At 45.5% G+C, this 288,358-nt stretch overlaps 4 protein-coding genes and 1 long non-coding RNA gene across 7 annotated transcripts in view; 2 read left to right on the forward strand and 3 right to left on the reverse strand.

The window, feature by feature from the left end:
- Window positions 1-4,213: 4,213 nt before the first annotated feature.
- On the forward strand, window positions 4,214-9,340 carry LOC140189358 (uncharacterized). The gene is made up of 2 exons (XM_072246102.1): window positions 4,214-4,245; window positions 5,133-9,340. Exon 2 carries the CDS (start codon window positions 5,895-5,897, stop codon window positions 7,134-7,136), a length of 1,242 nt encoding a protein of 413 aa, XP_072102203.1. The 5' UTR covers window positions 4,214-4,245; window positions 5,133-5,894; the 3' UTR covers window positions 7,137-9,340.
- Window positions 7,671-45,746, reverse strand: LOC140189359 (uncharacterized). The gene is made up of 3 exons (XR_011883505.1): window positions 45,450-45,746; window positions 30,301-30,944; window positions 7,671-8,898 (listed from the first exon to the last, which is right to left on the reverse strand). It is a non-coding gene; the product is annotated as an uncharacterized lncRNA (long non-coding RNA).
- Window positions 30,438-41,047, forward strand: LOC140189357 (uncharacterized). Its single transcript, XM_072246101.1, has 2 exons — window positions 30,438-30,477; window positions 34,140-41,047. The coding sequence occupies exon 2, from the start codon at window positions 34,810-34,812 to the stop codon at window positions 36,520-36,522; it is 1,713 nt and encodes a 570-aa protein (XP_072102202.1). The 5' UTR covers window positions 30,438-30,477; window positions 34,140-34,809; the 3' UTR covers window positions 36,523-41,047.
- Window positions 45,747-48,209: 2,463 nt separating the features above from the next.
- Window positions 48,210-188,026, reverse strand: LOC140189163 (RAS guanyl-releasing protein 2). The gene is made up of 17 exons (XM_072245860.1): window positions 187,833-188,026; window positions 99,930-100,125; window positions 93,296-93,395; window positions 85,035-85,100; window positions 83,122-83,253; window positions 82,242-82,392; window positions 72,237-72,410; window positions 70,116-70,232; window positions 69,749-70,024; window positions 68,535-68,615; window positions 64,064-64,174; window positions 62,381-62,496; window positions 58,906-59,047; window positions 58,480-58,516; window positions 52,595-52,744; window positions 49,652-49,724; window positions 48,210-48,642 (listed from the first exon to the last, which is right to left on the reverse strand). The coding sequence occupies exons 2-16, from the start codon at window positions 100,021-100,023 to the stop codon at window positions 49,669-49,671; spliced, it is 1,803 nt and encodes a 600-aa protein (XP_072101961.1). The 5' UTR covers window positions 100,024-100,125; window positions 187,833-188,026; the 3' UTR covers window positions 48,210-48,642; window positions 49,652-49,668.
- A 64,580-nt stretch (window positions 188,027-252,606) lies between these two features.
- LOC140188829 (neurexin-1-beta-like) overlaps window positions 252,607-288,358 on the reverse strand; it is a 531,757-nt gene continuing 496,005 nt past the window's right edge. Inside the window, exon 7 of one of the 3 annotated variants that reach the window (XM_072245481.1) lies at window positions 252,607-254,943. In XM_072245481.1, the coding sequence (XP_072101582.1) occupies window positions 254,057-254,943 (887 nt within the window). In that variant the 3' untranslated portion in view covers window positions 252,607-254,056. The remainder of the gene's footprint in view (window positions 254,944-288,358) is intronic. The other 2 variants (XM_072245482.1, XM_072245483.1) reach the window with 2 other exon arrangements.

Consider the following 288,358-nt stretch of genomic DNA (forward strand, 5'->3'; position numbering starts at 1 on the left):
TATCTTAGCCCTTCAGATTCTTTTGGACTGAGGTGGGATGCAAAATATGAAGAGGCCTTTCAACTGCTGACCCAAGCACCTGTGCTGGCTTTTGCGGACCCCTGATTGGCATATGTACTGCATATGAATGCCAGCTGAGAGAGCTTAGGGGGTATTCTGTATCAGGAAAAAGGCATTGGGTTGAGACCTGTTGCATTTGACAGCTGGAGTCTGTTGCTCTCTAAGAAAAACTACCCCACGCACAAAGGATCAGAGGGTGTCCACGGTGGCCAAAGTGTTACGGGAGAAGTATTTCATTTATTATGGGCTCCCCAGGTGGATACCTAGTGATCAGGGACAGGATTTCGAGAAGAGGCTCATCCATGAGTTTCTGAGCATGCTCGGAGTTGGGAAGTCGAGGACTACTCCTTATCACCTGCAGAGTGATCCCCAGTCCGAGAGGTTTAATTGGACCTTGCTGGACACACTCAGAACCTTGGAGATCAGCAAGAGGAGAGGTGGAGTCAACACATTGGACATCTGGTCCACTGCTACAACTGTAACCGAAATGAAGCTGCCAGGTACTTGCCATATTATCTGTGAGGTGAAGTTGCCCATCGACCTTTGTTTTGGAACTGACAAGGATGACCTACCACTGAAGACTTATCTGAAGTATGTGTCTGATATGAGAAGGGAGCTGAAAAAGGCTTATGAGTTAGCTGAGGTTGTGGCTGGCAAGCAAAATCAAGGAAACATAGGATCAGAAGAGGTAGAATCCTTATGGGTAGAATTAAGAAATGTCAAGGGTAAAAAGACACTAATAGCAGTTACATACAGGCTTCAAAACAGCAGCCGGGATGTGGACTTAAAGTTGCAGCTGGAAATAGAAAAAGCGTGTCAGAAGGAAAATGTCAAGATAATTATGGGGGATTTTAATATGAAAGTGGATTGGGAAAGTCAGGAAGGTAATGGATCACAGGAGAGGGAGTTTGTAGAATGCCTACAGGATGGCTTTTTGGAGCAGCTTGTCCAGAAGCCCACCAGGGGACCGGCTGTTTTGAATTGGGTGCTGTGTAACGGACCTGAGACAATTAGGGAGCTGGAGGTAAAGGAACCCCTTGGAAGTAGTGATCATAATATGACTGAGTTCAGTTTCAAATTTGAAAAGGAGAAGCTGGTATCAGGTGTATCCATATTTCAGTGGAACAGGGGAAATTACAGTGGTATGAGAGAGGAACTGGCCCAAGTCGATTGGAAAAGTAAGCTAAATGGAGGGACAGCAGAGCAGAATGGGATGAAATTCCTACAAGAAATAAGGAAAATGCAGGAAAAATATATTCCAAGAAAAAAGAAAATCATGAATGGAAAAATGGCACAAATGTGGCTAACGAGAGAGGTTAAGGCAAAAATAAAAACAAAAGAAACCGCGTACAAGGAAGCAAAAATTAGTGGGAAAAATGAGGACTGGAAGACTTACAAAAACTTACAGAAGGAAACTAAGAAAGTCATTAGGAAAGAAAAGATGAATTATGAAAGGAAGTTGGCGATTAACATAAAAAAGGATACTAAGAGTTTTTTTAAATATATGAAGAGTAAAAGAGTGACAAGGGTAGATACGGGACCAATTGAAAATGATGCTGGAGAAATTATAATGGATAACAAAGAGATGGCAGAGGAACTGAATGAGTATTTTGCATCAGTCTTCACAGTGGAAGACATGAGCAATATACCTGATAGCCAGAGGTATCAGGGAAGAGAATTAGATACAGTCAAGATTACTAGAGAGAAAGTGCTTGGGAAGCTATAGATAAGTCTCACGGTCCAGATGAGGTGCACCCAAGGGTTCTGAAGGAGGTGGCTTTGGAGATTGTGCAAGCATTGGAAATGATCTTCCAGGAATCAACAGACTCTGGCATGGTTCCGGAGGACTGGAAGGTTACAAGTGTAGTTCCGCCATTTAAGAAAGGAAGGAGGCAGCAAAAAGAAAATTACAGACCTATGGGTCTGACATCGGTAGTTGGAAAGATATTGGAGTCAATCCTCAAGGACGAGGTTATGAAATACCTCAATAGGTTGCCTCACCAACCTATTGGAATTTTTTGAGGTAATCTCGAATAAGATTGACAAGGGAGAGCCTTTGGATGTTGTATATTTGGATTTTCAAAAGGCCTTCGATAAGGTGCCGCATATGAGGCTGCTTAATAAGATGAGAGCCCATAGAATTATAGGAAAGATATTGAAACGGGTGGAGCATTGGCTGATAGGCAGAAAGCAAAGGGTGGGAATAAAGGGATCCTATTCTGATTGGTTGCCGGTTACTAGTGGTGCTCCGCAGGGTTCAGTGTTGGGGCCACTTCTTTTTACGATGTATATCGATGATTTGGACTATGGATTAAACGGTTTTCTGGCTAAGTTTGCGGATGACACAAAGATAGGTGGAGGAGCAGGAAATGTTGAAGAAACGGAAAAGTTGCAAAGAGACTTGGTTAGTTTAGGAGAGTGGGCAAAGAAATGGCAGATGAGATACAACGTTGACAAATGTACAGTTGTACATTTCGGAAGAAGGAATAATTGGGCAGATTATTATTTAGATGGGGAGAAAATTCAAAAATCGGAAATGCAAAGGGACTTGGGGGTCCTCGTGCAGGATACCCTAAAGGTTAACCACCAAGTTGGATCGGCAGTAAGGAAAGCGAATGCTATGTTGGCATTCATTTCAAGAGGAATAGTGTATAAGAGTCAGGAGGTGTTGATGAGGCTCTATGGGGCATTAGTGAGACCTCATTTGGAATACTGTGTGCAGTTTTGGGCCCCCTATCTTAGAAAGGATGTACTGATGTTGGAGAGAGTTCAGAGAAGATTTACAGGGATGATTCCTGGAATGCAGGAGCTAACATATGGGGAGCATTTGTCGGCTCTTGGATTGTATTCATTAGAGTATAGAAGAGTGAGAGGGGATCTCATAGAAACATTTCGAATGTTGAAAGAGTTGGACAGAGTAGATGTGGAAAGGTTGTTTCCCTTGGTGGGTGAGTCCAGGACAAGAGGCCATAGTCTTAGAATTAGAGGGTACCCAGTTAAAACAGAGATGAGGAGAAATTTTTTTAGCCAGAGGGTCGTGGATTTGTGGAATTCATTGCCACATACAGCTGTGGAGGCCCGATCATTGAGGATGTTTAAGGAGGAGATTGACAGGTATCTAATTAGTCAGGGTATCAAGGGATATTGGGGAAAAAGCCGGAAATTGGAACTAGATAGGTGAATAGTTTAGCTCATGGGGGAGCTGCGGAGCAGACTCGATGGGCCGAATGGCCTACTTCTGCTCCTTTGTCTTGTGATCTTGTGAAACAAGAGGAAGTATGATCAAAAGGTTAGGTTCTCCCAACTCATGCCAGGAGACCAAATCCTCATAAGGAATTTGGGGCTACCCAGGGAAGCTGGCTGACCACTGGGCGGCTATGCCCTATGTAGTGGAGAGTCAGATGTCAACTGTACCAGTTTTGTGGGTGAAACCAGAGAATGGGAAAGGCCTGTCAAGATTCTCCATTGGAACCACCTTCTGCCTCTGGGACAAGAGATGCAGGTTGGCCCAGAATCCGACCTGCAGCCTACACCTAGTAAGAGGGCTCCCAGGTCCCTTTGTACCTCAAATTTTTGAATTTTCTCTCCATTTAGAAAATTGTTTACCCTTTTATTGTTTCTACTAAAGTGTAAGACTATGCAGTTCCTGACACGGAATTCCATCTCCTAATCTGTCCAAGTCCTTCTGTAGCCTCTCTGCTTCCTCAAAACTATCTCCCCCCCATCTTCGTTTCGTCCACAAGCTTGGCGAGAAAGCCACCAATTCCATCATCCAAATCATTGACATGTAACACAAAAAGAAGTGGTCCAAACGCAGGCTCCTGTAAAACACCACTAGTCACCGACAGGCAAGCAGAAAGGGCTTCCTGTATTCCTAGACTTTGCCTTGTGCCAATCAGCCAATGCTCTATCCATGCTAGTTATCTTTCCTGTAACACCGTGGGCTCTTAACTGGTTAAGCAGCCTCATGTGCGACTATTTGTCAAAGGCCTTCTAAAAATCCAAATACACAACATCCATGGATTCTCCTTTATTTATCCTGCTTACTGTGTCTTCAAAGAATTTCAACAACTCCGTCCGACAAGAAATCTCCTTAAGGAGAATGAGCATGCGTAAGGATCACATGCAGTTCAGGATGTCACGCATGCGTTCATCGGACCAGAGGCTTCTAAGGAGCGGCTGCAGGTAGGAGGGAAATGCGGTCGGCAGTTTCCTCGGGCACTGTGGCGAACCGTGACTGAGACAATTACTGTGAGATCCGGACACATTGTGGTCCTGCATCCCGAGACAGTGTCGGTTCTTTCCTTCACACTCAGCCCCATGATCCGTACCCGGACCCCGAGGCAGCTTTTGGCTGATTAGTGACGGTGGTGGCGCCATTTCTGCAGCTGCTGGGTCCTTGGATGACGGATAGATGGGGTTCTCGTTCGTGAGGGCTGCTGGGTAAAGAGACAGCCATGGGGGACACTACCAACGCTTCACCCTGTCTGCCCTTAGGGTGTTTCCAGTCACTGAAAGTTTCAATTAATGCTGCAAGGAAAAAGCGGACAAAATCATTTCGTCAGCTTTAGTTCTTGAGAAAAATCACCTTTGATCTACCTCCTCTGGTTCTGTTTTTCTACCCGTGAGAACTTGTTTTGTCCCATTCTCTCTGAGTACATAATGCCATCAAACACCTTTATCCTGAATAACAAGTGACCTGTAGTTCACTGTCAATCACTTGGGGGGGGGGGGGGCAGAGTAATTAGAAAATCTCCAGGATCAGACATGTAATAAAAGTGCTTTTTGTAGCGCTGTGGGCCTTGACCAGAACTTGAAATAGTACTAGTAGGGAGTGACAAGCTGAGCCACGTCACAGATTGGTGACAGGCAGAAATGGCCCATTCTGATACAGACAGGGATACAATCAGAGAATGTGAAGGTCAGTCAGGATGACTGATTTGTGAGTTGAGGATTTCCACCATCTTGATTTGAATTTCATAACAATGTGATGTCAGAGCTCATCATAGACTTAAATTTCACCAGAAATATCATCCCTCACCTACTGATGTCTTTTGTAAATATTTTTACAGGTTAGGAATGGCAGAATATTGGTGTATGGGAATCTCCTTTGCAACATCAATATTTATTTATTGTCGATCCTTGGAGATGAAGAATTTTCTCATCCCAGCTGGAAACATGCTTTGTGTCTGAAATGAAGTTTTCTATTGTAACTCAGTATAATCCACTGGAATCAGGGTGCTGAGATCATACCAGCATTTAATCACTAGAGATCAGTTCTTCAACTGCATGATTGTGCAAGGGAGATTCAAAATGTCTAACATTTGACTTTCTGAATTGCCAGAGAATTGATCGCAGTGAGATATCATTCCCCTTCTCTCAGTATGTGAATGGATTTACTTACATCCTACCCATAGACACACCAGTCAGTTCACAGTGGGGAGAGGCCATTTACCTGTTGTGTGTGTGGGAAAGGATCTACGCAATTGTCCAGCCTGAAGATACATTGGCAGGGTCAAAGCACAGTGAGATTCTCCACTTGCTCTGATTGTTGGAAACAATTCATTCTGTCATTGATGCTAAAGGTATATCAGAAAATTCGTAAGTGAGACGACAAGGACATGCTCAGACTGTGAGAAGTCATTCACACAGTTCTCCTCACTTTCGAGACACCAGCCAATGCACACTGGGGAGAGGCCATTACCTGCTGTGAATGATGGTAGGGATTCACTCAGTCACTTCAACTGGAGGAACATAAGTCAGTACACACTGGAGAGAGACCATTCACCCTGAGATCCCAACTGAAGGAACATCAGCGAGTTCACACCGAGAAGATGCCGTTCACCTGCTCAGACTGTGGGAAGCGATTTACTCGGTCATCTCAACTGAACGAACATCAGCGAGTTCACACTGGGGAGAGGCCTTTCACCTGCTCAGATTGTGGGAAGGGATTCACACACTCTTCCACACTGCAGAGACATAAGCGAGTTCACACTGGAGAGAAACCATTCACCTGCTCAGATTGTAGGAAGAAATTTGCTCGGTCATCTGACTTGAAAGTACATCAGCGAGTTCACACTGGGGAGAAACCATTCACCTGCTCGTACTGTGGGAAGGAATGCACTCGGTCATCTGACTTAAAAATACATCAGCGAGTTCACACTGGGGAGAAACCGTTCACCTGCTCTGAATGTGGGAAAGGATTCACTCAGTCATCCACGCTTGTGAAGCACTACCGAGTTCACTCTGGGGAGAAACCATTCACCTGCTCTAAATGTGGGAAGGAATTTACTCAGTCATCTACACTTGTGATGCACTACCGAGTTCACACTGGAGAGAGGCCGTTCACCTGCTCTGAATGTGGGAAGGGATTCACTCAGTCTTTTCAACTGAACGAACATCAGCGAGTTCACACAGGGGAGAAACCATTCACGTGCTCAGACTGTGGGAAGGAATTCACTCGGTCATATGATTTGAAAGTACATCAGCGAGTTCACACTGGGGAGAGGCCATTCACCTGCTCTGACTGTGGGAAGGGGTTCACTCGATCATCTCAATTACAGGTACACCAGGTAGTTCACACTGGGAAGAGGCCGTTCACTTGCTCAGACTGTGGGAAGAGATTCACTCATTCATCCACACTACAGGGACACCAGCGAGTTCACACTGGGGAGAGGCCGTTCACCTGCTCGGAATGTGGGAAGGGATTCAATCGGTCCTCTCAACTGAACGAACATCAGCGAGTTCACACTGGGGAGAAACCGTTCATCTGCTCAGACTGTGGGAAGGGATTCACTTGGTTATCTGACTTGAAAGTACATCAGCGAGTTCACACCGGGGAGAGGCCGTTCACCTGCTCAGACTGTGGGAAGGGATTCACAAACTCATCCACATTACAGAGACACCAGCGAATTCACACTGGAGAGAAGCCGTTCACCTGCTCTGAATGTGGAAAGGGATTCACTCAATCATCTACCCTTGTGAAGCACTACCAAATTCACACTCGGGAGAGGTCATTCACCTGCTCTGAAAGTAAGAAGAGATTTACTCGGTCATCCCAACAGAAGGAACATTAGTGAGTGCACACTGGGGAGAAACTGTTCACCTGCTCAGACTGGGAAGGCATGCACAAAGTCATCTCACCTACTGACACAGCAGACTGTTTACACTGGAGAGAGGCCATTCACCTGCTCATACTCTGGGAAGGCATTCACACACTTATCCACACTACCAGCGGGTTCGCACTGGGGAGAAGCCATTCATCTGCTCTGAATGTGGGAAGGGATTCACAGTCATCCAACCTTGTGTCGCACTACCAAGGTTTGACCAGAGGCCAAAAGAACGATCAGTAGCTTGAGTAGATGTAATTCACTCAGGTTCACTGACCAAGTGTTAAGGGCAAGATTTTTTTTTTGGAGCTTTGAGCAGCAGCCAGTCAGTGTTTGGGACTGATTAGCAAAAACAAATTAAAGTAAGGTAGGGTTAAGCAGGGTGGCAGACATCGGAGTGGACAGAGTCAAGAGTGGAGATTTTGAGGCTTCAGTAAGAAGAGCTTTCAGTTAGAGAAGGCAAATAAAAACTGTAGGTAAACTTTGTTTTTTTTACCCTCTTCATTACATTTGCTCAGTTACAACAGTAGCGATCCCAGGCAGAATACTGAAACGCTCCTCTTGCGAGATATGGGAAGGCAGGGAGCCCTGCAGTATCCCTGATGACTATAACTGTGAAAAGTGCATCCAGCTGCAGGTTCTAACAATCCGTGTTTCAGAGTTGGAGTTGGAACTGGATGAACTCCGGATCATTTGGGAGACTGAAAGGATGATCGATAGGACATACAGGCTGTTCACTCTTCCACTTAAGAATGCTGAGGACTCAATCCAAGATATCACAGACCCTAGCAGCATCCCATCTGGGAATCTTGTTCCCGTCCACAGAACCTTCTTTCAGTTCTCCTAACTAACAAATCCCCTATCGCCACAGCTCGCCTCTTCTCCGCCACTTTCTTTCCGAGTCACAGATCCACAGACCCTACTGTTGTGACTAGGTTGCTGGAGAGTTAGGACTGGTAGCTTAATATTGCAGGGTTCTGTTGTTTTAGACGTGACAGCATTAGGGATTAAAGGAGGAGGGTTGGCCTTACTAGCCAGGGAAAATGTCATGGCAGTGTTTCATTAGGACAAACTGAGGAACTCCTCTAGTGAGGCGTTATGGGTGGAACTGAGAAAAAAGGTATGATGATGTTATTGGGGTTATATTACAGAGCACCCAATAGTCAGAGGGATTTAGAGGAAGAAATTTGTAGGCAGATTGCAGACTGTTGTAAGAAACAAGGTTATTAAAGTAACCTTTTAGAACAGAAGTAAGGAGGAATTTTTTTTTCGCCAGAGAGTAGTGAATCTGTGGAATGCTCTGCCACAGACTGTGGTGGAAGCCAAGTCCGTGGGTATATTTAAGGTGGAAGTTGATTGTTTCCTGATCGGTCAGGGCATCAAATGATATGGTGAGAAGGCAGGTGTATGGGGATCCGGGATCAGCCATGATGGAATGTCAGACTTGATGGGCTGAATGGCCTAATTCTGCTCCCATGTCTTATGGTCTACTGCTGCTACAGCCCGTCCACTTTAAGGTTTGATGTGTTGTGAATTCAGAGATGCTGCTCTGAAGACCACTTTAGTTACTTGGGTTGCAGTTACTTGCCTAATTCTGTTCCTATGTCTTATAATCTAGTTGTCTGCTGCTGGAGTAGGATCGTCTTCTCGTTGCAAGGAACTCGACATTTCACTGTAACTGATGACATTCATAGGGAAGTGTACCGAGATAGAGTAGTTAGGATCCAAACTGTAAAGAACAAAGCAACAAGAATATTTGTAATTTCCAGAATACTATCAAACCTACAAGTAAATTCATTGGGTAAAATAAGATCAGAGAAGTGAATACATGACTGAAGGCACGGTGCACCATACACCACAGCAGTACAAGTGAAAAGAGAGGAACAACGTCAACAGAGAAAGCAGAGAAGTCAAATGGAATTTTGGATTTCAGAAAGAGAGGGGGATTGGTAAGCATTAGTGCAGTGTTATTTATGGGCCAAACAGTGGTGGTAATGTATTACAGAACTCCAAAAGTTCTAGGCATGTATTTATAGCTAGGATGCCAGAGATATTTGTGTAGTATTTAATTTGTTAACATGGAATAGAGAGTGAGGTTGTAAATCTGGTGAGGGTAAAGGATGTTGGGAGCGCTGCAGGTGGGGTATGGGACAGGTGGCAGAGAAGGCGTGTTGAGGGTGGGGCGGGGGGGGAGGTTCCAGCCCCGAGACACCAGGCAAGGTCATTTGATGCCAAACAATTGGTTTTTGATCATTATAGAATGTCTCTCTGCTGCTTCCTGCTCCCTCCATTCTCCCTTCCCTTTTTCCCAACCATGATTCCCCTCTCCCTGCCCATTTCCCACTCTCAGTCCACAATAGAAACCCATGTCAGAATCAGGGTTATCAGCACTCATGTATGTCACAAAAGTTGTTTGCTTTTTGTGGCAATAGTATAGGGCAATACATATAAGTTATTATAGTGTTGTGCAAAACTCTTAGACACTCTAACTATATATATATATATATATATATATATATATATATGTATGTATATATGTATATACACACACACACACACACACACACACACACACACACGTCCGTCCACAATCCCTTATCCAAAATACAGAAAGCTCCGAAAACCGGAGTTGTTTTCACCAACAGCTGACATCACTCAGGTGTGACGTGGCAGCACTAGCAGAGGCCGCCAGACGTCAGTTGTAGCTCTGCGCTCGTCCTGGTTACACATGCATTTGTTGTTCGCTGATATTTTGTGTTCACTGTTGACTTTGTGATTTTAATTTCACTGAGAAAATGTCAAAAAGAGCTGCAGAAACCCCTATGGGTAACAATGAGAAAAAGAGAAGGAAGCATTTTCCATTATCAATAACGCAGAAAGTGGAGTTATTGCAGAATCCTGATCGTGGTGTGTCTCTGCGGCGTCTTACTGAAGAATATGGTGTCAGAGCTACCACTGTATATGACTTAAAGAAACAAAGACAAATTACTGAAGTTTTATAGTGACTGACATTCTACATTTATTCCAATAAGTCATTTACCATGTGTTTGATTCGGTTCATTTGAAGCTGTATATTTTTATGTTTTATTGAATGTTTTTTCTTGTCATTATTCCCTAAACAATACTATGACAATTATTTACATAGCATTTACATTGTATTAGATATTATAAGTAATCTAGAGATGATTGAAAGTATGCAGGAGGATGTGCATAGGTCCGGAGTTCCGCTGGGTCCTAAAGACCACCACACTGAGACAGGTTAAATAAGGGACTTGACGTGTTTTTTGGTATCTGCGGGGGGTCCCGGGACCAATAAGGAGGGATTCTGAAATCCGAAAAATTCTGAGTTCCGAAATGCAACTGGCCCCAAGGATTTCGGATAAGGGATTGTGGACCTGTATATAGGTGCCGAAGACTTTTGCACAGTACTGTACGTGTTGGTCTGTGTCATAGAGTCATGTAGTGTTACAGCAGGAAACTGGTCCATTAGTCCAATTATTCATGCCTGTGCCGACCTGGATTACTGATATTTAACTCCATGGCTGACATCCTAGCCAACCATTCCTATCCAGATACTTCTCTTTTAAATTTTATAATTGCACTCGCCTCAGTCACTTCCTCTCGAGGCTCATCCATAAACCCACCACCCTCCATGTGAATAAAAACTTGCTCTTCAGATCCCATTCAAAAATTTACCCGCTCATCTTAATGCTAAAATATCTAGTTTCAAGATATTACTGTTACTATTGTATAAAAACTGAGCATGCACACGTCTATTCCTGTCATCAATAAGCTCTGCCTCCTTTGCTCCATAGAAAAGTCATAGTTTATCCAATCTTTCATTAAACTCAAACCCTCTAGTCCAGACAATGTTCACTTGAATCCTTTCTGCACCATCTAGCTAAACCTTTCTATATTCTAACATAGAACTGCACACAACTGCCTTCTCCTTAGTGTCCATGCGTTACGTGTGATTCAACCATCAAAAGAAACGTTAATCTTACAAAGGAAAATAGCAGTTGGAGAAAGGACATTGGAAAGTGTTCTTCCATCTGCATGTGAAAGAGTAGTGAGAGAACAGATTTTGTAATGAGTATTGTGTAAAGATGGTAATTGGTGGTCCCACTAATTGAGTGATCTTGAATTACACGTGAGAACTATATGAGATATTAATATGTTGAAATAATAAAAAGTAATTTATTTTAATCCAGCATCTTAGAAATGTATAAAGTCAATCCCAAGAAAAGTTAACTATGATATGATGGATTATGCTTAAATGATTATCTATACATGTTATTTTAAAGCACATGAAGACTGTAATTGTCAACAAGGCTGTTTCAATCTCCAATCTTACATTGTGGTCAATCATGCACCTTTTATTCCAAACTATTACTGAACAGTATGATAATCACAGAAGTGTATACAGGGATGAGTAGATATCCACTTTAGTTTCCCACCTGATTATTTTGAAAGGACTGCTTACATTATTGGCAGAATGCACTACACCCCTGAATATTGTAGTTTACTAATTCAACAAAGGACCTCTGTGTTGTTGGTGACAGGAAAAGTAAATTGAGTGAGTAACCGCGAGAAAAATATAACGGCTGATGCCAAAATCTTCAATGATTAGGAAAAACATAAAGGACTGACTAAAATTACCAGTGCTCCTTTTGCTCTTGGATAGAAATTTAAAATTGGCTTGCAAAAGAAATATCACTGTCGGTATACACTCTGTCAGGATCCCTCAGTTATGGCACAATCTTTAAAAATTCAAATGATAGTCACATACTGCCCACTCATTTCCATCTCGCCGCCTCATTTTCTGGTGACAGACGAAGTAGTTTCAAAAGGTGGAGATAGAAGCTCTACTTTCAGGAATGCTGAAAACTAATTGTCAATTTAATAGAACGAATACACAATAATGTCTTACTGCATTTTTCCACACTCAGAGTAAAAAATACCAGTACAGTCATACTGAAGATTAAAGTCAGAAAATCAGAGGTAACTTATTTTTGTAATAAATGTCAACACATATTTGGCCCAGAGCAAATTGAATAAAATAACATCAAATTATAGATGTTGGGATTTAGAAAATGCTAGAAATTTTCATTGGGCCAGGAAGAATTTTTGGAAGGAGAAATGTTTCAATTTACAGATGTTTTGGTATGTCATGAGCATTGGTTCATTGAATCAGCTCAGCAAATTTACCCAAATTAATTGCAATTAATTGAAAAACAATCCCAAGGCGTGGCCAAGCCAGCTACTTTCAACCCTGAAATGGCGTAGCAACTCGCAATGTTCTGTTGACCCATTGTGTGTAAGAGAATGAGTGTTCTTTATCCTGTCAGGTTAAGCAAGTTCATGAGGCACTCTGTGTGCTGTACTTCCTTGATCGAGTAAAGCATAAGTAACCACTTCCTTGTTACTTTCTTAGACTTTACCTCAACTGGAGTGATAGGAAGTTTACAGTCATGATCACCATCCCCATAAGGCCATTAGATATTAGGGCGCTACTCTGTGTTTGATTCATTCGTGGCCTGGTTCTAATTTGCACCCTTTTCTACAGAGTGAATATGAAGTATGCTAGGATGCTTGCCACTACATACTTTGCATGAAAGATGCTTCTTGCAATCCTTGCTGACACCATTTGCTTTTAGGAAGGCAATCTTCTCATTATGATCCTTTTTCTCCAAATTAGAGCCTGAATCCAAACTATGTTCATCCTTTCAGAACAGGTAAACCTTATCATTTGCTCCTGCCTCAGTTTTAGCTTTACTTTCCATCATAGCCACAGTAGTAGCAAAGCTGCTTCCTTTAGCTTTAGAATGAAGTCATGACCCAGTTTTATTCACACCTTTGTTTGCTGCTGGTGGTGTAACATCGTATACGTTCTCAGACACTGGGGCAAACTTTACTTGGCTTTCAATAAAAACAAAAATGTCTGAAAGTAACCTCATGGTTGTGCCTTTCTTGCAGTTTCTAGACCACCGATCTCCATTTATGGGGCAATTTATTCAATACAAGGAAGCCAAAACTAGTGGGAAGGTAGAGGATTGGGAAGCTTTTAAAACCTTGCAGAGGGAAACTAAGAAGGTCATTAGGAAGGAAAAGATGAATTATGAAAGGAAGCTGGTGACTAAAATCAAAGAAAATACTAAAAGCTTTTTTAAGTATATAAAGGGTAAAAGAGAGTTGAGGGTAGATATAGGACCAATAGAAAATGATGCTGGAAATGTTGTGATGACGGACGCAGAGATAGCAGAGGAACTGAATGTGTATTTTACATCAGCCTTCACAGTGGAAGACATACATCTGCAGTATACCACACATTCAAGAGTGTCAGGGAAGTGAAGTATGTGCAGGAAAATTACAACTGAGAAGGTGCTCAGGAAGCTTAATGGTCTGTGGGTGGATAAACCTTCTGGACCTGATGGAATGCATCCTTGGGTTCTAGGAAGTAACTGGAGAGATTGCAGAGGCATTAACAATGATTTTTCAAATATCGATAAAATATTCACAATCAGAATCAGGTTTATTACCACTGGCATATGACATGAAATTTGTTAACTTAGCAATGGCAGTTCAATGCAATACATAATCTATCAGACGAAAAAATAATAAATAAACAAGATATAATAATAAATAAATTCTGGCATTGTACTGGATGACTGGAAAATTGCAAATGTTACTCCGCTATTTAAGAAGGGTGGGAGGCAGCAGAAAGGAAACTACAGACTTGCTGGCCTGGCATCAGTGGCTGGGAAGTTGTTGGATTGTTAGGGATGAGATTACGGAGTACCTGGAGGTACATGACAAGATAGGTCAAAGGCAGCATGGTTTCCTGAAAGGAAAATTCTGCCTGACAAACGTACTGCAAGGAAATTATAAGCAAAGTAGACAAAGAGATGCAGTAGATGTGGTGTACTTGGATTTTCAGAAGACCTCTGGCAAGGTGCCGCACACGAGTCTGTTTAGCAAAATAAGACCGTAAAACATACGAGCAGAATTAGGATATCTGGACCATGGAGTCTGCTCCGCCGTTCAATCATGGCTGATCCTTTTTTTTAAATCTCGTCCTCAACCCAAGTTCCTGGCCTTCTCCCCATAACCTTTGATGCCATGTCCAATCAAGAACCTATCAATCTCTGCCTTAAATACCTGGCCTTCACAGCTGCATGTGGCAACAAATTCCACAAATTCACCACTCTTTTGCTAAAGAAATTTCTCCGCATCTCTGTTTTGAAAGGGTGCCCCTCTATCCTGAGGCTGTGCCCCCTTGTCCTAGACTCTCTCACCATGGGAAACATCCTTTCCACATCTACTCTGTCTGGACCTTTCAACATTCAAAAGGTTTCAATGAGATCTCCCCTCATCCTTCTGAATTCCAGCAAGTACAGACCCGGGGCCATCAAACGTTCTTCGTATGATAACCCTTTCATTCTTAGAATCATCCTTGTGAACCTCCTCTGGACCCTCTCCAATGCCAGCACATCTTTTCTAAGATGAGGGGCCCATAACTGTTCACAATACTCAAGGTAAGGTCTCACCAGTGCCTTATAAGGCCTCAGAATCACATCCCTGCTCTTGTATTCTCTTGAAATGAATGCTAACGTTGCATTTGCCTTCCTCACCACCAACTCAACCTGCAAGTTAACCTTCAGGGTGTTCTGCACAAGGGCTCCCAAGTTCCTCTGCATCTCAGATTTCTGGATTTTCTCCCCTTTTAGAAAATAGTCTGCACATTTATTTCTACTACCAAAGTGCATGACCATGCAATTTCCAACATTGCATTTCATTTGCCATTTCCTTGCCCATTCTCCTAATCTGTCTTAAGTCCTTCTGCATTCTACCTGTTTCCTCAACACTACCTTCCCCTCCACCAATCTTCGTATTATCTGCAAACTTGGCAACAAAGCCATCTATTCCATCATCAAAATTATTTAAATACAGCATAAAATGAAGTGGTCCCAACACAACCCCTGCAGAACACCACTAGTCACTGGCAACCAACCAGAAAAGGATCCTTTTATTCCCACTCGCTGCCTCCTACCAATCAGCCAATGCTCTAACCATGTTAGTGACTTTCCTGTAATACCACGGGCCCTTATCTTGGTAAGCAGCGTCATTGTGGAACCTTGTCAAAGGCCTTCTGAAGTCCAAATATACAACATCCACAGCATCCCCTTCATTTATCCTACTGTAATCTCCTCAAAGAATTCCTACAGCTTCATCAGGCAGGATTTTCTCTGAAGGAAACAATGCTGAGTTTGTCCTATCTTGTCCTTTGTCACCAAGTACTCCATCACCTTAACAATTGACTCTAACATCTTCCCAGCCACTGAGGTCAGGCTAACTGGTCTATAATTTCTTTTCTGCTGCCTTCCTCATTTCTTAAAGAGTGGAGTAACATTTGCAATTTTCCAGTCCTCTGGCACCATGCCAGAGTCCAATGATTTTTGAAAGATCATTTCTAATGCCACCACAATCTCTAATGCTACCTCTTTCAGAACCCTAGGGTGCAGTTCCTCTGGTCTGGGTGTCTTGTGTACCTTTTGGTCTTTCAGCTTTTTGAGCACCTTCTCTCTTGTAACAGTAACTGCACCCACTTCTCTTCCTTCACACACTACAACATCAGGCACACTGCTAGTGTCTTCCACAGTGAAGACTGACACAAAATACTCATTTAGTTCATCAGTCATCTCCTTGTCCCTTTTCCTGCTCCCTTTGCAATCTTAACCCCACATCTTGGCTATTATTTGAAGCCTTATATATGATTTCCATCATTTTTTTTTACCTTTACAATTTCGTAACTCTACCCACAAAGATTCAACATTCTCTGACCCATGTCACCTCTTTCTAATAGTGTAATTCCATCTCTTACCAACAGAGCCACATACCTCCTATGCCTTCCTGCCTGTCCTTTCAATACAACGTTAAGCTCCCAACTATGGCCTTCTTTCAGCCACGACTTAGTGATACCCACAATGTCATACCGAGAAATCTGTAATTATGCTATGAGTTTGTCCAACTTATTCTGAATGCTGTGCACATTTAAATTCAGTACCTTCAGTCCTACATTCTTTGCCCTTCTGAATTTTGCCTCTGGTATAATTTAACTCTTTACTCTGACTTTTGGGTATTTGTACCCAATCATTGGCTTGTCCTTCCTTACAATCACCCCGTCCCTTTTGTATAGGTCCCACCTGCCCCAGGAGAGTTCCCAATTATCCAGGAATCTGAGTCTGTGCCTCCTGCTCTAATTCTTCAGCCATGCATTTATCTGCCACCTCATTCTGTTCCTATCCTCACTGTCGCACGGCACAGGCAGCAATCCTGAGATGACTACCCTTGGGGTCCTGCTTCTCAGCTTCCTTCCTAACTCACTATATTCTTTTTTCAGGACCTCCTCCCTTTTTCTTCCTATACTGTTGGTACCAATATGTACCACAGCTTCTGACCGCTCACCCTCCCTTTTAAGGATGTTGTGGATGCGTCCAGAAACATCTCGGACTCTGACAGCTGGGAGGCAAAATACCATGTGTGTTTCCTTATTGTGTCCACAGAATCATTTATCTGTCCCCCTGACTATAGAGTACCCCTGCCATCCTTTTCAGTTCCCTACTCACAGGGCCAGACTCAGTGCCAGAGGTATGGCTGCTGTTGCTTCCCCCAGGCAGGTACCTTCCCCCCACCCCCACAGTACTCAAAATGGAGTACTGTTAGTCAGCCCGAGGCTGCAGGAGTTAGGTAAGTGGGTGACTGTCAGGGAAGGGAAGGGAATAGTACTCAGCAGAGAGTACTGAGGGCCAGCACCCTCAGTAATCGTCATCTCATTTTGGTTGCTGTTGAAGGAGGGGCGGGGGGGAGGGTGACCTGACAGAGGATGACCACGGCGATTGAGACTCTGGCCCTGAGTGTGGTTCCGTGGTGCAGAAGGGAAAGAGGAAGATGAGGAATGCAGTAGTCATAGGGGATTCCATAGTGAGGGGAACAGACAGGAGGATCTGTCAGCCTGATAGAGATACCCGCATGGTGTGTTACCTCCAGGTGCCAGGGTACGGGATGTCTTGGATAGGGTGCAGAGTATTCTAAAGGGTGAACAGCCAGAAGTCTTGGTTCACGTTGGTACCAATGACAAAGGTAGGAAAAGAGGAGGTCCTGAAGAGGGAATTCAGGGAGTTAGGTAGGAAGCTGAAAAGCAGGACCACCAGGGTAGTAATCTCAGGATTGCTGCCTGTGCCAAGTGCTAACAAGCACAAGAATAGCATGATCAGGCATATTAATGCATGGCTGAGAGACTGGTATTGGGAGCAGGGCTACAGATTCATGGATTACTGGAGTCTCTTCTGCGGGAGGTTGACCTGTACAAAAAGGACGGGTTACACCTGAACCCAAAGGGGTCCAATATCCTAGCAGGCATGCTTAATAGAGCTGTTAGGGAGGGTTTAAACTAATTTGGCAGGAGGATGGGCACCGGAGTGATAAGACTGAGGAAGGGGAGAACAGAAATAAAGCAAAGATAGCATGCAACAGAAATGAGAGGACAGGCAGGAGGTGAGGCTCAATCACAGCCAGTGGCATGAGTTACAGGGCAATAGAGGCACAGTGCAGTTAAAACAGAACAACAAATACTGGACTGGAAGTGTTGTATTTGAATGCGCACAGCATAAGAAATAAAATGAACGATCCTGAAATTCAGCTACAGACTGGCAAGGATGGGTTAAGAAATGGCAAGGGTAAAAGGACCCTAATGGCAGTTGTATACAGGCCTCCAAACAGCAGCCGGGATGTGGATTACAAATTAACAGCAGGAGATAGAAAAAGTGTGTCAGAAGGGCAATAATAATTATTGAGGATTTTAACGTGAATGTGGATTGGGAAAATCCAGCCAGTACTGGACCTCGAGTGAGAATTTGTAGAATGTCTAAGGGATGGCTTTTTAGAACAGCTTGTTGTTGAACCCACTAGGGGATCGGCTGTGCTGGATTGGGTGTTGTGCAATGATCTGGAGGTGATAAAAGATCTTAAGGTTAAGAAACCCTTAGGGAACAGTCATCACAATATGTTCCAGTTCACTTTGAAATTTGAGAAGAAGAAACTAAAATTCAACGTGTTGGTTTTTCAGAAGAATAAAGGAAATGACAATGGCATGAGAGGGGAACTGGCCAAGGTTGACTGGAAAGGGACACTAGCAGGAAAGGCAGCAGAGCAGCAATGGCTGGAGTTTCTGTGAAAAATGAGAGAAGTGCAAGACATATATATTCCAAATAAGAAGAAATTTTTGAATGGAAGAAGGCACTACCGTGGCTGACAACTTAACTCAGAGCCAAAGTAAGAGCAAGAGAGAGGCCATACAAGGAAGCCAAAGCTAGTGGGAAGATAGATGACTGGGAAGCTTTTAAAAACTTGCAGAAGGAAACTAAGAAGGTTATTAGGAAGGAAAAGATGAATTATGAAATGAAGCTGGTGACTAATATCAAAGAAGATACTAAAAACTTTTTAAAGTATATAAAGGGTAAAAGAGTGTTGAGGGTGGATATTGGACCAATAGAAAATGACACTAGATATTGTAATGAGAGACACAGAGATGGTAGAGGAACTGAATGCGTATTTTGTATCAATCTTCACAGTGGAAGATGTCTGCAGTATACCAGAGATTCAGGAGTGTCAGGGAAGTGCAGCATGTGCAGTGAAAATTACGACTGAGAAGGTGCTCAGGAAGCTTAATTGTCTGAGGGTGGATAAATCTCCTGGACCTGATGGAATGCACCCCTAGGTTCTGGAGGAAGTACGTGGAGATACTGCAAAGGCATTAACAATGATATTTCAAAAGTCAATAGATTCTGGCATTGTACCGGATGACTGGAAAATTCCAAATGTTAATCTGCTATATAAGAAGGATGGGAGGCAGAAGAAAGGAATCTATAGACCTGTTAGCCTGACATCAATGGTTGGGAAGTTGTTGGAATCAATTGTTAGGGTTGATATTACAGAATACCTGGAGGCATATGGCAAGATAGGCCAGAGCCAGCACGGTTTCCTGAAAGGAAAATCCTGCCTGACTAACCTACTGCAATCTTTTGAGGAAATTATAAGTATGGTAGTCAAAGGAGATGCATTGGATGTGGTGCACTGGATTTTCAGAAGGCCTTTGACAAGGTGCAGCACATGAGGCCACTTTGCAAGATAAGAACCCATGGAATTACAGGGAATTCACTAGCATGGATGGAGCATTGGCTGATCGGCAGAAAACAGAGAGTGGGATTAAAGGGATCCTATTCTGGCTGGCTGCCGGTTACCAGTGGAGTTCCACAGGGGTCAGTGTTGAGACTGCCGCTTTTTACGATATATGTCAATGATTTGGACGATGGGATTAATGGATTTGTGACTAAGTTTGCCGATGATACAAAGATATGTGGAGGAGCGGGTAGTGTTGCGGAAACAGAGAGCCTGCAGAGAGACTTAGATAGTTTAGGGGAATGGCCAAAAAATTGGCAAATGAAATACAATATTGGAGAGTGTATGGTCATGCACTTTGGTGGAAGAAATAAATGGGCAGACTATTATTTAGATGGGGAGAGAATTAAAAGTGCAGAGATGCAAAGGGACTTTGTGCAGGATATCCTAAAGGTTAACCTCCAGGTTGAGTCGGTGGTGAAGAAGGCAAATGCAATGTTGGCATTTTCTATATGGTGGGAGGAGAAGATGGCAGTGCGCCACGCGTGTGCAACTCTCTGGCGAAAATGATATCATATCCGTTAAATAGGGGCCATGTACAATTCTGATTTGATGGAAGATGGACGTGAAAGCACAGAGGAACATCTGGAGAAATTTCTGAAACACCCGTTCGCTGCTGTCATTACTGTGTGGTCGTGAATCTTTCAGAGGGTAGGCCTCAAAACCTCCGGCCTTGCCTGCTTTTGGTGACGGAGAAGGAGGTCAAATCATTCGGACAGAGATGGCGCTCAGTATTCAGTGTCGGAGAGCTGATCAGAGGTCGAAGTTTTCGGATGGCTCAGAGTCGGATTGTGGTCAGCATGGCACGGACTTTTTCTTCCTTCTCCCGTCTGCGTGAGATGTGGAACATTTAAGAAACTTTGAACTTTACTGTGCTCATGGACTTCTTCATCAAGTTATGGTATTGTTACACTGTTTGTAACTATATGTTATAATTATGTGGTTTTGTCAGTTTTTTCAGTCTTGGTTTGTCCTGTGTTTTGTGATATCACACCGGAGGAAATAATGTATCATTTCTTAATGCGTGCATTACTAAATGACAATAAAAGAGGACTACCTGTCTTCATAATCATATAGGTATAGAATATAAGAGCAGGGATGTGATGTTGAGGCTCTATAAGGTACTCGTGAGACCACATTTGGAGTATTGTGTGCAGTTTTGGCCTCCTTATTTTAGAAAGGATATACTGACATTGGAGAGGGTTCAGTGAAGATCCACGAGAATGATTCCAGGAATGAAAGGGTTACTGTATGAGGAATGTCTGGCAGCTCTTGGGCTGTATTCCCTGGAGTTCAGGAGAATGAGGGGGGATCTCATAGAAACATTCCACATGTTAAAAGGCCTGAACAGATTAGATATGGCAAAGTTATTTCCCATGGTAGGGGAGTCTAGGTCAAGAGGGCACGACTTCAGGGTTGAAGGACGTCCATTTAGAGCAGAGATGTGGAGAAATTACTTTAGTCAGAGGGTGGTGAATCTGTGGAATTTGTTGCCACGAGCGGCTGTGGAAGCCAAATCATTGGGTGTATTTAAGGGAGAAATAGATAGATTCTTGATTAGCCAAAGCATCAAAGGGTATGGGGAGAAGGCAGGAGAGTGCGGATGACTGGAAGAATTGGATCAGCGTATGATTGAATGGCGGAGCAGACCCGATGGGTGAATGACCCACTTCTGCTCCTATGTCTTATGGTCTTATTGTTAAGGGGTGCTCTCCACTATCCGACACTACCCTTTCCCTCTCTTGACAGTCACCCATTTACCTGTCTCCTGGAGTGACTACCTCCCTGTAGCTCCTGTCTATCACTGCTTCACTTTCCCTAAGAAGCCAAAGATCATCGAGCTGCAGCTCCAGTTCCCTAACACGGTCTCTAAGGAGCTGCACATTGATGTACCTGGCACAGATGTGGCCATCAGGGAGGCTGGGAGTCTCCTGGAAATCCCACACCTGACACTCAGAACAGAATAGTGGGTCTGTAGATATACTCCCTATTCTCTCTAGGGTTTAATAAGAAATAAGGAATGAATGTGAAGAACAGGATGACAGGAGTGAACTTAAGACCAATTAGAGATAAAGGTGGGAAGATGTGCCTGGAGGCTGTGCAAGTGAGCGAGGTCCTCAATGAATACTTCTCTTCGGTATTCACCAATGAGAGGGAACTTGATGATGGTGAGGACAATATGAGTGAGGTTGATGTTCTGGAGCATGTTGATATTAGGGGAGAGGAGGTGTTGGAGTTGTTAAACTACATTAGGACAGTAAGTCCCCGGGGCCTGACGGAATATTCCCCAGGCTGCTCCACGAGGCAAAGGAAGAGATTGCTGAGCCTCTGGCTAGGATCTTTATGTCCTCGTTGTCCATGGGAATGGTACCGGAGGATTCCTAGGGAGGCAAATGCTGACCCCTTGTTCAAAAAAGGTAGTAAAAATAGTCTGAGTAATTATAGACCAGTGAGCCTTACGTCTGTGGTGGTAAAGCTGTTGGAAAAGATTCTTAGAGATAGGATCTATGGGCATTTAAAGAATCATGGTCTGATCAGGGACAGTCGGCACAGCTTTGTGAAGGGCAGATCGTGTCTAACAAGCCTGATAGAGTTCTTTGAGGAGGTGACCAGGCATGTAGATGAGGGTAGTGCAGTGGATGTGATCTATATGGATTTTAGTAAGGCATTTGACAAGGTTCCACACGGTAGGCTTATTCAGAAAGTTAGAAGGCATGGGATCCAGGGAAGTTTGGCCAGATGGATTCAGAATTGCCTTGCCTGCAGAAGGCAGAGGGTGGTGGTGGAGGAAGTACATTCAGATTGGAGGATTGTGACTAGTGGTGTCCCACAAGGATCGGTTCTGGGACCTCTACTTTTCATGATTTTTATTAACGGCCTGGATGTGGGGGTAGAAGGGTGGGTTGGCAAGTTTGCAGATGACACAAAGGTTGGTGGTGTTGTAGATAGTGTAGAGGATTGTCAAAGACTGCAGGGAGACATTGATAGGATGCGGAAGTGGGCTGAGAAGTGGCAGATGGAGTTCAACAGAGAGAAGTACAAGGTGGTACACTGGAAAGACAAACTCCAAAGCAGAGTACAAAGTAAATGGCAGGATACTTGGTAGTGTGGAGGAGCAGAGGGATTTGGGGGTACATGTCCACAGATCCCTGAAAGTGGCCTCACAAGTGGATAGGGTAGTTAAGAAAGCTTATGGGGTGTTAGCTTTCATAAATCGAGGGATAGAGTTTAAGAGTCACAAGGTAACGATGCAGCTCTGTAGAACTGGTTAGGTCACACTTGGAGTACTGTGTCCAGTTCTGGTCGCCTCACTATAGGAAGGATGTGGAAGCATTGGAAAGTGTACAGGGGAGATTTACCAGGATGCTGCCTGGTTTAGAGGGTATGCATTATGATCAGAAATTAAGGGAGCTAGGGCTTTACTCTTTGGAGAGAAGGAGGATGAGTGTAGACATGAAAGAGGTATACAAGATATTAAGAGGAATAGATACAGAGTGGACAGCCAGCGCCTCTTCCCCAGGGCACCACTGCTCAATACAAGAGGACATGGCTTTAAGGTAAGGGGTGGGAAGTTCAAGGGGGATATTAGAGGAAGGTTTTTTACTCAGAGAGTGGTTGGTACGTGGAATGCACTGCCTGATACACTAGTGAAGTTTAAGAGACTACTCGACAGGTATATGGAGGAATTTAAGGTGGGAGGTTATATGGGAGGCAGGGTTTAAGGGTTGTGGGCTGAAGGGCCTGTACTGTACTGTACTATTCTAAAAAATTAAAAAGAAAGCCTTTGCGTACCCCATGGACACTGGGGTTAACTCGTCCTCTCCCTGATAAAATAGATATGCATACTCTAAGGGAGGAAGTGGGAAAACATTTGTGCAAGCTAACCAAAATTTTCCAAAATTTGCATTCACAGGTTGGCCAGGCCCACCAAGAGGCCGAGGATCAAGCTAACGGGGACTATCCCACTGTTAATCCTGGAGACTTTGTCTTGATAAAGAATTGGGACAGAAAGAAATTGGACATCGGTGGAAAGAACCCTATCAGGTGCTGCTGACCACACCCACAGCCGTGAAGGTGGAAAGGCAACCAAGGTGGATTCATCGAACCGACTGTAAACCCGTCGTTAAGGAAGTAGAAGAAACGAAGAAGGAATAATATCACGATATCTGCATTAATGTTACTTTTTGTACTATGTACCCCAAGTCTCCAAACAAATACTTTCCTTTCTCTATGCCACACATGTGCAGAACAAATAAAGCAGTCGGCTTGTTGGGTATGTGCCAGGTTACCCCAGCATGCGGAGTCAGGAATGCCCTTGGAAGGAGTACCTTTGAATAGTAGTGAGATGTTATCTGTGAGATTTATAAATTCTTTGAGTAAATCCTCAGACCCATTGTTGGATCAATGGTGGATATCAGGATGTAAAACCACCCAGAATTGTGGGTGTCTCTGTTTTAAGGGATGGCATTTGCGTATACCTACTGAAGTGGTTGAGAGACCATCTGTAGAACTTGCCCATGCCCTGAGGAAGGTAAATGGGACCTGTTATTGCTGTACTGGAGGAATAGGGGAAACGTTTTTGGGAAGTAGCTCTTGTACAGAAATTAGGACTGATCCTCCTCCGTACGCTGTTAATGGAACTTACTGGGTATGTGGTAAGAAGGCATATCCATGGCTCTCAGGGCCTTATGATGACAAGGGAACTATCACGCAAGAAATTGGACAGTATATTGCTATTTAGCTTATGCAGAACCCTCTATATATTCACTAGCCGACATTGGCTGACAAGGGAAATTAGGGATAGTATCAATTCCAAAGAAGAAACATACAAATTAGCCAGAAAAAGCGGCACACCTGAGGACTGGGAGAAATTCAGAGGCAGCAAAGGAGGGCAAAGGGCTTAATTAGAAAAGGGAAAAAGATTATGAGAGAAAGCTGGCAGGGAACATAAAAACTGACTGTAAAAGCTTTTATAGATATGTGAAAAGAAAAAGATTGGCTACAACAAATGTAGGCCCCTTACAGTCAGAAACAGGTGAATTGATCATGGGGAACAAGGACATGGCAGACCAATTGAATAACTACTTTGGTTCTGTCTTCACTAAAGAGGACATAAATAATCTTCCGGATATAGTAGGGGACCAAGGGTCTAATGAGATGGAGGAACTGAGGGAAATACATGTTAGTAGGAAGTGGTGTTAGGTAAATTGAAGGGATGAAAGGCCGTCTGCATCCCAGAGTGCTTAAGGAAGTAGCCCAGGAAATAGTGGATAATTTTTCAAAACTCTTTAGATTCTGGACTAGTTCCTGAGGATTGGAGAGTGGCTAATGTAACCCCGCTTTTTAAAAAAGGAGTGAGAGAGAAACCAGGGAATTACAGACCGATTAGCCTCACATCGGTGGTGGGGAAAATGATAGAGTCAGTTATCAAAGATGTGATAACAGCACATTTGGAAAGTGGTGAAATCATTGGACAAAGTCAGCATGGATTTGTGAAAGGAAAATCATGTCTGACAAATCTCAGAGAATTTTTTGAGGATGTAACTAATAGAGTGGATAGGGGAGAACCAGTGAATGTGGTATACTTTTGACAAGGTCCCACACAAGAGATTAGTGTGCCATCTTAAAGCACACGGTATTGGGGGTATGATATTAATGTGGATGGAGAATTGGTTGGCAGACAGGAAGCAAAGAGTGGGAATAAACAGGACCTTTTCAGAATGGCAGGCAGTGACTAGTGGGGTACTGCAAGGCTCAGTGCTGGGACCCCAGTTGTTTACAATATATATTAATGACTTAGATGAGGGAATTAAATGCAGCATCTCCAAGTTTGCAGATTACACGAAGCTGGGCAGCAGTATTAGCTGTGAGGAGGATGCTAAGAGGATGCAGGGTGACTTGGATAGGTTAGGTGAGTAGGCAAATTCATGGCAGATGCAATTTAATGTGGATAAATGTGAGGTTATCCACTTTGGTGGCAAGAACAGGAAAACAGATTATTATCTGAATGGTGGCCGATTAGGAAAAGGGGAGGTGCAATGAGACCTGGGTGTCATTGTACACCAGTCATTGAAAGTGGGCATGCAGGTACAGCAGGCGGTGAAAAAGGCGAATGGTATGCTGGCATTCATAGCAAGAGGATTCGAGTACAGGAGCAAAGAGGTTCTACTGCAGTTGTACAAGGCCTTGGTGAAACCACACCTGGAGTATTGTGTGCAGTTTTGGTCCCCTAATCTGAGGAAAGACATTCTTGCCATAGAGGGAGTACAAAGAAGGTTCACCAGATTGATTCCTGGGATGGCAGGACTTTCATATGATGAAAGACTGGATCAACCAGGCTTATACTCGCTGGGATTTAGAAGATCGAGGGGGGAATCTTATTGAAACGTATAAAATTCTAAAGGGATTGGACAGGCTAGATGCAGGAAGATTGTTCCTGATGCTGGGGAAGTCCAGAATGAGGGGTCACAGTTTGAGAATAAAGGGGAAGCCTTTTAGGACCAAGATGAGGAAAAACTTCTTCACACAGAGAGTGGTGAATCTGTGGAATTCTCTGCCACAGGAAACAGTTGAGGCCAGTTCATTGGCATATTTAAGAGGGAGTTAGATATGCCCCTTGTGGGTAAAGGGATCAGGAGGTATGGAGAGAAGACAGGTACAGGGTTCTGAGTTGGATGATCAGCCATGATCATACTGAATGGCGGTGCAGGCTCGAAGGGCCAAATAGACTACTCCTGCACCTATTTTCTATGTTTCTATATTTCTCATCATTCTCAGCTAGAATGAAATAGGAGCGGAATTACAGAAAGCGAGAGATTTTGGATGATAATCAAGTTGGTAACTGCACTAGAGGAGTTGGCGAATAGTACTGCTAAGGTTTTAACTGATGTCCAGACCCAGATTAAGGATTTAACTACTGAAGTAGTAGCTCTGAGGATGGTAGTTTTACAGAATAGGATGGCATTGGATTTATAGCTCGCAGAGAAAGGAGTGACATGTGCTGTTATAGGAAAGGAATGTTGTACTTATATTCCAGATGAGGCTTCTAATATTACAGATCTATCTCAGCATATCACTCAGGAATCCAGAAAATTAAGGGAATTGGAGAAAAGATGCATGGGTTTACCGATGGTAAGGGAACCTGGCCATGGCCTTTTAACATTTTTGGAGAATTCTGAGGAATGCTTCTGTATGTGGCTATGATAATAGTTTTAATTATAATAGTTTTAATAGTTATAATAGTTTTTCTGTATGTGGCTATGATAATAGTTTTAATTATAACCATTCTAATTCTTATGATATGTTAGTCCCCTTCTTATAGCTTGTTGTAAACGTTATGGATTACTTTAAATTTTATCATCAAATGATAAAAAGGAGGGAATGATAAAATTATTAAGTTCTCCACAAAAGACGTCTCCTGACTTTTCACACAAAGTTGTTAAGTTTTCCACAAAAGACATCTCCTGACTTTTCACACCTTTTGGTTTCGACAAAAGGTGGTTCCTGATGGAGCTGAAGACCAGACATTCCTTTATCAATTAAAATTTAAATTTCAGTGGAGTCTTTTATCTAAGTTATTAAGTTTTGCTCCATTTGAGTAGCTGGGATGTCTATCGAACTGATTGTTCTTTTGTATCGAACTGATTGTTCTTTTGTATCGAACTGATTGTTCTTTTGTATCAACCTGAGTGTTCTTTTGTATCGGTGGCCTTATAACTTGTAACAATTCTGACATCAGGCAGTGAACTTGTTGAACCACCGGAGGGATGAGAACGCTTCTCCCCTGATGTTGGGACCAAGTTCACTTGCCGGCTGAGACAGAAGAAATAAACTGGTGAAAAGATAAGTAATGATCTTTTTGTGCTGTGGTTATTTGATCCGGCAAATTTACGTTTACATACCCATCGCCTCCCTCTGGTGCTCCTACCCCCTTTTTCTTTCTCCCATGGCCTTCTGACCTCTCCTATTAGATTCCCCCTTCTCCAGTCCTGTATCTCTTTCACCAATCAACTTCGGAGCTCTTTACTTCAGCCCTCCCCCATTCTTGGTGTCACCTATCAGCTTATGTTTCTCGAGACCTCTCCTTCCCCCCCACCCCCACCCATTTTACTCTGACTCATCTTTTCTCTCCAGTCCTGCTGAAGGGTCTTGGCTTGAAACTTCAACTGTACTCTTTTGCATAGATGCTGTCCGGCCTGCTGAGTTCCTCCAGCATGTGTGTGCAACTTTCTCTATCTGTGCATAGTTGGCTTCCACACTTGTTAAAGCCCTTGATACACGGACCACAGGTTGCCATGTGTCACCATGCAGCTGCACTAGTACTGCTCCGAGGTCATACTGGGACATCTCAGCTGAGATCCCAGTGAAGCTTTTTGGATCATGAAACCTCGGTTAGGACTCTTTTATCTACTCATTTCACTGCTCAAGGAGTGGCCTAGGTGGCGCTGACACAATAAGCAGTTGAGGGATGAACTTAGCCAGGTAAGTCACCATCCCCAAGGAATGTCTCACCTCCTCCTTGTTTTGGGGCGTCTGCATACTTTCAATGGCTGATGTCTTTCTTGGGCCTGGCTTCACTCTCTCTTCCATTTCCTATGACAGTCAGTCTCCTACCAAATTCATATTTCCCTTTACTTAATTTCAAATTGACATTCCGAGTCACATGAAACACCTGTCTCAGTCGTGCATCATGTTCATCCTTTGTGGACCCCAGATGATGCCATCCATCATGGTTCTGATACCAGCTTTGTCCTCGAAGACCATAAGACAAGGCAACAAGCAGAATTAGGCCATTCAGCCCATCGTGTCTGCTCTGTCATTCCATCATGGCTGATCTCTGATCCCACTCAACCCCATACACCTGCTTTCTCTCCATAACCTTTGATGCCCGGACCAATCAGAAAACTATCAATTTTCACTTTAAATATACCCACAGTCTTGGCCTCCACAGCTGTCTGTGGCAAAGCATTCCACAGATTAACTACTCTGGCTGAAAAAAAATTTTGACACCCCCACATAGGAAACATCCTCTCCACATTCACCTTATTTAGGCCTTTCAACATTTGGTAGGTTTCAATAAGATTCCCCCCCCCCCCGTTCTTCTAAATTCCACTGAGTACAGGCCCATCATCTGGATAGTTTTATGGTAGACTTCTGGTGCAGACAGAAGCCCATATGTTGCTGTGCTGAAGAAACACACACAAAATGCTAGACAGACTCAGCAAGCCAGGCAGCATCTGTGGAAAGAGAGTCCAACTGAAGTTCTATCCTCCAGTCATGCTGAAGGATCTCAGACCAAAACATCAACTGTATTTTTTTCCATAGATGCTGCCTGGCCCTCAGTGTTCCTCCAGCATTTTGTGTGTTGTTTGGATTTCCAGCATCTGCAGATTTTCTCTTGTTTATAGTAGCCAAAGAAAGTGATATCTTCCCTGTGGTGTGTTAGAAGTACACAGTCTTGAACTTGCCTCATCAATATTCATCTGCCAAAACCCAAATAACATGTCGAGTATGCTAAACCACTTGGCACCCGCAAACTGGGACATGGTCTCCTCCTGTGTTGGCAATTTAAAATGTTCTCACTTGATGGCTCCCCTCCCCCCAATTTCTCACTCTGTCTCATCTTTTTTCCCCAATGAAGGGTCTTGGCCCGAAATGTCAACTGTATTCTTTTCCATAGATGCTGCCTGGCCTGCTGAGTTCCTCCAGCATCCTGTATGTGTTGCTTGTGCTCTACACCTCTGTTTTCACAGCACGCACTCTTACATTGGCCTGAGCAGCTCCTTAGCTTGTGCTTGTGTGGTCTCTGCTGTCCTACACATATCCACAGCCTTTGCCAATTTCAAATCTTTTTCAGAGAGCAATCTTTCTCTGAACCCATTATCTGGGCCTCCGCAAACTATTTTGTCTCTAACTAGTGAGTCTCTGAAATCTCCACACTCACTGTGCGAAGCTCAGTTGAGTATTGGGCACAGATGAAAAAATTCATATCCCTCAAATGAAATGTTTTCACTCCTCAAATTTTCTCATTAGAATGTTCATTGTAAAGGTTGTCTCATCAATTTGAAAGCTGTTATAGACGTCCAAAGCATATTTTGCCAATTACATATAGAAAAATAGATGCTTTCAAAAGTGGGATATTCCACTTTTTGTGGCTGACAGAGTGTAGGTGCTTGGCGAAACAGTTTCTCAATCTTTTAGTGATATACAGAAGGCCACACCAGGAGCACCAACAGACTGTTAAATGAAGTGTGGCCTCATCTGGAAGAACTGTTTGGGCCCCTGAATGGTAGTGAGGGAGGAGGTGTAGGGGCAGGTGTGGAACTTGTTCCTTTTGCAAGGATAAGTTCCAGCAGGGAGATTAGTGGGGAGGGATGAGTTGACTACATCACCAAGCACCTTCACTCCATCTGCCAAACCAACAGTGATCCCCTCGTGGCCCCGCATTTCAATTCTATTTCCCATTCCCAATGCAACATGTCAGTTCACGCTCAGGTTGGAAGAGGAACACTTTATATTTCATTTGGGTAGCCTCCACCCTTATGGCATGAGCATTGATTTCTTGAACTTATGGTAATACCCCTCCTTCACTATTCTCCATTTCCCTCTATCTCCTTACCTGCCCAACATCTCCCTCTGGTACTCCTCCTCTTTCCCGTTCTTCTATGGTTTTCTGTCCTCTCCCCTCAGAATCCCCCTTTTCCAGCCCTTTAACTCTTTCACCAATCAACCTCCCAGCTTTTTATTTCACCCCCCTCCTCTCCCAGCTTCACCTATCACCTACCACCGTAAGCTTCTTCCTCCACTCCTTCCATCTTCTTACCCTAACTTCCTCCCTATCTTTCCAGTCCCGATGAAGGATCTCGCCCCGAAACGTCGATTGTTTCCCCTTTACCATAAATGCTGTCTGGTCTGCGGAGTTCTTCTGGCATTTTGTGTATTTTACTCTGGATTTCCGGCATCTAAAGATTTTCTCCAGTTTGATCAAATGCGCATGTGTAAGGGTCGCAGCTGGTTCCCGGATATCGCGCATGCGCCCGTTGGACGAGAGACTCCGAACGATCGGCCACAGGTAGGAGTGGGGCTCTGGGCAGGGATCCAAGGCACCGGCGTCGGAACCGCGACCGGACAAAAATTACTGTGAGCTCTAGGTACATTGTGGTCCTGCACCCCGGGACAATGCCGGTTCTTCAGCACGATCCGTACCTGGGTCCCGGGGAGCTTTCGGCTGATGAGCGAAGGTGCCGTCGCCATTTCCGCGGCGCATGCGCATCGCGGGGACGATGATGAATAGATGGGTTTCTAAATCCTGGGGGCTTCTAGGTAAAGAGCCAGCCATGGGTGACACTACCAGAGCTTTCCCCGCCAGTTCTTGGGGCGTTTGGAAACACAGGCGGAGGAAATGGGAGCAGATGGATCGCCCAAATACTGCAGAGCTCCAGCTATCTAAATCCAAATATTAAGAAGTCGGAAAAAATAGTTCCCAATTAATCTTGGATGAAGAGTCTACCTTCCAGTCGATGAAAATGACAATTAGTGCTGCATGAAAAACAAGAACAAAATCCTTCTGTTAGCTTTAGTTACCATAGAAACTACAGCACAGAAACAGGCCTTTTGGCCCTTCTTGGCTGTGCAGAACCATTTTCTGCCTAGTCCCACTGACCTGCATATGGACCATATCCCTCCATACACCTCCCATCCATGTATCTGTCCAATTTATTCTTAAATGTTAAAAAAGAACCTGGATTTACCACCTCGTCTGGCAGCTCATTCCATACTCCCACCACTCTCTGTGTGAAGAAGCCCCCACTAATGTTCCCTTTAAACTTTTCCCCCCTCACCCTTAACCCATGTCCTCTGTTTTTTTCTCCCCTTGCCTGCTTGTATTCACTCTATCTATACCCATCATAATTTTATATACCTGTATCAAATCTCCCCTCATTCTTCTACGCTCCAGGGAATAAAGTCCTAACCTATTCAACCTTTCTCTGTAACTGAGTTTCTCAAGTCCTGGCAACATCCTTGTAAACCTTCTCTGCACTCTTTCAACCTTATTTATATCCTTCCTGTAATTTGGTGACCAAAACTAACACAATACTCCAGATTCGGCCTCACCAATGCCTTATAGAACCTCATCATAACATTCCAGCTCTTATACTCAATACTTTGATTAATAAAGGCCAATGTACCAAAAGCTCTCTTTACGACCCTATCTACCTGTGACGCCACTTTTAGGGAATTCTGTACCTGTATTCCCAGATCCCTCTGTTCCACTGCACTCCTCAGTGTCTTACCATTAATCCTGTACTACCTTGGTTTGTCCTTCCAACGTGCAATACCTCACACTTGTCTGTATTAAACTCCATCTGCCATTTTTCAGCCCATTTTTCCAGTTGGTCCAAGTCCCTCTGCAGGCTCTGAAAACCTTCCTCACTGTCTGCTACACCTCCAGTCTTTGTATCATCAGCAAATTTGCTGATCCACTTTACCACATTATCATCCAGATCATTGATATAGATGACAAATGACAATGGACCCAGCACTGATCCCTGTGGCACACCTCTAGTCACAAGCCTCCACTCGGAGAAGCAATTCTCTACTACCACTCTTTGGCTTCTTCCATTGAGCCAACGTCTAATCCAATTTACCACCTCTCCATGTATACCTAGCGACTGAATTTTTCTAACTAACCTCCCATGCGGGACCTTGTGAAAGGCCTTACTGAAGTCCATAAAATCTCCACTGCCTTCCCGTCATCCACTTTCCTGGTAACCTCCTCGAAAAACTCCAATAGATTGGTCAAACATGACCTAGCACGCACAAAGCCATGTTGACTCTCCCTAATAAGTCCCTGTCTATCCAAATGCTTGTAGATTCTGTCTCTTAGTACTCCCTCCAATTACTTACCTACTACCGACATTAAACTTACCGGCCTATAATTTCCCGGATTACTTTTCGATCCTTTTCTAAACAACGGAACAACATGAGCCACTCTCCAATCCTCCGGCACCTCACCTGTAGACAGCGACATTTTAAATATTTCTGCCAGGGCCCCTGAAATTTCAACACAAATCTCCTTCAAGGTCCGAGGGAACACCCTGTCAGGTCCCGGGGATTTATCCACTTTAATTTTCCTCGAGACAGCAAGCACCTCCTCCTTTTCAATCTGTACAGTTTCCATGATCTCACTACTTGTTTCCCTTAATTCCATAGACTTCATGTCAGTTTCCTTAGTAAATACAGACGCAAAAAACCTATTTAAGATCTCCCCCATTTCCTTTGGTTCCGCACATAGCCGACCACTCTGATCTTCAAGAGGACCAATTTTATCCCTTACAATCCTTTTACTCTTAATATACCTGTAAAAGCTCTTTGGATTATCCTTCACTTTGACTGCCAAGGCAACCTCATGTCTTTTAGCCCTCCTGATTTCTTTCTTAAGTATTTTCTTGCACTTCTTATACTCCTCAAGCACCTTATTTACTCCCTGTTTCCTATACATTTCTTACAACACCCTCTTCTTCTTTATCAGAGTTGCAATATCCCTTGAGAACCAAGGTTCCTTATTCCTATTCACTTTGCCTTTAATCCTGACAGGAACATACAAAGTCTGCACTCTCAAAATTTCTCCTTTGAAGGCTTCCCACCTACCGATCACATCTTTGCCAGAGAACAACCTGTCCCAATCCACGCTTTTTAGATCTTTTCTAATTTCTTCAAATTTGGCTTTCTTCCAGTTCAGAACCTCAACCCTAGGACCAGATCTATCCTTGTCCATGATCAAGCTGAAACTAATGGTGTTATGATCACTGGAACCAAAGTGCTCCCCTACACAGACTTCTGTCACTTGTCCTAACTCATTTCCTAACAGGAGATCCAATATTGCATCCCCTCTAGTTGGTCCCACTATATATTGATTTAGAAAACTTTCCTGAACACATTTTACAAACTCTAAACCATCTAGGCCCCTAACAGTATGGGAGTCCCAATCAATATATGGAAAATTAAAATCCCCTACCACCACAACTTTATGTTTCCTGCAGTTGCCTGCTATCTCTCTGCAGATTTGCTCTTCCAGTTCTCGTTGACTATTGGGTGGTCTGTAATACAATCCCACTAATGTGGCCATACCTTTCCTGTTTCTCAGCTCCACCCATAAGGACTCAGTAGACAAGCCCTGAGAAAATAACCTTTGTTCTACCTCCTCTTGTTCTGGACCTTTCTACCCATGAGAATTTGTTTTGTACCATTGTTTCTGATATCAAACACCTTTGTTCTCTGTAGCTTGTGACCTGTAGCTTTCACATCACCAAAGTGCCACACTACAATGAGAAAGCCTACTGCCCACCCCCTCATATTCACTTGCATTGCCATTGGTGAGTTCACCACTGCCAATCACCTGGAGGGCAGGGGGGGTGGGTCAGAGTAATTGGAATATCTCCAGGATCAGACATGTAATAACAAATGGTCTTTGTAGCACTGTGGGCCGTGACCAGAACTTGAAATAATATTAATGGAGAGAGACAAGCTGAGCCAAGTCACAGACTAATGGACAGAAATGGCCCATTCTGATACAGTCAGAGAATTTGATGGTCAGTCAGGATGCCTGATCCATGCTCAGTTAGAAGATGAGGAGTTCCAACTTGAATTGAACTTTGTAACAATGTGATGTCAGAGCTCTCCACAGATCTAAAATCTCACCTGAAATATTGTCTTTTGTAAATATCTTTACAGGTTAGAAATGGCAGAAAATTGGTGTACGGGAACCTCAGACACAATAACACGTCAGTTTTGCTGTCTTTGTCTGGATGTTTAAGGAGTCACCTCATACTTCCTTTGTAATATCACTATATCTGTTGTCAATCCTTGGAGATGAAGAAGTATCTAACCCCAGCTGGAAATGTACTTTGTGTCTGAAATGAAGTTTTCTGTTGCAACTCAGTAAAATCCACTGGAACCAGGGTGCTGAGAACACACCAGCATTTAATCACTAGAGATCAATTCTTCAACTGCATTGATTGTGCTAGGGATTCAAATTTTCTGACATCTGAGTTTCTGAATTGCCAGAGAATTGATCACAGTGAGATATCATTCTCCTTCTCTCAGTGTGCGAAGGGATTTACTCACCCGCAGTCACACCAGTGAGTTTGCCGTGGGGAAGGGCCATTCACCTGCTCTGTGTATGGGACGGGACCTACTCAGACATCCAGCCTGAGGATACATCAAGTTCACACCCTTTCCTGTCTGCATTTAGACTGTGTGACGGCATTCACACACTCCTCAACGCTGCAGAGACACCACCTCAGCTCACATTAAGGAGAGGACGTTGACCTGCTCAGACTGTGGGAAGGGATTCATTTGATCATTTCAACTGAAGGAACATCAGGCTGTTCGCACTGAGAAGATGCCATACACCTGTTCAGACTGTGGGAAGGGATACACTTGGTCATCTCAATTATTGGTACACCAGTTAGTTCACACTGGGGAGAGGCCGTACATCTGTTCAGACTGTGGGAAGGCATTCACTCGGTCATCCACGCTACAGAGACACCAACGAGTTCACACTGGGGAGAAACCATTCACCTGCTCAGAATGTGGAAAGGAATTCACTCAGTCATCTAACCTGAAAGTACATCAGCGAGTTCACACTGGGGAGAAACCATTCACCTGCTCAGAATGTGGAAAGGAATTCACTCGGTCATCTGAATTGAAAGTACATCAGCGAGTTCACACTGGGGAGAAACCATTCACCTGTTCAGACTGTGGAAAGGGATTCACTCAGTCATCTCAACTGAATGCACATCAACGAGTTCACACTGGGGAGAGGCCATTCACCTGCTGTGAATGTGGGAAGGGATTCACACACTCTTCCACACTGCAGAGACACCAGCGAGTTCACACTGGAGAAAGGCCATTCACCTGCTCTGAATGTGGGAAGGAATTCACTCAGTCATCCACCCTTGTGAAGCACTACCGAATTCACACTGGGGAGAGGCCATTCACCTGCTTTGAATGTGGGAAGGGATTCACTCAGTCTTTTCAACTGAAGGAACATCAGCGAGTTCACACTGGGGAGAAACCGTTCACCTGTACAGACTGTGGGAAAGAATTCAATCGGTCATCTCAACTGAATGAACATCAGCGAGTTCACACTGGAGAGAGGCCATTCACGTGCTCTGAATGTGGGAAGGGATTCACTCAATCATCTCAATTACTGAAACATCAGCGAGTTCACACTGGGGAGAGGCCATTCACCTGTTCAGACTGTGGGAAAGCATTTACCCACTCATCCACACGACAGAGACACCAGCGAGTTCACACTGGAGAGAGGCCGTTCATCTGCTCAGACTGTGGGAAGGGTTTCACTCGGTCATCTCAACTGAAGGAACATCAGCAAGTTCACACTGGGAAGAAACCGTTCACCTGCTCAGACTGTGGGAAGGAATTCACTCGGTCAGCTCAACTGAATGAACATCAGCGAGTTCACACTGGGGAGAGGCCATTCATCTGCTCAGACTGTGGGAAGGGTTTCACTTGGTCATCTCAACTGAAGGAACATCAGCGAATTCACACTGGAGAGAAACCGTTCACCTGCACAGACTGTGGGAAAGAGTTCACTCGGTCATCTCAACTAAATGAACATCAGCGAGTTCACACTGGAGAGAGGCCATTCACCTGCTCAGACTGTGAGAAGGGATTCACTCGGTCATCTGACTTGAAAGTACATCAGCGAGTCCACACTGGGGAGAGACCGTTCACGTGCTCCGACTGCGGGAAGGCATTCACACACTCATCCACGTTACAGAGACACCGGAGGATTCACACAGGGGAGAGGCCGTTCACCTGCTCTGAATGCGGGAAGGGATTTGCTCAGTCATCCACACTTGTGTCACACTATCGAGTTCATACTGGGGAGAGGCTATTCACCTGCTCTGAATGTGGGAACAGATTCACTCAGTCATCCACCCTCCTATCACTCTACCAAGTTCACACTGGGATGAGATCATTTACCTGCTATGAATGTGAGAAGGGATTCATTCAATCATCCAACCTTGTGTCGCATTACCAGGCTTTGACCAGAGGTGATCAGAGCGATCAGAAGCTTGAGAGGACATAATTCACTCAGGTTCACTGATCCAGTATTAAAAGCAGTGACTCACGGCATTTTTTTTTTTGAAGCTTTGAGCAGCGGCCAATCTGCATTCTGGATTGATTAGCAAGAGCAAGGCAGGGGCAAGCGGGGCGGCCAGAGTCATCATGAACTGAGTTGGTGGGGATTTTGAGGTTTTTAGCTCTTAGAGAAGGCAAAGAAAATTGTAGAATTTTTTGCCCCCTTCTATTGCTTCTTTACAGCAGTAGAGATGTCAGGCAGGGTAGTGGAATGCTCCTCTTGCGGGATTTGGGAAGACAGGAAGTTCTCCAGTGTCCCTGATGACTACAGTTGCGAAGAGTGCATCCAGCTGCAGCTTCTAACAATTTGCATTATGGGGCTGGAGCTGGAACTGGGTGAACTCTGGATCAATCGGGAGGCCGAGGGCATGATAGGTAGGACATATAGAGAGGTAGTTACACCCAAAATACAGGACACAGAAAACTGGGGACAGACGGAAGTGGGAAGGAGATTAAAATACTCGTGCAGAGTACCCCTGTCGCCACCCGCTCAACAAGATGATATTGTTGGGAATGAGGGATGATCTAGCAGAGGGAAGTCACGGCAGTCAGGCCTCTGGCTCTGAGACTCATAAAGGGACGAGTAGATGCCAGGGTCAGGAACTTCTCAGACCGCATCCACAGTATCCTGGAGGGGGAGGGAAAGAAACTAAATTTTTGGATTGCTACTTGTGCCACACGCCAGTGAGGGTAGAAACAGTATGATTTGGCAGGTAACTGTGTGGCTGAGAAGATGATACAGGTTGTTGGATCATTGGGTTCTCTTCTGGGGGAAGTATGACTTGTACAAAACTGATGGGATGCACCTGAACCCAAGGGGGACCAATATTCTCGTGGGCAGGTTTGTTCGTGCTGCTGGGGAGGGTTCAAACTAATTTGGCAGGGGGGTGGGGACCGGAGTGCAGAGACTCAGGATACGATGGAGGGTTAAAAAAAAAACAAAGATAGCATGCAGTCAAAAAGTCAGGAAGGGTATGCAGATGATAGAACAAAACTGCAGCCAGCAGGGTGAGTATCAGTGCACTAGGGATGCAGAATCAAAAAGGGTAGCAAATACAGTACTCAATGTTATATCTCAATGCAGGGAGTATATGAAATAGGGTGGATGATCTTGTTGCACTGTTACTGATTGTCAGGTATGATGTGGCTATCATTGAATCGTGGCTGAAGAATGGTTGTAGTTAGGAGCTGAATGTCTAAGGTTACACGTTGTATCGGAGGGGTAGGAAGGTAGGCAGGGGGGTGGCATGGCTCTGCTGGCAAAGAATGGCAACAAATTAGTAGAAGGATGTGACATTAAATCCTGGTGGATGAGTTAAGAAACTGCAAGGGTAAAAGGACCTGGATGGCAGTTATATGCAGGTCTCCCAACAGTAGCTGGGATGTGGATCCCAAGAGAGTGAATTTGTTGAATGTCAGCGAAATGGCTTTTTCGAGCGGTTTGTCATTGAGCCCACTAGGAGATCAGCTATACTGGATTGGGTGCTGTGTAATAAACTGGAGGTTATCAGGGAGCTTAAGGTAAAAGGACCCTTAGGAGACATTGATCACAATATAATTGAGTTCAATTTGAAATTTGTTGGGGAGAAAGTGAAGTCTGATGTAGCAGTGTTTCTGTGGACTGAAGGAAATTATAGTGGTATGAGAGAGGAGTTGGCCAAAGTAGATTGGAAGGAGATGCTGGCAGGGATGACAGCAGAGCAGCAATGGCATGAGTTTCTGGGAAAAATGAGGAAGGTGAAAATTAGATGTATTCCAAAAAACAAAGAAATACTCAAATGGCAAAATAGTACAACCATGGCTGACAAGGGAAGTCAAAGCTAACGTAAAAGCAGAAGTGAGGGCATACAACAAAGCAAAAATCAGTGGGAAGATAGAGGATTGGGAAGCTTTTGAAAACTTACAGAAAGGGAAAAGATGAAATATGAAAGCAAGCTTGCAAACAATATCAAAGAGGATAGTTAAAGCTTTTTCAAATATGTAAAAAATAAAAAAGAGATGCGAGTGGATATAGAAAATGATGCCAGAGAAATAATAATGGGACAAGGAGATGGCAGATGAACTAAATGAGTATTTTGCATCAGTCTTCACTGTGGAAGACACCAGCAGAGTGCCAGATGTTAAAGGGTGTGAGGGAAGAGAAGTATTACTATTAAATTACTAATACAATTACTATTAAATGGGAGAAGGTGCTCAAAAAGCTGAAAGCTAAAAGGGTACATAATTCACCTGGAGCAGATGAACTGCACCCTAGGGTTCTGAAAGACGTAGTAGTAGAGATTGTGGAAGCATTATTAATGATCTTTCAAAAACTATTGGACTCTTGCATGGTGCCAAAGGACAGGAAAATTGCAAATGTCACTCCAGTTTTTTTAAGAAAAGAGGAAGGCAGCAGAAAGGAAATAATAGACCAGTTAGCCTGACCTCAGGAGTTGGGAAGATGTTGGAGTCATTTGTTAAAGGTGAGGGTATGGAGTATGTGGTCAGTATGGCTTCCTTCAGGGAAAATCTTGCCTGAACAGCCTGTTGGAATTCTTTGAGGAGATTACAAGTAGGATAGATAAAGCAGTCCTTTTCTTGTTCGCTGCCAGTGACTAGTGGTGGTTCACAGGGGTCGATGTTGAGACTGCTGCGTTTTATGCTGTATGTCGGTGAGTGAGATGATGAAATAGATGGCTTTGTTGCCAAGTTTGCGGATGATACAAAGATTGGTGGAGAGGCAGCTACTGTTGAGGAAACAGGTGGGCTGCAGAAGGAATTAGACAAATTTGGAGAATTGGCAAGGAAGTGGCAAATGAAATACGATGTTGGAAAGTGCACGGTCATGCAATTTGGTAGTAGAAATAAAAGTACAGACTATTTTCTAAAGGGAGGAGAAAATCTAAAATTCTGAGATGCAAGGGGCCTTGGACTAACCCTAACCCTCATGTGTCCTTGTGCAGAACACCCTAAAGGTTAACTTGCAGGTGGAGTTGGTGGTGAGGAAGGCAAATGCAATCTTATCATTCATTTCCAGAATACAAGAGCAGGGATGTGGTGCTGAGGCTTTATAAGGCCCTGGTGAGGCCTCACCTTGAGTATTGTGAACAGTTTTGGGCTCCTCATTTCAGAAAAGATGCACTGGCAGTGGAGGGGGTTAAGAGGAGAATCACAAGGATGATTCCAGGAATGAAAGGGTTTTCATACAAGGAATGTTTGATGGCTCTGTGTTTGTACTCACTGGAATTTAGAAGGATGAGGGGTGGATCTCATTGTAACCTTTTGAATGAAAGGCCTAGCCAGAGTAGATGTGGAAAGGATGTTTCCCTTGGTGGATGAATCTAGGTCAAGATGGCACAGCCTCAGGATAGAGGGGCGTCCATTCAAAACAGAGATACGGAGAAATTTCTTTAGCCTGAGAGTTATGAATTTGTAGATTTTGTTACCACAGACAGCTGTGAAGGCCAGGTTGTTGGGTGTATTTAAGAGGAGTTCGATAGGTTCATTTTTGGACAAAGCAACAAAGGGAGAAGGCTGGGGGGTGGGGCTGAGAAGGGGAATAAGCGGTCAGCCATAATTGAATTGGCACAGCAGTCTTGACGGGCCAGCTGTCCTAATTTTGCTCTAATATCTTATGGTCTTGTGGTCTTACGCGAGCTGAGGTGACAGGGGAACAGAAAGGATGTTCTGTGAGCGAGAACAAGATTCCTGAATGATATGTTGCCTTCTAGATGCCAGGGTCTGGGACACCTCAGATTGAGTCCTCAGCATTCTTAACAGGGAGGCTGAACGTCCAGGGGTTATGATCCATGCAGGTACCAATGACGTAGGTAGGAAGAGTGCTGAGGTTCTACAAAGGGAGTTCAGGGAGTTAGATGTTAAGTTGAAGGGCAGGACCTCTAGGGTTGTGATCTCAGGATCGCTACCTGTGTCGCGTGCTAGTGAGGTTAGGACTAGGAAAATTATCCGGTTTTAATATGTGGCTAAGGATTTGGTGTTGGAGCAAGGGCAGAAGATTTTTGGATCAACTGAGCCTGCGAAGATTGCTGTGTGCGCAGGAGTGCGAGTGCTTTGGGGAGGGGGCATTGGTGATGGAGGGTGGAGGGGACATGCATGTACCTCTCTCACTCACTCTTACACACGCACACAAAAACACATGCAGCTGTGGGGATGGAGGATGGAAGTGGGAGAGGGAGAGGGAGATTGAGTTGGGGAGTGGGAAATGATAGAACTGGAAGGTGGGCAAGAGGGAAGAGGATGGAGATAGGGCTTCCCCCTCCTTCCCATCCACCCACCTTCCAGTTCCCCCTTCATTTCCCACTCCCCCCCCATCAAGGTCTCAGACTCTTCTTCCACCCCCACCCCCTCTGGAATTGACCCCATTCCTTACCCCAGGCTGGGAGGGAGCATTGAGTTGCTGTGCATGCAAACAATAAATTGTTAGATAGTATATGGTTAACATACTTCGATAATAAATTGACTTTGAACTTGAACTTTGTAATGTATTGTTTATAAAACATGTACTGATGACAAATGGTGTCAATGAAGTTCCAGGAGTGGAAAACAAAACTGGTGTTCAGCCTCACTACTCCGTGCCAGCCAGTTGCCCTCTCCTGATTTTGTCCTGTCTGACGTGGGCATCAGTCAGGTTGAAAGAAGGTCAGAGTTAGGAGTTTAATTTCAATAGATATAGTTTGTATCAAAAGGACATGCAGGAAGGCATAGGTGGTGTGACTTTATTGGTAAGAGATGGAATTACAGTTTTAGAAAGAGCTGACATAGGGTCAGAGAATGTTGAATTTTGGGGGTGGAGTTAAGAAACTGCAAGGTAAAAGAAGATTATGGCAATCATCTATAGGACTCCAAATAATAGCACAGATGGGGTTGAGATTGCAAAGGGAAACATAGAAAACCTACAGCACAATACAGGCCCTTCGGCCCACAAAGCTGTGCTGAACACATCCTTACCTTTAGAAATTACCTAGGGTTACCCATAGCCCTCTTATTTTTCTAAGCTCCATGTACCTTGTCCAGGAGTCTCTTAAAAAACCCTTCTGTCACTGGCAGCCCATTCCACGCACTCACCACACTCTGCGTAAAAAAACAAAAACTTACCCCTGACATTTCCTCTGTACCTACTTCCAAGCACCTTAAAACTGTGTCCTCTCGTGCTAGCCATTCCAGCCCTGGGAAAAAGCCTCTGACTCTCCACATGATCAATGCCTCTCATCATCTTATACACCTCTATCAGGTCACCTCTCATCCCCTGTCGCTCCAAGGAAAAAAGGCCAAATTCACTCAACCTATTCTCATAAGGCATACTCCCCAGTCCAGGCAACATCCTTGTACGTCTCCTTTGCACCCTTTCTATGGTTTCCACATCCTTCCTGTAGTGAGGCGACCAGAACTGAGCGCAGTACTCCCAAGTGGGGTCTGACCAGGGTCCTATGTAACTGTAACATTACCTCTTGGCTGCTAAGCTTAATCCCACAATTGATGAAGGCCAATGCACCGTATGCCTTCTTAACTACAGAGTCAACCCTACGCAGTAGCTTTGAGTGTCCTATGGACTCGGACCGCAAGATCCCTCTGATTCTCCACGCTGCCAAGAGTCTTATCATTACATCTGTATTCTGCCATCACATTTGACCTACCAAAATGAACCACCTCACACTTATCTAGGTTGAACTCATTCTGCCACTTCTCAGCCCAGTTTTGCATCCTGTCAATGTCCCGCTGTAATCTCTGACAGTCCTCCACACTATCCACAACACCCCCAAGTTTGTGTCATCAGCAAATTTACTAACCCATCTCTCCACTTTCTCATCCAGGTTACTTATAAAAATCACGAATAATAGGGGTCCCACAACAGATCCCTGAGACACACCAATGGTCACTGACCTCTATGCAGAATATGACCCGTCTACAACCACTTGTTGGTTTCTGGGGCAAGCCAGTTCTGGATCCACAAAGCAATGCCCCCTTGGATCCCATGCCTCCTTACTTTCTCAATAAGCCTTGCATGGGGTACCTTATGAAATGCCTTGCTAAAATCCATATACACTACATCTACTGCTCTACCTTTATCAATGTCACATCCTCAAAAAATTCAATCAAGCTCGTAAGGCACAACCTGCCTTTGACAAAGCCATGCTGACTATTCCTAATCATATTATGCCTCTCCATATGTTCATAAATCCTGCCTCAGGATCTTCTCCATCAACTTACCAACCACTGAAGTAAGACTCACTGGTCTATAATTTCCTGGGCTATCTTTACTCCCTTTCTTGAATAAGGGAACAACATCTACAACCCTTCAATCCTCCGGAACCTCTCCTGTCCCCGTTGATGCAAAGATTATCGCCAGAGGCTCAGCAATCTCCTCCCTCGCCTCCCACAGTAGCCTGGGGTACATCTCGCCGGATTCCGGTGACGTCTCCAACTTAATGCTTTCTAAAAGCTCCAGCACATCCTCTATCTACCTACTCAAACTTTTCAGTCCACTGTAAGCCATCCCTACAATTGCCAAGATCCTTTTCTGTAGTGAATACTGAAGCAAAGTATTCATTAAGTACCTCTGTTGACTCCTCCAGTTCCATACACACTTTTCCACTGTCACACTTGATTGGTCTTATTCTCTCACGTCTTATCATCTTGCTCTTCACATGCTTATGGAATGCCTTGGGGTTTTCCTTAATCCTGTCCACCAAGGACTTCTCATGGCCCCTTCTGACTCTCCGAATTTCATTCTTAAGCTCCTTCCTTCTACCTTATAATCTAGATCTCTATCATTACCTAGTTTTTTGAACCTTTCATAAGCCCTTTTCCTCTTGACTAGACTTACAACAGCCTTTGTACACCACAGTTCCTGTACCCTCCCATCCTTTCCCTGTGCCATTGGAACATACCTATGCAGAACTCCATCAAAAAACCCCTGAACATTTGCCACATTTCTAACTTACGTTTCCCTAAGAACAGCAGTCTCCAATTTATGCTTCCAAGTTCCTGCCTGATAGCCTCATATTTCCCCTTACTCCAATTAAACGTTTCTCTAACTTGTCTGTCCCTATCCCTCTCCAATGCTATGGTAAAGGAGATAGAATTGTGATTACTATCTCCAAAATGTTCTCCCACTGAGAGATCTGACACCTGACCAGATTCATTTCCCAATACCAGATCAAGTCCAGCTTCTTCTCTTGTGGGCTTACCTGCATATTGTGTCAAGAAACCTTCCTGAACACACCTAACAAACTCCACCCCATCTAAACCCCTCGCTGTAGGGACATGCCAATCGATATTTGTGAAATTAAAATTTCCCACCACAACAACCCTGTTATTATTACTCCTTTCCAGAATCTGTCGCCCTATCTGCTCCTTGATGTCCCTGTTACTATTGGGTGGTCTATAAAAAACACCCAGTAGAGTTATTGACCCCTTCCTATGCAAAGGGTCATGGAAGTCCAAGTATGGGATTCCCTAATGGCTGTGTGGAATATTGAATCAGAGGGAAGGAAGGGAAATGCCTACAAATTCATACCTGCCAATATGCAACTATGCCGTGTTAATTATTCTGCATAAGGTGTGCATTAAAATACAACACCTTCAATCCTGTATTCACCCTTTTCGATTTTGTCTGCCTTTTACGTTGCAACTCATCCTGTTGACTGCAATTTTATCAAATCAACCCCAAGGGCTGATTTGCAGATCGATTAGGTGGTGAGGAAGGCAAATGATATGTTAGCAGTCATTTCGAGAGGGTTAGAATATAAAAGCAAGAATGTAATGTTAAGCCTTGAAAAGGCACTGGTGAGACCTCACTTGGAGGATTGTGAGCAGTTTTCAGCCCCTTATCTACGAAAGGATGTGCCGACATTGGAGAGGGTTCAAAGAAGGTTCACGAAAATGATTCTGGGACTGAAATGCTTATCATATGAGGTTCATTTGATGGCTCTGGGTATGTACTCACTGGAAATCAGAAGAATGAGGGGGGAATTTCATTGAAACCTATCGAGACTCGTTCGCTCCAAGGATTCTACACACAAACATAAACAGAGCAATATTGTGTAAGCTATCCAATGCAACGAGAACTCCACAGATCTGTCTATCGGCGAGACAAAACAACCACTTAACAAAAGGATGACCCAACATAGGAGGGCTAACACCTCAGCTGAACACTTCACTGTATATCTGCACCTAAAGGACAGGGGACCCTCCTTTGATGATAACAATGTGCACATTTTGGACAGATGGTTTGAAAGAGTGGTTGAAGAAGCCATCTCTGTCAAACTGGACAGACGGGTAGGGTACAAAGCCACCAGTTAGCTTCTTATTATGCAGTCCTAACCTCTCTATCCCGGCACACCAGTTAACACCTCCATTCATGCAAAGATAAGACTCTCATTACCTCTACGACTCTTAATGACACTCTTAAAGTGCTATACCTTTTAATAATGCAGAGTTTATAAACTGAATAACTACCCTCCATGGATCAGGAAGCCTCTTGGATGAGTGGCAAATGTCTTCTAGACAACACAAGAAGTCCAATTGCCTTTGTTTACTACTGCTTGATATCTAAAGGCAGATCCAGGGGAAGGGTTTTGATCCAAAATATAAGAAGCATGCAAGAAGAATATACAGGTATTAACTCCTTTCTAGGCAGGGGCCCCTCAAATCTTTTCCCTTATTGGGAATCAATGCTCAAGTAGAGATGCTGAGGAAGGGACCAACAGGACAAGTCTCAAAATGGCAGTAGGATATCAGAATCAGGTTTATTAGCACCAGCATGTGATGTAAAATTTGTTAACTTGATGTCATATTTGACAAAGATGCCTAAGGGTGGAGGTGGAATGAGTGTTGCCTACATTTTGCATTTGCTTCCTGGAGTGATAACCTTACCCGAGACTTTCGATGATGCCCAGTCCATTATCGGGAGCTCTTGCACCTTCTTCAATGTGAAGCTGCCTCCAACAACAGCTCAGGACAGTCGCACTCTTTATCAAGACACTGAGTACAGTTTCATCCAGCCGCTGCTCCATTTACTGAGTAGACTCACTTGGCATTCTCCAGTCTGGTGGCAGCAATATAAACCGTGGCTGACAACAATTGAAGCCTCTGCTACATCTCCTCTGTGCAGAGTCGGGTTGGTCGACAACTCGATTCCCACATGTGCAGTGTGGAGCACATTTCATGATCCATTTCTATGATGCAGGAAGATAATATTCTGATGCCCCGTAGAAATTTCAGGTGTTCATTATCACCGCAAATTAAAAGTTATTCACTGTTTATTAGCATAGTTATTTGGACTTATCATGGACAGTGTGAATTCTAAATGTGCTCATTCGCCACTAACATCAAGGTATCATCATCTATTTAATACCTAAAGACACATCCAGGTTTTGATCCGAAATGCACGCTATTTTTTTCAAAAGTTGCTGCCCAGCCAGAGATGATTATCACCAGCCTTCTTCACCATCTATATGACCGAGTTACACAACTTAAAACCATACACATTGGTCCAACTGATTCCCATCTCAGTCAGTCCCATCTGACCCTCTAAATCAGGGGTTCCCAACATGGGGTCCACTGGTATTGGTTCATGGCATAATAAAGGTTGGGAGCCCCTGCTCTAAACCTTTCCTATCCATATCCCTCTGAACCTTTCCTATCCATGTACCTGTCCATATCCCTCTAAACCTTTCCTATGTATCTGTCCATATCCCTCTGAATTTTTCCTGTCCATATTCCTCTGATCCTTTCCTATCCATGTACCTGTCCATATCCCTCTAAACCTTTCCTATGTATCTGTCCATATCCCTCTGAATTTTTCCTGTCCATATTCCTCTGATCCTTTCCTATCCATGTACCTGTCCATATCCCTCTAAACCTTTCCTATCCATGTACCTGTCCATATCCCTCTAAACCTTTCCTATCCATGTACCTGTCCATATCCCTATGAATCTTTCCTATCCATATTCCTCTGATCCTTTCCTATCCATCTACCTGTCTATATCCCTCTGAACCTTTCCTATCTGTGTACCTGTCCATATCCCTCTAAACCTTTCCTATCCTTGTACCTGTCCATATCCCTCTGGACCATTCTGATCTAGGTACCTGTCTATATCCCGCTGAACCTTTCTTATTCATGTACCTGTCCATATCCCTCTAAACTTTCCCCACCCATGTACCTTTCCATACTCTCTAAACCTTTCCTATCTGTGTACCTGTCCATATTCCTCTAAATCTTTCCTATCCATGTACCTGTCCAAGGTTCTTTTAAATGTTGTTAATGTACTTGGCTTAATCACTTCCCCTGGCAGCTCGTTCCATGTATGGACCACCCTCAGGGTGAAAAAGTTGTCCCTCTGTATTAACTCTTTCCCCTCTCATCCTTAGCCCAAGGGTGGTGAATTTGTGGGATTTGTTGCCACATGTAGCAGTGGAGGCCAGGTTAGTGGGTGTATTTAAGACAGAGATAGATAGGTTCTTGATTGGACATGGCATCAAAGGTTACGGGGAGAAGGCCAGGAACAGGGCTAGAGGAGGAGATAGAAAAAATTGATGATTGAATGGTGGAGAAGACTCGATGGGTCAGATGGCCTACTTCTGCTCCTATGACTTATGATCTTATGGTCTAGATCCATGCCTTTTGAAAAACATTAGGATAGATGAGTCCCCAGGGCCAGATGGGATATAGCCCAGCTTGGTATGGGAAACGAGAAGAGATTGCCGCACCTTTGGCAATGATCTTTGCATCCTTATTGGCCATGGGAGTAGTATCAGATGATCGGAGGGTGGCAAATGTGATTCCTTTGTTCAAGAAAGGCAGAAGGGCTAACCCTGGGAATTATAGTGGGGGGAAATTATTAGAGAGGGTTCTTAGTGACAGAATTTACAAATATTCAGAGAAGCATAGTCCGATTAGGGATAGTCAGCATGGTTTTGTGAGCATACTCATGCCTCATGAGCCTGACTGAATTTTTTTGAGGATGGGACAAATCACATCACAGAGGATTTTAGTAAGATGTTTGATAAGGTTCCCCATGGTAGTCTCATTTAGAAGGTCAAGAGAGATGGGATCCTGGGAAATTTGGCTATGTGGATTCAGAAATGGTTTGTTCATAGAAGGTAGAGGTAAGTACAGAATATTCTGCCTGGAGTTGTTGACTAGTGGATATGGAGGGCTATGGTCCAGGTGCAAATCAATGAGACTAGGTGGAATAAGTTTGGCATGGACTAGATGGGCTGAAGGGCCTGTTTCTTTGCTGTAATATCCTATAACTATGACTTTTTCCCAGGGCCAAAATAGCTAATTCTAGGGGGCATAATTTTAAGGTGATGAGAGGAAAGTACAGGGAAGATGACATAGTTAAATTCTTTAAACAGAGCAGTAGGTGCGTGGAGTGGCTTGCCAAGGATGGTGGTAGAGGCAGATACATTAGGGACTTTTAAGAAACCCTTTGATAGGCACATACTGTAGATGATAGAAAACTGAAGGATTAGATTGATATTGGTTAAAAGGTCAGCACAACATCGTGGGCTGAAGGGCTTGTACTGTGCTGTTACGCTGTGCTTATGGTCACTGGGCACAAAATGCTCTCCACAGACACTTTGTGAATAGACAGAAATACAGCAGGCACACAAAGCAAAACTTATCACTATGGTAACGGCTGCCATTTTATTTGGACTGTTATACAAATGTGAAGACAAACTACCAAAACAGATGAGCAATTTGTGGGAGTTACATAGAATAAATAGCAATGGTGAATGGGGACTTTGTTGAGAGTCCATTTAACCCCATACCCCACTCTAAAGCAGTTTCCATCATGTGCGGTTCCAATGGTAATCGATCAGGCAACTGCTGACCACTGCCACTGAGGCCGGTCAATAACAACAGCATTTGATGCTTGGTGATTGATCAAGTAAGTAAAAGCCAATGGAGACACACTGAAGGGAAATGCACAAAACGTGCTTGCAGGTTATGAAGACAGAAGCAGGCCATGTGATCATTCACATCTGAATCAAATATGTGGAACAGTCATTGGTCCCATTCAACAGTGTCACACCTTGCAACTGGGATGATGGTTTGAGCCTAGAAAAAGAAGCAAAAGATATGAGGTGAGATCTGAGAAAAAATATCTGGGGAAATATGAAGAGGCACTGTCTCTTCAAACTGTTTGTAGTGTCCATGAAACATTTCCAGTGAACAATCAGCATGGGAACTGCCTCTGCACTATCCTGTCACATATTCCATGGAACACACACAAAATGCTGGTGGAACGCAGCAGGCCAGGCAGCATCTATAGGAAGAGGTACAGTCGACGTTTCGGGCCAAGACCCTTCATCAGGACTAACTGAAAGAAGAGATAATAAGAGATTTGAAAGTGGGAGTGGGAGTGGGAGGGGGAGGGAGAGGGGGAGATCCGAAATGATAAGAAAAGACAGGAGGGGGAGGGATGAAGCTAAGAGCTGGAAAGTTGATTGACAAAAGGGATACCAGGCTGGAGAAGGGAGAGAATCATGGGAAGGGAGGCTTAGGGAGAAAGTAACTTTCAGAAAGACACTCTCCTATCACGTACTCCATGGCAAAGATTAAACAGAGGAAATTCCCTCTACACTATCCTGTCCCACCATTTTTATACTCTGGATCAATACCATTAAGCAAAGGCTCCGTGGACTCCAGGTTGAGAACCCCTTGTCTACATTATCTCGTCACGTACTTTGTGGGGGCAGAGGGAATAATGTTGTAGAATCTCTTTGCATCCTAGATACCAAGCACACTATAAATAAAATGCAGAGGACAGTTCTATCTGTATTGTCCTTTCTCACTCTCCAAGTGCTCAGACCAATGCAACAGACCCAAAATTGGTTGGCAGCCCCTCTGTTAAAGCAATTGGCTGCATTTTGAGATATCCGAAATTAGTGAAAAGATACTTGGGGATGTAGACACAAGAAACTGCAGATGCCGGAATTTCTGGAGCTGCTAGACTCACTGTGTTCATCTAACAGATGGTCTGTTACATGAAGATGCTCATCTTTCCTTGCTACTGTTCGTGGGCACGGGTGTAGTTTGTTGATGCATGATGTAACAGTGCACCTACCAGACATTGGGTGTTGTTCACAGATGGATGTCCTGTACATCGTCTTCCAGAGTCTCAACCTCTTCCTGAAGAACTGTGAAAAACATTAGACACCGCCAGTTATCATTCTTTAATCCAGCTTGTTTTACAGTGCTACAGTGTTGCTATTAACACAAGAGATTCCGCCAATACTGGAAATTCAGAACAAGACGTGCAAAGCACTGGAGGAACTCAGCAGATCAGGCAACATGTATGGAGAAGAATAACGAGTCGACGTTTTGGACTTTGACCTTTCATCAGGACTCCCAGGAAGGAAGCCCACGCAGTCAAGGGGAGAATGTACAAAATCCTTACAGTTGGCAGCAGGAATTGAACCCCAATCTTACAGATGGCAATGTAAATTCTTACCTAACCGATACATTGCTGTGCTGCCCCATGAGAAATTCTACCAATATTCTTTGAAGTGAAAAGAATGGGAGGTGTCCTTCTCGGAGCATATACTGAGGGTCATGGACAGGATACAGGGTGAGATGTTTCCAGTTGTGGGAAAGCTTAGACAAGTGGCAAAATGACAAGATTAGGAGATGGACATTTCAAACTGAGATGCTTAGGAATTTTGTTATGTGGCGGGTGGTTAATCTCTGGAATTCCTTACCTCAAGGGATGTACAAGCTCAGTCATAAGATGTTTAATGAAGAGTTCGATGCATTTTTCAAATATGAGACCATAAGGCATAGGAGCAGAATTAGGGCATCTGACCCATTGAGTCTGCTCTGCCATTCCATCATGGTTGAACCTTTTTTTTTCTCCTCAACCCTATTTCCTGGCCTTCTCCCCATAACCTTCGATGCCATGTCCAATCAAGAACCTATCAATCTCTGCCTTAAATACACCCAACAACCTGGCCTTCACAGCTGCATGTGGCAAAAAAATTCCACAAATTCACCACCCTTTGGCTAAAGAAATTTCTCCGCATCTCTGTTTTGAAAGGGCGCCCCTCTATCCTGAGGCTGTGCCCTCTTGTCCTAGACTCTCTCACCATGGAAAACACCATGAGGGACTTCTGAGAGTTGGAGAACTGGAACAGAGAAGGGAATGATGCATAAGGCAGAGCAGCCATGATCACATAGGATGGTGGGACAGGTTAGTGGGGCCGAGTGGCCTACTTTTCTCCTGTTTTCTTGTGTTGTGTATATTTTGTTGACTGCAGAGTGCTTTTGGATCACTTGAGGAAAAGAAAACTGTTACTTAAATGTAAATCTGTTCTTCCCTTACATGTCATCACTCCTCCACTATCTGGGCAAGTGAAGAGCAGTAGGTCAAATAGTGTGGGGCATCTGGACTCGTACTGTTCTGTGTTCTGACTCCATTCCAGGGTCCATTGTTGGGGGTTGGGATGGTGAAGTAAGATGGGGAGGGACACTCTTCAGTCAGCAACTCCATTGACCCAAGTTGATGACTAGCCCCTTAACGCAATCTTAACAAACTCACACATCAGAGTACTGAGTTGGAATGTTATATTGAATCTGTAGAAGACTTTGGTGAGGCCTAATTTGGAGTACTGTATGCAGTTCTGGTCACCTACCTACAGGAAAGATAGCAATAATATTAAAAAAGAGCAGGGAAAGTTCACAAGGATGTTGCTGACACGTGAGAACCTCAGTTACAGGGAAAAATTGAATAGTCTAAAACTTTATTTATTGGAGCATGGAAGAATGAGGGGAGATTTGATAAAAGTATACAAAATTATGAGGAGTAAATGCAAGCAGACTTTTCCCACTGAGGTTAGGTGAAACTAGAACTGGAGGTTATAGTTAAGGGGGAAAGGTGAAAATGTTTAAGGGGAACATGAGGGAAAACTTAGGTGAAAGGGAAGGAGGAGGGGTACTGGGGGCAGGTGGTAGGTAGGTAAGAGGTAAGAGGCCAGATTTGAGAGTAGAAGAAGAGAGGGGGGAAAGGATTTTTTTTATCAGGAGGAGAAAATGAGTCATGCCATCAGGGGTTAGAGGTGACCCAGATGAAATATAAGGTGTTGCTCTACCACCCTGAGGGTGGCCTCGTCTCAGCACAAGAGGAGGCCATTGACCGACATGTCATTACGGGAAGTACTCTGTCCAGTTCTAGTCGCCTCACTATAGGAAGGATGTGGAAGCATTGGAAAGGGTACAGAGCAGATTTACCAGGATGCTGCCTGGTTTAGAGAGTATGCATTATGATCAGAGATTAAGGGAGCTAGGGCTTTACTCTTTGGAGAGAAGGAGGATGAGAGGAGACATGATAGAGGTGTACAAGATAATAAGAGGAATAGATAGAGTGGATAGCCAGCGCCTCTTCCCCAGGACATCACTGCTCAATACAAGAGGTTATGGTTTTAAGGTAAGGGGTGGGAAGTTCAAGGGGGATATTAGAGGAAGGTTTTTTACTCAGAGAGTGGTTGGTGCGTGGAATGCACTGCCTGAGTCAGTGGTGGAGGCAGGTACACTAGTGAAGTTTAAGAGACTACTAGACAGGTATATAGAGGAATTTAAGGTGGGGGCTTATATAGGAGACAGGGTTTGAGGGTCGGCACAACATTGTGGGCTGAAGGGCCTGTACTGTGCTGTACTATTCTATGTTCTATAAATGAGAATCAGAATTAAAATGTCTGGCCACCGGAAAGTTCAACTTTTGACAGATGGAGCAGAGGTGCAAGACAAAGTGTTCCCCCAATTCACGATGGGTCCATTAATGCAGTGGAGGCACCAAACACAACAGATGACCCCAGCAGATTCGCAGGTGAAGCGTTGCCTCACCTGGAAGAATTGTATACAGTTTCCCTTTTCACAGATTGTGCCAGACTGTTAAAAGTTTCCAACATTTTATGCTTTTTCAGATGTCCAGTGTCTGCATTTTTTAAAAACTTTTCATTTACTGTTTGAGCTCCCAAGGTCCCATGGATGCATGGCCAACCAGAGGCTGCCTCACCTTCAGAATTAGGAGCTGAGTGTGTGGCAGGAACGCTGAAAGATCTCCTGAGTGTGGGACCCGGACTGTCCAGGCTAATACTCTTGGTGCGTTTACGACACTCCTTCACCAGGAGGCTCTTACACTGTTTGTGACAGCTGATTCCACAGGCTGTGAATGAAAATGGTGAAGACAAAATATTAATGAGAATAAACTCTCCTCACCACATCAAACTATGTCCAAGTAAACTAAGAACAGCTCTGGCCCCACATCATAGGCAGGAGAGATTGCTCTCGAAGGTACAGGCTTGGGTTCACTTACAAATAGAGATACCATTCACTGGAATTTCAAAGGTTAGGGGGGATTAAATGGGAGTTTCTGGAATATTAAAGGAAGCTGACAGGGTGGATGGAGAAAAATTTGGTCAGGAAGGCTGGGAACAGGAGAGAGTGTCTGGGAATTAGAGATGGGTTTCCATGGGTGAAGCTGGGAGCTACTGCTCAACACCAAGCCCGGGTGAGAGCTGGGAATCACTCCTGCCATCAAACCTTCTCAGTAATTATTGAGAAAGTAAGGAAGCATGGGATCCAAGGGGACATCGCTTTGTGGATCCAGAACTGGCTTGCCCACAGAAGGCAAAGAGTGGTTGTAGACGGGTCATATTCTGCATGGAGGCCGGTGACCAGTGGTGTACGCCAGGGATCTGTTCTGGGACCCCTACTCTTTGTGATTTTTATAAATGTCCTGAATGAGGAAGTGGAAGGATAGGTTAGTAAGTTTGCTGATGACACATAGGTTGGGGGTGTTGTGGAGAGTGTGGAGGGCTGTCAGAGATTACAGCGGGATATTGATAGAATGTAAAACTGGGCTGAGAAGTGGTAGATGGAGTTCAACCCAGGTAAGTGTGAGGTGGTTCATTTTGGTAGGTCAAATATGATGGCAGAATATAGTATTAATGGTAAGACTCTTGGCAGCGTGGAGGATCAGAGGGACCCTCTCCCGCAGAGTCACATCTGCCAGAAGTGCATACGGCTGGGCGATCTGGAAGACCGTGTAAGGAATCTGGAGCAGCAGCTGGATGACCTTCGACTCATAAGGGAGAATGAGGCAGTCATAGATGAGAGCTACAGGGAGGTAGTCACACCTAGGCTGTCGGAAGCAGGTCGTTGGGTGACAGTCAGAGGGGGGAAAGCGAAGGTGAGCAGACAGGTAGTGCAGAGCACCCCTGTAGCCATTTCCCTGAATAATAAGTTTACCGTCCTGGATACTGTTGGCGGGGACGACCGACCAGGTGTGAGCCACGGTGGCAGGGCCTCCGGCACTGAGTCTGAGCCGGTGGTGCAGAAGGGTGGGACGGAGGAGAGGAGAGCTGTCATCATTGGAGACTCTATAGTCAGGGGAGCAGACAGGAGATTTTGTGGACGTGAGAAGGACACCCGCATGGTTTGTTGCCTCCCGGGTGCCAGGGTCCGGGATGTCTCTGACCGGGTGCACGACATCCTGGTACGAGAGGGAAAGCAGCCAGAAGTCGTGATACATGTTGGGACCAACGACATAAGCAGGAAGAGGGATGAGGTCCTGAAGTGTGTGTTTCGGGAACTAGGCAGAAGGCTGAAGAACAGGACCTCAAGGGTGGCGTTCTCAGGATTGCTGCCAGTGCTACGTGACAGAGATGGTAAGAATTGGAGGAGATGGCAGTTGAATGTGTGGCTGAGGAGTTGGTGCAGGGAGCAGGGTTTTAGATTTTTAGATCATTGGGATCTCTTCTGGGGAAGGTGGGACCTGTACAGATTGGATGGGTTGCACCTGAACTCGAGGGGGAGCAATATTCTTGCAGGTAGGTTTGCTAACATGGTTCGGGACGGTTTAAACTAATTTGCGAGGGGGATGGGACCCCGAGCGATAGAGCAGTGAAAGAAGTGCATGGAGTAAAGCCAGATCTGACATACAGAGAGGCTTTGAGGAAAGAGAAGCAGAATAAACGGTGTAAGGACAGTAAGGTAGAAGGGCTGAAATGTGTGTACCTCAATGCAAGAAGCATCAGGAACAAAGGTGATGAACTGAGAGCTTGGATACATACATGGAATTATGATGTAGTGGCTATTACAGAGACTTGGATGGCACCAGGGCAGGAATGGATTCTCAATATTCCTGGATTTCAGTGCTTTAAAAGGGATAGAGAGGGCGGAAAAAGGGGAGGAGGGGTGGCATTACTGGTCAGGGATACTATTACAGCTACAGAAAGGGTGGGTAATGTAGCAGGATCCTCTTTTGAGTCAGTATGGGTGGAAGTCAGGAACAGGAAGGGAGCAGTTACTCTACTGGGGGTATTCTATAGGCCCCCTGGTAGCAGCAGAGATACAGAGGAGCAGATTGGGAGGCAGATTTTTGAAAGGTGCAAAAATAACAGGGTTGTTATCATGGGTGACTTTTACTTCCCTAATATTGATTGGCACCTCATTAGTTCCAAGGGTTTAGATGGGGCAGAGTTTGTTAAGTGTGTCCAGGGTGGATTCTTGTCACAGTATGTGGACAGACCAACCGGGGGAATGCCATACTAGATCTAGTACTAGGTAATGAACCGGGTCAGGTCACAGATCTCTCAGTGGGTGAGCATCTGGGGGACAGTGACCACCGCTCCCTGGCCTTTATAATTATCATGGAAAAGGATAGAATCAAAGAGGACAGGAAAATTTTTAATTGGGGAAAGGCAAATTATGAGGCTATAAGACTAGAACTTGCGGGTGTGGATTGGGATGATGTTTTTGCAGGGAAACGTACTATGGGCATGTGGTCGATGTTTAGAGATCTCTTGCGGGATGTAAGGGATAAATTTGTCCCGGTGAGGAAGATGAAGAATGGTAGGGTAAGGGAACAATGGGTGACAAGTGAGGTGGAAAATCTAGTCAGGTGGAAGAAGGCAGCATACATGAGGTTTAGGAAGCAGGATCAGATGGGTCTATTGAGGAATATAGGGAAGTAAGAAAGGAGCTTAAGAAGGGGCTGAGAAGAGCAAGAAGGGGGCATGACAAGGCCTTGGCGAGTAGGGTAAAGGAAAACCCCAAGGCATTCTTCAATTATGTGAAGAAAAAAAGGATGACAGGAGTGAAGGTAGGACCGATTAGAGATAAAGGTGGGAAGATGTGCCTGGAAGCTGTGGAAGTGAGTGAGGTCCTCAATGAATACTTCTCTTCAGTATTCACCAATGAGAGGGAACTTGATGATGGTGAGGACAATATGAGTGAGGTTGATGTTCTGGAACATGCTGATATTAAGAGAGAGGAGGTGTTGGAGTTGTTAAAATACATTAGGACAGATAAGTCCCCAGGGCCTGACGGAATATTCCCCAGGCTGCTCCACGAGGCGAGAGAAGAGATTGCTGAGCCTCTGGCCAGGATCTTTATGTCCTCGTTGTCCGCGGGAATGGTACCGGAGGATTGGAGGGAGGCGAATGTTGTTCCCTTGTTCAAAAAAGGTAGTAGGGATAGTCCGGGTAATTATAGACCAGTGAGCCTTACGTCTGTGGTGGGAAAGCTGTTGGAAAAGATTCTTAGAGATAGGATCTATAGGCATTTAGAGAATCATGGTCTGATCAGGGACAGTCAGCATGGCTTTGTGAAGGGCAGATCGTGTCTAACAAGCCTGATTGAGTTCTTTGAGGAGGTGACCAGGCATATAGATGAGGGTAGTGCAGTGGATGTGATCTACATGGATTTTAGTAAGGCATTTGACAAGGTTCCACACGGTAGGCTTATTCAGAAAGTTAGAAGGCATGGGATCCAGGGAAGTTTGGCCAGGTGGATTCAGAATTGTCTTGCCTGCAGAAGGCAGAGGGTGGTGGTGGAGGGAGTACATTCAGATTGGAGGATTGTGACTAGTGGTGTCCCACAAGGATCGGTTCTGGGACCTCTACTTTTCGTGATTTTTATTGACGACCTGGATGTGGGGGTAGAAGGGTGGGTTGGCAAGTTTGCAGACGACACAAAGGTTGGTGGTGTTGTAGATAGTGTAGAGGATTGTCAAAGATTGCAGAGAGGCATTGATAGGATGCAGAAGTGGGCTGAGAAGTGGCAGATGGAGTTCAACCCAGAGAAGTGTGAGGTGGTACACTTTGGAAGGACAAACTCCAAGGCAGAGTACAAAGTAAATGGCAGGATACTTGGTAGTGTGGAGGAGCAGAGGGATCTCGGGGTACATGTCCACAGATCCCTGAAAGTTGCCGCACAGGTGGATAGGGTAGTTAAGAAAGCATATGGGGTGTTAGCTTTCAAAAGTCGAGGGATAGAGTTTAAGAGTCGCGACGTAATGATGCAGCTCTATAAAACTCTGGTTAGGCCACACATGGAGTATTGTGTCCAGTTCTGGTCACCTCACTATAGGAAGGATGTGGAAGCATTAGAAAGGGTACAGAGGAGATTTACCAGGATGCTGCCTGGTTTAGAAAGTATGCATTATGATCAGAGATTAAGGGAGCTAGGGCTTTACTCTTTGGAGAGAAGGAGGATGAGAGGAGACATGATAGAGGTGTACAAGATAATAAGAGGAATAGATAGAGTGGATAGCCAGCGCCTCTTCCCAGGGCACCACTGCTCAATACAAGAGGACATGGCTTTAAGGTAAGGGGTGGGAAGTTCAAGGGGGATATTAGAGGAAGGTTTTTTACTCAGAGAGTGGTTGGTGTGTGGAATGCACTGCCTGAGTCAGTGGTGGAGGCAGATACACTAGTGAAGTTTAAGAGACTACTAGACAGGTATATGGAGGAATCTAAGGTGGGGGCTTATATGGGAGGCAGGGTTTGAGGGTCGGCACAACATTGTGGGCTGAAGGGCCTGTACTGTGCTGTACTATTCTATGTTCTATGTTCTATCTTGGGGTCTGAGTCCAAAGGACACCCAAAGCTGCGCAGGTTGACTCCCTGGTTAAGAGGGCATACAGTGCATTGGCCTTCATCAGTCGTGGGATTGAGTTTAAGAGCCGAGAGGTAATGTTGCAGCTATATAGGACCCTGGTCAGACCACACTTGGAGTACTGTGCTCAGTTCTGGTCGCCTCACTACAGGAAGGATGTGGAAACCATAGAAAGGGTGCAGGGGAGATTTACAAGGATGTTGCCTGGATTGGGGAGCATGCCTCATGAGAATAGGATGAGTGAACTCGGTCTTTCCTCCTTGGAGTGACAGAGGATGAAAGGTGACATGATAGAGGTGTACAAGATAATGGGAGGCATTGATCGTGTGGATAGTCAGAGGCTTTTTCCCAGGGCTGAAATGGCTAGCACGAGAGGGCATAGTTTTAAGGTGCTTGGAACTAGGTACAGAGGAGACGGCAGGGGTAAGTTTTTTTACACAGAGAGTGGTGAGTGCGTGGAATGGGCTGCTGGTGACAGTGGTGGAGGCAGATACAATTGGGTCTTTTAAAAGACTCCTGGTGGATACATGGAGCTTAGAAAAATAGAGGGCTATGAGTAAGCCTAGGTAGTTCTAAGGTAAGGACATGTTCAGCACAGCTTTGTGGGCCAAAGGGCCTGTACTATGCTGTAGGTTTTCTATGTTTCTGTTATTCTTTCATTATTAATTTATTTATTAACATACAGCACAGAACAGAGCCTTCCAGCCCTTCGAGCTGTACAGTCCAGGTTCCCTTGATTGAACACTGGCCAAATCGCGGGATAACTTAAAATGACCAATTAACCTACCAGCCGGTATACCTTTGGATCAAGGAAGGAAACTGATGTGGTCAAGGTGAGAACGTACAAACCCTTATCGACAGCGAAGAGGAAACTTTAAACCTGAGACCAGGAGACTGATGAATTGGGGTAACTGATGACAGAAGAGGTGAGGGCCCAGATCATTGTATCAGATAATATCTTCGGCATGGCTCGATTAATCCGTCCTGGGACCTACTCACCTTTACACTTGTAGCCTTGTTTGTATAAACCCCAGATCTGTGGGAGGAGATGAGAGTGTATCAGTGTGACTCAAGGCACTCTGTGTAATGTACACCCGGGTCTGTACAGCGTGGGTTACCCGTAGCTTCAATTCAGCATAACTGAAGGCGCCAATGTGTCTATACAGTGTGTGTTACCCATAGCACAGTCTCAGCTTAATGACATCAAGAAAAAATAACCACTGGTTAAGAATGATGGACAGTCGCTGAGGATCACTCCTCAGGATTAGCTGGAGTTAACCATCTCTCACTCTGGAACTTCACCCTTAGTACAAAGAGCTAGGCAAGGTGGGTTTCCCCAACCCTGACAAACTCATGCTCTCCTCCCTCAGCTCCCTTAACACATTGCAAAATGGCCTAAAACACATACAACGCAGCTACACATACAAAGCTCTTGCAGTGATCACAGAAGGTGGGTTTCAAGTACGTGGTCTCCATGAAGTTATGAATGAATCCCATCTTGCAGTTGAGAAGTGAGTTAGCTTGCTTGAAGTACGTAATCATTTCATCTCTGCTGATCTGACCATCTCTGGAAGACAAAAAGAGAAATCTGAGAATCATTAGAGAAGAGTTGCAATAGACCCAAGATTATTAACGAGGCTGTCACTTTCTCATGAACTACCTCCCATCACTAGGACAGCAGGACACCCTCTGTTCGTTCTGCCCTTCAAGCTGCTTTGTCTATTGCATGAGATCCTGGCTGGTCTTAGTTCCAACCTCTCACCTATGTGTCATAGAGTAATACAACACAGAAACACGTCCTTCAGTCCAGCCAGTCTCATTTGCCTGTGGTTGCCCCATAACCCTCTAAACCTTTCCTGTCCATGTCCCTCTAAACCTTTCCTGTCCATGTCCCTCTAAACCTTTCCTGTCCATGTCCCTCTAAACCTTTCCTGTCCATGTCCCTCTAAACCTTTCCTGTCCATGTCCCTCTAAACCTTTCCTGTCCATGTCCCTCTAAACCTTTCCTGTCCATGTCCCTCTAAACCTTTCCTGTCCATGTCCCTCTAAACCTTTCCTGTCCATATCCCTCTAAACCTTTCCTGTCCATGTCCCTCTAAACCTTTCCTGTCCATGTCCCTCTAAACCTTTCCTGTCCATGTCCCTCTAAACCTTTCCTGTCCATATCCCTCTAAACCTTTCCTGTCCATATCCCTCTAAACCTTTCCTGTCCATGTCCCTCTAAACCTTTCCTGTCCATATCCCTCTAAACCTTTCCTGTCCATATCCCTCTAAACCTTTCCTGTCCATGTCCCTCTAAACCTTTCCTGTCCATGTCCCTCTAAACCTTTCCTGTCCATATCCCTCTAAACCTTTCCTGTCCATATCCCTCTAAACCTTTCCTGTCCATGTCCCTCTAAACCTTTCCTGTCCATGTCCCTCTAAACCTTTCCTGTCCATATCCCTCTAAACCTTTCCTGTCCATATCCCTCTAAACCTTTCCTGTCCATATCCCTCTAAACCTTTCCTGTCCATATCCCTCTAAACCTTTCCTTTCCAGGTACCAAGTGCCATTAAAATGTTAATGTACCTGCCTCAATGACAATAAAGGAGGCCTGAGTGTTCTCATAATCTAAAAAAAACTAGTTCCTCTGGCAGCTCGCTGCCCCTCAAGATCCTATTAAATCTCTCCCTCGCACTCTAGGTCTCTGTCCTCCAGTTCTTCATCTCCCATACCTGGTAAAAACAAGGGAGGTTGTTTGTATTTTGTTTCTGTTTTGTTTTTAACTGAGAGGAAAGCAGTGGTCTATAAGGAACTGGACTGACAAAATTGCTCTACCAAGATGCAACATAGATTCAAAAAGTTGAATGGAGCCATAACTATAATTCCTCCTCTATCCAATTAACCCCTCCTGAGTTTCAAGGCCTGGAAGAAATGGATCTAGGAAATACCTGGAACAAATGAAGCTGGCTAATTCTGATGCTCCCTTGTCGCTCCTTGTCCACTTAACTTCCTGACTTCAGTTTTCAGCTGTTTGTAATTTGTCTCTGGTCTCAGTAATGAGATTCAGAACGCCACACTGATGATTAGAGTCGTGATGAAGGGTTTTGGCCCAAAATGTTGCTTGTTTATTCTCCTCCATAGACACTGCCTAACTTGCTGCGTTTCTAAAACATTTTCTGTATGTTGCTCTGGATTTCTAATCTCTCGTGTTTATGATAATTAGGAGAACTTGTCGCAAAATGACACTTGTGTTTTACAAAAATGTCTTTGAGGTGTATATTATATCAGCAAGATGAAATCTATCCCAGTTCCACTCTTTGAACTACAGCGTTAACAGCAGAGGGTCACTATAACTGCACAGTGAAGTAAGCCCAAGCTCAATAGGCCGAGTGGCCTCCAACCAAGCTGAATCATTGATGTACCAGTCCACAAAACTCTGCCCAAGACTGCTAGAAACTGCGGAGAGCTGAGTCCATCACACTCCAGTTCCTGCTGCCTCGTGAAAGGAGCAAGCATAATCGAAGACTTTTTCCACCTTAGTCATTCCCTCTCCTTCCCACCTCCCAACAGGCAGAAGATTCAAAAATTTCAGAACATGTACCAATAGGTTCAAGGACAGCTTCTATCCTGCTCTTAACAGGCTCCTGAATGGACCTCCTGGGTAATAAAGGAGAATTTTTGATCTCTCAATCCACTTTATAACGGCCCTTGATTTTCTGCCTGCAGTTTACTTTCTCTGTAACTGACTTTTATACAACCTCAATGGTGTTATGTCTGTTTGTGTTCTTTCTTGTATAATTATGTTTCATGTGGCTCCATCTCCTTCTCTTGTGCATTTTATTCCCTGTTACCTCTTTGGGGGAATGAGGGAAACTCCTTCTTTTCTTTACCCATCCCTGATACACTAAGTTAACATTTAACTTCCTGCCTTAGACTTAGTGTGACCTGCCGTGACAAGTAAGGGGCAATAAGCAACAGTGTGGATGCTTCACACATTTAATGAAATTGGAGTTGCAGCCTTTGTAGATTTGGGAGAAGACTTCCCCCTCAGTGAGATCAGTTATGGAGTGAACCAGGCTTTCCGTCAACTGTTTCCTGTTCTCTCGGCACTGTTTTCAGATCAGCAGAAAGTAGGGATCCCACTCGACAAGTGACTTTCCCCTTACGTCCTTTGGAGCCTTTGAGACCCTCCTCCACTTCACTGTATTCCCTCATGCTGATGGGAGGATGGCCTGCAGCAAAGTTTTTGGCCTAAGTATGTTCTCTAGAACTAAATCAAGTCATTTTACACAAACCTCCACCCACAGAAGATAAAGGTGAACCCTGTGTTATGGCCATTCAGGTAATGGAAATTCACGTTTACACCATTCATAATTTACTACCCAAAAGTTTGAGAAAAATAGCATTCATGGGATTGCTGAGAAAAATAGCTAATAAATAAACACATTTTCCACCTTAGATTTCTTGACAATGCACAGATGACATAGCTTCATGTTACACAGAGTTTTCTAGGAACACAACTCTTCCATTATGTGGGAGTCACCCGAATTTCCCTCTCTCTTCCTCTCCCTCTGCTGTATTCAGCTTTTAAATTGAACCTACCTTGTCTCTGGGGGCGAGTTCCTTATTTTTCCCTCCCTACTTCACTCTTTAGGGAAAAGGGCTTTTCTTGAATTCCCAGTCAGATTTATCAGTGATGACATGACAGTGATAGAGTTTTTCAGTGTGGAAACAGGCCCTAAGCCTAACTCACTCATGTCGACCTAGTTGACTACCAGGACTTTGCTTGCATTTGGCTCCATATACTTCAGAAAAATTTTAACAATGTATTTGTTCAAATGTTTTTGCTTAACAGAACTGCAAAATGCAGGGGGACTTATCTTATCAAATCTCTGACAGAGATTAACCAGGACTCACTTGTTCTCATCCAGAACACTGAACCTGTCCAGATAGGGGAAGTTAGAAGATATAATGTTAAACTCTTTCTGTGAGATGTAGCCATCTTGGTCAACGTCAAAGTTCCTGAAGACAGACTGGAGCCAGTAAATAGAAATGGGGAGATAAAAAGAGAGACAATATCAGTCAATACCAAATGGAAATGTACTTTGAAATGTAACCAACCCTCAGATACAACCCTTTGTCACCAACCCTCAGATACAACCCTTTGTAATCACCCCTCAAATACATCCCTTTGTAATCACCCCTCAGATACATCCCTTTGAAACCAGCCTTCAACCTGCAAACCAGAAGCATTCCAACACTCTCTCTGTACCTGTAATTCTTTCAGCACATATATCCCTCACCATCCCTGTAATCACCTCCATCCCCAATACCCATTGCTATTTCTGTGATCACCTCTCACCCCATCACCTACAAACCATCTTATATCTATAAACTGCTCTGTCCTCACACCACTCCCCATCGCTGTAACCCTCTCCAGCCCTACATCTCTCCCTGTCCCTGTAACCCCTCCAACCCCTACATCCCTCCCTGTCCCTGTAACCCCTCCAACCCCTACATCCCTCCCTGTCTCTGTGATCCCCTCAAGACCCTATATTCCTTCCTGTCTCTGAAACCCCCCTCCAGCCACTACACCCCTCCCTGTCTCTGTAAACCCCTCTGGCCCCAAGACCCATTCCTGTGTCTGTAACCCCTTCTGGCCCATACAGCCCTCCCTGTCTACGTAATCCCCTCTGGCCCCTACACCTCTGTCTGTCTCTGTAAACCTCATTGGCCCCTACACCCCTCCCCGTCTCTGTAACCCCCTCTGGCCCCTACACCCTTCCCTGTCTCTGTAACCCCCTCCGGCCCCTACACCCCTCCCTGTCTCTGTAACCCCCTCCATCACCTACACCCCTCCCTGTCTCTGTAACCCTCTCCAGCCCCTACACCCCTCCCTGTCTCTGTAACCCCCTCCAGCCCCTACACCCCTTCCTGTCTCTGTAACCCCCTCCGGCCCTTACACCCCTCCCTGGTCTCTGTAACCCCCTCCAGCCCCTACACCCCTCCCTGTCTCTGTAACCCCCTCCAGCCCCTACACTCCTCCCTGTCTCTGTAACCCCCTCCAGTCCCTTCACCCCTCCCTGTCTCTGTAACCCCCTCCAGCCCCTACACCCCTCCCTGTCTCTGTAACCCCCTCCAGCCCCTACACCCCTCCCTGTCTCTGTAACCCCCTCCAGCCCCTACACCCCTCCCTGTCTCTGTAACCCCCTCCAGCCCCTTCACCCCTCCCTGTCTCTGTAACCCCCTCCAGCCCCTACACCCCTCCCTGTCTCTGTAACACCCACTGGCCCCTACACCCCTCTCTGTCTCTGGCCTCTGCACACTCCTTCAACATTTCTGAACTCTTCCAGTTTGGGCTCTCGATCACCACTCTTTTTCCTTTGCTTCTGAACTTCCTCCACGTAACAGAAGTCTATCATCCATTTTCACAAATCATTTCTCACCCTCTTCAAAATTGTTACCTCTGAATCCCAATACTCACCTCCCTTGGAAGCAAATGAACTTCATCACCCAGAGTCTTGTGCCTTAAACGTTTGAACCCCTGCTCCCATATTCAGACAATGTTATTGTGCAGACCTGGTACGAAGGTGTTCTTACCTCAACCATCTTGTAGATGTGCTTATTAATTAATTCAGGGTCAGTTTTTGGTTTGACAGATGATGCCCACTCATCGATCACTGAGGGTTTGGGTGGAGTCGGACTGGATGGCTGGGACAGAGAATTGCAGGGTTAGCTCAGGTACCTATGATTCTGTTAAACCCCTGAATCAAAGTCTGGCCGAATTCTTATTCCTTCAGTCATATTGGATTCTCTCTCTCTCTCTTTCGATGTGGCTCATTGTTGGTTCTTGCTGTTGACATTACTGTGCGTTAAAAATGTTCCCTGCAGGCCAGCAGGTGGCGAGTGTAACCCTGCCTTTTAAAGGCATTGATTGAAAAGTGTTCTATCAAAAAAAGTAGTGGTGGTGATAGAATGATTAAACTAATCTATGCTGATTTGCCACCCATCCAGGAGTTCATGGTGACCAAATCATTCTGGAGTTCATGAACTATCCTGGGCTCTACGCTGATATGCCAACTTCATCACAGCTTCCTGCCTCCAACTGTGCCACATCAATCCCGCCACTAAAGCCATGTCACGGAGCTTATAGAAACCCACTGAAGATTCTGAACTGCGAGTGATGTGTCTTTAATTCCGCCCTCTAATATTTTAGAAGTTAGAAACAAAGGCATATGAAGGGAAATAAGCAACATACATAAAAGTTGCTGGTGAATGCAGCAGGCCAGGCAGCATCTCTAGGAAGAGGTACAGTCGACATTTTAGGCCGAGGCCCTAGAGATGCTGCCTGGCCTGCTGCGTTCACCAGCAACTTTTATGTGTGTTGCTTGAAATTCCAGCATCTGCAGATTTCCTCGTGAAGGGAAATAGGCACAAGTTTCTGGAAAATGAATCTGTCTGTTTTCCCCAGAGATGAACATTCTATCTCTGCAGTGAAATCCTGGTGCTCTGCTCACCCCGGAGGGTGGCGTGGCTACTCTAGTTTCTCATTCACTGATATAGGTATGGCTGGAAGTTTGTTTGTTTGTTTGTTTTTTTTTAATTTCAAAATATACTTTATTCAAAAATAAATATATACAATAAACCATTCAATAACTTTTCATCCTTTACATACGTTTCCATTATAGGCAGTACATATCCGTATTTATAGCCACCCACGTGGCACTCCAGTAGTTCAGCTCAGCATATCATTGTTGAGGGGTATACTCCCTGCCCCCGACCCCTGCCACTCCCGCGGGTGGAGAAACCTATACCATGGTCCTTCCCCACCGGGCCCTTGCGGTGGCTGCACCGAGTTTCAGTGCGTCCCTCAGCACGTACTCCTGCAGCCGAGAATGTGCCAGTCGGCAGCATTCTCCCACGGACATCTCCATGTGCTGGTAGATCATCAAGTTTCGGGCCGACCAAAGAGTGACTTTCACCAAGTTGATGATCTGCCAGCAGCACTGGATGTTGGTCTCCGTGTGCGTCCCCGGGAACAGCCCGTAGATCAGAGAGTCCTCTGTTACGCAGCTGCTGGGGATGAAATGTGACACTAGCCTGTCCATTCTCCTCCACACCCTCTTTGCGAACTGGCAGTGTGAAAAGAGGTGGGTCACAGACTCCTCCTCACTGCAGTCCTCCCGTGGGCAGTGGGGTGCGGAGACGACGTTCCGGGTGTACAGGAGGGCTCTGACTGGGAGGCTCCCTCTCACCGCCAGCCAGGCGAGGTCCTGGTGCCTGTTGGTGAGATCTGGCGATGAGGCATTTTGCCAGATGAACTGGACAGTCTGCTCAGGGAACCACCCCACTGTCATATGGCTGGAAGTTATTGCCCCTCATCTAATCAGCCCTTAATAGGGCTGAGCTACCTGCTTGAACCATAGTGGTCTGTGTGGTGAAGGTACTCTCACAGTAATATTGTGGAGTTTTGGCCATCTTGTTAAAGGAAGCATGCCATTAAGCTGGAAAAAATGCAAGGAAACTTTTTGAAAATGTTGCCAGGACCAAGGTAGAACATACAGGGTTAATGGTAAGGCACTGAGGAGTGCAGTGGAACAGAGGGATCTGGGAATACAGATACAAAATTCTCTAAAAGTGTCGTCACAGGTAGATAGGGTCGTAAAGAGAGCTTTTGGTACATTGGTCTTTATTAATCGAAGTATTGAGTATAAGAGCTGGAATGTTATGATGAGGTTGTATAAGGCATTGGTGAGGCCGAATCTGGAGTATTGTGTTCAGTTTTGGTCACCAAATTACAGGAAGGATATAAATAAGGTTGAAAGAGTGCAGAGAAGGTTACAAGGATGTTGCCGGGACTTGAGAAACTCAGTTACAGAGAAAGGTTGAATAGGTTAGGACTTTATTCCCTGGAGCGTAGAAGAATGAGGGGAGATTTGATAGAGGTATATAAAATTATGATGGGTATAGATAGAGTGAATGCAAGCAGGCTTTTTCCACGGAGGCCAGTGGAGAAAAAAACCAGAGGACATGGGTTAAGGGTGAGGGGGGAAAAGTTTAAAGGGAACATTAGGGGGGGCTTCTTCACACAGAGAGTGGTGGGAGTATGGAATGAGCTGCCAGACGAGGTGGTAAATGCGGGTTCTTTTTTAACATTTAAGAATAAATTGGACAGATACATGGATGGGAGGTGTCTGGAGGGATATGGTCCATGTGCAGGTCAGTGGGACTAGGCAGAAAATGGTTCGGCACAGCCAAAAAGGGCCAAAAGGCCTGTTTCTGTGCTGTAGTTTCTATGGTTCTATGGTTCTATGGTTCTATGGATGCATGGGCCTGAGTTATAGGGAGCGGTTGGGCAGGCTAGGACCTTAGAGTGTAGAGGCTGCATTGCAAAGGTGTATAAAATCATGAGAGGTGCTGACAGGCACAATGCACACAGTCTTTTCTCAGGGAAAGGGATCTAAAATCTAGAGGGCATGGGTTAAGATGAGGGGAAAATATGTTAAAGTAACCTGAAGTGCAACTACATCATGCAGAGGATGGTGCATATATGGAACAAGCAGCCAGATGAAGTGGTGAAGCAGGTACGTCCCGGGGTCCAACTAATGGTAGGGGTCCTAAATTTGGGAAAATGTAAAGAGATAGTATGCTGTTAAAGGCAAGACCCTTAACAGTGTTGATGAGCAGAGGGATCTTGGGGTCGAAGTTCATAGCTCCCTGCGAGTGGCTACAGAGGCTGATGGAGTGGTTAAGAGGGCAGATGAAGGCCTTTATTTGGTGAGGCATTGAGTTCAAAAGTCAGGAAGTTATGTTGCAGCTTTATAAAACTCTAGTTTGGCCACATCAGGAGTTTTGCATTCAGTTCTGGTCTCCCCACTATTGGAAGGATGGAAGGATGTTGAGGCTTTGGAGAGGGTGCAGAAGAGGTTTACCAGGATATTGCCTGGATTAGAGGGCATGTGCTACATGAGATGTGCTAACAGGTTGTTTCCTCTGGAGCAGCAGAGGCTGATGGGGGGGGAGGGAGGGATTTGATAAGATTATGAGGGGCACTGATAAAGAAGACTCATTCCAAGGGTTGAAATGTCTAATAACAGAGGCATGTATTTAAGGTGAGAGGAGGTAATTTGAAAGGAGATGTGAGGGGAAATGTTTTTTTACACAGCGAATGGTAGGTGCCTGGAATGTGCTGCTTAGGGTGGTGGCAGAGGTGCTGTAGATACATTAGGGACATGTAAGTGATATTTGGCTGGCTGGCGGCGCAGTGGCATCAGCACTGGACTTCAGAGCAAAGGCTCCCGAGTTCGAATCCAGCCGGTTCCCTTACACGCTTTCTATCCGTGCTGGGTTGAGCGTTGAGCTAGCAACTCAGCCTTGTAAAAATGAGAAACCCTGATAAAAAATGCCGTCATGACGGCATCCTGATGACTCCACTCGGAGTTAAGGCTTTCTTCTTCAAGTGATGTCTAGATAGGCACATGAATATGAGGAAAATGGAAGGATAAGGACAAAGTGCAGGAAGAAGGGATTAGTTTACATGGCCATTTGATGACTAATTTATTTGGGTTGCCATAAAAATTGTGGGCTGACGGGCCAGTTCCTGTTCTGTTCCATGCTCCAGCTTAGGTCAGACTTGGTCGGCATGGATGAGTTGGGCGAAAGGGCATGTTTTGGTTCAGCGTTACTTAGTGACTCTAATCATGACTGTGCAGACTTCCGGCGATGGGCACTTGGTATTGGTCTAGCTGATGGGATGACAAGGGGAAGTAGTTAGGCTCTCTCATATTGTACATTTCCTGCCCAAATATTGGTATATCAGGGTGGAACATTGCCCAGGTGTTGCTGTATCCACACAGCATCTACCTAGTTGTTGAAAAGAAGAGGACTATTGAAATCACCAGAAACCACTTTCTTCCAAAGGTTGTTGTGATGATTTGTATCAGAATCAGAATGAGAATCAGGTTTGTTATCAGCGGCATGTGACATGAAATTTATGAACCATTGTTACTGACTTTGCAGGGCATGTTGGTTGAGGGGACAGATTCCAATGTGCATTTTAGTCAATACTCACCGTGGACTTTGAAGTGCGAGGTTCCCTTAGCAGGGAAAGTTTGTAGATCTCGTCATCTGTGTGGTATTGATCAAGGGAGACCTGTAAAGACAACGAAGCGCACTGTTTTTCATGGGCATTAATATCCTCTGGTTGTGTGAAGGTTCAGCTGTGATTTAACATAGTAGTGAGGAGTGTAGATAAAGAATACATCACTGCTCTCAGAGCTATCACCTTCACTCACCTCTACACATTGAACCAACTGAGAGAGCATGCAAAGTTACTGAAGTGGACAGGAGTGCAAAGTGAAGGAAATCGTTGTGAACCCGTTTAATGTCATTGATATCTCTGTGATCCCCAGACTCTGGGATCTTGACTTCAGGAAGGTGAAAACACCATGCATTCTCACTTCCATCCAGGTAACAGATGTGGAAGTCGTCTGGGACCACAAATACCTGGGAACTCACCTGGACAATAAACTGGACTGGACTAATATATAGAGGCTCTGCATAAGAAGGGACAGAGCCAACCTAACTTCCTGAGGAGGCTCTGGTCATTCAACATCCGCAGTACTCTGCTGCAAACGTTCTATGACTCGGTGGTGGCCAACATTCCATTCTGCGCTGTAGTCTGCTGGGGCAGCAGGGTGAGAGCAGTTGATGCCAAGAAGATCGATAAGCTTGTCAGAAAGTCTGGTTCTGTTCTGGGGGTGGAACCGGATTCCCTGGTGGTTGTGTCTGAGAGGAGGATGCTGCAGAGGTTACAGAGAATTATGGACAATCCCCCTCAACCCCTCCATAACATACTGGACAAACAGAGAGCACCTTTAGTCACAGGTTGATTCTACCGAGGTGCACCGCTGAACAGCCAGGGAGATCCTTTCTCCCTGTGGCTATAAGACTCTACAGCTCGTCCTCCATTAGTATATAAGTAAATGGTTTCATCGCACGCCTATATTTTGCACTATTATTTTTTAATGCACATTCTGTATTTTTTTGTACCTCAATGCTTACATTTTGTATTTTAAAGTATTTACTTCTGACTGAGCAACCTTGCAACTATAATTTCCTGAGGGAAAAATAAAGTTTTATCGTATCTTATCTGGCATACCCTGTTGCTGTTTCTCTCTCCTCTGATGCCTGCACACTGAGCACAGGAAAACTCACTTTCCTTTCCTCTCGTGTAAACATCACTGCCGTTGGATCCATGTTGACTACAGCTCCGGGCTCACTCACCGTCAGAAGGTTGACAAGGTCCTTGTTCGGCTCGATGGGTGGGGCCGTGGCCTGCACCTGGACCAACTCATTCAGAATCGCGTAGAGCTGCTGCATCTTGACCACGTTGACCCTGCCCTCCTCGGACCAGTCAGACAGCGCCAGGTGAACGGCCAGCAGGTCCTTCAGGTGCACGCCGAGGATGGGAAATTTGAAACCAGACCCGTCTGCAAAATGCTTCCGGTAATTCCCATAATTGCCACAGGTGGTGACCAGCTCAGTCAGTTCATCTGAAATCTGGAACCACAAACAAAGAGGTGAGCAACACCGAGACTAAAGTTAGAGAGAGGTCACTGCTGTTCACGTAGGTGGCGGTTCTGCCTTTCACCTTTATAACGTCAGCACTGATATAGTGGTACGTCTCTTTCAGACGGGAGATCGCACTGTGACTCAAACCGCCGACAACCGCCATCAACGTGTTGTAATTCTGCAGCTGGAGGAGTCTCTGCAGGGAAGGAGGAGCAAAAAACTCGTCAACGCCCCCATGTCACAATGGCGGAACAGGCCACCCATTTCAACTCTATTTCCCATTTTCATTCCAACATGTCAGTCCATGGCTGCCTCTACTGCCATAATGAGGCTAATCTCAGCTCACCTCATATTCTGTCTGGGTAGCCTCCAACCTGATGGCATGAACATTAATCTCTCTCTAACTATCAGTAATTTCTCACCCTTCCCCTGTTTTTCATTAGGCATTCCCCATTCTTGTTACCCTCTCATCCTTTCTCTTCTCCTCACCTGCCTATCACTGCCCTCTGTTTCCCGTTGTCCTTCTTTTTTCCCCATGATCCAGTGTCTCCTCCTATCAAATTCCTTCTTCTTCAGCACTCTACCTCTTCCACCTATCACCTTCCAGCTTCTTACTCATCTCCCTGCACTCCCTCACCCGACTTCCTCTTCACCTAGTCTCACCTATCACCTGCCAGCTTGTACTCCTTCCCCCTTCTCCCACCTTCTTATTCTGGCTCCTTTCCCCTTCCGTCCCAGTCCTGATCAGAGTCTCGGCCCAAAATGCTGACTGTTTATTCCTCTCTGCCGATGCTGCCTGACTTGCTGAGTTCCTCCAGCATTTTGTGTGTGTTGCTCTGATTTCCAGCATCTGCAGAATCTCTCGTATGTGTATTTTTTTTTAAATTTTCATAGCAAATAGAACACAGAACACCACAGCCCACTACAGTCCCTTCAGGCCACAATGCTGTGCTAACTTTTTAACCACTCTAAGATCAATCTAACCCTTCCCTCCCACATATCTCTCCATTTTTCTGTTATCCATGAGCCTATCTAATAGTCTTAAATGTCCCTAATGTATCTGACTCTACCAACACGCCGAGCAGGGTGTTCTATGCACCCACCACACTCTGGTAAAAAACTTATCCCTGAAATCCCACCCTGGGGTTGAGGAGGAGATGATAAAAGGATCAGCCATAGTTGAATGGTGGAACAGACTCGATGAGCCAGATGGCCTAATTCTACTCCTACATCTTATGGTCTCATGGTCCCTAATCTATCTGCCTCTACCACCACCCCTGGCAGGGGGCAGATTTGATAGCAATGTTTAAGAGGTATTTAGATGGACAGGCATGGAATAGAGGGATATTCACCAGGTGCAGGCAGGTGTGCAGTTTAAATTAGCATTATGGTCAGCACAGATATCATGAGCCAAAAAGTCTGTTTCTGTCTATGTTCTACAGTATGTCTGTCTCCAGCCAGAGTTCTCATCTCCAGGAACATCAATGTATGAATTTCACAGCTTGCCAAACACTCGAAGGGGGGCTGAAATTTCTGCGTTGTTTTCAGCGCATAGAACACAGATTCGTTCAGGCCATAAAAATGGGAGACGTCTCTGGAGATCATGGACCATTTATAAGCCTGTTGCTCACACTGTTCTGCGTAGCACCCTCCACCCCGGTCGCAGTGGAAAGGGTGTCCTACACAGAGAGATCGCGAAGTGGGTGCTCACTCGCTTCTCCACCAGATGGCAGGCACGGCTAAGGTCCCAATGCAAAGGGAAAGCTCTCCTGCACACAGAAACCTGCATCTGGCCAGTTAAGCCTGCTCCACCGTTCAATAAGAACGTAAGGACTGTGAGCAGGAGTCGGCATATTTCACTGTATATTTCAATGTTTCGATGTAATGTGAAAAATAAAGCTAATCTTTATCTATTATCTTTTGGATTACATAATAGCTATGGAAATGAATGGCTTACACAGAGTGGTACTCCACAGAAACTGGCCACCACACTCACACGTCTTATTTCTCAGTATTTCTTTAGAACCCATTTCCCAGTACAAATGGATCTTATCTTCGTGAATTCAAAGTTAAAAATCACACAAGCTCTCATATCACGAGTGTTCCCTCCAGTAGATTCACGCAAATCCACTCTGAACCTCTGCAGCTTCAGTCTGGGCATTGTGGTGAGGCTGGTCCACCCCATCCCAACGTCACCTACCTGGGCCATGTGGACAAACTTGGTGATGACCTCAGCTCTCTGCTGTGGAGTGTGCATGCTCAGAACCATCATTTGCACCCACTGGGAGACACTGTTAAAGAGGCTGATGAACCGCTCAAGGACGGGATTGTCCTTGGTACAGCCGTGCTTTGCAAAACTGTGATAATCCTGGAACTGTACAGGGGAATGGAGAGAGAGTAGAGAGTCAGTCAGGAATGAGAGCAATACATTATGCCGATACAGATACAGGGACGGAGAGAGAGTAGAGAGTCAGGAAAGGGGAATACATTATACAGATTAAAATCTTACTGTTCCTCATGAATTTACTGGAAATAATGTGTCTAAATTAACTTATGGTGTTGTGGAATATCAGTTAGTGAGTTGCTGTTATTAAGATGACAAGTACTGGTTAAAATATACACATCAAGGTGTTAATCTGATATCTTCAATGTAATTGAATGCCTCATGCTCCTTTACAACACTGTTATCAATGCAATATTCAATTTAGGGTGGTTTTAGTGCAGAGGTGCATTCACCAAAATGCTCCCAGATATTTATCTTTTGACTGATTCACCAAAAGAACACCAGATATTTATCTTGTGATAACTTCACTGAAAGGGTCCCAGGTATTCATCTTATGACAGATTCACCAAAGGGGTCTCAGATACTTACCTTTTGACAGATTCACCAAAAGGGTGTCAGTTACTTATTTTTCAAGATTTTGGACATTTTGTTTCTGCAATATGAAAGTTTCTCTGTTCACAGAGGTTGCTTAATCTGTTCATCCTGGCATTTTCCATTTCTATTTTAGATTTCCAACACCTAGAGTGTTTTTTTGATTTCCTATTCCTCCTACAAAGTGGATTCATCATATGATAATCTGTCTGTCCTTTGTAAGTTCTGTGACTTAACCTATTTTCATTTCTTTCATGCCCTCCTGAAAACAAATCTTTGTTGTATCAGCGACCTTGGAATTTCTTGAGTTTTCTGAGCAGCTTCACATTGCTTGATACTTCCGTATCACAGAGTGCAGTAAGTGGAGAGCTGATGCTCCCTGTCCGTTTTGGAGTCCAGAAAACTGAAGATTGTGCTGATGCAACTTCCTTGTCCCAAACTAAAGATAGGACTTTGGACCACATGCTGAATATATTCCCTGTCTCTTGTCAGAACTACCTTTGCTCCCGTCGATTTGCCAGCAACTGCTCCTCCAGCACCCAATGTCTATTTTAAGGTATGACTGCAGTCTCGGCAGTCCAGGGTCAGAATACAGCGAATTCAAAGTTCAGAGTCCAAAGTTCAAAGTTCAAGTTCAAAATAAAATGATCAAAGTACGTATATGGTACCACAGAGCACCTTGTGATTACATTTCTTTTAGGCATTCACCATTGCAGAGTAGGAAAAGCTCCAAAATCTATCTGTAAAGCAAAAAACTTTTACTATTGAGTTAATATTTTGGAAGAAGTCAAAGTTCACTCATAGTTTGGCCCTTGAAGTTCAGTGACAGGTCCAAGCTGTCCTTTTTAACTGGCAAAACGAAAATACTTCTTATGGAACAGCAGAAAATATTGTCCTACTGTTTTCTCATCATGCCTTCTAAAATGGGAAACAGGATTTTTTTTGGTACAGAGATAGCAAGGGAGCAGCACAAATTGATGATGCTCATTGGTATTGAAACGGCTTTCGGTTTATTTTACCTCTTCCAGCCTCATTTTCAGGTGTGAGTTGACAACTTTCACATTGCAAGTGGTGTTTGACTGCAGAAAACCAGGTAACTAGCTAACAACTCACTTGCTTGTCCAGGTGCGCCAACTTACAAACACTTCACAACAAAGGAAGTACATCTGTGAAATGTGTTCTCTGTACACTGCAGGAAGTCTGACAAAAGAAATCGGCCACAGTAACTTACCACAGATAGCAGTGTGCTCTTGACCAGATACCGTTATCTGCTTTTGTCAGGAGAACAGAAGGTGCCAGGAAACTCAGCAGGTCAGGCAGTATTTGTGAGAAAGTACAGTCAACTTTTCAAATCAAAGGCCCATCAGAATCGGGGAGAGAAGGCAAGGTAGCAGACATGGCATGGGAGAGCAGTGGGTGGAACGCAGAGAATGTCTGCCGCAGGGTAAAATAACAAGACCATTAAATAGACAGAGTATGATATTGTGTAGTCTGGGTAATGATGGTTCATCTAACCCAGAGAGCAATACCAGTGGATAAGAATATGCAATTTAAATAGCAAAACCGAATGGTCAATGCTGATAAAAACAGAGAGAGAGAGAGAGAGAGACAGACAGAGAGAGAGAGAGTGACCTCAAGTTGGAGAATTTAGCATGGAATCCTGCAGACTGCAACATGCTCCAGCAAATGTGGACCACACTGTAAGAGGTGGCTTTAGAAATTGTGGACGCATTGGTAATCATTTTCCAATGTTCTATAGATTCAGGATCAGTTCCTCTGGATTGGAAGGTGGCTAATGTAATCCCACTTTTCAAGAAAGGAGGGAGAGAGAAAACAGGGACTTATAGACCGGTTAGCCTGACGTCGGTGGTGGGAAAGATGCTGGAGTCAATTATAAAAGATGAAATTACGACACATTTGGATGGCAGTAACAGGATAGGTCTGAGTCAACATGGATTTACGAAGGGGAAATCGTGCTTGACTAATCTTCTGGAATTTTTTGAGAATGTAACTATGAAAATGGACAAGGGAGAGCCAGTGGATGTAGTGTACCTGGACTTCCAGAAAGCCTTTGATAAGGTCCCACATAGGAGATTAGTGGGCAAAATTAGAGCACATGGTATTGGGGGCAGAGTACTGACATGGATTGAAAGTTGGCTGGCTGACAGGAAACAAAGAGTAGCGATTAATGGGTCCCTTTCGGAATGGCAGGCAGTGACCAGTGGGGTACCACAGGTTCAGTGCTGGGACCACAGCTGTTTACAATATACATTAATGATTTAGATGAAGGGATTAAAAGTAACATTAGCAAATTTGCAGATGGCACAGAGCTGGGTGGTAGTGTGAAATATGAGGAGGATGTTATGAGAATGCAGGGTGACTTGGACAGGCTGGGTGAGTGGGCAGATGCATGGCAGATGCAGCTTAATGTGGATAAATGTGTGAGGTTATTCACTTTGGTAGTAAGAACAGGAAGCCAGATTATTATCTAAATGGAGTCAAGTTAGGAAAAGGGGAGGTACAACGAGATCTAGGTGTTCTTGTACGTCAGTCACTGAAAGCAAGCATGCAGGTACAGCAGGCGGTGAAGAAAGCTAATGGCATGCTGGCCTTCATAACAAGGAGAATTGAGTATAGGAGCAAAGAGGTCCTTCTGCAGCTGTACAGGGCCCTGGTGAGACCACACCTGGAGTACTGTGTGCAGTTTTGGTCTCCAAATTTGAGGAAGGACATTCTTGCTATTGAGGGAGTGCAGCGTAGGTTCACAAGGTTAATTCCTGGGATGCTGGGACTGTCATATGTTGAAAGATTGGAGCGACTGGGCTTGTATAGACTGGAATTTAGAAGGATGAGAGGGGATCTGATTGAAACTTATAAGATTATTAAGGGATTGGACACGCTAGAGGCAGGAAGCATGTTCCCGCTGATGGGTGAGTCCAGAACCAGAGGCCACAGTTTAAGAATAAGGGGTAGGCCATTTCGAACGGAGTTGAGGAAAAACTTTTTCACCCAGAGAGTGGTGGATATGTGGAATGCTCTGCCCCAGAAGGCAGTGGAGGCCAAATCTCTGGATGCTTTCAAGAAAGAGATAGTATAGAGCTCTTAAAGATAGCGGAATCAAAGGTTATGGGGATAAGGCATGAACTGGATACTGATAGTGGATGATCAGCCATGATCACAGTGAATTGTGGTGCTGGCTCGAAGGGCCAAATGGCCTATTCCTGCACCTATTGTCTATTGTCTACTGTCTGTAAGAGTTCAGGAGGCCACAGACCCATTTGGTCAGATTGGGAATGGGGTGAGGAATTACAGTGGGCAGCCAACCAAAAGCTCTGGGTCACTCTTGAAGACTTAACAACAGTACCCCTCAAAATAAAATGTGGGTTTGGGAGTAAAATATTGGCCCCTGTCAGAATTCACCAATATATTTAAGGAATAATTTACACCCTCCAGCAGAGGATGCTTGGTGGGAATTGAAGTCTCGATGGTTGCAGCGTGGCGTTTACAATCAAAATCAAGGTGACAGTTCTAAGAGCGAGGAATGAACCGATGTTTGTCTGCTGCAGCGGACTTGGGGGCAATTTGAAGCAACAGAACTGAGCCGAGGCAGAGTCGAGTGGCCGAGGGCCCAGGCCCGAAAGCAAGAAACAAGCCGAGGTTTGGCACTGGTAGAACTGGAAAGGTCGGATACGGGCCAGACTGAGCCAGCACAGCCCAGTGCTGAGAGCTTCTCAAACGGCTGGACCCGGGTCCAAGAACCTGCTGTCTGGCCAATTTAAGCGTCAGGCCAGATTGAAAAGGACTAGGTGCCAGGGCTGCAGCAGAGGGACAGGCCAGTGTTCACCTCACTGCTTGTGAGGTTCACTTCTCTCTGCACTGAACCGAGGCTGTCGCCTGCGGCTAATGGACTCCTGGATCAGCTTCGTGGTTGTGGACTCACTTTCAGGAACTTCTGTTCTGAATGTTATTGTTTACTTTCATTATTTGCAAGATTTGATTTTTTTCTGTAAATTGAGTGTTTGATGGTCTTTTTTTTAATGAATTCTATTGTTTTGTGGCTGCCTGTAAGGAGACGAATCTCAAAGTTGTATATAGTAGACATACTGACTGTCTGGTATGGAGGGGCTACTGCACAGGACTGAAAGAAGCTGCAGAAGGTTGTAAATCTAGTCAGCTCTAACTTGGGCACTAGCCTACAAAGTACCCAGGACATCTTCAGGGAACGGTGTCTCAGAAAGGCAGCGTCCATTATTAAGAACCTCCAGCACTCAGGGCATGCCCTTTTCTCACTGTTACCATCAGGTAGGGGGTACAGAAGCCTAAAGGCACACACTCAGTGATTCAGGAACAGCTTCTTCCCCTCTGCCATCTGATTCCCAAATGCCATCAGTCTGCATCTTATTCCCAAATGGGCATTGAACCCTTGGACACTACCTCACTTTTTTTTAATATACAGTATTTCTGTTTTTTGCACTTTAAAAAAAAAATCTATTCAATAAACATATACTGTAATTCATTTACTTATTTATATATTATTATTATTTCATTTATTATCTATTATTTTTTTTTTTAAATTCTATATTATTGCATTGAACTGCTGCTGCTAAGTTAACAGATTTCACAACACATGCCGGTGATAATAAACCTGATTCTGACTCTGATATAGCATCGATTCTCCTTTACCATAGCATTGGAGAGGTATAGGAACAGACAAGATAGGAAAGCGTTTAATTGGAGTAAGGGGAAATATGAAGCTATCAGGCGGGGACTTGGAAGCATAAATTGGGAATAGATGTTTTCAGGGAAATGTGGCAAATGTTCAGGAGATACTTGCATGGAGCTCTTCATAGGCACGTTCCAACGAGACAGGGAAAGGATAGTAGTGTACAGGAACCGTGGTGTACAAAGGCTGTTGAAAATCTAGTTAAGAAAAGAAAACCTTATGAAAGGTTCAAAAAAAGTAGGTAATGCTAGAGATCTAGAAGATTATAAGGCTAGCTGGAAGGAGCTTAAGAATGAAATTAGGAGAGCCAGAAGGAGCCATGAGAAAGCCTTGGCGAACAGGATTAAGGAAAACCCCAAGGCGTTCCACGTGTATGTGAAGAGCAAGAGGATAAGACGTAAGAGAATAGGACCAATCAAATGTGATAGTGTATGAAACCAGAGGAGATAGCAGAGGTACTTAATAATACTTCACTTCAGTATTCACTACGGAAAAGGATCTTGGCAACTGTAGGGATGGATTACAGTGGATTGAAAAGCTTGAGCATATAGACATTAAGAAAGAGGATGAACTGAACCCTAGGCTACTGTGGGAGGCGAGGGAGGAGATGGCTGAGCCTCTGGCGATGATCTTTGCATCATCACTGGGGATGGAAGAGGTTCCGGAGGATTGGAGGTTTGCAGATATTGTTCCCTTATTCAAGAAAGGGAATAGATAGCCCAGGAAATTATAGACCAGTGGTTGATAAGTTGATGGAAAAGATCCTGAGAGGCAAGATTTATGAACATTTGGAGAGGCATAATATGATTAGGAATAGTCAGCATGACTTTGTCAAAGGTAGGTTGCGCCTAGAAGTCTGGTTGAATTTTTTGAGGATGTGACTAAACACGTTGATGAAGGTAGAGCTGTAGATGTAGTGTACGTGGATTTCAGCAAGACATTTGATAAGGTACTCCATGCAAGGCTGATTGAGAAAGTAAGGAGGCATGAGATCCAAGGGGACCTTGCTTTGTGGATCAGTAATTGGCTTTCCCACAGGAGGCAAAGAGTAGTTGCAGACAGGTCATATTCTGTAGTAGCGTGCCTCAGGGATCTGTTCTGGGACCCCTTCTCTTTGTGATTTTTATAAATGACCTGGATGAGGAACTGGTGGGATGGGTTAGTAAATTTGCTGATGACACATAGGTTGGGGGTTTTGTGGATAGTGTGGAGGGCGGTCAGAGGTTACAGCGGGACATTGATAGGATGCAAAACTGGGCTGAGAAGTGACAGATGGAGTTCAACCCAGATAAGTGTGAAGTGACACACATCAAATTTGCTAGTGAATGCAGCAGGCCAGGCAGCATCTCTAGGAAGAGGTACAGTTGACGTTTCGGGCCGAGGCCCTTCATAAGGTTCATTTTGGTAGGTCAAATATGATGCCAGATTTGGGTCTTACCTTGTTTTTACAGAAACATAGAAAACCTACAGCACAATACAGGCCCTTCAGCCCATAAAGTTGTGCCGAATATGTCCCTACATTAGAAATTACTAGGCTTACCTATAGCCCTCTATTTTTCTAGGCTCTATGTACCTATCCAAAAGTCTCTTAAAAGACCCTATCGTATCCGCCTCCACCACCGTTGCCAGCAGCCCATCCACGCACTCACCACTCTCTGCGTAAAAAACTTACCCCTGACATCTCCTCTGTACCTACTCCCCAGCACCTTAAACCTGTGTCTTCTTGTGGCAACCATTTCAGCCCTTGGAAAAAGCCTCTGACTATCCACATGACCAATGCCTCTCATCATCTTATACACCTCTGTCAGTTCACCTCTCATCCTCCGTCGCTCCAAGGAGAAAAGGCTGAGTTCACTCAACCTATTCTCATAAAACATGCTCCCCAATCCAGGACATCCTTGTGAATCTCCTCTGCACCCTTTCTATGGCTTCCACATCCTTCCTGTAGTGAGGCAACCAGAACTGAGCACAGTACTCCAAGTGGGGTCTGACTAGGGTCCTATATAGCTGCAACATTACCTCTTGGTTACTAAATTCAATTCCATGATAGATGAAGGCCAATACACCGTACGCCTTCTTAACCACAGAGTCAACCTGCGCAGCTGCTTTGAGTGTCCTATGGACTCGGACCCCAAGATCCCTCTGATCCTCCACACTGCCAAGAGTCTTACCATTAATATGATATTCTGTCATCATATTTGACCTACCAAAATGAACCACCTCACACTTATCTGGGTTGAACTCCATCTGCCACTTCTCAGCCCAGTTTTGCATCCTATCAATGTCCCGCTGTAACCTCTGACAGCCCTCTACACTATCCACAACACCCCCAACCTTTGTGTCATCAGTAAGCTCACTAACCCATCCCTCCACTTCTTCATAGTTGGACCAAAGGAATCTGAAGAGAGAGCAGATCTGCTACTGTTAACTGAAGGAGATATCATAGAGAAGTACAGCACAGAAACAGGCCCTTCAACCCATCTAGTCCATGCCAAACCATTTAAACTGCCTACTCCCATCAACCTGCTCCGTGACCATGGCCTTCCACGTCCCTGCCATTTGTGTACCTTCTCTTAAACGTGGAATTTGAGCTTGTATGCACCACTTGCACTGGCAACATTTTCCACACTCTCACAACCCTCTGAAGAACTTTCACCTCATGTTCCCCTTAAACCTTTATCCTTTCACCCTTAACACATAACTTCTCGTTGTAGTCCCACACAACATCAGTAGAAAAAGCTTGCCTGTATTTACCCTATCTATACCCCTCATAATTTTGTAAACCTCTAACAAATCTCCTCTCAATCTTCTACACTTCAAGGAATAAAGTCCTGACCTATTCAATCTTTCCTCATAACTCAGGTCCTCCAGTCCCGGCAACATCCTTGTAAATTTTCTCTGTACTCTTTCAATCTTATTTACATCTTTTCTGTAGCTAGGTGACCAAAACTACACACAATACTCCAAGTTAGGTCTCACTAATGCCTTATCCAACTTCACCATAACATCCCATCTCCTGTGCTCAGTACTTTGATTTATGAAGGCCAATGTGCCAAAAGCTTTCTTTACAACCCTATCCATGCAACACAGCAACGATACTTCATTAGCAGTTTGAAGAGATTTGGTATGTCAACAAATACACTTAAAAACTTCTATAGTTGTACCGTGGAGAGCATTCTGACAGGCTACATCACTGTCTGGTATGGAGGGGCTACTGCAAAGAAGCTGCAGAAGGTTATAAATCTAGTCAGCTCCAACTTAGGCACTAGCCTACAAAGTACCCAGGACATCTTCAGGGAGCAGTGTCTCAGAAAGGCAGCGTCCATTATTAAGGAACTCCAGTACCCAGGGCATGCCCTTTTCTCACTGTTACCATCAGGTAGGAGGTACAGAAGCCTGAAGGCTCACACTCAGTGATTCAGGAACATCTTCTTCTCCTCTGCCATACGATTCCTAAATGGATATTGAACCCTTGAACATTACCTCACTTTTTTAATATATATTATTTCTGTTTTTTGCACAATTTTTAATCTATTCAATATACGTATACAGTAATTGATTTGCTTCTTTATTTATTATTATTTTTTTCTATATTATGTATTGCATTGAACTGCTGCTGCTAAGTTAATAAATCTCACAAAACATGCTGGTGATAATAAACCTGATTCTGATTCTGATCACCTGTGACACTACATTCAATGAATTATGGACCTGTATTCCCAGAATCTCAGATGAATTATAGACTTGTATTCCCAGGTGCCTTTGTAGATGCTGCGAAATTATAACAAAGCAATTAGGCAGAAGGAGGTTCTTTCTCAAGTTGAGCTGAGGCTCAGTGTCAGGATACATTGAAATCCAATTCCAGTACATTGGTTAAAATCCCATTCCGGAGACTTGTATGTGAAAGTAGAGGTCAGCCACATTTTATAGATTCACTTAGAGATTCAGTGCGGAATAGATCCTTTCAGCCCTTCAATCCACACTGCCTAGCAACTCCCAACAATCCCAATTTAACCCCTAAACTAATCACAGGACAATTAATCTACTTGACGTGTTTTTGGACTGTGGGAGAAAACTGAGTCACCCAGAGAAAACCCACGCATTGCACAGGGACTCCGTGCAGAGGATACCGGAATTGAACTCTGAATTCTGACACCCTGATCTGTAATAGCATCGTACTAACTGCTATGCTACAGTGGTGCCCATGGTTATCCTAACCTGGGTTAATTCCCGCTGCTGTTTGTAAGGAGGTTATACGTTCTCCTTGTGACTCATGGGTAGCCTCCGGTTGCTCCAGTTTCCTCCCACATTCCAAGACATCCTGGTTAGTAGATTAATTGCCCCAGGGGTGTAACTGGGTGGTGCAGACACACTGGGCTGGAAGAGCCTGTTACCATGCTGGGATATTTTTAAAACTTCTCGTACAAATACTCCTGCACTGACTGAGATATTGTGTTTCAGATGTTAAACTGATGTGGCATGAAACCACCCAATGACATTTGTCTGGGTAACCTGTAATGTGATGGCACTGCCTCCATATCCACTCGGGATGTGCTGCTCCAGGTAAAAAAAAAATTCCCAAACCTGGAAAAGAGTTGGATTCTCACCAGGATCCGACAGAATGATCTGTATTCCAGATAGGTCAAGTGTTCGGCCAACTCCAAAGGTCCCAGATGGTCAAAAAATAGGGACATTTTCCTCTTCTTCTGTGTCACATGGTTGCGTTGTGTGATCTGCCTCTTCCACTCATATGAAGGTCTGTAACAGGACAACCAAAGAGATTGAATGTGGTGAAATCAGCCATATAGACTGCAGAACAAGAGACAACCATATCGGTAGCTCGCCCTACAGATAGCCACTAAGATCCAGATTTATCAGACTCCACACACTGGAAACATTCTCCCTATTTCCTCAGCATTTGCTTCTCAACAAATGCACTTCCCCCAATTTCTTTAGTACCCAACCCCCAAAAGTATTCTCCCTAGATTCTGGCTGGAAACTTTCTCCCTAATTTCATTCTCTCATGCATCCCAGAAACTTTTTTACCCCAGTTTTTTGGGCGCCATGGTAGTGCGATGCTATTACAGTTTGGGCCGCTGGAGTTTGGCGTTCTCTCCCGATGTCCTCTATAAGGACTTCCCCATGTTTTCCCAGTGAAATACGTGGGTTTTCTCCAGGTAATCTGGTTTCCTCCCACAGTCCAAAGTCATACTGGGCAGGTTAATTGGTCATTGTAAATTGTCCCGTGATTAGCTGAATGTTAAATTGGGGTTGTTGGGGGTTGCTAGGCGGAGTGGCTCCAAGGGCTAGAAGGGCCAAGTCAGCGCTGTATCTCTAAATAAGAATCAATTTCTGCTCTGGTCCCTCGAAGCAAACTTCCATTACTCCAGTCAAACATCTGAACATATTTTCATCTACTTACAAAGATTTCCCAACCACCCACCTGCAGTGACCTCCCAGAACACAACCTGCCCCATTTTTGCTTACACCTGGGAGATGTCCACCAACTGGCTGTGTCTCCGGTGTCCCTCCCGGCTTGCTGTTTCCTGGAGCTCTTTCACCTGCTCTGCCAGGCCACTGTCCAGGTTAAACTCTGCTGGGAACTCAGAAATCCAGAAACTACCAGGGCGGGAAAGAGTGAAGGGAAAGAGAGGGAAAAGGGACGGGGCGGGAAGGAGAGAAGAGAAAAAGGCAACAGTGAGAAAATACATGTCTTGAGATGCAGACAGATCCCTTTATCCCAGCCCAGACCAGCAGAGTATGGTGATAATTCAAAACGAGTGTCAGTGTGTGTTGTGTCATAGGGGCCGTGGACACTGTCCTGTCACAGTTTAGGAGGGTCACAGATATGGTCCCAACAAAATCTGTACAGTACTGTGCAAACATCTTAGGCACCCTAGATCTTTTATATGGTTTCAGATGGTATGCCCCCACAAAGGCTGTCTGGGATTGCCTGGAGAGACAGAAGCAAGTAAGACAGCCAAAGTCTGCAGAAGATCTGTGGCAAATTCTCCAAAATGCTTTGAACAACCACCCAGCCTATTTTATGAGACTATAAGACCATCTTATGGTCTTATGGTCTTATAAGATTTAGGAGCAGAAGTAGGCCATTCGGCCCATCGAGTCTGCTCTGCCATTCAATCATGGGCTGATCCACTTCATCCAGTCATTCCCACTCCCCTGCCTTTTCCCCATTCCCTTTAATGCCCTGGATAATCAAGAACGTATTTATCTCTGCCTTAAATACACCCAATGACTTGGCTTCCACAGCCGCTATTGGCAACAAATTCCACAGATTTATCACCCTCTGACTAACATAATTTCTCCGCACCTCAGTTCTAAAAGGACGTCTTTCAATCCTGAAGTCGTGCCCTCTTGTCCTAGACTCCCCTACCATGGGAAATAACTTTGCCATATCTAATCTGTTAAGGCCTTTTAACATCTGGAATGTTTCTATGAGTTTCTTTTAAAACTGCATAACAGTGTACCTCAGAGAATTGGTGCAGTTTTAAGCGCAAAGAGTGGTCACATCAAATATTGATTTGATTTAGTTTTTAGCATTTCCTGCTCTTTATAGTAAATTATTTTGATATTTAGAAACTTATAATTTCATTATTTTTGAAAGCATCAAAGTTCAATGTAAAATTTATTATCAGAATACATACATGTCACCACATACAACTCTAAGATTCTTTTTCTGTGGACATACTCAGCAAATCTATAGAACAGTAACTGTAAACAGGATCGATGAACAACAAACTGTGCAATTGCAAATATAAATAAATAACAATAAATTATAAAATAACAAGGCAAGAGAGTCCTTAAATGAGTGTAGTTATCCCCTTTTGTACAAAGCCTGGTGATTCAGGGGTCGCAACTGTTCTTCAATCTGGTGGTGTGAGTCCTGAGGCTTTTGTAACTTCTACCTGGTGACAGCAGCGAGAACAGAGCATGGCCTGGCTGGTGAGAGTCTTTGATGATGGATGCTGCTTTTCTACGGTAATGTTTCATGTAGGTGTGCTCAGTGGTTGGGAGAGTTTTACCCATGATGTACTGTGCTGAATCCACTACTTCTGTAGGATTTTCCACTCAAAAGCAGTGATGTTCCCATACCAGACCATAATGCAGCCAGTCAGCACACTTTCCACCACACATCTATAGAAGTTTGCCAAGGATTTTGATGACATGTTTCACCTTACAGAATGTTTTTTATATATGCCTAAGACTTTTGCACAGTTCTGTTTGTGTGCGTGTACGTCTGTGTGTTAGGGAAATGTGGTATGTTGGTGTATGTTGGAGTGCTGTTGCTCCTCCCTCACTCCCATTATTGTGTTGTCCTTCCAGAGAATCCGACGTACGCTCATGCTCACCGTTCTGCCGTAACTTAGTGTCAATCTTACCTGACCAGCTGACATATTTTAAGCCGAAGGATCTTTGATTGGGAACTGCCGGCATCACGATACGTGCTACAGTTAAGGAACAGTAGAATTAGAGTAAATCTGGTTCTGTCGTTATCTTGCCACATGGTTCTTGGACAGGGACAGAGCCTATTCAAGAGTCCTGTGGACCTACCCCACAAGGTTCCTCTCAGTCCGTGCTGGCTTGCTTCATTGCAGAGAATATCATAATGTTGATACAAATGCATTCAGTTGGAGGCTGCAGAAACAGCCTGAGCTTTCTGCTGTCTGCTGTTTTAAATCCTCATCTCTGTCCTGCTGTAACCTACCTGTCTGTAGTCTCATGTAATGTTATACTGAGTCTCAATACAAGACCAAGCTCTCTCATTATCCTTCTCAACTTAATGTTTAGCTCAACAGTTTCAGGCTTTTCCTTTTTGTTTACGTCAAATTGACCATAAGGCATAAGAGCAGAATTAGGGCACTCTCAACCCATCAAGTCTGCTCCACAATCCCTCATGGGAGATTTAATATCCCTCTCAACCCCATTCCCCTGCTTTCTCCCTGTAACTTTTGCCATCCTTACTATCAACTTCTGCTTTAAGTATACCAAAACTCTTGATATGGTATAGTATGATGTGGCATGGAGGGGCCAATTGGAAAAGGCAGCAGAGAGTTATAAACTTAGCCAGCTCCATCGTGGACAATACACTCCCCAATATGGAGGACACCTTTAAAAGGTGATGCCTCAAAAACAAGTGGCGCCCATTATTGAGGAACCCACCATCCTGACATGCCCTCTTCTCCCACCCATCAGACGTCTGAAGACAGACATACAACATTTTAGGAACAGCTTCTTCCCCTCTGCTATCAGATTCCTGAATGGACATTGAACCCATGAACATTACCTCATTTTTTTTCTCTTTTTCCCAGGGCATAAATGGCTAACAGAAGATGGCATAATTTTAAAGTTATTGGAGGAAAGTATAGGGGGGAAATATCAGAGGTAGGTTATTTTTACGCAGAGAGTGGTGGGTATATGGAGTGTCCTGCTAGGGGTGCTTCCAGTGATGCTATCTGACCAGCTCAAGATTTCCAGTAGTTTTTGTTGGTAAGTTCTCACCTGGAAACCATCCCAAGGCCCATTACATGCACATACAGAAAAACATTAAGTTGAGATTCTGCAGATGCCATCGACTGTTTGTTCCCCTCTATAGATGCTGCTTGACTTGATAAATTCCTTCTGCATTTTGTATGTGTTACTTGTAAAAATGTGAAGTTGTGACTCCTGCTTCCTATGGTCTGGTGCCAATGCTAAGGTGGGGGGATTGGTCGAAGAGCTTCTTTCTCCCTCAAATCACTCTGCATCAGGGCCTGCTCTAGGTGGCTGTTGTATACTTAATCTTTAAGTATTATTTCAATATTCTTGTGTGTGTGTATATATATATATATATATGTGTGTGTGTGTGTGTGTGTGTGTGTATGTATATATATATGTGTGTGTGTGTGTATGTGTATATATATATATATATGTGTGTATGTGTGTGTGTGCATGTGTGTGTGTGTGCAGTTTCATTAAGCATTCATTCATTTAAATAATCCATTATGGTTTATATGTGTAAATATGTGAATTTATATATCATCACACTACCATGTGATGCACGCGTGCCTCACTTAAAGTAAACCGCATTCCCGGACTCTTGTGTCTTCCTTTCAATCAGTTTAGAAACATAGAAAACATACAGCACAATACAGGCCCTTCGGCTCACAAAGCTGTGCCGAACATGTCCCTACCTTAGAACTACCTAGGCTTCACCCATAGCCCTCTATTTTTCTGAGCTCTGTGTAGCCCTCCAGGAGTCTGTTAAAAGACCCTGTCGTTTCCGCCTCCACCACCACTGCCGGCAGCCCATTCCACACACTGGCCACTCTCTTACGCACTTACTCCTGACATCTCCTCCATACCAACTTCCAAGTACCTTAAAACTATGCTCTCTCATGCTAGCAATTTCAGACCTGGGGAAAAGCCTCTGACTATCCACACAATCAATGCTTCCCATTATCTTCTACATCTTTATCAGGTCAGCTCTTACCCTCTGTCACTCCAAGGAGAAAAGGCCAAGTTCACTCAACCTATTCTCATTGGGCATTCTCCCCAATCCAGGCAACATCCTTGTAAATCTCCTCTGCACCCTTTCTATGGTTTCCACGTCCTTCCTATAGTGAGGCGACCAGAATTGAGCACAGTACTCCAAGTGGGGTCTCACCAGGGTCCTATATAGCTGCAACATTACCTCTCAGCTCTTAAACTCAATCCCATGACTGATGAAGGCCAATGCACTGTTTGCCTTCTTAACCACAGAGTCAACCTGCGTAGCAGCTTTGAGTGTCCTATGGACTCGGACCTCAAGATCCCCCTGATCCTCCACACTGCCAAGAGTCTTACCATTAATACTATATTTTGCCATCATACTTGACCTACGAAAATGAACCACCTCACACTTATCTGGGTTGATCTCCATCTGCCACTTCTTAGCCCAGTTTTGCATCCTATCAATGTCCCATTGTAACCTCTGACAGCCCTCCACACTATCCACAACACCCCCAACTTTTGTGTCATCAGCAAATTTACTAACCCATCCCTCCACTTCCTCATCCAGGTCATTTATAAAAATCAAAGAGTAGGGGTCCCAGAACAGATCCCTGAGGCACACCACTGGTCACCGACCTCCATGCAGAATATGACCCGTCTACAACCACTCTTTTCCTTCTGTGGAGGGTGTATGGGGTGTCAGGGTGGGGGAACATGTTGCGTCTTTTTCAGGGCGGTTTGTACACCTTTGGTCCTCACCTGGAACTCAGCTCTCACCTGTGGCTCCCCGTAGCTGTTAGCCAGCTGGTGGCGTAGTGACATCAATGCCAGACTCCGGAGCGAGGGTTCCTGAGTTCGAATCCAGTCAGGCCGCTCCCAGCACGCTTTCCATCCATGCCGGCTTGAGTGTCAAGCTAGCAACTCGACCTCGTAAAAAGTACTAATGATGTCGAGGTCTTTATCGATGACAATGGATGAACCTTACCTTCTGTGGGCAAGCCAGTTCTGGATTCACAAAGCAATGTCCCCTTGGATCCCATGCCTCCTTACTTTCTCAATAAGCCTTGCATGGGGTACCTTATCAAATGTCTTGCTAAAATCCATATACACTACATCTACGTGGGGTGATTGATAAGTTCGTGGCCTAAGGTAGAAGGAGTAAATCTTAGAAAACCTAGCACATTTATTTTTCAGCATAGTCCCCTCCTACATGTACACACTTAGTCCAGCGGTCGCGGAGTGTACGGATCCCATCTTTGTAGAAGTGGTCCACAGCAGGGAAGGAGATGAGTTATGCAGCTCTCGTTACATGCACGTGCAGTTCAACTCTTTGAGTGAAAATGCAGAAAGTTTGAAGTTAATAACTCATCTCCTTCTACCTTAGGCCACAACTGTATCATTCACCCCTGCTGTGGGCCGCTTCTAGAGGTGCCAGACGCCGGCTTCTGCAAAGAAGGGACCTATGTGCTCCACGACCGCTGGACTGTGTGCAGATGTAGGAAGATAAATGTGTTAGGTGACCCCTTCTATCTTAGGCCACAAACTTATCAATCACCCCTCGTAGGGCTCTACCTTCATCAATGTGTTTAGTCACATCCTCAAATGTTTCAGTCAGGCTCGTAAGGCATGACCTGTCTTTGACAAAGCCATGCTGACTATTCCTAATCATATTATTCCTCTCCAAATGTTCATAAATCCTGCCTCTCAGGATCTTCTCCATCAGCTTACCAACCACTAAAGTAAGACTCACTGGCCTATAATTTCCTGGGCTATCCCTACTCCCTTTCTTGAATAAGGGAACAACATCCGCAACCCTCCAATCCTCTGGAATCTCTCCCATCTTCACTGATGATGCAAAGATAATTGGCAGAGGCTCAGCAATCTCCTCCCTCACTTCCCACAGTATCCTGGGGTACATCCCGTCTGGATTATCCAACTTGATGCTTTCCAAAAGTTCCAGCACATCCCCTTTCTTAATATCTACATTCTCAAGCTTTTCAGTCCACTGCAAGTCATTCCTACTAACACCAAGATCGCTTAATGTTTTTGAAGTTACAAAATTGCCAGTTACAGATCCTAGAAACATACTCTTTAAGGGTTCACCTACCCACATCACTTTCCCCTATTTCTGTGCTGAGAATGACAGTTTGGTTCTATTAGTTTTTAATAAATTTAAAAACACAAGTAATATAACAAAACTGTCAGTAAATGCAAGCCTAGAGTTGTGAAATAAGAGATAGATAGGGTAAGGCTTCTCTCAGACAGTTTGCATATTCATGCATGATGCCTTCTACACCAGTGGAGGGTTTCTCCCCTGCTCCTGATCATGGTGAGCACAGCTGACATTTTTGTTCATCTCTTGCTCAAGGATCTTAGCCCTGATGGGACACCTGGAGATTCTAGCATGCCGGCAATGGTCCTCACTCTTTCTCCAGAGTAGAGAGTCAAACCCAAATCCAGCCCAGTTTTCTTGCTAATACAAGTTTCACAGTGAGACACAATAGCCCAGGCTGGGAAGGAGAACATTGGTCAAGTCAGATCTGTCTGCTGTGTGTAGCTGTGGTTTCAGATTCTTGATTTAGTACCTTGCTGCTGGTGTTATTTTCGCACTTAAAATAAAATGCATCTATTTTTTATCTGTCACAGACGTGGACAAAGGCAGAAAAATTAAGGGTGTGCAATACTAGAGCGTGAGATAAAGAGGGTGGGATTTGAGAGAGGGACAAATTGTGAGCAGGAAACAGGAAAGAGAGAGAGTGACTGAATAGGCTAGAGGAGTCAAGTTCAGAAAGTCAAAGTCAATGCCGCGTTCATTGTCATTTGTACAAGTGCACGTGTGCACGGGTGCAATGAAAAACTCGCAGCAGCTTCACAGGCACAGAGCATCAGATAAGCAGCAGCCGAAGGGAAAGCGGGGTACTGAGGGTGAACTGTCAGCTGAAGCGAGGGTGTGCGTATTCCTGTCCCCATGTGCACATATGAGCAAGGAATGTCAACCTTAGGGTTCGTCAGCTGGCCTGATCTGGGAGCGTATGGACAGATGAAAGTGAATGCAGAAAAATGCGAGGTAATTAATTTACACAATGGTGCAACAAGTAGAAGAGGCAAAGCTGAGTTGCCGGTGACTGAAAACCAGTCGCTTCGGGCAGATGGGCTCATCAGCCGTGGCTGGCAGCTCATCCAGTAGAAGGAAACCTCTGATCTTAAACTCTGACCAATGGAGTCCTCAAAGGCAGGGTACAAAGTAAATGGCAGGATACTTGGTAGTGTGGAGGAGCAGAGGGATCTAGGGGTACATGTCCACAGATCCCTGAAAGTTGCCTCCATAAAACTCTGGTTAGGCCATACTTGGAGTATTGTGTCCGGTTCTGGTCACCTCACTATAGGAAGGATGTGGAAGCATTGGAAAGGGTACAGAGGAGATTTACCAGGATGCCGCCTGGTTTAGAAAGTATGCGTTATGATCAGAGATTAAGGGAGCTAAGGCTTTACTCTTTGGAGAGAAGAAAGATGAGAGGAGACATGATAGAGGTGTACAAGGTAATAAGAGGAATAGATAGGGTGGATAGCCAGCGCCTCTTCCCCAGGGCACCACTGCTCAATACAAGAGGACATGGCTTTAAGGTAAGAGGTGGGAAGTTCAAGGGGGATATTAGAGGAAGGTTTTTTACTCAGAGAGTGGTTGGTGCGTGGAATGCACTGCCTGAGTCAGTGGTGGAGGCAGATATACTAGTGAAGTTTAAGAGACTACTAGACAGGTATATGGAGGAATCTAAGGTGGGGGCTTATATGGGAGGCAGGGTTTGAGGGTCGGCACAACATTGTGGGCCGAAGGGCCTGTACTGTGCTGTACTATTCTATGTTCTATGTTCTATGTTCAAACAGCTGTGGTCACCATGTTACAACAGACAATAGACAATAAGTGTAGGAATAGGCCATTTGGCCCTTCGAGCCAGCACCACAATTCACTGTGATCATGGCTGATCTTCCACAATCAGTATCCATTTCCTGCCTTATACCCATTACCTTTAATTCCACTATCTTTAAGAGCTCTATCCATCTCTTTCTTGAAAGCATCCAGAGACTTGGCCTCCACTGCCTTCTGGGGCAAAGCATTCCATATATCCACCACACTCTGGGTGAAAAAGTTTTTCCTCAACTCCGTTCTAAATGGCCTACCCTTTATTCTTAAACTGTGGCCTCTGGTTCTGGACTCACCCATCGGCAGGAACATGCTTCCTGCCTCCAGCGTGTCCAATCCCTTAATAATCTTATATGTTTCAATAAGATCCCCTCTCAGCCTTCTAAATTCCAGAGTATACAAGCCCAGTCGCTCCAATCTTTCGACATATGACAGTCCCACCATCCCGGGAATTAACCTCGTGAACCTATGCTTCACTCCCTCAATAGCAAGAATGTCCTTCCTCAAATTTGGAGACCAAAACTGCACACAGTACTCCAGGTGTGGTCTCACCAGGGCCTTGTACAGCTGCAGAAGGACCTCTTTGCTCTTATACTCAATTCCCCTTGTTATGAAGGCCAGCATGCCATTAGCTTTCTTCACTGCCTGCTGTACTTGCATGCTTGCTTTCAGTGACTGATGTACAAGAACACCTAGATCTCGTTGTACTTCCCCTTTTCCGAACTTGACTCCATTTAGATGATAATCTGTCTTCTTGTTCTTACCACCAAAGTGAATAACCTCACATTTATCCACATTAAACTGCATCTGCCATGCACCTGCCCACTCACCCAGCCTGTCCAAGTCACCCTGCATTCTCATAACACCCTCCTCATATTTCACACTGCCACCCAGCTTTGTGTCATCGGCAAATTTGGTAATGTTACTTTTAATTCCCTCATCTAAATCATTAAAATATAGTGTAAACAGCTGAAGTCCCAGCACTGAACTCGCGGTACCCCACTGGTCACCGCCTGCCATTCCGAAAGGGACCTGTTAATCGCTGCTCTTTGCTTTCTGTCAGCCAGCCAATTTTCAATCCATGTCAGTACTCTGCCTCCAATACCATGTGCCCTAATTTTGCCCACTAATCTCCTATGTGGGACTTTATCAAAGGCTTTCTGAAAGTCCAGGTACACTATGTCCACTGGCTCTCCCTTGTCCATTTTCATAGTTACATCCTCAAAAAATTCCAGAAGGCTAGTCAAGCACGATTTCCCCTTCGTAAATCCATGCTGACTCGGACCGATCCTGTTACTGCTATCCAGATGTGTCGTAATTTCATCTTTTATAATTAACTCCAGCACCTTTCCCACCACCGACGTCAGGCCAACTGGTCTATAATTCCCTGTTTTCTCTCTTCCTCCCTTCTTGAAGAGAGGGACAACATTAGCCACCCTCCAATCCACAGGAACTGATCCTGAATCTATAGAACATTGGAAAATGATTACCAATGCATCCACGATTTCTAAAGCCACCTCCTTAAGTACCTTGGGATGCAGACCATCAGGTCCTGGGGGCATATCTGCCTTCAGACCCAACAGTCTATCCAACACCATTTCCTGCCTAATATAAATTTCCTTCAGTTCATCCATTACCCTAGGTCCTTTGGCCTCTTTACCAGAGAAACATGGAGAAAACTCACTAATGTTGGTGAATGATAGTTACAGTTAAGAAGTGGGGAAGGTCTAAGGTAGGTTTGTTTTCTTTGGACTAAGGAGGGATAAGGTTTATAAAACTGTGAAGCCTGACCATATCAAATAAGGACTTATTTTCCTAGGTGGATGGATTGACAAATGCTAGTTGTTGGTACATTGATATTGTCACAATATCATAAATGAGGAATCAGGTACAAAGGACCATGTTACCTACTCACCTAGTCACTGAAAGCTTGTTACCAGCATAGTGTGGCTACAAATTGTACCACCTATAGAATGTTCTATTGTGTCCCTCCTAGGTCAGACATGGAACTACTGAAAAGTCACCTGTTACATAAAAATGTTCAGGGAAAGAAATTGACATTATTTTTGGCTTCACCCACCAATGTGGTTGACACCCTAATTCCTTTTCCGCTCAGAACCAATTGGGAGTGGAAAAAAAATGCCAACAAATCCACAACTTCCATATCTTGTGAATGAATATATTAAGAAGAAAGCAGGGCTGGGATTGGGAGTCAGCTGGAGTCCATTTACCCTCAGAAAAGGATATAACTTGAGGAGTTTTCCCACCAGTTCAGCAGATGGCAGATACCACTGGTGCATCAACAAGAACATGTGTGGTAAGGCCACGTTCTTCAGTTTCCCATGGTCATCTTGAGGGAAAGAGAAAGAGGAAGAATTAAGCATGCGAGCCTACCTCTTGAACCATCGGGGGAATGTTATCTTGTCTCCAGACTTCTTCTACTTCACAACATTGTACCCTTGATAACTTGACAAAGGTGGTGGTCATTCAAACATTACCTAATCTCAGACATAGGCACAAATGAACCATTGGTTTATTTGGCATAGTCTGACCTGGTTAAAGAGGGACTGTTGACTGCAGTCAAGATGGACAACGTCCCTACTCAGCTTCCAAACCATTCTCTGATCCAGCAACACCTGATATTCCATATAGGGTTAATGTGTTCATCTCACTGCCATGGGTTGGTTTCCATTACGGAAATGCAACTCTCTCGCTCACTCAGATATTGTGTCAGTACCTCCAGTTGAACTCTTTTTGTGTGTTCTCTGCCTGTTTCCCAATTCTGGTTTTTGGATTTCAATGGATGTTTTGATCTCTGCCTGAACTTTGATGCTGACTTTGCTTGCACATTGGGATTTGTTACTCAATTCATATCACTGTGTGCTCAGTACTGGGTCTGTGATTGCATCCCTGCTCCAGCACCCTGACAAATTGTTTATCATCTGAGACCTAATGCGAACCAGATGCTCTATTCAAATTCTCACTCAGTAAACTGTGGGATTAGGCTCCACTCCTGATTGGCACTGTGGTGCAGGACAAGGCAAGTCACATCTCTTCATATAACACAGAAGGAGATCATTTCAGTTTATCAAGTCTACACAGGCTAATAAAATCTTCTCAGGCTTCCAGCTGGGTAAAGGTATCGACTGTAGCTGACAGTTCAATGACAAACTAGGACATTTTATCAGGAATCCCTCATCACTACATTACATCATTCCATTCACCACACCACCTGTACTAAATCACCCCAAAACCACAATATATCACCCATTCATCACATTACATGGACTAAGTTGTCCGATCACTACACTACATCACCACATCACTACATTATATCAACCATCACTACAGTACATCACCCATCACTACACTACATCACCACATCACTACACTACATCACCACATCACTACACTACACCAATATCAATACACTACGTCACCCATCACTACACTACACCAATATCAATACACTACATCACCCATCACTACACTACACCAATATCAATACACTACGTCACCCATCACTACAGTACATCACCCATCACTACACTACATCACCACATCACTACACTACACCAATATCAATACACTACGTCACCCATCACTACACTACACCAATATCAATACACTACGTCACCCATCACTACACTACACCAATATCAATACACTACGTCACCCATCACTACACTACACCAATATCAATACACTACATCACCCATCACTACACTACACCAATATCAATACACTACGTCACCCATCACTACAGTACATCACCCATCACTACACTACACCAATATCAATACACTACGTCACCCATCACTACACTACACCAATATCAATACACTACATCACCACATCACTACACTACACCAATATCAATACACTACGTCACCCATCACTACACTACACCAATATCAATACACTACGTCACCCATCACTACACTACACCAATATCAATACACTACGTCACCCATCACTACACTACACCAATATCAATACACTACGTCACCCATCACTACACTACACCAATATCAATACACTACGTCATCCATCACTACAGTACATCACCCATCACTACACTACACCAATATCAATACACTATGTTACCCATCACTACAGTACACCAATATCAATACACTACGTCACCCATCACTACAGTACACCAATATCAATACACTACATCACCCATCACTACAGTACATCACCCATCACTACAGTACATCACCCATCACTACACTACATCACCATATCATTACACTACACCAATATCAATACACTACGTCACCCATCACTACACTACACCAATATCAATACACTACGTCACCCATCACTACACTACACCAATATCAATACACTACATCACCCATCACTACACTACACCAATATCAATACACTACGTCACCCATCACTACAGTACATCACCCATCACTACACTACATCACCACATCACTACACTACACCAATATCAATACACTACGTCACCCATCACTACACTACACCAATATCAATACACTACGTCACCCATCACTACACTACACCAATATCAATACACTACGTCACCCATCACTACACTACACCAATATCAATACACTACATCACCCATCACTACAGTACACCAATATCAATACACTACGTCACCCATCACTACAGTACATCACCCATCACTACACTACACCAATATCAATACACTACGTCACCCATCACTACACTACACCAATATCAATACACTACGTCACCCATCACTACACTACACCAATATCAATACACTACGTCACCCATCACTACACTACACCAATATCAATACACTACGTCACCCATCACTACAGTACATCACCCATCACTACACTACATCACCACATCACTACACTACACCAATATCAATACACTACGTCACCCATCACTACACTACACCAATATCAATACACTACGTCACCCATCACTACACTACACCAATATCAATACACTACGTCACCCATCACTACAGTACATCACCCATCACTACACTACACCAATATCAATACACTACGTTACCCATCACTACAGTACATCACCCATCACTACACTACATCACCACATCACTACACTACACCAATATCAATACACTACATCACCCATCACTACAGTACATCACCCATCACTACACTACATCACCACATCACTACACTACACCAATATCAATACACTACGTCACCCATCACTACACTACACCAATATCAATACACTACGTCACCCATCACTACACTACACCAATATCAATACACTACGTCACCCATCACTACAGTACATCACCCATCACTACACTACACCAATATCAATACACTACGTTACCCATCACTACAGTACACCAATATCAATACACTACGTCACCCATCACTACAGTACACCAATATCAATACACTACGTTACCCATCACTACACTACACCAATATCAATACACTACGTCACCCATCACTACAGTACATCACCCATCACTACACTACATCACCATATCATTACACTACACCAATATCAATACACTACGTCACCCATCACTACACTACACCAATATCAATACACTACGTCACCCATCACTACAGTACATCACCCATCACTACACTACACCAATATCAATACACTACGTTACCCATCACTACAGTACATCACCCATCACTACACTACATCACCACATCACTACACTACACCAATATCAATACACTACGTCACCCATCACTACAGTACATCACCCATCACTACACTACATCACCACATCACTACACCAATATCAATACACTACGTCACCCATCACTACACTACACCAATATCAATACACTACGTCACCCATCACTACACTACACCAATATCAATACACTACGTCACCCATCACTACAGTACATCACCCATCACTACACTACACCAATATCAATACACTACGTTACCCATCACTACAGTACACCAATATCAATACACTACGTCACCCATCACTACAGTACACCAATATCAATACACTACGTTACCCATCACTACACTACACCAATATCAATACACTACGTCACCCATCACTACAGTACATCACCCATCACTACACTACATCACCATATCATTACACTACACCAATATCAATACACTACGTCACCCATCACTACACTACACCAATATCAATACACTACGTCACCCATCACTACAGTACATCACCCATCACTACACTACACCAATATCAATACACTACGTTACCCATCACTACAGTACATCACCCATCACTACACTACATCACCACATCACTACACTACACCAATATCAATACACTACGTCACCCATCACTACAGTACATCACCCATCACTACACTACATCACCACATCACTACACTACACCAATATCAATACACTACGTCACCCATCACTACAGTACATCACCCATCACTACACTACACCAATATCAATACACTACGTTACCCATCACTACAGTACACCAATATCAATACACTACGTCACCCATCACTACAGTACACCAATATCAATACACTACGTCACCCATCACTACAGTACATCACCCATCACTACAGTACATCACCCATCACTACACTACATCACCATATCATTACACTACACCAATATCAATACACTACGTCACCCATCACTACAGTACACCAATATCAATACACTACATCACCCATCACTACACTACACCAATATCACTACACTACATCACCCATCACTACAGTACATCACCCATCACTACACTACATCACCATATCATTACACTACACCAATATCAATACACTACGTCACCCATCACTACACTACACCAATATCAATACACTACGTCACCCATCACTACACTACACCAATATCAATACACTACGTCACCCATCACTACACTACACCAATATCAATACACTACGTCACCCATCACTACACTACACCAATATCAATACACTACGTCACCCATCACTACACTACACCAATATCAATACACTACGTCACCCATCACTACAGTACATCACCCATCACTATACTACATCACCATATCATTACACTACACCAATATCAATACACTACGTCACCCATCACTACACTACACCAATATCAATACACTACGTCACCCATCACTACAGTACATCACCCATCACTACACTACATCACCACATCACTACACTACATCACCACATCACTACACTACACCAATATCAATACACTACGTCACCCATCACTACACTACACCAATATCAATACACTACATCACCCATCACTACACTACACCAATATCAATACACTACGTCACCCATCACTACAGTACATCACCCATCACTACACTACATCACCACATCACTACACTACACCAATATCAATACACTACGTCACCCATCACTACACTACACCAATATCAATACACTACGTCACCCATCACTACAGTACATCACCCATCACTACACTACATCAACATATCATTACACTACACCAATATCAATACACTACGTCACCCATCATTACACTACACCAATATCAATACACTACGTCACCCATCACTACACTACACCAATATCAATACACTACGTCACCCATCACTACACTACACCAATATCAAATCACTACGTCACCCATCACTACAGTACATCACCCATCACTACACTACATCACCATATCATTACACTACACCAATATCAATACACTACGTCACCCATCATTACACTACACCAATATCAATACACTACGTCACCCATCACTACACTACACCAATATCAATACACTACATCACCCATCACTACACTACACCAATATCAATACACTACGTCACCCATCACTACAGTACATCACCCATCACTATACTACATCACCATATCATTACACTACACCAATATCAATACACTACGTCACCCATCACTACACTACACCAATATCAATACACTACATCACCCATCACTACACTACACCAATATCAATACACTACGTCACCCATCACTACACTACACCAATATCAATACACTACGTTACCCATCACTACAGTACATCACCCATCACTACAGTACATCACCCATCACTATACTACATCACCATATCATTACACTACACCAATATCAATACACTACGTCACCCATCACTACAGTACACCAATATCAATACACTACGTCACCCATCACTACACTACACCAATATCAATACACTACGTCACCCATCACTACACTACACCAATATCAATACACTACGTTACCCATCACTACAGTACATCACCCATCACTACACTACACCCATCACTACACTACATCATATCACTACACTACATCACCATATCATTACACTACGTCACCCATCACCCATCACTACACTACATCACCATATCATTACACTACATCACCCATCACGACACTACATCATCCATAACTGAGTACTGGAGGTGGAACACACTAGGGAACTGGAGGGGTAACACACAAGTGGAGTAACAATCTAGGGAACAGGAGGAGTAACAGTAGTGGAAAGGAGGGGTAACACACAATGGAACTGGAGGAATAACGCAACAGGGAACTGGAGGGGTGACACACTAGTGGACAGGAGGGTAACACACTAGGGAACCGGAGGGGTAACACACAAGAGAACTGGAGCAGTAGCACACTAGTGGACAGGAGGGGTAACATTCTAGAGTACTGGAGGTATAACACAGTAGTGGACAGGAGGGGTAACACACAATGGAACTGGAGGAGTAACACAACAGGGAACTGGAGGAGTAACACACTGGTGGACAGCAGGGTAACATACTGGGGATCTGGAGGAGTAACACACTGGTGGACAGGAGAGGTAACATTCGAGAGAACTGGAGGAGTAACACACTAGGGAACTGGAGGGGCATAGAGAGGAAGTGCTCAGAAGTCATGATGTCAAAGAGGTGGATGTCTTAATCGATCCTGCAGCTTACCAAACTCTTTGATGCACTCCTCAATCAACTCATCAATAGTGGCTGACTTCACCGTCTTCAGGAACTCTGGCAGCTTCTCCTCTTTCCCAGACATCTCAGCTGTTTATCCCAAAAGTGTCAGAAGCCAGACGTCTGGAATCCAGACAGTTGGAAGGCAGGACCAGGTTCAATGTTCCTTCACTTCAGCTTCAGAGTCCTGCAAAAAAAGTTTTTTAACCAAATTTAAACAAAGGAATGCAAAAAAAAAAAATGCAAACTAGAAGGGAATCCCCTCTGATAGCTTAACTGACATTTACCTCTCCATTCCTCACCTTAAACTGGAAATGAGATTTCAGAGCTTGATGGCATTTCCATGTTGTAACTAATCCATTCTTAAACCAAGAAGTGAGTTGGGATGGAGTGGACATGACTACAGAATCCTGGAGAGGGAGATGTTCTGGAATATCTAGAAGAACTTAAGGGGTCAAGGAGCATGTATGGGGGCAAAGGAGTGGCCAAAGTGTGGGGCCAAGACCATGCATCAGGACTGAGAGCGTAGCAGGGGTGTCCATGGGCTGGATGATCTCATTCTGCTCCTTTGTTTTTTGGAAATCAAAGTGAAAACGAAGGATGAGACAGAGGCTGGTAGCTGTATTTGGAATGAGCTACCAGAAATGGTAGTTGAGGTGGGCACATTATTAAGATTTAAAAGTCATCGGATAAGTCCATGGATAGGAGAAGTTTTGAGGACTGTAGGCCAAACGTGAGCAGGTGAGACCAGGTTGCTGAGCAACGTCATCAGCATGGACAGATTGGGCCAAAAAGTCCTGTTTCAATAATGTATGACTTTATAGTTATGAGGAACAAACACTATGGCCCACCATGCCAACAGTGCCCATGATGTCAATTTAAGTAATGGCATCAATATACAGAGGGAAAATATTATGAAGATGGAGCCAAATGAGGAAGCATAGAGACAGAGACTGGCGGTTGATAGGTACTGCACTGCCTGAGTCGGTGGCGGAGGCAGATACACTAGTGAAGTTTAAGAGACTACTAGACAGGTATATGAAGGAATTTAAGGTGGGGGCTTATATGGGAGGCAGGGTTTGAGGGTCTGCACAACATTGTGGGCCGAAGGGCCTGTACTGTGCTGTACTATTCTATGTTCTATGTTCTATATAGAACCAGGTAAGCAGGGGTTAATGGACAATGAGTGTAGGTTGGGAGAGCAGATAGGAAAGTTGAACTAAGGAAGAAGTCCAGGTGGAGAGATAGGCTGTTGAAATCAAGGTAATAAGCAAGGGAGAGATGGAAAGGTGAACAAAGTGAGAATGCAACACACATAAGATGCTGGAGGAGCTCTGCAGGTCAGGCAGCATCTACCAAAGTGAATAAACAGTCGAAGTCTCAGGCCAAGACCCTTCTTCAGGACTCCTTTGGGAGAGAACCTGATGGACTGGTGGGAGTAGAAAATGAACCTACAGGTGTGAGGACCTGAACCTGGAAAACAGTGGTCATACCATTGGACCGTAGACTAATCCCAGCAGAATTTGATTTGTTGTTCTTCTCATTGCTATTGGCCTCACAGCACTATCATTGTGTTTTCAGTTGGTAGGGATTGCTTGGTAACCAGATGTGTGCAGGATCAGTGCTAAAAACATTTTACCAATATCTGCTCAACTAAAAGCACTTTCACAACTCTTTCCAACTCAAACTGCTTGATCAAATTCCTCTATCATCAGGCAAAGTCCTTGTACATCCTGTATTTTATCCATACCTCATACACTAACAGCATTTCCCACTTTGTGTCAAGCATCTGAATCCAATTCTTGCTGAATAGACCTGTCGGGAACTGCGTACTACGAATGACCCCAGTACTGGCAACAACTCTCTCGTACTTGGTGTATACACCGCCACCATATGAGCAACCATTAATTACCCACTGATAGAAACCAGAGTCAGTAAAACAGACTGCAGATGCGGAGATTCACCTTTCACAATGAATCCTGCTTTATTTAAAGTAATCCAACTGGGATTTTGCTCTATACTTTACAAATTCCCCTCCAGTCATGTTAACACTTTAAAAATCTCATTGCTGCACACAGTTTGGGGTTACTGAGCTCTCACATTCTCCAATGCTTTGACACTGTCACCATCTGCAAAGTACCTTCGTATGGAGAACCATTTTCCTCCAACAGCTTCTGCTGTCTCCCCATCAGTGTGCCACAGAGCGAACTCTTTGATAGCACGCTAAGGTCTCAGAAGTGGAGACGTGAGAGACCGCAGATGCTTGAATCTGGAGCAACAGGCAATCTTCTGGAGGATCTCAACAGATCATGCAGCATCCCTGGGGGAAGAAAGGAATTGTCAACCCTTCGGTCCAGAAGCCAGGATTAGAACAACCAGGCCAGTGAATTTTGGGTCAAAACATTTTGTTTTGACCCAAAATGTCGTTAAGTCCTTTCACTCTCCACCATCGTGCTGACAGGTGCTGCCTGACTTGCTGAGTTTTTCAGGTTGTTTGCTGCTTCAGGTACCAGCAGGAAGTTTGTTTGCTGATGTCTCAGAAGTGCATGTTCAATCACACTGATCTATTCTGAATTGCTCATGTGGAGACAAAAGCGGAATAACAGCTCTTATTTTTTGTCAGGATAACGCTGATCTGTGGTCTTCATTGAGACAGTGGCTCAGACATAGAGATGGGTTTTGGGGACAGAGAGGGGAGTCAGAGGTCAAGATAGTGATTAGGGATAGTGATGTGGGATGTCAGAGGTCAGATTAGGGGTTAAGGACAGGTGTAGAGGAGTTAGACATCAGACCTCGGCTCCATGCTCCGAGTTTGAAGTCCAGTGATGTGGTAGGGTGGTGAAGGAGATCCACAGTCAAAGACCAGAGACTAGGAATCCGTGTGAGCAGGAGGGGCGTGAGGAGGCACAAAAAGAATGTCTCAATGATTATCATCCAGTTGTACTTATACCCACTGGGATAAAGTGGTTTGAGAGGTTGGTGACAAAGCATATCAACTCCTGCAACACACATCAAAGTTGCTGGTGAACGCAGCAGGCCAGGCAGCATCTGTAGGAAGAGGTGCAGTCGACGTTTCAGGCCGAGACCCTTCGTCAGGACATATCAACTCCTGCCTGAGGAGTGAGTTGGATCCAATCCAATTTGCTTGCTATCATCAAAGGTCAACGGTAGATACCATTTCACTGAGTGTTCACAGCTCTGGGACATCTAGAATATGGTTTCACAACATGGGGTCTATGGCATAAAAAAAGTTAGGGACCCCGTTCTAAACATTGAAGATGCACATATTAGGATGCTCTTCATTGACTACAGCTCAGTTTTCAAAACTATTATACCCTCTAAACTGAGCCCTCAATACCTCCTTGTACGACTAGATCCTCGATTTCCTTACTTGCAGACCTCAGTACAGATTGGCAACAACATCTTCTCCATGATCACCATCGGCACACAAGCACCACAAGGATGGGCGCTTATCCCTGTTCTGCTCACTTTATGCCTATAGGTCTGTATGGCTAAGTACAGCTCCAATGTCATATTTTAGTTTGCTGATGACTTCGCTGCTGTTGGCGGAATCAAAGGTGGTGACAAATAGGCACAGAGGAGAGAGATTGGAAATCTGCTTGAGTAGTGCCACAACAACAACCTTTCAATAAACATCCGTAGAACCAAAAAGCTGATTACTGACTTCAGGAGCAGGAAATTAGAGCAGAGGCAGAGAGGCTCAGTAACTCCAAATTCTTCGGTGCTATCATCTCAGAGGATCTTTCTGGGAATCAGCATGTAAGTGCCATCACAAAGAAGACACAACAGCGCCTCTGCTTTCTTAGATTTCTTAGAGTTTGTGTAGATTCAGCATGTCATCTAAAACTTGGACAAACTTCTATAGATGCAGAATGGAGAGGATCCTGACGAGTTGCATCATGACCTGGTATGCAAACACCAATGTCCAAGAACAGAGAAGTCAAGAGAAAATGGTGGGTTCGCCCCCGTCCATTACTGGTAAATCCCTCCCAATCACTGAGCACATCTACTAGGAGCACTGCTGCAAGAAAGCAGCATGCATCATCAAGGACCTCCACCATCCAGGCCATGATCTCTTTTTGCTCCTTATAACAAGAAGGAGGTACAGGAGACTTAGGTCTCATACCACCAGGTTCAGGAACAGTTATTACCCCTCACCCATCAGTCTCCTGACCAGTGTGGATAACTTCAAACACCTTAATTCTGAACCGATTCCACAACCTATGGACTCACATTTAAGGCATCTACAACTCATTTTCTCAGTATTATTAAGTTGTTTATTTGCACCGTGTGTCTTCTTTTACACATTGGTTGTGTCAGTCTATATTTCTGTGTATTTTTAATTGATTCTGCTGTATTCTTTGTAGTTACTGTGAATGCCAGCATAAAAATGAATCTCGGGGTAGTGTATGGTGATATAAATGCATCAGAAAACCAAATTCCCCACAATTCTCAGTGAGGACCCTCCTGAACCTTTGAGTCAAACTGCCATGAGTTTAAGTCAAATTGTGGCCATACACTCCCAGAGCAGGAATAGAAGTCTTTCCATTGAACATAAATATCTCACTAGCCTTATTCAAAGAAGTGTCTTGCCTTACCTTAATAGATTTCCACAAACAACATCACTTTTGCTATCCATTGTGACATTAGTGTCTGTGTGAAATCACAGTTACAGAGATATTCAGAGATACAGTTATAGTCGTATACTACATCCAAGTGCCTGAACCATTTTAAATGCCTCCCGTGCCTCTCTTGGTAGCACACTCTGAGCACCCATCACTCTTAATGTAATAAACTTGCCCTTTGCCTAACCATCTCCTTTGAATTTTCTCCTTCACATAAGTGCATGCCCCCTTTAGACATTCCAACCCTGGAAATACGATATTGTCCGTCTTTCTGTGCTTCTCATAAACTTACAAATCTCTATCCAATCTCCCTTCAGCCTCTGGCTTCCAGTGAAAATAACCCAAATTTCGTCACTGTCTCCTCCGAGCTCACGTCCTGTAACCCAGATAAACCTCTTCTGTACCTTCTCCAAAGCCCTAACATGGTTCCGATAATGGGGCTGAATTAGATGCAATATTCCAAATGGGGGTGAACTGTTGTTTTATAAAGCTGTAACATAACTTCCCAACTCTAGAAATGAATGCTCCGTTAGAGTTATTGAGTTATAGAGCACCAGAAAAGGCCCTTCAGCACATCTCAACCATGCCATCCACAAAGCCAATCAATGCTAATCCTATTGGACCTGTATTGCTCCATTGCTTGTCCATCCAATTACCTGTCCAAAATTTTTACACAGTGTCATTGCATCTTTGTCCACCATTACCTCAGGTAACTCGTTCATTACAACCACTATCCTCTGTGTGACAAACATCCCCTCAGCTCCCCCACCCCTCAAAATCTTAAAACTACAGCCTGCAGTTTCAGGTACCCAACTCTTTGAAAAAGATTCTGATTATATCCCCTATCTAATAATTTTATAAACCTCAATGACATCAGTCCTCAGCTACAGATGGAACAGGATCAGCGTGCTCAATCTCTCATTATAACTACAGCCCTCCATTCCAGATAATGATCTGGTGAATCTCCTCTGGTTCTACTCTCTTTTTCCTGCAACATGACAGCCAAAACCACACATAATGCTCTAAGTGCAGCCCGATCAATGATTTCTACAGCTGCTCCACAGCATCTAACCATTTACATTCAATGTATTGGCCTAGAAGGAGAAACATGCCAATAGCCTCACTCACTAGACTAATCACTTGTGACACCAATTTTAACACCTCATTCACCAGACTAATCACTTGTGTCACAATTTTCAACAGCCTTGTTCACTAGACTAGTCATTTGTGTCACAATTTTCAACAGCTCCTTCACTAGACTAATCACTTGTGTCACAATTTTCAACAGCCTTGTTCACTAGACTAGTCATTTGTGTCACAATTTTCAACAGCTTTGTTCACTAGACTAATCACTTGTTACACAATTTTCAACACCTCGTTCACCAGACTAATCACTTGTGATACCATTTTCAACAGCCTCATTCACTAGATTAATTAATTGTGACACAATTTTCAATAGCCTTATTCACTAGACTCACTTCTGTCACCATTTTCAACAGTCTTATTCACTAGACTAATCACTTGTGACACCACTTTCAGCAGTCTCATTCACTCTCTAATCATTTGTGAGACCATTTTCAATAACCTCATTCACCAAACTAATCACTTGTGTCACAATTTTCAACAGCCTTGTTCACCAGACTATTCACTTGTGACACAATGTTCGACACCTTGTTCACTAGATTAGTCAATTGTGATACAATTTTCAATAGCCTCATTCACTAAACTAATCACTTGTAACACCATTTTCAACAGCTCCTTCACTACATTAATAATTTACAGCACATTACAGGCCCTTTGACCCACGATGCTGTACCGAGCACGTAACCTACTCCAGAAACTGCCTAGAATTTCCCTACCGGATAGCCCTCTATTTTACAAAGCTCTATGGACCTATCTAAAAGTCTCTTAAGAGACTATTGTATCCGTCTCTATTACCGTCACTGGTAGTGCATTCCATGCACTCACCACTCTCTGTGTGGAAACTTACCTCTGACATCCCTCTTGTGTCTACTTCTAAGCACCTTAAAATGATGTCCCATCGTGTTAGCCATTTCAGCCCTAGGAAATAGCCTCTGGCTATCCACACAACTAATCACCTCTCACCCTCCATCACTCCAAGGAGAAAATGCCAAATTCACTCAACCTATTCTCATAAGGCACACCCTCCAATCCAGGCAACATCCTTGCAAATCTCCTCTGCACTCTCTCTATAGTATCCACATACTTCCTGTAGTGAGGTGACCAGAACTGAATGCAGTACTCCAAGAGGGGTCTAGCTAAGGTCTTATATAGCTGTAACATTACCTCTCGGCTGTTGAACTCAGTCCCATGGTTGATGAAGGTCATTACACCACATGCCTTCTTAACAACACTGTCAAACCACGCAGCAGCTTTGAGTGTCCCATGGACACAGACTCCAAGATCTCACTGATCCTCCATGTTGCTAAGAGTCTTACCATTAATATTATATTCTGTGTTCAAATTTGACCTACTGAAATAAACCTCTCCACACTTATCTGCGTTGAACTCCATCTGCCAGTTCTTAGTCTAGTTCTGTAACCTCTGACAACCCTCCAGACTATCCACAACACCCCCAACTTTTATGTCATTAGCCACCCTTCCACTTCTTCTTCCAGATCATTTATAAAAATCATCAAGATGAGTGTTCCTAGAACAGATCCCTGCAAATACCACTGATCACTGTCCTCTGTGCAGAATACGAACCATCTACAACCACCTTTTGCCAGTTCTGGATCCACAAAGCAGGGTCCCCTTTGATCCCATGCCTCCTTACTCTCTGAATGAGCCTTGCATGGGAAGCCCTATGCAATGCCTTACTGAAATCCATTTACACTACATCCACTACTCGACCTTCAATGTTTTTTACTACATCCTCAAAGAATTCAATCCGGCTCGTAAGGCATGACCTGCCCTTGACAAAGCCACGCTGACTATCCTTAATCAGATTATGTCTCTCCAAATGCTCATAAATCCTGCCTGTCAGGATCCTCTCCAACAACTTGCCCACCACTGAAGTCAGACTCATGGGCCTATAATTTCCTGGGTTATCTCTACTCCCTTTCTTGAACAGGGAACAACATTTGCAACCTTCCAATTCTCTGGTACTTCTCCTGTCCCTATTGATGATGGAAAAATCATCGCCAGAGGCTCAGCAGTCTCCTCCCTCACTTCCCACAGTAGCCCGGAATATATCTCGTCTGGTCCCAGCGACTTATCTAATTGCTTGTTACTCAATTTTCAAGAGGCTATGAACTTGTACTCGAATATTCCTCTCAAAGTGAACAGTCCTGAGATCCCTGCTATGACTGTACTGGTCCAGTTAGTCTTTGATGTTCCAAAATGCATCACCTCACTCTGTATAGTTCCAATTCCAGCTGCCACCTCTCTGTCCAACTTCCCAGCAGTTTTCTGTCTCTCTGAATCCTTCCACAACCGTGTTTCTGAATCGAGTCAGAGAGACCACAGCACAAGAACAGGCCCCTTAGCCCATCTAGTCTGTGCTGAATCGTTACTCTGTCTTGTCCCACCAAAAACAGCTCGACCATCACCCTCCATAACCCCCTCATCCACGTACTTATCTAAACTTCTACTACTCCACCAGTTCTTGCGCCATTTGCAAACATACTCCTCAGTGCATTTAATTTCTCATCCAATCATTCATATACATGACAAGCAACAAATGTCCTAGCACCAATCATTGTGGAGTACCACTGGTTATAGACTTCTAGTCGAAAAGCACCTCTCAACTAGTGGCCTCTCCCTCCCATGAACCAGCCTATTTGCCTTCAATGTTGGATCCCAGGTGTTGTAACCTTCTCGACAAGCTTACTATATGGGACATATTGAATTTGTTGCCACGGGCAGCAGTGGAGGCCAAGTCATTGGGTGTATTTAAGGCAGAGATTGATAGGTATCTGAGTAGCCAGGGCATCAAAGGTTATGGTGAGAAGGCAGGGGAGTGGGACTAAATGGGAGAATGGATCAGCTCATGATAAAATGGCAGAGCAGACTCGATGGGCCGAATGACCTACTTCTGCTCCTTTGTCTTATGGTCTTATGGACATTATTAAAAGCCTTGCTAAGCTTTAAACTTTGTCTACTCTCCTGCCTTCATCATTTTACTTAGTTACCTTGAGAAAACTGAATCGGACTTGTGGTACACAATTTCCTTTGCACAAAACCATGTTGTCTCCTTTGAGTCATTTCCATCTTTCTATATACACTTAAGTCCTTTCACAATGAACAGAATATTTTCCCACTGATGCCAACTCATTGGCCCTATGTATTTAACCTCCTTAATGCCTTTCACATTTCCTCCTTTCTGACATGGACATGATTCAGTATATATGCACGTTTCTCCCCCATCTCTCCATCAACCACATCCTTCTCCTTGGTGAGCAGCCATCAGATTTAGTCTCCTCGCATTCTCCTTCTATCGCTCGGCTCCATACAGATTCACATTCACTCCTTGAATACACTTACTCTTCTCCTGGTTATCCTCCTGCTTCTAAAAGTGCAACACGTTCTTCATCCCACAAAATCTGTGCTGAACATCTACGGCCTATTTACAATATTCAAATATTTTCAATTCTTCTCACACTCTCAGTTACTCTGGCTAGGTTTGACACCTCACTGCATATTCGGGGCAGCCAATTAACCCACTGACCTGCACGTTGTTGGGATTGGAGAGGAAACGGAGAAATGTGTGCAGTCACTGATAGGACCGGAGGTCAGCATTCAACGCATGTCAATGGCACTGTGAAGCAAACAGCCTACCAGCTGTGCCATCTGCCACCTCTGATGCACACAGATTGGCTGCTCTATTTCCACAACCATGAAACCTCAACATAGCATCACATTGGCAAAAACAGTTTCAGATAACCCCATGCTGTGAAAGGTTCTGCAAAAATACAACCTCTAGAAAGCAAAAAAGCAAACGGAGGTAACAAAAGACACATTGGTATCATGACCCAGGGGCTGAGTGCAGGAGTGAGACCCAGGGGCTGAGACCAGGACTGAAACCCAGGGGCTGAGACCAAGAGTGAGACCCAGAGGCTGAGTGCAGGACTGAGACCCAGGGGCTGAGTGCAGGACCGAGACCCAGGGGCTGAGACCAGGACCGAGGCCCAGGGGCTGAGACCAGTAGTGAGACCCCGGGGCTGAGACCAGGACTGAGGCCCAGGGGCTGAGACCAGTAGTGAGACCCCGGGGCTGAGACCAGGACCGAGGCCCAGGTGCTGAGACCAGTAGTGAGACCCCGGGGCTGAGACCAGGACCGAGGCCCAGGGGCTGAGACCAGTAGTGAGACCCCGGGGCTGAGACCAGGACCGAGGCCCAGGTGCTGAGACCAGTAGTGAGACCCCGGGGCTGAGACCAGGACCGAGGCCCAGGGGCTGAGACCAGTAGTGAGACCCCGGGGCTGAGACCAGGACCGAGGCCCAGGGGCTGAGACCAGTAGTGAGACCCCGGGGCTGAGACCAGGACCGAGGCCCAGGGGCTGAGACCAGTAGTGAGACCCCGGGGCTGAGACCAGGACCGAGGCCCAGGGGCTGAGACCAGTAGTGAGACCCCGGGGCTGAGACCAGGACCGAGGCCCAGGGGCTGAGACCAGTAGTGAGACCCCGGGGCTGAGACCAGGACCGAGGCCCAGGGGCTGAGACCAGTAGTGAGACCCCGGGGCTGAGACCAGGACCGAGGCCCAGGGGCTGAGACCAGTAGTGAGACCCCGGGGCTGAGACCAGGACTGAGGCCCAGGTGCTGAGACCAGTAGTGAGACCCCGGGGCTGAGACCAGGACTGAGGCCCAGGGGCTGAGACCAGTAGTGAGACCCTGGGGCTGAGACCAGGACCGAGGCCCAGGTGCTGAGACCAGTAGTGAGACCCCGGGGCTGAGACCAGGACTGAGGCCCAGGTGCTGAGACCAGTAGTGAGACCCCGGGGCTGAGACCAGTAGTGAGACCCCGGGGCTGAGACCAGTAGTGAGACCCCGGGGCTGAGACCAGTAGTGAGAGGCTTTCTCAGATGCTGCCAACTGCAGGTGTGCAGCCACTTCAGGGATTTCAAGGCCCCACAGCGAGATCCAAAGCGAGAAAGCGTTACAGATATCGGTTGTTTCTGAAAATGAATATCTGTGAACACCAGGCACATTGACATACTTCTGATGGATGCAGTCAAATAATTGCAAACCCTTTGATTGCTGGGGCAAGGCCCATGCTGCCATTCATGAAAACCCAGGGGCAGTACACACTCTGATTCTGGATTGCACTCACTCACACACACATTCACATTCACATACACATACACTGTCAGACACACACACTCACAGAAACTCTCACACTGACACACATTCACATACACTGACACACACACTCACATTCAGATACACTGTCAGACACACACACACTCACTCACAGAAACTCTCACACTCTCACACATTCACATACACTGACACACACACACACTCACAGAAACTCTCACACTCACACACATTCACATACACTGTCAGACACTCACACACATTCACATACACTGACACACACACACACTCACAGAAACTCTCACACTCACACACATTCACATACACTGACACACACACACTCACAGAAACTCTCACACTCTCACACATTCACATACACTGTCAGACACTCACGCACTCACTGAAACTATCATACTCACACACATTCACATACACTGTCAGACACACACACTGACACACATTCACATACAATATCAGACACACACACTCACATTCAGACACACTGTCAGACACACACACACTCACAGAAACTCTCACACTCTCACACATTCACATACACTGACACACACACTCACATTCAGATACACTGTCAGACACACACACACACTCACAGAAACTCTCACACTCTCACACATTCACATACACTGACACACACACTCACATTCAGATACACTGTCAGACACACACACACACTCACAGAAACTCTCACACTCTCACACATTCACATACACTGACACACACACACACACTCACATTCAGATACACTGTTAGACACACACACACTCACTCACAGAAACTCTCACACTCTCACACATTCACATACACTGTCAGACACTCACACACTCACTGAAACTATCATACTCACACACATTCACATACACTGTCAGACACACACACAGACTCACAGAAACTCTCACACTGACACACATTCACATACAATGTCAGACACACACACTCACATTCAGATACACTGTCAGACACACACACACACACACTCACAGAAACTCTCACACTCTCACACATTCACATACACTGACACACACACTCACATTCAGATACACTGTCAGACACACACACACTCACTCACAGAAATTCTCATACTGACACACATTCACATACACTGTCAGAGACACACACATTCTCACAGAAACTCTTACAGTCACACACACACTCACAGAAACTCTCAAACATTCTCTCACACTCACACACATACACGTAAGCACACATCCAGTCACACACACACAAACACACATCCGCTCACACACGCTCTCTCACACTCATACACATCCACTCACACACACTCTCTCGCATTAATACACACACAAACACATCCACTCACACACTCTCTCATACTCACACATATACACACACAAACACACATCCACTCACACACACTCTCTCACACTCACACACACATACACAAACACAACCACTCACACAAACTCTCTTACACCCACTCACACACAGAAACACACATCCACTCACATACATACGCACACAACCACACATCTGCTCACACACATGCTCACACTCACACACACAAACACAAACTCTCTTACATTCACTCACACACACAAACACACATCCACTCACACACACCCTCTCACACTCCCACACACAAACTCATCCACTCACACACACTCTTTTACACTCAGTCTCACACACTCACACACACATGTCCACTCACACACACTCACACTCACACACATACACACACAAACAGACATCCTCTCACACACTCTCTCACACACTCTCTTACACTCACACACCTACACACACAGACATACAATCTTTCCATACCACACAAAAACACACGGAAAGGTTACATCAGGATGTAGGAATTTCACAGTGTTTACCGCTGCAAGTCTCAGTAAAAGGTGAAGACCTTGAAAATAGCTGAATGTCTGACTCCTGATGTGCAGTTTCCTTCTGATCAAGCAAGCTTAGTTCATCGTAATCCTCGCACACACACCCAGACCACCTGGGAACCGTGTCCCACTTAAATGCAAACAGAAACTGTCAGCAAGGTTTCTGAACCAGACCTGGGCCCTAGAATCCTGGTTCCTTCACTTCTCTCCTGTGTTCACTCCCTTGCCCCCGGAGGCCCTCCAGTTTCAGACTGGGAAGAAGTATATGACCATCCACTATATCCTAACTTTTATAAATAAATTCACCTCATGGAAAACAGTCCCAGCCTATCCAGTCTCTCCTTATGCATCATGCTGTCCACGCCTGGCAACATCCTTGCGAATCTTTTCTTCCCCCTCTGTAGTTTAGTCACATCCTTCCTACAATATGGTCTCAGATCTGCACATAATGCTCATGGTCTCAGCAATGTCTAGAACAACAATAACACGATGTGCCAGCTCTTGTACTCGATGTCCTCTCCAATGAAGGCAATTTGCTATAGTTCCTTCCTCGTCACTTTGTTGCCACTTTCAGAATCATTTTGAATATCACTGTCTCACATGATATGAAACTTATTGTTTTATAACAGCAGTATATATCAAAGTTATAAAATTACTATAAGTTACAAAATAAATAATGGCAACAAAAGGAATCACAAGATAGCACTTATGGGTTCATGAATCATTCAGAAATTTGATGGCAGAGGTGAAGAAGCTGTTTCTGAATTGAGTGTGGGTCTTCAGGCTCCTGTATTTCCTCCCTGATGGTAGCAATGAGAAGAGGGCATATTCTGGATGATGAGGGTCATTACTGATAGATGCCACCTTCTTGAGGCTTTTGGAGATGTTCTTGATGGTGGGGAGGGTTATGCCTGTGATAGACCTTCTTGACTCTTTGATGACATACTGAATCTCCTCAAACTTCCAATGAAGTGTTCCGCTGACATACTTTCTTTGCAATTGCATCAACGTATTGGACCCAGGATAGAACCTCTGAGATGATAACACCCAGGAACTTGAAGCTAGTCACCCGTTCCACCGCTAACTCCTCCAGGATAACTGTGTGTTCTTCCGACTTTGCCTTCCTGAAAGTCCATAATCAATCCCTTGGTCTGGCTGACACAGAGTGTGAGCTCCTCCTGGTCTCTGTTGTACACTATGTATAAGCCGGAGCAGGATAGTGTTCCAAAGTGCATTGTTTTACACTTGTTAGAGTTGAGGTCCACCTGCCTTTCATTGGCCTACTTTTCCATGTGATCTAAATGTGGTTGTAACCATGGACAACCCACTTCACTGTCCATTAAATCACCAATGTTGGCACCTTCAGCAAATTTACTTCTCATCCAGGTCATTAATCTACATGATGGAACTATACTAATGCCACTTACCATTTGTCTACCTGTAGCCTTCTTACCGCGCTCAATCAAGGGTTTGTCTAGATACTTCTACAGTGTTGTGACTGTCTCTGCCTCTACCACCCAATCAGGCAGTGCGACCCAAATTCCAACTACTCTCTGAAGAAAAAATCTCCCTCGGATGCCGTCTGAATAACTTATTCTTCATCCAGACCAACAACACACGCAGCTTATGGCAAGCTCTGCACACCTTCGCAGACTTCAAAGCTAAATGCAGTGGTGTATCCAACATCACCGCCTCTCTCCCAGATGAGCTAAATCTTGTGGAAGAGGTACAGTCGACGTTTCAGGCCGAGACCCTTCGTCAGGATTAACGGAAGGAAGAGTTAGTAAGAGATTTGAAAGTGGGAGGGGGAGATCCAAAATGATAGGAGAAGACAGGAGGGGGAGGGATGGAGTCAAGAGCTGGACAGGTGATTGGCAAAGGGGATATGAGAGGATCATGGGACAGGAGGCCAAGGGAGAAAGATGGGGTGGGGGGGGAACCAGAGGATGGGCAAGGGGTATAGTCAGAGGGACAGAGGGAGAAAAAGGAGAGAGAGAGAAAGAATGTGTGTTTAAAAATAAATAACGGATGGGGTACGAGGGGGAGGTGGGGTATTAGCGAAAGTTAGAGAGGTCGATGTTCATGCATCAGGTTGGAGGCTATCCAGACGGAATATAAGGTGTTGTTCCTCCAACCTGAGTGTGGCTTCATCTTTACAGTAGAGGAGGCCGTGGATAGACATGTCAGAATGGGAATGGGATGTGGAATTAAAATGCGTGGCCACTGGGAGATCCTGCTTTCTCTGGCGGACAGAGCGTAGGTGTTCAGGAAAGTCCTGATGAAGGGTCTCGACCTGAAACGTCGACTGTACCTCTTCCTAGAGATGCTGCCTGGCCTGCTGTGTTCACCAGCAACTTTGATGTGTGTTGCTTGAATTTCCAGCATCTGCAGAATTCCTGTTGTTTGAGCTAAATCTTTTTTACTCTTGGTTCGATATCGCCGACACTGAGCCCCTGAGGAGAGCCACCGATGCAGCCTGCACCATGGTCATCTCTGAGGCTGAAATACACAGGCGTTTCCAATGAGTGGACAGTCGCAAGGCTGCAGAACCAGACAGCATCCCACGGTGAGTACTCAGGATGTGCACAGCACAACTGACAGGTGTGTTTACAGACATTTTTAATCTCTCCCTCTCCCAGTGTAGAGTACCCTCCTGCTTCAAACCATCCACCATTGTCCCTGTGCCTAAAAAGACCAAGGTAACGTGTCTGAATGACTGGCGTCCTGTCACACTCACCTCAATAATAAGCAGATGCTTTGAGAGGCTGGTCAAGGATTACATCTGCAGCTTGCTACCACCCACACTGGACCCCCTACAATTCGCCTACAGACACAACAGATCGACAGATAATGCAATAGCCACAGCTCTACACACCACCCTTACACATCTGGAGAAGAAGATGCTTATGTGAGAATACTATTCTTGGACTACAGTTCAGCATTCAACACCATAATTCCCTCCAGGCTCGACAAGAAGCTCAGCGACCTCGACCTTCACCCTGCCTTGTGTAGTTGGATCTTGGACTTCCTGTCAGATTGCCGGCAGGGGTAGGAGTGGGCTCCACCTCTGCCCATCTGATCCTCAACACAGGAGCCTCTCAGGGCTGTGTACTGAGTCCCCTCCTCTACTCTCTATATACCCATGACTGTGTCACCACCCACAACTCCAATCTGCTAATTAAATTTGCTGATTACACTACACTAATTGGCCTAATCTCAAATAATAATGAGGCAGCCCACAGAGAGGAAGTCATCACCCTGACACAGTGGTGTCAAGAAAACAACCTCTCCCTCAATGTTGCAAAAACAAAGGAGCTGGTTGTGGACGACAGGAGGAATGGAGATGGGCTAACCCCTATTGACATCAATAAATCTGGGGCTGAGAAGGTGAATGGCTTTAAGTTTCTTGGCATAAACATCACCGAGGACCTCACGTGATCTGTACATTCCGATTGTGTGGTGAAAAAGGCACAACTGTGCCTCTTTCTCCTCAGACGGTTGAAGAAGTTTGGTGTGGGCCCCCAGATCCTAAGAACTTTCTATAGGGGCACGATTGAGAGCATCCTGACTGGCTGCATCACTGTCTGGTATGGGAACTGTACTTCCCTCAATCGCAGGACTCCGCAGAGAGTGTTACAGACAGCCCAGCGCACCTGTAGATGTGAACTTCCCACTATTCAGGACATTTACAATGACGAGTGTGTAAAAAGGGCCCGAGTCAACCCAATCACAAACTGTTCCAGCTGCTACCATCAGGGAACGGTACCACAGTATAAAAGCCAGGAGCAGCTTCTTCCACAGGCTACCTGACTGATTAATTAACACTGATACAATTGTATTTTTGTGTTATATTGACTGTCTTGTTGTACATACTATTTATTACAAATCACTATAAATTACACATTTAAACAGACGTAATGTAAAGATTTTTACTCCTCACGTATATGAAGGATGTAAATAATGAAGTCAATTCAATTCAATTTAAACTTGGCCTTAAACACTTCTGCCATGGGGAAAAGATTCTTACTTCTACCTAGCTAGGCCTCTGATATCTATCCATCTCTGTTTGGTTCCCCCTTGGCCTCCTCCAGTCTAGGGAAAATGAAACCAAATCCAGTGCTGGGTGTCTTAACATGCATCCAATATCTTTACCAGAATTTCATTCTTCTCAGCACTTGCTCTTCAGCACAAAATCTCTACAAAAGAGACTGACAAAATTCTAATTTACCAAACTTCCTACAGCAAAATTGTCAACCTTATTGAGTTTTCTAGAACTATCTTTGGAGTCATAGAGCACTGAAACAGGCCCTTTGTCCCAACTCCACCCAGCTTTGCTTGTTCCATCTGCCCAGTTTGACCCGTATCTATCTGAGCCTTCCTAGCCACGTACTGCTCCAAATGCCTTTTCTCTGCAGCACTGGAGGCTGAGGGGAGATCTGATGGAGGTTTATAAGATTATGAGAGGCATAGGCAGAGTAGACAGGGAGTATCTGTTTCCCAGGGTTGAAATGTCTAATTCCAGAGGGCATGCATTGAAGGTGAGAGGGGGTAGATTCAGTGGGGATGTGAGGGGTAAGTTTTTTACTCAGAGAGTCGTGGATGCCTGGAATGTGTTGCCTGCTATGGTGGTAGAGACAAATACATTAGAAGTATTAAAGAGAAATTTGGATAGGCACAGGGATGTAAGGAAGATTGAGAGAGATGGATATGGAGTTGGTAGAAAGGATTACTGTTTGGGTGTTTTTGATTTGTTATTTTGCTGGTTCAGCACAACATGAATGGCCTGTTCCTGTGGTGTGCTGTTCTGTGTTCTACAATTGATATTGTACCTGCCTCAACACATTGTCTAGCTGCTCACCCAATGAACCAAAGCCTTCTGAATGATGAAGTTGCCCCTCAGGTTTCCTTTAAACTATTGCCTTCTAGTTTTTGACTCCACAACCCTGGGGAAAACACTATGTTCATTCACCCTGTCTGTGGTGAAACAAAGACGGAAGCAATACTGTATCTGGTTCTGGGGAATAAGGTGGGTGCACAAGGTTTCATAACATGATTAGACTTTGGTTAGTTACTGAAAAAGAGAATATGCAATCCCCAGAGTAAGGTATTTAATATGATGAAGGCAGATATCAATGGGAAATGAGAACCAGGGATTAAAGGAAGAGATAGCTCAAGTTCAGCTGAGACACATTTGCAAAAGAACAACAAGTACATCCTCAGCCGCCGAGATGATGAAAGAAATACAGAAGAAGATGAAGCAATGAAAGACTGCTCATGCAGTGAGCTGGGTTGAAGATACCACTGGGAATGAGGCTGATTACATTGGGTTGGGGATACTAACGAGAACCAGGCTAATTACACTGGGTTGGAGATACTAACGAGAACCAAGCTCATTACACTGGGTTAGAGATACTAACGAGAACCAGGCTCATTACACTGGGTTAGAGATACTAGCGAGAAACAGATTGATTACATTCGGTTGGAGATACTAATAAGAACCAGGCTGATTCAGTCAGAGAGAAGATAAAAATAAGAGAGGAAAAGAGAACAGAGCAAAGGGATTTTGCTGCTGACTTAAATAAACCATTTACTGTGAAAATAGACTATAAGACCATAAGATCTAGGAGATTTCATCATGGCTGATCCAATTGTCCTTTCAGCCCCAATCTTCTGCCTTTTCCCTGTATCCCCTTATGCCCTGGCCAATCAAGAATCTATCAAAGTCTGCTTTAAATATACATAAAGACTTGGCTTCCATACCTGATTGTGGCAAAGTATTCCACAGATTCACCAATTTCTGGCTAAAGTTACTCCTCCTCGTCTCTGTTCTACAGGACAACCTCTATTCTGAGGCTGTCAGCTCTGGTCTTAGACTCACCCACCATAGGAAACATACTCTCCACATCCACTCCATCAAGGCCTTTCACTGCTTAATAGGTTTCAATGAGGTCACCCCTCATTCTTCTGAATTCTAGCGAATACAGGCCCAGGGCCACCAAATGCTCTTCATATGACAAGCAATTTAATCCTGGGATCATTTTTGTGAACCTCATTTGAACCCTCTCCAGTTTCAGCACATCCTTTCTAAGATAAGAGGCCCAAAACTGCTCACAATACTCAAAAGAGGCCTCACCAGTCCTTTATAAAGTCTCAACATTACATCCTTGCTTTTATATTCTAGTCCTCTTGAAATGAATGCTAACATCACATTTACCTTCCTCACCACAGACTCAACCTGCAAACTAACCTTTAGGAATCCTGCGCAAGGGCTCCCAAGTCCCTTTGCATTTCAGTTCTTTTAGCAGTTTCTCGCTATTTAGAAAATAGTCAACCATTTCATTTCTTCTACCAAAGTGCATGACCATACACTTCCTGATGCTGTATTCTATCTGCCCTTTCTTTGCAATTCTCCTAACCTTTCTAAGTCCTTCTGTAGCCTCTCTACTTCCCCAAAACTACTTGCCCCTCCACCTATCTTCATATCGTATGTAAACTTACCATCAAGCCATCAATTCCATCATCCAGAACATTAACATATAGTGTAAAAAGAATCGGTCCCAACACAAACCCCTGTGGAACACCAGCGGTCACTGGCAGCCAGCCAGAAAAGAACATAACATAACATCAGAACGTAAGAAATAGAAGCAGGAGTAAACCATCTGGCCCGTTGAACCTGCTCCACCATTCAATAAGATCATGGCTGATCTGACCATGAACTCATCTCCACCTACCTGCCTTTTTCCCATAACCCTTAATTTCCCTGCTATGCAAAAATCTAACCCTTTACTTATTTAAAAAGCGCCCTTTTTTCCCACTCTCTGCCTCCTGCGAATCAGCCAATGCTCTATCCATGCTAAAATCTTCCATGAGCTTGTTAAGCAGCCTCATCTATGGCACCTTGTCAAAAGCCTTTGAAAATCCAAGGACACAAAATCAACTGATTCTCCTTTGTCTATCCTGCTTGTTATTTCTTCAAAGGATTCCCAACAGATTTCCTTGAGGAAACCATGCTGACTATGGCCTATTTTATCATATACCGACAAGTACTCTGACACCTCATCCTTAATAATCAATTCCAACATCTTCCCAACCACTGAGGTCACACTAACTGGCCTATAGTTTCCTTTCTTCTGCCTCTCTCCCTTCTTGAAGAGTGGAGTGACATTTTCAATTTTCCAGTCTTTTGGAACCATTCCAGAATCTAGCGATTCTTTAAAGGTCATTATTAATGCTTCCATATCTCTTCAGCTACCTCTTTCAGAATTCTGGGGTGTACACCATCTATTCCAGGTGACTTACCTATCTCAGACCTTTCAGTTTCTCAAAAAACCTTCTCTCTAGTTTTAGTAACTTCACACACTTCACCACCACAACACCTGGAACTTCCACAATACTGAACCAAAATGAATCTCAGTGTACTTTGATAATAAATTTACATTGAACTGTAATAGGCACAAGTGTGGTAAAATGGTAATGCATGGATGAGTAAGGTCTTCCAACTGTAAAACCAGATTCTGTACTTGGCTGCTGAGAGCACTGTTAAGCTACAAAATGAATACTGAACAGCTGTCTTCACCAGGGAATTGACTGCTGGAAAAGTAATCATGTTAGAAGATACAGTTGAGAGGCTAGACGTGCTAAAAGTTAATAACATGAAAATATGGGGAAAGTTGGTTCAAGGCAAATCTGATCAATCACGAAGTCTGGATAGGATGCATCCTTGGATTTTGAGAGAAATATGGGTCAAAATTGTGGAGGCACTGAGCATATTTTTCAGAATGTTTATATAGTAACAAATTTTACTTCAGACTTAAAAACTGGGGAAAAAGGATAAATACAGCGACCACACATCAGTCAGCTTAACAAGCGATGGGAAAGTTTTAGAAACCTCAAACAGAGTAACGTAGAGGAAAATAGATCACTTAGAGCATTGCAGCCTTGAGTTGCTAAAGGGCAAAACAAGGTTACCCAACACGATAGATTAATTCTTTGATGGAGCAGTGGACAGAGTTGATGAAGGCAAAAAAATTGCAAAAAGTTTTTGACAAATTAACACCCAGTTATCTACCAATTTGAAGCTCATGTCAATACACACAAAATGCTGGAAAAACTCTGATTTCCTCTAGCACTCTATGAGTGTTGCTCTGAATTTCAGCATCTGCAGGTTTTCTCTTGTTTGTATTTGAATAAAAGCACTCTGAAAAGGTAATTCTTGGACTGGAGGAAGGTGAAAAGTGGCCTTTCCTAGCGATCAGTGCGTGGCTCATTGCTTCTTTGATCTACGTTAATGACTTGGGAGTTTGTGAGCCGCAATTTCTAATTTTGAAGATGACAGGGATGCGAAAGTGCTAATAAATTGTAGTAGATATAAATAGGCTGGTGGAGATGGGTAGATCCCTGTTTCATATGGTCTAATGTTCAACTATGTGGAATGCTGGTTTGGCAGGAAGAATAAGGAGAAGCAACACAGTACAAGCGAGGTAGAAGGAGGGGAATGTTGTATTATGAGTTCTGTAGGAGCAGGGGAATGTCACAGTCTGAGTGGAGGAGGAGGGGAATGTCACAGTCTGAGTGGAGGAGGAGGGGAATGTCACAGTCTGGGTGGTGGAGGAGGGGAATGTCACAGTCTGAGTGGTGGAAGAGGGGAATGTCACAGTCTGAGTGGTGGAAGAGGGGAATGTCACAGTCTGAGTGGAGGAAGAGGGGAATGTCACAGTCTGAGTGGAGGAGGAGGGGAATGTCACAGTCTGAGTGGAGGAGGAGGGGAATGTCACAGTCTGGGTGGTGGAGGGGGCAATGTCACAGTCTGAGTGGTGGAGGAGGGGAATGTCACAGTCTGAGTGGTGGAGGAGGGGAATGTCACAGTCTGAGTGGAGGAGGAGGGGAATGTCACAGTCTGAGTGGTGGATGAGGGGAATGTCACAGTCTGAGTGGAGAAGGAGGGGAATGTCAGTCTGAGTGGAGGAGGAGGGGAATGTCACAGTCTGGGTGGTGGAGGGGGCAATGTCACAGTCTGAGTGGTGGAGGAGGGGAATGTCACAGTCTGAGTGGTGGAGGAGGGGAATGTCACAGTCTGAGTGGAGGAGGAGGGGAATGTCACAGTCTGAGTGGTGGATGAGGGGAATGTCACAGTCTGAGTGGAGAAGGAGGGGAATGTCAGTCTGAGTGGTGGAGGAGGGGAATGTCACAGTCTGGGTGGTGGAGGGGGCAATGTCACAGTCTGAGTGGTGGAGGAGGGGAATGTCACAGTCTGAGTGGAGGAGGAGGGCAATGTCACAGTCTGAGTGGTGGAGGAGGGGAATGTCACAGTCTGAGTGGTGGAGGAGGCAATGTCACAGTCTGGGTGGTGGAGGAGGGGAATGTCACAGTCTGGGTGATGGAAGAGGGGAAAGTCACAGTCTGAGTGGTGGAAAGGGGAATGTCACAGTCTGAGTGGAGGAGGAGGGGAATGTCACAGTCTGAGTGGAGGAGGAGGGGAATGTCACAGTATGGGTGGAGGAGGAGGGGAATGTCACAGTATCGGTGGTGGAAGAGGGGAATGTCACAGTCTGAGTGGTGGATGAGGGGAATGTCACAGTCTGAGTGGAGGAGGAGGGGAATATCACAGTCTGAGTGGAGGAGGAGGGGAATGTCACAGTCTGAGTGGTGGAGGGGGAAATGTCACAGACTGAGTGGTGGATGAGGGGAATGTCATAGTCTGAGTGGTGGAGAAGGGGAATGTCAAAGTCTGAGTGGAGGAGGAGGGGAATGTCACAGTCTGAGTGGAGAAGGAGGGGAATGTCAGTCTGAGTGGCGGAGGAGGGGAATGTCACAGTCTGAGTGGTGGAGGAGGCAATGTCACAGTCTGGGTGGTGGAGGAGGGGAATGTCACAGTCTGGGTGATGGAAGAGGGGAAAGTCACAGTCTGAGTGGTGGAAAGGGGAATGTCACAGTCTGAGTGGAGGAGGAGGGGAATGTCACAGTATGGGTGGAGGAGGAGGGGAATGTCACAGTATCGGTGGTGGAAGAGGGGAATGTCACAGTCTGAGTGGTGGATGAGGGGAATGTCACAGTCTGAGTGGAGGAGGAGGGGAATGTCACAGTCTGAGTGGAGGAGGAGGGGAATGTCACAGTATGAGTGGTGGAGGAGGGGAATGTCACAGCATGAGTGGAGGAGGAGGGGAATGTCACAGTCTGGGTGGTGGAGGAGGGGAATGTCACAGTCTGAGTGGTGGAGGAGGGGAATGTCACAGTATGAGTGGAGGAGGAGGGGAATGTCATGGTCTGGGTGATGGAAGAGGGGAAAGTCACAGTCTGAGTGGTGGAGGGGGGAATGTCACAGTCTGAGTGGAGGAGGAGGGGAATGTCACAGTATGGGTGGAGGAGGAGGGGAATGTCACAGTATGGGTGGTGGAAGAGGGGAATGTCACAGTCTGAGTGGAGGAGGAGGGGAATGTCACAGTGAGTGGTGGAGGGGGGAATGTCACAGTCTGAGTGGAGGAGGAGGGGAATGTTACAGTCTGAGTGCTGGAGGAGGGGAATATCACAGTCTGTGTGGAGGAGGAGGGGAATGTCACAGTGAGTGGAGGAGGAGGGGAATGTCACAGTATGAGTGGTGGAGGAGGGGAATGTCACAGTCTGAGTGGTGGAGGAGGAGAATGTCACAGTATGGGTGGAGGAGGAGGGGAATGTCACAGTATGTGGTGGAGGAGGGGAATGTCACAGTCTGAGTGGAGGAGGAGGAGAATGTCACAGTCTGAGTGGTGGAAGAGGGGAATGTCACATTCTGAGTGGAGGAGGAGGGGACTGTCACAGTATGAGTGGAGGAGGAGGGGAATGTCACAGTCTGAGTGAAGGAGGAGGGGAATGTCACAGTCTGAGTGGACAAGGAGGGGAATGTCACAGTCTGAATGGTTAAGGAGGGGAATGTCACAGTCTGGGTGGTGGAGGGGGCAATGTAACAGTCTGAGTGGAGGAGGAGGGGAATGTCACAGTCTGAGTGGTGGAGGAGGGGAATGTCACAGTCTGAGTGGAGGAGGAGGGGAATGTCACAGTCTGAGTGGAGGCGGAGGGGAATGTCACAGTGAGTGGTGGAGGGGTAATGTCACAGTCTGGGTGGTGGAAGAGGGGAATGTCACAGTCTGAGTGGTGGAGGAGGGGAATGTCACAGTATGAGTGGAGGAGGAGGAGAATGTCACAGTCTGAGTGGTGGAAGAGGGGAATGTCACATTCTGAGTGGAGGAGGAGGGGACTGTCACAGTATGAGTGGAGGAGGAGGGGAATGTCACAGTCTGAGTGAAGGAGGAGGGGAATGTCACAGTCTGAGTGGACAAGGAGGGGAATGTCACAGTCTGAATGGTTAAGGAGGGGAATGTCACAGTCTGGGTGGTGGAGGGGGCAATGTAACAGTCTGAGTGGAGGAGGAGGGGAATGTCACAGTCTGAGTGGTGGAGGAGGGGAATGTCACAGTCTGAGTGGAGGAGGAGGGGAATGTCACAGTCTGAGTGGAGGCGGAGGGGAATGTCACAGTGAGTGGTGGAGGGGTAATGTCACAGTCTGGGTGGTGGAAGAGGGGAATGTCACAGTCTGGGTGGTGGAGGGGGGAATGTCACAGTATGAGTGGAGGAGGGGGGAATGTCACAGTATGAGTGGAGGAGGAGGGGAATGTCACAGTCTGGGTGGTGGAGGGGGGAGTGTCACAGTCTGAGTGGAGGAGGAGGGGAATGTCACAGTGAGTGGTGGAGGGGGGAATGTCACAGTCTGAGTGGAGGAGGAGGGGAATGTTACAGTCTGAGTGCTGGAGGAGGGGAATATCACAGTCTGTGTGGAGGAGGAGGGGAATGTCACAGTGAGTGGAGGAGGAGGGGAATGTCACAGTATGAGTGGTGGAGGAGGGGAATGTCACAGTCTGAGTGGTGGAGGAGGAGAATGTCACAGTATGGGTGGAGGAGGAGGGGAATGTCACAGTATGTTGTGGAGGAGGGGAATGTCACAGTCTGAGTGGAGGAGGAGGAGAATGTCACAGTCTGAGTGGTGGAAGAGGGGAATGTCACATTCTGAGTGGAGGAGGAGGGGACTGTCACAGTATGAGTGGAGGAGGAAGGGAATGTCACAGTCTGAATGGTTAAGGAGGGGAATGTCACAGTCTGGGTGGTGGAGGAGGGGAATGTCACAGTCTGAGTGGAGGAGGAGGGGAATGTCACAGTCTGAGTGGAGGCGGAGGGGAATGTCACAGTGAGTGGTGGAGGGGTAATGTCACAGTCTGGGTGGTGGAAGAGGGGAATGTCACAGTCTGGGTGGTGGAGGGGGGAATGTCACAGTATGAGTGGAGGAGGGGGGAATGTCACAGTATGAGTGGAGGAGGAGGGGAATGTCACAGTCTGGGTGGTGGAGGGGGGAATGTCACAGTATGAGTGGAGGCGGAGGGGAATGTCACAGTGAGTGGTGGAGGGGTAATGTCACAGTCTGGGTGGTGGAAGAGGGGAATGTCACAGTCTGAGTGGTGGAGGAGGGGAATGTCACAGTATGAGTGGAGGAGGAGGAGAATGTCACAGTCTGAGTGGTGGAAGAGGGGAATGTCACATTCTGAGTGGAGGAGGAGGGGACTGTCACAGTATGAGTGGAGGAGGAGGGGAATGTCACAGTCTGAGTGAAGGAGGAGGGGAATGTCACAGTCTGAGTGGACAAGGAGGGGAATGTCACAGTCTGAATGGTTAAGGAGGGGAATGTCACAGTCTGGGTGGTGGAGGGGGCAATGTAACAGTCTGAGTGGAGGAGGAGGGGAATGTCACAGTCTGAGTGGTGGAGGAGGGGAATGTCACAGTCTGAGTGGAGGAGGAGGGGAATGTCACAGTCTGAGTGGAGGCGGAGTGGAATGTCACAGTGAGTGGTGGAGGGGTAATGTCACAGTCTGGGTGGTGGAAGAGGGGAATGTCACAGTCTGGGTGGTGGAGGGGGGAATGTCACAGTATGAGTGGAGGAGGGGGGAATGTCACAGTCTGAGTGGAGGAGGAGGGGAATGTCACAGTCTGAGTGGAGGAGGAGGGGAATGTCACAGTGAGTGGTGGAGGGGGGAATGTCACAGTCTGAGTGCAGGAGGAGGGGAATGTCACAGTCTGAGTGGAGGAGGAGGGGAATGTCACAGTGAGTGGTGGAGGAGGGGAATGTCACAGTCTGAGTGGTGGAGGTGGGGAATGTCACAGTCTGAGTGGAGGAGGAGGGGAATGTCACAGTATGACTGGAGGAGGAGGGGAATGTCACAGTATGAGTGGTGGAGGAGGGGAATGTCACAGTCTGAGTGGAGGAGGAGGGGAATGTCACAGTCTGAGTGGAGGAGGAGGGGAATGTCACAGTCTGAGTGGAGGAGGAGGGGAATTTCACAGTCTGAGTGGAGGAGGAGGGGAATGTCACAGTCTGAGTGCATTATTCAGTGACAGAACAGCATATGTTGAGAAAGTGTCATTGTGTCAGAGGGGTACAGCACAGAAAACAGGCACTTTGACCCATCCTGTCCATTTCAACTTCCTCATCTATTCAACCTTTCACTATGACTTTGGGCTTCAAGTGGCAGCAGGATTTTTGTAATTGCTCTCTGTACTCTTTCAATGTTATTTACATCTTTCCTGTAGCTAGGTGACCAGAACTTCACACAATACTCCAAATTAGGCCTCACCAATGTCTAACACAACTTCAACATAACATCCACTCCTGTACTGAATACATTGATTTATGAAGGTGAATGTGCCAAAAGCTTTCTTTACACCCTGTCAACCTTCTCGCCTTCACACACCACCCCTTATTTATTTATTTAATATATTTTAATTTTTTCCCCCTTTTTTTTCCCCTCTCTCTTTTTTCTCCCTCTGTCCCTCTCACTATAACTCCTTGCTTGCTCTCCATCCTCCGGGCTCCCCTCCCACCTTCTCTTTCTCCCCAGGCTTCCTGTCCCACAATCCTCTTCCTTCTCCAGTCTGATATCCCTTTTGCCAATCACCTGTCCAGCTCTTAGATCCATCCCTCCCCCTCCTGTCTTCTCCTATCATTTCAGATCTCCCCCTCCCCCTCCCACTTTCAAATCTCTTACTATCTCTTCCTTCAGTTAGTCCTGACGAAGGGTCCCGGCCGGAAACATTGACTGTACCGCTCCCTATAGATGCCGCCTGGCCTGCTGTGTTCACCAGCATTTTTTGTGTGTCTTGCTTGAATTTCCAGCATCTGCAGGTTTCCTCGTACCCACTTTCAATAAACAAATTTGACAAACTCTGTTCCAGTATTGGAGTCCCAGTCAATCTGTGGAATTTTAAAATCACATACTCTGACAACCTTATGTTTCTTGCAACAGTCAGCAATCTGTACAATCTTGCTCCCCTAAATCGCTAGGTTTGCTGGATGGTCTGTAGTATAGCCCTATTAATGTGGTCATACTTTCTCATATCTCAGTTCCATCCATAATACCTCACCAGACGGGTTGTCCAGTCTGTCCTGATGGAGCACTGTTGTGAAATTTTCCTTGACTAGTAACCCCTCCTTCTTTAATCTCTCCCACTCTGACACGTCTGAACCAACAGAACCCTGGAATATTGTGCTGCCATTCTTGCCCCTCCTGTAATTAGGGGAATAAGGCATACGCAAGTATAAAAGATGGAAGCTATGCTGAAATGTTGTAGAATACTGGTCCAGTCACAGATGAGGTATTGTGTTTGTTTCTGGTCACCTCTTTGTAGGAAGGATGTAAGGCCATTTGAGAAGGCCCAGGAAAGACTTATGAAAATTGTTCTTGGACTATAGATACAATGGTGGATTAGAGAGGCTTGGGCTATTTAGAACAACGACCTGGGTTATAAGGAAAGATTGAAAGGGGTAGGACTTTATGCTTTGGAACATAGTAGATTGAGAGATGATTTGTTAGACGTATACAAAATTATGAGGGGTATAGATAGGGTAAATGCAAGCATGCTATTTCCACTGGGGGGGCGACGTTTAGAGGTCATGGGTTAAGTGTAAAAGATCATAGGGTCATAGAAAAGTGCAGCGCAGAAACAGGCCCTTCGATCCATCTAGTCCATGTCGGAAACATTTAAGCTGCCTACTCCCATCAATCCCCTAGCATCCATAGAAATATAGAAACATAGAAAAAATGCTGTGCCGAACATGTACCTACCTGAGAAATTACCTAAGGTTACCCATAGCCCTCTATTTTTCTAAGCTTCATGTATCTATCCAGGAGTCTCTTAAAAGACCCTATCGTATCCGCCTCCACCACCATCACCGGCAGCCCATCCACGCACTCACCACCCTCTGTGTAAAAAACTTACCCCTGACATCTCCTTTCTACCCGCTTCCAAGAACCTTAAAACTATGCCCTCTCATGTTAACCATTTCAGCCCTGGGAAAAAGCCTCCGGCTATCCACATGATCAATGCCTCTCATCATCTTATACACCTCGATTAAGTCACCTCTCATCCTCCGCCACTCCAAGGAGAAAAGGCTGAGTTCACTCAATCTATTCTCATAAGGCATGCTCCCCAATCCAGGAAACATCCTTGTAAATCTCCTCTGCACCTTTTCTATCGTTTACACATCCTTCTTGTAGTGAGGCGACCAGAACTGAGCACAGTACTCCAAGTGGGGTCTGACCAGGGTCCTATATAGCTGTAACATTACCTCTCGGCTCTTAAACTCAATCCCATGGAGATGAAGGCCAATGCATGGTATACCTTCTTAACCACAGAGTCAACCTGCACAGAAGCCTTGAGTGTCCTATGGACTTGGACCCCAAGATCCCTCTGATCCTCCACACTGCCAAGAGTCTTACCATTAATACTATATTCTGCCATCATATTTGACCTATCCAACCAAAATGAACAACCTCATACTTATCTGGGTTGAACTCCATCTGCTTATCAGCCCATTTTTGAATCCTATCAATGTTTTGCTGTTACCTCTGACAGTCCTCCACACTATCCACAACACCTCCTGCCTTTGTGTCATCAGCAAATTTGCTAACCCATCCATCCACTTCCTCATCCAGGTTACTTATAAAAATCACAAAGAGAAGGGGTCCCAGAATACCCTGAGGAACACCTCTGGTCACCGGCCTCCAAGTGAATATGCCCTGTCTACAACCACTCTTTGCCTATTGCAAGTCAATTCTGGATCCACAAAGCAATGTCCCCTTGGATCCCATGCCTCCTTACTTTCTCAATAAGCCTTGCATGGGGTACCTTATCAAATGCCTTGCTGACATCCCTATACACTACACCTATTGCTCTACATTCATCAATGTGTTTAGGCACATTCTCAAAAATTTAATGAGGCTCGTAAGGCACGACCTGCCTTTGACAAAGCCATGCTGACTCTTCCTAATCATATTATGCATCTTCAAATGTTCATAGATCCTGCCTCTCAAGACCTTTTCCATCAACTTACCAACCACTGAAGTAAGACTCATTGGTCTATAATTTCCTGGGCTCTCTCTACTCCCTTTCTTGAATAAGGGAACAACATCTGCAATCCTCCAATCCTCTGGAAACTCTCCCGTCCTCATTGATGATTAAAGATCATTGCCAAATGCTCAGCAATCTCCTCCCTCACCTCCCACAGTAGCCTCGGGTACATCTCATCCGGTCCCGGCGACTTATCCAACTTGGTGCTCTCCAGAAGCTCCAGCACATCCTCTTTCTTAATGTCTATATGCTCAAGCTTCTCAATCCACTGTAAATCATCCCTACAATCGCCAAGATCCTTTTCTGTAGTGAATACCGAAGCAAAGTATTCATTAAGTACTTCTGCTATCTCCTCCAGTTCCATACACACTTTTCCACTGTCACACTTGATTGGTCCTATTCTCTCACATCCTGTCCTCTTGCTCTTCACATACTTGTAGAATGCCTTGGGGTTTTCCTTAATCCTGCTCACCAAGGCCTTCTCATGGCCCCTTATGGCTCTCCTAATTTCATTCTTAAACCCCTTCCGGCTAGCCTTATAATCTTCTAGATCTCTGTCATTGCCTAGTTTTTTGAACCCTTCATAAGCTTTGCTTTTCTTCTTGACTAGATTTTCAACAGCCTTTGTACACCACGGTTCCTGTACCCTACAGGAGTGACCTGTACAAAAAGGATGGGTTGCACTTGAATCCCAGGGGGACCAATATCCTGGCGGGGAGGTTTGCTAAGGTTATCGGGGAGAGTTTAAACAAGGATTGCGGGGGGGTGGGAACCAGACTGAGGAGATGGAGGAAGAGGCGGTTGGCTCACAAATAGAGAAAGCTTGGAGACAGTGCGAGAGGGACAGTAGGCAGGTGATAGAGAAGGGACACACTCAGACTGATGGTTTGAGATGCGTCTATTTTAATGCAAGGATATTATGAACAAACTGGATGAGCTTAGAGTGTGGAACAGGACTTGGAGCTATGATGTTGTGGCCATTACAGAGACTTGGCTGGCTCAGGGGGAAGAATGGTTTCTTCGAGTACCAGTCTTTAGATGTTTCAGAAAGGACAGGGAGGGAAGCAAAAGAGGTGGGGCGTGGTACTGTTGATTAGAGATAGTGTCATGGCCATAGAAAAAGAGGACGTCATGGAGGGATTGCCTACAGAGTCTCTGTGGGTGGAAGTTAAGAACAGGAAGGGGTCAATAACTCGAAAGGGTGTTTTTTATAGATCATCCAATAGTAACAGGGACATCGAGGAGCAGGTAGGGAAACAGATTCTGCAAAGGTGCAATAATAACAGGGTTGTCGTGGTGGGAGATTTTAATTTCCCAGATATCGATTGGCATGTCCCTAGAGCGAAGGGTTTAGATGGGGTGGAGTTTGTTAGGTGTGTTCAAGAAGGTTCCTTGACACAATATGTAGAGCAGCCTACAAGAGGAAAGGCTGTACTTGATCTGGTATTGGGAAATGAACCTGGTCAGGTGTCAGATCTCTCAGTGGGAGAGCATTTTGGAGATAGTAATCACAATTCTATCTCCTTTACCATAGCATTGGAGAGGGATAGGAACAGAGAAGTTAGGAAAGCGTTTAATTGGAGTAAGGGGAAATATGAGGCTATCAGGCAGGAACTTGGAAGCATAAATTGGAAACAGATGTTCCCAAGGAAACGTACAGAAGAAATGTGGCAAATGTTCAGGGGATACTTGTGTGGAGTTCTGCATAGGTATGTTTCAATGAGACAGGGAAAGGATGGTAGCGTACTGGAACCGTGTTGTACAAAGGTTGGTGTAAATCAAGTCAAGAAGTAAAGAAGAGCTTACGAAAGGTTCAAAAAGCTAGGTAATGATAGAGAGCTATAAGATTATAAGGCTAGCAGGGAGGAGCTCAAGAATGAAGTTAGGAGAGCCAGAAGGCGCCATGATGAGGCCTTGGCGGACAGGATTAAGGAAAACCCCAAGGCATTCTACAAGTATGTTAAAAGCAAGGTGATAAGATGTGAGAGAATAGGACCAATCAAGTATGACAGTGGAAAAGTATGTAAGGAACCGGAGGAGATAGCAGAGGTACTTAATGAGTACTCTGCTTCAGTATTCACTATGGAAAAGGATCTTGGCAATTGTAGGGATGACTTACAGCGGACTGAAAAGCTTGAGCATGTAGATGTTAAGAAAGAGGATGTGCAGAAGCTTTTGGAAAGCATCAAGTTGGATAAGTCACCGGGACGGATGAGGTGTACCCCTGGCTACCGTGAGAGGCAAGGGAGGAGATTGTTGAGCCTCCAGTGATGATCTTTGCATCATCAATGAGGTTCTGGAGGATTGGAGAGTTGCAAATGTTGTTACATTATTCAAGAAAGGGAGTAGACATAGCCCAGGAAATTATAGACCAATGAGTCTTACTTCAGTGCTTGGTAAGTTGATGGAGAAGATCCCGAGAGGCAGGATTTATAAACATTTGCAGAGGCATAATATGATTACGAATAGTCAGCATGGCTTTGTCAAAGGCAGGTCGTGCCTTACGAGCCTGATTGAATTTTTTGAGGATGTGACTAAACACATTGATGAAGGAAGAGCTGTAGATGTAGTCACTCATGGTGGTAAGGTCAAGGGTGAGGTCCCTGACAAAGAACAATCCAACCAAGACCTCAACGGTGGAACAGGCGGATGAAGTTACTTCGAACTCAACGGCTGTGAAGACGGATGAAGGCTGCAACAAATCCATCAGCTCCAGTCGTCGTGGTTTCCATGCCAATGGAATCAGTTGGTTGATTGGTGAAGTATCGTGTGCTTCTTGGAGTGCAACATCAAGTACGCGTTAAACAAATACACGCACAGGCGTCTTCGCTCTGTGGGCCCCTTCAGAATGAAGACCATCATCCTCGACCTCGAGGGATAGCCACGATGGTAGGGGTTAGCCTGTCTAGATTCCTTCTGTAGTCCACAACCAGCTCCTTTGTTTTTGTGACATTGAGGGAGAGGTTGTTTTCTTGACACTACTGTGTCAGGGTGATGACTTCTTCTCTGTAGGCTGCCTCATTATAATTTGAGATTAAGTTCAGGGTCATCAGCAAGTTTAATTAGCAGATTGGAGCTGTGGGTGGCGACATAGTCATGGGTATAGTATTATAGTAGTATTAGGAACAAGGTTAGTGAACTTGTGGCACAGATCAGTACCAAGGCATATGATTTAGTGGCCATTACAGAAGCATGGTTGCAAGGTGGAGATGACTGGGAGTTAAATACCCAAGAATATCAGGTAATATGGAAAGATAGGCAGGAAGGGAAAGGAGGTGAGGTGATGCTCTTATTTAAGGATGAGATCAGGGCTAACCTTGTTTCTAATGCTACAGGCATTTAGATAAAGTGCCCAATTGGATAATTGGGATCTCTTCTGGGGGAAGTATGACCTGTTCAAAATGGACAGGTTACACCTGGACCCGAAGGGGACCAGTATCCTGGCGGGAAAGTTTAATAGAGCTGTTAGGGAGGGTTTAAACTAATTTGGCAGGGGGATGGGAACTGGAATGATAGAGCAGAGGAAAGGGATAACAGAAATAAGTCTAAGATAGTGAGCAATAAAGAAGTCAGGAAAGACAGGCAGGTGATAGGGCAAATGTGTAGCCATTGGGATGAGTTGCAGTGCAATAAAGTTGCAGTGAAATCAAAGCAAAAAGTATCAAATACTGGTCTTAAGGTGTTGTACTTAAATGCACGCAGCATAAGGAATAAGGTGAATAAGGTGCTGAGGAAGAGGATTTCTTGGAATGTATGCGGGATGGTTTTTTGAACCAACATGTCGAGGAACCAACTAGAGAGCAGGCTATTCTGGACTGGGTTTTGAGCAATGAGGAAGGGTTAATTAGCAATCTTGTCGTGAGAGGCCCCTTGGGTAAGAGTGACCATAATATGGTGGAATTCTTCATTAAGATGGAGAGTGACATAGTTAATTCAGAAACAAAGGTTCTGAACTTAAAGAGGGGTGACTTTGAAGGTATGAGACGTGAATTAGCTAAGATAGACTGGCAAATGACACTTAAAGGATTGACGGTGGATATGCAATGGCAAGCATTTAAAGGTTGCATGGATGAACTACAACAATTGTTCATCCCAGTTTGGCAAAAGAATAAATCAAGGAAGGTAGTGCACCCGTGGCTGACAAGAGAAATTAGGGATAGTATCAATTCCAAAGAAGAAGCATACAAATTAGCCGGAGGAAGTGGCTCACCTGAGGACTGGGAGAAATTCAGAGTCCAGCAGAGGACGACAAAGGGCTTAATTAGGAAGGGGAAAAAAGATTATGAGAGAAAACTGGCAGGGAACATAAAAACTGACTGTAAAAGCTTTTATAGATATGTAAAAAGGAAAAGACTGGTAAAGACAAATGTAGGTCCCCTACAGACAGAAACAGGTGAATTGATTATGGGGAGCAAGGACATGGCGGACCAATTGAATAATTACTTTGGTTCTGTCTTCACTAAGGAGGACATAAATAATCTTCCAGAAATAGTAGGGGACAGAGGGTCCAGTGAGATGGAGGAAATGAGTGAAATACATGTTAGTAGGGAAGTGGTGTTAGGTTAATTGAAGGGATTGAAGGCAGATAAATCCCCAGGGCCAGATGGTCTGCATCCTAGAGTGCTTAAGGAAGTAGCCCAAGAAATAGTGATAATTTTTCAAAACTCGTTAGATTCTGGACTAGTTCCTGAGGATTGGAGGGTGGCTAATGTAACCCCACTTTTTTAAAAAGGAGGGAGAGAAAAACCGGGGAATTATAGACCGGTTAGCCTAACGTTGGTGGTGGGGAAACTGCTGGAGTCAGTTATCAAAGATGTGATAACAGCACATTTGGAAAGCGGTGAAATGATCGGACAAAGTCAGCATGGATTTGTGAAAGGAAAATCATGTCTGACGAATCTCATAGAATTTTTTGAGGATGTAACTAGTAGAGTGGATAGGGGAGAACCAGTGGATGTGGTATATTTGGATTTTCAAAAGGCTTTTGACAAGATCCCAGACAGGAGATTAGTGTGCAAACTTAAAGCACACGGTATTGGGGGTAAGGTATTGATGTGGATGGAGAATTGGTTAGCAGACAGGAAGCAAAGAGTGGGAATAAACAGGACCTTTTCAGAATGGCAGGCGGTGACTAGTGGGGTACCGCAAGGCTCAGTACTGGGGCCCCAGTTGTTTACAATATATATTAATGACTTGGATGAGGGAATTAAATGCAGCATCTCCAAGTTTGCGGATGACACGAAGCTGGGTGGCAGTTTTAGCTGTGAGGTGGATGCTAAGAGGATGCAGAGTGACTTGGATAGGTTGGGTGAGTGGGCAAATTCATGGCAGATGCAATTTAATGTGGATAAATGTGAAGTTATCCACTTTGGTGGCAAAAATAGGAAAACGGATTATTATCTGAATGGTGGCCGATTAGGAAAAGGGGAGGTGCAATGAGACCTGGGTGTCATTATACACCAGTCATTGAAAGTGGGCATGCAGGTACAGCAGGCGGTGAAAAAGGCGAATGGTATGCTGGCATTCATAGCAAGAGGATTCGAGTACAGGAGCAGGGAGGTACTACTGCAGTTGTACAAGGCCTTGGTGAGACCACGCCTGGAGTATTGTGTGCAGTTTTGGTCCCCTAATCTGAGGAAAGACATCCTTGCCATAGAGGGAGTACAAAGAAGGTTCACCAGATTGATTGCTGGGATGGCAGGACTTTCATATGAAGAAAGACTGGATGAACTGGGCTTGTACTCGTTGGAATTTAGAAGATTGAGGGGGGATCTGATTGAAATGTATAAAATCCTAAAGGGATTGGCCAGGCTAGATGCAGGAAGATTGTTCCCGATGTTGGGGAAGTCCAGAACAAGGGGTCACAGTTTGAGGATAAAGGGGAAGCCTTTTAGGACCGAGATTAGGAAAAACTTCTTCACACAGAGAGTGGTGAATCTGTGGAATTCTCTGCCACAGGAAACAGTTGAGGCCAGTTCATTGGCTATATTTAAGAGGGAGTTAGATATGGCCCTTGTGGCTACGGGGGTCAGGGGGTATGGAGGGAAGGCTGGGGCAAGGTTCTGAGTTGGATGATCAGCCATGATCATAATAAATGGCGGTGCAGGCTTGAAGGGCCGAATGGCCTACTCCTGCACCTATTTTCTATGATTTTGTTGTACAGCTACAGATTGGCAGGTATGATATTATGGCCATCACTGAGACCTGGCTAAAGGATGCATGTCTCTGGGAGCTGAACGTCCAAGGATACACGGTGTATCGGAAGGATAGGAAGGTAGGCAGAGGGGGAGGCGTGGCTTTATTGGTAAGAAATGATATTAAATCGTTAGAAGGAGGTGATATAGGATCGGAAGGTGCAGAATCTTTATGGGTTGAGCTAAGGAATAGCAGGGGTAAAAAGACCCTGGTGGCAGTTATTTAAAGGCCTCCAAACAGCTGCAGGGATGTGGACTACAAATTACAACTGGAAATAGAAAAGGCTTGTCAGAAGGGCAGTGTTAGATAATTGTGGGGGATTTTAACATGCGAGTAGATTGGAAAAATCAGGTCAGCACTGGATCTCAAGAGAGAGAATTTGTAGAATGTCTGCGAGATGGCTTTTTAGAACAGCTTGTTGTTGAGCCCACTAGGGGATCGGCTGTACTGGATTGGGTATTGTGTAATGAACTGGAGGTGATTGGAGAGCTTGAGGTGAAGGAACCCTTAGGAGGCAGTGATCATAACATGATTGAGTTCACTGTGAAATTAGAAAAAGAGAAGCCGAAATCTGATGTGTCGGTGTTTCAGTGGAGTAAAGGAAATTACAGTGGCATGAGAGAGGAACTGGCCAAAGTTGACTGGAAAGGGACACTGGCAGGAAAGACGGCAGAGCAGCAGTGGCTGGAGTTTATGCGAAAAATGAGGATTGTGCAAGACAGGTATATTCCAAAAAAGAAGAAATTTTCGAGTGGAAAAAGGATGCAACCGTGGTTGACAAGAGAAGTCAAAGCCAAAGTTAAAGCAAAGGAGAGGGCATACAAGGAAGCAAAAATTAGTGGGAAGACAGAAGATTGGGAAGTTTTTAAAACCTTACAAAAGGAAACCAAGAAGGTCATTAAGAGAGTAAAGATTAACTATGAAAGGAAACTAGCAAATAATATCAAAGAGGATACTAAAAGCTTTTTCAAGTATATGAAGAGTAAAAGACAGGTGAGAGTAGATATAGGACCGATAGAAAATGATACTGGAGAAATTGTAATGGGAGATGAGGAGATGGCAGAGGAACTGAACAAATATTTTGCATCAGTCTTCACTGAGAAAGACAGCAGGATACCGGACACTCAAGGGTGGCAGGGAAGAGAAGTGTGCGCAGTCACAATTACGACAGAGAAAGTACTCAGGGTGCTGAATAGGCTAAAGGTCAATAAATCTCCTGGACCAGATGGAATGCACCCTCGTGTTCTGAAGGAAGTAGCTGTGGAGATTGCGGAGGCATTAGCGATGATCTTTCAAAAGTCGATAGATTCTGGCATGGTTCCAGAAGACTGGAAGATTGCAAATGTCACTCTGCCATTTAAGAAGGGGGCAAGGAAGCAAAAAGGAAATTATAGACCTGTTAGCTTGACGTCGGTGGTTGGGAAGTTGTTGGAGTCGATTGTCAAGGATGAGGTTACAGAGTACCTGGAGGCATATGACAAGATAGGCAGAACTCAGCATGGATTCCTTAAAGGAAAATCCTGCCTGACAAACCTATTACAATTTTTTGAGGAAATTACCAGTAGGCTAGACAAGGGAGATGCAGTGGATGTTGTATATTTGGATTTTCAGAAGACGTTTGACAAGGTGCCACACATGAGGCTACTTAACAAGATGAGAGTCCATGGAATTACGGGAAAGTTACATACGTGGATAGAGCGTTGGCTGATTGGCAGGAAACAGAGTGGGAATAAAGGGATCCTATTCTGGTTGGCTGCCAGTTACAGTGGTGCTCCACAGGGATCAGTGTTGGGGCCACTTCTTTTTACATTGTACATCAACGATCTAGATTATGGAATAGATGGCTTTGTGGCTAAGTTTGCTGATGATACGACGATAGGTGGAGGGGCCGGTAGTGCTGAGGAAACGGAGAGTCTGCAGAGAGACTTGGATAGATTGGAAGAATGGGCAGAGAAGTGGCAAATGAAGTACAATGTTGGAAAGTGTATGGTTATGCACTTTGGCAGAAAAAATAAACGGGCAGACTATTATTTAAATGGGGAAAGAATTCAAAGTTCTGAGATGCAACGGGACTTGGGAGTCCTCGTACAGGATTCCCTTAAAGGTAACCTCCAGGTTGAGTCAGTGGTGAAGAAGGCGAATGCAATGTTGGAATTCATTTCTAGAGGAATAGAATATAGGAGCAGGGATGTGATGTTGAGGCTCTATAAGGCGCTGGTGAGACCTCACTTGGAGTACTGTGGGCAGTTTTGGTCTTCTTATTTAAGAAAGGATGTGCTGACGTTGGAGAGGGTACAGATAAGATTCACTAGAATGATTCCGGGAATGAGAGGGTTAACATATGAGGAACGTTTGTCCGCTCTTGGACTGTATTCCTGGAGTTTAGAAGAATGAGGGGAGACCTCATAGAAACATTTCGAATGTTAAAAGGCATGGACAGAGTGGATGTGGCAAAGTTGTTTCCCATGATGGGGGAGTCTAGTACGAGAGGGCATGACTTCAGGATTGAAGGGCACCCTTTCAGAACAGAAATGCGAAGAAATTTTTTTAGTCAGAGAGTAGTGAATCTATGGAATTTGTTGCCACGGGCAGCAGTGGAGGCCAAGTCATTGGGCGTATTTAAGGCAGAGATTGATAGGTATCTGAGTAGCCAGGGCATCAAAGGTTATGGTGAGAAGGCGGGGCAGTGGGACTAAATAGGATAAAATGAATCAGCTCTATTTAAAATGGCGGAGCAGACTCGATGGGCCGAATGGCTTACTTCTGCTCCTTTGTCTTATGGTCTTATGGTCTTATATTCATTGTCCTTTCAGAATCTAGTCACCTTTTCGATTTTTGCTTTTTACTTTTATGCACTCTACTCACTTTTTTCTTCACTCACTCTAGCTTTGTTCTCTGCATCACTTCCCTCTTCTTTTCCGTGTGGGTCCCCCCCTCTCCCGAAATATTAGTTTAAAGCCTCCCCAACAGCACTGGCAAACAATCTCCCTAGGACATTGATCCTGCCCCTGCCCAGATGTAGACCGTCTGGACAGTACTGGTCCCACCTCCCCCAGAAGCAGTTCCAATGCCCCAAGAATCTGAAACCCTCCCTCCTGCACCACCGCTCAAGCCACATATTCATTCTAGCTATCCTGCTATACCAACTCTGGCTAGCACGTGGCACCACTAATAATCCTGAAGTGATTACCTTTGAGGTCCAACTCTTTAATTTATCTCCTAGCTCCCTAAATTCAGCTTGTAGGACCTCATCCCGCTTTCTTCCTATATCGTTAGTACCTACATGCACCACGACAGCTGGCTGCTCACCCTCCCCTTTTAGAATGCCCTGAATTCTGTACGGACCCACAGCCATCAAATATTCCTCGTATGATAACCCTTTCATTCCCGGAATCATCCTTGTGAACCTCCTCTGGACCCTCTCCAATGCCAGCATGAGGAGCCCAAAAGTGTTCAGAGTACTCAAGGTGAGGCCTCACCAGTGCTTTATAAAGCCTGAGCATCACATCCCTGCTCTGGTGTTCTAAACTTCTTGAAATGAATGCTGACATTTTCTGACTTTTGCTTTTCAAAAGCCTTTCCACAGAGCTGCTTGAAGTGTTCTTCTGTCTTCATGGTGCAGTTTTTGCCAGGATACTGACTCACCATCAGTTAGACCTTTCAGAAAGAGGTGTATTTTTACTACAATCAATTGAAGTACCTTAACTGCACACAGGTCTCCATAAACAGAGACTAATTATGTGACTCCTAAAACCAACTGGCTGCACCAGTGATGATTTGGGGTGAATACTTATAACCATAAAACCATATAACAATTACAGCACAGAAACAGGCCATCTCGGACCTTCTAGTCCGTGCCAAACTCTTACTCTCACCTAGTCCCACCGACCTGCACTCAGCCCATAACCCTCCATTCCTTTCCTGTCCATATAGCTGTCCAATTTAACTTTAAATGACAACATAGAACCTGCCTCAACCACTTCTGCTGGAAGCTCGTTCACACAGCTACCACTCTCTGAGTAAAGGAGTTCCCCCTCATGTTACCCCTAAACTTTTGCCCTTTAACTTTCAACTCATGTCCTCTTGTTTGAATCTCCCCCACTCTCGATGGAAAAAACCTATCCACGTCAACTCTATCTATCCCCCTCATAATTTTAAACACCTCTATCAAGTCCCCCCTCAATTATTTTGTGTTTTATATTTGTAATTAATTTAGATCACTTTTATAGAGGTCTGTTTTCACTTTGACATGGAAGAGTCTTTTTCTGTTGATCAGTGTCAAAAAAATCTGAGCTAAGTGTACTGTGACTCAACGTTGTAAAACAATAAGACATGAAAGCTTCCGGGGGGGTGGGGGGCAGGTGAATACTTTTTGTAGGCTCTGTATCCCCTATGCATGGATGCCCATGTTAATAGACTTGCATCCTTGCAAGACGACGGCAGTGACATCCTGCAGATAGTTCATAAAACTACTTCTGCCTCTCCTTCCTCTTTTCAAGATTCTACTATTACTAATCTGTGTCTGATTGGAGCCTGTAATTACATTTTGATCATGTGTTTTGGGGACGATTGGGCAATCAGGTGCTTTTGCTGTCTCCAAAGGAATTCCATGTGGTTGAGAGCGAGGTTGAAAACCGTGTGCGGGACCTAACAGTGAAGCACCAACCCATGATTGGATCCAATTCTCCACTGACTCGCCAGTTAAAGCAGTGAGCAAGATTGAAATCAATAAGGATGAGAACAGAAGGCGAGTGGGTGTGTTTGATCCAGTCTCCCTCTCACTCTCTGCTGCTGGAGAAAAGATCAGGAGTCATGGGCAATGTTTCGTCAGCGCGATTTGTGAATTGGACTCGTTTCTAGGGGATTCTGCAGTTCATGTTATCCGGTTAGCCTAACGTCGGTGGTGGGGAAACTGCTGGAGTCAGTTATCAAGGATGTGATAACAGCACATTTGGAAAGCGGTGAAATGATCGGACAAAGTCAGCATGGATTTGTGAAAGGAAAATCATGTCTGACGAATCTCATAGAATTTTTTGAGGATGTAACTAGTAGAGTGGATAGGGGAGAACCAGTGGATGTGGTATATTTGGATTTTCAGAAGGCTTTTGACAAGGTCCCACACAGGAGATTAGTGTGCAAACTTAAAGCACACGGTATTGCGGGTAAGGTATTGGTGTGGGTGGAGAGTTGGTTAGCAGACAGGAAGCAAAGAGTGGGAATAAACGGGACCTTTTCAGAATGGCAGGCGGTGACTAGTGGGGTACCGCAAGGCTCAGTTCTGGGACCCCAGTTGTTTACAATATATATTAATGACTTGGATGAGGGAATTAAATGCAGCATCTCCAAGTTTGCGGATGACACGAAGCTGGGTGGCAGTGTTAGCTGTGAGGAGGATGCTAAGAGGATGCAGAGTGACTTGGATAGGTTGGGTGAGTGGGCAAATTCATGGCAGATGCAATTTAATGTGGATAAATGTGAAGTTATCCACTTTGGTGGCAAAAATAGGAAAACAGATTATTATCTGAATGGTGGTCGATTAGGAAAAGGAGAGGTGCAACGAGACCTGGGTGTCATTATACACCAGTCATTGAAAGTGGGCATGCAGGTACAGCAGGCGGTGAAAAAGGCGAATGGTATGCTGGCATTTATAGCGAGAGGATTCGAGTACAGGAGCAGGGAGGTACTACTGCAGTTGTACAAGGCCTTGGTGAGACCACACCTGGAGTATTGTGTGCAGTTTTGGTCCCCTAATCTGAGGAAAGACATCCTTGCCATAGAGGGAGTACAAAGAAGGTTCACCAGATTGATTGCTGGGATGGCAGGACTTTCATGTGAAGAAAGACTGGATGAACTGGGCTTGTACTCGTTGGAATTTAGAAGATTGAGGGGGGATCTGATTGAAACGTATAAGATCCTAAAGGGATTGGCCAGGCTAGATGCAGGAAGATTGTTCCCAATGTTGGGGAAGTCCAGAACGAGGGGCCACAGTTTGAGGATAAAGGGGAAGCCTTTTAGGACCAAGATTAGGAAAAACTTCTTCACACAGAGAGTGGTGAATCTGTGGAATTCTCTGCCACAGGAAACAGTTGAGGCCAATTCATTGGCTATATTTAAGAGGGAGTTAGATATGGCCCTTGTGGCTACGGGGGTCAGGGGGTATGGAGGGAAGGCTGGGGCAGGGTTCTGAGTTGGATGATCAGCCATCATCATAATAAATGGCAGTGCAGGCTCGAAGGGCCGAATGGCCTACTCCTGCACCTATTTTCTATGTATGTTTCTGGTTACTCCCTTTTTATTGCTATTTTGTGTGATTTTGATCAGGGTGGACTGGCTGAGCAGCCTGCAGTCAACAAACGACACAGCGCTAAATTGAAATGAACTGCACTTTCCTGGACCGTTCCAATGATTCTGTGGTTTGATGTTGAATGTTCTGTGTGTTATTTGCTTGTTTTTTGCTGTCTGCGTGATTTGTTTTTTTTTCCACATCTTGGGCGTTTGATGTTTTCTTTGAACAGGTGTTTCTTTGCTTTGTGGCTGTCTGCGGGAAGACAATTCTCGGGTTGTATACTGCATACATACTTTGACAATTAATGTGCTTTGAATCTTTGAATTGTTGAATTTGACAAGTGTAACTACAGTTATTATTGGTTCATTGTGTGTTCCTTATGTATTTAGACAGTGAAGGAAATGGGGAAACTGAAGGGGACTAAGGAATGAATCAAATTGATGGTTCATTGAACTTGTAAGTATCACAACTACACAGTTTATAATTTATAATGAAAATCAAATATAGCTGCAGAGTGAAAACATAAAAGCTGGAAATAGTCAACAGGTCAGGCTGCATCTGTGCATATACGCTCCATCAGAACAACACCCTTGGTGCAAAGAGTTTAGCCGAATAGATGAATTTAGTTCCTTTTTAAAGGGAATGCAATATGCTGTGTAACAATATACCGTGTTTATTTGAGAGTTACAGCTTTCTATAGGGGGTCTTCCTCCCTGTTCATAGTTCCTCTTTTGTTTATTTACTTATGTAAGCAGTGAAACAATGGAGTCTATAGATACCACAAGGACATGAATTTCATATGCACACCACAATCAGAGGCAGACGTTGATGGGCTATGTGGTTAGATAGATAGGTAGATAGATAGATAGATAGATAGATATACTTTATTGATCCTGAGGGAAATTGGGTTTCGTTACAGCCGCACCAACCAAGAATAGAGCATAAATATAGCAATACAAAAACCACAAAAATCAAAGAACAAAATGCAAACTATGCCAGATGGAAATAAGTCCAGGACCAGCCTATTGGCTCAGGGTGTCTGACCCTCCACGGGAGGAGCTGCAAAGTTCGATGGCTACAGGCAGGAACAACCTCCCGTGACGCCCAGTGTTGTATCTCGGTGGAATATGGCCGGAGTCCTCGTTCTTCGATCATAATATGACCCAGATTGCACCATCTGTTGTTAACCAGAACAGTAAGCCCCCAATTCCTTTACGCTTACCGCTCTCAGTGCACTTCTGGTCAGCCCGAACGGTCTGGAAGCCGTCCATGGAAAAGTTTTGATCGGGTATGTCTGTGATGCCTGTGACTTACGGTGTTCCACAGGGACTAATACTGGTACCCCTGCTGATTGTACTATTCTCAAATGTGGATGTAGGAGGCACACTTCGTAAGTCCTGAAGATGGGATTCATCCCAGAACGTCGTTTCATTTCCATGGATGTTGCCTGATCTGCTACATTCCTCTAGCGTTTTGTGTATGTTATGCAGGATTTCCAGCATCTGCTGAATCTCTTGTGTTTACGATCAGTAAATTTTCAGATGACTGAAATTGCTGACAATGTGGAGGGTAGACTTCGGCTATTGATGTGCTGGGAAGCATAAATGGGGTTAGGACTAAGGTCCTGGGCAGACATGAGCTACAAGGGGAGCTGGGTGTGCAGGTCCAAACATCTTTGTAGCTGGAAGCACAGACAGACAGACAATATAAGACCATAAGACCATAATATATAAGAGCAGAATTAGGCCATTTGGCCCATTATCTTCTCTGCCATTTCATCATGGCTGATCCAATTTTTCCTCTCAGCCCCAGTCTCCAGCCATTTCCCCGTATCCCTTCATGCTCTGACCAATCAAGAATCTATCAACCTCTGCCTTAAATACACATAAAGACTTGGCCTCCACAGACACCTGTGGCAAAGAATTCCACAGATTCACCACTCTCTGGCTAAAGATATTCCTCCTCTTCTCTGTTCTAATAGGAAGCCCCTCTATTCTGAGACTGTGTCCTCTGTGGACTCTGCCACCACATCCATTCCATCAAGGCCTTTCGCCATTCGATAGGTTTCAATGAAGTCACCCCTCATTCTTCCGAATTCTGGTGAATATAGGCCCACAGCATCAAATGCTCCTCATATGACAAGTTGTTTAATCCTGGAATCATTTTTGTGAACCTTCTTTGAACCCTCTCCAGTTTCAGCTTTGATGCTCACCCAATTTAATCTGAGACTAATCACAGGACAATTTACAACGACCAGTCTCTGAAGAGTGGGAGGAAAGCAGAGCATCAGGAGGAAACCCACGTGATCACAGGGAGAGGTGAAAATCGAAGCTGGGTTGCCTGCACAGTAAAGCTTTGTAATAACCACTACACTACCGTACCACCTATTCTAGTCCTCTTACATCTGCCTCAGATGCAACCTGCAAATTAACATTTAGGGAATTCTGCACAGAGACTCCCAAGTCCCTTTGTGCCTCAGTTTTTCCTATTTTCTTCCAGAGTGGAAAATCCAGAACCTAGTTTTTCTTGAATGATCGTTACTAATACCTCCACAATCTCTTCAGCCACCTCTTTCAGCACTCTGGGGTGTACACCATCTGGTCCAGGTGACTTATCTACCTTCAGACCTTTCAGTTTCTCTAGAACCTTTTCTCTAGTAATGGTAACTTCACACACTTCATGACCCCGACACCTAGAATTTCCACTATACTGCTAGTGTCTTCCACAGTGAAGACTGATGCAAAATACTTGTTTAGTTCATTCACCATCTCCTTGTCTCCCATTACTGGCTCTCCAGTGGTCCAATGTCCCCTCTTGTCTCTCTTTTACACTTTATGAATCTGAAGAAACCAGAGCCAGACTTTAGGCAGGACTAGACTGGGCTGCAGCCCAGGGGCCAAAGCTACAGAGGGGCCCAAAATAGATAGCTATCATCATGGCGGACAAACAAAAATAAAAGAGTGGAGCACAGAAACGAAAAAAGAAACAGGAAAAAGAGGACTGTGAGAAAGAAGCATTAAAAAAGACATTGAAATTGAGAGAATTTTTTAAACCTGTTCTCGATGATGCAGCAGTACCATTCCTTTTGTCACAGTCTGAGACCGGTGGACAAATATAAGGCAATGGCTCTTATATTCCCCTTCCACCGGCTGTGTGTTTTATTTTACATGCTGCATCTTCAGTGATGGTAACTGTCAGTACATCTTCAAAACTGGCTTTTGCGACTGGAAACATGCCGCTGAGCACATAGGAGAGCATGAAAATAGCGAACAACGTAGGAAAACGATACTGACCTACGTTACATTAGTGTCTGACAGCAGAAGAATAGATACAGAACTGCAAAAACAGTTCGAGTCAGAGTGTGTCTACTGGACCGACAAATTGAGAAGAGTGGTGGTGGTTGTGAAGTTTTTGGTCGAGAGGGGACTGGCTATCCGAGGCTCCAGTGACAAACCTAGTAAGTAATAAGTGGTCTTTACTCTGCAAGCCACACAGCACAGCAATAGGTTAGTATGTGCTCGGTCTCATTTTTCAAAAAGATCGTTGGAGTATTGTCAAGTTTCCCAGTTTGCCATAGTGTCATCTCTCTTGGCCTTTTTGTCCCTCATTTCCATTTTACTTTCTCAGAACACACAGTTGAGAAAAATACCTAGATAAAAATGCTTTGGCATTGTTTGAGAAATAAGACCTATGGTATGTGCAGCAATAGCTAAACAAAGATTTAAGATTGGGTACATCAAACTTCGTCTCCCTCATAACTTTACTAAGCCAACTAAGCCTAGCTCAATTTTTGAGTCCTTTAGATGCTGTCCTTCAAACTAAGAATCTGCATTACTTTCTGTCCTCCCTCTTAAGGCCTGTAAGTTTATAGCCTTCATATTGTACTAAACCAATGTCTCGGTCCACAGCTTTGATGTCCGACCTCTGCTCTTGTTCTTTCCTTTGTTATAGCAGCATTTTACGGTGTTGGCAGGGGCCCATCAGGGCCTCCAGCCCAGGCCCCACTAAATCCAGCCCTGGAAGAAACCTTTAATATCCTCTTTAATATTATTGTCTAGCTCTACACACCAGCTTTACGCATCTGGAGAAGAAGGATGCTAATGTGAGAATGCTGTTCTTGGACTACAGTTCAGCATTCAACACCATAATTCCGTCCAGGCTTGACAATCAGCTCTGAGACCTCAGCCTTCACCCTGCCTTGTGTAGCAGGAAGACTCCTAGACTTCCTGTCAAATCACCAGAAGGTGGTAAGAGTGAGCTCCCTCACCTCTGCCCCTCTGACCCTCAACACAGGTGCCCCTCAGGGCTGTGTACTGAGTCCCCTCCTTTACTCGCTGTATACCCATGACTGTGTCACCACCCACAGTTCCAATCTGCTAATTAAATTTGCTGACAGCACTACACTAATTGGCCTAATCTCAAATAATAATGAGGCAGCCTACAGAGAAGAAGTCATCACCCTGACACAGTGGTGTCAAGAAAACAACCTCTCCCTCAATGTCACAAAAACAAAGGAGCTGGTTGTGGACGACAGGAGGAATGGAGACAGGCTAACCCCTATTGACATCAATGGATCTGGGGCTGAGAGGATGAACAGCTTTAAGTTCCTCAGCATAAACATCACCGAGGACCTCACGTGGTCTGTACATACCGACTGTGTGGTGAAAAAGACACAACAGTGCCTCTTTCACCTCAGACGGTTGAGGAAGTTTGGTGTGGGCCCTCAAATCCTAAGAACTTTCCACAGGGGCACAATTGAGAGCATCCTGACTGGCTGTGTCACTGCCTGGTATGGGAACTGTACTTCCCTCAATCGCAGGACTCTGCAGAGAGTGGTGCGGACAGCCCAGCGCATCTGTAGATGTGAACTTCCCACTATTCAGGACATTTACAATGACAGGTGTGTAAAAAGGACCCAAAGGATCATTGGGGACCTGAGTCACTCCAACCACAAATTGTTCCAGCTGCTACCATTTGGGAAATGGTATCACAGTATAAAAGCCAGGACCAGCAGGCTTCTCCCACCAAGCCATCAGACTGCTTGATTCATGCTGACACAACTGTATTTCTATGCTATATTGACTATCCTGTTGTACATACTATTTATTATAAATTACACATTGCACATTTAGACGGAGATGTAACGTAAAGATTTTTACTCCTCATTTATATGAAGGATTAAGTAATAAAGTCAATTTTATTCAATACTTTTGTATTCCATATTTACCTTCTTAATAACGTTTTAGTTGCCTTCTGTTGGTTTTTAAAAGCTTCCCAATCCTCTAACTTCCCGCTAATTTTTGCTCTATTTTATGCCCTCTCATTTGCTTTTATGCTGACTTTGATTTCTTTTATTTCCCACAGTTGTGTTATCTTTTCTTTAGAATACTTCTTCCTCTTTGAGATGTATAAATCCTGTGCCTTCCAAATTGCTTCCAGAAATTCCAGCCATTGCTGCTGTGCCATCATCCCTGCCAGTGTTCTTTTCCAATCAATTCTGGCCAACTCCTCTCTCATGTCTCTGTAATTCCGTTTACTCCACTGTAATTCTGTTACATCTGACTTTAGCTTCTCCTTCTCAAATTTCAGGGTGAATTTAATTATATTATGATCACTTTCCCTTAAGGTTTCTTCTACCTTAAGCTCTCTAACAATTCCGGTTCATTGCACAACATCCAACCCAGAGTAGCTGATCCCTTAGTAGGCTCAACCATGAATGAGCTGCTCTAAAAACCTCTCATAGTCAATCCAGATATTCCCTCTTTTGGAATCCAGCATGAACCTGATTTTCCCAATCTACCTGCATATTGAAGACCCCATGACTATTGTAACATTGTCCTTTTGACATGCATTTTCTATCTGGCATTGTAATTTGTAGGCCACACCTTTACTACTGTTTGGAGGTCTGTATACAACTCCCATCAGGGTTGTTCTATCTTTGCAGTTCCTTAACTCTATTCACAATGGTTGAATACCTTCTGACTCTATGTCACCTCTTTCCAATGATTCGATTTTATTTTTCACCAACAGATCCATACCACACCCTCTGACTACTTCCCTGTCCAGTGTGCGTCCTTGGACACTAAGCTCCCAGCTATAACTTTCTTTTAGCCATGATTCAGTGATGCCTACAACATCAGACATGCCAATCTGTAACAGTTCTGCAAGTACATCTACCTTTTTCCATATGCTGTGCATATTCAAATATAACATCTTCAGTCCTATATTCACCCTTTTCGATCTTATCAGCCTTTTATGTTTCAACTCATCCTGTTAACTGCAATTTTACCCTACCAACAGCCTCTCCTCACTACACATTGCCTCTGTTTGTAAACCAACTACCTCATCTTCACATGGTTAATATGGTTAAGAAGACGAAGAAGACAATAGGATGGTAGCCTTTAATCAGGGAACTGAGGACAAGAGGCTTCAGCTATAAAAAATGTTGGCCAGAGCTCTAAATCAGTTGGAGATCTACTCATGTCATTATAGTTATAGTATAGTTGGGTGCAGAGGTGATTCACCAGGAAGTTACCTGGGATGGACTCTTTCATTTATGAGGAATGGTTGGAAAGGCCGTGTCAGTTTTTACTGGGGTGGACAAGATTAAGATGCTATGGTTGAAGCACATAAAATTACGATAAGTATAGATAGTGTGGACCACAAGAATCTTTCCTGAATATCTGAGATTAATAAAATTAGAAGACACAGATTTAAGATAAGGTGTAAACATTTAGATGGGGCCTAAAGGACACCTTCTCCATTCAGAGAGTGCCAAGTATCTTGAATACACGTTGCGGGAGAGTGGCGGAAGCAGAGTTGCTGACAGTGTTTAAGAGGTGTCTAGATGAGCACTTGAATCCTAGAGGCCATGGACCAAGTGCTGGAAGATTAGATTAATACAGATGGGTGCCCAGCAGACAGCATAAATGATGGGCCAAATGTGAATAGTGAACTAGTCACCAATATCAGATCTGCATGGAACTTACTGGGTCCCACTCTACACTGGTAAAACCATCCACAATCTATGGATGTTTGATACCAACCATCCACACCAGCTTTCTGCATCTTTACATCAGCCAGTTCTTTACCCAACTTAGCTCATCCATCTCTAACATTCTTAGTTATCTCCACACTGAACACCCCATGATTCCTGGACAGACTCCATTGTTCTACAATCCAGAAACTTGAGGTCATCCAAAAACCTTTCACCCACTGCCCCTTCCATTTTGGTTTCTGCTTAAGCAGCAGCCTAACTTTAAAACTCTCACCCTTATTTCAAATCTTTCTATTGTCTCACCAACCTCCATCTATGTGACCTCCTTCAGCCCTAAAATGCTCTTCTTATTCTCCCTCTTAAATTCCAATTGCTCCACTATGAGTTCAGCCTGTTGAACTAGGAATTGTCCTCTCTAAACTTCACAGACATTCCACAAATCAAGCTTTTACCAAGAATTTGGTCACTCACCCCAATGCAGTAATACTTGATAATTTGCTATACTATTGTTTATAAAGCCTCACTTGAAGTATTGTGAGCAGTTTTGGCCCCTTATCTAAAAAGGATGTGCCGACATTGGAGAGGGTTCAAAGGAGGTTCACAAAAATATCATATCAGAAGCGTCTGATCGCTTCAGGTGTCTACTCAATGAAATTCAGAAAAATGAGAGGTGACATCATTGAAACGTATTGAATGTTGAAAGGTCTCAATAGAGTGAAGAGGATGTTTCCTGTGGTGGGGGAGTCTAAGGTCAGAGGACACAACCTCAGAATTGAGGGGCTTTCCTGTAGAAAGGAGATGAGGAAGAATTCTTTAGCCAGAATCTATCAAATTTGTTGCCACAGGCACAGGGTATGTTTAAGGCAAAGGTTGATAGATTCTTGATTAGTCAGGGCATAAAGGGATACAGAGAGAAGTCAGGAGATTGGAGTTGAAAGGGAAAATGGATCAGCCATGATGAAATGGCGGAGATGACCCAATGCTCCTATATCTTATGCTCCAACTGCTCATGCATCAATATCTGACTTACCAGCTTTCCTCCCTCCCTTTAAGCCCACCAGGGAACATCTCACAATCCTGTTGATCTCACTTCAGCCCATTGAACATACAAGGTCCCATCCTCATACTCTTTTTGAACTCAAACAAGAGAAAATCTGCAGATGCTGGAAATCCAAGCAACACACACAAATGTTGGAGGAACTCAGAAGGTCAGGCAGCATCCCCACAGTCCCTTCGATCTCACTGTGACCCATCCCCACATTCCATTTGATCTCACTGGATCCCATCCCCACACTCCCTTTGATTTCACTGGATCCCATCCCCACAGTCCCTTCGATCTCACTGTGACCCATCCCCACATTCCATTTGATCTCACTGGATCCCATCCCCACACTCCCTTTGATTTCACTGGATCCCATCTCCACAGTCCCTTCGATCTCACTGTGACCCATCCCCACATTCCATTTGATCTCACTGGATCCCATCCCCACACTCCCTTTGATTTCACTGGATCCCATCCCCACACTCCCTTTGATCTCACTGGTTCCTATCCCCACACTCCATTTGATCTCACTGGATCCCATCCCCACACTCCCTTTGATCTCACTGGATCCCATCCCCACACTCCCTTTGATCTCACTGGTTCCCATCCCCACTCTCCCTTTGATCTCACTGGATCCCATCCCCACACTCCCTTTGATCTCACTGGTTCCCATCCCCACACTCCATTTGATCCTACTGGAGTCCATCACCACATTCCATTTGATCTCACCAGAGTCCATCCTCACACTCCCTTTGATCTCACTGGATCCCATCCCCACACTCCCTTTGATCTCACTGGTTCCCATCCCCACACTCCATTTGATCCTACTGGAGTCCATCACCACATTCCATTTGATCTCACCAGAGTCCATCCTCACACTCCCTTTGATCTCACTGGATCCCATCCCCACACTCCCTTTGATCTCACTGGATCCCATCCCCACACTCCATTTGATCTCACTGGATGCCATCCACACACTCCATTTGATCTCACATGTCACCTTTAATTCTCCGTTGTTCCATGAAAAAGTGGCCGATAAGACAATAATCAGGCCCAACGTGGAGTATTGTCAACAGTTTTGGGCCCCATATCTCAGAAATAATGTGTTGTCTTTGGAGAGAGTCCAGAGGAGGTTCACGAGGATGATTATGGGAATGAAGAGGTTAACATATGAGGTGCATTTGGCAGTCTTGGACCTGTACTCACTGGAATTTAGAAGAATGTGTGGGGATCTCATTGAAAACTACTGAGTGTTGAAAGGACTAGATAGAATGGTTGTGGAGAGGATGTTTCCTATCTTGGGAGTATCCAGAACAAGAGAGCACAGCCTCAACTTTTTTAGAACAGAGGTCAGAAGGATTTTTTCTGTGGGTGTCTTTAAGGTGGAATTGATCGTCCCCTGGTTGGTCAGGGTATCGAAGGATATGGCTAGAAGGCAGGTGTATGGGGTTGAGTGGTGAAGACTTGATGGGGTGAATGGTCTAATTCTGCTCCTATGTGTTATGGTCTTATTGTCTAAAGAAAATAAAGCTTTATGATGCCATCTTCAACAATCAGGAGCTCCCGGTGGTCACCCATTCCAATTCCAGTTTCCATTTCCACACTGACATGTCTGCCCAGGGCTTCCCCTACTGCCAACTTGATGCCAGAGGTAGGTTGGAGGAACAAAACCAGATGGAGTTTAATACTGACAAGTGTGAGGTATTGCACGTTGGAAGGACAAACCAAGTTAGAACATACAGGGTTAATGGTAAGGCACTGAGGAGTGCAGTGGAACAGAGGGATCTGGGAATACAGATACAAAATTCCCTAAAAGTGTCGTCACAGGTAGATAGGGTCATAAAGAGAGCTTTTGGTACATTGGCCTTTATTAATCGAAGTATTGAGTATAAGAGCTGGAATGTTATGATGAGGTTGTATAAGGCATTGGTGAGGCCGAATCTGGAGTATTGTGTTCAGTTTTGGTCACCAAATTACAGGAAGGATATAAATAAGGTTGAAAGAGTGCAGAGAAGGTTTACAAGGATGTTGCCGGGACTTGAGAAACTCAGTTACAGAGAAAGGTTGAATAGGTTAGGACTTTATTCCCTGGAGTGTAGAAGAATGAGGGGAGATTTGATAGAGGTATATAAAATTATGATGGGTATAGATAGAGTGAATGCAAGCAGGCTTTTTCCACTGAGGCAAGGGGAGAAAAAAACCAGAGGACATGGGTTAAGGGTGAGGGGGGAAAAGTTTAAAGGGAACATTAGGGGGGGCTTCTTCACACAGAGAGTGGTGGGAGTATGGAATGAGTTGCCAGACGAGGTGGTAAATGCAGGTTCTTTTTTAACATTTAAGAATAAATTGGACAGATGCATGGATGGGAGGTGTATGGAGAGATATGGTCCATGTGCAGGTCAGTGGGACTAGGCAGAAAATGGTTCGGCACAGCCAAGAAGGGCCAAAAGGCCTGTTTCTGTGCTGTAGTTTCTATGGTTTCTATGGTTTCTTTTCCATCTTAGCAGTCTAAAACATGATAACATCAACAGAAATTTTTCTAACTTTCAGTAACCACTCCTCTCTGTTTTCCTTTCACTTCGCCCCATTTTTTTCTCTCATTCCAGTTGCCCCCTCAACCATTTTTCCCTCTTCCTTATCATCATCACCCACACCTTCCTTTCTCTGGTGCGCCTCCTTCACCCCATTATTTCATGGTCCACTCTCCTCAACTATCAGATACATCTACTTCAGCCTCTTCCACCTGTAAGATAACATTCCCTACCATCACCCTTTCCCCACCCACATATGGTCCCCTCACCTGGTCTCACCTATCACCTGTCAGGTTGTAGTCCTTTAAGTCCCCCATCTTCTTACTCTGGCTTCTGCCCACTTCCTTTCTGCTTCTGATGAAGGGTCATTGTAGATTTGGGAAAGGGAGCAATAACATGGACAAGTCAGTGGGAGGGAACATGTACAACCAACAGAACACACAACCTGGCTAGCACAGTCGCAGCTGCCCCGGTCGTCAGAGACTGGAGCCAGCAGATCCCAGCAGTGTGAGCTACACACATGCAAGATTATAGCTGAGTACAGATAAACTCAGTTAAAATAGAGGGGGGCCTGTATAACCCCCATAAACAGTACCCTATAAACACTGACTCACTGACTGTTGTCCAGGGTATAGTGAAGAAACTAGGGAATATACTGCAGCAACTACTAACTCGCCTATATGGCCAGTAAAGATGGATCATATTGGTTAACAATAGACTAACCGCCCTTAGTAAGACCATGTCAAGATTGCACTCCACCGTGGCGAGCCCTGCAACAATACTGAAAGGCCAGTCCCCAAAAAGTAAAGGCTTTTCTCAGTCCTAGATATTGCTAATGGATTTTAGGGGGCTCCCCTTAGCACCAGAGTCCCAAACGGCATGTGTCATGAAATTTGTCACTTAGCAGCAGCAGTTCAATGCAATACATAACATAGAAAAATAAATAAATAAATAGGTCAATCAATTAGATGATGCATATATGGAATAGATTAAAAATTGTGCCAAAACAGAAATAATATGTATTTAAAAAGTGAGGTAGTGTTCACGGGTTCAATATCCATTCAGGAATCGGATGGCAGAGGGGAGGAAGCTGTTCCTGAATCGCTGAGTGTGTGCCTTCAGGCTTCTGTACCTCCAACCTGATGGTAACAGTGAGAAAAGGGCATGCCCTGGGTGATTGGGGTCCTTAATAATGGACGCTGCCTTTCTGAGACATCGCTCCCTGAAGATGTCCTGGGTGCTAGTACCCAAGATGGAGCCGACTAAATTTACAATCTTCTGCAGCTTCTTTCGGTCCTGTGCAGTAGCCCCTCCATATCAGACAGTGATGCAGCCTGTCAGAATGCTCTCCACGGTACATCTATAGAAGTCTTTGAGTGTTTTTGTTGACATACCAAATCTCTTAATGAAGTATGCATCGATATGTTGGGACCAGGTTAGGTCCTCAGAGATTTTGACACCCAGGAACTTGAAACTGCTCACTCTCTCCACTTCTGATCTCTCTATGAGGATTGGTATGTGTTCCTTCATTTTACCCTTCCTGAAGTCCACAATCAGCTCTTTCGTCTTACTGATGTTGAGTGCCAGGTTGTTGCTGCGACACCATTCTACTAGTTGGCATATTTCATTTCTGCACGCCCTTTCGTCTCCATCTGAAATTCTACTAACAGTGATTGTATCATCAGCAAATTTATAGCTGGTATTTGAGTAATCCAAGCCACACAGTCATGGGTATAGAGAGAAGGGCAGTGGGCTAAGCACTCATACTTGAAGTGCACCAGAGTTGATAGTCAGCGAGGAGGATATATTATCACCAACCCGCACTGATCGTGGTCTTTCGGTTAGGAAGTCGAGGATCCAATTACAGAGGGAGGTACAGAGGCCCAGGTTCTGTAACTTCTCAATCAGGATGGTGGGAATGATGGTGTTAAATGCTGAGCTATAGTTGATTAACAGCATCCTGACGTAGGTGTTTGTGTTGTTCAGGTGGTTTAAGGCCACGTGAAGAGCAATTAAGATTGTGTCTGCTGTTGACCTATTGTGGTGATAGACAAATCGCAGTGGGTCAAAGTCCTGGCTGAGGCAGGAGTTCAAGACCAACCACTCAAAGCATTTCAGTGAGCTCTACTGGGTGATAGTCATTAAGGCAGCTCACATTATTCTTCTTAGGCACATCAGCCGCCGAGACAGAGATCACAGGATCACCGGGTGAAGCAGGGATCTTCACAGCTGTAGTTATATTCTCCCTTTTGAAGTGGGCATAGAAGGTGTTGAATTCTACGACAAGGCATTGAGTCCTCCCCAGGGGGAGGAAGGACATGTCAGATGACAGACATTCGGCAGTCAGCTTCATGCCCTATCCAGTAAACACTTAGGATGGTGAGGAAAGTAATGGGTCCATTTAATTACTGCCGCAATTCCATACTGGGGTTCTCTTCACGAGTGGCCCTGCTACAGGCCTTGATTAAAGGAAGGAAGCCTCTTCTGGAGGAGGTAAGATGGGGGGGGACAGATGAGAGAAAGGCTTTTACAAAATCAAGAAAGCCCTGGTCTCTGCACCTGCACTTGGATTACAGATGCGGCTCACCCCTTTCACCTATACTGCAGCAATGAAGGAGGTCACTACAACACAGTAGTGGGGACACATATTATTCAAGAAAACAGACTTCCCCGCTGGGTAGCAGCTTTAGACTGCATCCCATGGGCAGTGCGAGTAAATGAACTCACCCCATGCCATTGTAGAGCTCCGGAATCACCGACGGCAGAAGGGCAGGTATTCAGCTCGGGCACCTAACACAACAACTGCTGAAAGCAGTGAGTCTGCCATCAGAGGTGGCGGCAATTAGAGTTAAAGCTCACCAGAAAGGCGCAGAAAGGAAATGAGTGGGCAGACATTGCCGCAAAGCAGGCAGCAAAGAAACAAGAGGCAATTGAAATTGCAAGTGTGCAGGAAGAAACAACAGAAACCAGTAAAATTTATACAATTACATAAAGACAGAAGAGAAGGAAAAATGGAGGAAAAAGGGAGCGAAGGGGAGACCAGCTGGGAGCTGGACACACACGGAGGAAAGACTCATGGCACCGCCATGTATCAGGAAGATACTACTGGAGTTATATTGTGGGGTGATGCATCAGGGAAGATGGACCATGGTCACGACCCTCCAGCAGGACTGGTGGTGGCCAGGGATGGGCGGGGATGTTGAGAAATTCAGTGCCCATCTTAACCCTGGTAAAGGCATAAAGGCAGATCAGCCACAGCCGAGAGGACCCTGGGGAAAACATCCAGATGGCCCTCGAGGCCCCTACGCAAAAGCGGATCACTTCACCCAGTGGGTAGAGGCTTTCCCAACGAGTGACTGCACTGCGCAGACTCCAGCTCAGGAAATCCCCTCCCAAGGTGGGGAACACCAGTTCCGGTGGACTCGGATCATGGAGCACATTTCACAGGGAAAGTGATGAAGGAAATGTGCTGACTGTTAGGGATTCAACAATGGTTCCACACACTCTCAGAGTTCAGGAATGGTAGATAGAAAGAAACGAACAATCAAAAATACCTTAGCCAAAGCTATAGCTGAGATGGGAAAGACATGGAATGATGTATTACCAGGGATCCTGATGAGATTATGAACAACGCCAAGCTACACGCTGAGTCTCAGCTCCTATGAATTAATTGACGGGGCGAGCAATGCGACTCCCTTATGGGGTAATTACGGGTTGCGGTAAGCCTGGGGCTTCCAGGGATAGAATGACACAGATTGTGAAAGACTTTTGTAACCAAGTGTTGAAGGACCGAGCAAAACAACAGCAGCATATTGCCGGTCAGAGAGAGCCGGTAGGAAAGGAGATAGTCATCCCACAGCGCAGGTGAGTGAGCTGCCTGAAAGGGCAGGGGTTGCGCCCAGTTGGATAGGACCACAAGTGACACATATATCTGTGTGCAGACTCGACAAGGCAGCCAGTGGAAACACTGGACCAGGTTAAACCGTACGAGTCATCGTCTTGGTGCTCCCACAGACAGAGCGGTGGGGGGGGGGGAATCAAGTGTACCCAGTAATCCTGGGTAATTGTAGAGAACTTAAGAGATGAACACCAACCGGCCACACCGGACCTGACCACAGCTGATGAAAGCATTCCCGCAGGAAAGGCAAAAGCAGAAGACACCGAGAGCGTGACAGAAACCTGTGAATATTAGGCTAAAGTGTGATGGTGAATGTACTCTGTAATGAAGGCTGCTGAACGTTGATGATTAGATGAGTATCGAATTGAATTTATTTAGAAAGATGGAGGAGGATAAGATGGCGGCGCGACGGCAGCGCGCGTGGCCACTTTGGTGGTGATGTCTGTTATCTGTCAAGTAGGGGACCGTGCACAATTTCTGATTTGATGGAGACGGACATGAAAGTGCGGAGGAACATCTGGAAAACTTCTGAAATGTCCACTTTGCTGCCGCTGCTAGTGTGTGGTAACCGGAATCTCTGGAGCAGAAGGCCCCGAAATCCTCGGCTTTGCTTGTTTCAGCGGCCGGGGCGAGGTCGAAGGCGCTCGGCAGAGGATGGCGCTCGGGAGGCTGTATCAGAGGGGCTGGTCGGAAGCTCGAAGTTTTCGGACGGATGGACTCCAGTGTCGGCTGTGGTCGGCTGCTTCCAAGGCATCGGCAAGTTGTCGGTGCCTGGAGGTTTATGGCAGGGAGTTTCTCCCTTTTGCCGCCTGCTATCGGGGACTCGGGAGTCGATCGACCTGGGGACTTTTGAGACTTTATTTACTGTGCCCATGATTTCTTCTTCATCAAATTATGGTATTGATTTGCATGGCTGTAACTATATGTTATAATTATGTGGTTCTATCAGTGTTACTCTTTGGTTTGTCCTGTTTTCTGTGATATCACTCCGGAGAAACATTGTATCATTTCTTAATGCATGTATGCATTTCTAAATGACAATAAAAGAGGACTGAGTGTTTTCATAATCTAATCTAAAAAAAAATCCATTCCACAACATGAGGGAGTAAAAATCTTTGCGATGTACAGACATGTGAAGTTATAAGTCTAATGGTTTGAAGAAAGAAGCTGCCCTATAGCCTGTTGGTCCAGGTTTGCACGCTGCAGTACCGCTCCCCAGATGGAAGCAGCTGAAACAGTTTATGGTGGGGGTGACTGGTGTCCCTGATGATCTTCGAGGCCTTCTTTCTGCACCTGCTGCTGCAAGTGTCCTCAATGGAGGGAATTTCACATCCACAGATGAGATGGGGCTGTCTGTACCATTTTCTGCAGCACCCAGAGATCAAGGTTGGTGCATTTCCCATACACGGCAGTGATACAGCCAGTCAGGATGCTTTCAATGGTGCCCCTGTAGAAGGTCTTGAGGATCAGGGGGCTCGTTCGAGGTTTTTTTTTATTAAGTGCAATCGTGAACAATAGCCAGATCAGAAATGCTGATCAGGTCAACGAGTTCCCAAAGAGAACTCCGACAGGCCAATCAGATGGTTCACTGCTGCTCAGCAACAGAACACAGAACAGGCACAAGGGTCGCTAGCCCCGGTACCCCAGAAACACACCTGAGGAGTGTAGCAGAGGTATGTGCTATGCATGACCTGATCTGAAAGCATCATGTTGACTCATAACAGATGGTGTTCACGGTGGAACAGCTTTGTCAAGGATGGGGTGATGGGCAAATAATACCTCCACTCCCCCCTATGTCTTCCTCAGTTGCCTGAGGTGGAGGAGACACTGTAGTGCTTTTTATTTTGCCTCTCAGCCGGTGTGAACAGTCCAGGTGAGATCTTCCTAGATGTGTATACCGAGGAACTTGAAACTACTCACCCTCCCAACTGCAGAACCATTGATGTTGATCAGAGCGAGTCTGTCACCATTCCTCCTGTAATCCATGATCAGCTCTTCTGCTTTTTGAACATTGAGGGAGAGGCTGTTATCTTGGCACCCCTGTGTCAGGGTGTTAACCTCTCCTCTGTAGGCTGTCTCATCACTACTAGAGATAAGGCTGATCAACATTGTGTCATCTGCAAATTTGATCAGCGGATTGAGGCTGTGTGTGGCAGCACTTTCGTGGGTGTGAAGGGAACAGAGGAAAGAACTCAGGACACAACCCTGGGGAGGGGCACTTGTGTTCAGGGTCAGGGGCGGATGTGAGGGAGCCCATCCTTACCACCTGTTGGCAAACTGATAGGAAGTCTAGAATCCAGATGCACAAGACGGGTTGCAGGCCGAGGTCTCTGAACTTCTTGTCAACACAAACACCTAAGTCAGAATGCTGTTCATGGACTACAGCTCAGCACTTAATACCATCATTCCCACAATCCTGATTGAGAAGTTACGGAACCTGGGCCTCTGTGCCTCCATCTGCAATTGGATCCTTGACTTCCTAACCAGAAGACCACAATCTTTGTCAATTAGTGATAACATATCCTCCTCGCTGACGATCAACACTGGTGCGCCTCAGGGGTGTGTGCTTAGCCCACTGCTCTACTCTACTATATATACATGACTGTATGGCTAGGCATAGCTCTAATACCATCTATAAATTTGCTGATGATACAACCATTGTTGGTAGAATCTCAGGTGGTGATGAGAGGGCGTACAGGAGCGAGATGTGCCAACTATAGAAATGGTGCAGCAGCATCAACCCAGCATTCAACTTCAGTAAAATGAAAGAGCTAATTGTGGACTTCAGGAAGGGTAAGACGAAGGAACACATACCAATGCTCACAGAGGGATCAGAAAAGGAGAGAGTGAGCAGTTTCAAGTTCCCGGGTGTCAAAATCTCTGAGGACCTAACCTGGTCTCAACATACTGATGCAGTTATAAAGAAGGCAAGATATCATCTATACTTCATTAGGAATTTGAAGCAATTTGATATGTCAACAAATACACTCAAAAACTTCTATAGATATACCATGGAGAGCATTCTGACAGGCTGCATCACTGTCTGGTATGAAGGGGTTACTGCACAAGACTGAAAGAAGCTGCATAGGGTTGTAAATTTAGTTTTGCTGAACACCTACGCTCTGTCCACCAGAGAAAGCAGGATCTCCCAGTGGCCACACATTTTAATTCCACATCCCATTCCCATTCGGATATGTCTATCCACGGCCTCCTCTACTGTAAAGATGAAGCCACACTCAGGTTGGAGGAACAACCCCTTATATTCCGTCTGGGTAGCCTCCAAACTGATGGCATGAACATTGACTTCTCTAACTTCCGCTAATGCCCCACCTCCCCCTCGTACCTCATCCGTTATTTATTTATATACACACATTCTTTCTCTCTTTTTCCTTTTTCTCCCTCTGTCCCTCTGACTATACCCCTTGCCCATCCTCTGGGTTTTCCCCCCCTCTCCCTTTTCTTTTTCCCTGGGCCTCCTGTCCCATGATCCTCTCATATCCCTTTTGCCAATCACCTGTCCAGCACTTGGCTCCATCCTTCCCCCTCCTGTCTTCTCCTATCATTTTGGATCTCTCCCTCCCCCTCCCACTTCCAAATCTCTTACTAACTCTTCCTTCAGTTGGTCCTGACAAAGGGTCTCGGCCCGAAGCATCAACTGTATCTCTTCCTAGAGATGCTGCCTGGCCTACTGTGCTCACCAGCAACTTTGAATTGTGCTGCCTGATTAAAATTCATTTGGATATCTGAGGTGCGCATGCGAATATGGGAGTATGAAGTTTCTGTGTAGTTTCAAAGAAAGCATTGTTCATACTTTGTTAATATGGAACTGTCTTTGATGTTTAGCACATAAAATACCGAGCCCGCCCCTGGGCCAGCGAGGCCCTTCCAATGAGGACGTCACCATGTGATGCCTGCTGTGCCTTATTTTGTCGAATAAAGAAGCTGCTTTGTACTTTTATCTGGTGGCTTCATTCATAGAACACAGAACATAGAATAGTACAGCAAAGTACAGGCCCTTCGGCCCACAATGTTGTGCCGACCCTTAAACCCTGCCTCCCATATAACCCCCCACATTAAATTCCTCCATATACCTGTCTAGTAGTCTCTTAAATTTCACTAGTGTATCTGCCTCCACCACTGACTCAGGCAGTGCATTCCACGCACCAACCACTCTCTGAGTAAAAAACCTTCCTCTAATATCCCCCTTGAACTTCCCACCCCTTACCTTAAAGCCATGTCCTCTTGTATTGAGCAGTGGTGCCCTGGGGAAGAGGTGCTGACTGTCCACTCTATCTATTCCTCTTATTATCTTGTACACCTCTATCATGTCTCCTCTCATCCTCCTTCTCTCCAAAGAGTAAAGCCCTAGCTTCCGTAATCTCTGATCACAATGCATACTCTCTAAACCAGGCAGCATCCTGGTAAATCTCCTCTGTACCTTTTGCAATGCTTCCACATCCTTCCTATAGTGAGGTGACCAGAACTGGACACAATACTCCAAGTGTGGCCTATCCAGAGCTTTATAGAGCTGCATCATTACCTCACGACTCTTAAACTCCATCCTTCAACTTATGAAAGTTTCTTCATAAGCTTTCTTAATTACCCTATCAACCTGTGAGGCAACTTCCAGGGATCTGCGAACATGTACCCCGAGATCCCTCTGCTCCTCCACACTGCCAAGTAACCTACCATTTACTTTTTACTCTGCCTTGGAGTTTGTCCTTCCAAAGTGTACCACCTCACACTTCTCTGGGTTGAACTCCATCTGCCACTTCTCAGCCCACTTCTGCATTCTATCAATGTCTCTCTGCAATCTTCAACAATCCTCTACACTATCTACAACACCACCAACCTTTGTGTCGTCTGCAAACTTGCCAACGCACCCTTCTACCCTCACATCCAGGTCGTTAATAAAAATCACGAAAAGTAGAGGTCCCAGAACAGATCCTTGTGGGACACCACTAGTCACAATCCTCCAATCTGAATGTACTCCCTCCACCACCACCCTCTGCCTTCTGCAGGCAAGCCAATTCTGAATCCACCTGGCCAATCTTCCCTGGATCCCATGCCTTCTGACTTTCTGAATAAGCCTACCGTGTGGAACCTTGTCAAATGCCTTACTAAAATCCATATAGATCACATCCACTGCACTACCTTCATCTATATGCTTGGTCACCTCCTCAAGGAACTCTATCAGGCTTGTTAGACACGATCTGCCCTTCACAAAGCCATGCTGACTGACCCTGATCAGACCATGATTCTCTAAAAGCCCAGAGACCCTATCTCTAAGAATCTTTTCCAACAGATTTCCCACCACAGACATAAGGCTCACTGCTCTATAATTACATGGACTATCCCTACTACCTTTTTTGAACAAGGGGACAACATTCGCCTCCCTCCAATCCTCCGGTACTATTCCTGTGGACAATGAGGACATAAAGATCCTAGCCAGAGGCTCAGCAATCTCTTCCCTCACCTCGTGGAGCAGCCTGGGGAATATTCCATCAGGGCCCGGGGACTTATTCGTCCTAATGTATTTTAACAACTCCAACACCTCCTCTCCCTAATATCAACATGCTCCAGAACATCAACCTCACTCATATGTCCACACCGTCATCAAGTTCCCTTTCATCAGTGAATACCGAAGAGAAGTATTCATTGTGGACCTCGCTCACTTCCACAGCCTCCAGGCACATCTTCCCACCTTTATCTCTAATCGGTCCTACCTTCATCCTTTTGTTCTTCACATAATTGAAGAATGCCTTGGGGTTTTCCTTTATCCACTCGCCAAGGCCTTCTCATGCCCTGTTCTTGCTCTCCTCAGCCCCTTCTTAAGCTCCTTTCTTCCTACCCTATATTCCTCAATAGACCCATCTGATCCTTGCTTCCTAAACCTCATGTGTGCTGCCTTCTTCCACCTGACTAGATTTTCCACCTCACTTGTCACCCATGGTTCCTTCACCCTACCATTCTTTATCTTCCTCACCGGGACAAATTTATCCCTTACATCCTGCAAGAGATCCCTAAACATCAACCATATGTCCATAGTACATTTCCCTGCAAAAACATCATCCTAATTCACATCCGCAAGTTCTAGCCTTATAGCCTCATAAATTGCCTTTCCCCAATTAAAAATTTTCCTGTCCTCTCTGATTCTATCCTTTTCCATGATAATGCTGAAGGCCAGGGAGTGGTGGTCACTGTCCCCCAGATGCTCACCCACTGAGAGATCTGTGACCTGACCCGGTTCATTACCTAGTACTAGATCTGGTATGGCATTCCCCCTAGTCGGCCTGTCTACATACTGTGACAGGAATCCGTCCTGGACACATTTAACAAACTCTGCCCCGTCTACACGGTTGGTACTATTCAGGTGCCAATCAATATTGGGGAAGTTAAAGGCACCCATAATAACGACCCTGTTATTTTTGCATCTTTCCAAAATCTGCCTCCCAATCTGCTCCTCTGTATCTGCGCTGCTACCAGGGGACCTATAGAATACCCCCAATAGAGTAACTGCTCCCTTCCTGTTCCTGACTTCCACCCATACTGATTCAGAAGAGGATCCTGCTACATTATCCACCCTTTCTGTAGCTGTAATAGTATCCCTGACCAGTAATGCCACCCCTCCTCCCCTTCCCCCCCTCTCTATCCCTTTTAAAGCACTGAAATCCAGGAATATTGAGAATCCATTCCTGCCCTGGTGCCAGCCAAGTCTCTGTAATGGCCACTTCTTCTTCTATTTCCGGCTGTTTAGACACATCTAGGTGTATTACAGCCCTCCGCAGGATGTATAATTAATTATAGAACTTCAAGGAACTCAAATTCTCGAATACAACCTAGTCTCACGTATAAACTGAATGATAGACACTTCAATCAGATGTTGATTCTCTTGATGGCCAAACAAAGATTGAATAAAAAGCAAAATAAATTTAAGCCAGATAGCCTCTTGAACAACATGCTTCTTTCAATTTTGTATCGATTACAGCTCAGCAAAACACGCTGAACTGTCTCTGGACTACCACAGTCACATAATCCAGAATGTTTTCCTATTATCTTTAAATAATAGTTTAGCCCACAATGCCCCAACCTATGTCTTGTAAATTTCACCATATCTCTATGACTTAAAAGGTAACAGTCTGAGACCTTTTTAAACTAGTGGGTGACTAGAAAAATAATGCCTGCTCCTTACTTCATTTTTCCAATCCTCCTGCCACTTCTTTGCTATACCTTATTTAATCCTACTTCTCAATTCTGCTCTGCCTAGGGGAACTCTAATTTCTACTTGCCTGCCCTGTAAGGAAGACTTTGCGATGCCATCCACAATTTCATTTCCCTCCACCCCAGCATGCCCTGGTATCCATGAAAATCTAACTGCACAACTCATCTTCCCTACTCTAAACAACACTAAGAGAATCTCAATAACTCTGTCAGGATGAGCTTTTGATTTATTCCTTTTTATAGCCTCTAAGGCAGGAGCAGAATCCGAACAGATGATAACCCCACGTAGTCGAGAGTCTTCTAATCACCATAAGGCCCAGAGGATTGCTAATAATTCTGTTGCAAAGACAGAAACACCATCTGAAACCTGGTGACCAACCATAACTCCAAGTTGAGACACATACATCCCAAATCCTGCCCTACTGCTCTCTGGGTCCTAATGGCCACTAGATCATAATTCCATGTATGTATCCAAGCTCTCAGTTCAAACCTGACCTCGAATGCCCAATCAGCTACTTTCTGCTGAGTCTGAGCTATTTAAATCTTGATTGTCTAATCAACTGCTTTCTGCTGAGCTATTCAAATCTTGATTGACTTGATTGCACAGTCCAACTGCCAAAACTGCCAGAATCTCTCGAGTTAAAGCCTCAGAGCTCCACTCCTTCACTGGCCCACTCACTCACTCATGCAACAAAAGTCCCTACATTACCACAGTGACTACATTGAGACAACATGTCCAACGTCCATACATCATCAAAGTTTCTACACTGTGACAGTGACATGTCCAATGTCCCTACATCATCACTGTGACTACACTGGGACACTGACATGTCCAATGTCTTTACATCACCTCAGTGACTACACTGGGACACTGACATGTCCAATGTCTCTCCATCATCACAGTGACTACACTGAGACTCTGACATATCCAACGTCCTTTCATCACCACAGTGACTACATTGGAACAACATGTCCAACGTCCCTTCATCAGCAAAGTTTCTACACTGTGACAGTGACATGTCCAATGTCCCTACATCATCACAGTGATGACACTGGGACACTGACATATCCAATGTCTGTACATCATCACAGTGACTACACTGTGACAGTGACATGTCCAACGTCCCTACATCACCAAAGTTTCTACACTGTGACACTGACATGTCCAATGTCTTTACATCACCTCAGTGACTACACTGTGACAGTGATATGTCCAACGTCTCTCCATCATCACAGTGACTACGCTGGGACAACATGTCCAACATCCCTACATCACCACAATGACTACACTGGGACAACATGTCCAATGTCCCTTCATCAGCAAAGTTTCTACACTGTGACAGTGACATGTCCAACGTCCCTACATCACCACAGTGACTACACTGTGACAGTGACATGTCCAACGTCCCTACATCACCACAGTGACTACACTGTGACAGTGACATGTCCAACGTCCCTTCATCACCAAAGTTTCTACACTGTGACACTGACATGTCCAATGTCTTTACATCACCTCAGTGACTACACTGTGACAGTGATATGTCCAACGTCTCTCCATCATCACAGTGACTACACTGGGACAACATGTCCAACATCCCTACATCACCACAGTGACGACACTGGGACATGTCCAATGTCCCTTCATCACCAAAGTTTCTACACTGTGACACTGACATGTCCAATGTCTTTACATCACCTCAGTGACTACACTGTGACAGTGATATGTCCAACGTCTCTCCATCATCACAGTGACTACACTGGGACAACATGTCCAACATCCCTACATCATCACAGTGACGACACTGGGACACTGACGTATCCAATGTCTGTACATCATCACAGTGACTACACTATGACAGTGATATGTCCAACGTCCCTACATCATCACAGTGACTACACTGGGACACTGACATGTCCAATGTCCCTACATCATCACAGTGACTACACTGGGACAACATGTCCAACGTCCCTTCATCACCACAATGACTACACTGGGACATTGACATGTCCAATGCCCCTACATCATCCCAGTGACTACACTGGGACAAGTTCCGAGTCAAGTCCTAGCCCTGGCGGTCTGTGATTCCTGTCCTACCACCCCCCCCCCCACCGTCTGAATCCCTTCTCTGCCCCTCTCGCCTCTAGCCCTCGTCTGCAGCCCTTCCTGCACTTCGGTCTAGTTCTATCGCCGGAGCTAGATAGGTACTGTCTGGTGTTCTTTCGTGTTGGTCGTGTCTTGTCCTCGCCTCCGTTGGGTAAGTCAGGCCGTCTTGCCATTGCCCCACGGAGAGGTCATGAGTCCCGGCCCTATGTCCTGTACCCAAGGAGGGGTCCCAACTCTGTGTTCTGTGTATGTGTCCATGGTTCCATGTACCTGCTCTCCCGAGACCGAGGCTCTGTTTTTCCATGTTCCTCTTCTCCCTAGCCCATGTCATGTCCATGCCTGGTTCTGGGGTCTGAGCCCGGGGCAAGACCCAGGTACTGGGTCCTTGCCCAGTCCCTGGCTCGGAGTCCATACCGCAGCCTCTTCATGTCGCCTCTAGTTTTGGGATCCGATTCTGAGTCCTAGCCCAGACCCCTAGTCCCAGCCTAGTCATAGTCCTGAGTCATTGTCCAGTTCGCTACTCCTGCTCCTGCCTTGCTCTCCTGGTATTGAACAATAAACTAAATTTATTTAACCTCACAAGATGTGTCTTGCATTTGGGTCCACCCTTGCTCCCAATGCCCCCCATTGTGACATTGACTGTCCTATGCACTCGGACCCCAAGATCCCTCTGATCCTCCACACTGCCAAGAGTCTTACCATTAATACTATATTTTGCCATTATATTTGACCTACCAAAAGACCATAAGACCATAAGACAAAGGAGCAGAAGTCAGCCATTCGGCCCTTCGAGTCTGCTCCGCCATTTTATCATGAGCTGATCCATTCTCCCATTTAGTCCCACTCCTCCGCCCTCTCACCATAACCTTTGATGCCCTGGCTACTCAGATACCTATCAATCTCTGTCTCAAATACACCCAGTGACTTGACCTCCACTGCCGCCCGTGGCAACAAATTCCATAGATTCACCACCCTCTGACTAAAAAAAAGAAAACCACCTCACACTTATCTAGGTTGATGTTGTCAATATTTATTTATTATTATTTCTATTTTCCTTTTGCATTTGCCGAGTTTGTTGCTTTTTGCACATAGGTTGTTTGTCCATCGTTTTGAGTATGGTCTTCCATTGATTCTATTGCGTTTCTTCGACTTACTGCCTACGCCCACAAGAAAACGAATCTCAGAGTGATATATGGTGACATATATGTACTTCGACAATAAATTCACTTTGAACTTTGAAGTCAGAGGGAACCCAATCAGAAAAAGGCCATAAGGATTTCATCAGTTCTGGGGTGTCTCAGAGCCCAGAGCTGAATTTAGCACAGCTAGACAGTGCGCTTGAAGGCCAGGACATACTGTATGTTCAATCAAAAGCCATAGAGATTAAAATAACCAGGATGTAATGTTCACAAGACAGTAGCATTGTTCTTCTGTGAGAACGTCTTCTCCCACGCCTCACAGCTGCACTCAAAATGTCAGTGACTCTACCGTCCCCTGGGACCCCAATAATCCTCCCCTCAACCACCCTTGACATGAACATCTGTCTTGCAGGAGCCCGATTTTTAAATGTGACCTTTTCAAATTCCTGGCCCATCTTTGTCCTGTCTAAACTCACCATCACATTTTTCAAATAAATGAGAGTTCGAGCAGATGTGAACATGCGCTGTGCCTCTCCTGAGAGTCTTTGATTGGACAAGATTAAAGGATCTTCACTCTGTGCCTAATCCATCCTGTTCCTACCTTAGTGTATGATAATAAGACCATAAGATACAGGAGCAGCATCGAATCTACTCCACCATTTCATCAGTGCTGGTCCAATTTTCTCCTGCCTTCTCTATGCATCCCTTCATGCCCTGACCAATCAAGAATCTATCAACCTCTGCCTTAAGTAAACATATACTGCTGCCTGTGGCGAAGAATTCCACAGATTCACCACTCTCTGGTAAAGAAATTTCAACTGCATTCTAGAAGGATGACCTTCTACTCTGAGGCTCTGTCCTCTGGGCTTAGACTCTCCCACCATACTGCTGGTGTCTTCCACAGTGAAGACTGGTGTAAAATACTTCATCCGATATTATCCGATATTTCCTTGTCCACCATTACTATCTCTCCAGCATTGTTTTCCAGCAGTCCAAAATCCAGTCTCACCTCTGTTTTACATATTATGTATCTGACAAAACTTTTTGTATCCTCTTTAAAATTATTGGCTACCTTACTTTTGTATTCCATCTTTGCCTTCTTATTGATATTTTTAGTTGCCTTCTGTTGGATTTTAAAAGCTTCCCAATCCTCTAACTTCCCACTAATTTTTGCTCTATTATATGCCCTGTCTTTGGCTCTTATGTTTGGTTTTGACTTCTCTCGTTAGCCAAAGTTGTGTCATCTTGCCTTTCGAATACTTCTTCCTCTTCGGGATGTATATATCCTGTACCTTCTGAATTGTTTCCAGATATTCCAGCCATTGCTGCTCTGTCATCTTCCCTGCCGGTGTTATTTTCCAGTCAGTTCTGACCAATTCCTCTCTCTTGCCTCTGTAGTTCCCTTTATTCCACTGCAATACGGATACATCTGACTTTAGCTTCTCCTTCTAAATCATCTATAACCCAAATCTAAACCATGCTGTCTCTGCCTTGACAGTGTGTGATACTCCATATTAAAACTATTCTGTCCTCTCCTGGGAGTGTGTGACAGGGCAGTTTAGATGAGGTTTCACTCTGTCTCAGCCTGGGAGTGTGTGAGGGGACAGTGTAAAGGGAGCTTGAAATACCATGACACAAGATTTATCAACAGCAGGGCTCTTTCCTGTTTTTTGTTCTGAAAGTCCCAGCAGCAGATTTCAATTCAAGCCTTATCAGGAGTGTAGCGTTTTCTCAGTTCCTGTACTCTAGCTGTTGTTATTTCACTGAGTGACATTTCTGTACTGATAAGTGTACATTTCTGTTGGCTCAGTCTAACGTCTGCATCACTGCCTCAACAGTTCATGTCTTTATTGTCTTGCTTTGTTCCCAGAACACACAGACCAGGACCCAAGCACACTCAAACTGACAGACATGAGTGACTGCACTGCCATATTTGAATATGCAACTACACATTCTCTTGCACTGCTCATCAGCAAGCACTCCTCGACGCTCACACCAGCATCTCCCTGACTCCCCTCCCTGGGCATTTCCTGGACAAAGGGGAGGAAGCACTGGGGTCTGGGCCTTCACCTCTGCGCCTCACGTCCAAAAATTCGCAGGCCTAGGGCTGAGTATTTCAACTTCTGAGCTTGGGAGACGTGGGGAGACCCATCTGCAAGATCCTGTCTGGCTGTCGCAAGACAGGCTGGCCAACAGGTTGACAAGGAAGGGTGGGGAAGGAAACAGAGCAGGAAGGGCAAGGCCATTCAACTTTTGTTTCCTTAGCAACAGCCTGACCTTGCTGATGTTGTTGGAGAGACAGAGCACGGCGTGTGGGAGTGTGCATAAGCAGGAAACCAGTTGCGGGCTCCGTTGCACTTTGTGGCTTAATTACAAAAGGCAACGCCCAGTGTGTTGTCAGCACCAGGAGGTGGGTCCCCAGCTTCAACCTCAGGCACCTGCTGCGTTATCTCGATTAGCCTAACAGTAACTACCATTAAATGTCAACGCTACAGTTGAAAAAACTCATGTGATGAAGTTTTCTGTGAAAACCATGGCACGTTAACATCTCTGTCCTCCCGGGTAAGTTACCTGCAGATCCCACTATCAGGACAGACCCGTCATTAGCCAATGCACAGAGTGTAGAGCAGTGTAGACCACTAATATTAGTTGGTCTGCATTGTATCATCAGGTGCTCCCTCTGTTCTGCCACTTCTCACCCTTTGCTGCAATTGAAAACACACTTCCTTTCTAACTCTGTTTTGTCCTTGTGGAAGGCAAAAGCCTTGCGATGACAACTCACTTTCTCCCTCCACAAGTGCTGCCTGACTGCCTGAGGATCTTCAATATGATCAATTTTGCCTCCCTACCAGCCAACCTTCAAAAGCAAGCCACAGCTTTCCTGTTGTGTACAGATTTGTTCACAACATCACAGCAGAAATGTTACTGCACTGAAGACCGGCTGGTACAATGCAGTTGTAGGTGCTGCTGTTGGGGGTTTCAACCTGACCTTGGGTGAGAATCAGGGACCATGCAGGATCTCCCCCAGGCTGTTCCCCATTCCTCCCACATCCCAAAGATGTGGTGGTAGTCTAACTGGTAGAAAATTCCTCTAGTGTAGGTAAAGAGCAAACAAAGATCAAAGTTAGTGGGGACGTGTGAGAAGGGTTAAATGAGAACAGGGATTTTTGATCAAACCTTTCACAGAAAACGTGATAGTTGAAAGGCCTGTTAATGCCCTCCACAGCTCTCTGATTCTACGACTCTCTCTAACATTGTACTTTAATTCTTTATTATTGCAAGAACACTTTTGCACAGTCAGCATAAATTCCCACGGCTGCTAGGAGTCTCACCCTCACTGCTTTCGTGCAAGCAGGGTGCAGTTCCCTAGGGTAAAGGACAGAGCCCTCACGTCAATAAGGCAGGCGAGCTGGAGGAGACATTTAGTCAAGGCAAGGGGGAGAATGAATTACCCAGGCCAAGGGCGGCTTAGTGATTAGCGTGATCACTTTATAGTGGCAGTGACCACTGTTTGGATTTCGATTCCCCCTTTTGTCTGTAAGGAGTTTGTATATTCTCCCCACGACCATGGGAGTTTCCTCTCCCGTTCTAAAGCTGTACGCGTGCCATATTAGTGCCAGAAGTGTGCTGGCATTTACAGGCTGTCCCAGCACATCCTCGGACTGCACTTGTAGTTGATACAAATGATGCATTTCACTGTACATTTCGATATTTTGATGTACAATCTTTTAAAAAATAGTCTAAACCTATCTTATGGCAGTACTGTTGAGTAAACAATGTTCCTTTGTTACAGAGTTAATGAGTTAAAGTCATCCATGACCTGAGGTCTAAATCTGACTTGAAATCAGGAATTCCTACCTCCACAGTTATGGAAATTCACAATGCAAAGCTCATCACCCTGCAATTACACAAAGGATATTCCCATTCTAAATTTGAATATTAACATCCGGAACAGGGTCAACATTGGCATCATTTCTAAATAATCGAGCTAGACTAACTGATGGGAGCGCAGGGATTTGCACGTAGGGCACAGGGAGCAATTCTTGGCATTTGGTGGTGATTAAGGATATTCCTCCAATTTACAGTTCACCCATAGCTGCAGTCCCCTTTCCCCACTCACTCTGTTCATCTATTTATAATTGCAGCCTCCGGAAACCGACTAATACAGCTGAGTCAAGAGGCAGTCTTTTGCAAGAGCAGTTTCTTGCAATATTTATGGGAAGACGGGCTTGAAACGGAAGCCAAAAGGGGAAGACAACAAATTGTCTGGCTTTCAAACACGCTGACACAAAGACAAGGGATCTGTTTGACGGGACTAAGTAAACAGACTTGAACGTTCATTTATATATAGATTCAAAGATTTATACAGCTCTGAAACAGGCCTTTCAGCTCAACTCATCGATGCTGACCAAGGTGTCAATTGATGCTAGTCCGACTTGCCTGTGTTTGGTCAGTGGCCCGCTCGAACTGTGAGTGAGAAAGCAAAGCAACTCAGCTGTCAGGCTGAGGAAATATCCCAACCTCTCTGATACTTGTTCACAGAGACATAGTCACAGAGAACTGCAGCAAATAGATAGGCCGTTCAGCCCATCTGGAGCCAGAGTCATAGAACAGTACAGCACAGAAAAAGGCCCGACAGCCCATCCAGACAGAGTACTATGGCTCAATGGGAGTCATTGACTCATAGAACAACAGAGCACAGAAACCGCCCACCTAGAGATAGTCAAAGACGCAGAGCTCTACAGCAGAAAAATAGGACCTTTGGCCCACCTGGAGTCATAGGGTACTACTGTACAGAAGCAGGCTATTCGGCTTATCTACACTCAGAATCATAGAGCACCAATGCACAGAAACAGACCATTTGGCCCATCTAGTCCATGCTGAACTGTTACCCTGTGCTATATCACTGGTTCTAAATTGTGCAGCTTGGGGAGCACACCTCAGCCTAAATGGCAATGGATTTTTGCCCATGGCCTTCGACCCACCCACATGGACTTCCATGATTCCAGCTGAGATCGAGATTTGCAGCTTTAATGATGGAATTCACCGGCACCACTGCACTCTCTCCTATAGACTGAGGATTCAATCTGTGCACCATTGCGTAAAGATCTGTGGTGTTGCACAGGGTCTTAGGCATAGCAGCTCAGCTGGCATTTTCCTCCGGCGATCACAGTTGTGAGTCTGCTCACGGTGCCTTGGCTTTAAAGGCTTATAGACCAGTGGTTGTCCCATAGGAACAGGACACTGAGATAAGACGTTAAACTGGTTTCGTCTGCACTCTCAGCTCCTGGAAACAGTATCATTAAATATTAACAAAGTCGTAGCAAGATAGTCATCCCATGCAGCTTAAACCCTACTTCCCGATCTCCCCCATTGACCTGAGGCCATCAAATGCACTTCTTTCAATGTAGCACGCTTTCTGTCTCCGCCACCCTCTCGGGCAGTAAGTTTCAGATCCCACCTCCCGAAACCTACCCTTTGGGTGAAATACACATCTTTCTCAGCTCCACTCCAGACATTTAACCAGAACAGCTCGGTCTTAAACTCCACTGCTCAGGGACACAGCTCCCCTCTCTAGACTGTCATCACCTGCATTAAGTCTCCCCTCGGCCTCCTCTGTTTATAGGAAAACAATTCCTACATCCAATTTTTCTGTATTGCCTCAGTTTTCCAGTCCAGGCAAATCCTCATAACTTCCCCGCTTTCCCTCCAGGGGAATTGCATCTCTCCTCTGTTGTGATGACTGTAACCTGCTCCTGCTGTGGTTAATTTAATGTTGTTTACAGTTTGAACGTAATCTCCTGCTTTTAAATGCTCTGCCCTGGCTAATAAATAAAAACACCCTGTGGTTTTTAACCACATTTTTGACAAGCCCTGTCGCTGTTAAAAATCTGTGGGTGCACATTCTACGGTCTCTCTGCTCTGCACTCTATTTAATATGTAGTGTTGTGGCGCAGTGGAGATGTGCGTCTACCAAAGACGGTGCAAGGTTTCTTCCCTCTGCTTAGTTCCACCACCCCCCCACCACTGATCAGGGCCACGTGTAGCCATGGGAGAGGCGAATGGTCGTACTAGCAGCTGGTGCATATCACAAGTCCTGTTTACGTGATCACTGATGCCAGGCAGACAATATCAGAGGAGTATTGATAATGGCTGGGGCCACCCGTCTGGTAAAGACACTGCCCAGAAGGCGACAATAGCAAAACACTTCTGCAGAAAAATTTGTCACAAGCAGTCATAGGTGTGGAATGGACACGGCTGGCATTAGTGAGACCTCATTTGGAATACCGTGTGCAGTTTTGGGCCCCCTATCTTAGAAAGGATGTACTGATCTTGGAGAGAGTTCAGAGCAGATTTACGAGGATGATTCCTGGAATGCAGGGGCTAACATACGAGGAGTGTTTGTCGGCTCTTGGACTGTATTCATTAGAGTATAGAAGAATGAGAGGGGATCTCATAGAAACATTTCGAATGTTGAAAGGGTTGGACAGAATAGATGTGGAAAGGTTGTTTCGTTTGGTGGGTGAGTCCAGGACAAGAGGTCATGGTCTTAGAACAGAGATGAGGAGAAATCTTCTTCCTAGCCAGAGGGTCGTGGATTTGTGGAATTCATTGCCATATACAGCTGTGGAGGCCCGATCATTGAAGGTGTTTAAGGAGGAGATTGACAGGTATCTAATTAGTCAGGGTATCAAGGGATATGGGGAAAAAGCCGGAAATTGGAACTAGATGGGTGAATAGCTCAGCTCACGGGGAAGCTGAGGAGCAGACTCGATGGGCCGAATGGCCTACTTCTGCTCCTTTGTCTTGTGATCTTGTGACTGCCTTCGTCATACACATTGCGCATCACAAATGAGCGAACTGTGCAAAAGTCTTGAGCACATATACATAGCTAGGGTGTCATCGAGTCATAGACTGAAAATAGACACAGGATCAGGCCCTTCGGTCCATCGAGTCCATGCCGAACCATTGAAACTGCCTACTCCCATCGACCTGCACCGGGATCAGAGCCCTCCACACCCCTACCATCCCTGGACCCATCCAAACTGCTCTTAGCCATTGAAAATAATCTCATCTGTACCACTCGTGCTGGCAGATCATTCCATGCTCTCACGACCCTCTGAGTGAAGAAGTTTCACCACATATTCCCCTTAAGATTTTCATCTTTCACCCTGAACTCATGACCTCTAGTTGTAGCCCCACCCAACCTCAGAGGATAAAGCCTGTTTGTATTTACCCTACCTTTTCTGCCACCTCTCCCCCACACCTCCCGCGGTGCTCCACCATCGCTACTCCCAACCGGCCAGATTCACAAACTCGCTCTCCACTCCATGTTGACTAATACAGTATTGTGCAAAGTCCTAGGCACCCGAGCTTAATGTATATGAGATTCAGGCTTCTGCACAGTATTTATATTCCTGTTCCATTTATACACTATAATATATTCAACTTATTATGCATAATAAATTGAATTGAGAGCAGAGAGATCTGATCTGAGGATATTATTCTATAAAGTCATGGAACATTTTGACACATCAGGTTGGCAATGGATCTCAAGAGGGAGAGTTTGTTGAGTGCCAAAGAGATGGCTTCTTAGAGCAGTCTGTTGTTGAAACGACTAGGGGATCAGCGATACTGGGTTGGGTGTTATGTAATGAACTGGGGGCAGTTAGGGAGCTTAAGGTAAAAGAACCCTTAGGATCCAGAGATCACAACGTGATTGAGTTCAACTTGAAATTTGATAGGGAGAAAGTAAAGTCTGACATAGCGGTATTTCAGTAGGGTAAAGGAAATTGCAGTGGTGTGAGAGGGGAGTTGGCCAAAGTAAATTGGAAGGAGATGACAGGAGAGCAGCAATGCGTGATTTTCTGAGGAAAATGAGAAAGGTGTAGTATAGATGTTTTCCAAAAACAAAGAAATACTTGAATAGTAAAAGAGTATAACCACAGCTGACAAGGGAAATCAAAGCTAATGTAAAAAATAAAAGAGAGAGCATACAACAAAGTAAAAATTAGCAGGAAGATAGAGGATTGGGAAGCTTTTAAAAACCTAGAGAGAGCAAGTAAGATAATCATTAGGAGAGAAAAGATGAAATATGAAAGCAAGCAATATCAAACCGGATAGTAAAAAGCTTTTTCAAGTATGCAAAAAATAAAAGAGTTGAGAGTGGATATAGGACCACTAGAAAATGAGGCCAGAGAAACAATAATGGGGGACAAGAAGATGGCTGATGAACTAAATGAGTATTTTACACCAGTCTTCGCTGTGGAAGATACCAGCAGTATGCCTGATGTTGTCGTGTGTGAAGGAAAAGAAGTGGGTGCAGTTACTATTACATGGGAGAAGTTGCTCAAAAAGCTGAAAGACCTAAAGATACATAAGTCACCGGAGGAGATGAGCTGCACCATGGAGTTCTGAAAGAGGTAGTGTTAGAGATTGTGGAGGCATTAGAAATGATCTTTCAAAAAATCATTGGACTCTGACATGGTGCTAGAGGACTGGAAAATCGCAAATGTCACTCCACTCTTAAAGAAAGGAGGAAGCCAGCAGAAAGGAAATTATAGCCCAGTTAGCCTGACCTCATTGGTTGGGAAGATGGTCAAGGATGAGGTTATGGAGTACTTGGTGACAAGATAGGACAAAATCAGCATGGTTTCCTTAAGGAAAAACCCTGCCTGAAGAACCTGCTGGAATTCTTTGAGGAGATTACATGTAGGATAGATAAAGAGGATGCAGTGGATGTTGTTTATTTGGACTTTCAGAAGGCCTTTAACAAGGTGCCACACATGAGGCTGCTTACTAAGTTATGAGCCCATGGTATTACAGGAAAGTTACTAACATGGTTTGAGCATTGGCTGATTGATAGGAGGCAGCAAGTGGGAACAAATGGATCATTTTCTGGTTGGCTGCCAGTGACTACTGGTGTTCCACAAGTGTCAGTATTGGGACAGCTTCTTTTTATGCTGTATATCAATGGTTTAGATGATGGAATTTTGCCAAGTTTGCAGATCATCCAAAGATTGGTGAAGGGGCTTTTAGTGTTGAGGAAACAGGTCAACTGCAGAAGGACCTAGACAGATTAGGAGATGCAAAGGAACTTGGGTGTCCTTGTGCAGAACATCACTTGCAGGTTGAGTCAGTGGTGAGGAAGCAAATGCAATGTTAGCATTCATTTCAAAATCACTTGAATACAAGAGCAGGGATGTGATACTGAGGCTTTATAAGGCACTGGTGAGACCTCACCTTGAGAATACTGAACAGTTTTGGGCTCCTCATCTAAGAAAAGATCTGCTGGTATTAGAGGGATTTCAGAGGCAGTTGACAAGGTGATTCCAGGAGTGAAAGGGTTATCATACAAGGAATGTTTGATGACTCTGGGCCTGTACTCCCTGGAACTTAGAAGGATGAAGGGGAATTTCATTGAAACCTTTTGAATGGTGAAAGGCTGAGACAGAGTAGATGTGGAAAGAATGTTTCACATGGTGGGAGATTCTAGCACAAGAGGGCACAGCCTCAGGTTAGAGGGGCATCCATTTAAAACAGAGATGCAGAGAAATTTCTTTAGCCAAAGGGTGGTGAATTTGTGGAATTTGTTACCACATGCAGCTGTGAAGGCCAGGTCGTTGGGTGTATATAAGGCAGAGATTGATAGGTTCTTGTTTGGACATGGCATCAAAGGTTATGGGGAGAAGTCCGTGAAATGGGGCTGCAGAGGGGAAAAAAAGGATCAGCCATGATTAAATGGTGGAGCAGACTCGATGGGATAAATGGCCAAATTCTGCTCCTATGTCTTATGGTCTTATATCCTCAGTTATATTCGCTCACCTTCCCTGGATTAAGTTCCATTTGCCACTTTTCCACACAGCTGACCAGACCATCATTATCTCTCGGAAGTCTCAGCATTTCCCTTCATGAGCAGTGACGTGATCACTGTATAACTTTTAAACTTCTTCACCGTGCCCCTACATTGGAAACATTCTGCAAACCGTAAAGAATCGAGTTCTATGGAACCCGATGGTGGAATAACCTGAGGGTCACTAACACACCTAACCCTCATTATCCTGTGTGTCTTCTGCACTGAGCCAAGCTTGGGGTTAACCTTTTGCCGCATTCACTTGGATGTGAGGGTTTTACTTCTGTGGCCTAAAATCATGTGGGACTTTGTCAAATGTCACATCAAATATATTGCCCAGGTTCTGGCTACCACTGCGGAATACTCAGCCGAGTTTGTCAAGTATGACTTTCCCATGTAAGGTCCATTCAAGTGTCAAAGTTTGATTGATTTATTATCAATATACAAATATGTCACCGTATAGAACCCTGAGATTCATTTCATTGTGGGAAACTCAATGAATCCATAATGGAGTAATAACCACGGCCAAATCAACCAGTGTGCAAAAGGCGACAGACTCTGCAAATACAAAAGGAAAAAAGTAAGAATAATAACAAATAGGTAATAAATATCGAGGATGTGAGATGAAGAGGAGAGGAGGGAGGAGAAGGTGGCGGCGCAACCTAGCGCGCGCGGCCGTTCCGAATGAATATCGATTACGTGTAACTAGGATGCCGTGCACAATCCGGATTTGATGGGTACAGCCGTGAGGCGCGGCGGAACACCTGGAGAAACTTCTGAAATGCCCGCTTCGCTGCCGCTGCTACTGTGCGATCTGCGTGAGATGATGGGACTTTCGAGAGACTTTGACTGTGCCATGGTCTGTTCTTATCAAATTACGGTATTGCTTTGCACTGTTGTAACTATATGTTATAATTATGTGGTTTTTGTTTGTTTTAAGTGGGTTTGTCATTTGCTTTTGTGATATCATTCTGGAAAAACATTGTATCATTTCTTAATGCATGCATTACTAAATGACAATAAAAGGGAACTGCGTGTCCTCATAATCATAATCATAATAAGAGTCCTTGAAAGTGACTCCATAGTTTATTCAGTGATGGGCAAGTGAAGTTGAGTGCCCCTGATTAACTGCTGCTTTTTCCTGAAGGTTTACACTGCCCTGCTATATTTACCGTTTGCCACAGTGAAATTAACTCCACTGTACTTTCTTGCCTCCATTGCTACGTTACAATCACCCAGTTGTCTGACACTCTTCCTGTAGACGTTGAGGATTGACCACTGCCTTGTCAGCTCCTCCCTTGCTTCCCTTAATGCCTGTGAGGTGGTGAAGGGGAGGGAGAGTTAGGGAGATGGTGGGGCAATAGGTGGCTGCCGTTGAGAATAATTGCAGAAAAAACATGAGAGTCAGTTAAAGGCAGCGTGAACGTGATGGTTTGAAACTGGTGAGACCCCACTTGGAGTACTGTGTTCAGCTCCAGTCACCTCACTACAGGAAGGATGTTGATACTACAGACAGAGTGCACAGGAGATTTACAACGATGTTGCCTGGATTGGGGAGCATGCCCTATGAGAATACGCTGAGTGAACTCGGCCTTTTCTCCTTGGAGTGACAGAGGATGAGAGATGGCCTGATAGAGGTGCATAAGATGATGTGCAATTGATCGTGTGGATAGTCAGAGGCTTTCTCCCAGGGCTGAAATGGCTAGCACAAGGAAGCATAGTTTTAAGGTGCTTGGAAGTAGGTAACATAGACATAGAAAACATAGAAAATAGGTGCAGGAGTAGGCCATTCAACCCTTCGAGCCTGCACCGCTGATCATCCAACTCAGAACCCTGTACCTGCCTTCTCTCCATACCCCCGATCCCTTTAGCCACAAGGGCCATATCTAACTCCCTCTTAAATATAGCCAATGAACTGGCCTCAACTGTTTCCTGTGGCAGAGAATTCCACAGATTCACCACTCTCTGTGTGAAGAAGTTTTTCCTAATCTCAGTCCTAAAAGGCTTCGCGTTTATCCTCAAACTGTGACCCCTCATTCTGGACTTCCCCAACATCGGGAACAATCTTCCTGCATCTAGCCTGGCCAATCCCTTTAGGATTTTATACGTTTCAATCAGATCCCCCATCAATCCTCTAAATTCCAACGAGTACAAGCCCAGTTCATCCAGTCCTTCTTCACATGAAAGTCCTGCCATCCCAGGAATCAATCTGGTGAACCTTCTTTGTACTCCCTCCATGGCAAGGATGTTTTTCCTCAGATTAGGGGACCAAAACTGCACACAATACTCCAGGTGTGGTCTCACCAAGGCCTCGTACAACTGCAGTAGTACCACCCTGCTCCTGTACTCGAATCCTCTCGCTATAAATGCCAGCATACCATTCGCCTTTTTCACCGCCTGCTGTACCTGCATGCCCACTTTCAATGACTGGTGTATAATGACACCCAGGTCTCGTTGCACCTCCCCTTTTCCTAATCGGCCACCATTCAGATAATAATCTGTTTTCCTATTTTTGCCACCAAAGTGGATAACTTCACATTTATCCACATTAAATTGCATCTGCCATGAATTTGCCTACTCACCCAACCTATCCAAGTCACTCTGCATCCTCTTAGCATCCTCCTCACAGCTAACACTGCCGCCCAGCTTCGTGTCATCCGCAAACTTGGAGATGCTGCATTTAATTCCCTCATCCAAGTCATTAATATATATTGTAAACAACTGGGGTCCCAGCACTGAGCCTTGCGGTACCCCACTAGTCACCGCCTGCCATTCTGAAAAGGTCCCGCATATTCCCACTCTTTGCTTCCTGTCTGCTAACCAATTCTCTATCCACATCAATACCATACCCCCAATACCATGTGCTTTAAGTTTGCACACTAATCTCCTGTGTGGGACCTTGTCAAAAGCCTTTTGAAAATCCAAATATACCACATCCACTGGTTCTCCCCTATCCACTCTACTAGTTACATCCTCAAAAAATTCTATGAGATTCGTCAGACATGATTTTCCTTTCACAAATCCATGCTGACTTTGTCCAATGATTTCACCGCTTTCCAAATGTGCTGTTATCACATCTTTGATAACTGCCTCGAGCAGCTTCCCCACCACCGACATTAGGAGGGCGTAAGAAGGGCAAGTTTTTCACACAGAGAGTAGAATGCAATACCAGCGACAGTGATGGAGGCAGATACAATAGGGTCTTTTAAGATAGGTGAACGGAGCTTAGAAAAATAGTGGACTATGCGGTATGGAAATTCTAGGCAGTTTCTAGAGTAGGTTACATGGTAAGCACAACATTGTGGGCTGAAGGGCCTGTAATGTGTTGGAAATTTCTATGTTCTATGAAATCTCTCCTGTGTTGAAAGTCTATCATGATCCGAGAGAACTTTGAAGCAAGTTCTGCCATCAGTGACAAAGCATGGAAAGATTGTAACTACATATCTCAGCCTTAAGGAAGAAATGGCTGCCCTTAACTAAATGGAAGATGCTGCCAACTAGAGAGATTTCTGCAGCAGGATTCAGGAAAGCTCTCCAGTTAACACGAAGGTCATATGAGGGGGCAATTCTCTAATTCCTTTACCCATCACTTTTCAGTAGAGAAGACGCCCCACAGTACCAGTGGAATAGGGAATTATGTCTGTTGCATATCTCTATTAAATTTCCTCTCATTCTTCTATGTTCTAAGGAATATAGTCCTAACCTATTCAATCTTTTCTTATAACTCAGGTCCTCCAGACTCGGCCATATCCTTGTAAACTTTCTCTGCACTCTTTCAACTTCGTTTATAAAAAAAAAGAAAGATTCTTGTAGGTAGTTGACCAGAACTACACACCATACTCCAAAATAGGCCTCACCAATGTCTTATGCAACTTCCATAACATCCCATCTCCTGTACTCGGTATCCAAAATTTTTGTTATGATCTTATCCACCTGCGATACCACTCTCAATGAAGGTCCCAGGTCCCTTTGTTTCAGTGCCCTGCCATTCACTGTGTGAGACCAACACTGGTTGACCCCACCAAAGTGTAACACCTTGCACTTGTATGTATTAAATTTCACCTGTCATTTTTCAAACTATTTGTATTTCTTGAAGAACAGCCTTGATAATAGTGGGAGTAAATGGGGCTAATTCGACCAATACATATGTCACAGTGTTACAGTGACATAACCAACTCCTTTGTGACAGTGTCACAGTAGACTGTTACAGTGACATAACTGACACCTGTGTGACAACGCCACAGTGTTACAGTGACATAACCAGCACCTGTGTGACAGTGTCATATTGTTACAATAGACTGTTAGAACCAACAGTAGACTGTTAGACCCAGCACTTGTGTTCGGGTCACAGTGTTATCGTAGACTGTTACAGTGACATAAACAACACCTGTGTGACAGCATCACAGTGTTACAGTGTCATAACCAACACCGTGTGACAGCGTCACAGTGTTACAGTGACATAATCAACACCTGTGTGACAGCGTCACAGTGTTACAGTGTCATAACCAACACCGTGTGACAGCGTCAGTGTTACAGTGTCATAACCAACACCGTGTGACAGCGTCACAGTGTTACAGTGTCATAACCAACACTGTGTGACAGCGTCACAGTGTTACAGTGGACTGTTACAGTGACATAATCAACACCTGTGTGACAGCATCACAGTGTTACAGTGTCATAACCAACACCGTGTGACAGCGTCACAGTGTTACAGTGACATAACCAACACCTGTGTGACAGCGTCACAGTGTTACAGTGTCATAACCAACACCGTGTGACAGCGTCGCAGTGTTACAGTGTCATAACCAACACCGTGTGACAGCGTCACAGTGTTACAGTGTCATAACCAACACTGTGTGACAGCGTCACAGTGTTACAGTGGACTGTTACAGTGACATAATCAACACCTGTGTGACAGCATCACAGTGTTACAGTGTCATAACCAACACCGTGTGACAGCGTCACAGTGTTACAGTGTCATAACCAACACCGTGTGACAGCGTCACAGTGTTACAGTGACATAACCAACACCTGTGTGACAGCGTCACAGTGTTACAGTGTCATAACCAACACCGTGTGACAGCGTCACAGTGTTACAGTGTCATAACCAACACCGTGTGACAGCGTCACAGTGTTACAGTGACATAACCAACACCTGTGTGACAGCGTCACAGTGTTACAGTAGACTGTTACAGTGACATAAACTGAAGAGTGAATATTGGTCAGAGTAAAGCATTTGATGAAGTCCCTCATGCTAGACTGATCCAAAAGATTGAGACACAGGATCCACAATGCGCTGTCTTTGTCATAGGAGGATAGAGAGGTGTTATTGTAACAGAACCTTTGTGACTTTTGGCAGCTGGCTTGGTCATGGAAGACCGAGGCCATGGATGGAGGGGTGATATTGTGACTGTACATCCATGACCTGTGGTGATAACAGTGCTGGACCTCTGTTATTTGAATATGTTGGAATGAAATGTAGGTGGCTGAATTAGCTGGTCTGTCTTTGATTGGTGGGATGTGATACATCTCTACCAAAGGAATTGTAAGGCACTTGCTCCCTCCACTAGCCTTCAGGTTACTCTCGGCCCTCCGTAGCACCCCGATCACGGTCACATGAAACCGTAGGATCAGGTGGTGGATGGTCGCATCACAAGTCCTGGTTATGCGACCACTGACGCCAGGCAGACAGCCTCTGAAGGGTATTGATAATGGCTGGGGTCACCCGTCTGGTAAAGACACTGCCCAGAAGGCGGCAATGGCAAACCACTTCAGTAGAAATATTTGCCAAAAACAATCACGGTGAAGACCATAATCGCTCACGTCATATGACACGGCAAACAATGATGATGAATGTCTTTAAAGATGTGTAAGAGAGGTATGGACTGAACACAGTAAACTGGGACAAACTGCGTTGGCTGTACCAAATGGATAATGACCACCAGGGTTTATCACTCTCCGACTCCGTGTCTTCACCAACATTGGCAGAATTATGAACAGCAAGGAAGGATGTTAAGATACAGCAAGACGCAGACCGGCTGGAAATCAGAGTAGGACTTGGACAAGCTGGAAATCGGAGCAGGACACAGACTGGCTGGAAATTGGAGCAGGGCACGGACAGGCTGGAAATCAGAGAAGGTCACAGACCAGCTGGATCGGAGCAGCCAAATACAGCAGGATATGGACCAGCTGGAAATCGGAACAGATCACAAACCACCTGGAAATAGGAGCAGGGCACGAACTGGCTGGAAATCGGAACAGATCACAAACCGGCTGGAAATCGGAGCAGGGCACGGACCGGCTGGAAATCGGAACAGGTCACAGACCAACTGGAAATTGGAGCAGGGCACAGACCGGCTGGAAATCGGAACAGATCACAGACCAGCTGGAAATTGGAGCAGGGCACGGACCGGCTGGAAATCAGAGAAGGTCACAGACCAGCTGGATCGGAGCAGCCAAATACAGCAGGATATGGACCAGCTGGAAATCGGAGCAGGGCACAGACCGGCTGGAAATTGGAGCAGGACACGGACCAACTGGAAATCAGAACAGGGTATGGACCAGCTGGATCAGAACAGACAGATGGCAGATTGGGTTTAGAACATAGACCAGTACAGGTGTTTCAGCTCAACATTTTTATCTTTTTTTTCATTTGTGTGGAATAGTCCCTCCTGGTCCTTCGACCCACGCCTCTCAGCAGTACTCCGATTTAACCTTAGCCTAATCACTGACAATTTACAATGACCAATTAACATGCCAACCTGTACTTCTTTGGACTGTGGCAGGAAAGCAGAGCATCCAGAGGAAACCCATGCAATCATGGGGAGCACATGCATACTCCTTACAGACAGCGATGGCAATTTGGCATGTCAACAAATACACTCAAAAACTTCTATAGTTGTACTGTGGAAAGCATTCTGACAGGCTGCATCACTGCCTGGTCTGGAGGGGCTACTACACAGGACCGAAAGAAGCTGCAGAAGGTTGTAAATCTAGTCGGCTCCATCTTGGGCACTGGCCTACAAAGTACACAGGACATCTTTAGGGAACGGTGTCTCAGGAAGGCAGCGTCCATTATTAAGGACCTCCAGCACCCAGGGCATGCCCTTTTCTCACTGCTACCATCAGGTAGGAGGTACAGAAGCCTGAAAGCACACACTCAGCAATTCAGAAACAGCTTCTTCCCCTCTGCCATCCGATTCCTGAATGTAAATTGAAGCTTTGGACACTATCACACTTTTTTTTCAAATATACAGTATTTCTGTTTTTGCACGTTTAAAAAAAATCTATTCAATATACATAATTTATTTACTTGTTTTATTTTATTTATTATTTTTCTCTCTCTGCTAGATTATGCTTTGCATTGAACAGCTGCTGCTAAGTTAACAAGTTTCACGTCACATGCCCGTGATAATAAGCCTGATTCTGATTCTGAACCCCAGTTGCAGGTATCGTAAAGTGCTGTGCTACCATGCTGCCTATTCCATGCCTTTTCACCTATTCCCAATCAATCTAACCCTTCTCTCCCACACAACCATCTATTTTCTATCATCCATGTGCCTATCTAAGAGTCTTTTAAATGTCCCCAATATATCTGCCTCTACCACATGTGACAGTGCATTCCACACACACATCACTCTGTGTGTAAGGACCTACCTCTGACACCACCCCTAAACTTTCCTCCAATCACCTTAAAATTAAGCCCTTTCCTATTAGCCATTTCCACTCTGGGGAATGAGTCTCTGGCTGCCCATTTGATCTAATGCCTCTTATCACCTTGTGGAGCTCTATCAAGTCACCTCTCATCCTCCTTCACTCCAAAGAGACAGCTGAGGTCACTTTGGGACGTTAAATAGAAAAGGGAAGTTAACAATACATGGCTGGATGCTTGGGAACATTAATGCAAGAGGGACCCCAGAGTGTAGGTCTGCAACTTTGTGAAAGAGGCGAGGGTGTAAGAGGCTTTGTGAAAGTGGATACGGTGACAGTAAAGACATATGGCAGGTCACCCTTCAGCAGCTGGGGTGCTGCGTATAGAAGTCAGCAAGTCATGTTGCAGCCGTACAAATGACTGGAGAGAGGGCATTTGTGTAATTCTGGCCGCCCCATTATGGAAGCTCTGCAGAGGTTCATCAGGGTGCTGCCCAGATGTCAGAGAGTTCTCTGGAGTGACCTGACTGAAACATGGTAGAGTTGAGCCTTCCTCCCAGGACGGAAATATCAAATTTAAGTTATCAGGGAAAAGTTTAAAGAATATGAACATGGCAAGTTTTTATGCACACACACATGTTCATGGGTACCTGGACCTCGCTGTCAGGAAAAGTGTAGAAAGCAGATCTGATAACAGCACTTAAGAAGCAGTTAGACAAATATGTGCTCAGGCAGTGAATGGAGGAAGACTATATGACCATAACACATAGGAGCAGAAGTAGCTCATTTGGTCCATTGTTGAATACCCCACTATTTTCTAAACAGGGAGAAAATCACAAAATCTGAGATGCAAAGGGACTTGGAGCTCCTTGTGCAGAACATCCTAAAGCTTAGCTTGCAGGTTGAGTCAGTGGTGAGGAAGGCAAATGCAATGTTAGCATTCATATCAAGAGGTCTAGAATACAGGAGCAGGGATGCAATGCTGAGGCTTTATAAGGCACTGGTGAGGCCTCACCTTGAGTATCGTGAACAGTTATGGGTTGCTCATCTAAGAAAAGATGTGCTGGCATTGGAGAGGGTCCAGAGGAGGTTCACAAGGATGATTCTGGGAATGAAAGGGTTATCATATGAGGAATATTTGAATGCTCTGGGCCTGTATTTGCTGGAATTTAGAATGATGAGGTGGGGGAATCTCATTGAAACCTTTCTAATATTGAAAGGCATAGACAGATTAGATGTGGAAAGGATGTTTCCCATGGTGGGGGAGTCTAGGGCAAGAGGGCACAGCCTCAGGGTAGAGGGGGAACCATTTAAAACAGAGATGCAGAGAAATTTCTTTAGCCAGAGGTTGGTGAATTTGTGGAATTTATTACTACAGGCAGGTTGTTAGATGTATTTAAGGTGGAGATTGACGGGTTCTTAGAAACATAGAAATATAGAAAATAGGTGCAGGAGTAGGCCATTCAACCCTTCGAGCCTGCACCGCTGATCATCCAACTCAGAACCCTGTACCTGCCTTCTCTCCATACCCCCGATCCCTTTAGCCACAAGGGCCATATCTAACTCCCTCTTAAATATAGCCAATGAACTGGCCTCAACTGTTTCCTGTGGCAGAGAATTCCACAGATTCACCACTCTCTGTGTGAAGAAGTTTTTCCTCATCTCGGTCCTAAAAGGCTTCCCCTTTATCCTCAAACTGTGACCCCTCGTTCTGGATTTCCCCAACATCGGGAACAATCTTCCTGCATCAGGCCTGTCTAATCCCTTTAGAATTTTATACGTTTCAATCAGATCCCCCTCAATCTTCTAAATTCCAGCGAGTACCAGCCTAGTCGATCCAGTCTTTCATCATATGAAAGTCCTGCCATCCCAGGAATCAATCTGGCGAACCTTCTTTGTACTCCTTCTATGGCAAGGATGTCTTTCCTCAGATTAAGGGACCAAAACTGCACACAATACTCCAGGTGTGGTCTCCCCAAGGCCTTGTACAACTGCAGTAGTACTTCCCTGCTCCTGTACTCGAATCCTCTTGCTACTGATTGGCCATGGCATCAAAGCTTACAGGGAAAAGGCCAGGGTGTGGGGATGATAGGGGGAAAAAAGGATGAGCCACAATTGAATGGCGGAGCAGACTCGATGGCCTAATTCTGTTCTTTTATCTTATGGTCTTATGGACTTGGCCTTCACAGCTGTCCATGGCAACCAGTTCCACAGATTTACCACTCTCTGACTAAAGAAATTCCTTCTCATCTCCATTTTAAACTGGCTTCCTTCTACTCTTGGTCCTAGATTCCAGCACCATAGGAAACATCCTCTCCACCTCCACTCTATCTAGTGCTTTCAGTATTTGATAGGCTTCAATGAGATTTCACCCATCATTCTTCTGAACACCACAGTGGGCACTTCTATGTCCTATACCAGGCAAAATTCAATAATGCTGTCACTAGATCATTAATGTGCAGAGGACCTCAGTTTACATCTCATCTGAGCCTCTGTCAGTGCCAGCTTTCAGTTGGTACACCATACCAGTGGCTGGGTTGTTTCCTGTGTAACCCCAGTGCAGGACCATGGGAAGGATGGACAAGTGTTATGTGGAGCTTGTGAATGCTTTCATTAGCTTGCAGACATCATGAATGGAGAGACTACTCAGCCCTTTTTAAATAATGCTCTCTTCACAGCAAAGTCAAACTGCTTTGCAAATGCAAGGCCTTAGTTCTCTCACACTGAATAACCACATCCTGATTAACAAATACTTTTATATTTTCTTTTGCTATGTGCCGTTGTTTGAGCCCAGAGCGTCTTTGAATCTTTTGCTCGACCACTGATCTGTTGCCCCTGAGTGTGGGGAGAAGGAAGCGACATCAGCTGGAGTGTGTGAGTCGCCCCCGGAGATAGAGCTCTGAGACCCAGGGTCACATCGCTGTGTGGTGGACAGGTACTTGATTAGGTCGCTATTATGGGAGTTTTCGGTTCAAGAACTGGCTACCACCAGCTCTTCATTACAACAGTCACCTCACTACATAAATCACTGAGAAGTGGATTTCTTTGAAATTTCCCGAGATCCTGAATTACGATACAGAAACACAAGTCATAGCTTATGCGAACTAGTCCACACCGACCAGGATGCCCACCCAGATAGCCCCATTGACATGCGGTTACTCCCTACCCCTCTCAATCTTCCCTCTCCACGTGATTATCAAAATGTCTTTTAAATGTTAATACACCTGCCTTAGCCACTTCCTCTGGCAGCTCCTGCCATATGCGGACCATCCCCTGGGGAAGAAGCTGCATCACGGGTCCCTTTCTAACTCTTACCCTTCTCACCTTAAAACTTGTGCCCGCTAGTTTTTGTTCGCCTTCCCTGGGAAAAGCCTGCATGTGCCTTCACCTTCTGGGTAGCCCTCAAGGTTTGGTACATTTCTATAAAGTCACTGGATTCAGAAGAATAATGCCCTAGCCTGCCCAAGCTCTCTCTGCAACTCAGTCCTGTCAACACCTTACTAAATCTCTCTGCATTTATTCTAGTTCAATGGTGTCCTCCCTATAACAGGGCAGCCAAACCGGTACACAGTACTCTCGGCGTGGTCTCACTGCAGCATAACATCCCAACTCGAAATGCCCCGAAAGATGAAGGCCTTACACAAGACTGTCAAAAATATTTTTAAACAAAATATTGAAAAAACAGTAAGCCAGAATCCACCAGTTAACCAAACGCATTGCAGTAACATTGGTTGGATTGTAAGCGGACGCAGTAGTCTTACCCCAGGAGTAAAATTGATTGATTCCAGGCATGAGAGCTTCCCATAACCTCAGTAAAAGTTTTCCGACAGAAATTGCTACTGGATAAATGTGGATCCGGCTCAGTATCGTTGACTTGTGGTGATATATCCAAGACCTTGCCGATTCCACTTGCACTCTCAGTGATGGCTTCTGTCAACTCAAATCGTTCCGAAAAAACACTTCATCATCCCCGGTCTTTGTACAGCCTCTTAAAAGGGCAACGTCAGTCAAAGTTGTGGGGCCAGTTATTGAACTGGCTTCACTCCAAACGCCTACTCTTCTCTGGTCCACAACAGATAGCACGCCAAGTCTCACTTTGTATATAAGGATATACATAAATTTTATTAACAAACAACTGAATCCCACTTCAGGAGCAGAACACAACAGCGAAAAGCTGTCTGACTTCTGTCAAACGGAAGCCGAGGAAATATTAAAGTGAGGTGTGCAGATTTATCACCACTGCATTATGCAGGAGTGTGGGGTGTATCAGTGTCACAGTGAGGGGTGTGGGGTGTGTCAGTGTCACAGTGAGGGGTGTGGGGTGTGTCAGTGTCACAGTGAGGGGTGAGGGGTCTATCAGTGTCACAGTGAGGGGTGTGGGGTGTGTTGGTGTTACAGTGAGGGGTGTGGGGTGTATCAGTGTCACAGTGAGGGGTGTGGGGTGTGCCAGTGTCACAGTGAGGGGTGAGGGGTGTGTCAGTGTCCAGACAGGGTGTGGGATATGTCAGTGTCACAGTGAGGGGTGTGGGGTGTGTCGGTGTCACAGTGAGGGGTGTGGGGTGTGTTGGGTGTCACAGTGAGGGGTGTGGGGTGTGTCAGTGTCACAGTGAGGCATGTGGGTTGTGTCAGTGTCACAGTGAGGGATGTGGGGTGTGTCGGTGTTACAGTGAGGGGTGTGGGGAGTGTCAGTGTCACAGTGAGGGGTGTGGGGTGTGTCGGTGTCACGGTGAGGGGTGTGGGGTGTGGCGTGTGTCAGTGTCACAGTGAGGGGTGTGGGGTGTGTCAGTGTTACAGTGAGGGGTGTGGGGTGTGTTGGGTGTCACAGTGAGGGGTATGGGGTGTGTCGGTGTAACAGTGAGGGGTGTGGGGTGTGTCAGTGTTACAGTGAGGGGTGTGGGGTGTGTCGGTGTCACAGTGAGGAGTGTGGGTTGTGTCGTTGTTACAGTGAGGGGTGTGGGGTGTATCAGTGTCACAGTGAGGGGTGTGGGGTGTATCAGTGTCACAGTGAGGGGTGTGGGGTGTGTCGTTGACACAGTGAGGGATGTGGGGTGTATCAGTGACACAGTGAGGGGTGTGGGGTGTGTCAGTGTCACAGTGTGGGGTGTGGGGTGTGTCAGTGTCACAGTGAGTGGTGTGGGGTGTGTCGGTGTCACAGTGAGGAGTGTGGGATGTGTCAGTGTCTCAGTGAGGGTTGTGGGGTGTGTCGTTGTTACAGTGAGGGTGTGGGGTGTGTCAGTGACACAGTGAGGGGTGTGGGGTGTGTCGGTGTCACAGTGAGGGGTGAGGGGTGTGTCAGTGTCACAGTGAGGGATGTGGGGTGTGTCAGTGTCACAGTGAGGGGTGTGGGGTGTGTTGGGTGTCACAGTGAGTGGTGTGGGGTGTGTCAGTGTCACAGTGAGACATGTGGGGTGTGTCGGTATCACAGTGAGGGGTGTGGGGTGTGTCGGTGTCACAGTGAGGGGTGTGGGGTGTGTCAGTGCTACAGTGAGGGGTGTGGGGTGTGTCGGTGTCACGGTGAGGGGTATGGGGTGCGGGGTGTGTCAGTGTCACAGTGAGGGTGTGGGGTGTATCAGTGTCACAGTGAGGGGTGCGGGGTGTGTCAGTGTCACAGTGAGGGGTGTGGGGTGTGTCGTTGATACAGTGAGGGTTGAGGGGTTTGTCAGTGTCACGGTGAGGGGTGTGGGGTGTGTCGGTGTCACAGTGAGGGGTGTGGGGTGTGTCAGTGTCACAGTGTGGGGTGTGGGGTGTGTCGGTGTCACAGTGAGGGGTGTGGGGTGTATCAGTGTCACAGTGAGGGGTGAGGGGTGTGTCGGTGTCACAGTGAGGGGTGTGGGGTGTGTCGTTGTTACAGTGAGGGGTGTGGGGTGTGTCAGTGTCACAGTGTGGGGTGTGGGGTGTGTCGGTGTCACAGTGAGGGTTGAGGGGTGTGTCAGTGACACAGTGAGGGGTGTGGGGTGTGTCAGTGTCACAGTGAGGGTTGTGGGGTGTGTCGGTGTCACAGTGAGGGGTGCGGGGTGTGTCAGTGTCACAGTGAGGGGTGTGGGGAGTGTCAGTGTCACAGTGAGGGGTGTGGGGTGTGTCGGTGTCACAGTGAGGAGTGTGGGGTTGGTCGGTGTCACAGTGAGGGATATGGGGTGTGTCGGTGTCACAGTGAGAGTGTGGGGTGTGTCGGTGTCACAGTGAGGGGTGTGAGGTGTGTCGGTGTCACAGTGAGGGTTGTGGGGTGAGTCGTTGTTACAGTGAGGGTGTGAGGTGTGTCAGTGTCACAGTGAGGGGTGTGGGGTGTGTCAGTGTCACAGTGAGGGGTGTGGGGTGTGTCGTTGTTACAGTGAGGGGATGTGGGGTGAGTCGTTGTTACAGTGAGGGGTGTGGGGTGTGTCAGTGTCACAGTGAGGGATGTGGGGTGTGTTGGGTGTCACAGTGAGGGGTGTGGGGTGTGTCAGTGTCACAGTGAGGAGTGTGGGGTGTATCAGTGTCACAGTGAGAGGTGTGGGGTGCATCAGTGACACAGTGAGGGGTGTGGGGTGTGTCAGTGTCACAGTGAGGGGTGTGGGGTGTGTCAGTATCACAGTGAGGGGTGTGGGGTGTGTCGGTGTCACAGTGAGTGGTGTGGGGTGTGTCAGTGTCACAGTGAGGGGTGTGGGGTGTGTCGTTGTTACAGTGAGGGGGTGTGGGGTGAGTCGTTATTACAGTGAGTGGTGTGGGGTGTGTTGGTGTCACAGTGAGGGATGTGGGGTGTGTTGGGTGTCACAGTGAGGGGTGTGAGGTGTGTCAGTGTCACAGTGAGGAGTGTGGGGTGTGTCAGTGTCACAGTGAGGGGTGTGGGGTGAGTCGTTGTTACAGTGAGTGGTGTTGGTGTGTCAGTGTCACAGTGAGGGGTGTGGGGTGAATCGTTGTTACAGTGAGTGGTGTGGGGTGTGTCAGTGTCACAGTGAGGGGTGTGGGGTGTGTCGGTGTCACAGTGAGGGGTGTGGGGTGAGTCGTTGTTACAGTGAGTGGTGTTGGTGTGTCAGTGTCACAGTGAGGGGTGTGGGGTGAATCGTTACAGTGAGGGGTGTGGGTGTGTCAGTGTCACAGTGTGGAGTGTGGGTTGTGTTAGTGTTACAGTGAGGGGTGTGGGGTTTGTCAGTGTCACGGTGAGGGGTGTGGGGTGTGTCGGTGTCACAGTGAGGGGTGTGGGGCGGGTCGTTTTACTGAGGGATATGGGGTGCGTCGCTGTTACAGTGAATGACAATTTACGCTGACGTTCTGGATTTTACACATTTTCCCTGTGATCCTGAAGGTTTTGCCGTGGATGCTCTTGTTTCCTGTGTACGTCAAATACATCCAGATCGTTAGGTTCAAAGTTCAAAGTAAAATTATTCTTTCTGTTCATTTATGTCACCACGTACAATCCTGAGATTCTTTTTGCCGTAGGTATGCACTATAAATCCAATAAACTGAATACAATCAGTGAAAGACCGCACAAGCAAGGTGGTCAATCCGTGAGCAAAAGGCAACAATCTGTGCAAATACAAAGCGAAAGAAGAAATAATATTATTATTATCATTATCCTTAGCAAATGAGTGCGCTGGCTATGCCCGTAGTTCAGGTTTTACCTGCTCGAGCTATGAAAAATAAATAATAATCATATCCTAATTGTAATGTATACATTTGGTATTATCCCAAAGTCAGTATAAAACAGCACTAAACTACTAGACATATCTAGCAATATCTATGTAAACCTCCAGGGAGCCACAATACTAACATCACTAGAAAAGTTGAGAAATGACTGTGCTTGGCTATGCCCGTACCTCAAGTTTTACCAGCTTGAGCCGAGAAAAATAATACAACAATAATAATATTTATTTTTTAATTACAAATATTTTATGAAGAATATATTACAGTGTGATAAAGGGAAAACTTTCAACAGTATTTACTTCAAAGCTGAAGGAAATCTGCCAAACTGTGCTCAGTAGTGAAAATATAACAAAGGAAATGTTGACCATACTCTTTTCCATGAATGCTGCCTGGCCTGCTGGGTTCCTCCAGTGTTTTGCATGGGTAACAAAGGCAATTAGTGTATCTTTTGGCATAATAACCTGGTCCGAAACCAATCTGGAAAATTTACAAAGAAAAATAAGAATTGTAATGACAAATTTAGAAAACACTATGTACCCTCAAATACACTGAGTTTACCGCTGCCTAGGACAGAAGGAGGAAGAGGATTAACAGACATAAAAAATTTACACAGTAGTCAGATAAAACTTGTCCGGATATATTTTCATCAACAAAAACAGGGCTCAGCACTCCATGCAAGCGTGTGCAATTCTGATAAGAGGTACACGCCACTAAACTTAAAATGAAAGCACAACCCAGAAAAATGTAGAAATTATCACTGTTGAAGAAAAAGTTAGCCAATGGAAGAGCAGATCCTCCGTGGAAGAAACCCCACAGTCTGAGCAGACTAGGTGTCTACAAGCAAGCCAAATGTCTGGCTCAGAGTTGGAGACATCTTCCCAGAAGTAGAAGGACTTCTTGTGGCAATACAGGATCAGGCTTTTAGTGCAAAAATACCTGAAATTCATAATAAAAGACCAACAAATTCAAGGTGATAAATGCAGAAAATGCCAAGAAAAAACAGAAACAATCCAACACATTACAGCAGTAATTTAGCTCAATCTGATCGCTTACACTGGGAGAATCAAGAGGCAAATATCATTCACCAAAATCTTGCTTTAATAAATACAAACGCATAAAGGAAACCGTATCTTACTACAAGTACAACCCTGATCCAATCTTATTATATATTATCTAATGATCAGACAGATCTTGGGGTCCGAGTCCATAGGACACTCAAAGCAGCTGCGCAGGTTGACTCTGTGGTTAAGAAGGCGTACGGTGTATTGGCCTTCATCAATCGTGGGATTGAGTTCAGAAGCCAAGAAGTAATGTTGCAGCCATATAGGAGCCTGCTCAGACCTCATTGGAGTACTGTGCTCAGTTCTGGTCGCCTCACTACAGGAAGGATGTGGAAACCATAGAAATGGTGCAGAGGAGATTTACAAGGATGTTGCCTGGATTAAGAGCATGCCTTATGAGAAGAGGCTGAGTGAGTTTGGTCTTTTCTCATTGGAGTGACGGAGGATGAGAGGTGACCTGATAGAGGTGTATAAGATGATAAGACGCATTGATCGTGTGGACAATCAGAGGCTTTTTCCCAGGGCTGAAATGGCTAACACGAGAGGGCACAGTTTTAGGGTGCTTGGAAGTAGGTACAGAGGAGATGTCAGGGGGAAGCTTTTTTACGCAGAGTTTGGTGAGTGTGTGGAATGGGCTGCTGACGACTGTGCTGGAGGTGGATACAATAGGGTCTTTTAAGAGGCTCCTGGATAGGTACATGGAGCTTAGAGGGCTATGGGTATTTTCTAAAGTAAGTACATGTTTGGCACAGCATTGTGGTCTGAAGGGCCTGTATTGTGCTGTAGGTTTTCTACGTTTCGATGTTTCTATCAATCCGTTATTAGAGATGGGACAATCCAGAATAACCATCCAGATATAATAATGCAGGAAAAAAAAAGCAAGAGCCACTTACTTCACAAGTATAGCCATTCCAAACACATATAACCTACAGGAATCAATATGTGAAAACACCAGAAATGTGCTGAATTCAAAGAGGAAATTGAAAGACTATAGAACATGAACAAGGTATATCCCAACAGCAATATCTTAAACTGGTATTGTCCCAAGGTCACTGCACAATAGCATTAAATAATTGTGCTTACACTGCAATATTTATGTAAATTCCAGGAAGGCACAATAGAATACTCTAAAAGTTCCTAACAACTGAGAGATAGGGTTGTAAAGAGAGCTTTTGGTACATTGGCCTTTATTAATCGAAGTAATGAATATAAGAGCTGGAATGTTATGATGAGGTTGTATAAGGCATTGGTGAGGCCGAATCTGGAGTATTGTGTTCAGTTTTGGTCACCAAATTACAGGAAGGATATAAATAAATTTGAAAGAGTGCAGAGAAGGTTTACAAGGTTGTTGCTGGGACTTGAGAAACTCAGTTACAGAGAAAGGTTAAATAGTTTAGGACTTTATTCCCTGGAGCGTAGAAGAATGAGGGGAGATTTGATAGAGGTATATAAAATTATGCTGGGTATAGATAGAGTGAATGCAAGCAGGCTTTTACCACTGAGGCAAGGGGAGAAAAAAACCAGAGGACATGGGTTAAGGGTGAGGGGGGAAAAGTTTAAAGGGAACATTGGGGGGGCTTCTTCACACAGAGAGTGGTGGGAGTATGGAACGAGCTGCCAGACGAGGTGGTAAATGCGGGTTCTTTTTTAACATTTAAGAATAAATTGGACAGATACATGGATGGGAGGTGTATGGAGGGATATGGTCCGTGTGCAGGTCAGTGGGACTAGTCAGAAAATGGTTCGGCACAGCCAAGAAGGACCAAAAGGCCTGTTTCTGTGCTGTAGTTTCTATGGTTCTATGGTTCTATGGTAAATGAGTGTCTACAAGCCTGAGCTGAGTAAAACATAATAAATAAGCAATAAATAGAGGACATGAGATGAAGAGTCCTTGTAAAAGTGAATCCATAGGTTGTGCGAACAGTAATGGGGCAAGTGAATTTGAGTGAAATTATTCCCACTGGTTCAATAGCCTAGTGGTTGAGAGGTAATAACTGTCCCTCAACCTAGTGGTGTAGGTCCTGTACCTTCTTCCTGATGGGGAGGGCTTTACCTGTGATGGACTGGGCCATATCCATTACTTTCTGTAGGATTTTCCATTCAAGGGCTTTGGTGTTTCATACTAAGCTATGATGCAGCAAGTCAATATACTCTCCACCACACATATATAGGAGTTAGTCAAAGCTTTAGACGTCATCCTGAATCTTCACAAATTCCCAAGGAAGCAGAGAAATGATAACATCAAGGATTTTAAAATTGCTAACCCACTCTACCTCTGATCCTCCAATGAGAACCTTTGATTTCCTCCTCCTGAAGTCAATAATCAGCTCTTTGGTCTTGCTGACATTGAGTGAGAGGTTGGTGCTGGGGCTCCAGGCAGCCAGATTTTCAATCTCCCTCCTATATGCTGATTTATCACCACCCAGATTTGGCCTATGATTGTGGTGCTGTCAGCAAACTTAAATATGGCATCAGAGATGTGCTTATCTTCACAGTCATATGTGCACAGCGAGTAGAACGGGGACTAAGCACACTGCCTCGTGGTGAACCTGTGATGATGGAATCAGAATCAGATTTACTATCACCAGCACGTGACATGAAATGTGTTAACTTTGCAGCAGCTGTTCAATGTAATATATAATCTAGCAGAGAGAGAAATAATAAATAAATAAAATAAAACATAATAAAAAATAAACAAGTAAATCAATTATGTATATTGAATAGATTTGAAAAATGTGCAAAAACAGAAATACTGTATATTAAAAAAAGTGAAATGGTGTCCAAAGCTTCAATGTCCATTTAGGAATCGGATGGCAGAGGGGAAGAAGCTGTTCCTGAATCGCTGAGTGTGTGCCTTCAGGCTTCTGTACCTCCTACCTGATGGTAACAGTGAGAAAAGGGCATGTCCTGGGTGCTGGAGGTCCTTAATAATGGATGCTGCCTTTCTCAGACATCTCTCCCTGAAGATGTCCTGAGTACTTTGTAGGTTAGTACCTAAGATGGAGCTGACTAGATTTACAACCTTCTGTAGCTTCTTTCGGTCCTGTGCAGTAGCCCCTCCATACCAGACAGTGATGCAGCCTGTCAGAATGCTCTCCATGGTACATCTATAGAAATTTTTGAGTGCATTTGTTGACATGCCAAATCTCTTCAAACTCCTAATGAAGTATAGCTGCTGTCTTGCCTTCTTTATAACTATATCGATATGTTGGGAACAGATTAGATCCTCAGAAACCTTGACACCCAGGAACTTGAAGCTGCTCACTCTGTCCACTTCTGATCCCTCTATGACAATTACATAAGAACATAAGAAATAGGAGCAGGAGTCACCCATCGAGCCTGCCCCTCCATTTAATAATATCTTGGCTGATCTGTCCGTAAACTCAGCTCCACCTACCTGCCTTTTCCCCATAACCCTTAATTCCCTTACTATCTAAAAACCTATCTAACTGCATCTTAAAGTGAAAAAGTCTCAACTGCTTCCCTGGGCAGAGAATTCCACAAATTCACCACTCTCTGGGAAAAACAGTTTCTCCTCATCTCCATCCTAAATCTTCTCCCCTGAATCTTGAGGCAATGTCCCCTAGTTCTAGTCTCACCTACCAATGGAAACAACTTTCCTACTTCTACCTTATCTATCCCTGTCAAAATGTTGTATGTTTCAGAAGATCCCCTCTCATTCTTCTGAATTCCAGAGGATATAGTCCCAGGCGACTCAATGTTGCCTCAAAAGTTAACCCCTTTATCCCTGGAATCAACCTGGTGAACCTCCTCTGCACGGTCTCCAAAGCCAGTATATCCTTCCTCAAGTATGGAGACCAGAACTGCACACAGTACTCCAGATGCGGCCTCACCAGTACCCTGGACAGTTGCAGCATGACCTCCCTGCTCTTGAATTCAATCCCTTTAACAATGAAGGACAACATTCTGCTTGCCTTCTTAATAACCTGTTGTACCTGCAAGCCAAATTTTTGCGATTCATGCACAAGCACTCCTAAGTCACTCTACACAACAGCATGCTGCAATCTTTCACCATTTAAATAATAATCTGCTCTTCTATTATTCCTTCCAAAGTGGATGATCTCTTATTTACCAACATTGTATTCCATCTGCCAGACCTTGGCCCATTCACTTAACCTATCTATATCCCTCTGCAGACTCTCCACATCCTCTGTACAATTTGCTTTTCCACTCAGTTTAGTGTCATCAGCCAACTTTGCTACACTACACTCTGTCCCCTCTGCCATGTAAATAGTAAACAGCTGTGGGCCCAGCACCCCACTCACCACTGACTGCTAACCAGAGAAGCACCCATTTATACCAACTCTCTGCCTTCTATTGGTTAACCAATCCACTACCCATGCCAATACACTTCTTCCGACTCCATGCATCTATATCTTAATAATAAGTCTTTTGTGCGGCACCTTATCGAACGCCTTCTGGAAATCTAAGTATATGACATCCACTTGTTCCCCTCTATCCAATGCACTCATTATGTCCTCAAGGAACTCCAGACTGGTATGTGCTCTTTCTCCTTACCCCTCCTGAAGTCCACAATCAGCTCTTTCATCTTACTGACGTTGAGTGCCAGGTTGTTGCTGTGGCACCATTCCACTAGTTGGCATATTTCACTCCTGTACGCCCTCTCATCACCACCTGAGATTCTACCAACAATGGTTGTATCATCAGCAAATTTATAGATGGCATTTGAGCCACACAGTCATGTGTATGTACGGGGTCTTTTTTTTGTATGTTAAATTTAAAATGGCTTCTTTGTTATGTTATACTGGGGAATGCTTCTATGTTATGTTAAATGCTGAGAAAGTCTCGAGCTAGACATTTGCTTGGGTTAATACAGACAGCAGGGTGCTATTAGCCATTGGGTGGTCATGTATCGTTTAGTTTTCGGATGACAATGCTGTGTCATAGAACTGTGGATGGAGTTTTGGCGGGGAGTCGGAGGAGAGACGAGGAGGACGGTGGACGGGGTTTTTGGCGGGGAGTTGGACGAGAGACGGGGAGGACGGAGGAGAGACGGGGAGTTGGAGGACAGATGGGGAGGACGGTGGATGGGGTTCTTGATGGGGAGTCAGGGGAGAGATGGGGAGTCGGAGGAGAGACGAGGAGGACGGTGGACGGGGTTTTTGGCGGGGAGTCAGAGGAGAGACGAGGAGTTGGAGGAGAGATGGGGAGTCGGAGGAGAGTCGGGGGATCAGATGAGAGATGGGGAGTCGGTGGAGAGATGGGGTGTCGGGGGAGAGACAGGGAGTCGGAGGAGAGTCGGGGGATCGGATGAGAGATGGGGAGTCGGTGGAGAGATGGGGTGTCGGGGGAGAGACAGGGAGTCGGAGGAGAGACGGGGAGACGGAGGAGAGACGGGGGTCGGGGGAGAGATGGGGAGTCGGAGGAGAGACGGGGGGGTCGGAGGAGAGATGGGGGTCGGGGGAGAGACGGGGAGTCGGAGGAGAGACGGGGGGTCGGTGGAGAGACGGGGGTCGGGGGAGAGACGGGGAGTCAGAGGAGAGACGAGGAGGATGGCGGACGGTGGAGAGACAGGGAGTCGGAGGAGAGACAGGGAGTCGGAGGAGGGACAGGGAGTCAGAGGAGAGATGGGGAGGACGGCAGAGAGACGAGGAGTCGGAGGAGAGATGGGGAGTCGGAGGAGAGACGGGGAGGACGGTGGAGAGACGGGGAGCCAGTGGAGAGACGGGGAGTCGGAGAAGAGACGGGGAGTCAGAGGAGAGACGGGGAGTCGGAGGAGAGACGGGGAGTCGGAGGAGAGACGAGGAGGACGGTGGACGGGGTTTTTGGCGGGGAGTTGGACGAGAGACGGGGAGGACGGAGGAGAGACGGGGAGTTGGAGGACAGATGGGGAGGACGGTGGATGGGGTTCTTGATGGGGAGTCAGGGGAGAGATGGGGAGTCGGAGGAGAGACGAGGAGGACGGTGGACGGGGTTTTTGGCGGGGAGTCAGAGGAGAGACGAGGAGTTGGAGGAGAGATGGGGAGTCGGAGGAGAGTCGGGGGATCAGATGAGAGATGGGGAGTCGGTGGAGAGATGGGGTGTCGGGGGAGAGACAGGGAGTCGGAGGAGAGTCGGGGGATCGGATGAGAGATGGGGAGTCGGTGGAGAGATGGGGTGTCGGGGGAGAGACAGGGAGTCGGAGGAGAGACGGGGAGACGGAGGAGAGACGGGGGTCGGGGGAGAGATGGGGAGTCGGAGGAGAGACGGGGGGGTCGGAGGAGAGATGGGGGTCGGGGGAGAGACGGGGAGTCGGAGGAGAGACGGGGGGTCGGTGGAGAGACGGGGGTCGGGGGAGAGACGGGGAGTCAGAGGAGAGACGAGGAGGATGGCGGACGGTGGAGAGACAGGGAGTCGGAGGAGAGACAGGGAGTCGGAGGAGGGACAGGGAGTCAGAGGAGAGATGGGGAGGACGGCAGAGAGACGAGGAGTCGGAGGAGAGATGGGGAGTCGGAGGAGAGACGGGGAGGACGGTGGAGAGACGGGGAGCCAGTGGAGAGACGGGGAGTCGGAGAAGAGACGGGGAGTCAGAGGAGAGACGGGGAGTCGGAGGAGAGACGGGGAGTCAGAGGAGAGACGGAGAGACGGAGGAGAGACGAGGAGGACGGTGGACGGGGTTCTTGGCGGGGAGTCAGAGGAGAGACGGGGGGACGGAGGAGAGACGGGGAGACTGAGGAGAGACGGGGGTCGGGGGAGAGACGGGGAGACGGGGGAGAGATGGGGAGTCGGAGGAGAGACGGGGAGTCAGAAGAGAGACGAGGAGGACGGTGGACGGGGTTTTTGGCGGGGAGTCGGAGGAGAGACGGGGAGACGGAGGAGAGACGGGAAGTCAGAGGAGAGATGGGGAGTCGGTGGAGAGACGGGGGGTCGGGGGAGAGACGGGGAGTCGGGGGAGAGACGGGGAGTCGGAGGAGAGACGGGGAGGACGGCGGACGTGCGGAAAGGCTCCGGTCGATCACTCCGGGTGATCCCGAGCTGTGAGTCAACAGGATCCGGGTGGTCATCGGGAATTGATTGAGCTCCAACGGTAGCGTGCGAAGAACTTGGACTTTGATAAGCCTTGGCGCCTTTTTTTCCCATTACTTCCTTTTCTGTATCGAATTTATATTAATGTCATAGAATTAGTGATATCTATAAAGTGTACTTGGTAAAACGTACTGGGTGTCTGGCTGATGATTGATGTTTGGGATTGATTCGGGCGGCAACCGACTCCGTGGGAAGCGTTGAGGCAGGTGCTGGCTGGGAATTCCCCTAGACATATACGAACCAATATAGCTGAGCATTACAGGTATATAGAGAGTAGAGCAGTGGGCTTAGCACACACCCCTGAGGTGCACCAGTGTTGATCGTCAGCGAGGAGAAGATGTTATTGTGGAGGAGATGTTGTCGCCAATCCAAACTGACTAGGGTCTGCAAGTGAGGAAATCGAGGATCGAGTTGCACAAGGAGGTCAAGGTCTTGAAGCTTATTGATCAATTTTGAGGGGATGATAGCATTGAAATATTACTTAATAGATTGGTAATACCACCAAAAGGTTAACTGGCCTCAGGTGAGGGCGAATGTCAGATTCTGGAGGAGTGGGGGCCATATTTTTAAAACATTGGATTAATGTAAATGTATGGCTGAAGTCAGCACAGGCTCGTTGGGCTGACGTGACTTTCTGACAATTCTTCAGAGAGTTCAGCAAAGATATCGTTCTTGTCAAATTGACCTGAATTATAAATAGAGACGTCTTATGAAATGTGGTGTGAACATCTCTGTGGTTCATCTGGATGTGACTCAACTCTGAGACGATAGGAGAAGCAGACATTTTATAATTAAATGGCTTAGACTCAGAGAAAAGCTCTGTCTTCGCTGCCCCAAGAGGAGGGGCAACAGTGGTCAATATCATCATGGGTCTCCTTGAACTCTGTACCTATTTCACCATTGCAGCAACTGACCTATGAGCTAACTCCTTTATGACACGAAGAGGATTCCCAAACATCTCTGAGACAGACATGGGCTTGACATAAAGGGAAAGGAGTAAATTTTTCCTTTACCTGTTCCCTCTAAAGGGGGTCGGCCAGAAGAAATACAGAACTGGACTGGGGGGTTATGTATCTCCGCCTTTTTCCCCAAACGCTTCTTCCCACTGCAACTAAGCTTATCTTACAGTTTGTGTCTTTGTCAATAATATCCTTTTGTGTCCTGATAACATGTTCATATTTTGTCTACTCATTATGAAAAGGAACATTCTGCAAATAATGTGAGTAGCTGAATTCCTTGAATCCCCTGAATCTGTCTATGAGCAAATGTCGAAAATTGCTCTGGCTGATTATATCACTTTCCTCTGATAACTAACATAACCTTCATTAAATCAAATGAAAATTCAAGTCTATGGCTTGAATAAGGTTGAATAAGGTTCTGAAAGGGGTAACGGGAGAGATTGTGGTGGCATTAGTAATAATCTTTCAAAAAGCATTGGACTCTGGCATTGTGCCAGAGGACTGGAAAATTGCAAATGTCCCTTCACTCTTTAAGAAAGGAGGAAGGCAGACCTGTTAGCCTGACGTCAGTGGTTGGGAAGATGTTGGAATCAATTGTTAAGCGTGAAGTTATACAGTACTTGGTGACACAGGACAAGGTAGGACACAGACAGCACGGTTTCCTTAAGGGAAAATCTTGCCTGATGAACCTGATGAAATTCTTTGAGGAAACTACAAGTAGGATAGATAAAGGGGATGCAGTGGATGTTGTATATTCGGACTTTCAGAAGGCCTTTGACAAGGTGCCACACATGAGGCTGCTTACCAAGTATTATAGGAAAGCTATCAGTATGGTTAGAGCATGAGCTGATTGTTAGGAGGCAATGAGTGGGAATGAAAGTAGCTTTTTTGAGTTGACCAGTGGTGTTCCGCAGGGGTTGGTGCTGGGACCATTTCTTTTTATGTTGTATATCAATGATTTAGATGATGGAATAGATGGCTTTGTTGCCAAGTTTGCAGATGATATGAAGATTGGTAGAGGGGCAGGTAGTGTTGAGGAAATGGTAGGCTGCAGAAGGACTTAGACAGATTAGGAGAATTGGCAAATGAATACAGTTTTGGAAATCGCATGGCCATGCACTTCGGTAGTAGAGATAATTGTGTAGACTATTTTCTAAACGGAGAAAATCCAAAAATCTGAGATACAAAGGAACTAGGGAAACCTTGTGCAGTACACCCCAAAGGTTAGCTTGCAGGTAGAGTCCATGGTGAGGAAGGCAAATACAATGTTAGCATTTATTTCAAGAGGTCTAGAATAGAAGAGCAGGGATGTGATGCTGAGGCTTTATAAGGCACTGGTGAGGCCTCACCTTGAGTATTGTGAACAGATATGGATGAGTTCCTCATCAAAGAAAGAATGTGCTGGCATTGGAGAGGGTTCAGCGGAGGTTCATAGACACATAGAAAACATGCAGCACAATACAGGCCCTTTGCCCACAAAGCTGTGCTGAACATGTCCCTACCTTAGAACTACCTAGGCTTCACCCATAGCCCTCTATTTTTCTGAGCTCCATGTAACCATCCAGGAGTCTCCTTAAAGACCCTATCGTTTCCGCCTCCACCACTGTCGCGGGCAGCCCATTCCACGCACTCACCACTCTCTGCGTAACAAACTTACCCCTGACATCTCCTCTGTACCTACTTCCAAGCACCTTAAAACTATGCCCTCTCGTACTAGCCATTTCAGCCCTGGGGAAAAGCCTCTGACTATCCACACGATCAATGCTTCTCATTATCTTGTACACCCCTATCAGGTCACCTTTCATCCTCCGTCACTCCAAGGAGAAAAGGCTGAATTCACTCAATCTATTCTCATAAGGCATTCTCCCCAAACCAGGCAACATCCTTGTAAATCTCCTCTGCACCCTTTCTATGGTTTCCACGTCCTTCCTGTAGTGAGGTGACCAGAACTGAGCACAGTACTCCAAGTGGTATAGCTGCAACATTACCTCTCAGCTCTTAAGTTCAATCCCACGATTGATGAAGGATAATGCACCGTATGCCTTCACAAGGATGATTCTGGGAATGAAAGGGTTATCATACAAACATCTGATGGCATTGCATCTGTACTCGCTGGCATTCAGAAGGATGAGGGGGGATCTCATTGAAACCTTTTGAATACTGAAGTCCTAGGCAGAGTAGATGTTGAAAGGATGTTTCCTACAGTGGGGGGAGTCTAGGACTAGAGAGCACAGCCTCAGGATAGAGGGTTGGTCATTTAAAACAGAGATGTGGAGAAATTTCTTCAGCCAGAAGATGGTGAATTTGTGGAATTTGTTCCCACAGGCAACTGTGGAGGCCAGGTTGTTGGGTGTACTTGAGGGGGATATTGATAGGTGCCTGATTGGACATAGCATCGAAGGTTACAGGGAGAAGGCCCGGGAGTGGGGCTGAGGAGGGGAGAAAAGGATCAGCCATGAACGAATGGTGGAGTAGACTCGATGGGCCAAATGGCCTAGCTCTGCTCCTATGTCTTACGGTTTATCATCTAATCCTGATCTCCATACACCTCTAAATTTAATCATACCACTATGGTCAGCAGAAGACGCTGATATTTAGAGTTTCTGCTCTTAACCTCTCCATCTCCCTTTCCTACAAATGGAACTCAAAGAGTCATTGAAAACAGCAGCACTGAAACTGGCCCTTTGGCCCATCAAGTTGGCACTAGCTTATTAATCCGCCAAGTCCCATCGACCACAGTTCTGCGTCCACCTCAGTGGTCTTGGATGGTTTAGTCCACCTGTTTTAGTTTCATCCAGTGGAGATCAGAGTCCAGTGTTCTTTCGAACACCTTTTATTAAAGGTGTGATCGATATGATGAGTCACTTGAAAGTGGAGCACTTTAACCTCTGGAGAATTTATGGTTCTCCCAATGGAGCTCACTCACTCTGAATCACCAACGAACTCTACGGGTTTGATCACTCGCTGAAGGTCCCAGTCAGTGTTGAGTTAATTGTGAGGTGCACAGGTCCATGTGTGCAAAGATGCACTGAGAAACATAGCATCAGGGTTGGGCTTAGGGTTAAAAAAACATTTTTTTACACAAAAGAACACAATTATAACAAGAAGTTAACCAAAGTCTATTTTAGTGCAAAGTGATCAAAGTGCTCACAGTGTTGCTGAACTGATGTAATGATAAGGGTTAGAAACATAGAAAACATACAGCACAATACAGGCTCTTCGGCCCACAAAGCTGTGCCAAACATGTCCCTACCTTAGAACTATCCAGGCTTCACCCATGGCCCTCTATTTTTCTAAGCTCTATGTAGCCATCCAGGAGTCTCTTAAAAGTCCCAATTGTTTCCACCTCCACTACAGTCACCGGCAGCCCATTCCACGCACTCACCACTCTCTGCGTAAAAAACTTACCCCTGACATCTCCTCTGTACCTACTTCCAAGCACCTTAAAACTATGCCCTCTCGTGCTAGCAATTTCAGTCCTGGGGAAAAGCCTCTGACTATCCACACGATCAATGCTTCTCATTATCTTGTACACCTCTATCAGGTCACCTCTCATCCATCGTCACTCCAAGGAGAAAAGGCCGAGTTCACTCAACCTGTTTTCATAAGGCATGCTCCCCAATCCAGGCAACATCCTTGTAAACCTCCTCTGCATCCTTTCTATGGTTTCCACGTCCTTCCTGCAGAGCGGCGACCAGAACTGAGCACAGTACTCCAAGTGTGGTCTGACCAGGGTCCTATCTAGCTGCAACATTACCTCTCGGCTCCTAAACTCAATCCCACGGTTGATGAAGGCCAATGTACCGTATGCCTTCTTAACCACAGAGTCAACCTGCACAGCAGCTTTGAGCGTCCTATGGACAAGGACCCCAAGATTCCTCTGATCCTCCTCACTGCCAAGAGTCTTACCATTAATACTATATTTTCTCACCATATTTGACCCACCAAAATGAATCACCTCACACTTATCTGGGTTGAACTCCATCTGCCACTTCTCAGCCCAGTTTTGCATTCTATCAATATCCCGCTGTAAACTCTGACAGCCCTCCACACTATCCACAACACCCCCAACCTTTGTATCATCAGCAAATTTACTAATTCATCCCTCCACTTCCCCATCCAGGTCATTTATAAAAATCACAAAGCGTAGGGGTCCCAGAACAGATCCCTGAGGCACATCACTGGTGACTGACCTCCATGCAGAATATGACCAGTCTACAACCACTCTTTGCCTTCTGATTGCAAGCCAGTTCTGGACCCACAAAGCAATGTCCCCTTGGATCCCATGCCTCCTTACTTTCTCAATAAGCCTTGCATGGGGTACATTGTCAAATGCCTTGCTGAAATCCATATACACAACATCTACTGCTCTACCTTCATCAACGTGTTTGGTCACATCAGCTTAACAGCGGACCAACAAGAAGAGCTTTCAATGAAAACCCCCCCAATATTCTTCTAGCTTCCAGTGAGTACAGGCCCAAGGCTGCAAACACATTTCATATATTAACCACTTCATTCCTGGGATCACCCTCATGAACCTCTCCTGGACTCTGTCGAATGACAACATATCCTTTCTGAGATATGGGGCTCAAAACTGTTGACAATAGAAACATAGAAAACCTACAGCACAATACAGGCCCTTCGACCGATGATGTTGTGCTGAACATGTACTTACTTTAGAAGTTACCTAGGGTTACCCATAGCCCTCTATTTTTCTAAGCTCCTTGTATCTATCCAGGAATCTCTAAAAGAACCTATTGTTTCCACCTCCACCACCGTCACCAGCAGCCCATCCACGCACTCACCACCCTCCGCATAAAAAACTTACCCCTGACGTCTCCTCTGTACCCGCTTCCAAGCACCTAAAACCTGTGCCCTCTTGTGTTAGCCATTTTGGCCCTGGGAAAAAAACTCTGACTATCCACACGATCAATGTCTCTCATCATCTTATACACCTCTGTCAGGGCACCCCTCATCCTCCGTCGCTCCAATGAGAAAAGGCTGAGTTCACTCAACCTGTTTTCATAAGGCATGCTCCCCAATCCAGGCAACATCCTTGTAAATTTCCTCTGCACACTTTCTATGGTTTCCACATCCTTCCTGTAGTGAGGTGACCAGAACTAAGCACAGTACTCCAAGTGGGGTCTGACCAGGGTCCTACATAGCTGCAACATTACCTCTCGGCTCTTAAACTCATCAATGTCTTTAGTCACATCCTCAAAAAATTCATTCAGGCTTGAAAGGCATGAACTGACTTTCACAAAGCCATGCTGTCTATTTCTAATCATATTATGCCTCTCCAAGTGTTCACAAATCCTGCCTCTCAGGTTATTCTCCATTAACTTACCAGCTACTGAAGTAAGACTCACTGGTCTATAATTTCCTGGCCTATCTCTATTCCCTTTCTTGAACAAGAGAACAACATCTGCAACCCTCCAAACCTCCGGAACCTCTCCCATCCCCATTGATGATGCAAAGATCATCGCCAGGGTCTCAGCAATTTCCTCCCTTGTCTCTTACAGTAGCCTCGGGTACATCTCGCCCGGTCCCAGTGACTTATCCAACTTGATGCTTTCCAAAAGTTCCAGCATATCTCTTTCTTAATGTCTATATGTTCAAGCTTTTCAGTCCGCTGTAAGTCATCCCTACAATCGCCAATGTCCTTTTCTGTAGTGGCTACTGAAGCAAAGTATTCATTAAGTACCTTCGCTCTGGTTCCATGCACACTTTTCCACTGTCACACTTGATTGGTCCTATTCTGTCATGTCTTGTCCTTTTGCTCTTCACATACTTGTAGAATGCCTGGGGGTTTTCTTTAATCCTGCTCACCAAGGTCTTCTCATGGCCCCTTCTGGCTCTCCTAATTTCATTCTTAAGCTCCTTCCTGCTAGGAGTACTCCAATACTCCATGGGAGACCTGACTAGTGTCTTATGAAGGCTCAGCATTATCTCTTTGCTTTTATATTCTATTCCCCTTGAAATAAATGCCAACATTGCATTTGCCTTCTTTACCACAGACACAACCTGTAAATTAACCTTCTTGTCTTGCACAAGGACTCCTAAGTCCCTCAGCACCTCTGATGTTTGAATTTTTTCCCCATTTAGATAACAGTAGGCACTATTGTTCCTTTTACCAAAATGCATTATCATACATTTCCCAACAGTGTGTTCCACCTGCCACTTTTTTCCCATCCGTCCAATTTGACTAAGTCCTGTTGCAATTGCATTGCTTCCTCAGCACTACCTACCCCTCCACCTATCTTCGTATCATCTGCAAACTTTGCCACAAAACCATGAATTCCATTATCTAAATCACTGATAAACAATGTGAAAAGTAGTGGTCCCAGTACTGACCCCTGAGGAACACCACTAGTCACCGGCAGCAAACCAGAAAAGGCCCCTTTTATTCCTACTTGCTGCCTCCTGCCTGTCAGCCATTCCTCTGTCCATACCAGTATCTTTCTTGTAACACCGTCGCGTTTTATCTCCCTTAGCACACGGAGATGCAACTTGTGAGGATGTTCTCTATGCTGCTCCTGTGAAATGCAGTTAAGGTGGAGGGCGGGAGACTTGCTTGTCTCAATCTTCTTAGTAAGTGGAGGCGTTGCTGTGCCTTCTTGTTCAGGGAGGTGATATTAAAGGAGCAGGTGAGGTCATCCATGATGTGATTTCCCAGGAACTCTGTGCACTTAACCCTCTCCATGGAGGAGCCATGTATTTGCAGAGGGGGGTGGTCTGTCTGCCTTCCTGAAGTCCACAATGATTTCCTCTGTCTTCTCCACGTTCAGGCTTAGGGTGTTCTTCTCACACCAGTCCACCAGCCACTCCACCTCCTCCCTGTACTCCGTCTCATCATTGTTCGTGATGAGACCAACCTCTGTTGTATCATCTGCAAACTTGATGACGTGGTTTGAGCTGGGTCCTGCGACACAGTTGTGCGTCAGCAGTGTGATCAACAGCGGACTGAGCACACAACCCTGGGGAGCGCCAGTGCTTAGTGTAATGGGACAAGAGACGTTTCTGCCCACATAGACTGACTGTGGCCTTACTGTTAAGAAGTCCAGTATCCAATTTCAGAGACAGGTGTTGAGACCCAGCAAGGACAGTTCCCCCACCAGTTTCTGGGGTATGATGGTGCTGAACGTCAATCCGAAGTCTATAAACAGAGGTCTGGCATTTTCTATTTTCCAGGTGGGACAGGACAGAGTGGAGGGCAGAGGCTATTGCATCATCAGTGAATCGATTTTTGTGATAAGTGAACTGGAAAGGGTCCAGTGTAGCTGGGAGAAAGACTTTAATGTGCTCCATGGCCAGCTGCTCGAAGCATTTCATAATGGTTGATGTTACTGCCACTGGACTATAGTCATTTAGGCAGGTTACTGTGGCCTTCTTTGGCACTGGAACATCCAGAGCGATGTTGAATATATCTACCAGCATCTCCATCAGCTGGGCTGGGCCGTCTTTCAGAATCCAACTGAGTATATTATTGGGCCCCTCGGCTTTGCATTGGTTGACTCTGGCCATTGTCTTCCTTCCCTCATCTTCAGCCAGACAGAATGTCTGCTCCCGAGAGCAGGGTTGTCTTCCTCACAAGCAGGAGTGAAGCATCCTGGTCACTGATGCACTGGGTAGACTTGTAGCAAGTAATCCTCCGTAATGAACCGCAGGTAAAAGAACCTTTCTGTCATGGTATGGTCCGGTCCGTGACATCCGCATTCCAGTTCACAGTCCGGCCCATTATTCCTTATTCCAGGTTTTACGGTTTTCCCTTGTTCTGTTGGGTGCTCTAATTGAGGCACCTGATTCACATTTTGGGCTGGCTACATGAATAGCTCCTGGGTTGAGCTTAATTTGCTTTAGGGTGTGTGATTGGGTGAAGGGATTTAGAATGTAAGTCTATTGCACACTCTGGAGCAGAAGGTGGTGGTAATTCACCATTAAGCTGGGTGCCAACCACCATAAGACAAGATGGAGAGAGAGAGCTTCATTTGCTGGACTGTTCCCTTCCCTTCCTCTTCCTTCTGCAGCCCTCGCCTGAAGCCTTGCCTGTGTCCTCGCCTATTCTTGCCGTCAAGATCTATTGCCGGAGCAAGACCGGAGCCTTGCTGTGTCCAGATAAGGAACTATCATTGCTTGGAACTCTCCCTGTGTCCATGCCTTCACTAGGTTGGTCCAACCATTTGCTGCAACCTTGTGTTGGGAACCATCTCTGTGTCCACGCCTTTGCTAGGTAGGTCTGGTCGTTTGCCACTACCTTGTGTTGCGAACTGTCTCTGTGTCCATGCTTTCACTAGGTAGGTCCAGCAGTTTGCCGCTACCTTGTGTTGGGAACTGTCTTATCATGTTCAGTATTCTGTGTATGAGTCCCAGCCCTATGTCCTGTTCCCAAGGAAGGGTCCTGGCTCTGTGTTCTGTGTTCCTGTCTCCCAAGACCAAGGCTCTGTGTTCTGCGTTCCTGTCTCCCAAGACCAAGTCTGAGCTTCGTGTCCTCATCCAGTCCTGCTCTGGGGTCCTGTGCCCTGCCCCCACGTCTTGTCCTCACCTAGATCTGGAGTCCAAGCCTAAGTCAAGACCCAGGTTCCTGTCCAGTCTCTGGCTCGGAGTCCTTCCTCCAGGTTCCAAGTTCCTTGTTCCTCATCCAGGTCCCGCTTTCCTAGTCTAGTCCTAGCCCAGGTCCTGTATCCTAGTCTCGTCCAGGGCCAGTGTCTTGTCCAGCGTTGTTTCTTCCCCACTTCCCTTGCTTTCTTGACCCACCTAGTCCTGTTCCTAGTACTTTGGTGTCTGTGTCTTGCATTTGGGTCTGCCATCAACGCCCACCGTATAATAGCTTCAGAGGCAGTGATCACAGTACAACTGAGTTCAACTTTAAATTTGATGGAGAGAAAGTAAAGGCTGATGTAGCAGTATTTCAGTGGAGTAAAGGAAATTACAGTGGTATGAGAGAGGAGTTGGCCAAAGTCAACTGGAAGATGCTGGCAGGGATGACAGCAGAGCAGCAAAGATTGAGTATCTGGGAAAAATGAGGAAGGATCAGGATAGATGCATTCCAAAAGCAAAGAGATACTCAAATAGTAAAATAGTACAACCGAGGCTGACAAGGGAAATCAAAGCCAATGTAAAAGCAAACGAGAGGGCAGACAACAAGGTAAAAGTTAATGGGAAGACAGAGGATTGGGAAGCTTTTAAAACCCTACAGAGAGCAACTAAAAGAATCATTCGGAGGGAAAAGATGAAATATGAAAGTGAGCCAGCAAACAATATCAAAGTGTTTTATAAAAGCTTTTCAAGTATGTAAAAATTAAGAGAGATGAGAGTGGATATAGGACCACTAGAAAATGAGGAGGGAGAAATAATAACGGGGGACAAGGAGATGGCAGATGAAATAAATGAGTATTTTGCATCAGTTTTCACTATGGAAGACACTGGCAGTGTGCTAGATGTTGAAGGGTGTGAGGGAAGAGAAGTGAGTGTGGTTAATATTACAAGAGAAGGTGCTCAAAAAGCTGAAAGGCCGAAGGGTACATAAGTCACCTGGACCAGAAGAACTAAACCCTAAGGTTCTGAAAGAGGTAACAGTAGAGATTGTGGAAGCATTAGTAATGATCTTTCAAAAATCATTGGACTCTGGCATGGTGCCAGAGGACTGGAAAATTGCAAATCTCACTTCACTCTTCAAGAAATGAGGAAGGCAGCAGAAAGGAAATTACAGGCCAGTTAGCCTGACCTCAGTGGTTGGGAAGATGTTGGAGTCAATTGTTTAGGATGAGGTGGTGGAGCACTTGGCGACAAAGGACAAGATGAGATGAATTCAGCACGGTTTCCTTTAGGGAAAATTCTGCCTGATGAGCCTGCTGGAATTCTTTGAGGAGATTACAAGTAGGATAGATAAAGGAGATGCAGTGGATGTTGTGTATTTGGACTTTCAGAAGGCCTTTGACAAGGTGCCACACGAGGCTACTTACCAAGTTAAGAACCCATGGTATTACAGGAAAGATCCTAGCATTGTTAGAGCATTGGCTGATTGATAGGAGGCAGCGAGTGGAAATAAAAGGATCCTTTTCTGGTTGGCTGCCAGTGACTAGTAGTGTTCTGCAGGGGTCATGTTGGGACTACTTTTTATGCTGTATATGAATGATTTAGATGATGGAATAGATGACTTTGTTGCCATGTTTGCAGATGATATGAAGATTGGTGGAGGGGCAGGTAGTGTTGAGGAAACAGGTAGGATGCACAAGGACTTAGACAGATTTGGAGAATGGGCAAGAAAGTGGCAAATGAAATACAATGTTGGAAAATGCATGGTCATGCACTTTGGTAGTAGAAATAAATGTGGAGTTTATTTTCCAAACAGGGAGAAAATCCAAAAATCTGAGATGCAAAGGGACTTGGGGGTCCTTGTGCAGAACACCCTTAAGGTTAACTTACAGGTAGAGTTGGTGGTGAGGAAAGCAAATACATTGTTAGCAGAGGGTGGTGAATTTGTTGAAGATGATACCAGAGGCAGCTCCAGAGGCCAGGACAGTGGGTGCATTTAAGGCAGAGTTTATGTTCCTCTTGGACACGGTATCAAAGGTTACAGGTAGAAGGTCGGGGTGTGGGGCTGAGGATAGGAGCAGGGTTGATGGGCCAAATAGCCTTATTCTGCTAATATGTCTTGTGGCTCCAAGTTTGCGGATGACACGAAGCTGGGCGGCAGTGTTAGCTGTGAGGAGGATGCTAAGAGGATGCAGAGTGACTTGAATAGGTTGGGTGAGTGGGCAAATTCATGGCAGATGCAATTTAATGTGGATAAGTGTGAAGTTATCCACTTTGGTGGCAAAAATAGGAAAACAAATAGGAAAATTATCTGAATGGTGGCCGATTAGGAAAAGGGGAGGTGCAACGAGACCTGGGTGTCATTATACACCAGTCATTGAAAGTGGGCATGCAGGTACAGCAGGCGGTGAAAAAGGCGAATGGTATGCTGGCATTTATAGCGAGAGGATTCGAGTACAGGAGCAGGGAGGTACTACTGCAGTTGTACAAGACCTTGGTGAGACCACACCTGGAGTATTGTGTGCAGTTTTGGTCCCCTAATCTGAGGAAAGACATCCTTGCCATAGAGGGAGTACAAAGAAGGTTCACCAGATTGATTGCTGGGATGGCAGGACTTTCATATGAAGAAAGACTGGATGAACTGGGCTTGTACTCGTTGGAATTTAGAAGATTGATGGGGGATCTGATTGAAACGTATAAAATCCTAAAGGGATTGGACAGGCTAGGTGCAGGAAGATTGTTCCCGATGTTGGGGAAGTCCAGAAAGAGGGGTCACAGTTTGAGGATAAAGGGGAAGCCTTTTAGGACCAAGATGAGGAAAAACTTCTTCACCCAGAGAGTGGTGAATCTGTGGAATTCTCTGTCACAGGAAATAGTTGAGGCCAGTTCATTGGCTATATATAAGAGAGAGTTAGATATGGGCCTTGTGGCTAAAGGATCAGGGGGTATGGAGGGAAGGCAGGTACAGGGTTCTGAGTTAGATAATCAGCCATGATCATAATAAATGGCGGTGCAGGCTCGAAGGGCCAAATGGCCTACTCCTGCACCTATTTTCTATGTTGCTATGTTTCATGACGACGCCTCAGCCATACCTGAACCACAGCGGTAATCCATGGCTCCTGATTTGCCCACATCCGGAGGTGTTTCGCGATGGTAACATCTTCAGCTCACTCCACGTGATGGTATCATTGGTAGCAGCCTTCCTGAACGTTCTCCAGTTCGTATTACCAAAGCAGTCCTGCAGTGCAGAGATTGCACCCCCAGGGCAGGTTTTCTCCACCGTTAGAACCCATTTGACCTGTTCGATCACTGGTTTGTATGTTGGAATTAACATCACAGAAAATGATCTGAGAGTGATAGAACATAACAGACAGAAACAGGCCCTTTGGCCCATCTAGAGTCACAGTGATAGAACACAATAGATAGAGACTGGTCCTTCAGCCCATCAAGTGTCACAGTGACAGAATGTAATAGACAGAGACAAGCCCTTCAGCCCATCTAGAGTCATTGTGATAGAACACAACAGACAGGCCCTTCAGCCCATCTAGAGTCACAGAGTGATAGAACATAACAGACAGAAACAGGCCCTTCCGCCCAACTAGAGTCACAGAGATAGAACACAACAGACAGAGACAGGCTCTTTGTCCGACCTAGTCCCATAAACATAACACTACAGCACTGAGTTAGGCTCATTGGCCCATTAAGGTATAGTCTTACAGCACCACAGTGTAGTCCATGCCAAACTGCTAATCCACCTAGTCCCATCAACCTGCAGATGGATTACAATCTTCCATACATCTCCCATCCATATACTTACCCAAACCTGACAAATGTTCCAATTAAAACTGCAACCACCATATCCACACGTAACTTGTTCCGTACTCTCACCATTCTCTGAGCGATGAAGCCCCCCCCTCTGGATCCCTTAAAGATTTCACCTTCCACCCTTATCCTCTGACTTATTGTTCAAGTCTAGCCAGACCCTGCGAACATTCACCCAAACTATACCCCTCATTCTCTTGTGCTCTAGGGAAAACTTTTGATTGCTCCTGTGAAGTTGCCAATCATAGATCACATTAGGTTCGGTAACTCTCACAGGGTGGGAGAGGCGGTGGAGGTAGAAGCTGCAGAAGAGAATCATTTTAGATAGTGTAGAACACACCAAGACCTAACCTATTAGAAATATAGAAAATAGATGCAGGAGTAGGCCATTCGGCCCTTCGAGCCTGCACCGCCATTCAGTATGATCATGGCTGATCTTCCAACTCAGAACCCTGCCCCAGCCTTCCCTCCATACCCCTGATCCCTTTAGCCACAAGGGCCATATCTAACTCCCTCTTAAATATAGCCAATGAACTGGCCTCAACTGTTTCCTGTGGCAGAGAATTCCACAGATTCACCACTCCCTGTGTGAAGAAGATTTTCCTCATCTTGGTCCTAAAAGGCTTCCCCTTTATCCTTAAACTGTAACCCCTTGTTCTGGACTTTCCCAACATCAGGAACAATCTTCCTGCATCTAGCCAGTCCAATCCCTTTAGGATTTTATATGTTTCAATCAGATCCCCTCTCAATCTTCTAAATTCCAACGAGTATAAGCCTAGTCGGTCCAGTCTTTCCTCATATGAAAGTACTGCCATCCCAGGAATCATTCTAGTGAACCTTCTTTGTACTCCCTCTATGGCAAGATTCAAATCAATGTGAGAATATCTGGAGAAAGAAAAGTCTGCGATAAATTTATCCATGTGATCAGTGCTGGTCTCTGCAAACATTTGAAAATTCCTCAGTCCAGGTGCCCAGGGTTGGGTGATGTCGTCTATCGAATGGGTGGACAATGCCGCCACCTGGTGGCCGTAACTCAGCAGGCGGCACAGTATCGCCATCTGCTGGACCTTACCGGTTCTGCAGAGATTGCAGAGTCATCAAAGGCAAAAGGCAGAGAACTGCAAGTGATGGGAAGTTGGGGAAGGGTCTACTGGCGGGAGAAAACTGAAAGTGAGAAAAATGGTGGTGTAAGGCTGTAGAGAGCAATGATACAGGGTAGGGGGAGAGTGAAAGAAACAGAAAGCAAGAAGAGGGGGAGGAATTGAGACTGATACATTTTTCAGGGGAGAGAACAAAGATGGAGAAGAGAAATGATTAGTCTTGGTTAAGAGAGAAAAGGTTGCAGAGATGGTGGAGATATGAGAAGGATAAGGAGATGGTTAAGAAACAAGAGTGTAAGATGCAACGACAATACGGAGTGTAGAGAGAAAGTGGAGTGGCTGGTAGATTGGTGTGAGAAGAACAACCTTAGCCTGAACATGGAGAAGACAAAAGATATCATTGTGGACATCAGCAAGGTTGCAGATGTACCATTCCCCTTGCGAATACATGGCTCCTCCATAGAAAGGGTTAAGTGCACCAAGTTCCCGGGAGTTAACATCACGGATTACCTCACTTGGTCCTTTAATATCACCCCCCTGAACAAGAAGGCACAGCAATACATCCTAAGAATATTCTTAAGCAATATTCCTAAGAATATTGAGGCAAGCAAGGCTCCAAACCCCCATCTTAACTGTGATTTTACAGGTGCATCATGGAGAACGTCTGACAAGTTGCATCTCCATCTGGTATGGAACCAGTCAGGCATCGGACCTGAAGTCCCTACAAAGGACTGCGAGCACCGCTGAGAGGACCATAAGGGTCTCCCTACCATCTATCAGGGCATTTATCAGTAATTCTGTGTACGCAGGGCCCTTAGGAGTTTTAAGGATCCCACCCATCCATCCAGCATTCTCTTTGACTTCCTACCATCGGGCAGGAGACTCCGATGCGTAAAAACAAGAACGGTCAGGATGGGAACCAGCTTCTTCCCGCAGAATATTAGGCTTCTGAACTCCCTGCCATATCGTATTCAAAGTGTCACTGGTTAATTTGTTCTGTACCTTACAATATTTAATGTTAATGCACTTTAGTTTGTTGCTGCTTATGTGTGATTCATCTGTAGATTTTATCCTTACCTTCATAAATTATTGTGTGTTATGTGTACTACTGTGCTTAACACCCTGGTTCAAAGAAACATTGTCTTGTTTCTGTATACATTATATGGTTATATATGTGTATATAGTTAAATGACGATAAGCTTGACTTGACTAGACTTGATGTGAAAGAAGCTTCACTTCATCTCATGCCTAAATAAGTCAATAAGACCATAATATATAAGAGCAGAATGAAGCCATTTGATCCATAGGGTCTGCCTCACCATTTCATTGTGGTTGATCCATTTCCCTTCTCAGCCCAAATCTCCTGTCTTCTCCCCATATCCTTTCACGCCTTGACTAATCAAGAATCTATCAACATCTACCTTAAATATGCCCAATGGTTTGGCCTCCACATCTGCCTGGGGCAATGAATTCCACAGATTCTGCACTCTCTGGCTAAGAAAATTCCTCCTCATCTCCATTCTAAAAGAATGCCTCTCAATTCTGAGGCTGTGTGCTCTGGTCTTAGACTCTCCCACCATAGGAACATCCTCTCTACATCCACTCTATCAAGGCCTTTCACCATTCAATAGGTTTCAATGAGGTCACCCCTCATTCTTCTGAATTCCAGTGAGTACTGGCCCAGAGCCATCAAACGCTCTTTATACTGTATGACAAACTGTTTAATCCTGAACCTCCTTTGAACCCTCTCCAGTTTCAGTACATCCTTTCCATGATAAGGGACCCAAAACTGCTCACAATACTCCAACAGAGACCTCACCAGTGCTTTATAAAGTCTCAATATTACATCCTTGCTTTTATGTTCTAATCCTATCGAAATGAATGCTAACATTGTATTTGCCTTCCTCACCACCAACACAATTTACAAATCAACCTTTAGGAAATCCTGCAGAAAAAATCCCCAGTCACTTTGAGCCTCAATTTTTTGCATTTTCTTTCCATTTGAAAATAATCTACCCTTTTACTTCTAACAAAGACCATACACTTCACGACACAGTATTCCATCTGCATTTTCTTTGCCCATTTTCCTAATCTGTCTGTCCTTTTGTAGCCTCTCTAATTCCTCAAAACTACCTGCCCCTCCACTTGTCTTCATAGCATCCGCAAACTTCACCATAAAGCTATCAATTCCATTATCCAAGTCATTGATAAATAACATAAAAGAATCAGACGCATGTAGAACACCACCAGTCACTGGCAGCCAACCAGGAAAGGCTCCCTGTTTTCTCACACTTTGCTTCCTGCCAATCAGCCACTGCTTTATCCATGCTAGTATCTTTCCAGCACAACCATGGGCTCATTGCTTGCATAGTAGCCTCATGTGTGGCACCTTCTAGGCCCTCTGAAAATCCAAGTATACAACATCAACGACTCTTCTTTGTCTATCCTGCTTGGTGTTTCTTCAAAGAATTCCAACAGATTTGTTACGCATGATTTTCTCTTGAGGAAACAACGGCCTATTTTATCATGTGCGTCTACGTACCCTGATACCTCATCCTTAAAAAGCCACTCCAACATCTTCGTAACCTCTGAGGTCAGACCAACTGGCCTACAATTTTCTTTCTTCTACCTCTCTGCATGTGGAATGACACTTGCAATCTTCCAGTCTATTGGAATCATGCCAGAATCCAGTGATTCTAGAACAATCAATACTAATACCTCCACAATCTCTTCAGCCACCTCTTTCACAACCCTAGGGTGTACACCATCTGTCCAGGTGGCTTATCTATATTCAGATCTTTCCATTTCCCAAGAACTTTCTCCCTAGTGAAGCCAACTTCACACATTTCTGCACCTGGCAGTCTCGAATTTCTGACATACTGCTAGTGTCTTCCATGGTGAAGACTGATGCAAGATACTTATTCAGTTCATCTGCCATTTCTTTATTCCCCATTATTGCCTGTCCAGCATCATTTTCGGTCGGATATCCACTCTTGCCCCTCTTTTACACTTTATGTACCCGAAGGATCTTTTGATATCCTCTTTAAAATTATTATCTTACCTTCATATTCCATCTTTTCCTTCTTAATGACATCTTTAGTTGCCTTCTGTTGGTTTTTAAAGCTTCCCAATCCTCAGACTTACCACTAATTTTTGCTCTATTATATACCCTCTCTTTGGCTTTTGTGTTGGCTTTGAACATAAGAACATAAGAAATAGGAGCAGGAGTCGGCCATCCGGGCCCATTGAACCTGTCCCGCCATTCAATAAGATCATGGCTGATCTGTCCGTAAACTCAGCTCCATCTACCTGCCTTTTCCCCATAACCCTTAATTCCCCTACTGTGTAAAAATCTATCTAACTGTTTCTTAAATATATTGAGTGAAAAAGTCTCAACTGCTTCCCTGGGCAGAGAATTCCACAGATTCACCACTCTCTGGGGAAAACAGTTTCTCCTCATCTCCGTCCTAAATCTTCTCCCCTGAATCTTGAGGCCATGTCCCCTAGTTCTAGTCTCACCTACCAATGGAAACAACTTTCCTACTTCTATCTTATCTATCCCTTTCAAAATCTTGTATGTTTCGACAAGATCCCCTCTCATTCTTCTCAACTCCAGAGAGTATAGTCCCAGGCGCCACAATCTCTCCTCATAGGTTAACCCCTTCATCCATGGAATCAACCTGGTGAACCTCCTCTGCACTGCCTCCAAAGCCAGTATATCCTTCCTCAAGTATGGAGACCAGAACTGCACACAGTACTCCAGGTGCGGCCTCACCAGTACCCTGTATAGCTGCAATGTGATCTCCCTGCTCTTGAATTCAATCCCTCTAGCAATGAAGGCCAACATTCTGTTTGCCTTCTTAATAACCTGTTGTACCTGCAAGCCAACTTTTTGGTGATTCATGCACAAGCACTCCCGAGTCCCTCTGCACAACAGCGTGCTGCAATCTTTCACCATTTAAATAATAATCTGCTCTTCTATTATTCCTTCCAAAGTGGATGATCTCACATTTACCAATGTTGTATTCCATCTGCCAGACCTTGGCCCACTCACTTACCCATTCCTCTGCAGACTCTCTACATCTTCTGTACAATTTGCTTTTCCACTCAGTTTAGTGTCATCAGTAAATTTTGCTACACTACACTCAGTCCCTTCTTCCAAACCATCACTGTAAATGGTAAACAGCTGCGGGCCCAGCACCGACCCCTGCGGCACCCCACTCACCACTGACTGCCAACCAGAGAAACACCCATTTATACCAACTCTCTGCCTTCTATTGGTTAACCAATCCACTATCCATGCCAATACACTTCCTCTGACTCCATGCATCCGTATCTTATTTGTAAGTCTCTTGTGCGGCTCCTTATCGAACATCTTCTGGAAATCCAAGTATATGAACTCCAGTAAGTTTGTCACACAGGACCTGCCCTTTCTGAATCCATGCTGTGTCTGTCTAATGGAACTACTCCTTTCTAAATGTTTCATTATTTCTTCCTTAACGACAGGTTCAAGCATTTTTCCAACTACAGATGTTAAGCTAACTGGCCTATAGTTGCCCGTCTTTTGCCTACATCCTTTTTTAAAAAGTGGCGTGACATTTGCTGTCTTCCAATCTGCTGGGACCTGCCCAGAGTCTAGAGAACTTTGGTGAACGATTACCAATACATCTACTATAACCTCTGCCAATTCCCTCAGCACCCTGGGATGCATCCCATCAGGACTAGGGGACTTATCTACCTTCAGGCCCTCTAGTATGCTCATCATTATCCCTTTAGTGACAGTGATTTTATCGAGGTCCTCACTTCCCATTTCATCCATAACATCATTCTTTGCCGTATTAGACATGTCCTCCACCGTGAAGACTGACACAAAATAGTTGTTCAATGCCTCAGCCATTTCCTTATCACTCAATATCAATTTCCCCTTCTCGTCTTCCAAGGGACCTATGTTGACTTCAGCCACCCTCTTCCACTTTATAGATTTATCAAAACTTTTTTTATCTGTTTTTATATTTTGTGCTAATTTACTTTCATACTCTATCTTCTCTTTCCTTATTTCTTAGTTGTTCTCTGTTGCTTTTTAAAGTTTTTCCAATCCCCCAGTCTCCCACTACTCTTTGTGACTTTGTACACGAGCTTTTAATTTGATACTATCTTTTATTTCCTTAGTTATTCAAGGCTGGCTCTCCCCACACTTACTGTCCTTACTTTTGACTGGAATATACTTTTGTTGAGCACCGTGAAAGTATTCCACTGTTCCTCAACTGTCCTACCAAACAGCCTGTGCTCCCAATCCACATTAGCCAAGTCCTCCCTCATCCCATTGTAGTCTCCCTCGTTCAAGCATAATAAACTAGTTTTAGATCTATTTCATCCTCCATCTGTATGCAAAATTCAATCATACTATGATCCCTCTTTCCAAGAGGATCCCCGACTACAAGATTGTTAATCTTACTTGTCTCATTGCACAGGACTAGATCTAAGATAGCATTTTCCCTTGTAGGTTCACTAACATGCTGCTCAAGAAAGCATTCTATGAAGTCCTTTGGCTTCTCTTGTTAGCCACAGTGTGTCATCTTGCCTTTGAAACACTTCCTGGTTTTGGGGATGTATATAGAAACACAGAATATAGAAAACCTACAGCACAATACAGGCCCTTCAGCCCACACAGTTGTGCCGAACATGTCCCTACCTTAGAAATTACTAGGCTTACCTATAGCCCTCTATTTTACTAAGCTCCATGTACCTGTCCAAAAGTCTCTTAAAAGACCCTGTCATATCCGCCTCCACCACCGTTGCCGGCAGCCCATTCCACGCACTCAACACTCTCTGAGTAAAAAACTTACCCCTGACATCTCCTCTGTACCTATTCCCGAGCACCTTAAACCTGTGTCCTTTTGTGGCAACCGTTTCAGCCCTTGGAAAAAGCTTCTGAAATTTAAGAGACTACTAGACAGGTATATGGAGGAATTTAAGGTGGGGGGTATATGGGAGGCAGGGTTTGAGGGTCAGCACAACAATGTGGGCCGAAGGACCTGTACTGTGCTGTACTATTCTAGGTTCCATATCCTGAATCTTCCGAATTGCTTCCAAAAATTCCAGCCTTTGCTGCTCTGTCGCCATCCCTGCCAGTGTACTTTTCCAATCAAGTTTGGCCAATCCTCCCTCATGTCTCTACATTTCCCACCACTCCACTATAATACTGTTACATCTGACATTAGCTTCTCGTGCTCAAATTGCAGGGTGAATTCTATCATATTATGATCACTCTCCCCGAAGCGTCCTTTTACCTTAAGCTCTCTAATCAACACCAGTTCCTTTCCAAACGTCCAGTCCAGAATACTTGATCCCTATATGGCTCAACCATGAACTGCTCTAAAACAGCATCTCATAGGCACTCTAGAAACTCCCCTTCTAGGGATCCAGCACCAACATGATCTTCCCAATCTACCTGCGTATTGAAATCCCCCATGACTATTGTAACATTGTCACTTTTGCACATATTTTCTATCTCCCACTGTGATTTGTAAACCACATCCTTACTACTCTTTGAGGTCTGTGTATAACTCCCATCAGGGTCCTTTTACTCTTGCAGTTTCTCAGCTCTACCCACAGTAATTCAACACAAGGTTGAATGACACAAAGGTTGGGGGTGTTGTGGATAGTGTGGAGGGCTGTCAGAGGTTACAGCGGGACATTGATAGGATGCAAAACTGGGCTGAGAAGTGGCAGATGGACTTCAACCCAGATAAGTGTGAAGTGGTTCATTTTGGTTGGTCAAATATGATGGCAGAATATAGTACTAATTGTAAGACACTTGGCAGTGTGGAGGATCAGAGGGATCTTGGGGTCCGAGTCCTTAGGACGCTCAAAGCAACGGCGCAAGTTGAGACTGTGTGGTTAAGAAGGCGTACGGTGTATTGGCCTTCATCAACCGTGGGATGAAGTTTAAGAGCCAAGAGGTAATGTTGCAGCTATATAGGACCCTGGTCAGACCCCACTTGGAGTACTGTGCTCAGTTCTGGTCGCCTCACTACAGGAAGGATGTGTAAACCATAGAAAGGGTGCGGGGGAGATTTACAAGGATGGTGCCTGGATTGGGGAGCATGCCCTATGAGAATAGGTTGAGTGAACTCAGCCTTTTCTGCTTGGAGCGGCGGAGGATGAGAGGTGACCCTGAGAGAGGTGTGTAAGATGATGAGAGGCATTGATCGTGTGGATATAGAAACATAGAAAACCTACAGCACAATACAGGCCCTTCAGCCCACAAAGCTGTGCCGAACATGTCCTTACCTGAGAAATTACCGAGGGTTACACATAGCCCTCTATTTTTCTAAGCTCCATGTACCTGTCCAGGAATTTCTTACAAGACCCTATCGTATCCACCTCCACCACCGTCGCCGGCAGCCCATTCCGTGCGGATAGTCAGAGGCTTTTTCCCAGGGCTAACACAAGAGGACACAGTTTTAAGGTGCTTGGAAGTAGGTACAGAGGAGATGTCAGGGGTGAGTTTTTTACGCAGAGGGTGGTGAGTGTGTGGAATGGGCTGCCGGCGACGGTGGTGGAGGTAATTTCTAAAATAAGGGTCTATATTATGCTGTGGGTTTCCTATGTTTCTATGTTTCTAACACCTTCTGACCCTACGAGACCTTTAATGATTTGATTTGATTTTTTTACCACAAATCCACGCCACCCCCTCTGTCCACCTGCCTGTCCTTCTGATACAATGTGTACCCTTGAATGTGAAGCTCCCAGCTATAATCTTCTTTCAGCCACGATTCATACCAATGTCTAAAACGGCCCAACACAATTCTTTCCCAATCCCTGCCCCTGAATTCTCAGCTATTGGGAACAACTTTCCTTCACCTGGTCTGTCCAGTGTAATCCTTTTTGAAATTTGGGTTTGCAGTTTTGGATCGAATGATTTCACTTCCATCTGAATGAAATCCATTATCAAGGAGTCCAGTCACCTTCGGTTTATCTGGCTGATCAGAGCATAAGGCAGAAGAGATAAGGAGCAAAATTATAAACAAGCAAGAGCTGCCGACACTGGAAATCCAAACAACACACACAAAATGCTGGAGGAACTCAGAAGATCAGGTAGCACCTGTGGAAAAGAGTGAACAGTCAAGACCTCAGACCGAGCCCCTTCATCAGGACTGGAGAGAAAATATGAGATGTCAGAATAAGAAGGTGGGGAGGCGGGAGGAAGAAATACAAGGCAGTAGGTGATAGGTGAAACTGGGAGTGGGAGGGGTGAAGTTGATTTGTGAAAGAGATACAGGGCTGAAGAAAGGGGAATCTAATAGGAGAGGCGAGAAGGCCATGGAAGTAAGGGAAGAGGCAGGGCGACCGGTGGGAGGTGGTGGGCAGGGAAGGAGGTATGGTGTGAGAGGGAAACAGAGAAGGATGGGAGGATGGCAATTAACGGAAGCTTGAGAAATCGATATTCATGCTATCCGGCCTCCTCCATATTGGAGCGAACCGACGTAGAATATGAGACCGCTTTGCCAGGCACCTACGCCCCATCCGCCAGCAAAAAGCAGGATCTCCCAGTGGCCACCATTCCCATTCCCATTCCCATTCCGACATGTCAGTCCACTGCCACGATGAGGCTACGCTCAGGCTGGAGGAGCAACACCTTATACTCCATCTGGATGTCCTCCAAATGATGGCATGAACATCAATTTCTTGAATGTTCGATAATTGCCCCCCTGCCTCCCTCACAATTTCCCCTTCCCATTTCCCTTTCTCATCTTGTCTCTATTCCTGTCCATTTCCTCCCTCTGGTTCTCCTCCCCCCCTCCTTTTCTTCCATGGCCTTCTGTGCTGTCCTATTAGATTCTCCCTTCTCCAGCCCTTTCTCTCTTTCACCAACCAACTTCACCCCTTTCCCTCTCCCGATTTCACCTATCACCTACTACCTTGAATTTCTTCCTCCCCTTCCCTCCCCCCACCTTCAAACTCTGACCTCATCTATTTCCTGCAGTACTGATGAAGGGCCTCAGCCCAAAACATTGACTATTAATTCTTTTCCTTAGATGCTGCCCGACCAGCTGAGTTCTTCCAGCATTTGGAGTGTGTTGTTAGGAGCAAGATTCATCCATTCAGTCTGCTCCGTCAGTCTGTCATGGCTGATTTATTATCCCTCTCTACCCCTGTCTCCTGCCTTCTCCATAACCTTTAACACCCTTACTACTCAAAAACTTAACAACCTTTGCTTCAAATATACCCACTGATTTGGCCTCCATTGTCATGAATTACAGAGATTTACCATGCTCTAGCTAAAGCCATTCCTTCTCATCTCTATTCTAAATGGACGTCATCTATTCCGAGGATGTGCCCTCTTGTCCTACGCTCCTCCATTATTGGAGATATCCTCTCCATGTCAACTACACCTTTCAATGTTTGATGGGTTTCAAAGAGATCCCCGCCACTTCATTCTTCCAAATGCCGGTGAGTACAGGCCCAAAGCCGTCAGATACTCCTTATATGTGTCCTGAAGAAGGGTCTCGAACCGAAATGTCAACTTTCTATTTATTTCCATAGATGCTGCCTGAGCTGCTGAGTTCCTCCAGCAGTTTGTAAGTTGCTCTGGATTTCCAGCAGCTGCAGAGTTTCTCCTGTTTATCACACGTTAATCTTTGATACAGTCCTGGAATCATTCTTTCGAAACCCTTCTGCACCCTCTCCAATGCCAGCAGATACTTTCTTAGGCATTGGGCCCAAAACTGCTCACAATACTCCAAATATGGTTTGACCAATACCTTATAAACTTTAGCATTACATCCTTGTTTTTATCTGGGCCCCTTATCTTAAACGGTGTGCTGGCATTGGAATGATGGAGCAGACTCAATGTTTCTATATCTTACGGTCTTATGGCCTTATATTCTGGATCTCCTGCAATGAATGCTAATAGTGCATTTGCTTTCCTTACTACAAGTTAACATTTAGGTCTCCAAGTCCTTTTCCAACTTTGATTTCTGAATTTTCTCCCCATTTAGAAAATAGTCTACACCTTTCTTCCTTCTACCAAAGTGCGTGACCAGTTCCCTACACCACATTACATCCACCACTTCCTTTGCCCATTCAACCTGTTCAAGTCCTACTCCAGATTCTCTAATTCCTCAACACTACCTGGCCCTCCACCTATCTTTCCTTTACCCACAAAACCATCAATTCCATCATTCAAATCATTAACGTGAAAACTTGCGGACCCAACACCAGTCCCTGCAGCACACCACTAGTCACTGGCAGCCAACTGCATTATGTCCCTTTGCTTCACAGTCTTTGACTCGTGCCATTTAGCCAATGCGCTATCCATGCTAGTATCTTTCCTGTAACACCATGGGCTCTTATCTTGTTAAGCAGTCTCATGTGTGGCACCTTGTCATAGGACTTCTGAAAATCCAAATATACAACATCAACCGTTTCTCATTTTACTATCCTGCCTGTTACTACTTCAAACAAGATTTGTCAGGCAAAATTTTCCCTCAAGGAAACCATACTGTACTGAATTTGGCCTATTTTATTATGTGTTTCCAACACACTGAAACCTGATTCTTAATAATGGACTCCAACATCTTCCCAGCCACTGAAGTCAGGCTAATTGGCCAATAATGTCCTCCCTTCTGCCTCCCTCCTTTCTTAAAGCATGGAGTGACATTTGAAATTGTCCAGTCCTCTGGAACAATTCCAGAATCAATTGATTCTTGAAGAATCATTACTCCACAGTCTCTTTAACTATCTCTTTCAGAAACCTGGAGTGTTGTCCATCTGGTCTTCAGCCCTTTCAGCTTTCCAAACACTTTCTCCTTAGTAATACCAGCTACGTGCATTTCTGTTCCCGCCGCCCCCCCCACCCCGACACTTCCGAATTTCTGGCATTCTGCTAGTGTCTTCCAAAGTGAAGAACGATGCAAAATACTTATTCTGTTCATCTGTCATTTCTTTATTCCCCATTACTGCATCTCTGAACGCACACAGTATACAGAATAAATTAGATGATCTTGAGCACAATTAGAGATGGCAGGTATGATGTTGTGGGCATCCCTGAGCCATGGTTGAAAGAAGATTGTAGATGACAGCTTAACATCCAAGGATGTACGTCGTACTAAAAGAACAGACAGGTAGGCAGAGGTGGTGAGGTTGCTCTGAGGGTTACAAAAACTGAGATCAAATCCTTAGAAAGAGGTGACATGGGATCAGAAAATATGGAATGCTTGTGGGTAGAGCTAAGAAACTGCAAGAGTATAAAGACCCCGATGGATGTTACATACAGGCCTCCAAACAGTAACCAGCATGTGGGGTACAAATTACAATGGGAGATAGACAATGCGTGTCAAAAGGGTAATGTTATGATACTCATGGAGTTTTCAATGTGATTGGGAACATCAGGATGGTGCTGAATCTCAAGAGGACGAATTTGTAGAGTGCATATGAAATGGCTTTTTAGAGCAGAGTGCTTCAGCCCACTAAGGGAATGACAATTCTGGATTGGGTGTTATGTAATGACCCAGATTTGATTAGTAAGTTTAAGGTAAAGGAATCTTAAAACAGTGATCATAAAATGATAGAATTCACCCTGCAGTTTGAGAGAGAGAAGCTTAAATCAAATGCATCAGTATTACAGTGGAGTAAAGGGAATTACAGAATCATGAGAGAGGAGCTGACCAAAGTTGATTGGAAGGGGACACTAGCAGGGATGATGGCAGAATAGCAGTGACTGGTGTTTCTAGGGAAAATTCAGAAGGGTTAGAAAAGATACATCCTAAAGATGAAGTATTCAAAAGGCAGGACAACACAACCATGGATGACTAGAGATGTCAAGGACAGCATAAAAGGAAAAGATGGCATACAATAGAGAAAAAAATAGTGAGAAGTTGGAGGATTAGAAGAAGGTTTTAAAAACCAACAAAAGGCAACTAATAAGCCATAAAGAGAGAAAAGATGAAATATGAAGTTAGGCTAGCCATTAATTTAAAAGAGGATACAAATTTTTTTTCAGATATATAAAGAGTAAAAGAGAGATTAGAGTGGATATTGGATGCTGGTAAATGATGCTGAAGAAGTAGTAATGGGGGACAAAGAAATAGAGGATGAACAGAACAAGTATTTTGCATCATACTTCACTGTGGAAGACGCTAGCGGTATGGTGGAAGGTCAAGAGTGCCAGGGGTCAGAAGTGTGTGAAGCTGCCATTACTAGGGAGATGGTTCTTGGGAAACTGAAAGGAGTCAAGGCAAATAACTCACCTGGACCAGATGTTGTACATCCTAAGATTCTGAAAGAGGTAGCTGAAGTGATTGTGGATGTATTAGTAATGATCTTTCAAGGCTCAATGGATCCGGGCATTGTTCCAGAGGAATGGAAAATCGAATATGTCACTCCATTCTTTAAGGAGGGAGGGAGGCAGAAGAAAGGAAGTTATAGACCAGTTAGCCTGACCTCATTGGTTGGGAAAGTGTTGGAGTCAATTGTTAAAGCTGAGGTTATGGCAAAGTCAGCATGGATTCCTTAAGGGAAAATCTTGCCTCACAAATCAATTAGAATTTTTGAGGAATTAACAAGCAGACAAAGGAGAGTCAGTAGACGTTGTTTATTTGGATTTTCAGAAGGCCGTTGGCAAGGTACTGCATATGAGGCTACTTAACAAGATAAGAACCCATGGTATTACAGGAAAGATACTAGCATGGATAGAGCATTGGCTGGTTGGCAAGAGTCAAAGCGTGGGAATAAAAGGAGCCTTTACTGCTTTACTCCAGTGACTAGGGGTGTTCTGTAGGAGACTGTGCTTTTCATGTTATACATCAAAGATTTGGATGATGGAATTGATAGCTTTGAGGCTAAGTTTGGGGATGATACGAAGATAGGTGGAGGGGTAGGATGTGTTGAAAATGCAGGGAGTCTGCAGAGTGATATGGCTAGACTGGGAGAAAGGGCAAAGAAGTGGCAAATGGAAAATGGTGTAGGGAAGTAAACGGTCATGGACTTTGGTAGAAAGAATAAAAACCGAGACCATCTTCTAAACAGAAAGAAAATTCAAAAATCAGAAACGAGAAGATCTGCAGATGTTGAAATACTCTCTTCCATAGACGCTACCTGGCCTGCTGAGTTCCTCCAGCATTTGGTGTGTGTTCAAAAATCAGAGATGCAAAGGGATCTGTGAGTCCATGTGCAGGATTCCCTCAAGGTTAACTTGCAGGTTGGGTCGGTGGTAAGGAAGGAAACTGCAATGTTAGCATTCATTTAGAGAGAGCAAGGAAGTAATGCTGAGGCTTTATAAGGCATCGGTCAGACCGCACTTGGGGTGTTGTGAGCCGTTTTGGGCCCTTTATCTAAGAAGCAATGTACTGACATTGAAAAGGCCCAGAGGAGAATCACGAGAATGATCCCAGGAAAGAAAAGCTTAATACATGGGGAGTGTTTGATGACTCTGGGTCTGTACTCACTGGAGTTTAGAGAATGAGGGGAACATCACTGAAACTTATCAAATATTGAAAGGCATTGATCGAGTGGGTTTGGAGAGAATGCTTCCTATGGTGGGAATGCCTAGGACCAGACGACACAACCTCAGAAATGAGGGGTGACCATTTAGAACAGAAATAAGGAAAAATTTCTTTAGCCAGAGGGTGGTGAATCTGTGAAAATCATTGCCACAGATGGTCGTGGAAGACCAGTCTTTGGGTATATTTAAAGTGAAGGTTGTTAGGTTCTTGATTATTTAGGACATTAAAGGTTACAGGGAGAAGGCAGGGGAATGGGGCTGAGAAGGATATTAAATCAGCCATGATGGAATGGCAGAGCAGACTGAATGGGCCGAATGGCCTAATTCTTCTCCTACATTTTTCATATGTTATGCTCTTATGGTTTAACCTCAAGATACCTATCAAATCTAATTCATTCACAGTACCCAATCGAGAATTGACTTTTCCTTCCTGGCTTAGCCATAAGCTGCCTGAAATCCATCTCGGTGGTATTCTCCAAATTCCTCTCTTGGGATCCAGCACCAATCCAATTTTCCCAATCAACCTGCATATTAAAATCCCCCAAGACCATTGTAACATTGCCCTTTTCACATACCTTTTCTCTCTCCTGTTGTAGTTTGCACCACATACCCTGGCTAGAGTTTGGAGTTGTTATGTAACTCCCATCAGGATCTGTTTGGAAGCTGCTGTCTCCAACAATGTGGCACTGAAACTCCTGGATCAGACTTGGTGAGAGACACAAAGTTGAAGGTGTTCGAGTCAATCGTTAAGGATGAGGTTATGGAGTCCTTGGTGACACAGGACAAGACAGGACAAAGTCAGCATGGTTTCCTTAAAGGTCTTGCCTGGCAAACCTGTTGGAATTGTTTGAGGAGATTACAAAAGGGGATGCAGTGAATGTTGTATATTTGGACTTTCAGAAGGTCTTTGACAAGGTGCCACATGTGAGGCTGCTTTAAAAGTATTAGAAAACCTACAGCACAATACAAGCCCTTCAGCCCACAAAGCTGTGCCGAACATGTCCTTACCATAGAAATTACCTAGGGTTACCTATAGCCCTCTATTTTTCTAAGCTCCATGTACCTATCCAGGACCCTATCGTGTCTGCCTCCACCACCGTTGCCGGTAGCCCATTCCACGCACTCACCACTCTCTGCGTTTATATATAAAAAAACTTACCCCTGACATCTCCTCTGTACCTGCTTACAGGAAAGTTACTGGCATAATTAGAGCATTGGCTGATTGGTAGGAGGCAGTGAGTGGGAATAAAAAGATCTTTTTCTGGTTGGCTGCCAGTGACTAGTGGTGTCACAACCACGGATTCGGCAGCACAGCTAATACGGCAATTGTGCTCGTGAATATGCACATGTCAGCTGATTATTATTTCATTGTGACAGTATTTAACACCATTCATTTTGTCGTAGTTGTTGTCAAGACTTGGATACAGCACAACAATGCTTCGCTGCCTGTTTGCATTCGGCCTTGCCTGAGAAATTGGACTGTCAGTCAACTGACTCTGAAGACTATTGGTATTCATTTTATATTTAGTTGTTCCCTTCAGCCACAGTGTAGGCTTTGTTTTCTATCTGAGAGTTTTAGTTAACAGCCCCGTTTGGCCTAGCATTTATTGTTTTCTTTCCCTTTAACATTGTTCACATTAAAGTCTGTGAACTATCGACCCACTTCAGTGTCTACCATTCTGCACTTGGGTCATATCCGAAGCGGGTGACAAGTGGTGTTCTTCAGGGGTCCGTATTGGGACCATTTCTTTTTATGCTGTATATCAATGATTTAGAAGATGGAATAGATGGATTTGTTGCTAAGTTTGGAGATGATACGAAGATTAGAGGAGGGGCAGGTAGTGTTGAGGAAATGGGTAGGCAGCAGAAGGACTTAGATTAGGAGAATGGGCAAGAAAGTGGCAAGTGAAATACAATGTTGGAAAATGCAAGGTCATGCACTTTGGTGGAAGAAATAAATACGTAGACTATTTTCTAAACAGGGAGAAAATCCAAAAATCTGAGATGCAATGGGTCTTGGGAGTCCTTGTGCAGAACACCCTAAAGGTTAACTTGCAGGCTGAGTTGGTGGTGAGGAAGGCAAATGCAATGTTAACATTCATTTCAAGAAGTCTTGAACACCAGAGCAGGGATGTGGTGCTGAGGCTTTATAAGGCACTGCTGAGGCCTCACCTTGAGTATTGTGAACAGTTTTGAGCCCCTCATCTTAGAAAAGATGAGCTGGCATTAGGGAGGGTCCAGAGGCCATTCACAAGGATTTTTCCGGGAATGAAAGGGTTATCATATGAGGAATGTTTGATGGCTCTGGGTCTGTACTTGCCAAACCTTCCAAATGTTGAAAAGCCTAGTCAGAGTAGATGTGGGAAGGACGTTTTCCATGCTAGGAGAGTCTAGGACAAGGGGGCACAGCCTCAGGGTAGAGGGGTGTCCATTTAAAACAGATGTACAGAGAAGTTTCTTTAGCCAGAGGGTAGTGAATTTGTGGAATTTGTTACCACATGCAGCTGTGAAGGCCAGGTTGTTGGGTGTATTTAAGGCAGAGATTGATAGGTTCTTGATTGGACATGGCATCAAAGGTTACAGGGAGAAGAACAGATAATGGGGTTGAGGAAGGGAAAAAAGAATCAGCCATGATTGAATGGCAGAGCAGACTCGATGGGCAAAACAGCCAAATTCTGCTCCTATGTCTTATGGTCATATAGTCTTATACTGCACTGATCTGCTGGATTGGACTTTGTGAGAAAAAGGGACGAAGTCACAGCAAATCTGTGCTGTTACAGCAAGTCGTACTCTATTCTACCTGCAGTCAACATCAAAAAGTTTAATTACCAGGCTGGTTACATGTGTGTATGCAGCTGAACCATTGAGTAACAATGCCCAGATCTCCCTGTACACCAGCATTCAATAATCTCACGGCATCTGAAGAATATTTTGCACTCTGATTTCCTGTTCTAACAGTTCCTCAAGCTGATCGTCAACACCTTTAGTGTGTGATAATGTGAATATTTTACTGTTGCTAACGGAGAGACTTGAAATAATTAATTATAATTGATCCAAAAATTACCCTCTGAAACCCCACTTTTTATTGCTGTTTTCCACCTTTATAAACCTTTACGAAGGTTTCCACCTTTATAAACGTGCACAAATAATGGACATAAATATCTGTAAATCTTGAAACACATGCCCTCACAGCGAGTCTCAGGAAAGAATGTTGCTGAAGGAGGGTAGAGTGGCTTTATTATTTGAATCATGTCAGCGTTGGTGATACAAAGACAACATACATGTTTTTACATGGATGAGGACGAATGAAAGCAAGTGAAACCAAATCACTTGTTTGATTGTAGCTGACGTTATGCAAAATAATTGGTGAAGTAGTTGGCACATATAATGCCATGCTTGGCAACTTTCCAGCAAAAGGACTCAACAGCAAGTTACATTATCGTGTACATTAGGCAAACTAGGGTCACAAGTTTGGTTGAGAGTCTTTGTTCATTTTACTGCCTTGAGATGTAAATTAATTAGAACATCTATGTGTTCAAATGATGTATCAATCAATGTTCTATCAGTTTGCAGTATGGTTCTGTAATGACACATATGAGATTGCTAGAAAAGTATTCCAGTCGGGATATGCTGAGATTAAAGATAGTCTAAAGATGAAAATATAGAAACATAGAAAACCTACAGCACAATACAGGCCCTTCGGCCCACAAAGCTGTGCCAAACATATAACCATATAGTCAGAGTCATAGTCATACTTTATTGATCCCAGGGGGAAATTGGTTTTTGTTACAGTTGCAGTCTTTGGGTATATTTAAAGTGAAGGTTGTTAGGTTCTTGATTATTTAGGACATTAAAGGTTACAGGGAGAAGGCAGGGGAATGGGGCTGAGAAGGATATTAAATCAGCCATGATGGAATGGCAGAGCAGACTGAATGGGCCGAATGGCCTAATTCTTCTCCTACATTTTTCATATGTTATGCTCTTATGGTTTAACCTCAAGATACCTATCAAATCTAATTCATTCACAGTACCCAATCGAGAATTGACTTTTCCTTCCTGGCTTAGCCATAAGCTGCCTGAAATCCATCTCGGTGGTATTCTCCAAATTCCTCTCTTGGGATCCAGCACCAATCCAATTTTCCCAATCAACCTGCATATTAAAATCCCCCAAGACCATTGTAACATTGCCCTTTTCACATACCTTTTCTCTCTCCTGTTGTAGTTTGCACCACATACCCTGGCTAGAGTTTGGAGTTGTTATGTAACTCCCATCAGGATCTGTTTGGAAGCTGCTGTCTCCAACAATGTGGCACTGAAACTCCTGGATCAGACTTGGTGAGAGACACAAAGTTGAAGGTGTTCGAGTCAATCGTTAAGGATGAGGTTATGGAGTCCTTGGTGACACAGGACAAGACAGGACAAAGTCAGCATGGTTTCCTTAAAGGTCTTGCCTGGCAAACCTGTTGGAATTGTTTGAGGAGATTACAAAAGGGGATGCAGTGAATGTTGTATATTTGGACTTTCAGAAGGTCTTTGACAAGGTGCCACATGTGAGGCTGCTTTAAAAGTATTAGAAAACCTACAGCACAATACAAGCCCTTCAGCCCACAAAGCTGTGCCGAACATGTCCTTACCATAGAAATTACCTAGGGTTACCTATAGCCCTCTATTTTTCTAAGCTCCATGTACCTATCCAGGACCCTATCGTGTCTGCCTCCACCACCGTTGCCGGTAGCCCATTCCACGCACTCACCACTCTCTGCGTTTATATATAAAAAAACTTACCCCTGACATCTCCTCTGTACCTGCTTACAGGAAAGTTACTGGCATAATTAGAGCATTGGCTGATTGGTAGGAGGCAGTGAGTGGGAATAAAAAGATCTTTTTCTGGTTGGCTGCCAGTGACTAGTGGTGTCACAACCACGGATTCGGCAGCACAGCTAATACGGCAATTGTGCTCGTGAATATGCACATGTCAGCTGATTATTATTTCATTGTGACAGTATTTAACACCATTCATTTTGTCGTAGTTGTTGTCAAGACTTGGATACAGCACAACAATGCTTCGCTGCCTGTTTGCATTCGGCCTTGCCTGAGAAATTGGACTGTCAGTCAACTGACTCTGAAGACTATTGGTATTCATTTTATATTTAGTTGTTCCCTTCAGCCACAGTGTAGGCTTTGTTTTCTATCTGAGAGTTTTAGTTAACAGCCCCGTTTGGCCTAGCATTTATTGTTTTCTTTCCCTTTAACATTGTTCACATTAAAGTCTGTGAACTATCGACCCGCTTCAGTGTCTACCACTCTGCACTTGGGTCATATCCGAAGCGGGTGACAAGTGGTGTTCTTCAGGGGTCCGTATTGGGACCATTTCTTTTTATGCTGTATATCAATGATTTAGAAGATGGAATAGATGGATTTGTTGCTAAGTTTGGAGATGATACGAAGATTAGAGGAGGGGCAGGTAGTGTTGAGGAAATGGGTAGGCAGCAGAAGGACTTAGATTAGGAGAATGGGCAAGAAAGTGGCAAGTGAAATACAATGTTGGAAAATGCAAGGTCATGCACTTTGGTGGAAGAAATAAATACGTAGACTATTTTCTAAACAGGGAGAAAATCCAAAAATCTGAGATGCAATGGGTCTTGGGAGTCCTTGTGCAGAACACCCTAAAGGTTAACTTGCAGGCTGAGTTGGTGGTGAGGAAGGCAAATGCAATGTTAACATTCATTTCAAGAAGTCTTGAACACCAGAGCAGGGATGTGGTGCTGAGGCTTTATAAGGCACTGCTGAGGCCTCACCTTGAGTATTGTGAACAGTTTTGAGCCCCTCATCTTAGAAAAGATGAGCTGGCATTAGGGAGGGTCCAGAGGCCATTCACAAGGATTTTTCCGGGAATGAAAGGGTTATCATATGAGGAATGTTTGATGGCTCTGGGTCTGTACTTGCCAAACCTTCCAAATGTTGAAAAGCCTAGTCAGAGTAGATGTGGGAAGGACATTTTCCATGCTAGGAGAGTCTAGGACAAGGGGGCACAGCCTCAGGGTAGAGGGGTGTCCATTTAAAACAGATGTACAGAGAAGTTTCTTTAGCCAGAGGGTAGTGAATTTGTGGAATTTGTTACCACATGCAGCTGTGAAGGCCAGGTTGTTGGGTGTATTTAAGGCAGAGATTGATAGGTTCTTGATTGGACATGGCATCAAAGGTTACAGGGAGAAGAACAGATAATGGGGTTGAGGAAGGGAAAAAAGAATCAGCCATGATTGAATGGCAGAGCAGACTCGATGGGCAAAACAGCCAAATTCTGCTCCTATGTCTTATGGTCATATAGTCTTATACTGCACTGATCTGCTGGATTGGACTTTGTGAGAAAAAGGGACGAAGTCACAGCAAATCTGTGCTGTTACAGCAAGTCGTACTCTATTCTACCTGCAGTCAACATCAAAAAGTTTAATTACCAGGCTGGTTACATGTGTGTATGCAGCTGAACCATTGAGTAACAATGCCCAGATCTCCCTGTACACCAGCATTCAATAATCTCACGGCATCTGAAGAATATTTTGCACTCTGATTTCCTGTTCTAACAGTTCCTCAAGCTGATCGTCAACACCTTTAGTGTGTGATAATGTGAATATTTTACTGTTGCTAACGGAGAGACTTGAAATAATTAATTATAATTGATCCAAAAATTACCCTCTGAAACCCCACTTTTTATTGCTGTTTTCCACCTTTATAAACCTTTACGAAGGTTTCCACCTTTATAAACGTGCACAAATAATGGACATAAATATCTGTAAATCTTGAAACACATGCCCTCACAGCGAGTCTCAGGAAAGAATGTTGCTGAAGGAGGGTAGAGTGGCTTTATTATTTGAATCATGTCAGCGTTGGTGATACAAAGACAACATACATGTTTTTACATGGATGAGGACGAATGAAAGCAAGTGAAACCAAATCACTTGTTTGATTGTAGCTGACGTTATGCAAAATAATTGGTGAAGTAGTTGGCACATATAATGCCATGCTTGGCAACTTTCCAGCAAAAGGACTCAACAGCAAGTTACATTATCGTGTACATTAGGCAAACTAGGGTCACAAGTTTGGTTGAGAGTCTTTGTTCATTTTACTGCCTTGAGATGTAAATTAATTAGAACATCTATGTGTTCAAATGATGTATCAATCAATGTTCTATCAGTTTGCAGTATGGTTCTGTAATGACACATATGAGATTGCTAGAAAAGTATTCCAGTCGGGATATGCTGAGATTAAAGATAGTCTAAAGATGAAAATATAGAAACATAGAAAACCTACAGCACAATACAGGCCCTTCGGCCCACAAAGCTGTGCCAAACATATAACCATATAGTCAGAGTCATAGTCATACTTTATTGATCCCAGGGGGAAATTGGTTTTTGTTACAGTTGCACCATAAATAATAAATAGTAATAGAACCATAAATAGTTAAGTAGTAATATGTAACTTATGGCAGTAAATTATGAAATAAGACCAGGACCAGCCTATTGGCTCAGGGTGTCTGACCCTCCAAGGGAGGAGTTGTAAAGTTTGATGGCCACAGGCAGGAATGACTTCCTATGACGCTCTGTGCTGCATCTCGGTGGAATGAGTCTCTGGCTGAATGTACTCCTGTGCCCACCCAGTACATTATGTAGTGGATGGGAGACATTGACCAAGATGGCATGCAACTTAGACAGCATCCTCTTTTCAGACACCACCGTGAGAGAGTCCAGTTCCATCCCCACAACATCACTGGCCTTATGAATGAATATAACAATTACAGCTCGGAAACAGGCCATCTTGGCCCTTCTAGTCTGTGCCGAACTCTTACTCTCACCTAGTCCCACCGACCTGCACTCAGCCCATAACTCTCCATTCCTTTCCTGTCCATATAGTTGTCCAATTTAACTTTAAATGACAACATTGAACCTGCCTCAACCACTTCTGCTGGAAGCTCGTTCCACACAGCTACCACTCTCTGAGTAAAGAAATTCCCCCTCATGTTACCCCTAAACTTTTGCCCTTTAAACTCTCAACTCATGTCCTCTTGTTTGAATCTCTCCTTCTCTCAATGGAAAAAGCCAATCCATGTCAACTCTATCAATCCCCCTCATAATTTTAAATAACTCTATCAAGTCCCCCCTCAACCTTCTACGATCCAAAGAATAAAGACACAACTTGTTCAACCTTTCTCTGTAACTTAGGTGATGAAACCCAGGTAACATTCTTGTAAATCTTCTCTGTACTCTCTCTATTTTGTTGACATCTTTCCTATAATTTAGTGACCAAAACTGTACACAATACTCCAAATTTGGCCTCACCAATGCCTTGTACAATTTCAACATTACATCCCAACTCCTATACTCAATGCTCTGATTTATAAAGGCCAAACATACTCTTACCTTAGAAATTACCTAGGGTTACCCACAGTCCTCTAGTTTTCTAAGCTCCATGAATCTATCCAGGAGTCTCTTAAAAGACCCTAGCTGCCCTAAAAAGCTATCCTGTATACATTCAATGAATTCTCTCTTTTGCGATCTGACACCAACCTGATTTTCCTAATTCCCTTGCATAATGAAGCCCCCATTATGATTGTGCCATTACCCTTATTACATGCCTTTTCCAGCACCCTTTGCAAGCTCAACCCTACATCTTGACTACTATTTGGAAGCCGACATATGACCCCCATAATGGCTTTTTCACCCTTGCAGTTTCTTAACTCCACCCACAAAGATTCAACATTCTCTGACCCTATGTCACCTCTTCCTAAAGATGTAATTCCATCTCTTAACAACAGAGCCACACCACTGTCTATGCCTTCCTGCCTGTCCTCGCGATACAAAATATATCTAACTATGGCTTTCTGTCATCCACAGCTCAGTGATTACAACAACGTCATACTGACCAATCTCCTGGAGGGCTGCTAAATGACTAACTAGCCTGAGAGGAGTAATCAAAGCATAATCACGTGATGTTCTGTTTTTCTTTAGTTGTACTGTGTAATTGTCCTTGCTTCAAGGCTGCAGGCAGAAGGAGCCTTCGAACAGATAAGGAAATAGTAACCTAATTATACCTTTTTCTGTACTGTGCTAAAGCAAGATTATTGAGCAAAGGAATTATCTGCTTGCATGCTGTATTTCACAAACATGCTTAGAAGCTTTTGATAACATACGCTATGTCTCTATAATGAGAAAAGTCTGTGTACTCAGGCAGTCTCAAGAAATCTGCTCTCCTGGATTTAGCTCTCCACAATGCGTATCATGTTGAAATAAAGACTTTCAAAGGCGATCTCCCTTCGTGTCTGAGTAATACCTTCTGCGCAACACCTCCCAACAGTAGCTGGGATGTGGACCACAGATTACAACAGGAATTAGATAAGACATGTCAAAAGGGCAATGTTATGGTAGTCATGGGAGATTTTAACATGCAAGTTGTTTGGGGAAAATCAAGTTGGTAATGAATCTCAAGCGAGTAAGTTTGTTGAATGCCTACAAGATAGCTTTCAGAACAGTTTGTCATTGAGCCCACTAGGGGATCAGCTATACTGGATTGGGTGTTTTGAAATGACCCAGAGGCAATCAGGGATCTTTAGATAAAAGAACCCTTAGAAGGCAGTGATCACAATATGATTGAGGCCACACACATCAAAGTTGCTGGTGGATGCAGCAGGTCAGGCAGCATCTCTAGGAAGTGGTACAGTCGACGTTTCGGGCCGCGACCCTGCGTCAGGACTAACTGAAGGAAGAGCTAGTAAGAGCTAGGAAGAGTAGTAACCTTCAGTTAGTCCTGACGAAGGATTTCAGCCTGAAACGTCGACTGTACCTCTTCCTAGAGATGCTGCCTGGCCTGCTGCATTCACCAGCAACTTTGATGTGTGTGGCTTGAATTTCCAGCACCTGCAGAATTCCTCATGTTTACAATATGATTGAGTTCAACTTGAAATTTGATAGGGAGAAAGTAAAGTCTGATGTAGCAGTATATCAGTGGAGTAAAGGAAATTACAGTGGTATGAGAGTGAGTTGGCCAAAGTAAATTTGAAGGAGATGCTGGCAGGGATGACAGCAGGGCAGCAACGGCGTATTTCTGGGAAAATGAGGAAGGTGCAGGATAGATGTGTTCCAAAAATGAAGGAATACTCAAATGGCAAAATAGTACAACCGTGCCTAACAAGGGAACTCAAAGCTAATGTAAAAACAATAGAGAGGGCATAGAACAAAGAAAAAGTTCGCGGGAAGATAGAGGATTGGGAAGCTTTTAAAAACCTACAGAAAGAGAAAAGATGAAATATGAAAGCAAGCTTGCAAACAATATCAAACACGAGGAAATCTGCAGATGCTGGAAATTCAAGCAACACACACAAAATGCTGGTGAACGCAGCAGGCCAGGCAGCATCTCTAGGAAGAGGTACAGTCGACATTTTGGGCCGAGACCCTTCGTCAGGACTGACTGAAAGAAGAGATAGTAAGAGATTTGAAAGTGGGAGGGGAAGGGGGGATCCAAAATGATAGGAGGAGGGGGAGGGATAAAGTTAAGAGCTAGAAAGTTGATTGGCAAAAGGGATACAAGGCTGGAGAAGGGAGAAGATCATGGGACGGGAGGCCTGGGGAGAAAGAAAGGGGGAGGGGAGCCCAGAGGAAGATGGAGAGCAGGCAAGGATTAATTGTGAGAGGGACAGAGAGCAAAAAAAAAAGGGGGGAAATAATTAATAAATAAATAAATAAATAAATAGATAAATAAGGGATGGGGTAAGAAGGGGAGGAAGGACATTAATGGAAGTTAGAGAAGTCAATGTTCATGCCATTAGGTTGGAGGCTACCCAGACGGAATATAAGGTGTTGTTCCTCCAACCTGAGTGTGGCTTCATCTTTACAGTAGAGGAGGCCGTGGATGGACATGTCAGAATGGGAATGGGACGTGGAATTAAAATGTGTGGCCATTGGGAGATCCTGCTTTCTCTGGTGGACAGAGCATAGGTGTTCAATGAAATGGTCTCCCAGCCTATGTCGGGTCTCACCAATATATAGAAGGCCACATCGGGAGCACCGGACGCAGTATATCACCCCAGCCGACTCACAGGTGAAGTGTCGCCTCACCTGGAAGGACTGTTTGGGGCCCTGAATGGTGGTAAGGGAGGAAGTGTAAGGGCATGTGTAGCACTTGTTCCGCTTACAAGGATAAGTGCCAGGAGGGAGATCAGTGGGGAGGGATGGGGGGGACGAATGGACAAGGGAGTCGTGTAGGGAGCGATCCCTGTGGAAAGAGGGGTGGAGGAGGGAAAGATGTGCTTAGTGGTGGGATCCTGTTGGAGGTGGCAGAATTTACGGAGAATAATATGTTGGACCCTGAGGCTGGTGGGGTGGTAGGTGAGGACAAGGGGAACCCTATCCCTAGTGTGGTGGCGGAAGGATGGAGTGAGAGCAGACGTGTGTGAAATGGGAGAGATGCGTTTGAAAGCAGAGTTGATGGTGGAGGAAGGGAAGCCCCTTTCTTGAAAAAAGGAGGACATCTCTTTCATCCTGGAATGAAAAGCCTCATCCTGAGAGCAGATGTGGCGGAGACGGAGGAATTGCGAGAAGGGGATGGCGTTTTTGCAAGAGACAAGGTGAGGAGAGGAATAGTCCAGGTAGCTGTGAGAGTCCGTAGGCTTATAGTAGGCATTAGTAGATAAGCTGTCTCCAGAGATAGAAACAGAAAGATCAAGAAAGGGGGGCGTCGGAAATGGACCAGGTAAATTTGAGGGCAGGGTGAAAGTTGGAGGCAAAGTTTAATGAAGTCAACGAGCTCAGCGTGCGTGCAGGAAGCAGCGCCAATGCAGTCGTCGATATAGTGAAGGAAAAGTGGGGGACGGATACCAGTATAGGCTTGGAACATGGATTGTTCCACAAAGCCAACAAAAAGGCAGGCATAGCTGGGACCCATACGGGTGCCCATGGCTACATGTTTAGTTTGGAGGAAGCGGGAGGAGCCAAAGGAGAAATTATTAAGAGTAAGGACTAATTCCGCTAGACAGAGGAGAGTGGTGGTAGAGGGGAACTGGTTAGGTCTGGAATCCAAAAAGAAGCAGAGAGCTTTGAGACCTTCCTGAAGGGGGATGGAGGTATATAGGGACTGGACATCCATGGTGAAAATAAGGCGGTGGGGGCCAGGGAACTTAAAATCATTGAAAAAAATCAGAGCATGAGAAGTGTCACGAACACAGGTGGGAAGGGATGGAACAAGGGGGGATAAAACAGTGTCGAGGTATGCAGAAATGAGTTCGGTGGGGCAGGAGCAAGCTGAGATAATGAGTCTACCTGGACAGGTAGGTTTGTGGATCTTGGGTAGGAGGTAGAAACGGGAAGTGCGGGGTGTGGGAACTATGAGGTTGGTAGCAGTGGATGGGAGATCCCCAGAGCTGATAAGGTTGGTGATGGTCTGGGAGACAGTAGCCTGCTGTACCTTAGTGGGGTCATGATCGAGGGGTGAGATAACAGGAGGTATCCCCGAGTTGTCACTGTGCCTGGGCAAAGTAGAGGTCAGTACGCCGGACTACAACAGCACCCCCCTTATCGGCGGGTTTAATAATAAGGTTAGGATTAGTGCGGAGGGAGTGGAGAGCAGAGCGTTCCGAAGGAGTGAGGTTGGAATGGGGACAAGGTGCGGTGAAGTTGAGACGGTTGATGTCCCGTCGGCAGTTAGCAATAAAGAGATCCAGAGCAGGCAGAAGACCAGAGTGGGGTGTCCATGAAGAGGAGGAGGGTTGAAGACGGGAGAAGGGGTCATCGGTGGGGGTGGAAGAGTCCTTGCCGAAGAAGTAGGCTCAAAGACGGAACTGGCGGAAGAAGAGTTCTGCATCATGGCGAACACGGAACTCGCTGAGGTGTGGGCGAAGAGGGATAAAGGTGAGGCCCTTACTGAGGACAGAGCGCTCTGCCTCAGAGGGTGGAAGGTCGGAGGGGATGATAAAGACCCGGCACGGATGAGAGCTGGGATCAGAGGGGGGAGGGGGGAGGCTGGGGGTGTCAGTGGAGAGGGGAGGGTTGGGGTGAGAGGAAGATGGAGTCTCTGAGGGTCCAGGAGCTGACGGTGGGATCTGAGGGAGACGGGGTTGCAGGGTGGTGGTGGAGGAAGGGGAGACGGGAGTCACAATAGCAGCACGTGAAGACCTGGCCTGGAGCTCAAGTCGCAGTTGGAGGTTGCACAATCGCTTTGAAGGTTTAGAAGGATAGTAAAATCTTTTTCAAGTATGCAAGATAAAAGAGCGGTGAGAGTGGACATAGGACTGCAAGAAAATGAGGCCGGAGAAATAATAACAGAGGACAAGGAGGTGGCAGATGAACTAAATGAGTACTTTGCATCAGCCTCCACTGTGGAAGACACTATTAGTGTGCCAGATGTTGAGGGGTGTGAGGGAAGAGAAGTGGATGCAGTTACTATTACGTGGGGGAATGTGCTCGAAAAGCTGAAAGACCTGACGGTACATAAGTCACCCGGACCAGATGAACTGCACCCTAGTGTTCTGAAAGAGGTAGCAGTAGAGATTATGGAGGCATTAGTAATGACCTTTCAAAAATTATTAGACTCTGGCATGTTGCCAAAGGACTGGAAAATTGCAAATGTGACTCCAGTCTTTAGGGAAGGAGGAAGGCAGCAGAAAGGGAATGGTAGACCAGTTAGCCTGAGCTCCGTGGCAGGAAAGATGTTGGAGTCAGTTGTTAAGGATGAGGTGATGGAGTACGTGGTGACACAGGACAAGACAGGACAAAGTCAGCATGGTTTCCTCAAAGGTCTTGCCTGGCAAACCTGTTGGAATTCTTTGAGGAGATTACACGTAGGATAGATAAAGGGGCTGTGGTGGATGTTGTATATTTGGCCTTTCAGAAGGCCATGATGCTGCTTAACAAGTTAAAGAAAGTTACTGGCATTGTTCAAGCATTGAGGGATAGATAGGAGGCAGCGAGTGGGAATAAAAGGATCCTTTTCTGGTTGGCTGCCAGTGACTAGTGGTGTTCGGCAGGGGTTGGTGTTGGGACCACTTCTTTTTATGCTGTAGATGATGAAATAGATAGCTTTGATGCCAAGTTTGCAGATGACGTGAAGATTGGTGGAGGGGCAGGTAGTGTTGAGGAAGCAGCTAGGCTACAGAAGGATTTAGACATATTATGAGAATGGGCAAGAAAGTGGCAAATGAAATACAACGTTGGAAAATGTGTGCTCTTTGGCAGTAGAAATAAATGTGCAGACTATTTTCTCAATGGGGAAGAAATCCAAAAATCTGAGATGCAAAGGGACTTGGGAGTCCTTGTGCAGAACACCTTAAACGTTAACTTGCGGGTAGAGTTGGTGGTGAGGAAGGCAAATACAATGTTAGCATTTATTTCAAGAGGTCTTAAATACAAGAGCTGGGATGTGATGCTGAGGTTTTAAAGGCACTGGTGAGGCCTCACCTTGAGTACTGTGACAGTTTTGAGATTCTCATCAGAGAAAAGATTTCTGGCATTGGAGAGGGTTCAGAGGAGGTTCACAAGGATGATTCTGGGAATAAAAGGGTTATCATATGAGGAACTTTGATAGCTCTGGGTCTGTACTCACTGGAATTTAGAATGATGAGGGGGGGATCTAATTAAAACCTTTCAAATATTGGAAGGTGTGGACAGAGTAAATGTACAAAGGATGTTTCCCTTGTTGGGGAAGCCAAGGACAAGAGGGCACAGCATCAGTATAGAGTGGTGTACATTTAAAACAGAGTTGCAGAGAAATTTCTTTAGCCAGAGGGTGGTAAATTAGTAGAATTTGTTACCTCAGGCTGGTGTGGAGGCCAGGCTGTTGGGTGTATTTAAGGCAGAGATTTATGTTGTAGATTGGACACCGCAAGGATATGGGGTGAAGGCCGGGGAATGGGGCTGAAGAGGGAAAAAAAAGGATCAGCCATGATTGAACGACGGCATAGACTCAATGGGCCAAATAGCCTAATTATGCTCCTATGTCTTATGGTCTTTTGTGTGAGTTGATGAGGTATTTGTCCACTGTAAATCACCCAGACGTGTGGGATGGTCAGTTATTTGTCTGCTGTAAATCTCCCCAGACATTTTGGCTGGTAAGGTAGCCTGATGCCAAGGTAAACCTTGCCCCTCCAGGTGGTTGTACTTACCAGGAGAAAGGTGCAGGCAGTTCCCTCCTTGTGCACCTGGGAAGAGACTGTCTGTGAGTGATGACAGCTGAGGTTAAAAATGGGATTTAGCAGAGTACTGCAAAGATTGTGATGAACTTGGACAATCTCAGCTGGAATTTACAGCACAGTCTGAGGCCATTCACACCGTTGTATCCACGATTATAAAAGAGAAAGTTTAGGAAAGGTTTAGACTGGCACATGGATGTGAGGAAAATGGAAAGGTTTGGACAATGTGTAGGCAGAGATGATTAGTTCAGCTGTCTATTTGATCACTAAATTGATTGGTTCGGTACTGTATTATGGGCCAAAGGCTGTGGGCTGTACTGTTTGTTCTCAATGGGCCAAAGGACCTGTCCATTGCTTCACTGTTCTATATTCTAAAGCCTTCCTCTATCCCTCCTCTTGGGCAGTTTTGTGTTGATTATGGAGTCTAATTTCATGCAGATGTAGATAGCTTCCTAATGTGATGAATGTTTCTTCTCCAAATCCCCACTGCTCAGCTAAAGATTATCCTTACACCCCCTTTTCTACCAAGGACATTAATGGTCTTCATTACTTTTATTTCAGATTTCCAACATCTGCAGTTTTTCAAATTTATGTTCATATTAATTCCCCTCTTGTTAAAGTCCTCTCTGGGCAAGAGAATGCAGTCTTCCCCATCATCCTGTTTAAACGTTTTAGAGCTGATTTCAATGTATTGAAATTGTTTCTTGGTTACTGCTGAATGAGTGGCACCCTTGGGTGATCGTGACATCCCAGTCCCCTGGTACCAACACATGTCACCCCTCAGCCTCTCTATATAATTATCCCCAGCACTCGTGACATCCCAGTCCTCTGGTATCATCACCTGTCACCCTTCACCCTCTTTATATCACCCCCACCGCTAGTGACGTCCCAGTCCCCTGGTACCATCTCTTGTCACCCCTCACCCTCTCGATATTACCCCCACTGCTAGTGACATCCCAGTCCTCTGGTACCATCTCCTGTCACCCCCTCTTGCTCTCGTTATCACCCTCACTACTTGTGACATCCAGTCCTCTGGTACCATCACCTGCCACGCTCACCCTCTCTATATCACCCCCACCGCTAGTGACATCCCAGTCCATTTCTACCTCCACCTGTCACCCCTCACCCTCTCGATATCACCCCCACCGCTAGTGACATCTCAGTCCTCTGGTACCATCTCCTGTCACCCCCTCTCGCTCTCGTTATCACCCTCACTACTTGTGACATCCAGTCCTCTGGTACCATCTCCTGTTACCCCCTCACCCTCTCGATATCACCCCCACCGCTAGTGACATCTCAGTCCTCTGGTACCATCTCCTGTCACCCCCTCTCGCTCTCGTTATCACCCTCACTACTTGTGACATCCAGTCCTCTGGTACCATCTCCTGTTACCCCCTCAGCCTCTCGATATCACCCCCACCGCTAGTGACATCTCAGTCCTCTGGTACCATCACCTGCCACCCTCACCCTCTCTATATCACCCCCACCGCTAGTGACATCCCAGTCCATTTCTACCTCCACCTGTCACCCCTCACCCTCTTGATATCACCCCCACCGCTAGTGACATCTCAGTCCTCTGGTACCATCACCTGCCACCCTCACCCTCTCTATATCACCTCCACCGCTAGTGACATCCCAGTCCATTTCTACCTCCACCTGTCACCCCTCACTGCTAGTGACATCCCAGTCCTCTGGTACCATCACCTGTCACCCCTGAGCCTCTCTATATCAACCCCAGCACTAGTGAGATCCAGGGCACTAATGAAATGCCAGACGCTAGTGACATCCTCGGCTTGGTAACATCAGCAGTCCTGTAGGAACACCACCCGTCACCCCTCAGCTTCAGTGCAAGAAATAACCTAGGAAAGGCAGGTGAGCTCAGGGCAGATCAGCTCCTGGATTATGATGTTGTAGCCATTAGTGAGAGCTGGTTGCAGGAGGGACGGGACTGGCAGCTCAGTATTCTGGGGTTCTGTTGTTTTAGACGTGACAGAGAGGGAGGGATGAAAGGAGGGGTGGTGTTACCAGTCAGGGAAAATGTCACAGCAGTGCTCAGTCAGAACAGACTGGAGAGCTCGGCTAGTGTGTCTTTATGGGTGGAACTGAGAAATAAGTAAGGTATGACCATGTAAATTTTACAGACCACCCAACCATCCTAGGGATTTAGAGGAACAAATTTGTAAAGAGATCGCAGACTGTTGCAAGAAATATAAGGTTGTTATAGCAGGTGATTTTAACTTTCCACATATTGACTGGGAATCCCATACTGTAAAAGTACGAGATGGGACAGAGCGTATCATATGTGTTCAGGAAAGTTTCCTTCATCAGTGTGTAGAATTCCTACTGAGAGAGCGTGCAATTCTTGATCTGCTACCAGGAAATGAGATAGGGCGAATGATTGAACTTTGTGTAGGGAAACGCTTTGCATCTCATGACCACAATGCATTGAGTTTCAAAGTAAATATGCAAAAAGATAGGTCTGGTGTGCGGGTTGAGATTCTAATTTGGAGTAGGGACAATCTTGATGGTATCAGAAATGACCTGGTAAATGTGGATTGGGACAGGCTGTTTCCTGTCTCCTGGTAAATGGGAGGCCTTTAAAGGTGAAATTTTGGGAGTACAATGTTTGTACGTTCGTCGAATAAACTAATCTCAGGCTTCCAGCTGGTACAGGTATCGGGTAACAGGTAGGAGCAAAGCAGGTGCTTATGGAGTATAAGAAATGCAAGAGAGCACTTAAAAAAGGAAATCAGGAGGGCTGAAAAAAGGCATGAAGTTGCTCTAGCAGACAAGGTTAAGGAGAATCCTAAGAGATTCTACAGGTATTTTAAGAGCAAAAGGATTGCAAGGGACAAAATTGGTCCTCTGGAACACCAGAATGGTGAACCATGTGTGGAGCCAGAAGAGATGGGGGAGATGTTAAATGAATTCTTTACATCTGTATTTACTGAGGAGATGGATACCGAGCCTACAGAAGTGAGGCAAAGCGGCATTAACTTCCTGGACCTTGTACAAATTACAGAGGAGGAGGTGTTTGTTACCCTGAGGCAAATCAGGGTGGATAAACCCCCAGGGTCTGACAAGGTGTTCCCTCAGACCCTACAGGAGGCAAATGCAGAAATTGCTGAGACCCGAGCAGAGATAATTAAATAATCGTTCATGACAGCAGAGGTACCAGAGGATTGGAGGTTTGCCAATGTTATTCCACTGTTTAAGAAAGGCTCTAAACATAAGTCAGGAAATTATAGGTTGGTTAGTCTGACATCAGTTGTGGGAAAGCTGGTGGAATGTATTCTAAGAGGCCAGATATATAAGTCACACAGAAGAGAAAATTTGCAGATGCTGGAAATCTGAGCAACACACACAAAATGTTGGAGGAACTCAGCAGGCCAGGCAGCATCCATGGAAGAAAGTACAGTCGACGTTTCGGGCTGAAACCTTTCAGCAGGACTGAAGAAACAAAGCTGAGGAGTAGATTTAAAAGGTGGTGGGAGAGGAGAGAGAAACGTCAGGTGATAGGTGAAACCTGGAGGGTGAAGGCTGAAGTAAATAGTGGGGAAATTGATTGGTGAGAGAGACAGAAGGTCCTGGAAGGAAGAAAAAGTTGGGGGGGGGCGTGGGAAGGAGCACCAGAGAGAGGCGATGGTCGGGCAGGGAGATAAGGTGAGAGAGGAAAGAGGAGATGGGAAATGATGAAGGAGGGGAGGTGGGGGACAGATGGAATTTAATGTAGACAAATGCGAGGTTTTGCACTTCGGTGGGACCAACTAGGGTGGGTCTTACACTGTGAACGGTAGGGCCCAGAGGAGTGAGGTAGAACAAAGATATCTGGGAGTACAGGTCCATATTTCATTGAAAGTGATGTCACAGGGTCATAAAGAAAGCTTTTGGCACATTGGCCTTCATAGCTCAATGCATTGAGTACAGGAGATGGGATGTTATGTTGAAGTTGTATAAGATGTTGGTGAGGCTTAATTTGGAGTACTGTGTGCAGTTTTCATCACCTACCTACAGGATGTATGTAAACAAGATTGAAAGAGTATAGAGACAATTTACAAGGGTGTTGCCCAGGTCTGGAGGACCTGAGTTATAAGGAAAGATTGAATACGTTAGAATTTATTCCTTAGAACATAGAAGATTGAGATGGGATTCAATAGAGGTAAACATAATTATGAGGGGTATAGACTGGGTTAATGCAAGCATGCTTTTTCCACTGTGGTTGGGTGGGATTACATGGGTTAAGGATGAAAAGTTTAAGGGGAATATGAGGGGAAACGTCTTCACTCAGAGGGTCGTGAGAGCATGGAACGAGCTGCCATCATTAGTGGTGCATGTGGGCTTGATTTCAATGTTTAAGAGAAGTTTGCATAGGTACATGGATGGTAGAGGTGTGGAAGACTATGGTCCCAGTGCAGGTCGATGGGAGTAGGTAGTTTAAACAGTTTTTGTATGGTCTAGATGGGCCAAAGGGCTAGTTTTTGTGCTGTACTTCTCTCTGACTCTCTATGACCTCTGCAATCCTCTGTAACATTACTCATCCTCAGCCTCTCTGTATCATCCCCAGTGCTAGTGACATCCCCTGCATTAGTACAGTCCTCTAGTACCAGTATCTGTCAGCCTTCAGCCCCTCTGTATCATCCTCCGCACTAGTGACACCCCCAGCGCTAGTGACATCTGCGGTCCTCTGGTACTAACACGTATCACACCTCAGCTTCTCTATATCATCACTGGTGCTCATGCTATCTCCAGCTCTAATAACATTTGTAGTCCTCCAGTAGAACAACTGATGACTGCTCAGCTTCTCTATATCATCCCCAGCACTACTGACATCTCCAGCCCCCTAGTACCACCTCCTGTCCTCGCTCAGCCTTTGTCTCTATATCTACCCGTCCCTCCCACACCCAACTCCGTCTGCCCCTTCACCTGGATGCACCTATCACTTCCCAGCTCTTCCCCCCTCCCTCTCACCTGTTCGTAATGGCTGTCTTCCCCCTCACTCTCAGTCCTGAATGAAGGTCTTGCCCCGAAACACTAGCTATCCCCCCCACAGATGCTGCCTGACCTGCTGAGTTCTTCCAGCAGATTGCTTTTTCACCTCTTGATTCCAACATTTTCCATCTCTGCTGTCTCGAGTACTCCATCCACTTTGGTTCTCCATATATCCCAAAAATGGGTTCAGAATGCAGAAGGCAAAGGGTGCAATCATGATTCCGGCTAAGGATTTGAGTTGTAGAGATAGAGATGCGTGTGTCTAATAAAAGGGAACTTTTCAGAGCCATTATACAGTATACAAAACAGCTTGGAGGCGTGCCCTTTGACCCAACGTATCTATGTTGACCAAGTTACCTGAACTAGTCCCATTTACCCAAGTTTAACCCAATCCCTATAAACCTTTCTTATCCATGGACGTACCCATTTTAATGGCAAGTCATTCCATACGCAGTACCTAGCGTTCTTGATGAAGAAGTTGCCCCTCAGATGCTTTAAAAATGTTCCCATTGTTTTGGACAGCCCTACCCTGTGACCTTCCTGAACTCCTCATGATGTTATAAACCTCCCTGAGCCTCCTACACTACTGGGGCAAACACCACTCGCCTATCCAGTCTCTCAAACCCTCCTGCCCTAGTAATATACTCATGATTTGTTCTGCACTCTCCCCAGCTTTACGACATCCTTCCTCAAGCTGGAACTACACACAATACTCCAATTGTGCTTGTATGAGTTCCCAGGTCCTGTACCCAATGTCCTGGCTGATTAAGAGGAGAGTGCCAAACACCTTCTTCCCCACCCTGGCGACCCGTGTCACCACTTTCAGGAAACAGTGCACCTGTGTCCCTCGGTTTCTCTTTTCTTCAACACTCCCCAGGGATCTGCCATTCTCTATCCAAGCCCAGCTCTGGTTTAACTTCCCAAGAAATGCCACTGTCCAGGTTAGATTCCACCACCATTTCACATTTGATCTCGGTATTTTTGTAACCTTCTTCACTGTCCACTACTTTGGTGTCATGGTAAACTTACTAACCATGCCTCCTGCATTTTCATCCAAAGTAATTAATTTAATGAACTGCAGTGTGATCACCTCTACCTGATCTTAGTTTTAACAATGTTGACTGGATGAAGACATAGGTCCTGTCCTACCACCCCTCACCTACAGGATCATTCACAATCTATATGAGAGCATGTGGTCTTCGGCATCTTACCTGCAAAATGACACAGCTGACACTCGAGTTTTTCCTCAATACCATACTGGCTGGGACTTCCTGTTCAAACCTCTCAAGCAGGACTTGAATCCAGAGCTTCTGAATCAGTGAGTCAAATGCCCAGAGCAGAAACCCATTGATGGGAGTAACACCCTTAACAATGCATGCCCATGAAAAGGCTAGTTACCAACAGGGCCATAAAGTGGGTAATGGTTATCCCTGACAAAAGGATCAGTAATGTGACCCCCACATTAATGACACCAAGTTTTTGGTCACTATTATCCACAGCACAGATACCCAGATGCCTCTATCCAGATCGTCCCAGATCTCCATCCACTGATTCCAAACTGAGCCCGAGCTGGTCCCAACAAGCAAAGAGAAAGAACCACAGTGCTTCTGTAACTTTGCAACTCGGGCAACAATGCCACTATCATAGTGAGCAGTGCACCATAATTGCTTCAGATAGTTGGAATTGTCTCCTCAAGCAAACTGTTGTCGCTCAGTCAACAAGGATACACAGAACATTGAACAGTATAGGCCAGTCAACCAACAATATTGTGCCAACCTTTTAACCTACTCTAAGATCAATCTAACCCGTCATCCTGCATAAAGACAAGAAGATCTCCAGATGCTGGAAGTCCAAGCAGCACGCACAAAATGCTGAAGGAACTCAGCAGGCCAGGCAGCATCTACGGAAAACAGAGCAGCTGATGTTTTGGCCGGGACCCTTAATCAAGGATTGGAAACAAAAAGATGAGAAGTCAGAGCAAGAAGGCGGTGGGAAGGGGAGGAAGAAGTACAAGGCGGTAGGTGATAGAAGAAACTGGGAGAAGGGAGGGGCGAAGTAAAGAGCTGGGAAGCTGATTGGTGAATGAGGTAAAGAGCTGGAGAAGGGGGGAATCTGATAGGAGAGGGTAGAAGACCATGGAAGAAAGGAAAGGGGAGGAGCTTCAGAGTAAGGTGATGGGCAGGTAAGGAGACAACCTCCCTCTGGTGCTCCTCCCACTTCCCCTTCTTCCATCATCTTCTACCTTCCTCCAGCCCTTTATCTCTTCCAACCATCAGCTTCCCAGCTCTTTACTTACTCCCCCTCCCCTGGTTTCACCTATCATCTACCACCTTGTACTTTTTCCTCCCCTCCTCCCACCTTCTTACTCTGAAGGGCCAAATGGCCTACTCCTGCACCTATTTTCTATGTTTCTATGATTTCTTCCCCCTTCCTTTCTAGTCCTGATGAAGGGTCTCGGCCCAAACCGACACCTGTGTACTCTTTGCCACAGATGCTGCCTGGCCTGCTGAGTTCCTCCAGTATTTTGTGTGTGTTGCTTCCTCCTGCATAGTCCTCCATTTTGCTATCATCCAAATGCCTACTGAAGAATTTCTTAACAGTCTCTATGGTAACTAATTCCTTAGTGTCCATGTACAGTGTCCAAACTCAGCCACGGTTGAATGGACACCAAGGAACTAGGAACTAAGGGAACTATTGGGGAAGTGGACACGCATGAGATTCACTCATAATAAAGCAGGATTGAAGGGGTAAATGGATTCCTCTCTCTCAATGAGCAATGTTACTGGAACTCTGTGTGCCCTTTCCATCTGAGATAGAAGATTGTTGCTTTGAGATTCACTGTGGGGTCGTGGACAATGCTCCCAGTGAATGGGTGGGGGATCAGGTGGAACTTGAGCTAAGGCTCAGACTCCCCACTTAGATATTAAAACATTCCTTCCACACTCTGTTCAAAAAGTGAATTATGAAAGGTATAGCAGGCTTTTTCCCCTTATATTGGGTGCGACTAGGACTAGAGGCCATGGTTAACGAAGAAAGGTGAAATGCTTAAATGCAACATGAGGGGGAACTTCTTCACTGAGAGGGTGGTGAGGGTGTGGAACGAGCTGCCAGTGCAAGTGGAGGGTACGGCTTCGATTGCAAAATTTAAGACATGGATGGGTGGGGTATGGAGGACTATGGTCCAGATACAGGTTTATGTGAGTAGGCAGTATAACCATTTGGCATGGACTACATGTTGTCATTTATAACTCTATAAAAGTCATGAAGTGCCAGGGTCCCTAATATCGTACAGGAGTTACTGTGTGGAAGAAGGCCACTTGGCCCATTGAGCCCATGCAGACCCTCTGCAAGAGCCATGCGGTTGGTTCCGTGCCTTGTCCTCTTCCCACTAACCTTTAGATTTTACTCCCTTAGGGATCCTATTCACCCCATTTGAATGGCCCCTCTTCTCGCCCCAGTAAGTGAACTTAATCTGCAGCACAGCAGCCCTTTTTCAGTCCCATGCATGCCAAAGTGGTAAAGAAAGATCCCACAAGCAACATCACCTGGCCACTATCTGGTGCAGCCAGCAGGCCCTACTCAGCCCCATTTGTCTCCCAAAGTGGTTATTAAAGACCCTACTCCCAACGTCAGCTACTCTTTGCGGGAGTTTACTGTGCACGGATCAGCAGCTTTGCAATAGCAGTGTTCAGATCTGAGATAAGGTCATCCTTGTCGACCAGCCTGTACCAGAGATCATCCATTTCAGTTAGACTGCCACATTCAATATTGGGATTTAACAACAGCTGATCTTCATGTTTGATCTTTCCAACTCTGCCTGGGGGGGGCACATCAGACACTGCAGCGGGGGGAATAGACACTGCAGGGGGGGGAATAGACACTGCGGGGGGGGGAATAGACACTGCGGGGGGGCATATCAGACACTGCAGGGGTGAATAGACTGCGGGGGGGAAGGGGGGAATCATTTTGGGACATCACAGACACTGCATGGGGAGAATCACACACACCACGGGGGGGCAATCACAGACACGGCGAGGGACATCACAGACACTGCGGGGGGTGTAATCACAGACACTGCTGGGGTGGGAGGGGGAATCACAGACAGGGCATGGGGAGGGGGCAATCATAGACACCCTAAAGGACATCACAGACACCATGAGGGTCATCACAGACATTGCGTGGGGAGAATCACAGACACCGTGGGGGGAGGGTGAGGGGCACTCACAGACACTATGAGGGGGGGTAATCACAGACACTGCGGGGGGGAAATCACAGACTTTGAGGGAGGAGGGGGAATCACAAGCAATGCGTGGGGTGAATCACAGACACCGTGGGGGGGTGAGGGGGCAATCACAGACACCGCGAGGGACATCACAGGCACTGTGAGGGGGATAATCACAGACACTGCGGGGGGGGGGGAGGGGGAATCACAGGCAATGCGTGGGGAGAATCACAGACACCCTAAAGGACATCACGGACACCGTGAGGGTCATCACAGACATTGCGTGGGGAGAATCACAGACACCGTGGGGGGGGCGGTTGAGGGGCAATCACAGACACCCTAAAGGCCAGATACCGCGGGGGGGGATCAGAGACCCTGCGGGGTGATCTCAAGACACCCATCACTCTTGTCCTGACACTGACAATTATCCCAGTAGATGGTAAATAACGGCAAATAATAAGTCCCAGGCTGTAAGAAGTATATAATCAATTGTATTTCCCTCTGGTAGATTTACACTTATGGGAGGCAGTCACTAGTAACACTTTACAATAACATTGAGTACATGAAGATATATGATATCACACATTATCAACAGCTGAACCAATCATTTCATAACCAAGGGGCAGAGTATGATAGAAAACGATATCCTTCCAATTCTGTGGCCCATCTGGGCAAAAGACAAATACCTAGTCGTCATTAATCGAGCCTTAATATCAATGATCAAAGTGTACAAAGCACAAGGTGTGGGAGGAGAATGACACACAAACTTTATTCGTCTTTTTTTTGTTTGGCTACTCGGTTGTCAGATTGTTGGTGCTTTGAAAATGGGGCAGGAGGGCCTCCTCGTGGATACAAAGTTAGTGTACTCGGCGGCTCGTCGTTACCTCCTGAAATGGTTTCGGTCCGCGCGAAGGTTCCGGTCGAACAACCGCAGCGAGATGCAATACACATACTGTATATAAAGTTGGTGGGGAGGAGAGGTGGGTGAGGGGACGGGAGAGGTCGTGGTGGGGCTGAACGATTCTGTTATCTCAGCAAAGAACTGAAAATGGTTCAAGTGACAATACTATACAGTCAGACAATGTTACATACACCGGGTCTTCCACAGTGTTCCCTCCACCCGCCCAGGCTGAGCACACTGCTGGAAAGGAAGTAACGCTGAAACGTTCATCCCTCGGTAAACATTAGAATTCCTTCACAGTTCAGAAGCCATTGGTGCCCAGAGCCAGCATTTTCGTTTTGATTCCGAGGAGAGAGCGCGTCTCCAAGTTGACGAAGTTCCTGACGGACATCGAGCTGTGAAGGGTCACACCCCCACCCACAGGCAGTCTGTCGTGGCGTTGTATTTTTGGAGTCCCACGGGGCGAGCGCCTGAGGCAGGAGCGTTCTCTGAAGGGGCGACCTTCGCAAAGTTCTGACGCCCCGCGTTGCCGCCGGCCGTGAACCGCTCTCGGGTGGGCTTTTCTCCGGGAGAGCCGCTGCCCGCTCGCACCGCCCAGATCAAGGTCCGTCTCGGAAATCCCAGGAATTGAACACACACAGAATCGGCACACACTTGTAACACGGGAAAGCGAATCCAGAAGGGCCCGTGTCCGGGAGGAGAGGAACCGGGGTAGGGAGGAGGTGGGGAGAAGCCACAGGGTCTGGTCCCGGGCCACCGAGGGAGAGAGGAGGCAGGGGGTGGGGATGTTATTGGGGACAGAGCAGTGCCATGGCCCAGTAGTTCACAGCAGCCCCGCCCTCTCTGGGGGTCAGACTCCGGTTGCTCTCCTCGGTGGGACGTCCCAGCGACTGCAGGTGATCGGGGGGTGAGCTGGCTTCCCCCCTCCACAAAGACCTGGGGCTGGGGCGGGGAGCGGGCAACCAACACCCCCCACACCCTGCCCCAACCTGAGCTCCGGGGACGGGGCTCCCCACGGCCAAAGTCCAGCCGTCACCCCGCCCCGGCGCCGCTTCACACGTAATACTCCTTGTCCTTGTTGCGCTTGCTCTTGCCCGCGGCCTTGGCGGCGGGCGGCGGCTTCTCCTTGACCAGGGCGCCGTTGCTCTGCGCCGAGTTACTGATGTAGTTGCGGCTCTGGTCCACCTGGTACGAGCCCTCGTCGCGATTGCGGTATTTGTACATGGCGTAGAGCAGGATTAGGATGCAGAGGGCGGCCGCCGCCACGATGCCCACCACCATGCCGGTGGTGCTGCTGGACTCGCGGATCACCTCCACGGCGCCCGGGGGTCCCGCCGCGCCCGGCCCGCTGGGGTTGGCTGTGGGCAGATGGTGAAAGCCGTGGCCGGAGGTTACTGGTGGCCGCCGGGCTTGCTTCTTGCTGAGGTGCTCGGTGGGTAGAGGGGGGAGCGCCAGGTCCGGGTTGGGTTTGGGGTTCAGCTTGCCGGCGGGCAGCTTTCGGATCATGTCGGGGGAGGAAGAGGAGGTGGAGAGCGGGGCGTCGGGGGACGCGCTGGCGCCGTCGGGGCCCTTCGGCCCTTTGCTGGGGCGGAAGCCCTTGGACTTGGGTCCAGAGGGGTCGGCGCCGGCTAGGAGGGTGCGGTCGGTGACCAGGGGGAAGGTGGCGTAAAAGTCCTCGTCGTCGGTCGGAGGGAAGCTGGAGTCAAAAACCTCGCCGGAGCCGTAGCCGGACACCACCATCACCTCGTCGCAGTCATCGTCCTGCTCCAAGAGGCAGGGAGAGCCAAGCTTGGAGGTCAGGGTCAGCGACTCTCTGGTGGCCTCCACGGCCGTGAGCAAGGGCCGGTAGGTCGGGGGCGGGGGCACGAAGGGAGAGCGGGTGACAATCGCCGGCATTTCCAGCGCATCCTCCGTGATTATGGGCAAAATAAGCTCGCCTCCTACAACAGAAAAGAGAAGCGGAGAGCAAGTCAGCGGCGCGAAGTGGGGAGGTAGCAACAGAACATTTACCAACTGCGAGAACAAATTACTCTTCATTTTAACACTACTCGCTGCAGCGACGTTACACTACAATATCTGTCTCGTTGTTTTACTTTTAACATAGACATCAAGTTTCCACGATTACAGAAAAAAATCTAATCAACTTTTTTTAAAAATAGGATTTAAAAGATGTTTTTTTTGATTTTTTTTCGCTCTCTCTTACAAATAGACGCCTAACATATGTCTTTTAGAAAGAAAATAACAGATCACGGAATACAGGCAACTTACATCAACAAATTGGCCGCATGATTATTGCATGAAGGAAAACAAAATTACAAAAAGAAAGTTGCATAAGAATTTCCTGGGACAAGATCAACTCTTTTTAGCTACAGATTCTGAAACTAATTCTCTCGTTTTCTTTTTTAAAGAAAAAACAATGCTTGATGTTGAAATGAAAGTTTCACAGTTCATTTTTCATCCTTTTTTTTTAACCCCCTGCCCCCCTCCACCGCAGGTCAGAACACCATACACACTTTAGCCGGGGGGGGGTCTATTCCGCTCCCGCTCTCCCCCCTACCCCCCCCCCCCCCGCCTGCGCCGTTCGCTCCCCCCACCCCCCTCCGCCCAGCGCAGGACGCCCACAGCGACGTTAACCCCAACTTTCCCGCACTGCCGGAGATGGACGGTGGTGTCAGTAGGATACGGGGTCCTAGGCTGGTCCTGTGTGTGTTGGGGGGGGGGCGTTTACCAGGTGGTGTGCCTCTATGGGGCGGGACATTGGTTAGAACTTGCGCCAGTTTGGATTGAAGGTGATTGACCTCGGGTTTGGTTGAGTCGCTGGGATTGCGCCTGCAGAGGCCAGGGAGCGTCACTGCTGCTCACCCGGTTGGAGCGTGGGGAGCAGTGTTCCTAGGGCAATTGGCCTAACTCTCTTGGGGAAAATATGTGTACCAAGGGCCTCACTACTTCCTTCTTTGGTGAAGATGCCAGCACCAGCAAATTAATCACTGCTCTCTCTCTCGCCCCAGCCAGCATCCCATCTGTTCCCCAGTTCCACACACCCATGGCCTTCAGTAATGACCGTGCTGTGCGCAGTTTGTACGTTATCCCTTTGACTGGGATTTCCCCCGGCCGCTCTGGTTTTCTCCCACATCCCAAGTGAGTGCGCGTTGTAAATTCTAAATCTGTGTGTTTAATCTGGGAGAAGTTATATCTAATATGGGGAGACTGGACTGGATTACAGGGACAATTTGTGGCAGAATGAGATTGCTCTGTGTGCCGACTGGCCTCCTGTGCCATATTGAAAAAATTGAAAACCATTCACAAATACATGGCACTCTGATTGCACACAGTTCAGGTGTAGATGTGAACACACACACACATCATTTGACAAGTTCCTGTATGGGAGGTTGGTCGAGAAGGTTCAATCGCTCAGCAGTCAGATGAGGTAATAAACTGGATTAGACATTGGCTTTGTGGGAGAAGCCAGAGAGTGGTCATAGATGATTGCCTCTCTGACTTGTGGCCTGTGACTAGCGGAGTGCTGCAGGGATCGATGCTGGGTCCATTGTTTGTCTTCTATATCAATGATCTGGATGATAATGTGGTTAACCTGGTGAGCCAATTTGAGGATGGGGTGTAGTGGACAGTGAGGAAGACTCTGGTGGCTTGCAGTGGGATCTGCACCTGCTGGAAAAATGGCAGATGGAATTTAATGCAAACAAGTGTGAGGTACCTTTTGCACTTTGGTAGGATCAACCAGGGTAGGTCTTGCATAGTGAACTGAGTGTGGTAGAACAAAGAGATTTGAGGACTAAAGGTCCATAATTCATTGTAATGGCGTCACAGGTAAATAGGGTTGTAAAGAAAGCTTTTGGCATATTGGCCTTCATAAATCAATGTATTGAGTACAGGAGATGGGATGTTATGTTGAAGTTGCATAAGACATTGAGGCTGAATTTGGAGTATTGTGTGCAGTTTTGGTAGCTACCTACAGGAAAGATGTCAATAAGGTTGAAAGAGTACAGAGAAAATTTACAAGGATGTTGCTGACTTATATGGAAAGATTGAATAGCTTAGGACTTTATACCTTGGAATGCAGAAGATTGAAAGGAGATTTGATAGAGGTATACAAAACTATGAGGGGTATAGACAAGGTAAATGCAAGCAGGATTTTTCCACTGAGGCTGTGTGAGACTACAACTAGAGGTGATGGGTTAGAGTGTGGATCGAGCTGCCAGCACAAGTGGTGCATGCGAGCTTGATTTCAATGTTTGAGAGAGGGTTGGATAGGTACATGGATAGCAGGGGTACAGAGGGCAATGTTCTCGGTGCAGGTTGATAGGAGTAGGCAGCTTAAATGGTTCGGCATAAACGTGATGGGCCAAAGGGTCTGTTTCTGCACTGTATACACACACACACACACACACACACACACACACACACACACACACACACGGGCACACAGCTACCTACAGCTTTCATCACAGAAAATAAAAACTGCGCAAAAATAATATGCAGGAAGCCCCAACCTGTACCCCAACTCTCTTAACCCCCGGCTAAGGTTGAGCTTGGAATTTAAAAAAAAATCCTCCCCACAAAAAAAGGACGAAAATTCATTTTCAGAGCACACATATTTACAGTCAATATCGAGGAGTGGTGTAAGATTAGGCACCGCTGTCAATGTCAGTACGTTGGATTCCAAAATCCAATCCACATGACCTGTCCCCATTCCCCATCAGTTACCAAAAAAAAAGCACAGAATTGGCAATATTACTGAACCCCTCGCATCCACAGTAAGAACTGAGGAAGTCTGAGCTGACGGCAGAGCGGTTTGTCGCGCTGTGGCTTTATGAGGCTTTTTTCTGGTCAAGTAATTTTAACCTTGGTTTGTGTGGAGAACGTGTTGGCTGGAGATGGTTGGGGAGGTGTGAAACTCACTCCCCAGGAAGGCTTTGAGACTGTTCAGAAGAATGGTAGAATGGAGGAGAGTGCCGAACGGTGCAACGTTATTGTAGGAATGGGTGGTTCACACTTTGTTTCCAGCATCACCTCTGACCTATCTGACGCCCTCCCGCTGTCCACCTGCCGACAGCGAGCTCCACTGAGCTAGTCGGGCTTTTACTCGTATTGCGTTAATTGACGAGCTGGGTGAAAGATGAGGGGCCCGAGAGGCGGATAGGGGGTCATTTAAACGTTGACACATACAGGTTGAACTGAAACAACCTGAAGGTTCGTGGTAGCAGAGAAGCTGTTAGGGCAACGGGGGCAGTGCAGAGTTGTGATAATAGCAATGCAGGACGGACGAGGATTAACGGGGTGGTGGTACCTCCTGGAGACAGCTGAACAGTAGCAATTTATTCCCTGACAGAGTGTTCACAGGGGCAGGGGCACAGCATGTTGCTTGAAATCCACTCAAGTAACTTTCTACAGACTGCAGGAAGTGACAACAACATCCAGTGGTTTTTGTCAATCACTGTGTTCATATTGTGTCAGTAACAGAGTGTATGCCATCTAGTCTGGTGCCCACATTCACTTGGTATTGCATGCCGATTGCAGTTCCGGTTTCACTGTTAGTTTCCACAGATTAAAAAGAGTCCATTACGTTTGGTTTACAGAGATTCAGCAGTCTTTGTCTATTTCTCTGTCAAAAGATATGAACTATAATTAACAGGGCATTTAATGTGCCTACGGAAGTAATGGCCCTGGAATTAAATATGGAATCAGTATGGAGGACCATGGAATTTGTGTGGATTAAGCAGGGGTGACTATGGAGTTTCATGAGGATTCAGTAGGATGACCAGGGAACTTAATGTTGATTCTGTAGCAATAGCCATGACATTTAATGTGAATTCAGGAGGGATGGCTATGGAATACAATGAGATTCAGTTGGGATAACCATGGAATTTAATATGGATTCAGGGGTGTTGACCACAGAATTTTACATGGATTCAACAGGGATGACCATGAAATTTAATGTGAATTCAGCAGAAATGCCAAGGAATTTAATGTGGATTTAGAAAGGAGGACAATGGGATTTAATGTCGATTTTCGTGGAATTTAATGTGGATTCAGAGGGGATGGTTATGGAATTTGAGGTGGATACTGGAGGGATGACCATGTAATTTAATGTGGATACAGGAGTGATGACTGTGAAATTTAATATAGATTCAATAGGGATGACCATGATATTTAAGATGGATTCAGTTAGAATGACCAAGGAATTTAAGATGGATTCAGTAGAGATGACCATGGAATGTAATGTGGATTCAGTAGAGATTGCTATGACATTTAATGTTAATTCATGTTTGATGGCCATGGAACTTACTGTGGATTCAGTAGGGGCATTCATGGAATTTCATGTGGATACAGTAGCAATAACCATGGAATTTCATGTAGTTACAGGAGGGATGACCATGGAATTTAATGTGGATTCTGTTGTAATGACCATGGTATTTAATGTGAATTCAGTCAAAATGGACATGGAATCTAATGAGGATTCAGTAGGGAGGAGCATGGGATTGAGGAAAGATGAACATGGATTCATTAGGGATGGCCATGGAATTTTATGTGTATTCAGTACAGATGACCATGGAATTTAATGTTGATTCAGCCGGATTAGCCATGGCACTTAATATGGATGCAGAAGATATGGCCATGGAATTCCATGAGAATTAAAGACCATGGAATTTAATGTGGATTCAGTTTGGCTAGTTATGGGATTTAATGCTGATTCAATGGGGATGGGGATGACCATGGATTTTAATATGGATTCAGTGCAAATGGCCTTGGAATTTAATGTGGATTCTGTAGGGATGGACATGGAATTTTCTGTCAATTCAGTTGGAATGACCATGGAATTTAATGTTGATTCAGTAGGATTAGCCATGAAATTTAACATCGGTTCTGTAGAAATAACTATGACATTTAAAGTGGATGCAGTACAGATGGCAATGGAATTCCATGAGGGTTGAGTTGGTATGGCCACAGATATTTCATGTGGATTCATTTGGAATGACCATGGAATTTAATGTGGATTCAGTTGGGATGGCCAATGAATTTTGTATAGTTAAGTTGAGATGACTGTGGAATTGAATGCCGATTCAGTAGGAATGACCATGGAATTTATGATGGATTCTGTAGGGGTTTCCATGGAATTTAATGTTGATTCTATTGGAATGGCCATGGAATTTAATGCGGAATCAATAGGGAATATAGAACATAGATATTCTACAACACAATGTTGTGCCGACCATGTTTCTACTCTAGAAACTGCAAAGAATCTCCCTACATAACAGTCCATGTAGATGCTCATGGAAATTAATTTCAATTTAGTTGGATAGCCATGAAATTTTGTGTTTGATTCATTACAAATGGCCATGGAATTTAATATGCTTAATTAATACTTTGCTTCAGTATTCACTATGGAAAAGAACCTTGGCGATTGTAGGGATGACTGAAAGCGGATTGAAAAGCTTGAGCACATAGACATTAATAAAGAGGATGTGCTGGAGCTTTTGGAAAGCAACAAGTTGGATAAATCACCAGTTGGATAAATATACCCCAGGCTACTGTGGGAGGCGAGGGAGGAGATTGCTGAGCCTCTGGCTATGATCTTTGCATCATCAATGGGGACAGGAGAGGTTCAGGAGGATTGGAGGGTTGCAGATGTTGTTCCCTTATTCAAGAAAGGGAGTAGAGATAACCCAGGAAATTCTAGACCAGTGAGTTTACTTCAGTGGTTGGTAAGTTGATGGAAAAGATCCTGAGAGGCAGGATTTATGAACATTTGGAGAGGCATAATATGTTTAGGATTAGTCAGCATGGCTTTGTGAAAGGCAAGTCATGCCTTAAAACCTTGAGTGAATTTTCTGAGGATGTGACTAAACATATTGATAAAGGTAGAACAGTAGATGTAGTGTATATGGATTTCAGCAAGGCATTTGATAAGGTACCCCACGCCAGGCTTATTGAGAAAGTAAGGAGGCATGGGATCCAAGGGGACATTGCTTTGTGGATCCAGAACTGGCTTGACCACAGAAGGCAAAGAGCGGTTGTAGACAGGTCATATTCTGCCTGGAGGTCGGTCATCAGTGGTGTGCCTCAGGGATCTGTTCTGGGACCCCCTTCTCTTCATGATTTTTATAAATGACCTGGATGAGGAAGTGGAGGGATGTGTTAGTAAATATGCTGATGACACAAAAGTTGGGGGTGTTGTGGGTAGTGTGGAGGGCTGTCAGAGGTTACAGCGGGACATCAATAGGATACAAAACTGGGCTGAGAAGTGGCAGATGGAGTTCAACCCAGATATGTGTGAAGTGGTTCATTTTGGTAGGTCAAATATGATGACAGAATATAGTGTTAATGGTAAGAGTCTTGGCACTGTGGAGGATCAGAGGGATCTTGAGGTCCGTGTCCATAGGGCACTCAAAACTACTGTGTAGGTTGACTGTGTGGTTAAGAAGGCATACGGTGCATTGGCCATCAACTGTGGGATTGAACTCAAGAGCCAAGAGGTAATTTTACAGGCAACACACATCAAAGGCCAGGCAGCATCTCTTGAAAGAGGTACAGTCGACGTTTCAGGCCGAGACCCTTCGTCAGGACTAACTGAAGGAAGAGTTAGTAAGAGATTTGAAAGTGGGAGGGGGAGGGGGAGATCCAAAATGATAGGAGAAGACAGGAGGGGGAGGGATGGATCCAAGAGCTGGACAGGTGATTGGCAAAGGGGATATGAGAGGATCATGGGACAGAAGGTCCGGGGAGAAAGACGGGCGGGGGAGAACCCAGAGGATGGGCAAGTGGTATAGTGAGAGGGACAGAGGGAGAAAAAGGAGAGAGAGAGAGAAAGAATGTGTGTATATAAATAAATAACGGATGGGGTACGAGGGGGAGGTGGGGCATTAGCGGAAGTTAGAGAAGTCAATGTTCATGCCATCAGGCTGGAGGCTACAGCTGTATAAGACCCTGGTCAAACCCAACCTGGAATACTGTGCTTAGTTCTGGACATCTCACTACGGGAAGGATGTGGAAACTATAGAAAAGGTGCAGAGGAGATTTACAAGTATGTTGCCTGGATTGAGTGCATGGGATCCATTAGTGCATTACGAGAAAAGGTTGAGTGAACTTGGCCTTTTCTCCTTGGAGTGACGGAGGATGAGAGGTGTATAAGATGATGAGAGGCATTGATCATGTGGATAGTCAAAGGCTTTTTCCCAGGGCTGAAATGGCAAACATGAGAGGGCACAGTTTTAAGGTGCTTGCAATTAGGTACAGAGGGGATATCAGGGGTAAGTTTTTCATGCAGAGTGGTGAGTGCGTGGAATGGGCTCCAGACAATTGTGGTGGAGGTGGATACAATAGGGTATTTTAAGAGACTCCTGGATGGGTATGTGGAGCTTAGAAGGATGGGGGGCTATGGGTAACCCTTGGTAATTTCTAAAGTACCTAGGGTAACCCAATGTTCAGCACAGCACTGTGGGCCAAAGGGCCTGTATTGTGCTGTAGGTTTTCTATGTTTCTATGTTAATGTGGATTCATTACAAATGGTCATGGAATTTAATGTGGAATCAGTAGGATATGCCATGGAATTTAATGTGGATTTGGTATGACATTTAATATCGATTCATGTTCGATGGCCATGGAACATTGTGGATTCAGTAGGGATTTCCATGGAATTTAATGTCGATTCAGTAGGGATTTCCATGGAATTTAATGTGGATTCAGTAGGAATAGACATGGAATTTAATGAGGAATCAGTATGGATGAACATGGAATTTAATGTGGATTCAGTCGGAATGGCCATAGAATTTAATGTGGGTTCAGTCGGAATGGCCATGGAATTTAATGGGGATTCAGTGGGAATGGCCATGGAATTTAATGTGGATTCAGTATGAATGGCCATGGAATTTAATGTGGATTCAGTATGAATGGTCATGGAATTTAATGTGGGTTCAGTCGGAATGGCCATGGAATTTAATGTGGGTTCAGTCGGAATGGCCATGGAATTTAATGTGGGTTCAGTCAGAATGGCCATGGAATTTAATGGGAATTCAGTATGAATGGCCATGGAATTTAATGTGGATTCGGTATGAATGGTCATGGAATTTATTGCGGATTCAAATGGGCTGGCCGTGGAATTTAACTTGGATTCAGTTGGATGGCCATGGAAGTTAATGTCGATTCAGTAAAGATTATTCAGTTACATAAAGAGTAAAAGGGATGTGAAATTTGATACTGGACCACTGGAAAGTGATGCTGGTGAGGTAGTAACGGGGCACAAAGAAATGGCAGATGAACTTAATAGGTACCTTGCATCTTTCTTCAATGTAGCAGAGTGCCAGAGGTCAGTGAGTGTCCAGGAGCGGAACTGAATACCATTGCTATTACAAAGGAATAAGTGCTCGGCAAACACAAAGGTCTTGAGGTGGATAAGTCACCTGGGCCAGATGAATGACATCCCAAACTCCTGAGAGAGATTTCTGAAGAGATAATGGATGCATTGGTCATGATCTTTCAAGAATCACTTGATTCTGGCATAGTCCTGGAGGACTGGAAGATTGCAAATGTCACTCCACACTCTAAGAAGGGTGGTAGGCAAAAGAAAGGAAATTATAGGCCAGTTAGCGTAACCTCAGTGGTTGGGAAAGTGTTAGTATATTATTAAGGATGAGATTTTAAGGCACTTGGAGACTAATCATAAAATTAGTCAAAATCAGCACGGTTTCTGTAAAGGGAAACCTTGCTTGACAAGTCTGTTAGAGTTCTTTGAGGAAGTAACAAGCAGCCACACATCAGGCATGGGATTTAGGGTTGTTTCAGTAGGAACAGCTATGAAATTTAATGTCAACAAAGTAGGAATAGCCATGGCATTTAATGTGGATTAATTGGGAAATACCATGGAATTTAATGTGCATTCAATAGGGAATGACCATGGAATTCAATGTGGATTCAGTAGGGACAATCATGGAATTTAATGTGGATTCAGTGGGAAATACCATGGAATTCAATGTGGATTCAATAGGGATGACCATGTGATTTAATGAGAACTTAATAGGGGTGACCATGCAATTTAATGTGCATTCAGTAGGAATAGCCATGGAATTTAAATTGGGATTCAGTAGCAATAACCATGGAATTTTATGTGTATTCCATAGGGAATGACCATAGAGTTTAATGTGGATTCAGTTGGGATGACCATGGAATATAGTGTCAATTCAGTAGGAATAGCCATGATGTTTAACATGCATCCTATGGGATGGATAGCCAGAGAGAGATTTAATGTGGATGCAGTAAAGATGGCCATGCTATCCTATGAGGATTCAGTAGGAATGGCCATGGAATTTAATGTGGATTTGGTAGGAATAGCCATGGAATATAGTGGTAATTCAGTACGGATGGCTTTAATTTAATGTGAATTCAGAGGAATGGGCATGGAATTTAATGTGAATTCAGAGGAATGGCCATGGAATTTAATGTGGATTCATTGATGATGAGCATGGAATTTAGAGTGGTGTCACTAGGGACAGGAGTCAGTAGCGATATCTGTAGAATTAAATTAGATTCAGTGGGGATGTTCATGGAATTTAGAGTGGATTCAGTTGGGATGACAATAGAACAATGTGGATTCAGTAGGAATGGGCATGTTATTGAGTGGGAGTACTGGAGGGAATGCCCTGTGAGAGATTATGGGCTCAAATGATGTAAGAGATATGAGGAACTCAAGGAACAGACTTTCAACTCTGACTCAGACAACTGGATGGAGTGTGGATTAGAGAGGTCAACTTTGTATAGTAATTGGGATCAAACAATTGGGTTTTAATGGGTCGAATGGGAACCAAAGTTTTTGTCATCCAAGAGGGAGTAAAAAGGTGAACAATTGACATCAGTTGGAGAGATGAGAGTGTCAGTCGGACTCATCCTCAATGGAAAGGCTTTGACCGGAAGGTATTATGAAGTCTAGGAGGCCATCGTCTCTCAGACCACCTCCTCCATGGGTGATATTCTAGCTTGACTTAAGTTTTCTCTATTATACCCATATAATACCCTTTAATATCCAGAAAAGTATCAGTTTCTGAGTGTGGTTGTACGACTTGAGTCTTAGCTCAAGAGTTGATTAGAAAATGAAAAGAATGTTTCAATGGACAAATTAGGGGAAAGAAGAATGGTCTCCTCAGAATGGGGTTCCAGCTTTGCTGGGAAGACGTGGTGACAGCTTAACCACTGAGTAACTATTCATGTTTGTGAATCCTGCCTTTTTGGGGACACTTACCAGAAACTCGAGGACTTAACATTTTAGGATGGGAATGAACACAGGACCTGTGGATTATTCCAAAATTTTCACACCATATTTGAAATATCAGCCATCTTTGTTTGTTGATGAGGTTTATAGCACATTGTAGATCTATACGACAATAAAATATTTTGTTAAGAATAGGGATTAACTGGAAATTTTAACGTTGGTTATGCACCAGTGATCACCCATGACAAAGCAGCACGCTGCATCATGTTTTAAAGCCCAGTTGCTTGTTTTTCTCTCGTGGAGAGTCATAATTACAGTAATTCATTTAAAAGCTCTAATCAGCTTAAATGGGTAATTTCACCTGTCTACTAATCCGTTAAGTTTACCAGTCTACTAAACTGGAGAACTTCCTCACACCACAACATTTCCTGAACTTGATGCACTTTGAGTTCATGATTACAACTACAGCAAAGTTTTTTAATTGTAAATGGCTCAGGAAACTGGTCAGTAGTAAGCTTCCCACCTTCTGCTAAAATCTTCAATCTCAGTGTCAGCACTGTGTTTTATGATACTTGGTCTCTCCACTCACATCTTCATCTCTGATTCACTGGCCTCTCAGTCCATTCAACCCAAATCCTTCAGTCTGTGTTTCCTTAGTCCTCTTCTTTTTCCAGTTCCTCATTCTACCTGCTTACCTCCACTCCCTCAGTCTTTCACCCTTTCTCCAATCAAACAGTATGTTCATCCTTTGGGGCAAAGTTTATGGCAGAACTTACCCAAACACAGGGACTTTATAGTATCCTCACATAATGCTGAGTTGCTCTTGCAATTCTCTCTAATATAGGCCAATCTGTTGCTTGTAAATCTGTCTGGTACACCGCTAACTATATCTTCTGATTTACTTGTATTTTTCTCTAACACACGCTGAGCTCACTATATCACTCGAACATACTCCTGTGCGAGGCATATCGCAACTGATACACCAAGCGCATAGATGACTGTAACACTTAGCTCACAGTGAATCGTTCTCTGACATACACAACACGGTTTCAAACAACTCACTCTCATATACACTGCACCCCTCACTGCATCTACTCTCACCTCTGCTCTGTGCTGCAGCCTTTACTGTCACATACTGATATACCCCACAACCAGACCTGCCACATTGCAATGACTATGTCTGTCTGGTAAGTTCCACATCTGTCACTCCCCTGGAACTCACAGGATCACTGCCATTATCATTCTGATATAATCATGATTCTCAGTGCCACATTTTCTAATGCACTGCATTGTTTGATATACCCCTTAGGCTCAAAAAAAATGTCTGTTATAACACAAGTCTGAAATACATATTCCCATTCTTCCTGATGATAACACACTAAAGACAGTTTGACATTTCCCTATATATACACCACACTCCCTCATGTACCCTAACTTTCTCCGACACATACGTCACTCCATTAGTATAACTCTCTGATATTGTCCACACTTTTGTGTAACACTCACAAATAGAACATAGAAATCCACAGCACGTTACAGGTCCGTCAGCCGACCATGTAACCTACTAGAATTTCCCTACCACATTAAGGCATCCGTTAGTCTTGCGAGACCATGGATCTGCAGCTGGAAACTCTTCACTCTCCAGGTCGCAGGCCTGGGCAAGGTTGTATGGAAGACCAGCAGTTGCCCGTGCTGCAAGTCTCCCCTCTCCACGCCACCGATGTTGTCTAAGGGAAGGGCATTAGGACTCATACAGCTTGGCACCAGTGTCGTCGCAGAGCAATGTGTGATTAAGTGCCTTGCTCAAGGACACAACACGTTCCCTCGGCTGGGGCTCGAACTCACGACCTTCAGGTTGCTAGTCCAATGCCTTAACCACCTGGCCACGAGCACACATAGCCCTCTATTTTTCTAGACTCCATGTGCCTATCTAAGAATCTCTTAAAAGACCCTCTTGTATCCACCTCCACCACCATCGCCGGCAGTGGATTCTAAACACACACCACTCTCTCTGTAAAAGAACTTAGCCCTGAGAGATATTCCGCTCTTCTGAAAGATTGAAGTTATCACTGTCCAGACCCCTTGTCAAAATGCTGTGATCTGGCAACTTTGACCTCTCAATGTAACATGTACCATGCGCTCTGCAAATTCTCCAATATATACCATTATTACACAGAAATATCCCCACATCTACACCGTAACAACTTCACACCAACAACACAATATTCATTCACATGTATTCTCTTCTGAGAGGTTCAAGTTCGAAGGAGTAAACAGCCCATCCTAGTCCAAGCCTATTGATGTCACGGCCAGGGAAGGTTACCAACACTTCAGGGGACTAAAGAAATCCGGTGACCCCTTTGGTGCCCACCAATTTTTATTGATGCACCAGAGAAAGTGTTCTATCCAGATGCTTCAAAGCTTGTAACAGCAACTGCTCTTACCATGACCACGAGAAACTGCAGAGAGCATTGGACAGAGCTGAGCACATCATGGAAACCAGCTTCCCTTCCGTGGAGTCTGTCTACACTTCTCCCTGTCTCTGTAAAGCAGTCACTACCTAGCCTGGACATTCCCTCATCTCAACCCTCCCTTTCAGCAGAATTTACAAGAATCTGAAACAGCAGCTTCTACCCTGTTGTTACAAGACGACAGAATGTTTTCCTCATACAGTAGGATACCACAATCTATCCGTCGTGACTATCAACCTGCTCTGCATTTTCTCCTTAACTGTTACACTCCACACTGCACGATATCCCAATGTTTAACCTAAACTGCCCGAAGTGAATAACTGACTGATTTGGATGGAAGCCAAGATAGGATTTTCAAATAACCTTCCTCAATAATAAACAAACGTACTAGTTTAATTACCCTCATTGTAATGACACACCCCACACCACTCACTGTGCCACCAACACACCCCACACCCCTCACTGTGACACCAACACACCCCACACCCCTCTCTGTGACACCAACACACCCCACACCCCTCACTGTGACACCAACACACCCCACAACCCCTCACTGTGACACCAACACACCCCACAACCCCTCACTGTGACACCAACACACCCCACACCCCTCACTGTGACACTGACACACCCCACACCCCTCACTGTGACACCGACACACCCCACAACCCTCTCTGTGACACCAACACAACCCCCACCCCTCACTGTGACACCGACACACCCCACACCCCTCACTGTGACACCAACACACCCCACACCCCTCACTGTGCCACCCGACACAACCCACACCCCTCACTGTGACACCAACACACCCCACACCCCTCACTGTGACACCAACACACCCCACACCCTCACTGTGACACTGACACACCCCCCACCCCTCACTGTGACACCAACACACCCCACACCCCTCACTGTGACACCAACACACCCCACCCCCTCACTGTGACACCGACACAACCCACACCCCTCACTGTGACACCAACACACCCCACACCCCTCACTGTGACACCCAACACACCCCCCACCCCTCACTGTGCCACCCGACACACCCCACACCCCTCACTGTGACACCAACACACCCCACACCACTCACTGTGACACCAACACACCCCACATCCCTCACTGTGACACCAACACACCCCACACCCCTCACTGTGACACCCAACACACCCCACACCCCTCACTGTGACACCCAACACACCCCACAACCCTCTCTGTGACACTGACACAACCCACACCCCTCACTGTGACACCCAACACACCCCACACCCCTCACTGTGACACCGACACAACCCACACCCCTCACTGTGACACCAACACACCCCACACCCCTCACTGTGACACCCAACACACCCCCCACCCCTCACTGTGCCACCCGACACACCCCACACCCCTCACTGTGACACCAACACACCCCACACCACTCACTGTGACACCAACACACCCCACATCCCTCACTGTGACACCAACACACCCCACACCCCTCACTGTGACACCCAACACACCCCACACCCCTCACTGTGACACCCAACACACCCCACAACCCTCTCTGTGACACTGACACAACCCACACCCCTCACTGTGACACCAACACACCCCACACCCCTCACTGTGACACCAACACACCCCACATCCCTCACTGTGACACTGACACAACCCACACCCCTCACTGTGACACCAACACACCCCACACCCCTCACTGTGACACCAACACACCCCACACCCCTCTCTGTGACACCAACACACCCCACACCCCTCACTGTGACACCAACACACCCCACAACCCCTCACTGTGACACCAACACACCCCACACCCCTCACTGTGACACTGACACACCCCACACCCCTCACTGTGACACCGACACACCCCACAACCCTCTCTGTGACACCAACACAACCCCCACCCCTCACTGTGACACCGACACACCCCACACCCCTCACTGTGACACCAACACACCCCACACCCCTCACTGTGCCACCCGACACAACCCACACCCCTCACTGTGACACCAACACACCCCACACCCCTCACTGTGACACCAACACACCCCACACCCTCACTGTGACACTGACACACCCCCCACCCCTCACTGTGACACCAACACACCCCACACCCCTCACTGTGACACCAACACACCCCACACCCCTCACTGTGACACCGACACAACCCACACCCCTCACTGTGACACCAACACACCCCATACCCCTCACTGTGACACCCAACACACCCCCCACCCCTCACTGTGCCACCCGACACACCCCACACCCCTCACTGTGACACCAACACACCCCACACCACTCACTGTGACACCAACACACCCCACATCCCTCACTGTGACACCAACACACCCCACACCCCTCACTGTGACACCCAACACACCCCACACCCCTCACTGTGACACCCAACACACCCCACAACCCTCTCTGTGACACTGACACAACCCACACCCCTCACTGTGACACCAACACACCCCACACCCCTCACTGTGACACCGACACAACCCACACCCCTCACTGTGACACCAACACACCCCACACCCCTCACTGTGACACCCAACACACCCCCCACCCCTCACTGTGCCACCCGACACACCCCACACCCCTCACTGTGACACCAACACACCCCACACCACTCACTGTGACACCAACACACCCCACATCCCTCACTGTGACACCAACACACCCCACACCCCTCACTGTGACACCCAACACACCCCACACCCCTCACTGTGACACCCAACACACCCCACAACCCTCTCTGTGACACTGACACAACCCACACCCCTCACTGTGACACCAACACACCCCACACCCCTCACTGTGACACCAACACACCCCACATCCCTCACTGTGACACTGACACAACCCACACCCCTCACTGTGACACCAACACACCCCACACCCCTCACTGTGACACCAACACACCCCACACCCCTCTCTGTGACACCAACACACCCCACACCCCTCACTGTGACACCAACACACCCCACAACCCCTCACTGTGACACCAACACACCCCACAACCCCTCACTGTGACACCAACACACCCCACACCCCTCACTGTGACACTGACACACCCCACACCCCTCACTGTGACACCGACACACCCCACAACCCTCTCTGTGACACCAACACAACCCCCACCCCTCACTGTGACACCGACACACCCCACACCCCTCACTGTGACACCAACACACCCCACACCCCTCACTGTGCCACCCGACACAACCCACACCCCTCACTGTGACACCCGACACACCCCACACCCCTCACTGTGACACCAACACACCCCACACCCTCACTGTGACACTGACACACCCCCCACCCCTCACTGTGACACCAACACACCCCACACCCCTCACTGTGACACCAACACACCCCACACCCCTCACTGTGACACCGACACAACCCACACCCCTCACTGTGACACCGACACACCCCACACCCCTCACTGTGACACCCAACACACCCCCCACCCCTCACTGTGCCACCCGACACACCCCCCACCCCTCACTGTGACACCCGACACACCCCACACCACTCACTGTGACACCAACACACCCCACATCCCTCACTGTGACACCAACACACCCCACACCCCTCACTGTGACACCCAACACACCCCACACCCCTCACTGTGACACCCAACACACCCCACAACCCTCTCTGTGACACTGACACAACCCACACCCCTCACTGTGACACCAACACACCCCACACCCCTCACTGTGACACCGACACAACCCACACCCCTCACTGTGACACCGACACACCCCACACCCCTCACTGTGACACCCAACACACCCCCCACCCCTCACTGTGCCACCCGACACACCCCACACCCCTCACTGTGACACCAACACACCCCACACCACTCACTGTGACACCAACACACCCCACACCACTCACTGTGCCACCCGACACAACCCACACCCCTCACTGTGCCACCAACACACCCCACACCACTCACTGTGCCACCCGACACAACCCACACCCCTCACTGTGACACCAACACAACCCACACCCCTCACTGTGACACCGACACAACCCACACCCCTCACTGTGACACCTACACACCCCACACCCCTCACTGTGACACTGACACACCCCACACCCCTCACTGTGACACCAACACACCCCACACCCCTCACTGTGACACCCAACACACCCCACACCCCTCACTGTGACACCAACACACCCCACACCCCTCACTGTGACACCGACACACCCCACACCCCTCACTGTGACACCAACACACCCCACCCTGTTCTGCCCCGTATCTCCAAATAAATAAATAAGTAAGTTTTGCAGCCTAATCCATCGTAATGACATCAGGTTCAGTTGAGACATAAACGCTGCCAGGATTTCACTGTATTTCATTGTACATCATAGAATTCCACGTTCATATTGAGTGGAGATCACCAAACATGAGTGTGCAGCATTGGATGTGTTCCTGGTCGTGGGAGATGGTAGAGCCTGGGGGCGGGTGGTGGGGATTGGAAATAAAGCCCAGCACTCACTGAAGACCAAGGTGAGATGATACATTGGCTGAATTGTGTGAATTCATCTCTCTGTCAATGAGATCCCTGTTTAAATTCTTCAAATCTGCTTTGTATTTACAACATTAAATGATTAGAATGCAGTCTCTCTCCTATCTCAGGATCCTCACGTAACCCCGATTAACTACCTCATGGTAGCGTAATCAAAGCAAACACTGATCATAGACCAGCACGGCAAAGGGATAGACCCTTCAGCCCATCTAGAACATGGACCACTACGGCAAAGGAACAGGCCCTTCAGCCCATCTAGAACATAGACCGGTATGGCAAAGGAACAGGCCCTTTGTTCCATCTAGAACATGGACCAGTACGGCAAAGGAACAGGCCCTTCAGCCCATCTACAACATGGACCAGTACGGCAAAGGAACAGGCCCTTCAGCCCATCTACAACATGGACCAGTACGGCAAAGGAACAGGCCCTTCAGCCCATCTTGAACATAGACCACTACAGCAAAGGAACAGGCCCTTCAGTCCACAGTGTTGTATCGCATGGATTAACCTGGTAACAAATATCCAACTGAAGTAATCCCTTCTGTCTATAAAATATCCTTCTCCCTCCATTCCCTAATTCAAGTATCTGTCTAACAGTTTGTTAAACACCTCTATCGTATCTGCCTCCATCACCACCCGTGGTAGCACATTCCACACACACCCATCACTCTCTTGCCCCACACATCACCTTTAAACCTACCCCCTCCCAAAGGCCCTGAACAGTGTTATAATATTCTGTGTTCTATGTCCTGACCTCTAATCTCTAACCCAGTGCTTGGGTAGCCCGCTGGCCGTCACCCACTGCAGGCTCTTAGACTTCCTGTGGACTTCGTCGTGGAGCGACCCAAGCCCGGATGCGAAGGGAGGAGGGTTGAGCATGAGGCTAGCGACCCCATCCCATAAACACCCAGAGCTGCAGATACATCAGCAGAAGCTGGGAGAGGAGGGATATACTGTACCAAGCAGATGGGTTACACCTGGGGGCAATGTGAAAGACTGGCCCAGGACGGGGACTCTGGCGAGCAGTAGGGGTAATAAACTTATGTAAGAAAGATGTCCTGTGGTCACCATTCACAAACAAGAGAAAATCTGCAGGTGCTGGAAATCCAAGCAAAATGATGGAGGAACTCAGCAAGCCAGGCAACATCTAGGGAAAAAAGCTGCCATTTCAGGCCGAGACTCTTCAGCATAACCAGAGGGAAGAAGCTGAGGAGTAGGTTTAAAAGTTGGGGAGGAGGGAGAGAGAACCACAAGGTGATAGGTGAAACCGGGAGGGGGCTATCATGACACTGAGGTTTTCTTCTGCCACCTCCGTCTCCAAGCCTCCTTCTCCATCCTGCACCAATGACCCCTTCTCCCATCTTCAGCCCCCTTCCTCCTCCTGGCCATCCTGCCTGGTCTTCTGCCTACTCTGGACATTTTCATTGCAAACTGATGACAAGACATTAACCGTCTAGACTTTAACCCACTTCTCTCCTATTCCAACCTCACCCCTTACAAACGCTCGGCTCTCCACTCCCTCCGCACCAATCCCAACCTCAGCATCAAATCCACAGATAAGGGAGGTGCTGTAGTAGTCTGGTGGACTGACTTCTGCCTTGTGAAGGCCCAGCACCAACTCTCAGATACCTCCTCGTCTTGAACAGGACCCCACTAAGGAGCACCAGGCCAATGTCTCCCACTCCATCACTGACCTTATTAGTTCGGGGGATCTCCCATCTACTGCCAACACCTCGAAGTTTCCACACCCCACACCTCCCATTTCTACCTCCTAATCCATTGTTTCAGCTTGTTCCTCCCCCACTGAACTCATATCTGCTTATCTCGACTCTGTCTTATCCCCCCCTAGTTCAGTCCCTTCCTACCTAAATCCGTGATGCTTCACACACTCTGGACATTTACAAGGATTTCAAGTTCCCTGGCCCCCATCAGCCTGGTGAATTGATTATGGGGAGCAAGGACATGGCAGACCAATTGAATAATTACTTTGGTTCTGTCTTCACTAAGGAGGACATAAATAATCTTCCGGAAATAGTAGGGGACAGAGGGTCCAGTGAGATGGAGGAACTGAGGGAAATACATGTTAGTAGGGAAGTGGTGTTAGGTAAATTGAAGGGACTAAAGGCAGATAAATCCCCAGGGCCAGATGGTCTGCATCCCAGAGTACTTAAGGAAGTAGCCCAAGAAATAGTGCATGCATTAGTGATAATTTTTCAAAACTCTTTAGATTCTGGATTAGTTCCTGAGGATTGGAGGGTGGCTAATGTAACCCCGCTTTTTAAAAAAGGAGGGAGAGAGAAACCGGGGAATTATAGACTGGTTAGCCGAACATCGGTGGTGGGGAAAATGATAGAGTCAGTTATCAAAGTTGTGATAACAGCACATTTGGAAAGCGGTGAAATCATCGGACAAAGTCAGCATGGATTTGTGAAAGGAAAATCATGTCTGACGAATCTCATAGAATTTTTTGAGGATGTAACTAGTAGAGTGGATAGGGGAGAACCAGTGGATGTGGTATATTTAGATTTTCAAAAGGCTTTTGACAAGGTCGCACACAGGAGATTAGTGTGCAAACTTAAAGCACATGGTATTGGGGGTAAGGTATTGATGTGGATGGAGAATTGGTTAGCAGACAGGAAGCAAAGAGTAGGAATAAACGGGACCTTTTCAGAATGGCAGGCGGTGACTAGTGGGGTACTGCAAGGCTCAGTGCTGGGACCCCAGTTGTTTACAATATATATTAATGACTTGGATGAGGGAATTAAATGCAGCATCTCCAAGTTTGCGGATGACACGAAGCTGGGCGGCAGTGTTACCTGTGAGTAGGATGCTAAGAGGATGCAGGGTGACTTGGATAGGTTAGGTGAGTGGGTAAATTCATGGCAGATGCAATTTAATGTGGATAAATGTGAGGTTATCCACTTTGGTGGCAAAAACAGGAAAACAGATTATTATCTGAATGGTGGCTGATTAGGAAAAGGGGAGGTGCAACGAGACCTGGGTGTCATTATACACCAGTCATTGAAAGTGGGCATGCAGGTTCAGCAGGCGGTGAAAAAGGCGAATGGTATGCTGGCATTCATAGCAAGAGGATTCGAGTACAGGAGCAGGGAGGTACTACTGCAGTTGTACAAGGCCTTGGTGAGACCACACCTGGAGTATTGTGTGCAGGTTTGGTCCCCTAATCTGAGGAAAGACATCCTTGCCATAGAGGGAGTATAAAGAAGGTTCGCCAGATTGATTCCTGGGATGGCAGGACTTTCATATGATGAAAGACTGGATCGACTAGGCTTATACTCGCTGGAATTTAGAAGATTGAGGGGGGATCTGATTGAAACGTATAAAATTCTAAAGGGATTGGACAGGCTAGATGCAGGAAGATTGTTCCTGATGTTGGGGAAGTCCAGAACGAGGGGTCACAGTTTGAGGATAAAGGGGAAGCCTTTTAGGACCGAGATTAGGAAAAATTTCTTCACACAGAGAGTGGTGAATCTGTGGAATTCTCTGCCACAGGAAACAGTTGAGGCCAGTTCATTGGCTATATTTAAGAGGGAGTTAGATATGGGCCTTGTGGCTAAAGGATCAGGGGGTATGGAGGGAATGCAAGTACAGGGTTCTGAGTTGGGTGATCAGCCATGATCATACTGAATGGCGGTGCAGGCTCGAAGGGCCAAATAGCCTACTCCTGCACCTATTTTCTATGTTTTCTATGTTTATTTTCACTATTAATATCCAGTCACTATTAATCTCCATCCCCCACCAGGAAGGCCTCAAAGCACCAGACCCAACCAATTCCCCTCCGCCACAAACCTCCTGTTTAGTACAACTTGTCTGAATAATTTCTCCTTTGGCTCCTCCCACTTCCTGCAAACAAAAGGGTACCCATGGGCACTCGCATGGGTCCCAGCTACGCCTGCCTGTCTGTCGGCTGCGTGGAACAGTCTATGTTTCCAAACCTACACTGGTGTCCATCCCCCGCTTTTCCTACACTACATCGATGACTGCATTGTTGCTGCTTCCTGCATCCATGTGGATCTCATCGATTTCATCAACTTTGTCTCCAGCTTCCACCCTGCCCTCAAATTTACCTGGTCCATTTCCGACACCTCTCTTCCTTTTCTCGATTTCACTGCCTCTATCTCTGGAGACAGCTTATCTACTGATGTGTTTTATAAACCCACGGACTCTCACAACTACCTGGACTATACCTCTTCCTACCCTGTTACTTGTAAAAACGCCAGCCCCTTCTCTCAATTCCTCCGTCTCTGCCGCATCTGCTCTCAGGATGAGGCTTTTCATTCCAGAACAAAGGAGATGTTCTCCTTTTTCAAAGAAAGGGCTTTCTCTAACTCCACCATCGACGCTGCACTCAACCACATCTCTTCCATTTCATGCACATCTGCTCTCACCTCATCACCCATCACCCTACCAGGGATAGGGATCCCCTTGTCCTCACCAGCTCCACGTCCAGCTCGTAATTCTCCCGAACTTCCACTATCTCCAACAGGATCCCACAACCATGCACATCTTTCCCTCCCCTCCACACTCTGCTTCCTGCAGGGATTGTTCCCTTCTCACTCACCTCTCCCCACTGATCTCCCTTCTGGCACTTATCCTTGAAAGCGGATCAAATGCTACCCCTGCTCCTACAGCTCCTCCCTCACTACCATCTAGGGCTCCAAACAGTCCTTCCAGGTGAGGCGACACTTCACCTGTGAGTCTGTTGGGGTCATATACTGCGTCCGGTGCTCCCGGTGTGGCCTCCTGTATATTGGTGAGACCCGGTGTAGATTGGGAAGCTGCTTTGCCCAGCACATACACTGTCTACCAGAAGAAGCCGGATCTCCCAATGGCCACCCATTTTAATTCCACTTCCCAATCTCATTCCCATTCTGATATGTCAATCTATGGCCTCCTCTACTGTCATGATGAGGCCACACTTGGGTTAGAGGAACAACACCTTATAGCCTCCAACCTGATGGCATGAATGTCCATTTCTTGAACTTCTGGTAATGCCCCGCACCCCCACTCTCCTTCACCGTTCCCCAAGCCCTTTCCCCCCTCACACCTTATCACCTCCCTCCAGTGTTCCTCCCCCTTCTCTTTCTTCCATGGCCTTCTATCCTCACCCTTCAGACCACCCCTTCTCCAGCCCCCTATCTCTTTCACCGATCACCTTCATCCTCCCCTTCAGATTTCACCCATCACTTTGCATTTCTCTCTCCCCCCCACCCACCTTTTAACTTTACTCACCAGCTTTTCTCTCCAGTCCTGCCAGAGGGCCTCGACCCAAAATATCAACGGTACTTTTTTCCACAGATGCTGCCTGGCCCGCGGAGTTTCTCCAGCATTTTGTGTGTGTTACTGTGGTCACCACTGCTTCCTCACAGTAACCTCTAGACAAAGCCCAACCCCTCACAGTAACAGTGGCCACTGGACGTTAATTATCCAGCTTAAACTGAGGGGGGAGAGGGGAACAAGTGCTAGCTGTTCCTGGATACACATCTCTGTCACTGCACTACGACAGTTCCTGCATGTCGTAAGCCCGGCGCAGGACCGTCCCGCTCTCCGAGCAACGTGGGCGGTCAACCATGACTTTACTAGCGTCTCCTTTTCTTTTCCGCCTGAGCAACACAGAAAGTTCTGCAGGAACTCAGCAGGTCTGGCTGCATCCATGGAAATGAGCGAGAAAATCTGCAGATGCTGCTGGAAACGTGTGTGTTGTGTGGATAAGTAGTCGACCATTCAGGCCAAGAGCTTTCATCAGGACGGGAAAGGAAAGGCAGAATAAGACAGGCGGAGGAGGAGGAGGAGGAGGAGGCCAAACTGGCAGGTGATAGGTGAGACCAGGTAAAGGAGAAGGGGCAATGAAGTAAGAAGCTGGGAGGTGATAGGTGGAAGAGGTAAAGAGCTGAAGAAGAGGGAATCTGATTGGAGAGGAGAATCGACCATGGCAGAAAGGGAAGGTGAAGGGGCTTCAGAGGGAGGTGAGAAAAGAGATGGGTTGAGCGGAGAGCCAGAATGGGGATGGAAAGAGAGGGATGGGAGGGCAGACGTCAGAGAAATCGATGTTCATGCCATTACATTGGAGGCTACCCAGACTAAATTTGAGGTGTTGCTCCTCCAACCTGATAGTGGGCTCACTGTGACAGAAGAGGAGGCCACATACCTACATGGGAATGCGAAGTTGAATTGAAGTAGGTGTCCACCAGGAAATTCTGCCTGTTGTGGTGGAGACTGCAAAAGTGCTCAATGGAGGTTGAGGGGGACTTGATCGAGGTGTTTAAAATTATGAGGGGGATTGATAGAGTTGACGTGGATAGGCTTTTTCCATTGAGAGTAGGGGAGATTCACACAAGAGGACATGAGTTGAGAGTTAAAGGGCAAAAGTTTAGGGGTAACATGAGGGGGAACTCCTTTACTCAGAGAGTGGTAGCTGTGTAGAATGAGCTTCCAGCAGAAGTGGTTGAGGTAGGTTCGATGTTGTCGTTTAAAGTTAAATTGGATAGATATATGGACAGGAAAGGAATGGAGGGTTATGGGGTGAATGCAGGTCGGTGGGACTAGGTGAGAGTAAGAGTTCGGCACGGACTAGAAGGGCCGAGATGGCCTGTTTCCGTGCTGTAATTGTGATATGGTTATATGGTTATAAGTGGTGTCCTGGTCTATTTGGGTCTCGCTGATGTAAAACAGGTTGCCCCTGGGATCGTGAGATACAGTAGATGACCCCAACAGACTTGCAGGTGAAATCTTTTTACTGTCTGCATTGTACATTCCTACCCCTGCTCAGAAGCTCTCCCAAGGCAGTACTGAGGAAACATGACATTATCGGATAAGCCATTTTCTGGTTGAGGCATTAAACAGAGGCTTTATTGGCTCTTTCCATCAAAATCAGAGGAAGATATTCCCCTGGGGAACTGTGCCAATGTTAACCCTTTGAACAACATTGTTGAAAAGGCTGATTTGTCATTATGACACCAAGGAGGCTGACTCCATGCAAACTGTCCGTGGCATTCCATTCTACAACACTCGGCACAGGCCCCGAGAGTTTCAGGGCAGTAGCAAGACAATGAATGTGGTTTGAGAAAGGACAATTCTTTCATTCCTGCACTCAGAGAAAAACAGCAAGACCACAGACAGAGATTTATGGGACCTTGATTGGGAAATAATCTTGTGAAGCACTTTTTCCGGGAGACCAAAAAGTAATTGGGCTCTATGCTGGTGGGAAGGTCAGGAGGTATCCGTACACACAGACTCTGCCGGTGGAAAGATCAGGGAGTATCCACGTGTGTACACACAGACTCTGCCAGTGGATAGGCCAGGAAGCAGTTTTTTTCCAATGCTGTAAAATCTGCCCAAATGCCTGATGTGAAAAAGGCTGCAGTGATTTTCCTCTCTATAGTTTAAGTTGTTTTCCTCATTGATAAGTTTTTATCTCTGGTGCAGGATGAGGCTGTGAGGAACGGATTTATCCCATCACATCCAACATCTTAAGCCTTCGTTCCCTCTTTGCTTCTCATTTCTAGTTTGTGAAATGCCATCATTTCAGTAAGCTTCCTACCATGATCAGTGACCAAGGACCCAACTGTGATCTGTCCTTCACACAACATCTTCCATTCCCTCATGCACGCTGTTCCACAAGAACATTATTAAATCCGATAACCCAACGAGATGTTAGGCAAGAGGTCTCCAAACCTCATCACAACATGGCTACCAGTAGATGGAGAGGATTATTTGGCCTTTGAGCCTGCCCCACCAATCAGCAACACCATGCCCGATCTAATTTTCTACCTGTTGCCGGTTGTTCATGACTCCCTTAAATGCAGGAACTCTCTGAACTGAGGACATGGAACATGGAACCATACAGCACTGGAGAAAGCCGTTTGGTCCATCCACTCTGTGCTGAACATGATGTCAAATTAAAGTAACTGCTTTTGTCTGCACATGATGCATATCCCTCCATTCCCTGCACATGGTCCATCTCCCATCATTCCCTGCACACGGTCCATCTCCCATCATTCCCTGCACATGATCCATCTCCCTCCATTCCATGTACATGGTCCATCTCCCTCCATTCCCTGCACATGGTCCATCTCCCATCATTCCCTGCACACGGTCCATCTCCCATCATTCCCTGCACATGATCCATCTCCCTCCATTCCATGTACATGGTCCATCTCCCTCCATTCCCTGCACATGGTCCATCTCCCTCCATTCCCTGCACATGGTCCATCTCCCTCCATTCCCTGCACATGGTCCATATCCCACAAGTCCCTGCACATGGTCCATCTTCCATCATTCCCTGTACATGGTCCATCTCCCTCCATTCCCTGTACATGGTCCATCTCCCTCCATTCCCTGTACATGGTCCATATCCCACAAGTCCCTGCACATGGTCCACCTCCCATCATTCCCTGCACACTGTCCATATCCCACAAGTCCCTGCACACAGTCCATCTCCCTCCATTCTCTGCACATGGTCCATATCCCACAAGTCCCTGCACATGGTCCATCTTCCATCATTCCCTGTACATGGTCCATCTCCCTCCATTCCCTGTACATGGTCCATCTCCCTCCATTCCCTGTACATGGTCCATATCCCACAAGTCCCTGCACATGGTCCACCTCCCATCATTCCCTGCACTGTCCATATCCCACAAGTCCCTGCACACAGTCCATCTCCCTCCATTCTCTGCACATGGTCCATATCCCACAAGTCCCTGCACATGGTCCATCTTCCATCATTCCCTGTACATGGTCCATCTCCCTCCATTCCATGTACATGGTCCATCTCCCATCATTCCCTGCACACGGTCCATCTCCCATCATTCCCTGCACACGGTCCAACTCCCATCATTCCCTGCACACGGTCCAACTCCCATCATTCCCTGCACACGATCCATCTCCCCCCATTCCCTGTACATGGTCCATCTCCCATCATTCCCTGCACATGGTCCATCTCCCATCATTCCCTGCACATGGTCCATCTCCTATCATTCCCTGCACATGGTCCATATCCCACAAGTCCCTGCACATGGTCCATCTTCCATCATTCCCTGTACATGGTCCATCTCCCTCCATTCCCTGCACATTGTCCATATCCCACAAGTCCCTGCACATGGTCCATCTTCCATCGTTCCCTGTACATGGTCCATCTCCCTCCATTCCCTGCACATGGTCCCTATCCCACAAGTCCCTGCACATGGTCCATCTCCCTCCATTCCCTGCACATTGTCCATCTCCCTCCATTCCCTGTATATGGTCCATCTCCCTCCATTCCCTGCACATGGTCCATATCCCACAAGTCCCTGCACATGGTCCACCTCCCTCCATTCCCCGTACACAGTCCATCTCCCATCATTCCCTGCACATGGTCCATGTCCCATCATTCCGTGCACATGATCCATCTCCCATCATTCCCTGCACATGGTCCATCTCCCATCATTCTCTGCACACGGTCCATACCCCACAAGTCCCTGCACACGGTCCATCTTCCATCATTCCCCGCACATGGTCCATCTCCCATCATTCTCTGCACACAGTCCATACCCCACAAGTCCCTGCACATGGTCCATCTTCCATCATTCCCTATACATGGTCCATCTCCCTCCATTCCCTGCACATGGTCCATCTCCCTCCATTCCCTGTACATGATCCATCTCCCTCCATTCCCTGCACATGGTCCATTTCCCTCCATTCCCTGCACATGGTCCATATCCCTCCATTCCCTGCACATGGTCCATATCGCTCCATTTCCAGCACATTCATGTGTTTAACAGCCTCTTAAACACCCCTAACATATCTGCATCTACCACCATAAAACCATAACACATAGGAGCATATAAAGCCATTTGGCCCATCAAGTCTGCTCCACTATTTCATCATGGCTGATTTATTTTCCCTCTCATCTCTATTCTTCTGCCTCTCTCCCCGTAACTTTTGACTCCCTGACCTATAAATCTCTGGTTTAAATACATCCAATTACTTGGCTATTCCATCCTCTGGCTTAAGAAATTCCTCCTCATCTCCATTCTAAAGGGGCATCCTTGTGCATTCAGGCACCCACCACTCTCTCTGTAAATATTTGCCTCACTCAATCTCTTGAAACATTCCCCCACTCATGTCCTCTGGTATTTGACATTCCTACTCTTCCATAAAGACTCTGACTACCTACTCTTTCTATGCCTCTCACAACTTTATAAACTTCTATCTGATCTCTCCTCAAACTCCAATGCCCCAGAGAAAACAACTCAAGTTTGTCCAACTGATTGTTATAGCTCACGCCCTCGAATCCAGGCAGTATCCTGGCGAGCCTCTTCTGCACCCTCTCCAAAGCCTCGATATGTCTCCTGGCAATTGTGTAACCGGACGAAAGTTTTATACATCTACCTCATGATCTTCTGACTGTCTGTGTCCCCAGTGATGAAGGAAAGCATGACAAGTGCTTTCTTTACCACTTTATCTACCTGCAATTGCATTGTCACATTCAGAGAGCTTTGAAATTGGACCCCGAGACTGTTTGGGGGGATTTGTCATTAGATGTATATTTTTCCTTGGCATTCTACTTGCCAAACGTCAACACTTTACAATTGCTTGCATTAAACTCCATCTGGCATTGCTTTACCCATAACTGTATCTGATCTGTATCATACTGCATCCTTTAAAACCTTCACTCTTTGCAACTCCACCAGTCTTTGTCATCTACACACTTTCTAACCAACCCATCTACATCTTCCCCCAAATCATTTATGTGTATCACAAAACAAGAGGTCCCAATATGAATCCTTGTGGAACACTAATAGCGACAGACTTCCAGTCAAGAGAAGCACCTCTCCACCACCACCTTCTGCCGTCTACAGGGAAGCCAGTTCTATTCCAAACCATCAATACTGTGCGACTTCCCACTCCGGAGAAATATTTCTCTGCATCCAGTCTGTCAATCCTTTTAAGGATCCTGGTTTGGTATTTGTATTGTTATTGGTTTATTATTGTCAAATGTGCCAAGATACAGTGAAAAGCTTGTTCATGTAATTGCACAGTGCAGAGGCAGAATACGGCTAAACAACAACAATGTAGAATAAAGTCTAAACGCTAATGAAAAAGTGCAGGGAAATGAGAAAGTGCAAGATCATAACCAGGTAGATGGTGAGGGTAAGAGTCCATCTTAAAATTGATTATCAAAGTATGTATATGTTACCATGTACTACCTTGAAATTCATTTTCTGGCAGGAATTTATAGGATAGAATTTTAAGAAAAATTATATATAAAGAGATGAAGACGGACACACACCAACACACAGAAGACAGACACATTGAGAACTCCATCGTAAAGGTTAGATGAGAGATCCGTCTGATAGTTCGATGTGGGATAGAAGCTATACTTCAGTCTGAAGAATTCCATAAGAACTCCTCACGTTTTCCTAAACTCTGAGAATATGGGCTTAACCTACTCAATTAAACTAATTTGGTGGGAGGGGGTAGTGAGAACCAGAGTGATAGGGTTGAGGATGGGGCAGTTGGTATACAAGTCAATGCATTGTATTATCAGACTGTGAGAAGGGACAATCAGAAGACAGGGCACAATTGCAGTCAGTGGGATGGGTTGAAGTGTAACACGGGGGCAAAATCGAAAAGGGTGATGAATATAGGACTGAAAGTGTTTTATTTGAATGCATGCAGGATAACTGATCTTGTAGTGCATTTAGGGATTGGTAGGTATGACATTGTGGGCATCACTGAGTCATTGCTGAAAGGAAATCATAGTTGGGACCTTAACATCCAAGGATACACATTGTATTGAAAGGACAGGCAGGTAGGCAGAAGGGATGGGGTAGCTCTGTTGGTAAAAAATAAAATCAATTCCTTAGAAAGAGGTGACATGAGATCAGAAGATATAGAATCCTTGTGGGTAGAGTTAAGAGTTAAGAAACTTCAAGGGTAAAAAGACCCTTATGGGAGATATATACAGAAGTGGCCAGGATATGGAATATAGAAAAAGCATGTAATAAGGATATGTTATGATAGCCATGGGGGATTTAAAAATTCAGGTAGATTGAGAAAATCAGGTTGGTACTTGATCCTAAGAGAGGGGACTTGTGGAATTCCCATGAGATGGCTTTTTAGAACAGGTTGTGGGGATCAGTTACTCTGGATTAGGTGTTGTGTAATGAAGCAGATTTGATTAGAAAGCTTGAGGTAAAGGAACCTCTTAGGAGACAATGATCATAATATGATACAATTCACTATGCTGTTTGTGAGGGAGAAGATAAAGTCAGGTGTATCAGTATTACAATAGACAATAGGTGCTGGAGTAGGCCATTCGGCCCTTCGAGCCAGCACCGCCATTCACTGTGATCGTGGCTGATCATCCACATTCAGTATCCAGTTCCTGCCTTATCCCCATAACCTTTGATTCCGCTATCTTTAAGAGCTCTATACTATCTCTTTCTTGAAAGCATCCAGAGACTTGGCCTCCACTGCCTTCTGGGGCAGAGCATTCCATATATCCTCCACTCTCTGGGTGAAAAAGTTTTTTCTCAACTCCGTTCTAAATGGCCTACCCCTTATTCTTAAACTGTGGCCTCTGGTTTTGGACTCACCCATCAGCGGGAACATGCTTCCTGCCTCCAGTGTGTCCAATCCCTTAATAACCTTATATGTTTCAATCAGATTCCCTCTCATCCTTCTAAATTTCAGTGTATACAAGCCCAGTCGCTCCAATCTTTCGACATATGACAGTCCCGCCATCCCGGGAATTAACCTCGTGAACCTAGTGAACATAGAGTAAAGGAAATTACAGAGGCATGACAAAGGAGTTGGCCAAAGTTGATTGGAAGATAGGGAGATCCTATCACAAGTAGATAGGGTTGTAAAGAAAGCTTTTGTCACATTGGCCTTCATAAATCAAAGTATTGAGTATAGGAGATGAGATGTTATTTTGAAGTACAAGACATTGGTGAGGCCTAATTTGGAGTATCGTGTGCAGTTTTGGTCACCTACCTACAGGAAAAATGTAAACAAGGTTGAACGAGTACAGAGAGAATTTACAAGGGTGTTGCCAGGTCTGGAGGACCTGAGTTATAAGGAAGGATTGAATAGGTTAGGACTGTGTTCCTTAGAACATAGAAGACTGAGAGGAGATTTGATAGAAACATAGAAATTTACAGCACATTACAGGCCCTTCGGCCCACAACGTTGTGCCGACCATGTCACCTACTCTAGAAACTGCTTAGAATTTCTCAACCACATAGCCCTCTATTTTTCTAAGGTCCATGTACCTATCTTTTAAGAGACCCTATTGTATCCACTTCTACCACCTTTTCTGGCAGTGCATTCTACACTCTGTGTGAAAAACTTACCTCTGACATCCCTCTTGTACCTATGTCCAAGCACCTTAAAACTACGCCCCCCTCATGTTAGCCATTTCAGCCCTGGGAAAAAGCTTCTGGCTATCCACGTAATCAATGCCTCTAATCTTCTTATACACCTCTATCAAGTCACTTTTCATCCTCCTTTGTTCCAAGGAAAAAAGGCCAAGTTCACGCAACCTATTCTCATAAGGCATTGCTCTCCAATCCAGGCAACATCCTTGTAAATCTCCTCTGGACTCTCTCTATAGAGATTATGAGAGGTATAGACAGGGTTAATGCAAGCAGGTTTTTTCCACTGAGGTTGGGTGGGACTAAAACCAGAGGTCATGGGTTAAGGGTGAAAGGTGAAAAAATTAAGAGGAACATGAGGGGAAACTTCTTCACTCAGAGGGTGGTGAGAGAGAGGAACGAGCTGCCAGCACAAGTAGTGCCTGCGAGCTCGATTTCACCCTTAACCCATGACCTCTGGTTTTAGTCCCACCCAACTACGCCCCCTCATGTCACATTGAAGAGAAGTTTGGATAGGTACATGGATGGTAGGGGTATGGAGGGCTATGGTCAATGGGAGTAACCACTTTAAATAGTTTTGGCATGGACTAATGGATTGAAGGACCCGTTCTTAAGCTGTACTTCTCTATGACTCTAAGCGAGCACTAACAAGGACGACAGCAGAACAGCGATGGCTGGGATTTCTGGGGCCAACTTGCAAGGCACAAGGTAGATACATTCCAAAGACAAAGGAGAATGCTAAGGAGATATGAGGCAATCGCGGCTGACGAGGAAAGGCAAATACAACATAATACCCAAAGAACAAAATTAGTGGGAAGTTAAGAGGATTGGGAAACTTTTAAAAACCAACAGAAGGGAACTAAAAAGGCCATAAAAATGAAATATTAAGGTAAGCTAGCCAATAATAAAAGAGGTATACAAAAAGATTTTTTTTTCAGATATATTGTATAAAGAGTAAAAGAAAGGTGAGAGTCGATATTGGACCACGCTGGAGAGGTTGTAATGGGGGTCAAAGTAATAGCAGATGAGCTTAATAAGTACTTTGCATCAGTCGTCAGTGGAAGACACTAGCAGTATGTCAGAAATTCGAGAGCGTCAGGCGATGGAAGTGAAAGCAGTTGCTATTACATAGGAGAAGGTGCTTGGGAAGCTCAAAGGTTTGAAAGTAGATCAGTCACCTGGGACAGATGGACTACACTCCAGGTTTCTGAACGAGATAGCTGAAGAGATTGTGGAGGCATGAGGGAAGCAGGGTGAAGGAAATTATAGGCCAATTAACCTGACTTCGGTGGTTGGGAAGATGTTGGAGTCCATTATTAAAGATAAGGTTTCGGGGTACTTGGAGGTGCATGATAAAATAGGCCAAAATCAGCATGGTTTCCTTTTGCCCAGTAGAAGATTGGCTGACTGTCAGGAAGCAAAGAGTGGGAATAAAGAGGGATCTTTTCTGGTTGGATGTCAGTGCCTAGTGGTGTTCCAGGGGTCTATGTTGGGACCATTTCTTTTCACATTATCGGTCAACGATTTGGATCACAGAATCGACAACTTTGTAGCCAAGTTTGCAGATGATACAAAGGTAGATGGAGGGGCAGGTAATGGTCAGGAAGAAGGGAGCAGGCAGAAGTACTTGGACAGTTTGAGAGAATGGGCAAGGAAGTGGCAGATGGGATATAGTGTGGCAAATTGAAACCTGTTGAACATTGAAAGGCCTGGATAGGGTGGATATGGAGAGGATGTTTCCTACAGTGGTTGAGTCAGGAATAGGGGGACAATGAAGGGACATTCATTTAGAACAGAGATGAGGCTAAAGAGTGATGAATTAATTGCCACAGACAGCTGTGCAGGACAAGTTAATTGGACATATTTAAGGAGGAGGTTGATAGGTTCTTGATTAATCAGGGTGTCAAAGGTTACGGGAAGAATGCAGGAGATTGGGGTTGAGAAGGATAATAAATCAGCCAAGATGGAATGGCGGAGCAGACGCGATGGGCCAAGTGGCCTAGTTCTGCTCCTATATCTTATGGTCTTATTACACATTGGGCACATCAAATGTGTTATTAACAAAGCGTGGCAAAGTCACAGTAGCTGAATGGGAGCCCGAATGAGGTGTACAAAGTTGTGAGAATGGATCAGTCAAGAGTAGGAAACATTTCCCCAAAGCAGAGATGTTTACTTATTGAGATACAGCATGGAGCAGCCCCTTCCATTCCTTTGAGCCACACTGCCCAGCAATCCCCCAATTTAATCCTATTAATTATGGGACAACTTACAATGACCAATTGGCCTACTAACCGGTACACTTTGGATAGTGGGAGGAAGTCAGAACACCCAGAGGAAACCCACCCAGTAACGGTGAGAAAGTACAAACTCCTTACAGGCAGCGGTGGGATTTGAACCCGGGTCACCAGTACTGTAAAAGGTTGTGCTAACCACTACACTACTGTGCCATCCCACGGCATTTTAAGACCGGAGCGCATATGATTAAAGTGATGTTTGATCGGCTTTGAGGGGATAAGGGAATTTTTTCAGTGAGGGGCTGGTTGTATTCTGGAATACACTTGCTGAGACAGCAATAGAAGTAATTGAGGCAGGTAGTCTCACAACATCTAAAAAAGTATCTAGGCGAGTATTCGAATTACCAAGGCATAGAAAGTAACTGACCAAATGCTGAATGGAAGTTAGAGGAAGTTAATGAAAACAACCCTTGTATATCCAGACTCTCCTTGAAGGTC

Source organism: Mobula birostris, chromosome 28 (genome assembly GCF_030028105.1).
Source record: "Mobula birostris isolate sMobBir1 chromosome 28, sMobBir1.hap1, whole genome shotgun sequence".
NCBI classification, from domain to species: domain Eukaryota; kingdom Metazoa; phylum Chordata; class Chondrichthyes; order Myliobatiformes; family Myliobatidae; genus Mobula; species Mobula birostris.

Excerpts from the sequence above, each read along its gene's own strand:
- LOC140189358 (XM_072246102.1), top strand. The coding sequence starts at position 5,895 with ATGCCGTTCACCTGCTCAGACTGTGGGAAGCGATTTACTCGGTCATCT.
- LOC140189163 (XM_072245860.1), bottom strand. The coding sequence starts at position 100,023 with ATGTCTGGGAAAGAGGAGAAGCTGCCAGAGTTCCTGAAGACGGTGAAG. Across the intron at positions 70,233-72,236 it reads AGTTTGTCCACATGGCCCAG|AGACTCCTCCAGCTGCAGAA; the intron begins GTAGGTGACGTT and ends CCTTCCCTGCAG. Across the intron at positions 59,048-62,380 it reads AGTGTTCTGGATGAGAACAA|AGATGGTCAGATCAGCAGAG; the intron begins GTGAGTCCTGGT and ends TTTGTCTTCCAG.
- LOC140189357 (XM_072246101.1), top strand. The coding sequence starts at position 34,810 with ATGCCATACACCTGTTCAGACTGTGGGAAGGGATACACTTGGTCATCT.